The 277,846-nt window shown below is 38.0% G+C and overlaps 6 protein-coding genes across 12 annotated transcripts in view; 2 read left to right on the forward strand and 4 right to left on the reverse strand.

Moving 5' to 3' along the window:
* Nucleotides 1-466: 466 nt before the first annotated feature.
* Tektin-C (Tektin C) lies at nucleotides 467-22,404 on the reverse strand. Of its 4 annotated transcripts, none has more exons than XM_083126067.1 (7): nucleotides 22,243-22,404; nucleotides 19,556-19,932; nucleotides 14,598-14,870; nucleotides 9,800-10,022; nucleotides 7,684-7,820; nucleotides 4,143-4,224; nucleotides 467-901 (listed from the first exon to the last, which is right to left on the reverse strand). In XM_083126067.1, exons 2-7 carry the CDS (start codon nucleotides 19,915-19,917, stop codon nucleotides 764-766), a joined length of 1,215 nt encoding a protein of 404 aa, XP_082982193.1. In that variant the 5' UTR covers nucleotides 19,918-19,932; nucleotides 22,243-22,404; the 3' UTR covers nucleotides 467-763. The 4 variants fall into 4 exon arrangements, with proteins under 4 accessions (XP_082982193.1, XP_082982195.1, XP_082982194.1 ...); XM_083126069.1 differs by lacking the exon at nucleotides 22,243-22,404 and adding an exon at nucleotides 21,651-21,710; XM_083126068.1 differs by lacking the exon at nucleotides 22,243-22,404 and adding an exon at nucleotides 21,615-21,703.
* A 337-nt stretch (nucleotides 22,405-22,741) lies between these two features.
* On the forward strand, nucleotides 22,742-123,711 carry Bre1 (E3 ubiquitin-protein ligase Bre1). Of its 3 annotated transcripts, none has more exons than XM_083125714.1 (14): nucleotides 22,742-22,990; nucleotides 60,941-61,129; nucleotides 67,135-67,321; nucleotides 70,884-71,542; nucleotides 74,676-74,849; nucleotides 77,491-77,748; nucleotides 78,381-78,554; nucleotides 87,157-87,353; nucleotides 88,486-88,639; nucleotides 96,025-96,189; nucleotides 114,701-114,892; nucleotides 116,759-116,951; nucleotides 120,020-120,114; nucleotides 121,229-123,711. In XM_083125714.1, the coding sequence occupies exons 2-14, from the start codon at nucleotides 60,971-60,973 to the stop codon at nucleotides 121,508-121,510; spliced, it is 2,889 nt and encodes a 962-aa protein (XP_082981840.1). In that variant the 5' UTR covers nucleotides 22,742-22,990; nucleotides 60,941-60,970; the 3' UTR covers nucleotides 121,511-123,711. The 3 variants fall into 3 exon arrangements, with proteins under 3 accessions (XP_082981840.1, XP_082981842.1, XP_082981841.1); XM_083125716.1 differs by having other exon boundaries at nucleotides 96,025-96,138; XM_083125715.1 differs by having other exon boundaries at nucleotides 22,742-22,981.
* Nucleotides 123,712-136,640: 12,929 nt separating this feature from the next.
* BCL7-like (chromatin remodeling complex subunit BCL7B-like protein) lies at nucleotides 136,641-171,817 on the reverse strand. Of its 2 annotated transcripts, none has more exons than XM_083125718.1 (4): nucleotides 171,479-171,817; nucleotides 163,877-163,952; nucleotides 157,421-157,523; nucleotides 136,641-142,618 (listed from the first exon to the last, which is right to left on the reverse strand). In XM_083125718.1, exons 1-4 carry the CDS (start codon nucleotides 171,568-171,570, stop codon nucleotides 142,494-142,496), a joined length of 396 nt encoding a protein of 131 aa, XP_082981844.1. In that variant the 5' UTR covers nucleotides 171,571-171,817; the 3' UTR covers nucleotides 136,641-142,493. The 2 variants fall into 2 exon arrangements, with proteins under 2 accessions (XP_082981844.1, XP_082981843.1); XM_083125717.1 differs by having other exon boundaries at nucleotides 136,642-142,618; nucleotides 157,421-157,526; nucleotides 171,479-171,782.
* Nucleotides 171,818-185,503: 13,686 nt separating this feature from the next.
* Rpn5 (regulatory particle non-ATPase 5) lies at nucleotides 185,504-240,312 on the reverse strand. The gene is made up of 9 exons (XM_083125720.1): nucleotides 240,193-240,312; nucleotides 234,092-234,278; nucleotides 228,775-229,011; nucleotides 223,123-223,263; nucleotides 216,276-216,418; nucleotides 213,333-213,557; nucleotides 198,176-198,353; nucleotides 197,393-197,470; nucleotides 185,504-186,344 (listed from the first exon to the last, which is right to left on the reverse strand). Exons 2-9 carry the CDS (start codon nucleotides 234,251-234,253, stop codon nucleotides 186,120-186,122), a joined length of 1,389 nt encoding a protein of 462 aa, XP_082981846.1. The 5' UTR covers nucleotides 234,254-234,278; nucleotides 240,193-240,312; the 3' UTR covers nucleotides 185,504-186,119.
* Nucleotides 240,313-240,507: 195 nt separating this feature from the next.
* Nucleotides 240,508-255,774, forward strand: Atg12 (Autophagy-related 12). Its single transcript, XM_083126071.1, has 3 exons — nucleotides 240,508-240,945; nucleotides 251,595-251,734; nucleotides 255,436-255,774. The coding sequence occupies exons 1-3, from the start codon at nucleotides 240,822-240,824 to the stop codon at nucleotides 255,556-255,558; spliced, it is 387 nt and encodes a 128-aa protein (XP_082982197.1). The 5' UTR covers nucleotides 240,508-240,821; the 3' UTR covers nucleotides 255,559-255,774.
* A 5,062-nt stretch (nucleotides 255,775-260,836) lies between these two features.
* LOC145990065 (cilia- and flagella-associated protein 52) overlaps nucleotides 260,837-277,846 on the reverse strand; it is a 72,197-nt gene continuing 55,187 nt past the window's right edge. The window contains exons 11-12 of the mRNA XM_083125721.1: nucleotides 266,180-266,417; nucleotides 260,837-261,803 (exon numbers count right to left, since the gene is read on the reverse strand). Coding sequence (XP_082981847.1) covers nucleotides 261,291-261,803; nucleotides 266,180-266,417 — 751 coding nt within the window. The 3' untranslated portion in view covers nucleotides 260,837-261,290. The remainder of the gene's footprint in view (nucleotides 261,804-266,179; nucleotides 266,418-277,846) is intronic.

Here is a 277,846-nt window from a genome sequence, read left to right on the forward strand (position 1 = left end):
CTTAATACTTTTTGACACCATTATGGGAAGACTGAACCAGGTTGCAACTGTAAAGTATATTTTCAATATTGGCAGAACAATTCTGAAAAAAATTGTAACATTCATGATAACACTACCTGTAATAGAGTTAGTTGTAATAGGTCAGTCCTATTTTTATTTGTTAAATAAGTAAAATCACACCAACCGTGAATAGGTGATAGGCAAGATCTGTATAGAGATTTCAACTACTAGTTCATTTTATACATATTTTTGATTTAAACAGCACAGAAATTAAAGCACGATGTTTCTGTCATTTCACAAACTTCTTGTTTACATCAAGGACTAAAGAAACTAAAGAAAAAGTTTCAGGAATGTCAATAATGCAGTATTTCAATTTCTGCCCTTGTAAATCAAGATTACATACAAATAGTAGTGTTATTTGTAGCAGTGGTATTATAGTGTATTTTAAATTATATATCAGTTTGATCTCAAAATTTTTATTACAAGAACATATTACATAAAACTTATAAATTACATTCATGTAAAAAGGACTAGCATGAGAACAGCAGAAGATTTTTTTTTACATTTTTAAAAAAAATATAATTGCACACACTTGAAGTTCCATTTATAAATTGCAAAGATCAAATATATTTGTAAACACTACACTATCAATCACACATACACTACATAAATACACAATTGCACCATACTTATTTAGATCAAAAGTTATAACAATAGTTGGTTAGAATTTTGACTCAAATGTGAAAATTTTACACAGAGTATCTTAATATTTGTGGAAGTGCATTTTCTGTCGCTCGGTCATGCACTGAACTTCGTCAATGTCTAGAGACTGCAGTTTGATGTTGATGTCTTCTTCTAACTGCACTTGATTCCTCAGCAAGTACCTCAAGCAGGCTTCAGACTGAAATACAAATTTTCTTCTCTTAAAATTCATTCACTTAAATATCTGCTATACTCTTGCATGCGTAACACAAACGTCATTTCAGATTTGATGGTAGAAGTTATAATGTAGAAATAAGGCAGCAAAATCAATTAATAATGAGAAGATGGAAACCAAAGCTATAGGAGTCATTTGATACTAGGGATGGGACAGATTAATCAGCACTTATCAGTATCGGCCGATATAGGCATATAGGTGCATCAGTAAAATTACCGATTACACTGTTCTACACACATTTTATTACAGAGATGAGAGGGTGGTGGGTGAGAGGGGGCACATTCAAGCGACCCAGCTCATCTTGAGTATATATGGCAACACTGCTGATGGTCTGGCAGGTTGCATTCCAGTATATCACGTCATTCTTTGCTGTTTCAAATCCCCTCAACATTGGTCAGTTTGCAATCAGTTGTGGAGTGTTTCCAGAGTATTGTTAATTTCATGTATGCAGTATATACAGCAACGTGGAAACACTGGTGGCTATTTGGCAATGTAGCATCCCAACAACAGCACTCTATTCAGACATGCTATGTATTCAGGGAAGTATTTTACCATCTTTGGCTGCTAGAGAACCCCACAAGATAACTAGTTAAGTAACTAACTCTCTAGTTTTTTTAAACCAGAAGGTTTATGGTTACATGAACACAAACCTTCCATCTGTCCTCCTCCTGGGCAAGATCAATCCAATCTTTTCCATCCGTACAGATTTTCTTTAGGTTCATTGAATTTTTAAATTTGATTTTAAAATTGTGGGAGCGTCAGCACTTAGGCTATTTTGCTCCCGTCACATTATACGGGTGCCAGCCCCTTATCATTACAAATGACAACTCTAACGTTGCATAATTAAAAATCGTAAAATGTTCTGACTTCTGTTAAAAGCTGAGGCTGTAAATGGGCACTCAGCACACACAAGGACAAAAAACAGGACAACACACACAAAATTATACTGGCCATAGTGCCAGTCGCCAGAGCCTCGTTAGTCTCTAGTCCAGGGTGCACTACGTGGAAGTGAGGTTGACATTTGGGTGTACTACGTGGAAGATCACCCCTTACACCCCGATTTCTTTAGGTTCACCTCAACGTTATCCCTCCATCTTCGTCTTGGTCTTCCTACTGGTCTGTTACCATCATGTTTCCCAACAAGAATTCTGTAAACCACAAGATAACACAGGCCGAATTAAATGGCTTAGTAAAGGACTTAGAAATTCCGAAAAATAAAGCCGAATTCTTGACCTTACGATTGCAACAATGGAATCACCTGGCAGATGATGTGAAGGTACTACTCGCTACAGATAGAGAATTTCTTCCATTTTTCGACACAAAAGGGGACCTGACTGTGTGCCATGACAAAGGCTTCTTTGCATGGATGAATATATCGCATAAGACCGAGGACTGGAGACTTTTTATTGATTACTCCAAGTTCTGTCTTAAAGCAGTTTTGCTGCACAACTTCAATTCCTGTTGTCCATGTAGTTGACATTAAGGAAACTTATGAAAACGTAAAAGAAATTCTTCGGTGATGGTGAGTGAACTGCATGGAATGCATTTCGACAAGCGTGTCATAATTTTCTGGGGAACAGGAGAGCAAAGAACTATGAACAACTCGTGGAGAAGCTTCTGACGTCTTACGAGAAGATTGGGTGGGAATTCAATATTCATAGTATGGTATTCCTTAATTACTTTTTCCTTAGTGCTTTTTACTGAAGGGATCTATTTCAGTAAAGAAAGGGTACTTTCTCCTGCACAATAGAAAAACATTACTGTCGATGATTCAGTAACCCAAGTCCACCTGCAGGTTTTTGAGTGTGTTGGGGGGGGGGGGGGGCAGTGTTTAAAATGAAGGAAACATAGAGTTATGCTTTTAAGAGAATTATCATAAAGCATCATCATCACTAAGTTAATCTGCATAGATGCTTAATATTTCAGTAAGAAACGGCTACTTTCCTTTCTGTAACAGAAAAGAAGTGAAAATTTGTAGAACAGTGTTATTGTACCGATCCCATATATCTATAAATATCTTATAATTAGTGCAAAATTCTGCCATTTTGTTATAATTTTAATGGAAAATCTCCATGCCCTACTTCTTAAAAAAGTAAATGTCTAAAATGCAACTTGTTTTGCACTGCAGTCACCTGGAAACAGACATTTATTAAAGAGGTCAATGAACTATTCAAGTTCTTCAAGGACTAATTGGGATTTTATATCAGATTGCTAGAATATCGGTTATCGTTATTGACATATTATACCGGTACTTTATCGGTATCGGCCAAAATATAATATCGGTCCATCCCTATTTGATACACTTTATCCATTTTTATCTTTACCTTTGAGGTTAACATAGAGGAGGAAATACTGGAAAAATGAGTCCGGGATGTGCTTAACATCTATAAATACCTTTCTGATTCAATCAGATGTAAAGACTGGATGAAATGTATCAAAAAATGCCCCGCAAATTTTGTAACACCACAGTTCAACTAGTTGTATAACTTTGCAGGATAAATGAGGGCATGGGCGTTGCCAGAAATTTTTGCAGGGGCCGTCGGGCTAATGATAAAAGTTGAATAGTAGATAAATAATAAGTATTATTACCATGGTTATAAATGTTATACAATAATAAATATTACAAACTAACAAAAATGAATTCTATTCGAAATAATAATATGTAAATGGGGAGACTCGATCCACCAAATCAGTGAATAACAGCATAATTATTTTCCATTATTTTATTTGCATTTTATGCAGTTCGTATCTGAATGCATTTTGATATTAACCTTTGCACGTCTCATTCAAGAAAAGGCTTTAAACGTTAGGGGATTTTTTTTATAAAGTGTGTTGTGTGGCCTCTCACCTACAACTGTAATTATTAGAATTTTGAAAACTGTGAAACCATTTGTTCTTTGGATGAAATGGTAGAATATAACCTCATTCCTGTATTTTTCACTCAATGTTTTTGATCCAATGCATTTTTACTTTGATTACTCTGTTCGAATAGTAACTAAATGAACTTTATTTCTGTTCTTAACAATAAGGAGTAACAAACTTTCGGCTTTCTTGTATCTTTAAATGAACAATGTATCAATTTCCAGGGGGTCCACCGACTCGTTCGAACCCCCCTCCCGACGACCATGAGTGAGTGCAACAGATAAATTTTTTATTCCTGATCCATTGTTGAGAATGTGTACTATCTATTAACCAATATACTCACTTCAGTTAGACGCTCTTGCAATTTCCTAGTAGATTCTTGTAAATCAGCAACTTCCATTACGAGTTTTCCTTCAGCCTCATCTCTGTAAATATGAGAACATGACATGAAAGTTATATCTTGATTTGTTGTTTTAAGTCCACTTATGCACAGAAAGGCTAATTGGGACTGGACCTACACTTTAAAGTGGAATCCGAACCACTGTGCCATGTGCTTCCACCAGGTATTGAACCCGGGACCCCTTGATTACAAGGCGACTACATTATCAATACACCAGCAGGCCCCGAAAGTTATATCTTTCGTAGTAAGTAACCATGTGAAATAAAAAAATCATGCAAGAAACTAAGTAATTTCATTTCTTTTAAATTGGTGATTTCTTATTTGCATTAACATTAGGATTTTTAAGCTATTGCAGATTTGCACTTTCTTCCATGTGCATCCAATTTAATTTCATGGTGGGTAGAATTATCTGGAATAATTGTAATTTTAATGAACACAGTGGATTTCAGAATAAATTTTATATGTAGCTTTCACAAAAAAAATGTATTTTGATACATTTTACATGCAGATGATGAATCGTTATTTTCATGCATAAAATTCTTCACAACTGAAAGATTCATTACAAATCTATTTACAAAACAAGGGCGTATGAATCATGCATTTTCATTCATAAAAATGTAACAAAAAGGTGAAATTTTACAGTAAATTACAAGCTCTTTACAGATATATTAAATCAATAAAATTGATGAATCAATTAATTGGTCCCATCCCAATTATAAATTATTTTAATGGTTTATTTTATGAGTTGATTATATTTAAGTATGTATTTTGAAATTGTTTTATCAAGATAGTGAACAGGCATTGGTTGATGAGAAATGATACGTGGAGATACAAGTGTGTGTGTGTGTGTGTTTTTTTTAAAGAAAATATAAGTAGAAATGCAACCACACACACACCTTATTGCCATGACATTCGGTACACAGATTCTTAGAAGCTCAAGGGGTAATGTGTCAGCAATCAAATGTAGTAAAATAAGGTGTGCAGATTTACTGAGTTATTTGACCCATTGGCACAGCACAGACATCAGTTGGAGGAAAGATTGTAGGGCAGACGCTTCACAGTGGGTTGTGATAATGTTCAAGAAAATCGACTCACCCGCCACGTGTGAGGAGTGGTCTGTGATCTGATATTTGAATGCACGGAATGTGTCAGCACATCCCACCGTCAGATTGGTGAGGTGTACGAGGAACAGATCATCAGTGCCTCAATGGTACAGAGATGGATGCAAAGGGCAGAACAATGTGCACGATGAGGAACACAGTGGGCAGCCATCTGAAGTGGCGTACGACTTTGTGCTTCATCCACACAATTCCTGGTCGCTGCTTCATAAAATTGTTATCACAGGCAGCATCATTCTATGATAAGGGGATACAAAAGCTGGTGTCTCATCATGATAAGTGTCTGAACAGTGGTGGCAACTATGTTGAAAATTAGACCAAGGTATGTAATTTACTCTAATGAGTTCACGTTTCATTTTTCCACGCACTTTTTGTTGGCAATTGATTTTGGGACAGGTTGCTTCGTCAGGCATGTACTGTCTTGCCGCTGGTGGTGTGGTTCCTTTTTCTCCTGCTTGTATTCGTGGTGGCGTTAGTTGACGTAGGCCTTTCACTTTCCGCTGTAGCAGTGTGGACGTAGCACTTCCTTCTTTTGCCACGCATCGGGATTTTTGGCACTGTTGGTTCGCAGTCTCATTGTCTGCATACTGATTTCACTATGCTCCTAGTTTATGAGGGATCGCAACACACAAAATTTGCCCATTTAAGCACTTTTGTCACTGATGTGGAGCGAGATATCAATTTCCACGCAAGAAAATTGGGGAGCACTCTTTGTAGCACTCCTGAAGGACCATCGAGCTAATGTGCGTGCAATTTGAGCTTTGTACTTTTGTATTTCGACCATTCCCCCCAGGTTAGGGAGATTATTCACATTGTATCTAAAGATATCTGTTTGGAGGGAGAGAAGGAACCATGCCACCTGCGGCAAGACAGTACATACCTGACGAAGCCACCAGACGTGGCAAAATCGTTCGTGAACAAAAAGTGCACTGAAAAATGAAACTTGAACGCTTTAGAATGGATTATATATCTCCACGTAACTGCCAAACAGATATCTTTAGAAACAAGGTATGTACTTCAATGTGCAATAAAGGTTTTTGTTTCACTATATTTCGTGTTTTTCTAAATTGGCAAAGAACTTATTTTTTGGATGACTCCTGTACTATCTTCAATTTACACCTAAAGACATAATATGGTCTTTGAAAACAAAAGGACATCAAAAGAAAGCCTTGTTTTCATATCTAAGGAGGGAACTAACAAACTGAACCAATTATATAACATATTGGAAAGTTATTTGGCTCAACCATGCTCAAGCTCTATTACTGAACTACTAACCCAACTACTGGTCTGTCTAAAATTCCAACTTGGGCATTCCGTGCCAGCTCTCAATGAACAAGTCCTCAGTTCGCCCTCAAGTTGAACCATAATTTTCGGGTAACTTTTCAGTCAGTTACAATAAACAGTACCTTGAGAGACATGGCATGCAAAGTTGTTTTTGATTAGGTGACATATGGTTAGATCGCTGAGAGCTGAGTTCCAACATTATTTTACAGGCATTTACTGCTTATTTTCAAGTGGCTTTCCGATTGCCACCAGAGCATTAACCATCAGGCAACATGGGATTTGCACCCCTGCATGGAATTGAATGCACATAAAGTAATTTACAACATGCTATAATTGTGTCCCTTTAATGTTTTTTTTTTTTAAAAGATCTGTGTATCTCAAGATTATATAGAATATAAAGTCACTTGGGGTACATTAAAAATTATAGATAAATATTCATGATTGGGTTGTGTAATAAATACACGCAAGGAAGTTACTTTTTCCACGATGCTGCACTTTCCGCATGAACTAAACATTGAAAGCGGTCAGGCACATCACACTTGGCTCACACTACTGCAACAACTAAACCCAAGCACATACAGCAAACGTAGCAGATGAACTGGGTACACCAATGCTCCTAGCGGTACGCAAGGAACCGGATGCCAGTCCAGCAGTGAAGCAACAAATTCCTAAGTGGATGGTGGCAGAGACCACCAAAATAAATTAATAGAACCTTTAAAAGTGAGTCTCGCAGAAAAATAACTTTTTACATGTATTTATTACATAAATACATTGATGATTGATACACCTCTCAAATAGCTTATGCAACACAGAGTATTATAGAGAATCACTCCAAAGTTAATGAAAACAGCAGCTCAATCAAAGTTCGAACCCAGGACCCTTCCATTCCATGCTAGACTGACTTCCCATAATCAAATCATATATTCACAAATATGTTATTGCATGTTTAACTTTCTATAGTAACTCTGCAACATGATTAAAAATCACAACCACTGTAAATGCAGAAAGAAGTAAATAATGACCTGGTTGCAGTAACCTGTTTGTCTAATGTAATGCACATTTTTTTAAATGGAATAACTTACTTATTCAACTCAACATTTGGTCTTTGGGCTCTGTGCCCCATCCTTGTATGAGCCAATGCCATGTAACTCTCCTTGTCGGCAATTTCTTTCTCAATTCGAGTTATACTGCGCATCATATCATTCACATTTTTCACAATCTGTAAGTAAACCAATGCATGTGGTAAAAAACGAAAATTCATGATGAATGATGTATAAAACTAAAGAACAGTTGTGCCATGGATACTCGAGCTTGATCTCTAGTTAAAAATTAACCAGTAGACCTACATAAAAACGAATAACATTAAAATTTAGCTTATTCAATTCTGTGTTAATCTATGCTAACCAAATTTTTTGTCGAGTATGCCTTCCATTTTTATTGTCGTGAGTTATTTGAGTTTTGCAAACGGTCACTCTTTTTTAAAATTCTATAAATAAAAAACACATAGTCAAATCGTGATGAAATTTAAATACAGTGCAGGTAGGAAGGTTTTTTTAAGTACAGTTCTTAATTTTCATATTTTTTAAAAAATGATCAAATATGATCTTGGTCCTGTTTTGAAGCTCTTTGCGGCTGTTTTTAAAACCATTATCATTGTCAGTTCACATGGCGAAACCAATTTTATACAGATTTTTTATTGAACAGAGTAAAGATGTGTGTTGAACATAGTGACAGCATGCAGTATAATTTAGAATTTAATATAATATAATTTACTGTGTTGAATAAAAATCTGTATAAAATTAGTTACGTAATGTGAACTGACAATGATAATGCATTTTAAAAACAGCTGCAAAGTCAATGTCAGTGCATTCAAAACATCCTAACTAGCACAACATGGTTGGTTCATTAATACAAAGGAAGACCTTTAAATAGGAGGTTGTGCGAGCAAGAATTGGATTTTGTCGAGCACTCGTCATTAACCAAGAATTGGAAGTTCTACGTCCATTTACTACACACATTCTGATGGTAAGTAGTATGTGATAAAAACTACATGGACTTTCCAAAATGAGCCATGTCACTATTCCACAGTTTGTAAACAGTTAAATGCAGTTTTTCATATAAATGTGTCTAGTCTGACAGAAATATGCTTCATGAAATTGAGAATGAATACCTGACAACCAATGAATTTGATGAAGAAAGATTATATTGAATGTTTTTGAAATTTATTATTATATAAAACTGACCGTAATGTGGTCATTGTAAACAACCTTGATCACTTTTCCCAGTAAAGTCTCTTGTAAAGTTTTCTGTAGAAAAGTGCACTCAAATATAATTTCTAATAGGAAGATTTCACACCAAGCAACAATTGACAAGAGACAAATGTGACATGCAACTGCTTTCACACTAAAGTGACACCTCACGACAAACTTCTCATGTGAGTAGCCACTTTTCCTTCCAGTCTAGAGAAGCAATCTCTGCATGTGTGCAACAAACAAAATTTTGCATTTGTTTCTAAAGATTGTTTCTGAGGCGACATGACTCTTGGATGCTAGGTGACACGTTGTTACTTTCATAGGCGTAGCTAGAACTTTATATTTGGGTGTGCACAAAGGAAAAAAAATGAGGTCTTGTACCTTTTTAATAGCATATTTTGCAACACAATCACTTGGCTCTTTAACTGCACTAATGTTTGTAAAGGAATATAAATTCACTAAATGACAGTGTTGAAAATTTCTGAATATATGTAGTAGAAAAAATCAAATTGCATAGAAATTACACACACACAAAATGTTCATAAATGTTACAAACAAATACATCAAAATACACGTCATCTATAACAAGAGACGTCTGTCAAAAGGTACAATGTTCTTAAACTCATCAGTAACTTCATTTACATCAATAGACTAAGCTTTTTCCTGTTCCACAAAAGCAAGAGCAGGGCTTCCAATCTATCCTGCTTCTGAGTTGCTCTTAATTTAGTTTTAACTTGGGTAAGCTTGGAGAAAGTTCTCTCACACGTGCAGCTTGTGACAGGTATAGAAGAAAGGTGCTGCAGTACAGAGTAGAATGCAGTAAATATCTCAATGACATCAAAAAATCGAAACTCTATAGAGGCACACCTCGTAGCTACGCCTATGGTTACTTTGGTGTGAAATCTTTCTTACCATGAACTGAAAGATTACAAAATAAAATTCTTACCTCCGCATGTTCCTTCTCAAGCTTTTCCTTTTCGCTCTTTGTTTCTAGGATCCTTCTCTCAAAGGCTGCATTTGTGAGATTGTTTTGCCTCATCAGATCCTCGGCTGTTTGATCCAAAATCATTTTGATATATGACTGCAGGGGACGAGAGTTGTTTATTTCCTTAGCTGCTCTCTCAATGTTCTTTAAGGTGAAGTTTTCCCATTCTTCATATGTGATTTTGCTGAAAATAAATAACTGGCAATATTACGTATCCTTATCTGCAAAAAGGATGATAAAACAACACAGGAAGAGCATTTAAAACAAAAGCTTAAAAATTACCAACCAACACACAGTAGGCCAGAATTCATGAAGTGGGACAACCTTAAACTGCAAATAATTCCATTCACGTGTTAATGTACATGAGAATTTAAGTTGGGCAAAACCCATACATTTACCAATTGCCATTTAACAGATACAGATGGGGGACAAAATAATACGAACACCTGTAAAAAAGTATGCCACATTTCACACCGGCAGTACAGCAGCACCACCTGGCACTGAAGTCTGCCACCTAGTGGCCTTGATGGGGAAGGTATTAGTCTGTCAACAGCAGTCATTGGTTTTGCATTTGTCTATCATACGCTCTCAAGAGACGCTGCAATGTCAGACCTGACAGAGTTCCAAAGAGGCATGATTGTTGGAGCACTTTCACCTGGAGCCACGGTGATGGAAACCGCAAACCTTGTGGGGTGTGCAAGGAGCACAGTGTCAGCCGTTATGACAGCGTACACAACACAAGGTAAGATCGCATCTTCAAAGGACAACAGTGGACGAAAGAAAAAGCTTGCTGCTCAGGATAGGAGGATGTTGAAGCGCATAGTGGCCTGAAAGCACTAGCAATTGTTATCCGAGATAACATCTGAAATGAACAGGCATCTTCAGGACCCCATTTCAACCAAAACTGTCAAAAGGGAACTCCATGCTGCAAACATTCATGGCAGAGTGGCAATTCGTAAGCCGTTGGTGACATCACGTAATGCTGTCAATTGACGCCAATGGTGCAGAGCTCACAGACGTTGGTCCCCACAGCAGTGGCAACAAGTCACCTGCTCTGATGAATCAACATTCACATTATTTCAGACCACCGGGCGCGTTTATGTGTGGAGAACGCCCCGAGATGTGTTTCATCCTGACTGCCTCTTGCTGACTGTGAAGCATGGAGGTGGATCCATTATGATATGGAGTGCGATATCTTGGCACGGTGTGGGACCACTTTTTTTTCTGCATGGGAAGATTAATGCCAATCACTATCAGAGTATTCTGGGGGATCATCTCCATCCTTTTGTCCAGACTATTTCCTGGGGAGCGGCCACTTTTTCAAGACGACAACGCTCCTATCCACACTGCTGGGTCTGTCCAAACATGGTTCGAAGAACATGACGATGAAGTAGGACATCTTGAATGGCCCCCACAGTCTCCTAACTTGTACATTATAGAACATTTGTGGGGATATTTGGAGTCTGAACTGGTTGCTCGAAGTCCGCATCCAGCCACACTTTAGGAATTGGAGACTGCTCTGGAGGAAGAATGGCTCCATATTCCCTTAAACATTGTGCATAACCTCTATGCGTCCATCCCACATCACATACAAAGTGTACTTCAGTCACAGGATGGTCCAACCCCATATTAATAAAGATTTTCTCTAATTTCACAGGTGTTCGTATTATTTTGTCCCCCATCTGTATATTGCACAGTTTCACCCATTGAGAGGTATTGAATTATCAGAATACTATCTGTGGTCCCGTTACACATATTCTACACATCATCAAGGTATCTACTTTCTGTTGGTGGAGTATGAATTGATTGACAGAATTTACCTGATGAAGGCATATAGTTTAAAATCCAACTTTAAGCAGTAGGTCCAGCCTGATTCAACCTATGTGTGGATAAAGTGGACTTAAAATAAAAATCCAAACTCGATTGATTTACCAAACTGTGGTCATTGTTGTACACGCAGGTTCATATGCTACCATTTTTTAGCTACATTGTAATTTTGTGTGTTTCTTCCATTTAACTTTCAAAATTTCTGGGATGAGGTGGGTAAAGATGTTTATGCTGAATGATTCAATAGGTCTCATAAATGCATTGAAGAGAAAACTGCCTGCCAACTCTTGTTTGAGCTCAATTACAAAATGAAAAATAAATGTCCGTTGCATACAGCTTCACACTACAAATAACACTGCATGAAATATAATTACATTTTAATGTATCGAAATGTCTAACAAAATAACAGAAGTGACATTGGGAAAGATTTGACAGTTTTTCACAAATGACTATGGCAGATGGAAAAGTTTGCAACACTGTAAGTTGTACATCCTCTGCTCATATGTGCTATATTTCTGGCACTAAAGAGATGAACAAAATTGATGAGGTCACTCAGATCGGGCACATACTCAGCCATCTTTGTTCAGACTGTCAGTCCTACATGCAGTCATTCTTTTGAGTACTTCATGTGTTGTATAGACAAAGCAAAAACAAAAGCTGCAGAACTTCTTTTGGCAGAATATTTCTGGTATTGCATACTTGCTAGTGTACACAAAATCTTGTGCATGGCACAGATCTCTTGGCATCAGCTGTTTTTCCAATTGATGAACTGTCTGAGGAGGCTCAAGAAGTAAGAAACAAGGGCATCAGAATCCTGCAAGAGCTCCTGAACTTCTACCAATGAAGATCGTATGTATCATCTGCTTAAACCTTTGCCTGATAAGAAATCGTGCACAACATTTGCCTGCTCGGCAAAAAGAAGCGTCAGAAACCCAACAACTTGAATGACTATTCATTGCACACCAATATCTCCACTAGCAACAATGACAGTGAATGTTATGGTTAACATCAGTCAGTATGTGAGCGCAGTGTACTTTAAAGTGTGTTTTGTAACACAATTATATAAAAAAAGCACAGGATTTAACTGATATTATGACACATTACAAAGGGCAGTTTCTCTCAGTACATGAGCACAGAGAATTATTTGTAGAAAGGACATTGCTTTGCACAATCATCAAGTGAATAATCACAGAATTTCAATAATTTTATGTTTTTTTTTTTATGTATTATATATAGTCTGTTATTAGATATAACTGAGAGCATAAAGTATTGGTGAAATGAAAAGGAATCGGGAGAAACCAATCCTCTATCACTGGGGTACCTGAAAGCACGGACTTTCAACCATTGCACTGGCTGGAGGGTTCAAGGCAAGGGGGCAGGGGAGTAAACACACAAGTCTCCCCCTTCCCTTTCCAGGACAGCCTCTACCTGAAACTGGTCTGGTGGTTGAAAAGCCTGATATAGTAGCTCCTTCCAGCCTGCCTAGCGATCGTTCCTAGGGTGAGAAGCATCTGAAAAAAGCGTTGCTTATGAACTGTGGCTTCGAGAAGACAATAAATATCGCGATTTAAAAATAATTAGATGCCTGAGATCATTGATCTATCACTGCTAGGCTCGCTACTCCTCAGTGCATGTCACTGTCATAATCTAGAAAATTTAATTAGCAATATTATTATTTGTTTTACTGACCTAACTGTTTTTCATGCAATTTCAAACCTTTGATGAAATCTTCATTTCTTACTTCTCCCTCTCCCAAAGTGGACCTCTTGCAGTCACTTCTGAATTATTACCTCAACGTGCACAAGGAAACAGATTTTGATGGGAAAAAACTCAGTACTTGAGCAGCATAGAGGGTGAAAAAAAACTGTGAGATTAAGTTTCCAATTTTGTAAAATTTGCAGAATTAAACTCAATGACATTTCAGCATATTGTAGCATACCAGACTTCAAAATGAATCATTTATCGCACAATAAATAAATCTAATCCACTCCAGAAGATATGTTTATTGTTACTACTCCCACTATTGTTAATTTACCTCACTTTTCTACCTCTTGGATGATATGCATCAGTGGTGAATGGTGAAATAAATGATGGAGTAAACAGTGTGATACATATGCTGAGCTGCATTGGTGGTCAAGGGCATTGAGTGGCCCTTGTCACTGAAGATACCAGGTTCGAGTCCTGGCCTGGGTATGAGTTTCCGCTAACTTCATCTACTCACCATTTTTTCTCAACATGGTGATGGGTCAGGTGTAGCAGAAAAGCAACATAAAATAAGAAATGTGTTAGGGTGGATCAAATGAAAATGAAACAGGGGCCACAGAATGAAATCAACAAGGTTTATTTCAAACGTAATCTCCCAAGTTACAGAAGCACTTGCTCCATTGTTTCACCAAGCGGTGAATACCCTGCTCGTAGAACTCCTTTGGCTGAGATTGGAACCAGTTGCGAACATTGTCCATGACTTCATTGTCCGAGTGGAAGAGCTGACCCTTCAATGCCTTTTTCAACAGACCAAAGATATGAAAGTTGCATGGCTATAGATCAGGGATGTTCCAACTCTGTCCACCCAAACGTTGCCAACGTGTTCTTTGTAACAGCTGACGTATGTGGCCGCATGTTGTCATGCAGCAAAACTACTCCAGAGGACAATAGGGCGAGGCATTTGGCCTTGATACTGCTGCCAGACAGCCTATGCCTATCACGTGCGACTACCTAGGGCGAGTCCATTATGCAGTAGGGGTTGCCTTCCTTACCTCCCGCTCTACCTCTACACAGGGTTGTGCCACACATACATAAATATAACCCAATACATCCTCTGTTCCATTTTCATTTGATCCACCCTCGTATATCTTATCAAGGATTCAAACTTTAGACTGTCGACTAGTAAAAATTTCCAGCAGGGAATGAACGTAACTCTCATGTGGCTCACCTTGTGTTAAGTGGTGTGTTTCCATGATAAAGACTTAGGCCAAGGCGATTATTTTTCAATGTGACACAGTACTTATCAATGTTCAGACCTACTGTTTTGTCTCCATGGTCCTTATCAAGAAAATAAAGGGCAGAACGCAGCAGGCGTAATTGCTCTTTAAGCTGCTCAAGGGTTCTTCGCAATACATTTCTTACGCCTTGAAGTACTTCTATTTCTTTGTGCAATTCAGTTTCTATGTCATCCTGCACCAAATCAATTCCTAGTCGAGTTTCCCTAAAAAGGAAGAACACTTTTCATAGGCTAGTCAAACAAATCTTATATTTATAAGCTTACTGAAAACTTGCAGATCAACAGTAATTGAACCTTGGTCCTTGGTATTCTGTGCCAGTTGGCTCCAGCCAGCAAAGGCGCAACCACGAATTTTTGTCTGGGGGGGGGGGGGCAAGTACCAGGATAAACATAATAATAATGACTATTATCATTATTATTATTATTATTATAGTAGTAACAGTAGTAGTATCAAAAATGTTATTATCTTCATAAATTACGCAAAGAGGGGGTAGAAGTCGGTGCTATAGCATTTGTTTGGAACAAATGATTTGAAATATTTTTTCAACATCGTCAATTTCACATTAGCTAATAATGGATAACAAGCACACAAAATATATGAATGATAAATGCATTCCGTAGATAATAATTTTTGTACATATAACATGTATAACTTTTATGTCTTATACATATGCAACATGGAGCGACATAAGAAAATATATATGCAACATGCTAACATTAATCATGTACATATTGAAAGTTTATTCAATACATATATTTAAACACATTATTTAAATACATACATTACAGAAAACAACTACATTGCAAGCGAAGCGAACAAGAACATTTTTAGATCCAAATTTTGCAATTTGTAACAATATTGATTTAACAGGGCACAAATAATTTCACTGGATGCCATGGCATTTTCTCTTATACAACTTTTTCCATTTAGATCGCTCGGCATCCGTAGCCGACTTCCAATGCCCCTTAGCTAAGGTTCTGAACTTGACGAAACTGAAAAAAGCAGGATTTGCTAGCGAAGCGAGCTAGAAAATTTTACGCAATGTACTTTTATTTGCATAAAATTTGAAATCGAAGGGGGCAATTCTCCTCTGTGACCCCATCCTTGCAGGTGCCCTTAGCCATCAATGCTTGCTTGATCATATATTTTACAAATTACAAATAAACAGAATCAATTCAATTGCTTGATTAGATGTGATAATCAGTTGTTCGTTTTTTTTTTCATGACTAATAGACATGCACAGATTTTGAATCATGTAGGAAACATGTGTGCATCAGTGGCGGAGCGTGACCTTTCCAACAGTGTAAGCCTAGCCTGATGAAGGCTTGTGTTTATTTTGGGGCTGGGTCAGTGATTTATCCACAATCATCAACCCCTCCCCCTTTTTTTCAGAACACCTTCCTGAATTTTTTCACAAAAAACTAATTTTAGCACTAAATTTAACCTTACACCCTTTAAAAACAAAGTTACACTACATCAGAATAAATATTCTGGATAAATTCCTGAGCCTGGTGTTTTCTTTGCTAGGCTGTATATCTCCTACATTTCAACTGATAATTGCGTCGGTTTTATTCCTATCACAATGAGTAACTTATCCATAAAAAAATGCAAAGTTAGATAAAATGAAGAATAATGATAATAAAGAAACGAAAACAGAAAGAAACAGAAAAGTGCTGAATACTTTTTACAACCGCTGCATAACCAAGTATCAGCTCGTACCATGAATCACTTTATTTTTCGTTTCTGTTACCGTGCCTGCTAGAGAAGTGGTGGGCCTACCTACATCCAAAAACCAACAACAGTTGTTCGTGCAAGAAGCACTTCGAAGCAAATGGTCGCCTGTTTTTTGGGGAAAAATTGACATATGGCTACAGTGCCACTAGAGAATCGTAGAACCGTAAATTCTGAATGGTACACAACCATAAACAGCCATTTCGTACGTTGTTCGAAGAGTGTTTAAACCACGGACTATGTAATTAATAATATTTTGTTCACATTTGACATGAGATTTGTAAAACTGGTTCAATATTCAGTTTTAATTAAACATTTTAATTTTTGAAAAAGTTATTGCACTTGTTAGCTCAATTACTACCAGCTGAGTTAAAAAATAAACGAAAAACAGAAATCTTAATATTTCCAATGTTTATGCTCTCCTACAAGCGAAAAACAGAAACAAGCGTTTGTATATCTAATTTTCCCGTTTCTCGCTCATTATTAGGTGTTTATCCTTTTTTCCCTTCCTGCTAGTTTTTTTGCTTCAGAATTCCCTGTTCCTGGAAAAAACCTCCTTGAAACACCACTGGCTCAAATTTCCTTTGCAGCCAACCATTCATTCATACCCGACAACGCTGGAGAACCCTCCTCTTGCAGGACCTGGGTCTCCCTGGCGCATGTTCACGGTTAGCCAGTGAAGCCAACCCAAGCATAATGGTGCTAAATCTCGCACAAGTTTCAAAAGTCGTTTGGAAGTTGGGGATATAAATGAAACAAGAGGGCCGCTGTTCGTGGTAGTTGAATTTTCTCAAACTTTTCACGTATGACGTCGGACTCATCCCGTTGGTTGAACCATTCGAATTTATATTTATTTCTTGTTACAAATTAATATTAATAATATGTAGATCGCAGAACAATTTAGTAGTATGTAGCATAATTACGGAGTTTGAAGTAGACCATGGATGTCCAGAAGGGGCAAGGGGAGGAAGCCCTTCCTGGAAAACGAATGTCAACCATAAAAGAATATATTTCACACATATAATTTCATTTCAGTCACATCAAATTATGTTAATTATTGTAAGGGCGTTGCAGAAAAATGTTAACTTCAAATTGAATTTGTATCTTTTGAGAAGGCAACTTTATTATGGGGGAAATATACCTAGTTTACCCCCACCCCTGGAAAAATTACTATGCTTAATCAACCCCGGTGGAAAGAAATACTGCTGACATCCATGAACAACACTTTTTGTAAACATAAGGTTTGCAACGCTGTTGTAAGCCTCTGGCCGGAAGGTTTACACACGTGGGTTTTGGCACGCTCTTCTCCACCCAGAGAACGGGTCTTGCACCCAGATAGGGTAGGCACTGCTCGTTCGCGGTCAGAAATTTGTAAGGCAAGATTCAGAAGGCTTACAGCTTTCCACAAGCAGAAGGCGGGAGATCCCATGTGCTGCCTGGCGCTGAAGTGTTGCAATCTAACAAACATGATCTCGAACACTGGTGTCGACCCGATTTGAACTTTGAAGTTGTTTACGAATTTTTGCCAGATAATTACGTACATTTTACTAGAACTAATGAAGTGTAAGCCCGGCTTACACGGCTTACATGGACGCTCCGCGCCTGGTGTGCATTATGATGACATCCTACACAACTGAAACCTGGTCAAATAGATACATGCATTTACTTGTCAAGAGCAGTGGCGACTCGTGGCTTTTTTTTTAAGTGTAGGAAGAAATTATGGTAAACTGAGGAAGGTTCAATTACAGTCACACATATCGCTTGTACTATCCATTGCATTTAGAATGTTAGCTGCAGGCTCATGCACAAGGTAGGGCAAAGGACCCTTACGCCCTTGAACTATGAAATATTTTAATGTGAACCCGTTTAAAAATCTACGAAAATAGCATTGATGATATTTTAGATTTTGCAAGAATTTCAATTTTGTCCCCTCTACCTGTCGTGTGGATTGAGGATAATAGAAAGTACTTTAAAATGATGCTAAATTGTGCTAGGATTTATTATTAATTATTTTTTTTTTTTGGATAACTGCAGTTTTAAGTTCAATTATGCATATACTTTTTGAGTTTCAAACTTGAATTACTTACTATTCACTACAGTTATGTGATATTGTTAGTTTTCTCACAAAATTGTGTAGATTGGCTCAACAAATGAAATGAGTTCAGCATAGAACTTGAAACAGTTTGATAAAACTGTTTGTTCACCCCCAACCTTCTATCGATTTCCTGCCATAAAATCTCCTCACGAACAAAATCGACAGGATAAAGAAAAGATAGAGGATGGATTGTGGCATGGTTGTAAAAAAGCTTGTCGCTATGTATGCATACTCCCTTTTATTTGAAGCAAGTCTGCTGCTGAAGTATAAGGCCTCCCCCATGGCGCAGTGGTAGCGTCATTGCCTTGTAATCAAGGGGTCCCGGGTTAGATACCCGGTGGAGGCACAAGTGGTTCGGATCCCACTTTAAACTGTAGGTCCAGTCCCGATTAGCCTTACTGTGCATAAAGTGGACTTAAAACAACAACTCAAACCAAAGCTGCTGAAGTATAAGATTTGGACGTAATTTTATTCCTATTTCCTGAAAACATATCCCTTTGAACTCAATTTCCATCTCCCAGGGACTCACGTTTGCAGATTATGCTAGATTTTACCATTATGCCAAAATCAGGATGCTAGGTGCCAACGAAGATCAAACTGTTCTACATTTAGTACCATTTTGATGGGGTTGGCATCGCTGATTGAGGAACCCCTCAATGCTTCCTTGCTGGATCTTTAAAAATCGCAACCTTACCCCCCTGCCCCTTTTTCACTCCTCACCCATCTGTTTGTAGTGCTACAGGTAAGGTTTCTCAGGTGGGCAGCAAAGCGTGTGTGTCCATCATCTATTAGCTGCGGCTGGAACGAGCGGCACCAGTCAACTCTTGACAGTAGCTAACCTAGTCAATTGTACATACATTGCACATTATTATTAAACTCCTAAAAAGTAGAGAACTGGAAGCAAGTATAAATGAACTGTAGGAAGTTCCTACATGGAGGAATCTCCCCTGGTCAAGAGCAGATCTTAAGTTAGTAAACATGGACAATGTAAATTAATACTTATCAATATATGCCATATACATACATATTAAGGAATGTATAAATGGATGCAAACCAACTTACCTGAGGGCTAAACATTTTTTGCCTATTTCAATGTTTGTCTCATCCAGTGATTTAAGGGCACCAGTTAATCTTTCCTTGCACTGAGATAAAGCATCAATTTCTTTCATAAGATCCGTTCTTTGTTTTTCAATTTCATTCTTAAAATATTCAATTTCATGAATTCTTGCCTCTAGTTTTGCATCAACTTCTTCCGCATTTGTTTCAGTGGTTTCTCGTGTCTCGTCACAAACCCTATCTGAATCTGCAATTACACTCTCGGCCAACTGCTGTTGATCTTGTGCATTCTTTCTCCGAAGCTTTGTATTCAGATACCATTCTTCATATGTGAAACGTTGAGGTGGAAGGTTCAATAATTGTGCCATGATTTCAAGCAATAACTTGAAAAATAAATGAAAAAGGGTTATACACACACACACACACACACACAGAAGCAGGATTGCCCACAGGGGGATTCATGATGCACCCGCATCATCGTAATTTTTTTTGGGGGGACAACATTTATATAGTTTAGCTACCAATTCTATATATCTTCACACAAAAATGGGGGGATCGTTTCATTTGATTGACTTGTTATTGACTTTTAGTTAGGTTATTATGTACAGCTATTCTACCTGCCTGTGGTGATCGCAGGGAGAAATGAAACACCACCTCTTTATGCCTTTAGGGTAAGACTGCAGAATATGGGCTGCTTAGGAGGAACGTGGTTCATAATTTTTTGGTAATGTTTTGTAGTTAGTAATCGGGAAAAGTAAGTTTGAAGGTGCGGAAAAAATTCTTTAAAAAAACTAGAAATACGTATCCAGGTTAGGGACTCTTGGAAGGAAAAGTGACATGGTGGCGCACATTCCTGCACAAATCTAGTGCAAGCAAGAAATGCCTATGTTGTTAGGTAGCTAGGTTTAGTTCTCTTAGCCTGAATAATAATTTGTCATTGTATTTCTGCTAATGAAATCTAACCTAATCTTGTAGGCATTCCTCGTCGAAATAATGAAAGAAACTGTGCATAAACAATATGAACGCGAATGAATATAGAGAAATGCATTGCTTTTAGTAGCAGCAAAAACATTTTTCAATGCTATTGGAACCCAACCTAACAGGCCTAACCTAACCTTGTAAGCATTCCTCGTCTGAAATAATGAAAGAAACTCGAATTTTGCGAAATGAAGGGTCTCACTTATCGCACAAAGCATTTTTATTGTAGGCTAGCTTGGTTTAGTTCTCTTAGCCCAAAGAATAATTTTTCATTGAATTTATTCTAATGGAACCTAACCTGACAGGCCTAACCTAACCTCGTAGGCATTCCTCGCCTGACGTCGGAACACAAGGTAGGAAAACTCTTGTGCTGAGAGGAAGACCCCGAAACAAATGACAGCATCTGTGCGTAAACAATATGGATGCAAACGAATGGAGAAATGCATTGCTTTTAGTAGCAGGAAAAACATTTTTTACGCGCTATCATATAATAGTAATCGGCATAGTAACACCGGAAAATGGAAGTAGAAGGTACGTACTTTTAGAGGATATAAAATTTGTTCGTCTATTTAAAGGAAAAAAGCAGCCCATGTTCTGCAGTGACCCCGCCTTTAGAATCGGTTTGGAAAGGGGTAGGACATACTGTTCGCATTAATACAAGGTTAATCAAACAGAAAAGCTTTTTAAGAATAAGGTTCAGCACACTAACAGTTTTAAAAGTGGTGCAAAATTAGGAAATTTTCAATAAGTTTGCTGCAACAACTTTGCAATGTCAGAAGTTATTATCATTTATGTAAAATGTTATTTCAATCAATGTCAAAACGCAAAGTAATATACATTGCTTAAATACATCTGAATTATATTCTTCTGCAAATTTTGGTGTGATGCATGGATATCATCTACCTAATGAACATAACTTTTCAACATGAAAAATGCAATATTTTTATTTATATGCTTATTGCAACAACAGCATAGTATCACATGCAACTTTTGTTGCAGCAGAAATGCAAGTTACTAACCAGAGGCATGTTTCTTGTGAGGTAAACGTCTAAATAAACTTTCTACACTTAGCATTAAAATTACTAACCTCATAGAACGACAGTATGTTGCATTTCTTACACACTTCTTTGGTTTAATGGAAGTATATAGACTCCTTATAAAAATTGAAGTAGGCGACCAAAATGTTCTTGGTAGAACATGATGGAAGAGAAAATAAGAATACAAGCTATGTTGTTGCTTTCTGTATGAGGCTGTTGGGATGACATGATTGCTTAAATATAAAGTTCATTACATAAATGTGTATGTTGTGGCATTAGCCATGTTGTAAATTGCCTTGCATTTTCCTACACAAATCCACATCTTAAGTAATCTTTTGACCCAACTGCTAAAATCGAAACAAACACTACAGGATGAAGAACTGTAACCTCTGAACAAAAACTCTTCTATCTAAAACAGGAACACAATGGACACTAGTAATTTACTTCTAGCATTTGGCGAAATACTTTATCTCTTCCTTAATTACAAGAGTTTAGAGATCTTGAGGGGGGATTAAATTTGAAAGACGAAACCTTAACATAAAACTTTTGTCATTTGGGAAGAAGCATTGGATATTCCAACCACCATGTAATCTGTTACTCATCTACATTCATTAGGATGCCAACAAATTTCAACAAATGCTGACTTTTTTACCTAATTTTTGTGTGCAATGTTCTTACCTCAGCGAAGGGATTCAGTGCATCAGATATGATGATACAAAGATGTTTATCCGTAGCTATGGTAACCCAGGCCCAGATAGCCTAATCCAAGGAGCCTAATCTGTGTCCAGATAGTTCTACACATTTTACGGCAGAGGTCACTGGTCTCCAAAGAAGGCACTACCATACCAAAGAATCAGGAGCGCAAACTGCATTATTTTTACCGGTTTAATCCAGACGAAACGCAAATGAAACAGGCATTTCTCCATGCATGCCGTTGCCATGCAGTGAAAAAAAATGAAATAGTCTGTAATAATATTCGCGTAACCGCGTTGAATAACTACTGGGTGGGATGGGAGCAAACATTTTATCAATTTTATTCTATTGTTTTCTGATATACTGTCAAAAGAAAAAAAATTGCACGTCTTGTTGCGTTTACATTTTTGAAACGAAGAAACGAAAGCGAAACATTTTGACGGCAACACAATTATTATTTTTTTATGCATTGGCAACATTGCTATAAAGTTTCGATCGTGGCGAAAAATGGCGGACGATGAAGGAACTTGGTGTCAGGAGTGGTGTTACAAACGTTTTTGCCCAAGACCAAGATTTTAATATCATGCAATAACTGAAAAATCAGACACAAAAGATTGCCTAATTGCTTGTAATGCAATTCGAAATAGTATATTCGTAAAAATATTTGTCACAGTCTAAATATTTTTACCCGCCATTTTATACTCAAGAGGAAGTAATATTTTTGGTGAGAAAGGTAAATAATACGTAAAATGGGATGCAAATGTACAGGGAGAAATCTATGATACAATTCCTTATAGTGTAAGTCTCTGTTGAGACCGTACGTAGTATATTTGAGGAATGCAATTTAGAATTTGCATTACCGGTTTCCGTACACACTAACTGGGAGTACCACTCGTGATATCCGAGGTTTGCGAGAGGGAAGTAAGAAATACTGGTGAGCAAATATGTTTTTCAGGTGTCTGCTTAAGACCCGATTCGTAAGCCGTGTACTTCGACTTCACCCTGCATGTAAAAGTACCAATTTGTCGTACTTTCACGGATATTTACTTTGTGTTTGGTAGGTCAGCTCGAGTAAGATGTAAACACATTCAATACTAGGCAAGAGCCTAATATTGCTGGACTTGTTAAGTCATATTTAATAATATGTAACGTTTCACACAATCTGGCGTGCCAACCTCAAACCAGATTTTTCATGAAAATACAAGGGTAGCTACAATTTATGTTTAGGGTGAAGTTCAAATACAGGGTTACAAATCGGGGAGCGAATGAAGAATATAGAGAATGTCTCCAATTTCGTTAATTTTTGGTATAATAACCAAATTTGGCCTTCTAATCACGAATCAGTTGTTAAAATGCGGGGGTCACGTGTGGAAATAGGGAAAAAAAAAAGATAGTGAAATTTTTTTTTTACGGCTGTATCGCATTGTTTTACCTTCTAGCGGGCACGTTCATAATCGTGACACCAGCGGGCGCGTGACATATTTTTTACGTCAATTAGTATCATTCATTACGAGCAAGGATTTTTATAATATAAACGTAAATTCTTTTGGGTCTACATTTATTTATATCATATCTGAGGTTAATATAAATGAAACATATTGAAATAAAAGTTAGAATGCTGAAATTTTTTTTAAAAAAAATACAGTACGTAACTTATTACATATTTATAGCGCACCACGCTTTTCATCAGCAGGCGCATGTAGTACTTTTTACGACAGATATTTCTGCTGAAAACCTAAATGTTACAAGTATATGTACAAACACTTTACATTCCAAGTTCAAGAAACCTCACTTGGTGTTAAAAATATTTACAGTTTACCTGTTTAAATTTCACTACATGAAATGTTATACTTGTTTGTGCTGTATTTTAGTCTGATGCAGAATCGTTGACACTGCACTGAGTACAGATAACCTTGGTTGTTGAATGCTTTTTGCAAGTATATGACTCACATGAATTACATATGGATGCGGAAGATCTTCTTTTCAGTGGCGGTTTTCCTGCATGACTTTCGTCGTTTACTTGTTTCTTCCTATAGTTGACTCTCAAAAATGCTGAAATGTCACATGGAAGAGATGTAATTGTAGCTCGTTGCTCCAAATGTTCTCTCATCAGAGAGACACCTAAATTTTTTTAGAAACACACTTCGTTGGAGTGTGACATCATTTTTTGCAAAAGAATAGAGTACCTGAGCATTTATTCCTGCAATGTTCATTAGAGTGTAAAAGATGACACAAGGCCAACGCTTTGTAATTCTTGAAACGGAATATGAAGCACACAATTTGTCAACAACATCCACACCACTTTTTGTAGAACTATAATCATGTATCATTTCTGGTTTATTGTTGCACATTACTGCGGTGTCATGTAGAGTGCTTTGTTTTTACGAGTGACGTGTGAAAGTAACATTTTATCTTTTTGATAACCATAAATGAATGAACCAACAACTCGTTCCTTACTGGGCAAAAATTGAAGTGGGATTTCTTTCTTGTTTTTCTTTATAGTTCCAAGCAATGTTATTTTCTTTTCCAATAAGTAGTCTGCGAGTGGAATTCATTTGATCCCTCTTCATCAGAAGAAACTTGAAGGATACCCTGAATTTCGCTGACGTCTACGTTTTGTCGACTCATTTTCAACAATGACCGGAGGAGAAAATTACAGAACAGGAGCAGGCGCGCAGCGCAAAGTTTATGACACGGTGTTATGATCTCAAATAAACAACAATTGAAAGAGTATAACATATGGATTAGTAACAATGACTGCTAATATGCAACACAAAAGACCTCCTTGAGGAATACATAAAAAGCATAGGTCGCCCATTTCAAAGGAAACACAAGAAAATTAAAGAAAATTACTTTTGGCGTAAATTTTGCGCAGGCGCGCCCGCTCGAAGGTTTAGGAACAAAATTTGGAGTGAATGTAAAATATAGAGAATATGTCTAATTTCGTTAATATTTGGTATACTAACTAAATTTGGCCTTCTAATCATGAATCTGTTGTTAAAATGCGACAGACACGTCTGGAAATCGTGAAAAAGCTGATTTAAGTTGATTTTTTTTAAAAAAAAAAAAAATAGCGGTAAAATTTCAGTAACCACCGTCTCTAATTCCCTTATTTTCGTATTTTTCACATTAATACTTACGTATTCTGCATTCCTAAGGATTCTTCAAGGTGGCGTTTGGTTTTTTCCACGCAAATAATGTCAATTTTAGAAATATCGAGTATTTTTATATTGTTTGCTTTCGCTTGCGTTACATGCAATATGGTGGAGCGTTGTCCATGATCAGTGGTTATGCAGTGTTGCAACCTTCTTCATAGAAAAATTCCTACTTTGGTGTTACTGATTTTGTATTTCTTTCCAGATTCGAAAAATGCACGGATAGCTCCACAAACGATTCATAAATAGCCCCACGAACCATGCACGGCAAGGTTACGTTAGGTTGTGTTATGTTAGGCAAACATAGTGAAATTTGTTTTTTTAAAATTAGAAAAATATTTTTTTCGGGTTCGAAAACCCCGTGAACCATGCACGGAAGGCCCCACAAACCATGCACTTCAAGGTTAGGTTAGGTTCTGTTAGGTTAGGCAAACACAGTTAAATTTGTTTTTAAAATTAGAAAAATATTTTTTTTTGGGTTCGAAAACCCCACGAACCATTCACAGATAGCCCCACAAACTATTCATGAATAGCCCCACGAAACTTTTTTCTTCCTCATTTTTTCACGTCCCTGGATTCTCTTCGTACATAAATATATCCACTGGAAACACTGACCGGTTGTGGCATCATGAAACGCTCGCAAATATTTGGTTCAGGTAGTAGATGGACATCAAGGGAACAGCTTTCGTGCATCGGATTGAAATTAATGTCGAAAATTACATGATTTACCGGCAAAAAAATTTCAACGAGGGAAAAACACACTTCCAAGACCTTCCTAAAGTATAAATAAACTCATTTCGGTAAGTACTTTCTCCTGTAAAATTGAAGAAATACGTTTTGCGGTTACTGAAATTTTACCAAAAAAGCTTTTTCGCATTGTTTTACGAACAAAATTTGGCACCAATTTCATAGATCAGAGACACGTTAAAATCTGATATTTTGTGTTTCGCATGGTTCGTACTTACCAATTTTGTATAGCCATTATGCTTTTTACACGAAAACAAACACTTTTTCTAAAATAATGCATTTTTGTAAGTGCTACCGAAGACACGTAACTTCTTTTGTTTTCGAATATCAGTGTTTCCAACCTTCTTCACCGAAAAATACCTACTATTGTGTTCGTCACGTGTGCAAATTGTACATTATGCACGGGTAGCTGACGATAGCCCCACGAACCATTCCAATAAGGTTGGTTTAGTTTTGGTTTGGTTAGGTTAGGTTAGGCAAGCGTAGTAAAAAAAAAAAAAAAAAAAAAAAGGTTGGAAACATTGACAGGTCATCCAACGTATGGAGCATCTGGTTCATGTAGGAAAGCAATGGCAATTGTGCGTTGTTGAGATATATCTATTGAAAAATACATTCAGTTGATTTTAGCTCTTAGAAATGTGTTTTTTTGAAATAATTAAGTCTGTTACCATAGCATGCTACTTTACCATGTAGCAGAACAGCCCAAAGGTTTGTGCAAGTGAATATAGCCCTCAAAACGACTTTCCACAACAGCAGCTATAATTTTACGTAGTTAGGTTTGGTACTGATAGTTATTTTGGACGTGTTCTTTCGCTATTTTATTGCGCATACAGTTTTTACTCTTACTAACAGAAAGGGGCGAAAATACTCTGAAATTGCAGGCATCAAATATCTCCATTATTTGTGCTTTCCTAATGCTGGAACCACTTTTACATTACGTAAAACATTGAAATCTGTCGATTAAAAGAAAATTCGATGTAAAAACATTGAAATCTGTCATTTAAAAGGAAATTCGATGTAATTCTCGAGGGGGGGGGGTACAGTGGGTAAATGGCCCCCAAATCATGTGTAGCATGATTCCTGCCCACCAGAAATTCCTGAATTAAACACCAATGTTATTGGTACTGGGAATTGTATATGAATTATTAGTGTAGCTGTATGTTCGTATGAGGTAGGGAGAAACACCTCACAGTCTTGCTTAAAAAATTAAAGCAGCTTAAATTTCAATCTTTGGCTTTTGCACGTAAGTGTATGTATTTTTCACATAACTGTTGCAATTTAACAGGGGGATATTTCGCCAAGCCTTGGGTCCAGCTGGGGTGAATGCTTCGTGAAATTTTTGCAGCTAAGGAAATTCCATTCCTATCTCCTTCAATTCGAGTACTGCTTCAGTGTTGATATTTGCATTAGGGATAGCCAGAAAATCCAGATAATGTAGGTTGCTATTTACTATTCAAGTTCAGTAAAAATAGATACTTTAACCCTTAGACACCGAGGCTGATTTTCCAGGTATTTGCACTAACGCCAAGCTTGTTTTCAGCAGGATATTTGAAATTCTGCATGCTTCTAAATTGAATTTTATATTTCCGGGACTAAGAATGTTAGAGGTACCTCATTTTGTTCAGTATACTTTGGGCTATAATCCTGATGGAGAAAAAATTCCGTAATCAGTTAGAAGAAGGAAAAAAGTGAACGTAACTACTTTTTACACTAAATTTGAAATTCATCGGATCCCCCACGCAGGCCACACCAGGACGTGACACTCCAAGAGGTACCCACATAATGCCTGGTATGTTTGCCAGTGATGTGAAAAAATTTATGCACTTATTACTAATGCTTTCGGATAAAAAAAAGAATGCACTAATGCCGAGCATGTCTTCAGTGGTAAATTTGAAATTTTGCATGCTTCCAAATGAAATTTTATATCCCCCCACCCCCAAATAGTAACAATGAAATTAAACTTTGAGTCATTCCATGTCAGTTCAACCAGATTTCAATGAAACTTGGCAATACAATTTTATGTTCTAAGAATTGCCTTCAGTGATGTTTTGAAGCTAGATTCTTAGATTTTGAGTTAATTTGAAAAATATAAAATGGGTAGCCATTTTAAAAAAATTTCAGAAATAAGTTGTCATGTTTTCAGAAAAAATAAAAAAGCCTACAATTTTATTTCTGGGCAAGTTATATCATATATCTAAGTTCATTTTAAAAATATTTGTGTTGCCGTTGTACCTTTTCCTTTCAATGATAATTCAAATTTTAGTGAACAATGTTTTCAGTCAAATAAGAATCACAAAAAATTGTATTAGTTTATTAATGTACTAAAATATAAATATGATATGTTGGCATATTTCTTTCTGGAGTCCTTATTGCTTGGTTAACATTGTTGTGAAGTTTCAAAAAAGATTGAATAATTTATAAGGGAAATAGAATTATTTTTCTAAGACAGTACAGCTCACACTTGGAGGCTCTCAGAATGGAAGAAAGGATGAATCACTGAAAGTTTGAGGGGCTATAAAAATGAAACCAGATACGTTAGAGAGGAAAAAAAGAATTATGTGATGTCTCACCATCATGGAAGGATTAAATGTGCCAAGTTTCATCAAAATCTGAGAGCATGGGTCCCCAAACATTTCTCTCTCCTTCTTTCTTACACACACACACACACACACACACACACACACACACACACACACACACACACACACACACACACACACACACACACACACACACACACACACACACACACACACACACACACACACACACACACACACACACACACACACACACACACACACACACACACACACACACACACACACACACACACACACACACACACACACACACACACACACACACACACACACACACACACACACACACACACACACACACACACACACACACACACACACACACACACACACACACACACACACACACACACACACACACACACACACACACACACACACACACACACACACACACACACACACACACACACACACACACACACACACACACACACACACACACACACACACACACACACACACACACACACACACCCCCCCCCCTGTTTTCCCACCCTCCATTAAGAGGAAGCTGGACTTTTCACGCCAAAGCGAGGAAGTTTTAAAAGTGCTCTGATTGGACTGAGATTTTTATACGTAATAGAGCTACTCCCGAGGATAGCGGGAATCTGGGTGTGGCTGCTATACACTCCATGGAAGTTGAGATATTGACAATGAATGGGCGGACAAGCACAGCACCCCCAAGAGAGGAAGGTGCAAACTTAAGAGTATTGCGAGGAATCGTTATTCATTTGTTATTTCTTAGGTCACACACTGCGTTGACGAAACGTTATGTAAGAGGAAGCCACAAGCACCAAACCCCGAAGCGAGGAACCAACTAAACACAATAGTGTCCGTAAAACGTGAATAGAGAGGAACTACGTGTCACGTTATGATGAGTGACGGGTGATTCGAAGCGCGCGCTGGTGTTTGACGTTCCTAACTCGGCCCCCATTGGCTGCGCTACCTGTCGGCAATCTGCCGTCGATCACGCGGCAACCCAAGCACCGCCCTCCATACCAAATCATATGGGAATAAATGTTGCAACAATGTGCGAGAGCGTCTCCGCGCCAAAAGTTGTGGAACAAGCTGGTTTCGGATGGCTTAGTAACGGTGCAAGCGGTACGACAGGCGAGGAACGTACGTACGGTGGCCATTTTCTACCTCGCGCAATTAGTCGACGTAAGGTGAGAGGACATAAATGGGGAGTTGTATCTTAGGGAGATAGACTAAATTGTGGTAGAATGAAAAATTATTCTTATAAAAAGAATATATTTGAATTTACATCACATGGAAATGTTACTTGTTTGGGTTAGTTCTTAACACCGCTTTATGCACAGAAAAGCTAATCGGGACTGGACCTACAGTTTAAAGTGGAAACCGAACCACCGTGCAATGTGCATCTACCACCACCATTGCATGGCATCAGATAATATTATTTCGATGGATATTGTGATGCGTTGGAGGCTGATCGCTGTTAGTATTGTCAGTTGGGATGTCTAGATAAAACTGTTTTTTCTTAACTTCCATTAGAACGCCGTTAAGTCATGTTGATATTTACTTATATTTATTTATTTAACATAAAATATGTGTACCGTCACGTTGACCTAGAAGATGGTCGGCCCCCGTTGCGGAGTGGTTAGCACATCGCGCTGCAACGCCAGGAGTCCCGGGTTCGAATCCTGGCTTGGGCATGAACGTTTGTGATGTCTATTCATCAATTTCATCATATCATCACTCATCCCCATCTTCGTAAATTAGCCAAAAGTGGCACAAGAAGCGAAGTAAAATAAATTTTGCTTTCTAGTGTCCTTTTGGGAGGCACTCGCTTCACTTTCACCGGCAAATGTTCCACACGTAGGACGCTGCTCCTCAATCCTCAATACTCAGTGGTGGCGATTGGGTTCCAAAACTAGGGGTCAAGGTACCAAAACTGGGTGGGGGGGGCAAAGACAGTATATTTCCCTTTGTAGATAAGATTTAGCATAGTGTGAGGGCAAAAGTGGCGAGAAGTGGAAGGCAAATGCCCCCCCTCGCCTCCTTCCTAATCGTAACCAAATAGCCCTTTCACAAAACAACATCGAAAACGAAATCAACTGCAAACGTACGGTCGCGGACACTTGTCGGTTGTAATGATTTAATTGAAAGTCAATGGTATTGTTATAATCCAGAAGTGTCCCTGACGGTACAACGTGCAAAGTGTCAACTTAACAGCTTAGAACAAGCGAGGCAACCCTAGAGGGCCAGGGGTGTGGAGGAGGCAAGGGGAAACTCCGAAAGCGAGTGACCTTGACTGGAGTATACTTGGCGTCAGTATTGCCAATAACTTGAACGTAAAAGTCGAGAAAAGTCCTTAGAAAATCCGTTAGAATGTCGCTAAATGAAATGTAAAGGCTCTAGAAAAAGTCGCAAAATGAAATGTACTTCTAAAAAATAGCAAAAAGGTGGAGAAAATCGAGTACTTGCCTATAAATGCAACATTTCCTCGTTACTTTCCTCTTCCTCTGAACACTGCACTTCACACTGATTACCGATGTCAGATACTAAATCATCGAGAAAATGCACTGCAAGAACGTTGTTTATTATTTCTGTGCACTTGGTTTTATGCAGGCGAATGCATGGTGCACTGCAGCTGTCAGTCACCAAACCTTTTCATACATAATTCGGACAAGTGATTCACGGTTAGCAAAGAACAGTGTTCGGCAATGAATAAAGCTAAAATAGCTTCAGCAGTAGAAGTATTTAAATTTTCCGGTTTGAACTGTTTTTCTTCTGTTTTGCAGAACAGAAGTAACCAGATCTGACTTTACGTTTCTGTGTTTCGAAAGTTTTTTTCAGATCAGTAGTTTGGGCATACAGATAGTTCTACTTTGCAGTACTTACAATACGCTTTCGCCGTGTCACTATCGACAGGGGTTAACCATTTGTAGTTTTCCCACTCCTTCCGATAATGTTTCTTGTATTGCGGTTTTCCCCACACTGGACACTGCCCTGCCCTGGGCTGACCTGCGCACAAACACACACGAACTTTATAATTTACACTAGCACTTCCTTTGTCACCACACACTACCCAAAAAACTCCAATCTGAACCCACGCACGACGCGACCGCGAAGTCAAACGTTCTGTTTTATAATAAGGCAGCCGCAATGGCGCCAGGAGGAGTGTCTGATAACAATGAGCTGTGAACAGTGATGTTTACAAACATCACAAACCATACTGGAAAAGGGGGTACGCTTTGCTTCAGTTTCTCTTTGTGCATCAGAAGTGAACTACGAGGGTATTTCCTTATTTAATAACTATAAAACGGACATTTTTAAGCATTTAGACGTACCTACGCAGATATTTTGTGAATTCTCCAAATTAGTCGCTAAAGAGCACACGAAGTAGCCAGAAAAGTCGCTCGTGACTTTTTCACGTCTTTTGTCGCCAGCTAGCCAGATCCGCCAGATTTAGCGACTTCTCGCTAGAGTTGAAAACACTGCTTGGCGTCAGCTTTAGTAAAGTGTAATATCATTAATTTAGAATTCATGAATACCTTAAAAATTAATTGTTCAAAGAATGATGAAGTAACTTTCTTTGTAAACAAGAATTACACTTACAGGCTGTATTATCGATGTATATAAATGTCTGAATTATTGACAATCCATTTGTATTTTGCATGAAAAGTGTTCACAATTTAGATCCCCTGCTGTCAAAAACTCTTCGCCATAAATCGGCACGACAAAAATGTTAATTAAATGAATTTCACTGTTTTAATGCGACGTAATATCCAGAAAAGAATATTCCCTCTTGTTTCTCTGCACTTGATTTTTATTTCACTAGCTTTGTTGCTGCTTAGGCTATATCAGAGAAGAAGCCTCATGATTTTTTTTTCCAGAATAATACACGAGCTTAATAAATTCCGTGGCGTAACAGTTCTGCACATGGTCTACAAAGATGTCAACGGAAAGTTTAAAGAAAGCGTCAAGAATGATAAATAGAAAAAAAAATCGACTTTGGTAGTTTTTGTTCCTTTTGTGCGGTCCTGGAAGACAATATGTGTAGTCATAGTTAAAGCCCGCTTATTCCTCTTTCGGTGGAGCCCTATTTCAAATCCGTGGGTTTAGCTGCTTGCACGTAACATTCATTCCAGTGATAACTTGCACTTCTCCAGCATTCAGCATTCAAAGTTTACCACCGCCTGGAATTTCAGGATGCGGAAAGGGCTGTTGATATGTTGTTTTGACATCAAATAGAACAGATGTGCAAATTTTCAGATTCACACAATTTTTGCAAGATTAAAACCTAAATTGACGGTCTGTAAGTTTAAATGGAAAGTTAGTCTCTTTGGCTGCCCCAGTCGTTACAAAGCTATCAAGGCGCGAAAGAAGAATCCCTTTTAATTTTATTTTTTTTATTTTGTGCGAGACATGAGAGTGTATAGTTGTGTTTGTCCCATTGTACACTCGGAAATGCATTCTCATCGTCACCGCAAGAGATAAAAAACAACGAAAATAACTGAAGAAAAAGAGAGTGAGTGTCGAGAAGTTTCGACCTATACAATCGTTGAGGACGCGGTGCAACCTAAAAAGACCAATACTGTTAATTGTGTGCATTACCTTGTTTTTGCTGATCGCTGATTAAATTGTTTTTTTACATACTTGTAAAATATGCATTGCACATTGAAAACACTTGTTTTGTAAATATAAAACCAATCGAACGCAGGCTTAGGGTTGTCCGATCTGTCATGATATGCTGGAACTGCTGTTGTCGTCGTGAAGAAATTCCTTCCTAGAGTTTTCTCACTAGCCACTGGATTAACTGTGATCCTATATATTTTATACCCTGAGTCCCTTACCGTTGGAAAGAAGTATGCACACAAAAATTACAAAGCAATTCGAACTTTCAGGATTCGTGATATTGTTTATTTCCCTTCGCTCTTGTACCACTTTTGGCTAATCGCGAAGATGAGGATGAGTGGCGATACAATGAAATTGATGAAGGAACACTCCTCACACAACCATGACGAGGCCGCGGGATTCGAACGCCGAGACCCCTGGCGACATAGCGTGCTGTGCTAACCATCCACCACGAAGGCCAGCCTTTCAGGATTCGTCCATTACAGTGCGGCGAGGGGGTTTAAGCTTTCACTTTTAAACGTACGTTCCTGTCGCCAGGAAAGAGATGAGCAGGCAAGCAATGTTCGTTTTTTTTCACCCATCCTACTGATATAAATCATGGTTGCAGTTTAGTGTTGCTATGCGAAGGTAAACTTCCCTCGGGGCAGGAGAATTGAGACAAAATTTTAGGCGAAAAGCAGTGGCGGCGCCAGGGGTGCGTGAGTGAGTGCTTGCGCGCCCCTTAATTTTCTTCCGCATCCCTTCAGCACACCCTACGTTCAACTGAAAACATTAATATGTAATATTATGTCATGTCATATTGAGGGCCGAATGATAGGTTATTATTGTATGCAACAGGCAAGCACTGAAAGAGGTACCAATACTTTTCTGTACTTGCGCCAGCCTCTGTAAAGATCAGCGGCCGTTTTTCTTCTTTCGTCAGCATTGTCGTTATCAATTTTTTCTTCTTTTGTTTCTTCAAGTGGTCTGTTCGTGGTTTTTGATAATTGGCTATAGATTAATGTGAGTTATGTTTTTTTCTTTCTTGCATTGTTCATAAACGGTTTGTTTTCCGTCTACTTGTTCTTCCTTACACTGGAGCAAAGAATTCAGGTACTTTTAAGGTATCACCTCATCAGGTCGTGCTCTGGAAATTATTTAATGCGAGTTGTAACATGAAGGGTACTGTTCTTCTTAATACGTTCTATATATTTGTTCCACGTGTAATGTCCAGTAAACGTACCATTTCAAACTTTTTCCAAGACTGTTAGGAAGATGCCCAATGTTCACGAAGAAATTTTACAGTTCGTTGTTGGGGATAGTGCGGCAGAAGGGATTTTAAAGATGACACAGTTCCTGTACTCTTCGCGTTTTGTCTTGTGGCAGACGGTGCCTTCATTGGTTACATTGAGAAGGTTCAAAAATTGTCTTTTTAAGGGCAGGATGGTTTTATTTTGTATTTCACTACATAGTTCAATAAGACTGCAACGTGTATCTGAATGTTTACACTGCATGGAATGACCACTTTCTTGTAATACATATCGCACCCCCTAACTTTCTTTCCGCAACCCCTCAGCACCCGTAGATGAATAATTCTGGCGCCGCCGTTGGTGAAAAGGGATCGAAACTGCAGAGATATTTGAAGATACAGTCGTTGCATATTAAAATCAAGCTGAATGGAGGCACGAATTATCCGTTTTTCATAATTACATATTTCAAACTTCTTACTTGGTAAAACCGTATTTTCTTCATAAAGTTTTGTGATCGTGTTTTAGTTTTTCCTTGGATTAATGGAAATTTTTCATAATGCAAAGGAAAATTATACTTTCCACTTTTTGCAACAGTTGTTTGTTTTCTAAGTAACAATTTACGGAGTTCCGTGATTAATAATGGAACAATGAAATCTGAGTGCTCGTGTTCCCATCATCGCGTTTATCAGCTGAAAATGAGTTTGAGATTTTGTTTTGAGTCCACTTTATGCACAGAAAGTCTAATCAGGTCTAGTCTTACAGTTTAAAGTGGTATCCGAAACACCATGTATCGAACTCAGAACCCCTTGATTACAAGGCGACGACATTACCACTGCGCCATCGGGGAGATGTTTTGGTTTAAAAATCGAAAGATTCCTTGGTAAAGGAAACATTCTCTCTTTCAAGTTTTCATGTTCATGCCTATATGCGCAAATTAAATGCAAGTACAGAGAAGTTCCCAATGTTTCCTTTTCTCTCTCCAAGCTACTCGTGAAGAAAACTATAAAAACCATTAACGTAAATAGTCATTTACAATTTTGAGCAAGCCTTTACATGACAAATTGCATGATATGCTTACAAAATTTCGAGGTTGTTTAAATCAGTTTGATTTAAATTGTGTGATTGACAAAAATCAGTGTTCTTTTAAAATAAAATAAATATACAATAATGCACATAAGTAATTTGTGAATATCAGAATCACTTTTGGTGAAGATACATCAATTTCTTGATCATTCAATAGTTTTTACTGGGCTTCGGTGTATAAAGTGGGCTTAAAATCAAACTTAAACAAAGAAACAATATCGAAGGAAAATTAAGTGAACAAATTATATGTACTCATGGAGTGAAACTCGTAAGAGTTATGAATGCAGCAGTAGCCCCCCCCCCTTCCCAACAGATGAATAAAATCAGCTTAAATGTGAACTCCTTAGCGTCGCAAGGCCTTTTTACGTGACACGTCCTCTCGTTAATTAATTAACCGCCATATTAATGCTAAACTTCGTCACACATTTTGCACTACTCAAATACTCTGGATTTTGAGATATTGAATGAAATGAAAGACGCAAACATATGCACCGCACTACAGTGACAATGATTTATGGATTACTGACAAAGTATATCGGCAGGCTTCCTTTGTAACTAAATTTCTCGGAGACATTAGCTGCCACACAACAATCGTAACATAACCTCCCACCTTTAGTGTTATTGGAGAGTTTGGCTGGTTGTTTCCATCGCGGCTTCTCACCTTTCATCAAAGCCTTGCCGCCTGAAAGTCTCCCTCCCTTCTTTTATCTGCTCAAGCTACAGCCAGGGCATTTGAAGCGGTGTTTGTTTTTCGTTACGAGTACTTCGTCTGTGGGCTGCATAGGAGTGCGCAGACACTCTGATTAGGGGGAGGGGGCAAAAGCCTTGATGGAAATCCAGTCGGGAAATTAAAACCTCATTCCATATCAAAGGCCCATACCCAGATTTTTTTTAGGGCGGGGGAGATCCTAAAATGTGGAACAAAGAGAAGGGCCGAAAATGCAGTTGGATTAGTTGAGTTAAATTACTTTACGTCACTTTTCTGCCACTTTTGGCTAATCGTGACGATGCGGATGAGTGATGATATGATGAAATTGATGAAAAACACTTACAAAGAACACCCATGTCCAGACCGAGATTCCAACCTGGCGTCAGAGCGTGATACGCTAGCCACTCTGCCACGGTTGTAGGCGAAATGCTGTTGGAGTATTAGATGTCACCATCAATGCTATGGTGGTATTGCAAGGAGATATATAATTGTAGAGTTGAAATTATGGTCCAAAGTAACGAGAAAAATAAACAATAAACCTGGCAATAAACAGCACAGTCGCTCACATACAAAGTCTGTCACACAGCGTACAACTGAGTGATTATTTTTGCACTCAATTCTCAGAAGTATTCTAATAGTACTTTCCTCCGCAAATTGTGTTTTCAATTTTCCATTAATTTTCTTACACCAGCACCATTGAACAACCATGATAATTCTAGGTTTAGATAATAATATATTTATAAATTAAATGCTGCGCATTAGCAATGATTCTTCTAGTAAAAAAATTTCTATTTCTGAGTTAACCAATAGAACATTTTTGCATTTTCGCAGCACCATTGCAGTTAAAATGAAAGTCGGGACACTGATGGAGACGACTGGCCGAATCTGAACAAAATTCCCGACCCTTCTTTAACTAAACCTTTCACTACGCACACGTTTGCAAATTAAAGGCTCATATTTTTACATATATATTTACAAATATTGGATAACGTAAACACTGATCGTCCAAGATTAGAATGAACTTTTGCCGTCTTAGGAGAATATCTTATACTACAACGTTAGTCTTCTTACAGTTGGTAGAAGTTTCAAACGCCTCCACTATGTCACTGACACAATCCTGTGCGACAAAATGTTGCTCAACATAAGGCAACAACAGATAATTTAAGCTGTTTAACGGGTATCTGATATTGCACCATCTTAGAGAGCACCCATTCACACGAACAACTTTGTCACAGGAAAAACAAAGTATCTTCAGCAGTGGCGGTCATGGACGTCCGCAGGGAGGAGCAAGGTAATTTTTCCAGCGGGGGGGGGGGGCAAAGGAGGCATATATTTCCCAAAATAGTGATACCCCTCAAAAACACTGCTTCAGTCTGAAACATAGGCGCCGACTCCATGGGGCTTGGGGGGGCTCGAGCCCCCCAATGTTAAAGATGTGGGGCAGAGCCCTCCAAATAATTTTGCTTAAGAGGATCTAATGTATTATTTTGCTTCTCTTGTAAAGTTTACTCTGAATTGTGCCACATGAACTGAACTTTAAATACACATTTGAAATGTTATAGACCATCAACTTGGGGAGGGGGGGGGGGGGGCTGAGACCGCAAAATCATCAACTTTGAGGGGGCTATGACCAGAGACAGCAAAACACATGACTTATTACTATATACTAAGTATGTAATTATGAGTATTGTTAAATTTTTTTACTAAAAAGAGTTTCAAAAGACGATATGCATGAACTAGGGTAGTTCGGGCTACAAATGGCTCTCACATGACATTCAGAACGAGATATTGATATATTAGAGAGATCTGTTTTGCGCTCCGTGGTAGCAGATATTAAAAGTCGGGAATATTTTGCTATTATGGTTGACGAAACTTGTGCCATATACATCCGTGGACAATTAATATTCTGCATTCGAACTGTGAATAAAAATTTTGACATTTATTAGGAATTCATGGGCTTTTATGAGATTCCGAACAATGAAGCCAAAACTTAAAAAAGGGAGAGCGAGTCATTCATTAATTTATTTCAGTGATCAGAGCCCCCTCCAATAATTTTGACAAGTCGGCGCCCCTGGTCTGAAATTATCATGTTCCTTCAATGCCCTAATAATAATTAACAAAAATTAGTGTGTCTGAATGAAATTGTGTGAAATGCATATAATTTAAGGTGGACAGAATTTTAGAAAAAATGTACATGTCGCATTTGACGTAGTATCAGAGTCATTCAACCACCTAAGTATGAGGGAGTGCTAAAAACAAGAAATTTTCTGGAATGTTAATGACAATAAATTTGTTAGAGTATAAAGTGGGAAAGTCCAATTACATAGTAAATAATGTATCCCCTACGTAATTGCTTGGAACTCTCATTGACATGAATATATTTCATTTTTCTTTAGTAGTATAATATTGTCGATAATATTCCTCTACACTAAATTTCTAATCGGCAGTATTAAGGGGCAACTGCCCCCCTTGCCCACGCCTATGGTGGGCTGTACTCTTGAGATTTGTTTTACAAATTTATACAACACGTAACTACGGCCAGGGTCTTTATTGTTATAACATATTTTTTCATTTGGCATCGAATCGAATACTTATCTACACTTATCTGATGAAAATCAGCCGAAATAGGCATATTTTAACATATTTTACCAATTTCGCGTCTATACAACGTATTTCTTCAATGTTCTCATAATAAGACATATTTCTGTATAATTTCGTAATTGTCTTGCACACAATCGGTTATTTTATAATAGTGATGGGTCATGGCAGTTCCATTTCGGGAAGCAGTTCACTGGAGCTCGCTCACCGAAAGGAAGCGTTCACCGGAAGTCATTCAAAGGAACTACGAAGCCACGGAGCATGCTCTCGGACGAGGCAGTTCCTTTTAGATAGGCAGTTCACTGGAACTTGCTCGTTGAAGGAGTCGTTCACAGCCATACCAACACAGCTCGAAGTTGATTTCGTTGGCGGAGGAGGGGATGTGGGAGACTGCTTCTGGAGTGGGTGAAAAGAATTAGAGGGGAGGAATCCGTCTTCGTGCACATATTAAACAGCTATAGGAAACAATGTATCGACTGACCGACCGAGGTTCGGGAGCTGCTTTCAGGGTGGGGGTGAATGAAAATACATTTTAATGGATAATTGAACTTTAGTAGACAAAAAGTCCTCATCGGAAAGGAAAAGTTGGACAAGTTCTCTTCCTTTCCAAAAATGAATTCCTACCCCTTGTTGTCGCAGTGCATTACAGCGCCTGGTGATAGATTAGGAAAAATAATTGTAAATATTTTAAACATGGACGTCCGCTGTATTTTCTCCAGGGAAGGGCAAACAATGTATTTTTCCAAGGTGTCAAACGAGGCATATTTTCTTCCAAAATAGTATAATCTCCTAAAAAAAGAGTTCAGTTTGAAGTTAGCATGCACCTGTAACGCCCTTCTAATAATTAACAAATTGAGATTGAAATGAAATTATACGTATGTGTAAAATGTACAAATTGTAGGTTGAAATTTATTTTCTAGGGTGGCCGTCGCCCCTCCCCACCTTTTCAGACTTTCATGCAATTAAATGAATACACGGTCAAACAAACACCCGTAAGAGAATGGAAGAGAGGACGCTAAATCTTTGACTACGAAGAATGCATTCGTATTTTTCAAGCCCTCTCCGCCTCCCGGCCCCACTTTTACTTTGAGAAAATGGAAGAGCACGGAAACGGAACATTTGATATGATGATCTTATATCTATCAAGTTCCTTGCAATGCGACTTGCGAAAACATGCCACAAAAAGGATTAAAGGTGAATTAGTTGCCCATCCCTCCCTCATTGTTGAGCTTCTGCAGCATTACTGTAAACAGAGTTGAACGCATAGCTACGCGGAAAACTGCCACTATCAACAATCAGCAACAAAAGAATGGACCTCGCTCTCTCTCTCTCTCTCAGGTTCGTAGGAGTGAGTCATCCAATAGGAGCGTTGGCAACATACAAGCAAAGCTCACGACTTCTGAGGAACTACCACGGGTCATGGCAGTTCCTTTTCGGGAAGCACTTCACCGGAGCTCGCTCACTCAAGCAGGCATTCAAAGGAACGAAGGACCAACTCCTCCCGATGTTGGTTTCGTGCAGCTGAAGTGAAGGGGGTGGGGGAGGACTTTCTGGAGTTAGCTTGAGTGAAAAGGATTAGGGGAGAGGGAACTGCGCTTACTACTACTCGACTTCCCACAAGAAAACCAGAGAACATACACGCAAAGCTCACGACTCCTGGAACAAGAAACGGTTCGTTCACGAACGACCCATCACTATTTTATAATTTATTCTTCGTACCTTTAACGCAACGGATAGTTTATATTATCGATGGCAGTATAATTAAATTAAGGACAAAGAAATTAAAAGAAGATGCCGTCTTTTCTTAGCAACTAATGCAGAACAATAATATCCCCCCCCGATTTTTTTTTATCCCGCGACAGTTGACAGCCGTGCGAACATTATTGAGGAAAGAATGTACTCTGTCATTGTTGTGCATGCACAAGACACAGTAAACAAGTGTCAACTGTTCTCGTTTGTTTACCTTTTTCGCTTCTCACAATAATCAGTCAAAAGCAAAAATAGCATTCTGTACATTACAGCCCCTACTCTATCGGCAATCGAGTACAGGAGTTTCAAGATATCTTGTCGTTGGAGCCAGTGTGTATACTCTGTCCCTCCTTAGAATAATTGCAGTGAACCTCACGACATTTCCTATATCTTCCCACCACATTCTTCGGTTAAAGGAATGCTGTCTTTATTTAATACCCCACCTTAATCCATCTTCCCCGAATAATGAGAAATTTGAAAGTACTGTTGTGCATATATTTAGTTTTACAGGGAATATTTCTGCATTTTCTGACATTTTACATTTTTTATGACATATTTCTAATTTCGTGTGACATATTTTTCAACTTTTATGACATAATAACACACATATTTTACAGTTTTATAGGACATAAAGTCCTGGGCCCTACACATAATACATGCCCTAAGCTCTTGTTCTCCCTTATTTGCATGATGACGATATGACCACGAACAGTGTTAATAATATAGAACACTGACAAGTATCAAACTGAAAATCTAACGGATGATTATGAGCAGTAATTAAGTTGTGAGAATTCTTTAAGGGTATGCTGTAATTATGAAAATTTTTGTTTTGTTAAATGCTGGGACTTTATTTCTAAAATATAATAACAATAAGAGACAAATTGCTGAATGGTCTTGAGCTCCACAGTTGGCGCCACTGAGATAAATCGTACCTGGGCAATTCCGTTGAAGATTTTTCACCTATTTGATGTTCTTACGTACGAGCAACACTCCAGTACAAAACGAATTTTCATACACGTACGTTCAAAGGAAATAAAATCAGCTACTCAAAATTCATGGTAATGTAGTAAAAAGTCCTGGAAAATATAAAAACTTTTTTTTCATCTATCATTTCATATCATATTTATCGGGTAGTTACTTCAAAGACACTGGGGTCACCTATCCAGAGGTAGTTTCTCTCACAGACCCCTTACAAAAGCACTGCACGGATCAATGCTCTTCATCTTCTCATTTACATATTATTTCCAATCCCATCTACAAGAAAGCATGCTTTTAATCTTCTAGTGTCAGTAGAGTGCCAAAGCAGGTGTTGGTTGGGCCATACCCCTCATCCCTCTGCCACAGCATTCCTTTAAAGTGAAGGCATCAGCCTCCCTTATGAAAATCCTTGACATACCACTGTATGGGGTACAGAAAAATTTGGACAAGCAAACCCGTGAATTGCTTTAAAGAAAATTGGGGGGGGGGGGGTTATCGAGATACATGTACATCCGATTCCAAAGTGAAGTTATTTATATTCAGACAGAAACACGTATATTGCTGGGTGGTTTATGCTTGATTGTTGTAATTTGTATTCTTCTGAGTGGCTGTTTTCCCTTTTTTAGTTTAATAGCGATGATTGGATGGAATTTATGATGAGGCATGCCGGAATTAGTACTAGACTCCTGTGTAATAGGTCGTGAGTTGATTACTGAAAATACTTCTCCACCAGAAGCGGTAAATCTACTATTGGAAAAGTTGACGTGTCTTCATAAAAATAAATTCGCAGTACCATTTATATGCGATTTGCATGTTATGAAACGAGTGAATTATGGAAAAATAATGATTGCGTATTTAAATCATAGCTTAATCTTATGTACCCGTGGTGGATCTATCGGGAGTGTGTTACGCTGCCACGCTGCGAACACGGATTTGATTTGCAAGGTGGGCGATCTCCAAGTCAATATTTGAGTCCGCTATATCCTCAAATAGGTTATTCGAGATGGGGTTACAGTTTAAAGTGCTATCCCAATCACTGTGTGCCTCTATGGAGAATCGAGACGTATTTGTTCTGCTTGCAAGTTGTTTTCTTGCAATTGTTAACCCGGCAGGACGCACGCTGTGTAATTTTAATTGTTTTAAAGCTTGTACTTAGTAATACCTTTATTGATTAATTTAATTTTATTAATTTCGAACATTTGAATGGAATCACACAATTGATAAAAACGAGAAAAAAATAACATGTTGAAATACCAAACTGAAACGTGTGAGCACGCGTTGGGTTAAATTTATCCAGGCAGTTTCTAAGATCCTGCTAACTAACGAACTAAATCAATGGGCCATATTATCGGTTACATCACTGGCAGACTGCTGAACTTCGCACACTTTTTCTCCTTATGATATACGATTTGAGCTAGATCGCAAGGCAGGGCCGGCTTTAGGGCGATGCAAACGGTGCCACCGCATCAAGGCGCTGTAGCTGTGGTGGCGCGTCAGTTAAGATTAATTTGATTGTTGTGTTGCCTCTGCACTAAAACCACCCTTTCTGATATATTTCGCGATATGACGGAATACTTCCTAATTTCGCATGTCATATTTGTAAGAGACAGATGCAAGGGGCTGATGGGATTACAGCATCCCCAAATCCATGAACGAAAAATAAAAATGTGGGAAATGTTTGAGAGATCATATTTTTTTTTTTTGCTCACTACACTCGCAATACAAATGTTTTGAAAAGGGTCATACCAAGTTTATACTTAGGCCTATTACTTTAAAAATATTGGTGCATTATCAAACTAATGTCGTTTTTGGTTTGCAGATAAACATATTTGCCAAAAAAAATCTTGCTCGCACTCTAAAACATTTTAGGCATCATCAAATGTTTCTGCCTTGGGTCTCGTGTTTGATACGCGGTGGAGGCGCAAAATGGCCCGAATCCCACTTTAAGCTGTAGGTCCAGTCCCGATTAGCCATATTGGCATAAAGTGGACTTAAAACACCAACTCAATAAATCAATCAAATGTTTCTTCTCTTAAAACTAATTCCGACAGAACTAAAAGATTTTTCTTCCTAAAATTGATGTGTGGCGCCGAATTCTTTTCTTGATCGGGACCCAGGAGTGCTCACAAGGGGGATGCATGGCGTGCCTGAGTCATGGGAATATTTAGGGGGGACAACAGTTTATAGTTTAGCTACCAATTATACATATCTTCACACAAAAATGTGGGGATCGTTTCGTTTGATTCACTTGTTATTGATTTTTAGTTATGATTGTTATTATGTACAGTTTATCTACCTACCTGTGGTTGATCACGGCGATGGGATAGAAATGAAACACCCCCTCTCATGCCTTTAGAATCGGTTTGGATGGGTGGGGGACATGCTGTTCTCATTAATACACGGTTAGTGAAGCAAACAAACTGATAATAATAAGGTTCAGTACACTAACAATGGCAGTGAGACTCAGCAGTTTTGTACGTTTTATGTTAGCAAAGATGAAAGTGAGCCGTGCCTTTTCTATCTTGTGTCTTTTAATTTCAACTGCAATGAAAGGTTTCGAATGCCATGCGCCTTTCGATTGCTGGCATCTCGACCAGTGGCAAACATTGTCTCTATGCACAACTCCTTAAAAGAGAGTGAAAGTTCAGTTCAGGCACAGGCGACATGAAGGGTTCTGAAGATTATGTACGATCAGCAGAAATGCATTAACCCTTAAGAATCGCTTTTTTAGACCATACGTTGTTGTTGTCCAGTTTTCGACCTTTCCAAATGTGCAGGTATTGTATAAAATTCTGATCACCATACGAGTGACAAGTTGCTCTGCAAAATGCACAAGGAGTGTCATAAGAATCATTAAAAGCAGACTACGTTCGTGAATTGCTGATGAGTGGTTAAAGTCTACCATAATTCCATCCTGTGTGTCCGATATTTCAAAGTGGTACAAAATGAGGAAATTATCGATAGTTTTGCTGCAACAACTTTGTAACGTCAGAAGTTATTATAATTTATCTAATTATTATTTCACTCAACGTCAAATAGATTGATTGATTTGCTTTATCTTACTTCGCATTTTGTTCCACTTTTGGCTAATTTGTGAAGATGGGATCATCATGAAATTGATGAATGAACACTAACAAACATCCATTCCCAGGCCAGGATTCGAACCCGGGGACCCCCAATCAATGTCAAAGTAACATATAATAAACATATAAATGTATATATTGAAAACAATACCTAAAGTAAACATGTAGTGCTTACATTTGTTTATATTGTATTGTTCCGCAAATTTTTTGTGACCAAAATAATTTCAGTAAATAATTCGGCATAAAGGTGGGAGTGGGGGAAATATTATATCTTTATGGGGGAAGGAGTGCGTCAAAGGCCTTGGGGAATGGGCATCCCTGCCGGGATGTAGAGATATTTAGCTAAGACTTTCCTTCAAGTTTAGGTTTCCTCAGAAAGGAATGAATATTCCTACAAAATGAACTTACATGTTTTTGAAATGAGACATGCATTTTTCTTTATATTCTCAAGACACAAAAACAGATTTCGTGACATTGAATCAGAGGAATGAATTTAGCGAAAATGTACTCCCATGTAATTCACAAGATAATCCTTGAAAATGAAGAGGTGGGCGCCAGCTTGTTTCCTCGAACAGGGCGCAGCCAACCCTGAGGCCGGATCTATCGCAAGGAAAGGAACTAACGTTTGGGATGGCTAGATCTGGAACTCGGGTGATACTGGATCCTGATATCCGGTTCTGATTTTCGGTTCCGGATACCCGATTTTTATTTTCATACAAGATCCGAATCTACAGTTCTAGATTCAGATGTAGATAATTAAGCATGTCAAAATTTTTGTTGTATTATCTTTATACTACATTACTACTTACGATACTCGTACGTCATGCTTCTAAATTGAGCATAGAAATGAAAAGGTACTGACTGTATCGTATTTTCGTCGATATCTGGTTACTCCAGATTCCCGGAGACACAAGCAATCATAAAGAGAGTTGTCATGTTTTCTCTTTCGTCCTATTGTTCGCAAAGTTAGCATATAATTACCGGGAAAAGTAACTTTAGAAGTAACTAAAAAAACTGTTACATTTACCTAAAAGTAACAGAGTTGCAGTTATTCCCTTTCGAAGGTAACTGCGTTACAGTTAGGTACTCGATGAATTTAAGTATTAGTTGCAAACGGCAGCATCATAAGTAACGAATTACTTCGAAGCACTGACCCATCTCCACTATTTACTTAAGTACATAGTCTAATCTTCACCTTCCCGTTGCAAATTTCAAACACTTCTGCCTTATAGTGTAAAAATTATAATAAAATGAACAGTTAAATTGTAAGCAAGAAATGCCATCTTTCCAAACGTGAGATCACACATTCCAGTTTGGTACCTTTCTTGAGGTTACTTTTTGGAAATTGGAAATAAGCGAATATTACACAAGAATGAATCCACCACGACAACTAGCGCCCCCCTCCATCTTATGACCCTTTGCCTCACAGAGGGTGGTATTGATTATTTTGGGCATCACTCCTCGAGCAATATGGTTTACCATTGAATCTGATCCCAACAGATACATGATGCTACTATTGACGGGAGTTGAAAAACACAATGGCTATGCAGTTGAACCTGAGTTATACGTATGTCAAGGTGAAGAGAAAATAATACGTATAACTGAGAATTACTTAGAAATCAGATTTACATAACACGCCATTATTAAAATAACTGCATCTATTTTGAGTTACAACATACAGTATAATACAGGTCATTTCTGTAATAAAGTGCTAAATTAACGAATTTACAAGTTAAAAGTTTAATTCTTAAGTGCATTACATTTGTCACTTGAATAGTTTTATGTGGATTAGCGTTGACTTCCCGTATACAATTTACTTTCTGACCAAGCAGGTAACTTTTCCTCTCTCATGAATTTAAACTCATATTCATTGTTGCAATTAGCCAAAAGTGACAATAAGACGGTGTTAAATAACAAAAATCAAATAAAATCAAGAGGAAAATAGATTAAAGAGAATTATGTAATGTTTCAGGAAACATATAAGCAGCATGACTTTTTCTTTGCCAAAGAGGGGGGCGGGGTGTACTGGACCCTGTGCTCTTTTAGTTATAGCTACAACCCCCCCCCCCCTGTTAGCATCCATGAATGTCCTAATTTTCTGTTAAGAAAACGTGGCCAACCTAGTGTACGTACAAAAATTCGTATCTTGTTCTCAACAACTGCGTCAAATCTCCTCTGATTTCATGCCGCGTGCCGCCTCTGTTTGTTGTCTTCTCTGTGACACCGCCGCGCCGCACTACCCTTTCTCGCAATTCCAGACCGACCGCCGCCATATCCACCTATCCTGTTGCGTATTTGTGTTTTTGTGTGACATTGTTGTAGCTTGGTTACGTACAAATCAACTGTATTTTATGTTATAGGTTGATTGATTGATTGATTGATTTGTTGTTTAAAGTCCACTTTATGCACAGTAAGGCTAATCGGGACTGGACCTACAGTTTAAAGTGGTATAATGGTACAGTTTATAGGTATAACACAGAATTACCTATAAATGCATTACGTACAAGTAAAGGTTAATTAACACGTTTTAAAATTATATTTTCCCGAGACCTACAGTAATTTACGTATAAAACCGAATTACGCAGAACTGAGTTACGTAGATCGTGACAGGTACGTTCAGATTGGGTTCGATTGTTGGGCCGAATAAAACAGGCAAACAGACAGGCTGATCTAGAATAGGCATATCATATTGTATCAACTTGATAATTCACAGTTAATTCAAATCACCAAATTTCGTACTTGTAACTAATAGTTGCAAAAATATCGCAACATCAAATATATCATGTGATATCGGTTTGGTGTTCTTTGATTTCTTTTTTTACTTAAACCTATCCAATCATTAATTTTACCTTTACACCATGCACCATTAAAGTGTTTATCGAACCTATTGGCAAGCAACTAATAAACACAAGAAACCAACCAACACAAGCGTCTAAAATAGAGGAGTAGCATAACCAAAATCTCTCTTTTCTGTCCGGTTTAATTCATTGATTTGGTGTGTTAAGTCCACTTTATGCACAGTAAGGCTAATCGGGACTGGACCTACAGTTTAAAGTGGGATCCGAACCACTATGTGCCTCCACCGGGTATCGAACCCGGAACCCCTTGATTACAAGGCGACGACGTTTCTGTCCGGTTTAAGTACTAGGGTATAATAACCGGAGGTTGAAATATACAGCTAATGAAGGGTTTTCTTCTAATCTGGTAATTCGCTTTCTACTTTTCTAGTGATTAACATTTTATGTTTGCAGTTGCAGGTGCATAAAAATACATGTTTGGTTGAAAATATATTTTAACGCCAAAAAGAAAACTTGTGAACTATCAGTCATTCGTAATGCGCCCCCAGGGCCTCCCCGATAGCGTCGTCGCCTTGTAATCAAGGGGTTCGGGGTTCGATACCCGGTGGAGACACATAGTGGTTCGGATTCCACTTTAAACTGTAGGTCCAGTCCCGATTAGCCTTACTGTGCATAAAGTGGACTTAAAAAAAACTCCAAATCAACAAAAATTAATGCACCCCCGAAGCTCGGCCCCCTTCCCCCGCACGATTAGGTTGCGGGGGTGTTATTTACGCCACTGGTTATGGCTTATTCTTCTTAGCACACAGTCTAAAATTTTGCCATCTTCTCATTTATTCGACTTCTATTTTGTTTTAACCTGGGTCAAATACGGGACCGTAACTCCCATCAACTACATGGGTACGGCAGTGCGAGCTTGGCACAATCAATACTTATCAAAGCTCTCAAACCGTTGAACTATCACAAAAGCCATTGTAGAGCCAGTAATTCAGACGTATGGAAACGTGAGGCTATTCTTTCACTAAAAACATTTAAATGACTATTATCAGATTTTACGATAATGATACCTTTAAAAAGACACAAACCACCTCCACAAACCATACCCAGACACTTTCAATTCACTATTCTGTTTATGACAGTATTAAAACACGATTTGTGAAAGTTTTTGATGAATTTACTTACTTTTATAACTCGTAATGCAAGATAGTACAGTTGTTCAAAATTTTCTTGTGAAGTAGTACATTTCAAGCCCGATGAGACGCGGCAAGAAATTTCATAAAATTCCAGATTTTTTCTTGCAGACAACAGGAGCCTACTAGGCCTATGTCCACAATTTTGATGCGAAGAAAATCGTAAATTTCAAGAAGTTTTTACTTGCATTTTGCTATTTATGGTCAAAATTATATGTATCCAGGTTAATTGCGGCATGAGGATGAACTATTAAATATGTGATAAATGAAACACAATCTAAAGGCAGCCACACCCTGCCTGACCAGGATGAATATCATGACTCATTGAATTTGCTGTCAGAATTAGTAGGTCACTCCACTAGACACTAAATAACAAAAGGGGAAGTGAGTTACATTTTCCTTCAAAATTCGATTACTTTAAACAAGAAGAGTAAAGTTATATACACCTGTTTCTTCAATCTATTAATATTTCCAATATCAATTTTCAGCATTTTATGGAGTTGATTGTATCAATATATATTTCAATGCATAATAATTAGGATTATTAAAGTATAATGAAAGCATTCATTATAATTGAATTGAATTGTTGTTTTAAGTCGACTTTATGCACAGAAAGACTAATCGGGACTGGAACTACATTTTAAAGTGGAATCCGAACAACTACGTGTTTCCACAGGGTATCGAACCATGGACCCCCGATTACAAGGTGACGACGCTGCCACTGAGCCATCAGGGAGGCCCACACAGACCTATTATAAGTCTCGAAGTAAAAATCATATGTTGCAACAAAAGGAAAGAAGTTAATGACGAACTAAGCATGCAAAAACAATAGTAATTTCTCATACACACATTCTTCGTTTGGCAACTTCGCTCATTGCTATACCATTTCTTCCCTCTAATCTCTTCAACGCTGTCACTTACATTGTACTTAATTCTTAGCTATACAAGCGATTTCAGGATTATTGTGTTTCTGCACAGCAACAACAAGAGAAGAGGGCCTTGGGGAATACTGCACACACTCAAAAAGCCAAAACATAGATATCAACTGAGCAGACGGTCCCACGAATCACAACTGTTGCCACTTTCAGGTGAATGTGGAGGAGGGGATACAAATTATATACGTATACGTACGTATATAAACACAACTGTTTATTATTATTATTTTATTTATTTGCTTACATAAACGTCCTCGTTGTCCCCAACGGAGAGAAAACCACAACCGTAAATCTTGGTGCGTTGCCAGAATTAATTATATACAGAGCATTCCCTTACATTCGCTACGAGACTCGGCGGCAAGCGGCCCGGTAGCAGCGCTCGTCTTTCCCTGTGAACGGGGTCCGCGACAGTCGCTAGAGTCGGCTATTAAAATTACAGTTTTCATATTGTGTACTAACCTTGACTACAGAAGGTGTTGAAAATGATGTCCCTCTGCTGCAACACATTCCTGGCATCTCCGAATGAAATTGGCATTTATACGTGCAAGTTCGTCTACTGTAATTGTCCCGATTTCTCGTACAATACTCTCTTTTAACTCACGGATGGAGTGCGGATTGTCTTTGTATACTTTATTTTTTAGATTTCCCCATTTTTCTTTCCACTTTTATTCAGAACTGACCCTGTTACTCTAAACTTTTTTACGAGGTTTAATATAGTGGTTCTATGTGGAACGGGAACACCAGGAAATTTCGTTCCAAAACGTCGTCGCACTTCTCCACAATTCCTCTTTCCGAAGTAACACTCGACAACGTAAATTCTTTGTTGCAATGTAAACTTTTGTTGTGCCATATTAAGCCACAATCTTCAACACACGGACACGACACAACACAACTTCCGAGGGAGGATTATCCTGGCGTTAGTCTGCAACGTCAACAGAAAGGGAAAGAGAGCGAAGGCAGGGAGAGCGAAAAAAACAGACTAGCGTGCGACTGTCGCGGACCCGTTCACTGGGAAAGACAAGCGCTGACGCCGGGCCGCTAGCCGCCGAGTCTCGTAGCGAATGTCGGGGAATGAATGCTCTGTAGAAGTGCTGAGAGGGTGTGGAATGAAATTTAAGGGGCGCGGTGTTGAAAATAAAGAAAACATGAAACATGCATGCATGTTTTAGCCACTAATTGAAATTCCAATAATATGCCAATGAAAGTGGATAAAACTAGCGAAAGGTGTCCCGGGTTCGATACCCAATGGAGGCACACAGTGGTTCGGATCCCACTTTAAACTATAGGTCCAGACTTACTGTGCATAAAGTGGATTTTAAAACTCCAACTGCTTCACTCTTGCTCGGTTTTAGTACAAGACATGTTTAGAAATTTGATTGATTGATTGATTGAGTTGGTGTTTAAGTACACTTTGTGCACAGTGAGGCTAATCGGGACTGAATCTACAGTTTAAAGTGGGATTCAAATCACTATATGCCTCCACCGGGAATCGAACCCGGAACCCCTTCATTACAAGGCGACGATGCTACCACTCCGCCATCGGAGAGGCCAAAAATTTGAAAAGAACAGCTTGTTGAAGGGAGGCCAATGACATACATGAAAAATTGGAAGATTTTTTCCAAGGAAATGCAAGCAAGGTATTTTCCCACGGGATGGGAGGGAATATGTTTCAGAAAATTGATAAGACACATTTGACTTTTTACCCAATAAAAAAAAATTGAAAATTAAGAATTCTATTTACAACCTTTCTACCTGCATATTTAAATTCGATCACGATCGGACGATTTTTTAAATTTTTTGGATTTCTTGTTTGGAAAACGCAAAAAACGGCACTTTTTTTTATTCTCAAAACGACTAAAAATCGAATCATACTCGAAAAAGAATTGGTTACTATAGCTTAATACAGAATTGAAACAGTCAAATTTTGATGTAACTCGTTTTTATGTAGGTCTACTGATTAATTTTTAATTGGAGTCCAAAACTCGAGTATACATAATTTTTGATCCGACAGTAGGCAGACAACAAAAACGGTGTATCAACAACGCAAAGGATAACATAAAGCACCTGACACTGAGCTATAGGCACTTATCGACAAACACAGACTACGTGAAACATAAGAAGAAACAATTCTTAACAACAATGCTGACAAAAGAAAGAAAATGGCGGCTTGCCTTTATAAACTGCCGACAGTACAGGAAAGAAATCGGCGATCGGTGTTTACCTGTTGTAAACAATAACAGCGGTCTCACTTTAGAACGTAACATTCGGCGGTGAATATGACATGAGATAGCATGGCACTCTAAGAGTTGTTGTTGTTCAGTTGGTATTTTAAGTCCACTTTATGCACAGTAACGCTAATCGGGACTGGACCTACAGTTTAAAGTGTGCCTCCACCGGAGATGGCACTCTTAAGAGTTGGTGTTATTGGTTGAAAAATGTGTGCGGAAGAAAATTAAAAGGTGCGCAAACACTTCTTCGCACCCCCCCCTCCCCGGCACTGACAAAGAAAGGGTAGTTCAGAGTTGCCAAGCGTCTGGTCTGAACGTCTGACCACTCTCTCCCCTTAAACAGGACAGGGAGGGGGAGGCGGGCGGCGTTTTCGTTTGGTTCGTTTTTTTTTCAAGGGTAGCAAATAACTCATTGCAGTTCATTCCATCAATACTTGCGTCAGTAACATCTCTATAAGCAAAGGACAATTTGATCAGATATCAATGTTTTCGTACTTCATTACGTACTCTATTAATTAAAGTAATTATTGTTAATATTATTAATATTAATATACATATTCAAACTTGCAAGCAAAAATATAATTTCAATCAAGTTCAATGTAAGATTGTTTTTAAGTACACTTTATGCCTAGAAAGGGTAATCGGGATTGAACCTACAGTTTAAAGTGGGATCGGAACCACAATTGCCCATGGGCGTCCGGAAGGGGGCAAGGGGGAGCCGTGCCCCCCCCCCCTGGAAAATGAAAGTAAACTAAAAATATGTATTTCACACATATAATTTCATTTTAGCCGCAATAATATGTGTTAATTATTGTATGAACACCATAAATTCAAATTAGAGCAATGTTTTTTAGGGAACAACACAAATTTTGGGGAAAATTTGCCTTCGTTTGCCCCCCCTGGAAAAAAATACCTTCCTTGCCCCTCTCTGGAAAAACTCCTGCGGACGTCCATGCAATTGCCTCAACCGGGTAACGAACTCTGGACCCCTTGATTACACTACTTCCTGGAGAGAGAGATTCCAAAATGGCAAACCTAGGTTTCTCAATGGGTTAACACTTGTATTGTAACTGTGAATAGTACAGGGTATAGTGAATATGAGAATCGCCTTGTAAACTGGGGATATGCAGTGGAGGTGCACTATACACTGGTTTGGTTTGATTTGGTGTTTTAAGTCCACTTTATGCACAGTAAGGCTAATCGGGACTGGACCTACAGTTTAAAGTGAGATCCGAACCACTATGTGCCTCCACCGGGTATCGAACCCGGGACCCCTTGATTACAAGGCAACGACTGCGCCATCGGGGAGGCCCTATACACTGGTTCGAATATTATATTATATAATATGTAATATATAATATATTACATCTTGTATATTATATTAATAACTTACTTTCTGTCCTCCAAAATCTGGGGGAGAGGTTAGTTCAGTGTAATACGACGCCAGGGTTTCCGGGTTTGAATCCCGGCCTGGGCATGACGTGTCCCTTCCTAAATTTCTTCTAAACACCACACATCCGCACCGTTGCGGTTAAATAAAATGGCAGAAAAGCGCTTCCTAATAAAATTATTGAACACTGTGAAAAAGTAATTCACGGACTGTAACTTCTTTCTTAAAATGTGTCAGTCATATTTCTGTCTAATTTCGTTGATTTTAAAAACAATTTTAAAAATATATATTTTTTAAAATTTATCAAGTGCTTATTTTTATTACAAAGCGAAATGAAATAGAATGTGTATGAATGAATGAGAAAATAATCTGATTCCAATATTTCAACTGATTTCACAGTCGAATAATCATTACTGACTGAGGGAGCGTAGGGCGGCAGTTGCCCCCCCCCCCACTTTTAGCCACTTTTGATCCGATACTATGCTAAAGCTTATCTATAAAGGAAAAGTAAAGTTCCTTTGCCCAACCCAGTTTTGGAACCCAATCGCCGCCACTGTCGACAGCACGCCTTGCAACACACACCACGATCCTGAGCCCAAAGGAAATTTCCCCTCCTGGCGACCTTTAGTTTTCTTTGTCAGGCTGTGAAGTCAAAATGGAGACTTGCTACTCCTTGCCGCAGGCCTGTCTCTCATCCCTCACTCATGTATATGCCAGTGGGCGATGCACTGACCATACGTAAGGGACGATTCGTTGCTGCCACTCGAGAAGAGGGAAAACATGTGCCATATACTAAGTTAAATACAATTGAGTCGCCGTAGTTTTCTGGTTTTCGATATCATAGTCTGCTCCAATTGTTCTCACGGTGCCACTGGCGTAAGCAGGATTTTTGTTCTGGAGGGGCTGAAATTGTAAAGGTGTATAGTATATAGCTTTGTTCTAGAATTGTAGGATACCGAATAACATATATAGGCTATCGTATATTTTGAACTTTTCACTCTATTAAAATTGTACTCGAAGACAGAAATGGTTATCGGGTGTCATTTTAACTTTAAGGGAGGTTTGCGTTTACATCTTTCCTTTCTTTGAGTTCTTAACAAATTTTCATCTAAAAATGTGGATTTTCTTAAAATTTCTGGAGGGCAGTAGCCCCATCAGCTCCCCCCTGCGTACGCCAGTGCAAGGTGCTATGCCCCACAGGAAATCGAAACCTTTATTGCTCGCACAAAATCATGCGTGTAGTGTCGTTTCAGTGTGAAATCCCCATCTAACGTGCTTCTTGAAAACAAAAATTTTGAACTGAAGCGACACAAGATGCATTTGTAGCTTGGACTGGACTATGTTCTCAATACGGTGCATCGTGTCACCTGTTTCTGTTGTTCCCGCATACGCAATGAATCTTTTGCATTAGATTGAAGGGTCTCGTGTCGCTTGTCGCTTGTCACTTGGGTGTGAAATCACCATGTCGCTCGGGCCGTGCATCAAATTGACTTGGTCTGTTCACTTGTGCGCGGTGTATGTGTTGCTTTAGTGAGCTTTTGCATGTCGCTCGAACTGGGCTCTTCTCTCATTGAGAGATTTCACATTGAAGAGACATGTGGTGCTTGAGAATCTCACCAGTCGAACTCAGTCTTCTGGGGCTACCGCTAAGGTGTGAAACGTTGATATTGATTGACTAGTTCCGAAGCGACATGTGTTGTGTGTCGCTTTGGTCTGAAAGCTGCTTGGCATCTCCGTGTTGCTTGTCGCCTGTAACTTTCAGACCGAAACGTCAAGCAACACGTGAATTTCACTCCAAACAGCAAGTGCAAATGACATATGTCGATTGGAAACGCGTCAATCCACAGCAACGTTTCATAACGTAGCGGCAGGCATAATAGGGCTCAGAAACTTGCGTTGGATTGGCGAAATCCTCAAGCAACACGTGTCGCCTGTAAGTTCGGTGTGAATTCTACCTTAGTTTAGAGACATGTATTACGAAAAATATTGAAATGTTAGTGAAGAACCTATTCTTATTAATGTTTAACTACGTATTTTGCCATTTTTGAACATATGCATCTGCATTCTAGTGACGAAAGAAACATTTTAAGGGTGGAAGGTATTTCGGGAAGGAGATTAAAGTCGTACTCTTAAATACGTCACTGTCACCACAGGGGAGGAGCAAATTTTTAACGAGTGGAGTAGACGGAGAAAACGAATAGTTCAACCATAATTAAGAACGTAAAAATGTATGTTGTTTTTGTACTATATTGTCCTGTATCTGGCTTTTGTGTTTTAGTCAGATTGATCATTTCCAGTATTCTAGCATAGGAACTCTGGTTGAATATTTTGTTAATTAATACAAGAAGAAATCCTACTAGTTTGCTTTCTTGATGAGGAAATACACAAGCATTTCCTACAATATTCTTTGCTCGCTCACACGCGCCCTCCGGCAGATTGCTACAATTCTTCGTTGATATATATATTTTCCGAGAAATACGAGACATAATTGCCGTAGCTCAAACCGATATATTAAATACGGCTACTATCACACAACGAACCCTCCCAGAACGCAATCGTGAAGTGCCGTTAACATTTCCCATGTAGGCAATGATGTAGCAACGCTGCATTCTCCAGCGTTGCAACTTATGCAGCACTGCGAACAATGCAACGTTCACAGCCGTCAGTGAAAAATGCTGAGTCATGTAAGTTGAGGGGGAGATCCGACAACGCTGTTCTCTGCAACCGCAGGCCCCACCCCCTACGATCTTCCTCGCTCCGCCTTGACGTCACCGCTGATGTAGTTCCGCAATTTTTCACACACTGCAGATGTCTCTGGCGTCGCACAAACGACACACACGTTGTGTGTAGGTGATAAGCACAGAGCCCCGTTGAGAGGAGCCGATAAACACCTGATACACACGTACAGGCACAATGCCCCGAAAAGAGGAACCAGAAAAATGCACTGTTTTGTAGCATAACTCCGAGTACAATTGTCGGACATTGTTCTATCTTTTATCAAAATATAGATCTTGGTCCCCTTCGTCGATTAATTCCACGACATTAAATTTTCCTTTGCCCGTTCGGCCATAATATTAAATAATGTGCTCTCTCGTTCCGAGGAACCACCAAAATTACCTCGCAATGAAAAAGTCCCTCTTAATGCTGGTAATTTTTCTGATCTTGTTCCTCCTAATGACGGGTATACCAACGCACACACACACACACACACACACACACACACACACACACAGATATATATACATACATATATTGTATAAGGAATTCTTCAAAGTAAATCCCAAGGCGAGGAAAAATTTCCTGGAGGAGAAAATAGAGAAGAACCGACGTTGTCCGGATATGCGTGATTGAACGTACTGAGGACATTTTTCGATGATGAAGCACATATTTAGGGGTGAAATGAGTGCTAATGGAACCTAACCTAACAGGCCTAACCTAACCTCGTAGGCATACCTCGTTCCCGTGAATGCTTAGTGGGGCTATTGTGAACAGAAAGTGTAAAAAGAAAAACTTACTTACCCAAAGAGATGCCGGAGCGCCGACTGTCTGCTAGCACGGTTTTGAACGATGCACTGAATTATCACTGGGGATAAACGTATTTTACACTATCTAGAAGTTTTTGGATCCTGTTCTTCTTTAACACGCATTCACAACGCTGACACAAAGACGAGCATGCAGTGTTGTTAACTCCCATCGGTTACCACCAAAAGGCAAGAAGGACCTAAACTAGACTCTAGCCAGTGTTGCACTGTGTGTTTCAATTTGAATTCATTTGGCATTCTCATTGTATTATTTATATTTTACAAGACTTATTAGATTAATGAAGAGGGTGTAATATAAATGTAGAGGTGACCCGAAACGAAAGCTAGAAGTAAAGATGATGGGACAAATAAGATAAATATGATAGAAAACAACTTGCCTACACATTCAGTTTTTTCTTCTTTAAGATGGAAACACTTCAGGTGGAAGGAGCCGAAAAGTCAGAAATAGCACGAGGGCGAGGGGTCGCTTATCGGACAAGACTTAAACAACCTTTTGGTCTTCTTATGTCAGACTAAATGCCTTCATTGACATGTTAGGCTTTTTAGGTTTATTTGTCTTAGAATATATACACTGCAATTTTCGGGGCTTTACCGTGCTTGACCTAAAATGTAGTATTTACACTTTATTCAAGCCTAACCTAACAATGAAGGCATTTCGCACTTACGTCAGAAGACTACCAAAAAGTTGTTTGGGTTTTGTGCGATCAGTTATACTCTAGCGTGAGATGGTGTTTGAGCTGACGTGCACGATTGACTTTGTTACGTGTCATTGTCTCCATACTTGTTAGTTTGTTTTGAAGTGCGTGGCTGGTGATTGAAATATTTTTGGCGTGGTGATACGTTGAGTGGAGTGAGGTGGATTGTGTATTGGAAGGAGTGTAGTTGTTGCTGTGTGAGAAGTTACCATATTAGTTTAGTTTAGTTTATTTGCGTCCAAGGACTACCGGTGTGTACAAATTACAGTACATGGTAATATAGGACATGTCAATACTTACATTACAATACAATACTACATTAATAGATTTTACAAATACATACTTTATTGCATAGAATAGAATTGAATCGGTTTGATTTAGCGATATACTTTCGAATAGTTATATAAGAATTATCTTGTAATCAAGGGGTCTTGGGTTCGATTAGTGATACATACTCATTTTAGCAGGCAGAGATTTGTATTTTTAACTGTAGGTTCAGGATCCAGTTCCAATAATATAGGTGGGACCAGAAAAGAGTTGGCAAGAGTGGAAGAGGCAAAATTGAGGCGAGAATATTTTCTGAATTCTGACATACCCCTAAATACAATACCATACGAAAATCTTAAATTAAAATGATCGCCCCCTACACACACACTCCTTGGTGCTGTCACTGTTATCTGAACATAAAGCAAATTAACTTTGTCAGTAATCTACCAGTATTATTTCTACGAACCAAAGCGTGTAGTGTTTCAAAAGGTTTAGAGAAGTCCACTTTGCATAATTTTGGTGAACCCCCAAGAAAATTATGCACGAGCCGTGCCTGTGTGACACCCATGTCACGGCCCATCCTTTAAGGGTTAAGGATATACTTGCCAAAGAAAGATTCAAGCATATCCTTGCACATTGAAGAATAAGACAAATGTGATAAACCCAGAAAAATTTTGTGCACTTTGATGTAAAATCCTATGCTTGCTCCCTCATACACACACAACCTAGTCAATCTGACCTGTCCCTCAGATACACTGTGACAGGAAATAGTGTGGGAGACAAGAGGGTAGTCAGGTCAGCATTCTTTCCCCCATGTCACAGGTCACAAAACAGAATGTCATATTTTAAACTGTATTTCCTTTTATATATATTTTTACAAGGGATAACCTTGTACATTTATACTGAACTTAGTAATGTAGAGATCTGTTTTTGGCTAAAGAACATGTTAAAAATCTCTAAAATGGATAAACATTTCCATGCAGTAGGAATTCTGATCATGATGAATAATAGGTGTGGTGAGCTCGTAAAACAGATAAACTACAAAACTATCGGTATGTCTTTTGTCCAGATTTGGCCATCCTTCATTTGTATACCAAATAGAGTCAAAATAGGAATTTATCATCTTTGTACGTCATTCCATTTTTAACCTTTGGAATTTTAGAAACCTCACTGAAAATATGATTATTTTTTCTTTTACATTTCTTGTTTGAGATTAGCTACCGTGGAGATGCCAAACAACGCTTCTGCGTACAATGCAGACATGAGCATATTGAATATTGTTATCCAGTGTTCATAATTAGGTTTTGACAATTAGGCACTATTTGGCTCCCAACTAATGCATTAAGCATGCACGAATGTTGAAAAAACAGTCTGCAAAACTATACCTTGGTTACAAGGGTACGTTGAAGTATGTGATGTAAAATATTAATTTCACTCTGATAGTGATAAAAATTTATAAAAAAATATATAATTTGTAGTTTATTACACACCCCTAGCAGGTAGTAACTACTTTTCCAAAAAAAGTTCCCACAAAATCCCCCCTTTTTTTCTGTTAGAGAAGTGCAGCAATTCAATCTTATTTTTTTGCCGAAAATTGTAGTTATTTTAAAAATATATTTTGTGTTCTTTCCCTGTTTGGCAAATGTCTAGTTGCATTATGCAACTTGGTATCTTCTAATTTCTCCATATTTTTTTATCAGTAGCAAGGTATTTGAAGTATAAGGTTACAACTGGCACAATAATTCATAATTCCATGTGTACAACAAATTGGAAACAACACAGTGGAACCTCAATTGTAAATTCTTCATTCTAAAGCAGTTAAAATGCAGGAAAATATCTAATGTGGGTATCTTTTGCAACAGATTGAAATATGGCAGAGTGTCTACCATCAAGAAATTATGTTTGTGGTCAAGAATTTTTGCATTTTTTTTATAATATAGTGAATTTACATTGTTATATACCTGTACTGGGATTTGATAAAATTGAATATTTGGAAATCTAAAATTGTATTGAGTTGTGGTTAAGATTTGTTTACTTTGTTTCTTAAGAATTACATTCTTATATGTGCAAAGTTTTGTAAAAATATGAAAGTAATGTGGCCATTCCTCATCGAGGATGTCTGAAGCATTAATTTTTACATGCATTAATAATTAAAGCAAGTCTAGATCTCTTCTTAAAGTACAGCTTCAATTTTCATCTTAACCAGCCATGTGGTAGAAGTTTTTGATTGAAGATAAATATTTATTTTCTTATTTCCAACTCTTCCTAAAAATACATGTTAAGAAAAAGGGGAAAAAGGCCACAAATATGGAAAGAAAGGTCAAGAAAAATTCAAGAATTTTGGATGGGGACTGAGAAGATGACATAAGATTTCCACTGTATTCATAAATTTATTTAGCAATTACTCTATGCACGTGATGTTACAACCTTCCAGCAAGGTCTTCGTCAGACTCCGAACAAACTTTGAAAGTATAGTGTGTTATTAAGCATGGGAACAAGGCTTAACAGGGTTAAGCCAGCTTTAGACTAAAGCATTTCCATTAACATTTTTGCTAGCATAAATGCTATGTAAATGCTTACAACAGGTAGTACTTTACACCAAAGCCTTTCATGGAACATTTCGGTTAGCTGTTTCAATTACAATGTATAACACATACAGCACAAAGGGCACGTCAAGTTAGACAGTCTATGGTGAGTGCAAGTGTTTACAATTGAAATTGAAAGAGCTAAAATATTCTTCCATGTGTGTACAGTAAACGTGGTAAATTATGTATTTAATCAGCACCCTTCTCTCCCTAAAACCATTTAATACGAAGCAATATTCCTCTCGGTTGAATAGTTATCATATTTTAAAAGTGTGAAGTGATACGTTGTTTACATCTCTCGCTGTTGCCATTACAACTGCACTCGTGACCTAGAGGTCGCTTCTGATTGGTTATGCTACAGAAATAGAGCCAGTTCTATCCTTGAGAAATGCCACAACATTTCTCACTTTACATGGTAGCATGCTAAAGAAAATGGTTCCGTCTAAAGTGGACCTTACTACTGTATTCATGTTCAAATTGCCACAAGATGTTTGAAATTTAAAATTTTATTTTCTAGGTCGTCATCTAACTTGTGACACTACAAAGCATGAACATGGCGAAGCGACCAGCTGAAGGTGACAGCAGCTCCAGTGGCCAGCCCCCATTCAAGAAGGTTCAGTTTGAACCTATGAGGATAGGGCCTATCTCCACACTGGAGGAAATGGACATGACAGTCTTGCAGTTTCAGAACAAAAAGCTAGCTCAGGTAAGTCTTTATTCCATGCAAACATTGTATTTTAGTAAAAATGAGAAATTATTTTTAAATTAATATAAATTTCCTTAAAAAATGTTTCCCATTATTTCTTTTAGCATGGGTGGTGAATATTCTAAAACCTTGGTTAAGCGGGATTCTAAGCATGATGTTCAGTTAAAATATCGTAACCTTCCTACACACATGAAGAGTCGTGGTGGTCTACTGTCGGATTAAGAATTATAGATACTAGAGTTTGGACTCCAATTACAGGGTTGCTACTCACCACGAATTCTATGTGAATTATTGGCTCCGGGAATTATATGTGAATTCTCCAGGAATTTTTCTCCATAGACGTGAAAAATTGCAACTTTTATTAATCCAAGTCCCCTTGAATTTATACATATTTATAAATGACCTGAGGCAATTTTTTCACAGTTTGTTTTATTTTTTATCAAGGAAGGAGAAGAGAGCTCACTGGAAAATAGAACAGAATTCTCTAAATCTGTTTACTTTTTTAGTGTCCTTTGCAAGATAAGATGTCTTGAATTTGATTAGTTAAATTTCAGTTTGAAATTCATGTACAATTAAAATGTTTTCGTAGATTAGTGTATTCCGTATCATATGTGACTTGTGGTTGTAGATGTATTTGGAATCTTAAGTATGTAATGGCCAATATAAACTCCGCACGTTAAATTAAATGTTTTAAATAGCCTATATTATATATATCTACCGTTTAATATAATTGGATTATAATTTTTGGATGCATTGGAATCTCACACACCATTTATATTGATAACATACTTTTGTGTGCATGCGTGTGGTGGTGAGAGTCAGTAATGCGTAATAGAGGAAACATCTGTTTGTACCCTTCAGTATATACAACGTTCACCTTGAAAACCGGGAATTATACTTGAATTTTATCAAAGTCTTAGAGTGGCGACCCTGAATTAATCTATGCCAACCAATTTTTTTTTCAAGTATGCGGCCCCGGCGCCCACCCAGCGTCGAATAACATGGGTACCTGGGGGAAACCCTGGGGGGTAAAGGCGGTCAGGGGCGTGATGCTGATCACATCACCCCCACTCACGACCGGATCAAGAAAGTGTGGGGCGTTACCCCCACACCCCCTATACGCCTTCATGGCGTGGTGCTAAGCACAGGGGAACACTTTACCTTTTTATTCTATTTTTTATTGGCATGAGAACAAAAAGTGCCCTTTTTTTTAGTTTTGCAACGATTACTCTTTTTTGAAATTCTATAAATAATAACGAATAATCCAATCGTGATTAAATTTTAGTACTGTTAATTTGTCAAAAATCGTTCTTATCAATTTTGTGCGAAACAACTTTTTTGTGGTATTGGGTAGTCCTACAAATACAATATTACTCTTCGTAGAATTTTCAGTGAAGATTTCTAAATCCTGGTCGAGCCTGCATTTTTTGCTGAAAATTCTGTGTAGTACGTCTCCTGTGTTTGCCTAATTTAATGAATATTGGTCTTGTTTTCAAGCTCTTTGCATCTGTTTTTATAATCCATTATTATTGTCAATTCACATTGTGTAACCAATTTTATACAGATTTTTATTCAACGGGGTAAAGATGTACGTGGAACATGGCAACATCACACGCAGTGGAACCTCAATCTTAATTTTTTTCAGGGGACGAAGATTAAGAAACTTAAAATGCAGGGAAATGTATAATCGAGGAAAATTTAATAACATTTTGCTATTTAGGAACCATGAAGCTCAAATGTATAATGCAAAAAATGTAAAATCTGGCTCAGAGCACTTGCGATCTCGCCACCCAATGTTTACAGGCTCCAATCCTAGCCTGGGCATTATTTCCTTAATTTCATATAATCATCACTAGGGCCCGGATTTATAAGCACAATTAAACAGTAAAATAAGCAAGTTAATAAGCACAATAAATGAAAAAAATAGGCATAAACAAATACAGGAAAATCTGAAAAAACATTTGTTTATTAGATCTCTTATCTTATTCAAAGCTGTTACAGTATGTAAGGAAGGTCATCCTGAGATTTTGTTGTGTGAAGCTCCTGTGTCTGTCAGTGAAGAATGATTTGTACAGTGAAAATGTTCTTTCCAGCATGACATCACAGACGCATGTGAAAATCACCACAGTTCTTCTTCGGTAAATTCCTCTTCAATGCCTGTTTCTTCACCAGAAATATTTTTATAAATTTGACACTGTTTTGTAACTGGGATTTTTCAGTAATACCTGACTGAGCTTGTTGGACACAATTTTAGCAATACCGTGAGTGTCTGAAGACAACGTTACTCTGAAATTTCATCAATGAGAGAAAGTGAATGTTGCAATGGATTATTTCGAGCTTTCAACTGTGTTATAATATCAGGTTATTTGGAAAAAATGATTTTGGATGTACTGTATCTTTTCTTGGATGATACAGTACATTTCTCTCGTGCGGCTATTTAGAATCATTGATCTCGTCATCCCAATGCCGTCGTGTGTTTGAAATAGGATTGAAATATGACAGATTTGGGTAAAATATGCTATTTTAAACCAAAATCATAAAATAAGCAAGCATAACAGTTTCCTGCAGAAATAAGCATTTATAATCACTTTCAACCTTAGTTAAATAGCTCATCAAGGTATGTAATACGAAGTAAAACCTTTCTCCTTACCATTAGAAGTCTGGAAAAGAATATCCAAATATAGTTTAAATGAAAGCACAATATATACCATTCATATATAAAAAAGGATGAATCAAATTTTATAAGAAGTAAAGTAAAAAATGCAAGAAATTTGATGTATCCTTTTTTATACAACCTTGGTGACAATGAAGTTCGACCAGAAAGGAATACGTGATTAAATGCACAGAGGCATAGGCGGTGGAATGGGTGACCCGCAGAAGTGACGCATGTGTGTAAGAGGAGGCATGTGAGCAGGCAAGAATCGTGATCCCAGCATGTTGCACCCAAGGTCACGTAAAGACCGAAAACGGGGAACTATACGCGTGACATTGAACATCGACCAGGCACCAGACCCATACGGAAAATTCCAGATAGTGGCACATTCGACGGAAGCATGATGTCACGGACACGATAAGGGAGTCCGCCGTATATAAGCGCAGTGCATCATCACCATGGCCAGGGGCAAACCTATTGACAACACCGTGAGGAGAAGAGTGGTGGAGTTGCAACGGGATGGACTCAGTGAACGGGAAATAGGGCGCCAACTGAACTTACCCAAGTCAATCATCCACTGCATCATCAAACACCACCAAAATACGGGTACTACAGAGCCAGGTAAGGCCCCCGGTCGAAAATGCCTGCTGAGCGTGCGTGACCTACGGATATTTAGACGCTATATCCAGACCAACAATCATGTTTCTGTGGCCGAATTATGACTGTGGACTCGAGTACGCTTTCACATTGAAGTGTCAACCAGAACCATTCGCCGTTACCTACAGCGATGCGGTTACCGAGTGTACAAGGTGAAACGTAAACCCTTCCTTTCCATGTTGAACAAAGGCAATCGACTACGGTGGGCACGAATGTACCGGGGATGGACATTTCGGCAGTGGAACAGGGTTTTGTGGACGGACGAATCCATTTTCAATGTTGTGTACGGTAAAATATGGAAAACAGTCATTTGTCGGAAGGAGGAACAGAATGAAGCAAAATGTTATGCACGTCGGGTACAGAAACCTGCGTCAGTGATGGTATGGGGATGCATGACAGCATCTGCGGTTGGCCCACTGCACGTCTGTGAGGGCATTGTGAATGCACACGCCTATACACGCATACTGGAGCGGCATCTTCCCACAGTGTGAAGGCACCTGTTCCACAGGCGGTGTCTCATCTTTCAACACGACAATGCCAGGCCTCATACAGCGCGGCTGACAAGAGAATGGTTGACTCGCCATCACGTGCGAACTCTGCCATGGCCACCATCGAGTCCCGACCTCTCGCCCATTGAGAATGTGTGGCGTGTTCTTAAGCGACGTGTGCAACAGAGGGGACCCACGACAGTGGCTGCTCTTATCGCCTGCCTGCAGGAGGAATGGCACCGCATCAATGTGGAATACCTTGAATGACTCGTCCGCAGCATGCCCCGACGCATTGCCACAGTTATTCGCCGACGGGGCGGCGTCACACCATGGTAAACAGGATCCCCTCTAACAGTGGTCGAACTTCAATGTCACGCGTAGATGGACGAAAATGTTTTATTTTGTGTGGACAGCATACATTGCTGCGTTGCAGCAGAAATTTATGTTTTCCTTTGTTCCATGTAGCCTGCTGAATAAAATATGTTCAGCATATGCATGTGTTCTCCTTCTTTCACAACGCACTCCTATATTTGTGACTGGTCGAACTTCATTGTCACTAAGGTTGTATATGAATGGTATATATTGTTCTTTCATTTAAACTATATTTTTTGTGGAGTGCAAAAATAAACTAGTCCTTTTTCATTTCCATTTTTTGAAGGTAAAGTGCAGTGAATAATCTTACCACCCATTTCAATGAAATCTTCCTTGCAACAGCTTACCACATTCCATAGCTTCCTGCCACATTTACCTGACTTTGCTATTTCACCGACACTAGATACTGTCGTCATTGTCAAGTTATAAAGTTAAAACTATTCTAAGAAACTTCTCAATAAAGTCTAAATCTAGCAGATAAGTACACTTTGAACTCAACATGCATGCCACTTCAAATGCATTTGTTACTGCATAAGCCTAAATCGCATTCTTGCAACAATCGCTGCAACGATGGTAAGGTAGAAGGTGCTTGTTCTTTCTTCCTCTAAGCTGCACCAAATACGTGGGTGAATCAAAAATTAAGTTACACCCAACCCATGTTCCTGTACTAAGAAAGATAAAATAATCAGGCTTGGTGGCAAGCAACACTGTCTGAAATGTTTCCTTCACACACCAGAAGCAGCCATGCTTCATCTGGTTTAGTATGCGAGTAGTCACAGTGTGAGTATGGCGCGTCGTATTGAGGTGCGCTCCGTCGTCTGATTTTTGTGGGCACAAAGCCATAATCGGAGTGAAATCCATCGCCAAATTGTCGAGGTGTATGGTGAGAATGCAATGTCATGCCCCATGATTGAAAAATGGTGCCAGATGTTCGAAGAGGGAAGATCAAATGTGAACGACGAACCACGTGTCGGGCAGCCTGCAACTGTGTACACTATCGACAACGCGAAGCGTGTGAATGCAATCATCCTTACCAACTGCCACTGCCAAAAGGGGGGGGGGGGAGGGAGGGAAATGAAAGGCATGTAATCTTGTTGGTGGAAGATAATTATCAACACTGTTGTTATCCGTGTCGAAAAATAAGAAAAGGAATTTCCTTTAAAATCCGGCCTTTAAGTCATCATAATTGTCCAAAAGTGACAGGAAGTAATACAAGAGAGGATATATGTGTGTTGTTGTCTTGGGTGTATTATGTGTGGCTCTGTCCGAAAGGTACAAAGTACAGACTTGAAGTATGGTCTTGATGGAAGTGACATCACCTAGTACAGTTCGAAAGTGCCAAGAACAAAAGAACGCAAGTGCACTGCTCGCAGTACAGATGGTTGGTGACTAGGTTACGTGGTTTCTGCACTCGTTGTTTATTTGTTTAAAATCACGGAGGTAGAAAACCAGCAACACAGTTAGATATATGTTATGGGCCAGCAAGTTGTTGGCTGTAGGTCTTGTAATGTGTGGAAATGTATGTGTACGAACATTTGAAAATGCTATCTGATTTCTACGGTGAAAAACAAGTGTTTAAAACGCAAGGAAAACAACGAGTACTCAGTTTTATCTCCTGATCTTATTTGGTGCAGCAGTCGAAGTGCAATTCAAAAGACAACACTTCCGGTCCACGACTTGACTGCACTCCATGACCATACTCGGAGGATGCTTGCTTGAAGTACGGTCTTGCACCTTTCGGACATGGCCTGTGAGTGCTTTGATGTGTGCTGATGATCCAATGTAATTTCAGCCCCACAACTGTTCTTTTTAAAACTTTTTCTTTCCTTTTCAAGCGTCTGGAGCAACGTCATAGGCTTGAAGCTGAACTGAGGCAAAGGATAGAACAGTTGGAGAAACGCCAGACCCAGGATGACGCTGTGCTCAATGTAGTGAATCGGTATTGGAATCAGCTGAATGAAGACATTCGGGTTTTGCTTCAGCGTTTCGATGCAGAGACAGCAGATGAATCTGAAAATAGAAGTAGGTTAAATATTGTATTTTCACTAAGGTTAATTACTGTATTTGCCAGCCTATGAGACACACTTTTTTCTTCTAAAAATAGGTCTGAAAAATGGGGTGCGTCTTGTACACCGATACCCAGTTTTTGATTACATTCACTTCTGGAAATATTCTCTCTTCTGAGTTGGACGATTTCCTTGCAGTGTGTGACAAAGAAGATTAATGTATTCTTTGCTAGTTAGGTTAGGTAAGTTATAAGTTATTTGTTGAAAGTAGATCTAGATATTACTTTATATTTGAAATAAATTCAGTTGTAAAGATTTTTCTTAAAAAATGTGTCTCATATCCCTGCAAATACAGTATGTCTTTTGGCTACTTTACGAAAACTTTATGGCAGATCTCTTCAGCAGAACACTCCCATTTCCACAGCCACAAACAAAAGTTATAATGTGCAAGATAAATTAAGTAGATAAGCACAACCTCTCAGAATGGTAGACAAAGACACTTTAGAGAGTTTATGTACGAGGGTGGTTCAGCATGCTCCGCCCCTGACATAGAAGGAACCCTTGTAGGAAAACCAAATCACTGTCACTTTTCAACATAGTCCCCTGCAACATTAACACACTTTTCCAATCGGCCTTCCAGTGCTTCAATCCCAGCAGAAAAAAAATATTTTGGTTGGTCCTGCAACCAAGCATTCACCACATCCATAACCTCGGAATCACTGTCAAAATGTTTTCCACGAAGGTGTTTGTTCATGTTCGGGAACAGGTGGAATTCACTGGGGACCAGATCTGGAAAATATGGGGCATGAGGGACAATTTCGAACCCTGCTACATGAATTGCAGCCACTGCAACTTGGGAGGTCTGGGCGGGAGCATTGTCACAATGGAACAACACACCACGGGCCAACATTCCGCGGCGTTTCTCCTTGATGACACAGTACGTAATTCTTCAATTAGGGTTGCAAAATAAACACCTGTGATTGTCTTTCCCTGTTGGAGATAATCTATCAAAATAATTCTTCCACATCCCAGAGCACAGATGCCATCACTTTGCCCTTTGATGGTTGAACCTTGAATTTCTTTTGGGGGTGGAGAATGGGGATGTTTCCATTACATGCTTTGGTGTTCACTTTCGGGATCGAAGTGGTGAACCCACGTTTCATCCATTGTAACAAATCTTTTCAGAAACTTTGACTTGTCAACCTTTATTGTCCGTAACAGGTCTTGACTTGTTACACAACGTGTCCTCTTTTGGTCGACCGTCAGCATTCTCGGGACCCAACGTTCAGAGATCTTTTTCATTAACAAATGATTATGAATAATTGAATGCACACTGCCAGTTGAGATGCCACATGTGTCTGCTATATGGCGGACAGTCACTCGCCGGTCTGCCAAAATCATGTCATGCACTTTTGTAATCATTTCTGGTGTGGTCACTGTTGCAGATGGGCCACCACCATGCTCATCTTCACAGGTCTGCCTACCACATTTAAATTCATGGCACCATCTCTTCACTAGGTCATATGAGGGGCTAGAGTCTCCAAGAGTTCCCACTATATCTGCATGGATGTCTTTCGGTGTTAGATTTTTCTTGAGTAAATATTTTATCACTGCTCGGACCTCAGATTTTTCCATGTTTTTACATGTGGCTACACTTCTTACTGATCATGAACTTGTAACAAAAAGAAAAATTGTTGTAAATTCTTGAAACTTTGTGGATATTAGTCTAAAGAATGAAGAATGTTACATATAAAATTACAGGTCTCTACTATCACTGGAAATGGGTCAGGGGCGGAGCATGCTGAACCACCCTCGTATTGATTGAGTCCAAGCATGACATTGTGTCATGTTATTGATGTCTCTACTGTGGATAACTCTGTAACTGCTTAAACAAAATTCTTCCCTTGGGGTAAAATATAGGTGTAAAATACATTAATTATTTTTTACTCCAAAACAAAGCCCCCCCCAATTACATGGTAGCAGTGCTATTACCTTGTAAACAGGGGTCTTGGGTTCAAGTGAACACATGCACAGTTGTTTAGATAACTTTCAAATTGTAGGTCCAGTCTTCATTAGTCTAACTGAGCAAAAGTGAGGACCTGTACTTATTGATTTGAGGTTGGATGAGCCCCAGAGCCACTTTATGCGGGGATAAGGCCAGAAATTCCAAATTGACAAAAATCAGCATTTTTTTTTCTTAAGTGTGTTTTATGTATTCATGTTAATAATTCATTTTAAAGGTAGGAGAATTGTTAATAATAATAATAATAATGTGACATTGTGTTGAACATGAAACTAAACTCCATTGATAGCAGAAGTATCTTTGAAAGTAATATTTTACTGCATTTGGTTGTTGAGACTTACAGGTTGTTCTCAAAAAGGAAAGAAAAATCTACAATCTCTCTGGATCAAGTGTCATAATCAGATACTGTTCGAGAGAGACTTCCATGCTTCAGCTGGTGGTTAATTTTTCAAGATGTTGTTAAACAATGTTGCCCTCTTGAATAAAGGAGTACTTTTAAGTTAAATGTTTCTAAATTGCACTCACTTATCACACAATTCATGCTAGGAACAGAAAAGAAGAGGCTTTTGTCTATACAAAATACAATGGAAACCTACACCTCTATCTCTCCACTTATTTATGTTGTCTATAGATGTTGCAGAATGAGTCAACTTACTTTTCCGACACAAACAAAGGAATCAATTCATAATCTTTCTTTTGTCAGCCAATGACTCATGCAAGAAACACAAAGAAGAAAAGAATATTCAGTTCTGAGAATTACAATCTATCGTCTAATTTTATTTTTGCAATTTTGCATGCTATCAGAAAGTGCCTTGTGTTTGATATAACTGCATGTGCCATGTTTGATTTCCATGTAGGTATATTTTCTTGTTTTCTTTGAATTCCATTTTTTTGATTTAATTTAGTTTCTGACTTTCTACCAGCTTTTTCCAGAAGTTGAAAGTGTGCCACTGCAAGAAATAAGTTATGTGCAGAAATACTAATGTAATGTTTTTTAACACATGATTGAGAGTGTGGATACATTATCATTTTTTTAACATAGCATTTGTGATTTCAAGGGAAACTCAAAAATGGAACAGAAGCACATAAGCAGTGGTTGATAGTGGGAGTTATGATGCAGTGTAACACATGGGCAATTTTGTATTAGCACGATCTGCATATTCTTTAACGTTAGAATAAATAGTGCTTTCTTGGGATTTTGTTACTGGTGTGCGATAAGGCCCTGCTTCCACCCATGGGTGGTGTTTCAATGTTACGTCCAGTTCCTATTAACCTATCTGAGCATAAAATGGACGGTTGATGGAAAGGTTAAAAGTACAAAAATCCCTTCACCTTGCCTTTTTGAAACACCTGGAAACATTGAGTGGCCTTGCTTCTTGGGAGCCATTCTTAAATGGTGGGAAAATGTATATTTCATTGGAATTTACTGTGTGCATGCACTTGCATGCGTGTATGGTGGGAGCAAAGAAAACCTAATGTGTCTGTGCATGATCCTTATAAGATTTCTTTAGCTGCTTAGATAATGTTTTTCACTGATAATTCTTTGCGTTTGCAGATGAAAACGAAGCCACAACGTCATTTTTAGTTCAGCTGTCTACGTGGGATAAGGAAGAATTGGATGAAAAGCTGGCAAACAGAGTCCAGGTTTCCAAGAGAGCTGTTGCGAAAGTTATCCAGGCTTTCGATCGTCTGATGCAGCGAAACGAGAAGATTACTCTTGCACTGAAAGGCGAGCTTGATGGCGACGAAGCACCTCCCCTCGACGAAACAATAAGGCAAGCGAACATAGAAGTGCAAGCGGAAAACAGGAACTTGCAGGCGTTGAACACGTCGCTTCACGAAAAGTACCACACGATATCCTTGAAGATGGCCGAACTTCAGGAGACCGTCACGGGGAAGGAAACCGAGATAGCCGAACTTCGCAATCAAGTGGACGACCTGCAGTACGAACTGCAGAAGATCCGGCAGCGAAACGATAAGCTGGAGCACCATTTGGCGGAAGCAATGGAGAAATTGAAAAATTACCAGCAGATTCACGGGGAGGAAAAAGGTACCCCGAAACCAGTGTCCAGTGTTTCTCAGAAGAAGTTGGATGACGTCCAGAAGGAACTGGAGGAGCAGAGGGAGTTGGCTAACAATCGGTTGCAGGAGCTGGATCGATTGCACCAACAGCACAGGGATGCTCTGAAAGAAGTGGAGAAGCTCAAAATGGATGTAAGTTTCTCAGATGGATTTTCTTATTTAAATTAGTTACATCATTAAAACATGTACCTCTACAAAACTAGATTTCTCCGTTAGAACAGTCTACAGAATTAGATAACCGATTGTTACTCAGTAGTTCTCCTTGCATACACTTCTCAATACCAAACTAATAATACCTTGGAACCTTGATTTTAGGTTTTTCAGAGGACTCTGGTTGAAGAACTTAAAATGTGAGAAAATTTTATAACAATTTGCTCTATTGGGACCATGAAGAGTAAATGTATATTGGTCGGGGGGGAGGGGGGTAAAATTTGCTGTACTGGAAAGGATGTAATTGAACTGGTTATACTGGATTAACATAATGTGCAAATTCATATTTTTAGAAATGACGCACACAGTATTAAATAGATATAAAGAGCTGTTGTACTCACTTATCTGCACAACTGGATTTTGTTATAATGTTCTATTAATTTTTGTGGCCTCTGCTACCAGGGTGTCAACCAGCCATGAAAGTAAAGAAATCAACTAGTAGGTCAAGAAAAAGTCAAGAAATTATACTTGTGGTCAAGAATTTTTATCACAGTGACTGATTGATTGATTTAGTTTATTTATTAAAATTTCAATCTCCGGAAAACGTCTCTAACTCGTTTATTCCGTGATTTTTAAAATTTGTACTTACTGATTCTGCATTGCGAAAGATTGTTTAAGATGGGATTTTGCTTTTTAAACGAAAATAATTTATATTTTCGACATATTGAGTAATTATTCTTTGTTGTTTTTTGCTTCCGTAACACACAATATGGCAGCCACAGGTTGACTATACTGCTTTTCCGGATCCTCTGGAGTAGCGATGTGCAGAGGGGAAAGCTTGTGGGTGGGGCCAGACTAGGTGGGAAAGAGTGCGGGATGAAAGCAACGAAGTGCTGCGCGGTGTAACGGCCGTAAAGCAAAACGCTTTCTGCTGCCAATTTCTTCTTTTATTCTTAACAATGGCCAGTGTATTGTTTTACACAAATAACAAATAATATTGCACGTTTATTTGTCTTTTGATGCTACGAAGAACAGAAAATAGTTAAAACAAATTTAAACATACATTTTCAAAAAACATGCAAATAAACACAAACTATGAAACATCATGTATCAAAATGTGTTTTAAACAAGTCTGAAAAACATGTTTTTTAAACATTTGTAAAAAAACAAAGCCATGGGTTTTAAATTTTTCAAACAAGTTGTTCTCGAACACATTCAACACTATGAGGCGCTCTCCTAAATGCAGAGTTCCCCTAGACTTGCGAGCTGACATGTTTACTACAGAACTACTGGACCGCGAATGAGCAGTCGAGTCTTCCCCTCCCGTGGATGCCCCTCCCCTCCGCAGGTTCAATATGCGCACAGAACGCGTTCGCGTTCTCTTACTCCAGAGAATCCGGGAAAGGAATATAGCGTTGTCGATCATAAGTGGGTATGCAGTGTTTCCAACCTTCTTCACCGAAAAATACCTACTTTCGTGTTACTGATTTTGTATTTTTTCCCAGGTTTGAAAATCCCACAAACCATTGTAATAGCCCCACGAACCATGCACGGATAGCCTCACAAACCATTCATAAATAGCCACATGAACCATTCATAAATAGCCCCATGAACCATGCACGGCAAGGTTAGGTTAGGTAAGGCAAACATAGTTAAAATTGTCATCATCTTGCAAAACAACGGCATGGTTGGAAACACTGACCAGGGGTTACGTCATCAAACGCACGGAACATCTGATTCACGAAGTGGAAGGTGATGGAGGCAAGAGCTTTTGTGCATCGGAGAGACATTAATGTCGAAAAATACATGATTTACCGGCGGAATAAATTGAACGAAGGGAGAAAACACTTCCACGACCTTTCAAAAGTCTACAGAAACTCAGTTCCGTAAGTACTTTCTCCTGTAAAATTGAAGAAATACGTTTCCCGGAGATCAAAATTTTACCGTTTATTTTACTTCATTTTTCTGCCACTTGGCTAATCATGAATATGAGGATGAATGGTGGTAAGATAAGATGGATGAAGGGACAATCACAATTATATGTATAGGGATGACAACATGAGTCCCACGCACCCAGATGCCAGAGCCGCAATTGTCTGCCAACTGCAGTCCAGGATGCATTTGTAGATAAAACAAGTCTATTTCTCTTGTTAAATACAGCTTCAGTTTTCATCAGGGCAGGGCTGCCAACTGACTTGATTAATACAACATGCACCACCTATAGAACATATTCCTTTGTAAAGTAGTCTTCTTTTATCTCAAATTTTGCCGCAGAAGTAATCAATTTTATGTTATTTTGAATAACTGGTAATGAAATGAGACTAGGAAAATTTTGTAGCAGCAAATAAACTCCAAGCAGATAATTTTACATCATATTTCGCCGTTTCCTGCCTCTGGCTGGGTCAGCATAGAAGTCAAGCCTCTCCATTTTCTTCTGGTCTTGCACCACTCCTATCTTTCCATGGTGTTCCAATCTTGTCCTCTTCTCCTAACACTCTCTGCTATCTGCTAATTTCCACTGACATCTTGGTCTCCCCCTATGAAAAGAGATGAAATTTTTAAGGAGTATATTGTGGAAGACTAATTTTTAAGGAGTATATTGGGAAAGACTAGAAGGGATAGAATAAGGAATGAGGAGATCCGACAGACAGTGGGGGTGGTGAAGCTTCAGGACAGGATAGATCAGGCACAGATGAGATGGTTTGGACACATGAAGATGGATGCAGAAAGACTACCAGTAAGAGCTTACAATGCACAAGGAGTGGGAATAAGGCCAATGGGGGTGACCAAGGTGTGCGTGGAAAGAGCAGATAGTGGGGAGTGTTAGGAGAAGAGGACAAGATTGGAACACGGTGGGAAGAGAGGAGTGGTGGAAGACCAGGAAAAAGTGGAGAGGCTTGACTTCTATGCCCAGCTAGAAGCAGGAAAGTGCGAAGGATGATGGTGATGATGAAATTAAAAATTTTGTGTGGATTTATTACAAGAATAACTTTATAAATGTGACTACAACACCTTTTTTACCAAAATAATATGGTGAGAATTCAGTCACAAAAGTAGAGAATTCCTAAATGTATTCAGAGTGAGAAGTGTAACCTTTCTTTCTCTTTGTTTTCAGATCCGGCAACTTCCAGAGTCTGTGATTGTGGAGACAACTGAATACAAATGCCTGCAGTCTCAGTTCTCTGTCTTGTACAATGAGTCAATGCAATTGAAGACGCAGCTGGAGGAAGCGAGGCAACAGCTTCAGACCAGCAAGAATGCCCATTTAAGGCACATTGAACAAATGGAGGTAACGTGTACATTCAGAATTATATCCAAAAGTGAAAAAGAAAATAATTTCTTTGTTTAGTTCTGAGATAGTCCAGACACTGAAAAGTCTGATAACATATGTATTATGGAATTGCCTACTGATTTGACTTCCACTGTTCTATGGACAGTTTTCATGAACTTTACATGAACATTGCATTTGAGAAATGGATTTTGTGATCAAATGACATCTGTTTTAATATTCTGATTATTCTAAACATTTTAATGCATAATCATGTTATTAGTTAAATTATAGTTTCCCCCTTGTTCATTCTTTTGAATATATAGTGTAAGTGATTTTGTATTGGTATTTTCAGTACTGATTATATTTTTACATTACTAGATTGAATATTCTAAGGAAGTTTAAATTCTTCTAGTGTTTGATAGTGGTACCCAGCTGGAATTTTTTTCAATTGATTTCGATAGCCAATATGAGTTTTTAGACACACTATCGGAACTGATCGGTCAATTGTAATGAATTTATTTCTGTTGGAAAGTATTTTATTGTTTTCAATATATTGCTTGTGAAAAATTCTTATCTACACAACTGTAAATGCAATGGAGAAATCATATAAAGCAACTAAAATAAATTTCTGGTAAAGCATGTGAAATTTGTAACTTAGAACAACTTGCACATACAAAATTTTTCAAATATTTGAACACGTTTTTAACTCTGTAGCTTCATTGTGTTTAACACACTTAGAGAAAATGAAAAACATGCTCCTTTAGTCATAAATTGACATGTTGTTCTTTTATATATGCAAAAACAGCAACAAATTAGCTTGAACAAAGAATCTGACCCTCAACACTTTAAAAAGTGATAAACAAACAAAACACTGTTGAGATTGACTTAGTTCATCAAGAGATTGCTCATTTTTCCACTTGCATTAGTACATACACATAAGAAATTCCATATTGCAAAAACATGGGAACTAATGTGAACATTTATTCCAACTACTAGCTTCTTTAAGGTTGAGTTGGTTCTTAAGAAATTGTTTTTCTTAGGTATTTATTAAGATAAATCTGACTTCAGTAGTATGCATTAGAATTCAGAAGATATTCAGTTCAAGTCTGTTATTTTTCCAAAGAACTTCTAAATCACAGGAATTGTGGTGTCAAGAATTAAACTATCTATGCTTTGATGCAATAAATGAATTTATAACATTTTGATTCTACAATCTATGCAAACTTACAATTGGATACAATTCACCAGAAATTGGTTTCAGTTGAGATTCTGATTGAAACCAATACATTCCGATACCTATATTAGGCATTTGATAGAATCAGACCTATATTAGGCATTTGATACAATCAGATTCATTTTAATTGAAATTTCAATTGGAACCAATAGAAAATTCCAGCTGGGTGTGAATGGCAATTGGTGAGAGAATCGATATTGTTTCAAAACAGTATCTACTACGGAAGTTGAGTGGATTATGTTAAAATGTGAAATTGTTTTTTCTCGTATTTGTTGTTAATGTACAGTGGAACCTCGATTTTACGTTCCCGGATTTTACATTTTCCTGCATTATACACTCAATCTTGATGGTCCTAATACAATAAAATGTTACAAAGTTTTCCTCTATTTTACATTTTCCCAAGTTTTTTCAGTTTGGTCGTCTGAAAAACATAGAATCAAGGTTCCACTGTGTTTTTGTTGTTTGATCATCGGAATCACAATAAGTGAAAATTTATTTTCTTTTTTCCTTTTGTTGTTGTTGTTGTTGTTGTTGTTGTAATTGGCATAGTTGTTGGTAGTTAGTCTTACATAAGTTAAAATTACTGCTGATTCACTTTCATCCAATACCCAAGCCCATGCTGATATTCTTACAGATTCTGGTACTGATGCTTGAAAATCATAACAATGGTGTAAAATGAAATAACATTATCCATTTTACTTGGTATTGTTGGTTAAATTTTTACTGTAACTTTCTAATATTGATACTACTACTATTGGCCAGTAGCAATATATGGGCATCAGAATTTGTTCATCCCAAGGTAAAAATGAGGATGAAATCATTAACAGCACCATGGCTTGAATAAAACCCTCAGAAAGGCCATTGTTATTTTGAGGATGTCACTTTGGCATTATCAAGAAGAGAAAGAAAACAAACTCACATGTTGATGGGTTTTGATCCTTATTTATATTCTCTCCTTCTGGTTGTCCATTTAACCTGATTTTTAACTAAATTTGGCATTGGGTGCTTTCCTTGCATGTACAGAGCTGAGCTATCCATTTAAGTGTAGACCACTGCATCGGTGTTTGCACTATCAACAATCAGACACTTGCGCCCATACGTATGTCGGCACTGTAGATGCTACGTGAATCAAGCATGCAAGTTTCCTTAACTAGTTTAAAGAGTGATTTATTTACTTACCAGTTTACGAAAGAAGGTGCTGAAACTGGCTGTCTTCGTTGTTCACACATTTTTGACATCTCTTGATGAAGTTACCCATAACTCACTACAGTTCTTCTTGATTAATGTTCGTAATTTCTTCATGGATGTTATGTTTCAGTTCTACCAGCATGTGTCGATTTAGCTTGTATACAACATTTTTTAATCTACCCCAGAGATAAAAATTGCATGGAATATGCATACACAACTAACCTTGTTCTGTTTCAGAGTGATGAACTGATGAATCAGAAGAAACTGAGGACCGAGGTAATTCAGCTGGAGGACATGTTGGCTCAAGTGAGGAAAGAGTATGAAATGCTTCGGATAGAATTTGAGCAGAATCTAGCAGCAAATGAACAGACTGGACCAATCAATAGGGAAATGAGGCATTTGATCACGTCTTTACAGAACCACAACACACAGCTAAAGGGAGAGGTTCACCGCTACAAAAGGAAGTACAAAGAAGCAAATGCAGAAATTCCCAAGGTATTAACTTTTTATAAGCTAATAGTGGTAGATACATTTATGCTGCTAAACCCATTGTAAGTTTTTAAAATCAATTGGAAGATGCCTGATATTTGAAATGCAACCAGTAGTTTTTGACATATTTACGTAAAGAAATCACAGCTGACGTATAACATAAAATGTCAAAGTTAGGGATGGGTCGAAAGGAAATTGTGGCCGAAACCAATAAAGTACCGATATGAAATTTACCGATATTCTACCGATCTGATATAAAATTCCAAATGGTCCTTGAAGAGCCTGAATGGTTCACTGAACTATTTAATAAATGTCTGTTTCAAGGTGACTGCAGTGGAAGAGAAGTTGCATATTTAGACATTTACTTTTTCAAACTTAGGGCATGGAGATTATCCATAAGAATTATAACAAAATGGCATAAATATGCACTAAGTTATAATATATTTATAGATATATTGGATCGGTACATCGATATGCCTACTTCGGTCCATACCAATAAAATACCAATTAATCTGTCCCATTCCTACCATATATAATGCTGACAACACTTGACGTGATGTTAAAGCCTTTTTTTATCATTATTATTACAATGTATGATTATTTGCATTGAGCATTCAGCTATACATTCTTTATTCCAGCTGAAAAAGGACTATGAAGACTTGTTGGCCCGTCAGCATGTTCCTGCAGAGAATAAGGAAGGCTCTTCATCGGAATCATCCTGCAAAGAGGAAGATTCCATGAACCAGGCACTGGTGCAGGTGAAGGAAGAGCCAGGCGTGAACGTGAAGAAAGAGGGGGATGACGACTTGGAGGTGAGACCAGACTCACATCGGGGACAGAGAGAGGGAAAAGGGTTCTCCTTGTCTCCTACTTAACTCTCTGGCCTGCTCACACGTTCTTCTGTCCTTCAGTATATGCCATCCTCTCCTCTTCCACTTCATCTCACGGGATGTTAGCTTGTAATGCTGTGGTTGTAAGGATAATGTTCGTGAACTAGAACACTTGCAAAGAAGCTGTAATGTAAATTCGGTAGGATTCGTATCCCTGTTTCTGTTTCTCTGTAGATATTTTGTCAGTCTTGTGATGCATGTTGGGACAGAAGTTCTCTAGCTATTTTGTATTGGAATAGTTGAAACATCTTCTAAATACTGTCATTTAGGTCTGAGTCGATATACTTTGATACATACACGGACAGCTGCTGTACAACTGCGACAAAGTTTTACATCAATTAGAGGACATGAATGTGACAACTGTTACCTCTCATCAAACCGTCGATAAATTTTGTTTCCTGTAGGTATGCACAGCCAAAATTGCCATTGGCATTTATGGTTTCCACACTGGTGTAGTGGTGATGCTATCCCCTTGGTATCAAGGGGTCCTGGGTTCAATTCCTGGTACAGCCCAGTGTGTTTGTTTTTGTAGTGGTATTGTCATACACATCACTTGCCTAAACGTTTATTGACACACCATGCTGTTCAAACGGCTGCTTGGTTTCATTAAGTTCTGAAAACATGGTTGGGAGAGAAATGACATCACAACTTGGATTTTCTCTACTTTGATCACAGATGTTTTGAAAATTTCTTGTGAAGCCATGTTATGTGGTTTAACCTCTTAACTGGGTAATTTCCTCGTCGAAAGCCCAATCTGCCCTGGGAATTTTTGTTGATAAATTGATGAATTTCGTAAACCAATATTTTAGTTAATATCTCTGTGCTCCATGGCATACCATTTAGGTATTGTTTATTCTTTTATTGGTCCTTGTTGTACATTTTTCAATATGCGAGATTTACAACTACAATGATTACAATTACAATGTTTACAATTGCAATGGTTACAAAAGGAATGTTTATATATTTAGTTCGGTTTAAAATCATCTATGTTTTTACAATGTCGAGATTTCAAATGAAATGTTCACAAATATATTGTTTACAATTATAAAGTTACAATGTTTACAACTACAATGTTTACAATTACAATGCTTTCAAATACAATAGTTACACCTAAAATAGTTCATAGTTTTAAACTTTTGTCAGTGTGATATGCATGAAAACATGGCACAACGCACAGAGCTTTTTCACAGTCAGAGCACCAATACGATGTTTCCTTTCTTTTTCCATTGCTCCAACATACAACACATCTTCTTGTAGGGTACCTTTTTGAAGTTGCAGGCAGCATGTCTGGAAAACATCGTCGCATGAGTCGACTTGGTGCTGGACTTCTAGACGGACGGCCCCTGCTGGCAGACTTCTGTACCCCACCAGATGAGGATAAGTTTTCAGCTAATACCCTGAGAAAATCAAGCCTACACAATTGTCCACCATTTTTCTTGTATAATATAAAGGCATTCAGGCACACAAGATCAAGTAAATAGCGGAACATCTTCTGATAATATTTCTTCAAACGCTCTCTAGCCATTGTGTAGATGCCAATTTGACCATCATTTTTATCTACAATCAAGTACAACAGATTGTTTCTGTACAATTCCTTTTCTTGATGTTACATTTTCCATGCTGCCATCATGAAATGTGGTGACCAGTGTAACATCCCGCTTGTCTTTCCATTTCATGATCATCTGTTTACCTCGAAATGCTGCCTCTGTTTCTCCTTTTTTTCAATCTGGCACTCCTCACTGACAGAGGGAACTCCTTTCTGTTGGTTCTCATTGTCCCAACAACATCAGTGTTTCGAGCACATAATGTGTCAATTAGTTTGGGACTGGTGTACCAGTTGTCCAGGTACAGGCAATATCCCTTTTCAAGCAAGTTATTGGCAAGTTCCAACACAATTCGTGAAGAAGTTTTTCACCAGGATGTCTTTGTCCATAATCAGTGTCCTTTCCAGTGTACACTACGAAATTCCACACATATCCTGAGTTGCTTTCACAGAGCTTGTACACTTTGATTCCAAAGTGACTTCTTTTTGAAGGGATGTATTGCTTCCATCCCAGTCGCCCTTTCCAGAGAAGAAGCGATTCATCGACACATATGTTTTGTTCAGGAGTGTATACAGATGAAAATTTTGTCTTTACATGGTCAAGAATAGGATGAATCTTGTGCAGCTTTTTGTTGTGCATAAGGGGATCAAATTTAAAATTATCAGCAAAATGGAGGAACTTCAGAAGCAAATGAAATCTCTTTTCACTTATAATTTCTAGAAAATATGGTGTAATAATAGAAACACGTTTAGAAAAATACATGCCATTCTCTGGTTTGTGAACAATTCCTTGCAATAGCAACAAACCAATCAGAGTTCTTATTTCGTCTTTATTTGTATCAACCCAGTCTCTTGCTCGAGACCGAGCCTTCAAGTTGGGATGTGCCAACAAAAACTGACTTGCATACGTATTTGTTGGCTCGGCAATCAACTGACACATATCACTGCCTATAAATGTGTCAAAGTACTCTACAACGTCTTTTTCATCATCAAATTGAGCATGCAAACCACTTACTGCAACAAATGGAAACTTTGGTCTAATTCCTCCGTTACTTACGAAACTCTTTGATGCAGGTTCCAATTCTTCCTCTTCTTCATTGTCTGTCCCACTTACAGGATGCGCCTCACTGCTGGAATAATCGTTATCTGTACTGCACCAGCCATCATTACTAGATTCACCCGAAAACTCTTCCGATTCGGCATCACAATCCAATATATCTCGGATTTCCTCAGCAGGAAAAACACGCCGTCGCTTCCGATTTGCCTGAGCCATTATTGCATACGCGATAGAACTGAACGTCGGGCTGTGTTCGTTGCTTCCCGCTAACTCTAACGGTTACAACAGTCTGGAAGTCAGAGCCATCTGGTGAAACAAAGAAGAAAGTAATTTTACGAAGTATCTCGTCATACACAACAGATATCAGCAGTAAGAACATGAGAACGTAGTATCCCGTCATGCCCATTATAAATCAGTAGAGCCAGAACGGAGTATTACGTCATACCCAGTTAAAAGGTTAACCATAAAACTGATATAATATTTAATTTTACTGATTATTGATTATTTTATAGATATATTCTACCAATCTACTATAAAATTGAAATAACCTCCTTAATTAATGTTTGTAACTAGGTTACTGCCATGGGTATCCTAGTTTGAAAAATAAACTGTGTATGTCAACATTTACTTTACAAAACTATGACTATGAATTATATAAACATAAAAATAATTAAAAAATTGTAGAATTTGCACTAAATTACAGGCTATTTACAGATAGATAGGTCAAATTGCCCTAGTATGCTTTCTGAAACTTTTTTTCTACTTGATCAAGGGTTCCCTTATGGTTGCGAATTAAAATGTTCCGTATTCAAATCTAGTATCCTTTTGCCTCAACCAAATCTTGAGAACTCAGTAATTTGTAAAAGAATTCGGTACCTGCAATTATGATTCCAACACCTAATGCAAGCATAAACAAATGCAAACTCCTGTGTAATATAATGGTTCATGCTCTTGCTTTTGGTGCAAGTGGTCCTGGGTTCAATTCCCTGTGCTGACTATCCATCACCCAACGGAAAGACCTTAGTCCTCAGTCTGTTTGGTTTACAAACATATACATGTGGAAACGGTTAGTATATTTATACAGATGTTGCATTAAGAAGATAAAGAATCTGGATTTCTTTCCTTCGATAACCAGGTGCGTAACTTATTCAAGGGCACAGCATACTCAAGCCAATGTATTAATAAGTTTCTGGTGGGAATTCTGGACTTGATGATTGTACTGGTGCAAAATTTGACTTTACTGTCTGACATTACTGCTAATGTGTTACTAGATTATTCTCGTTATCAAAGTCAAAACTCAGTGGAACTGGTGAAATGTACTAAGAATAATCGGTATCAGAATTGAAAAGGGAGTTCAATGTTCTGAGTTATAGTTCCAATACAAATTAAATATTGTCTGTGTACTTCAAATACATGAATGGAGAAAGCATTTGCTAGGTGCACTTTTGGGGTTTCTTGGTCATGTAGAAGTGTAAATATCTGGTGATATTAGTAAAAAGGTTCTTTGATAACATTCTGTGGATTTGTGCATGATATGAGACTTAAGAATATATGAGTAGAGGCACATATTTTTGGTAAATAGAAAAGCAAAATTTCGGTACAAAAACAGAGTCGATTTCGGGTTCAAAAGCGGTAAATAAAATAAAATTTCGGTGTTATAGCGGTGAATAATCACATCAAAAGTGCTATATAAAATGACATTTTGGTTTTAAAATTGTGAATATAATCCTAAATTTGATTTAAAAACTACACTTATTACACAAAATAAACTTACCCCTTCTAATAGCACATTTATGTAGTTACCAGAGTATTAAGTTTATTCCTGTGTAAAGCAGTCCATTTTTGCTTTTCAAATATTTACAGCAGAATTAATCAATTTTCCGTAAATTGCATAACTCACAGGATACTTCAGACTTCAGAAAGTGTCGCGTCGGTATATAAACGGCAAATTTCATCTTAAGAGTATATTTCGCATTTTGCAGTTCATTTCGCATTATTTCGTGAAAAAACAGGGTAGAAAAATGCACCTCACACCTTTCAGAAACATGAAAAATGAACATTACAGCATGTTATTTCATATTTCGTTTTTTCATCAAAAACTAAATTTGCATGCCTCTATATATGAGGTATTTGGCATGTGTGGTAATAAAGTGGGTTATCAAGCATTAACATCAATTCCAGAACTCTCAAATTGTAAAGTGTCATTTTACTTTCTTTAATCTTAGATTTTTAATTAATCTCAACAATAAAATAGCAACATGTAGATAGCGCAGTTTGAGACACATTTCAGTGACCAATTGATAAGAGGCTGAGTGAGCCATAAAGCCACTTGCGCAAGGACAAGGCTTGAAAATTTCCTACCTAAGTCACCTGCTTTGGAGAATTGAGCCCGATCATTCATGTAGCATTAAGACACACCTCACTGGGTCATTTCTGAATTAATAGTATGACTATCTAATGTAACCTTTATCATCTTATCACTAGATGAGCAAATACCAACTACATACTACCATAGTTCATAGTGGCAGGAATAAGTAGGGAAATTTATCCTCTTTGTATAAGTACACACAGTTATAGATTCAGAATTGGCACTTGCGAGGGGTACATTTCATTTGGGGAACTCGGTGAGCCAAGAATCAGTTTTTCGATAAGGATGAGTGATGATATGATGAAATTAATGAAGGGACACTCAAAAGAGAACACCCATGCCCAGGCTGGGATTCAAACCTGTTACCCCTGACCTCATAGTACACTGTGCTAACCACTCCACCATGAATCAGTTCTAACTGAATGTATCAATATCTGTGAATTCAGAGAAGTATACATATTTTAATCATTGCCAAACTTAATCCCATTGTCATTATAAAAGTAATGGTGTGGATAGTCTACGTAACAAGAATTTACTTTTGAAAATGTTGTGTGTCATGTTCTGGCCGGGGCAGAACATCTGTCCTATTTAATCATCATTCATTCATATTTCCACGAGAGGCCAAAGTGGCGGAAAATCTATGGAAAGTAGAAGGAAATGCAAGTTTGGATTCAAGAATGTCATTGTTCTTGTGAGGGTGGAAGTTGTGTGCTTGAAGGATTCCACCTACCTATAACTGTTACGTATACAGGAAAACCTCGTTAATACGAAGTTCAAGGGACCAAAAAATATCAACTTCGTATTAAACGACTTCGAGTTATCCAAACTTTTCAAGATGGCGCCTGTTTTCAGGTGTAAATAAAGTAGAGTATAAATTACCCCCACAAAGGATGTTTTATACTTGGTGGTAGCTCAGAAAATAAGCTTTATATGTACTATATAATAATATTGTACGTTTTAAAGAAAGTGTAAAAAATGTTACACAAAATGAGAACATGGAGCTTAACGCGGACACAAATATTCCAAGGAGACTGTTAATACCATTTATCCTGCCTAGTTATACAACCGGTTATGCACGGGATGCATGTCGTGGCAAAAAGTCTTATAAAAACGATATTTTCTTTTAATTGTGCGAAGTCGTTGCTCTTCCACGAAATTCTTATAATTTTAGTTCATAAGAAACCCGTTTGCAAGGAGACCTAGGGAAAGGAAAACAATCTCGTTTATTCCAAGAAGTGAAACTCTGAAGAATCTTGACAGTAGTCACACTGGCGCGAGCAAGAGACGGGAGATAATCGGACAGAATGAATATTGGATTTTATGGGCGTTCACTAGAACATTGTCCGTTACTGGATTAACTGGTAAGAGAAGATTCTTTAGGTACAGAAAACAACCTTTCCCTGGCACAAAACAAAACAAAAAAATCGGGGCTGTAAATTTCGTTCTGGTTCGGCTGTCTAAAACACATCGTAAAAAAAGTCACGTATTCTTTGCTTCAGTTAACTTCATATTCGCCCTCCCCCTTTGCAGGGATCAGTTCAAACTCTTCCTCAACTTGCATTGTAATCCACTCTGAAAAAGTAAACACACAACTTGCGATCTGTTTGCACACAATGTGTATCCTAGGACACATTAAACAGTGCCGCACTCGATAATGACTCTGGTTTGGATCCCTCTTTAAACTGTATATTTAGTCCCGCTTAGCTCATCAGCATAAAATGAACTAAAAACAGGCTTTACGAAACTTGCGTATTTTCAGAATAATCGACAATTTATTGTTATTGTAGGTTTCAGGAGTATTCTGGAGGTCAAACTCTCGCTCCGCCAAAATTTTTCCTCTCGTATTCCTACATTGGGCATTGCGTGTTTTTTTTGTTTTTTAACAGCAGCACGCTAATGGTTCTGAAGCAAATGGGGATTATATGGGTTTGCGAGGTTCAAAACAATGAAGCTTATTCCTTCGCACTGGATGAGTCATTGCAGTTATCGGCAAGCGAGAGCTTTCCAGACGGTAGACTAAACACTGGCGCCAGCTGCAGCGTAAACACAATGAGACCAGCTGGAAGTTAGAGCAGCAGGTGGCAGAAGGGAAATCATCGCGTATTTTGGAACATTCGTGCGATCTTATCTCGCATTTCTCATCTAGCACTGGTGAATATTTCCAAGGTGGCGGAAAGAGCTTGACCTCCCATGCACAATGACAAAGAATGTCAATGTCCAGCGGGCATTTCGGGCTGCTTCCCTAGAGTTGTCAGCAGCTCTTAGAACAAGGAAACATGTCAAGGTCAAGTTAAAATAACGTCCAAGCTCTCTCCACATTCGATCTTCTCTTGTCAACTTACGCAGGTGTCTACTTTGAATTAAGCGAAACCAGTTTTGCGGAAGGGTCTTGTAAACAACTTCGTATTAAAAATTATCCGTATTTCGATTTATCCGTACTGAAATACATTATAAACCCTATCTTATCGGCTGGGGAATGGGAAGAACTTCGGATTAAAGGGTACTTCGTATTAACCAATATCGTATTAACGAGGTTTTCCTGTACATGCCACAAGAGCTTTTTTTTTTTTTGGACAGTTTGGAGGGACAATGACTCCTATCCTCTCCCCATGAATTGTTTACATCCTACGTGCTTACAAGTAGTTTCTCCACATGAACGGATGCTATCCTGGCTTTGGGAAGTTAGGAGCAAAAGTGAATTAGGGCTTATCCCAAGATGCTATTTCCGACTTTACAAAACCCTCTCTCAGGAGCTATAGTTGCTGAGGTACAAGTTCACATCTAATAGTTGATGCTAGTGCAGCGTGTGTCATAATAGAGCAAACTGCTTATCAGGTTTATCTGTAAACACAGTCATTGTGGTGCTGGTGTAGTGTTAAAGAGTGGCGACTTTCACAGGTGCAGAAGAAGTAGGCTGCGTCTTAAACTTCCCACACCTTGCACCCCTTAGACTTCTGCATTTGGGACTTTGCGAAAGACGAACTCTATGTGCCGCACCTATGCTGTAGAATGTGCAACAGCTAAGGGAGAGAATAAGAAACACACTTGCTTTGGTGGACGAGGAGTTCTTGGGAAAAGTGTGGCAAGAAATGGAATTTCGACGGGCCACCCCCCGTGGTGGAGTGGTTAGCACATCCCGACCTGGATGTTTGTGAGCGTCCATTCATCAATTTCATCACGTCATCACTCATTCCCATCTTCGCAAATTAGCCAAAAGTGGCACAAGAAGCTAAGTAGAATAAAGGAAATTAATCAAATAATTTCGACAGGACGTGTGTCGCATAACTGGTGGAAGCCACACCGAACATTTGTAGTCATTTGTAGACATTCATAGAAACTTACGGTGTTACGGATTCATACACAACATCGAAATAAATTCTTAAAGTTGTTTATTATGATACACACTGTATTTACTGTGATCAGGTGAAATGTCTTTTTTTTTTTTTTTTTTTGTGTCTGGGAAGCTTCACTACATTGTTCCAAGGCCAGTGGTTCACAGAAATGTTTACAGTGATCAGTAAGTCTGCTACATGTATGTATTCTATCTTTCCTGCAGGTTGATGACTGTGAAAGGAACGGGGACAAGGATAGATCGTTGACATCTCCTTCGAAGAAGGAAAAGGATAACAAGAGGGATAAGGACATCAAGAAAGAACCGAAGACCGAGAAGGACTATAGGGAACAGCATGGACGGGCCAAAGATTCCAAAAGCATTGAATGTGAATTAGTTCGTGATCTCAAAGCACAACTGAAGTAAGTATAACGCAGGTGGGAAATAGTCAGTAAAAGTCACTTTTTCATTGTGGTCTGTACTTGTCAGTTTTTCTAAAAAGTAGTAAAGTCAGTATTTAGTGTATTTGTTAGTGCAATTATTTTTTTTGGAGGAGGAGGATAAATGACAACTTTCAAGTAAGATGGCAGACAGATTGCTTTCAGTTCAATTAAATATGAAATGGTCTTTATTTAATTTTTCCCAACCTGGTAATACCTATATCTAGAGGCATGTATTTTGTTTTTGACGGAAACAGGAAATGTGATATAACACTGTAATGTTCTTTGGGGGGGGGGGGTGTTGGAAGGTGTGAGGTGCATTTTCCTACCATGCTTTGTCACAAAATGAGACGAAAACAACTACAAAATGTGAAATAAACTTTGAGAACCCAAAATTTAGAGTTTATTTATCTGAAGTCTGAAATATCCTGTGAGTTATGCAAATCATTGAAAATTGATTAATTCTGCTGTAAATATTTTGAGAAGCAAAAACATAATACTCTGATAACTACATAAATGTGCTATTAGAAGGGGGAATGTTTATTTTGTGTAATAAGTTTCACTGTAATCAACCAGAAAGAATTTAATTAATCTCCTTCAGTGCCACCTATGTGCAACTTTCAGACCCTGAATGGTTGCTGGCATGCAGTTCTCCCAGTGCGTATGGTACACTGATCCTAGTTTGTATGCTGACTGGCCAAAGCAGAGTTGGAGATGTATCTGTGATCACTGTTAATCTAGAGATACTGGTAGTGTTAAAAGCAGAAGCCTTTGGACAGCTAGGCCCGTGCATCAGCTTTGAAGTCGTTTGGTTGTTTGTGGAATTCCAAGAGACAGATACTCTTATTCAGACAGCGTGTTCCATTCAAACCTCCCACATTTGAATTCATCCTTGCTAAAAGGTTATGAAACATAATGGAATGCAAGTGCTACAGGCACACAAACACACACATATATAACAAGAATAAAACAATAACAACTAGGGCACAAGAAATACTAATTACTCTTCAGCTGCTTGATGCATGCCGTTCTGATTGCCTGCTTGGATATAACGGAAAGCAGACATTTTTTCAGTTTGTCAGAATAATGCAAATTAATAATTTTGTATCTGCAGGAAAGCTTTAAATGACCAAAAGGAAATGAAACTTCTCCTGGACATGTACAAAGGAGTTAGTAAAGAGCAAAGGGACAAGGTACAATTAATGGCGGCTGAGAAGAAAACAAGGGCAGAGTTAGAAGATTTGCGCATGCAATTGAAGAAAATGCAGGTGAGTGCAGAGAAACTATTGTTCATATTTGCATGAAGTTCAATATAGTTAGTAAACAGGGATACATTTTTTGCTTTAATAATTTTTAATGATTATTGAAATACTCGTGTATAGAGAAAATTACCAATAGAAAAGATGCTATTCATTTACACATGTATGGATGAAGCCTTTACATTAGAAAATAAACTAATTAATTCTTTAGGGAGAACTGGGCACCAATGAAACTAGAGGATACCTGCTGATTTTTGGTGCTGAAGAATTACATTGTTCTACAAAAAAAAAAACTTTTATTTTTTCTGGAGGAAAAAGTTCTGATTCCTATTGCAAATTTTACGCTGATTTCAAATCTGTATTTAGATTTTCTCTGTCAGGGATACTTTACGAGTAATCGTGATTTTTATTTTATCTAAAATTCTTGCAATTTTAAGGTGAATACTGAGTGAACTTGTGGAATAATTTAATCATCCTTTCTCGAAACCTAGTATATTATGTTCAAAAGTTATAAGTGTGATATGTGACACAATATTCGCACACAGAATTGTTATATAATACTTATTTTCAAAAAAATGTAATAAATTTTTTGCAATTTATATTGCATATAACAATATATCCATGCTATTTTTTCCTTTGTCTGTTAGACATGCTTCAAACTCTGGATTTGCTGAAGTTCTCTAATTTGAAGTCCCACAAAGTACCTTTCTTTCGTTTGGCTGGTGAAAGATGAGGCAATTTGAAATACACTTAAATCTTCTTCCAGTTGTGTCCAGAGTCTTTGCAAATTGTTTCGTAAGGCCTAGCTTGGTGTGAAGAGGAACACCACATGCTGTATAATTTTTCTCCCACTTGTCAATTTTGTTGAGACCAATTCTCTTTTGTGCAATGGTTCTTCTGTCACGGGTATACCACTTGCAGAGAAAGCAGGTATACTTTGTGTAGCCATGTTGCATTCCCAATATCATTGCAACTATCTTGAAGTTTCCAGTTATCTTCCACTTATACTCATTATGTTCCGTGGATTTCTTCTAATATCTCGACCTGAAGGAAATCGGTAAGGATGGAAAATATTGGATAGATCTTGCCTAGGATAGGGACAGATGGAAGGCTTGTGTTGCTGCAGCCATACGCCTTTGGGCTTAAGAAGCTAGAGAGTTAGTTAGCTTCTAATATCTCCCAGGTTTCTTTGTGACATCAGAAGAACGTATGAACGTTCGTTAAACCACTAACGTCATTGTGATCAGTCAGTAGGTGGTCAGTTTCAAAATAGGCACGTTTGCCTAAATTTAGTAATGTTTGTGCTGCGGTGGAGATTTTATTGGTCGATTCCAAGGTAATGTTTGTGGCACTTCTTCATGATGGATCGAATCCTCTTCTGCCTTGCAAAGGCCAATTCTCCACTCCACAGTTGTAGCGGAAGCTACCTGGTTGATTTTGACAGGCAAAGTATATCAACTTAAACAAAAGCTGCAAACACAATGCTTAGTATTTTGACAATAACTTGCAGGTACATCATGTAGCTTAGTAAAAGAACTGCCAACATTTGAAACAGAAGCTCAGAAGCAGATGTTGACAACTGCTCATCTGACAATTCCCTGCATTTATCACTAAGGGTGATTCTGAGCAAAATGAGACACTTTATTTCCTTATAACTAAAAAACTGTCCCTGATAGCGAAATTATAATTACGGATTTGAATTTCCCATACCAAATTCCTTCAGAAAAACTTATGTTCACGTAAGTAATAAAACCTTTGTAGAACAGTGTTATTTGTGATTGTTTTTGATCCGAACCATAAAGATGGAAATGGGAATGTTTTTTTTTAAATTGGCATTTCAATTTTTTTATAATTTTATGTTTCAAGACCATATTAAATTTCTCCCATTTCCTTGTGGTTTTTGAGACAGCGATGCCCATTTTATCCTCTTCAAATAACATGAAAAGATGATGGAAATGCAATATTTTTTCTTTTTCTTCTGAATGTCTTTATACTCTTTTTATCTTTGTTATATTATAGGGCTAAGCTGATACCATTACCGATGTTTTGATTTTGGTTTGAATACACTGTTTCCAGAGTTTGATTATCTCATGGGGTCCTGTAAATGCAACACATTATGTTTTTACAGTCTAGATATCCTGGGTATTGCAAATTCATTTTACAGGGTGCCTACTTGCTGGGAATTCCTTGAATTCCAGAAATTATATGAACTTTTGGCTCCGGGAATTATGCATAAATTTTTCTCCGTAGATGTAAAAAATTGCAACTTTTATTAATCCAAATCCAATTCAGTTTATAGATAATTATAAATGCTCTGATGCAAGTGTTTCACAGTATATCTTTTATTTTTATCAAGGAAGGAAAAGAAAGCTGCGTGGAAAATAAAACAGAATTCTCTCAATTTGTTTACTTTCTTAGGGTCCTTTGCAGAACAATTTATCTGACAGGTGGAAGATAAGATATATATCTTGAATTTGATTAGGTAAATTTGAGTTTGAAATTCTTATATAATAAACAATTTTTCGTAGATTAGTATATCCCGTAACATTTGTGACTTGTGTTTGTAGATGTATTTCGAGTCGGAGCATGTGTAATGGCAAATGTAAACTCCGCACCTTAAATTTAATACTATTTTAAATATATATATTGTTTAATTGAATTGAATCAGAATTTTTAAATACATTGGAATCACAAAGACACTATATATTGTTAATATACTGTGTTTGAGAGGCGGTAATTTGCAATGTTGGAGGAGAGAAAACATCTTCTTGTAGTCTTGAATTTTTGGAAAGCTTGTCTTGAAAACTGGGAATTATACTTGAATTTTTTCATGGTCCTAGATTAGTCACCCTGTTTTAACAATATTTTGACCAGAAATTTATTTCATAATTAATTGATTATCTCATGTCAAATTATTAGTATTTGAAAGCAAGACTGGTAGATTGATAGAGTGTCGTTTCAATGAAAAACTGAAGTACTTAAAATTTGTTACAATTTTGAAGTATTAGTAACAGTGTTTTTAGGGTTGGGTTCAAAGCGGTATCGGCTCAGCTCTTAAATTAAAGTCTTTGCTCTCTTGTTTAGTGACTGAAATTGTTCTTCTGTTAATCCCTTTCAAATACTTACTTTATTCATTGGATGTTTCATTGAAAGTTTTTTAAGGACTGGATATTTTCTCTAATAATTAAATCCAAAATGAAATATTACTTCCTCACTTCATATTTTTACAACTACAGGGACTGGCAGAAAAAGCTGACTGTTTTGAAATGTGTTTATAAAGAAAACAATTAATGTAATGCAAGGTTTAATAATCAAAATTTGCTTCAAAAATTGCCATTTTCAGTGCTTACATTAATTTTTCTTTGTTTTGAAAATTGTGTCCGATAAATGATGACCTCCATTCCTTACACATTCATGTAGCCTTGCCTTTAAGTTGGAAGTCGCCTTCACGAGCATTTAATTCGGAATTGTCGCTATTTCGTTGCGAATAGCTAACTTGAGATCACCAATTGTGTGAGGTCTTTCAACATGCACTTTTGATTTGAGGTAGCCCCAGAGGAAATAATCACACATCGTCAGATCGGGCCAGGGAACTGCTCCATCTCAACTGAAATGGCGTTGAGTGACGAAGCCAATGAGCACTCCACCCACTCCACCGTTCAAAGACCTCACACAACAATCCAATTGTGTCAAAGGTAAACACCATTTTTGAACATTTGAACAACAATTGGTGATCTCAAGTTAGCTATTCACAACGAAATAGCGACAATTCCGAATTAAATGCTCGTGAAGGCGACGTCCAACTTAAAGGCAAGGCTACATGAATGTTCAAGGAATGGAGGTCATCATTTATTGGACACAATTTTCAAAACAAAGAAAAATTAATGTAAGCACTGAAAATGGCAATTGTTTTTGTAGCAATTTTGGTTATTAAACCTTGCATTACATTAATTGTGTTCTTTATAAACACATTTCAAAACAGTCAGCTTTTTCTCCCAGTCCCTGTATTATGTCGCAATGTGCACATATCAGTGATATTCCATTTTGAACAAATCCTTATCTTTTAAAAAGTTGTAAAGGCTATAATAGAGTCAACTTGTTATATCTTGCAAGAAGGGAAACTTTTATGTGTAAGTTTGAAGTACATGATTGTGTGTGTGAAAGGTGATTGGCATCAATTTGCATTTTGTCATGCAATTCCAATGAATAAACAAGCATAAGAAGTGCTACTGAAAGATTTTCATACTTCCATGCACTGTATTAATTTTGAAGTGTCATTGTCTGGTGGTCCGGAATGGCATTCTGATTCATGAATATCTGGAACCTTCTTGTTCCGTCTCGTCTGTCATAATCGGAGACAAAAAGCAAACAACAGCATGTTAACGAAAGTAAAGCGTTCCGTTTCATGAAAATTCCCATTTCGAGCTCTGGTCATAATACAGTGCGTTCATTTTGGCTCTGGGCCGAGATATCGTGAGACATGGTGCAGATGCCGACATTTTCATCCCGTGAGGTCTCGTTTATTTATGTGCAAATCTTTTGCATGTAGACAATTATATTTATATTGCATAACGAGTACTAACCTGGGTTATAAGAGTTGTTCAAAGTTGTTCACATGCTATCTTGGCCCAGAGCCAAAACGAAAGCACTGTATAAGTGTCAGTCAGTGGAAAACAGGCCACCTCTCATATTTCGACATGTAGATGCCACGGCTCCAAGAGGGTTCCGTCGTCGCCCAGTAGACTACAGTTGCAGGCTTGTATGAAGCAGTGCAAGTGTGAGCCGTACGAATTGCAGGAACTTGCCGTCTGGCATATCCTGGAGGCCAGTAAGGAAGAGCAGCGAGCAGTCGTGTTTTACCTTGTGGCGGAAGGTGCTAGTATGAGAGACATTCACCGTCGAATGTTGGCAGTGTATGGAGAACATTGTTTATCTCTGTTATGGGAAAGGGAGTGGTCGGAGGTTTTACGAAGAAAGAATGTCACTGCAGGATGATCCATGACCTGGACCATCTGTCACTGTCGCAAATGATGGCCTCATCGAACATGTGAATGACATCATTCAACAGGATTGACGGTGTACAGTGGAATGAAATTTTAAAAAAAATGATTTATTCACTATTTTAATATTGTAAGTAGAATATGCATTCTTATTACAAGTGGTGGTGTTTCAAATTTTCAAAAATAAACACTCAGCCAGCTTCAATTTGATACATCAAAATATGTAATTTATAGTATTGGTTTGTTGAAACACCACTGCTTCTGAAATGAGCATGAAATTTACAAAATATTGCCACTTGTAATGAAGTTAGTATGTTGTCACACTAAAATTATATTGTATTGATTGAGTAAAGAAATTATACTAAAGTGTAAATCACCAACCCTGAGACCTTCTGTGAACAAACCGTCTCACCGATTCGATGTCACTGAACACTGAGACCTTCCCGCACGCATAGAACTCGCCATGTTGAAAGTGGCACTACTTCCTTGCTGTTCACATGATTATTTTTAGAAAATATGCAATGTTATAAAATATCATTATGTACACAAATCTCTAAGCTCATTGAAAGTTACAATGCATATTCCTACAAAATATTCACACTTATATTGCCTTGCCATGTCACCAAGTAATTTTATGAAGTGCACTATATTTGGCGGAACAAAAATAGTTATTAAGATGCTTGTCAAAGTTTCCAACTGCAATAAATTTACGAACTTTCTTTGTCTTGTTTTGATCATCATCATCAATATATTTATTGGACTTACAGCATTGCATATGGCTGTTTATGCCCATTATATATTTTATTTACATAAGATACAATTTACATAAAATCTACAAACAAATTTCAAATACACACCTATCTATATCAAACCTTAGAAATACACATTACCATGTTATATCATTTTGTCTAAAAAAAATGCAAGTAAAACATATTCAAATCGCATGCAAGAAAGAAGCCAAATTTATGGAAAATGATTACTGGTGCAAAGAGTTAACCATAAAGGTGAAGCAATAAGTACAGAAGATAGAGCATTGGGTTTAAAGTGAGACGTCATTTGCGGCAGCGTACTACAAATTGGCCGTTGTGTTACATTGCGTAATAAATTCTGTAACAATGCTGGATTTTCGTGTGGATTATTTTACTTCTATGAGTTTGCGATGCTTTCTGCATGCACGTGGTTTTGTTCACAGAAGGTCTCAGGGTTGGTGATTTGAACTTTACGTATGCATTTTATGATAACACTTAAAATTACCCCTGTAAAAATAGATTCAATTTTGTATCAAAAATTGGTAAATTGATGAATATTTCTGAACTTTACACAATAAGGCTTGGTTGGACCTTTGGTGGACATGAGGGCAGTTTTTTCTTTCTTTCTTTTTTTTCTGAATTTTCATCTCCCTCAAAAAACTTCTGTGATATTCCAAAATCCGAAAAATCACATCAGCGTAGAATTTCTTCTAGAGCATTCTCATACATCTTCATGTGGTTTGCTTTCGCTATTGTCTAGATATTATCAATAGATTAATCAGGATGTCTACCAGTTAATAAAGTCACTAAAGTAATGAAAAAGTAAAGAAATCGAGTAGGTCAAGAAGTCTATAAAAAGTTAAGAAATTATAATTGTGGTCAACAATTGCTATCACCGTGACTGACTAATTCATTTATTTTACTTTACTTTTCTGCCCCTTTTGCTAATTGCTAAGATAAGATGGATGAAGGGACAATCACAAATATATGGGGTTGACAACATGAGTCTCACCCACATAATATTATACTGCGTGTAAGTCCAGACGCCAGAGCCTCGCTAGTCTGTCAAATGCAGTCCAGGATGCATAATAGATAAACCAAGTCTAATTCTCTTGTTAAATACAGCTTCAGTTTTCATCTTAACTGGCCTTTTGGTAGGGGTTTTTCATTAAATAAATATTTATTTTCTTAATTGCTAATTTCCAACTTTACCTAAGTGGCGTAGAATAAATAAAGGTTAAGAAATCAATAAAATGTCATGAATTTTGGTTTTCTAATTTGGTAGACATCATGTTAATAGAGCTATGCAATTCCGAAACTATTGAAAATATCTAGGCAACAGTGAAATCAAACCACATGAAGATTCACATTAATGCTCTAAAAGGAATTCTAAACGGATGTAATTTTTGAGATTTTGTAATATATCTGCAGTTTTTGGAAAGGAGGGGATAATTGGAAGAAAACTGTGTCGGCCAAAGGATCATCCGAGCCTTGAATAATAGTTTTACGATTCAGTGCTATAAATTTGCACCAGAAACTAGAATATTCTGTGTATACAGGAATTATTGCTCGTATGTTGAATGTAATGTTGTTATTTCTGCTTATTCAAAGGGGAATCAAGAAACTGTGTTATATAATTTTACAGGATAACAAGCGTGAGGAGAGGAAGAAGCTTGCTGATGAAGATGCAATGAGGAAGATAAAGCAGCTGGAAGATCAGGCGTACCAGCTCCAGAAGCAGGTTGCGGCCCAGAAACAGGTAGATGGCAGTTGGACTTCACAAGGAACCTTTAACCTCATGAGACCTTTTGTAAGTTTTTATCACAAAAGCAGGTGCCTTGTAGATTATTCTGTTCTTTTACTGTCTCGAATTACTCATTTCCAAAATCAAATTCTGATTTTTGTTGTGAAAATATTTGGCTACCTTTTCCTCTGTGCCTTTATAATTGCAGTGATTGTAACGTGTATGTATTGTTGGCAAAACAGAGAACTTTGAAAAAAATGTTATCAACAGTTAGCATTTGTTGCGTATTTATGATGAAAAAAAATAATTCTGAGCTCCCTTCATATCTGAAAACATAATGATTTGTTTTTTCATGGTTGCATGCACCCGTGCTCATCAATGTTGTGAGGTGCTAGTGGAATGATATTCAGTGTTGACATTTCTGGCGACCAACGGAAAGTTTCACTTTATTCATTTCCATTCCAGCAGCAAGTTTCATCTTTGCATTGCTGATCTGCTGGGTAAAACAGTTGTTTTTTTTACTGTATGTTCAGTGACATTTAACAGAATCTAAAAAGTTGCATTCATGGAACAGCAGTGTATCTAAAGATGTCTGTTTTTGTGGGTTTGCGGAGAGAGGTAATCTACTCTCTATTTTTCCATGTAGTTTTGAATGGGATCGATTTTCCCACCTGTCCGGTAGCTTCGTCAGGCACATGGTGCTGTTGAGTCAAGTAGAATTGAACAGCAGCAGAACATAAAAGATGTAGGAAAGTGAGTGTTATTTTACTCACTACAGCATGTTCCATGTCTTTTGCCTTTCCGTTTTTGAGTTCGTACGTGTGTGGGAAAAAAATGTTCATTGACAGTTGCCCGTTTGCACCAACATTGCGCTAACTCACAAGTAATAAGATCCGTGGGTCAGGGTAATTCTCGAGTAGCAATCATCTTCTGTTGCACCAACATGGAAAGTGAGAGTCCCAAAACTCTCGGTTAACCCTAGGAGAGTAGCTAGCCTCAAAGCAAGTGCCTAAACGTCATACAAATGGAAGTACATGATTGATTATGTCTTTCGAGAAGGCGTGGTGTGATAGGAAACAAGGAAAAGATAAAAGTAACGGGACCTGGACATTGGTATCCTAAGCAGTGACAAGCAACGGGCACGGAAAAATTTCAAGTACGGAATAATGAAGGGGAAGAACATATACGTAAATACATTTTGATATATTAGTGCAGCTTGCAATTGTAGTAAGAAGTGTTAGTGATGTTTATAGTAGATTTCGAGATATACACATCTACCTCCTCGTATCATTCACGATCGGTTTATAGCTAATGTTTTCATTGCTAATTATTTTAAATGTTTTATATTTAGATTTCTACTCAAGAATCGATTTCATATAAACTATTCTACATCTAATTTTTTTTCAATTTTATGTAGAAGATGTAGCAACTGCTATTGTAACAAATGGAAACAAAACTAAAAAGTTGCATTTTTCTTCAAAATTACCTCAAAGCGTAATGTATTTTCGATGTTTTAAATGCAATTGCTGTAGTTCTTGTTTAAGAAGAGCACATTTTTCATTGTTATTTATTAAGCTCCAGTGAAGATAGATGTATCACCAACCACATCAAAGAAATCACACTTGTTCATAATACTTTAATGTTCCATGTTGCGTTTCTGGGTGTATGCTTAGTTTGACATCACCTGTTCAATGAGGACCAAGAGAACATCTTGTTTATATGAGGACAACTCTCAACGTGTGTGACAAAGAACTTCTGGAGAGTTGAGAGTTCTTCAGCAGGGGTTTTCATTGTGAGCTTGAACAGCTCAACATCGTACAGTACTGACGTTACACATTCACTGCCACAAAAAGCCTTCATTCTCTGATGAATGTCAATTGGGGGAACATTTTCTGCAGTTAGAAACTCGGTCACCACACGCAGTTTCAGGTGCACCAACATAGTATGGTTACATGCTGCCATTTTTCTCGCTCTAGTTCAGCAATCCCTGGTGATAGAAGTTTGAAACTTGGAATGGAGAATGGGGAAAGTTTGAAGAGTACAATGCATGGTTGCTCAAAATCCAAAATGTCTTTACACCGTGACAAAAGAATAGCAGGCATTACTTTTCAGCCTGCCCTCCTACAATGAGTCACCTTATCCCTTCTCCCTTCACTGTGCTTAGCATCTTAAAGCTTTCGCTTCTGTAGTCACCTTGTTTATTCTTTACAGAAGAAAGTGAGATCAAAATTATGTTATGGATTTGCAGCCCTTAGGTTATTTTCTATTATTTCTCGACCAACTCGTATGACAGGAGGTGCATGCTCGAATTCTGCCTGAACGGTGCTGAAAGTTCCTTTACAAAGTGAAAAATCATGGGAAGTGGTCATTTATTTTTCACTTTCATAGTGTTTTTTTTTTTAAATTATTGTTAGTAAATTAATCCAACCTGGTAATTTGTATTTGTGCCTATTGGTATATACATGTTATACGCAGTGACATAGTAATAACCTGCGTGGTTTTAATGTTGGCTGTCCAAATTATATCATGCATAATACGCACCACATTTTTTTGAGGCGAAAATTTTGGAAAAAAGTGCACATTATATATGAGTAAATACAGTTTATATTTTTAGCCACAGGCTTCTAAAATAAACAATAATGAAGCTTTAACTGTACAGAATGTTGATTTAGCACCTGCATACTTGAAGTGCTGTGATCTTCACAGTAATTCATTGAAACAGATAATTGTCTCCACCCACTTTTTATTCTATCCTAAATTAGAGAGTTTTGTGTTAAAGGCAAGGAAGAGCCAAGCAAAGTTTGTGAATAAAGGTGGTAAAAATAAGTGACAAAAAGGTGAGGTGAATGTTACTTGTTACATAGTAGAAAAAACTAAACCAACTTTTGTTTCTGAATTTCTGGAACTTCACTCTTTTCCCTCTTTTAGCATATAGTTCACGTTAGCTTAATTTGTAGTGTATTCAGTTTGAATTGATTTGTGAATATTAATTGAATCAATGTCACTATCTTCACAAGCAAGAGCGTTTAATTCACACTTTTTTGTGGATGAATTATGCATGAAAAGTGTGTGTTTGGGTTTTTTTCGTGTCATATGTAATGTCTTATTATTTTATTTTCAACCTTTCAATATCGCTAGAATCCTCATTAGGAAATTGGAATTAAATTAAATGCTTGTTTGTCTGGTTCATGTAATGTCACTAAATGCATTGTTGTGTCTGTGTGCTCCGGTGTGCCTTTGGGTGTAGATGAGGTATCCAAATTGGGTAGGCCTGTTGCATATTGGTGCTTAGTTCATGGAGGTAGTGCATGGTGGCATGTGAAGATCGTAGGCACGCAGGCGCAGACAAACCAAGCTGGCAACAGCTTACTCAATAAGAAAGTGGATGAACCAGACACAATCATATTAAATGGAGAACAGCATTCAAATTTCCTGATGTTCATAATGGCTAAGGTCGCCGAATATTGGTAAGAGGCACAAACTCAGACCTTTTTTTTATCCAATAGTGTACTGCGTTGCCAGAAAAAAAGTGCACAAAAAACAGTTATTGAAATGAGTAGTGTTAATTGTTAATATGTTATTTGTGGAGGTGAGGCAGATGAAGGATTTTGCAGACTTCCTTATCTAGATCAGTGGTTTCCATTTAATTTTCCATCTTTGGAAGCCTTCCTGACAGTGAAGTCGCTATTGCACTCACTTGGTGTTCAAGGAACCCAACGTTCAGTTCCCACCACAGTGCAGTGGTTTGGCCCCCACTTTAAACTGTAGATCCAGTCTGAGAGCCTATATGAGCATAATAGTTTGACTTGTAAAAACAATTTTATCTGACAGTCCGGTTGATAAGATCCTTTGGTCCTATCTCATCAAAAAATTTAAAAATTGGGTGTGTGTACATGTGTGTTGATATTTTTTAAACTGTCAAGAATTAGATTGTTTTAGAATTCCTGCTAGAATATTTAGGTACATTTTTGATGGATTGTGTTTATCAGTGCGTAGGTATAGTTGTAATTAGTTTATTAACTCCACAAACCCATTTTTGTCTGTTGCAAATATACAGGCAAGTTTCTCCTAATGCTCTATGAACATTTCTAAACAGATACTTTTTTCAGATTTATGAATATAAACATTGGTCTTTGAAACAACATTTTCCCCCAAAAAATCATTACATAAAGTCCCGAGAACATAATTTTTCTATTCAGGCTTCCCTAGATTGGATTCCAATGGCACAAAATCAATGGTTCAGACCCCGTGCAGAACTATCTTGCTCATGAAATGGTCTTGAAAGTGTGCGTGTTCACTGCCTGAAACTACAATTCCCTTACTTTAAGCTTCTTCTCCAGTAGGATGTAACTTAGTAACCCAGAACTGTTTGATTCCAGGTGTGGACCATAATTGGTTCCTTGTCACATCATCCCTGAATTTTCATGTTTACATAATGCTATAGTATGCAAATCACAAGTTCAACATCTACAAACAGGAAATGTACTTAAAAGAGGCAAAATAACCACTACTCTAGATCACATTTGGTACTCTGTGTAATGTAGGGGATTACATTTGAGTTAATAGAATGAAAACTGAAAAATTTAATTATTGTAGAATTGCTAGTGAACCAGGGTAATGTTAGTGTTTTATTTGTTTATTTGAAAGAAACCTTATGCTCATTAAGTTAAATAGTATTCTGTTTGTTTCACAGGTATTATGCAATGTCAATACATTCTTCATTAAAAGAAATTCTTAAGTATAAGAGCACATGACAAGAGCATCTGTTATTGTGGTCTCATGAGGTTAATGTATAGAAGTTCAACTTTTATCATATTTTAATGATATGTGGATTTTTTTTAGAGTAATGTGTGCCAGATGCATGCTAATTTCTTTGGGTATATCAGAATATTCCTTTTTCAGTATTCATTCACTAATTCAAATATGAACTAAATGCTTGATAGTAATTCTTATGAAGTGTTTATGTATTTGCTAGTGTATTAATGATGAGTAGGATGCTATGTATGTACTTGGACATCGGTTACAGAAGTAAGGTAGTTAGTTGTTTCTTCTAGGTGTACATGTAGTATGGCTATCCTATTTGCTTATTTTTACTAGGGGTGAATTTATTCAGTTAGCAAGGTGATAGGAGGCATGCCTGTGGTGATCAGCAAGCAGATAAAATTTGGTCTTTCAATTCAATGATTCTAATTTGTAAGATTGAAATGACAGGTTTTATTTGCTTGTTGATTGCCACAGGTACATCTTTTTATTCTGTTTCCTTAGCACAAGGGAATATCAACAAGTAGTTGAGTAAATTTTTTACAGCCAAACGGAAATATACATTTTGAAGATTGAACATTACTCTACTTTTCCACATAACATCCATTCACATTTATACATTTGTCCCACCGTGACACCAACTTTTCGATGCCCATGCGGTAGAAATCGTTCAGCTGGACGCGTAACCACCGACGCATGGCTCTCGCAACTTCCGTGTCGCAGCTGAAGTGTTTGTCAGCAAAGTGTTCCTTCGGTGGGCCGAACAGGCAAAACTCTGATGGGGCCAGATCTGGACTGTATGCTGGATGCTTGAAAATTTCCCAATGTCAGGAATTGATTTTTTGCGTCACTGATGCAGCCACATGGGGACGAGCATTGTCATGGAGATTGATGACCTCCTCCAGAGATTTTGTTGGACATTTACGGCACAGAGCAGCTTGTAGATGATTCGGTGTGGCACAATATGCAGCAACATTTACATTTGCTCCTTTTACCCCAAAATCAGCAAGAATGACACTCTGGCTGTCCCAGAAAAGGGTAAGCAAAACCTTTCCTGCAGATGGGGTTGTCCTGAATTTTTTGGGTGGGGTGAGTTTGTGTGTTCCCATACCATACTCTGTCACTTTCGTTTAGGGGTGTAATGAAAAACCAACCATTCTCGGCAACAATCTGGTCGGGAAATGCATTTCCAGCTGTATGGCACCGGAGCAAATGCTCAAGATGTATCCCATCTCGCTGACACTTTGCGATATCCAAGTTCTTCATGGATGATGGTGTATGAACTGCCATATGAAATGCCCACTGCATCCGCTGTTGTTTGGATTGTTTACTGCCTGTCCTCCTGAATCAATGCCTCCACAGCGTCACCATTGCTCTTTGTGGGGGATGTGCAAGGCCGTCCAGAACGGGGTTCATCGAAGATATTTACATGCCCTGCGTTGAACTTTTCACACCAGTTACAGACATTTGTGAATGTTATGCACGTGTCACCATACACTGCACACAACTCACGATAGATTTCAGGTGGTTTCTGTCCCTTCGACCACAAAAACCAAATCACACTCTGCAGCTCAACTGTGTCGAATGTCTCAAGCGTAACTGCCATTTTGAAACAACTGCCCCTCGGTGTGCACACACCTGCAATCTCGTGGAAAGGTGGCGAAATACATGTACTTGCAAATGTATATTTCAGTTTTCATGAATACATTCCCGTTTAGCTGTAAAAAATTTACTAAATTACTTTTTGATATCCCCTCGTATGATTTTGATTATACAGACACTAGCTAAGAAATGTATCCAGTTATAACTATTGAAAATAGCAATATTAGTGTCAAAATTAATTAGTTCACGTTAGGTGTTAACCAGTTGCTTTTTAATACAGATCGCTGTTTTAATAATCTTGTAGCTTTCAGAACATTTGTAACAGTACTGAATCTAAGTTTAACCCATTCCCGTATTGAACCAATAATGATAATGAAAAAAGTTTATTGCAAGAGAATATTGGCCGACATATTTTTACTGCTCTCAGTAAATCAGACCCTTAACATAAAACAATTGTATTGATACACCCTGTAGGTGGTAATATTCATAACATTTACAATAGATATCAACACTGGAACATTACCAGTACTGTACAGGGTTTTCCAAAATTCCTTTCCACATTTAAATTCACTATAACTTTGTAATGAACACAGATATTACAGTGAAATAAAGTTTGTACCTCACAGCAGTCTTTAAAGGTTTACCTGGCAACACTGCATGTCTGTCATCCTCATCGCCACACCTCCAACGGGCACCATTCACGTCAATGCATCCAGATCTCTTGGCTTTTCCCACGTAGACTTCCATCTAGATATATCCCCACAGCCAAAAGTCACACGGAGCAAGGTCTGGTGACCTTCCAGGCCATGATGTGGGTCCTCTCCTGCCAATACACCTCCTGAATCGATGCCATCTTGGAATCACATGATCACCCAGTCAGGTGATTCTCTGAATTTGAAGCGTTGCCAAGTAAAACTTTAAAGATTGCTGTGCAATACAAACTTTATTTTACTGAAATATCTGTTTGTTATAAAGTTATAGTGAATTTAAATGTAGGAAGGACTTTTTGGAAAACCCTGTATACGGATTGTTAGCAGATATTAGTATAAAATTTGCTGCTACCCCCAGTGACCAATGTACCAACCTGATATACACTGGCTACCATTGTGTGACAAAATTAACTGATGCCAATAACCATTATTCTACTGATCTTATATAAAATCTCAAATGTTCAGCAACAAACCTGAATTGTTAAATCACATTCTTGATTAGAGCATAATCAGATGACTGCAGTGCGTTTTGCAGTAGAAAATGAAACACTGTTAGGCAAGTACTTTACATTTTTTGAATGTTTTGCACTAAATTGCAGTCTATATATATATATTGGATTGGTAAAATGACAATTTTTTCAGTACCCTGATATGTCTGTATCTGCTGATACTAATAGAGTACCGATTAATCTGTCCCAGTGGCCAATAGGGCATCTGACTGCCATATGAGAGATCCAGGTTCATTTCCCAGGGTGGCTGATCTCGGGTGGAAATTTTTACGTTGTCCCTGCATAAAGTGGCTCTGGGGCTCACCCAGTCTGTAATAAATTAGTAACTTAGGGGAAGCAGCTAGAGGAGAATGGTGCTGATCACTTCACCCCTGTAGGCTGCCAAAATTGATATCATCTTGGACCCTACATCAGGGGGGGAGCTTTGGTTTTGGGGAGTGTGTCACCATACAATACATTAAGATGGACAACTTTTCTCTAACATTTTGCTCCTTACAAGCTACAAGCCCTCGAGAAACAACATTCTTATCCTGTTCGTATGCAGCCATGCAGCACAGATCCATGGTTGCCAACAGACCCACAGGGAAAGTGAAATCTTTGGGTTTTACCCTCCCCCGAAATCATGGATATTTAATTTTCTATTTAATGCTATTTAATTAAATAAGTATTTTTTACATTTTATCTAAAAGTCCTCCACTCCATAGGTCATCTAATGCCTTGATTGTTGCAGTTTGTCAGTAACATACCATATTTTTTTTAGTTTCCCAACGGAAAAATAAATGCGCTCATATCATCAAACTGAGAACCTAAACACAACATTAAAAAACTTTTCCTGTCCCCTACACACTGCTAAATGTGTGTTGTTTTTATGTATATAGAGCTCTTCTATAAAGTAAATTTTTGCTCTGCAGTAGCTTCAACATACCTTTCATAATTTTTAATTTCATACTGACACACTGCCTGGTTTTCACCAGCACATGTTTGTTTTACAAAGTACTTTCTGTACAGTGACCTAAAGTAGCAAATGGAATAACACGTTGTCTCTGGAATAAAGTTTTCTTTATTTCCAGAATACACATTCATTCCTACCAGTTTTATTTGAATTTGTAGCTTAGAAGATGCAACATTTTCATGAGCCACTTTGTGGCTGGCTACCTGCAGCAAACTACCCACTACGGAAGATGTTGTGTGGGGATATTACTTGCTCAGTAGGTTAAGAAAGTGAATAAAGTATTCACAGTCTTCACAGAATGTTTGCTATTTAATATTAGTTTGGTAGATATGTCATATTTCTACATCAGCAATATACAGGGTGGGCCAAAAAGTTGACCAAAGTGCTACATAGGGTTTTGGGAGTGCACCCTGTATAGTGCAACACCAATTTTATGTTTCTGGCTTTTACACTTTCCACACAATTTACTTTTCTGGTCACAAATTCTTAATAAATTTGCTGCTTTAAGTTCTTCATTCAGCTACAGTCCTCTCAGGGCCTCCCCGATGGTGCAGTGGTACCGTTGTCACCTTGCAATCAAGGGATCCCAGGTTCAATACCCTGTGGAGGCACATAGTGGTTTGGATCACACTTTCAACTGTAGGTCCAGTCCAATTAGCCAATATGTGCATAAAGTGGACTTAAAACAACAATTCAATTCAATACAGTCCTCTGAAAAATGTATAATCAGTATTCCACTAAATATCTGCTTTGTCAGCGACTGTGTGTAATCAAATGTTTGATAGTTACATTAAAAATTTGACATACATAATTAGAAATGATGTTTAAAATGTACTGTATCTGTATTGATCATATTTTCCCAATTTAAAAAATAGAGTATTTTTAATCTATATGAAGGTGTAATTTGTGTACCACCTAATGTCCCGTCACTCCTTATCTTCATTCTGTGTCGTGTGCAAACTCCAGGTTGTTCATCGTGAAGATTTTTCCTAAGAAAGCTAAACTTTTTTCTCCTCAGTGCATGCCAACCCCCTGGAAAATGAAAATGAACCAAAAAATATATATTTCACACACATCATTTCATTTCAGCCACAATAATATACAGTCAACTTCAAATTGAAGCAGTGTTTATTGAGGTGATACCATCATTATGGGGGAAATTTGCTTTGTTTGTCCCCTCACCCCCAGATAAAATATCTTCCTTGCCCCTTCCTGGGAAAGATTCCTGCGGACGTCGATGTCTCAGTGTTTTTTTGTTTTTATTTAACCATTATTATAGTAATTTAGTGCAAATTTGAGGCTCGACTAGGTATTGAATATGGGGCCTTGACCTGAGCCAGTAAGCTACCAATGACCTGGGAAGCGAACCTTTAGCTTCACACCAAATTTCACTGTTTATATCTGTTCATGTTATGTCCATTCCGAGGCATTCTAACATAAGTTGCATGTGGCTACATCCATGACAAGCAATTAAGGAAACTTTAAAATGTACAAGGCTTGGGCAAATATGAATTGATCATCATCCTGCTTTGCAGTTTTCTGCCCCTAGAAGTCAAGCCTCTCCATTTTTTCCTGTTCTTCCACCACTCCTCTCTTTCCATGGTGTTTCAATCTGTCCTATTCTCCTAACACACTGCTATCTGCTCTTTCCACAAACACCTTGGTCTCCCTCTTGGCCTTATTCCCAGTCCTTGTGCATTGTAAGCTCCTACTGGTAGTCTTTCTGCATCCATCCTCTTCGTGTGTCCAATCTATCCTGTCGTGAAGCTTCTTGGGCAAATATGGATCGTAGTGTGTAAATAGATCCATACCTGTGATTTCTTCATTGAAACCAAAGTAGCTAATTTTCAAAATACACTTTCTGGTTGGCAATACACTTCCGCCAGCACCTCAACACCTTGTGGATGTTGCTAAGAAAAAAGTTATTTGGTTGGATGTATGTATGAGATCCTCATCACTGCCAATCTTTCGCCTGCTCAGATGCTCCTTGAGGGGACCGAAGAGGGGATAGTCAAAGATTCATACTACATGGAGGATGCGGGACAAGGTTCCATGTAAGTTCTTGCATTGTTTGAGCAGCCACATGTGGACATGCATTATCCTACAGAAATGACAGTCATTTGTGACTTTTTCTCTTTTTCCTGATGGCAGTCTGCACTGGGTCTTAGGAACCTAGCACAATATTCTTCATTGATTGTACGATGCTCGGTGAGGAAATGTAGGTGTAGTATTGCTTGTAAGTCCAAGAAGAAACTGGACATTATTGCGTGTTAACAACATCGTGGGCTGGCATGCATGCAGTTCATTTTCCATCATTTTCCAACCCTTATTAAAGGCAATGCACAATTTATACTCAACATCATCTGACAGCCTATTCTCACCGTATTGTTGTTTAAATCTGACACAAATTTCAGACCGTTAGCAGCCTTCTTTGATGGAGGAATTTGATTACAATGTGCTGCTCCATGCTCACGTGCACCTTTCCTTAACTCATTCTTCTAACGACTAACTCGCTGTACAGCGATAACCGAGAGATGATGAAACGGACTTTGGACAGTCACCAACCTCCCAATACCACATTCGTTCCTACACCAGATGGCAGTGTTGTACTAGGTACAAATTATGATTCATATTTTGGCCAAGCCTTGTATAAACAGAGGACTTCAACACCCTACATGTCATTCCTTGAAAACTTTTACCTTACATTCTCCACTACCTGATCTTTGCACCAATATCTTGTCCAGAGCTGTAGGTCTAGTCCCAATGACTATTTCAGTGAACTGTTTTTACCCCTTATATTTTCTTTTATGTATGAAGGTATGACGTACTCAAATCACAAAACATTGTATCCATTGTTACCATTATTAACAAACTTAATGAAAACAAAATAACATGTTCACAGCATGTGACAATGAGGGGTCCAGTGGGGAAATTCACAATTTCATAATTACCTGAAAATAACAGTTTTCTAAAATTTAGCATATTTTCTGTTCTTTACCCGAAAATGTGATCTTATGTCCTGACAAATTTGGCCCATCCATTATCCATTGAGCTGACGCTAGAAGTTATTTTCCAAGAAAAACTTCTGTAAGCTGGCAACACTGCTTTGCCTATTATTTTTTTGCCCAATAAGTGTCAGCCTATTGCATGGTTGTACTACATTTATCATCCACTTTGGTTTATTGGGGTGGCCACGTTCTTCTTTCATTATTGGGAGGTACAATATATTCCACTAAAAGCCCTATCATCCCAGGGGGGAAAAATAATCCATCTCTCTAGGAAAATTAATTCTCAAGCTTTGAAGCATTTTTTTCCATCCTAAGATGCTATACATACAGCAGAGGTGCCATCTGCTAAAGGTTAATACAAATTAAGAGGACCAGATTGAATTTGTTACTTGACGGAAATATTTGGAATCATCACACAATGTTAATTGGACATTACCCATAGTCTAGTTCTTTTCAACTATACCTATTCTTACACCATGTATCGAGAGAGCATCTCTTCTCTTGTGTTCAGGTGAACAAATATTTCTCCCCCCCACCCCTCTCCCTACCTCCTGAAGACTAGAAAAGAAGTGCTCTCGAAATGACGTAGTGTTAGAATAAGTATAGTTAGAAAGCATTAGACGATGGTTAATGTCCGATTAACATTGCCTGCAGATGTAGTTCCATTGTTTCTAACGTTCAGCAACTTAATGGTTCAGTATCCTTGAATGTTTCCAACCTCTGGTTCAAGTCCAGCTATCCTCTTCTCTTGTTCCATTCCTCTTTTTCCTGTTTCTTCAAATTCTACTCTCTTCTTCTCCTCACATTATTCAATACCTGATCTTTCCACCCATATTAATATCAAACATGGATAGAAAGTACAGGGAGTTCCTAATGTCCTGTTACCATTATATGTGCACTGCTCTACGTCATGTGGTTTCAGAGTTACCTTTGATTGTAATGGGACCTTAGGGACACCGTGTATAACTGTACCAAGCATGAATAAATGTGGAAGAACCTCGCTTGTGTTTGTTTCATTGGTAAAGTACAGTTGTTCACATGCTTGTGTTCTTTCATAGTTTCTTTTCAGGCTGTGAAAAGGGTGAGTTGGGGTTCTCAGATGGTGTTACCGTATTCTTCGTCAGTTCATGACGTCTACCTCTTAACGGTCTTCCAGATTGCTCTCTTGGGGAAAAGTTAGACCTTGTGTTTCTCTGAATACCTTGATCAATCGTCTGCCTCTATGCTGATTAACAGAGTATACCTCTTCTTTTGTCCCTTCTGGGCTAGTGCTTAAAACATTGTATTGCTTCATTGTGCTTTTTTTCTTATAAAAAGCTAGTAATAGAGGTTTTGGGAAAACTAGTAACCAAGTCACCTGCACCACTTCCTTACTAATGTACAGAGCAGATATTTATGGAGATTAATTTTACTCCTTCCGTTTTTTTCATACTACTGTCGGTCGAAATTATTTTATACTCCTGATGGAGATTGAAATAGAATTCTCCTACAATTGGTGCATTTACTCACATTTTCTCTTAAATTATACCCACGAAGTGCATTATTGAACATGTTTTTCAATATTTTCCTGACATTCTAAGTCACATATCAGTTACAATCAAATTATACCTTGAAAAGGTATTTCAGAATCTGCATTACACACTGGTAATTAAACATTTACTCTGAGTTTTCTTAAGTTCCAAGTCTAATTTAAGCATACAAGGCAACATTGTTAGCACTATGCCATTGGGAAGGCACCATTTGCATACACAAGCTAGAAAATTTAGGAAATATTTTGTTTTACTGTTTTATAAGCATTAAAGCTTCTACATCATTGACATTCCCATTTTTTCGGTTGATTTTCCAATATATCTATAATTACATAACAAAATAGAGTATCTTCACAATTATTTTAAAAACTGGAGTTGGTGTGTCGGAGCCAGCATATCAGTGCAGAAGGGTCCTTGCGTCTCCTGGAATGCTAGTGGATATGACATAGTAATCGAAAAAAAATTGTGCATGTTCTGCGTGAAGTAAAAGAAGGCAAGTATTGCACATAGAATCATATCTGTGAACTTGCTGTCAATTTGATTTTCAATTTTGTTCCATGAACGAACTTGTTTTGTCTTCTGGACAAGTGGTCTAGCATGACTTGTAATTTGGGCATCCCTGCTGGCACAGTGGTAGCGTCGTTGCCTTGTAATCAAGGGGTACCCGGTGGAGGCACATAGTGGTTTGGATCCCAGGTCCAGTCCCGATTAGCCCTACTGTGCATAAACTGGACTTGAAACACCAACTTAATGACTTGTAACTCATTTAAAATAAGTCTAGTGGAATAGAAATTCCTTTTTCTATCTTCGGCATGGAGGTTGAAGATGACATTTTTCCCCCTGGTCTTTCATATATGTCGTTCACCAACATGTATATGTTAGGAATGAAGAAATATGACATTTTTGCCGATGTCAATAATGTACCAGTGTACATTTTACTGATACCAATACCCAAATGGCAAATATTCGTTGGAGAGGATGAATTTCTCTTAATTAATATTTGTAACAATGTAACTGGAATGAATTGTCTTTAAGGAACTGCACATTTAGACATTTACTTTTGAGAACAAGAACAAATGAATTATGTGTTTTCATTCATAAAAGTAACAAAAGAATGGCTATTTTTTTTCACTATAATAAAGTGGAACAAATACCTGTATACCATTTTTCACCTCAGAAAATGATAATCGTATTATGTAATAGTAAGATGCATTACAATCGAACCTCATTTACTATGACAATAATCATAGTAAGACATAGCATGTCCACCTAGGCAGGTTCAGCCCACAACCCTCTATTTCATTTTCATATATATTGGTAAAATAGACTAAACTACATTTTAACATGGAGATAATAACTACGTTCACTTAAATTTAAATTTCACTGCATCTTTCACTTCACGATCCATATGTAAGGGTCCCCTGCCCAGACTAATGACTGTCATATGTGTACTACCTGGCTTCAATTGTATGTTACTATTTTTGCCTGGCCGACCCTTATTCACTCATGATATCATTTTGAGCGAAATTTTGTTGCTGCAGCACTTGAACGTGCAATGTAATTGAATGACTGGTCAGAGCCAATCCATTCATAGTGCTGCAAAATTCAATCAGTACTTTTCCATTGGAACTATACCATATCTATCTATATCTCAATATGCACACACACTAAAATAAAAATACCCTCAGAATTAACAATAATCACTCACTCACTCAAAACTCAGATTTTCCACAAACAGCCACAGCATTAACTTCAACAACTGTTTCCAAGTGGCCATTATCCGCTAACACAACCTTTCAGACATCCTGAGAAAGATCCTACATATCAGTTATGCATCCAACCACGGCCCCTGGACTCAACCTAACCACTCGGTAACCATTCCACACACCCACCATCCAGCAAAACAGTTGAACACCGTTGAAAGCACCTTTTTATCTAACTTACGTTACTATCTTTTTCCATCATCTGGCTAAACTTCATTGAAAATGCAGCCAGCCCACAAAGTTATACAGTGGAACCTTGATAACTCAAACTTTGGGGGGGAATCGAGGTATCAAGGATTTCGACTTACCAAGGTTCGAGTTATTGAGGGCCAAAATCGCCGACTTCGAGTTATGGAGGTCTAAACACATTAACAATGATGGTTACGTACACGGCAGGGTGGGGGAGTTCGAGTCCCGACACGATTGTTGATCACCTGACATTGTACGTACGCACCCTACACTTCGACTTATTGAGGTCCGTGCGACTAAAACTTCAAGTTATAGAGGTGATTAGAATTTAACTTGGACTCATAGAGGTTTTCCATAGTCTACCTTCGAGTTATTGAGCTTGAACGGCATCCCATACACTGTACAGAAATTCGTCTTATCAAGGTTTTATTCGAGTTGTTGAGGTAAAATTAGTATTGAGTGTTATTTACAATTCAAGGGGATTACAAAAAAATTGACTTATCAAGGAATTCGAGATGTTGAGGTTCGAGTTATCAAGGTTCCACTGTAGAAAGTTTCATTTTGTGCTTACCGTTTTCTTCCAGATTTATTTATCCATTCCTATGGCTCCTTCCCTTTCCTTTATATATGCATAACTTATTAACTAATTAGTTTTCTTTGATAGTGCTACACACAAGTATTTGGTGTATCAAAGAAATATATTTCTTAATCATCGTTACCAATTCTCTTCAAGTCTATCTTGGTTATATCATTCCTGCTTCGTCTACAGGTCTCTTACCATTATGTTTCCCGACAAGAACCCCGAAATCTTTTGCATCCTCTCCCGTGCATGTTACATGGATGTCCACCAAAGTCTTCTTGATTTATGTATTCTAATAATATCAGGGGAAGAACATAGATTATGTAACCTTCTCCATACTCTTGTTGTTCCATACCTTTTAGGTCCAAATGTATTCTAATAATATCAGGGGAAGAACATAGATTATGTAACCTTCTCCATACTCTTGTTGTTCCATACCTTTTAGGTCCAAATATCTAAGATTTCAAAAACTTAATTTATGTTCCTCATTTAGTGTCTAGGACCGGACGGACATAATTACTGCCTTTAGATTCTTTGGTATTACACATTTGATTGGTTGGGTTTATCTTGCATCACTTTTCTCCTATTCTTGGTTCGCAAAGACATGGATGGGTGATGATATAATGAAATTGACTCTCGCAAGGAACATCCATGCCCAGAGCAGGATTCGAGCCTGGGACCTTGGTTTTCTAGCCCACTGTGCTAACTAGTCCACCATGGAGGTCAGCTGATGTGAGACGAGAGGATAAAATTTTATGAATGGAAAGAGAATAAAAGTTTATGAATAGAAAAACATTCATTACTTGAATTAAGTGTCCTTTTAATTTTCTCTTTAACATCATTTTCATGTGTTAATATTATTTATTGTAAGTATTTTGATTTGGTTTATTTTACTTCACTTTTCTGCCACTTTTGGCTAATTGTGAAGATGGGGATGGAAGATGATTTGATGAAATATATGAATGGACACACACACACACCACTGCCCAGGATGGGATACGAACCTGAGACCCCGGGCATCGTAGTATGATGTGTTAACCACTCCACCATTGAGGCCGACTCTATGTAATTTAATGCAGAAACTAACTCAAATTAATTGTTATCTGTAATTGGGTTTTGCTTATTACCAAATGCTTAGTTTCATCCTGTAAGCATAAATTTAGTTTTTTCTGTGCTAACTTTCAAACTTATCTCCTTTCCTGCTCTTAAAGCTTTCTTTCCCTAGTTGGTCAATGCCATCTGCATATGCTAGAGTAAAGGAGATAAGGTACCTTCTTGTTTTAACTTTTGCCGTCTTGTTTACCTGTGCATCTACCAGCACCACATGGCAGCAATTAATTCATCGTATCTCCAAAACTGCAGATGGCATTTCAGTTCAGTCTATTTCGTTCATTTATATACATGTGAAGTTTTGATTTACTCAAATGACAATGGGTATTTGTCAGGAGCTGAGGTTGTTTTAAGTGGATCAAATTTCAAATCAGCTTTTAGAAATGGTAGAGTTGTAGCTATTCATCGTAGACATTTTTTTTTAATGAAATTGCTAGAGCTTCAATAGGAAGAATGTTGAGTTTCCATCTCCATACAGAATAAATCTAATTTTGAGGATCCTCTGTGGCGAAACATTCCAAAATGTACTTACAATTGTACTAAGTATAGTTAAAGATTGTCCCATTAATTATCATCAAAAATATTTAAAATGTATAATGTACTCTTAGTAGCGAAAAAGTAGTGTTTCCAACTATTCCTGGAGTAACATGAGACTATTTAATCTAGTTACTTGAATTTACAATGGAACCCCGATTTTACATTTTCCCACATTTTAATTTTTTTTCAGCTAGGTCCCCTGAAAAACGTAAAATTGAGGTTTCACTGTATACACCACAATATACCACTCTGAGAATATATATATTTTTTTGTTTTTCTTCAGAAAAATTCAACAAATATAACAAAAGTAAAATTTCCCCAAAAATGTATTTTTTAAACCTTTGTCTGCCCTTGTTTGACCCCTAGTTAGTGCACAGTGTAAAAATCAGTTTGCAACAGTAGGGCATAAAATAATATTTACCTCACATACTGCTAGACTATCGTTCCGATAATAATATTTCTAGTCCTGAGTATTCCAACAATTAGTATTATTTTTATTTTATTATCAACTATTGAACAATTAACAACACACCTTTGTACAGTTGTAGGACCGCAAGAGTACTACATTTGAGATTATTTTTATTTACATCAGTTTATTGTGGGAGAATTTGTGTAAAAATGTAAAATATCTTCTTCCTTCATTTTTTGGGGAGGGGGTTACCAAAATTTCCGTTCCCACAAGAAAGTGATTCTGTGAGAAGAAAATAAAACCAACTGAATATTTGGAAAGGATCTGCTTGAAAGCCTTCCATCCCAACAGGCTTGCATGTGGATGAGGCCCACTAAAGTTTAACCCATAGGCCATAATGATTTAAATTTTCTCGGCTTTGCTGTTACCTACATGGATTTGTTTCGTTATGGCATACTCTTTACTCTTACAGTAACACTTTTTTTTTAAGTCATTGTAAACTAATACATAGTTTCTCTCTTTTAACAGAATTATGTGCATTTTAGAAGTCTGTAATAGTTGAATTGAAATTTTTCAAGTGTTAGACTAATAAAATATATGATTGGTCCTTGATCTGTTCTATTTAAAGTCACATGGGTAATCACTAATAATTTCACTAGCATGATAGTAGTCTTGTTAATAGATTTGTGTCCACTAAAGTTAATAATTTTTTATTACTGATCTAACTGCTAAATGCAATCTTAGCTACTTTAATTCTTAACCATTTAACATAACTCTTCTTTCCCTACAACGTGAAGAGGCCACCCGAGATGAAACTTTGCAGGTAGATTGAAAAGATAATTACAAGTAAGTAAACATCCTTATTCATAATATGTAGTAGTTTCTGAAAGTGTAAGTTAACTGTGGAAATGCTTGCAGGAAGAGGAAGCCCTCCTGAACGAGATGGAGGTGACCGGCCAAGCGTTCGAAGACATGCAGGAGCAGAACTCTCGATTGATTCAGCAGCTGAGGGAGAAGGACGATGCCAACTTCAAACTCATGTCCGAGAGGATCAAGTCAAACCAACTTCACAAATTAGCCAGAGAAGAGAAAGAAGCTCTTAATGAGCAGGTATGTTATTACATTGTTTGAGTTAAATTTTCTTATTTATTACAAAGGGTTCCTACTGGCCTGGAAGTGTCAGGCTATTAATTCTCGCTTGGCAGGATTGGAACCCAAACATACTTTTCACTTTTTACTCGTAACTGGTTTCATATGAAAATACTTGCTTGAATGAAGTAAGTTGTAAAGGTTTCCTGGCGACAAATGATGAAATGATTCTCTGAGTTGTGGAAAGGATTCCAAGCTTTCGAGAGCTAACGTTACTCGTCTTCAGGGTAGAAGTCGTCTATAAGGTTTACTTCAGATACCTCTAAAGGAAGGAAATGCTACATGACATCCGTAGATTTGAGAACTCATGGATCAAGAAAGCAAAACTACTATCAAGCTTAGCTTTCTTACTTCGATGCATAGACAAGAATATCATCCCAAACTTCGCCACACTTGAGCATGCGGAAAGAAATCTACTACACATTCACTTGGAAATCGCTTCACTTCTACCCTGAAGATGAGAATGGAAGCTTGAAATTCTTTCTACAACTTGCCTGGTCGATAGCCCAAAAGAATCTTTTCATCATTCGTCACAAGGAAAAGTTCGAGACTTGCTTCAATTCTACTGCTTGCTATCTTACAGAATACGAAGAAAAATTAAAAGCGCCACACAAACAAGACACAATATGTAAAGTTATACATGTTTACTGCTTACAATAATTCATGTGCAATACTCAAATAATACTTGTTCAAGATTTAACAACAGTCAACCTCCTATGTCCGTAGATTGTGCAATATCTTTGACACTACCCCCTCCGAATTTTCTGTCTGCATATTCATTCTTATGGAACCATTTACCACATTGACCCGAGGTGGTCTAGTCGCTAGGGTGTCTCACTGCCATGTGGGAGACCCAGTTCAATTCACAAGGTGGGTGATCTAAGGTTGGAATTTTTCCAGCCTTGTTCTTGCGTAAAGCAGCTCTCGGGGTCACCCAGCCTCAAGTCAATAGGTGCCTGGGAGGGGTTAAAGGGAACCCGAGCATGGTGGTGATCACATCACCTCAAAATGTCCGATATCGAGAATAAGGGGGGGGGAGCTACCTGCAAATCCCCAAGAATGTGCCTTCATGGCACGGTGCTATGTGCACGGGGAACTTTACCTTCACCTAAGACATTTGTTTCCGCCATTCGCTCTGTAGTGAGGGGAGGGGGGTGACCTTGATTTCATCCATATGGTTATTTGAAGAGATGTATCTTTGAACAGTGAGACTAATTGAAAAACTTATATTTGGCTGAAAGAAATAACCCGTGGTGCATCAGTCCATCGTGAGGGCCAGGCCGACCTGCCGGCAAGGTGGGATATCATCCAACCTGTTACAGGGTGACGTGTGGTCAGCACGACGAACCCCCAGGATCTGCTACTCATTTGTAGCTTCCCAATTTCCTCACGATGGTGGATGGCCACCGGTCCCATACAAGACCGAAATCGCCTCGCCTCCCCCAGGAGACGTGAACCTGGACATGTCCCGAAGCCCAAAGCCTGACCCCTCGGACCTCATGGCTGTGACATGGAACAAAAGAAGTAACAATCACAGTATCAAAAAAATGCACTTACATGCAAAATAAAACAATATACTATGTGCATTTATAGCAAAAATTGCTGAAATATTGAACATAAATGTGACTTCTTGTACTTGATTGTTTCCTTGTGTTTTTAAAAGAAAATGCTTTTTTTTTAAAAATATGTCTTTTCAATAAAAACATACATTAGCATAAAATTCCACAGACTGATTATTAGTAGAGATGAGTGTTGTTTAAAATAGGTAAGGAATTACATACACATTTGATTTAATAACATGTCTCTTCATTCTCAATAAATTTGAAGGTGGGCACCCTTGCGGCTCAGGTTGAAGCTCAGAACCAGGTTGTGAGGAAACTTGAAGAAAAGGAACGCATTTTGCAAAATTCCCTATCGACAGTTGAAAAGGAGCTTGCCCTACGGCAACAGGCCATGGAGATGCATAAACGGAAAGCAATAGAAAGTGCCCAGTCAGCAGCTGATCTCAAACTCCATTTGGGTAAGTTTTTCTAGCATGTGTGTTAATTTATCAACATTTCAACTTCAATTTTCCGTTATTGAAGGGCCAGGTTCAGCCTGCGACTGTTCAGCCACCTAACCCTAGTCAAGTGATGTTAGCCCAAAATTTTAAAATTCGTGTAAAATGCTCTTTATAAGCGAGGAACTATATGTATACATATACTGTATGTAATATTTAGCCACCCGACTAATATATTAGCCCCCAGGTTCGATACACGGTGGAGGTACGTGGCACAGTGGTTCGGATCCCTCTTAAAACTGTAGGTCCAGTCCCGATTAGCCTTTCTGTTCATAAAGTGGACTTTAAACAACAATAATTCAATTAAAGTCCCCCCAAAATATAGTTTTGTTATGGCTGCCATCGTAAAATGACAGCCAAAACCCCATTTTTCGTATTTCAGAAACTACCCATGCTATAAAATACATAAAATAAAATATGTTTGCCATTAATTCGTCTACCTTTGTTCTTGGTATCATTTTTTCATGTTGCAATTAAATGCCAAAATTGAGATATTTAGGGGAACAAATATTATTAGATGTGATCGACAAGTTTCAATCAGAAATTCTGAGCTAAATGTGTGAAGTTTAAACATTGTACCGACTCACTACTTATCTGCAGAATTGTAAGGTAGTACTTCTTGATGGACCATAACAATGGAGAAATGCTCTTCTTTTGCTGCAGCTGGGCTTCCTTTCATTGAAGGAGCTCAATAGTTTCTCTTAGAGTTTGGTGTCATGGTATATCAAACATGATTAATAAATAATTGTTCTTTTTTTGGAAAACTAAAGTCTAACGCTTACTAACTATATATTAGGGATGGGTAGATATGGCATCATACGGATAATGCACCAATATAAAATTCCAAATGGTTTATGAAAAGCCTGAATGGTCCACTGACCTCCTTGAGAAATGTTTTTTTCCAGATGACTGCAGTGCAAAAGAAGTTGCATATTTAAACATTTACTTTTTTTTCTTGGTTTATGGTATCCTTTACTTTCTTTAGCTGCTGATTCTATTGCATTACGTATGTGCTCCCAATTCTTATTTACGTCTGTCTCATTTATATTTTCATCATCATTTAAATCCTGCAAAACATCAAATCTATTTGACTATTAAATTTTATAACTTTTAGATTTTGTTGCTTATGATTTATCACTGCGAGTCTTTCTTTAATTTAGCAATTACTAAATAATGGTCACTGGCACAGTCAGCACCTCTATGTGAACGAACATCAATTATACTAGTATGCCTTCTCTTATCAATGAGAATATGATCTATCTGATTATGAGTTTTACCATCTGGAGAAGACCAGGTATATTTATGGATATCTTTATGTTTAAAAGTGGTACTTTTCACAATTAAATTCTTTGAGGTTGCAAAAGTAATCAATCTTATACCATTATCATTACTTAATTCATGAAGACTTTCTTTACCAATCGTGGGTTTAAATGTCTCTTCTTTGCCAATCTGTGCATTACAGTCACCTAACAGAATTTTCATATCATACTGAGAAAATTTATCAAAGACCTGTTCTAACTCTGCATAAAAATCATCTTTAGTATTATCATCTTTATCTTCCGTTGGTGCATCTATGTTTATTAAAAAAATTTTACACCACCTACCCTGTAAAACTGCATATGATATCCTATCATTAATAAATTCTACTGTTTTAAGAGCCGAGATAATTCTATTATTTATGAAAAAGCCTGTTCCAAAATTATGATTTTCAGTACCACCATAGAAAAAAGTATAATTTTTAGTTTTACAATTCCCTTCTCCTGGCCACCTAACTTCCTGGACAGCTACTACATCTAATTTATACTTCACTATCTCATTAACTGTACACTGAAATGCCCCAGGCCGGTAAAGGCTCAGAACATTCCAGGTGCCTAATTTAATATCCTTATTCCTAACGTAGATCTTATCCTTAGTCCAGGGACCTCCCAAAGTAGTCCCCACCCGGAGATCCGAACGGGGGACTATTTTATCTCCGGAATATTTTACCTTGGGAACATCAATGGCTTTATATTTCTGTTTCTTGACATGTCTTTTTACAGTGCAGAGTTGTCAGCTCTACGCCTAACCCCCAATATGAATGGAGGAACTACTACACAAGACAAACACAAACATATTAGACAGCACAATTACTACACAAGACGAACAAAAACACATGAGACAGAATAACTACTACACAAGACACACACAAACACATCACAACTATAACACAATATAAACACAAACACACCAAACTACTACACAATATAAACACCACACACACACACACACACACACACACACACACATAAATCATTATTAACACATAACATAATTAACACAAATTATTGGTTGTTAATATAGGTACCTATTAAGATTTCATACGGTTCTCTTTAACGATTATACCTAATCAGAATTTTTCATTAATATTGTTGCACAAAATGAGGAGCGCTACATTGCCATCTCTAAATGGGTGCAAGGCATAGAACTTCGGTTTCTCGATTCCCTAAGGTTTCTCCAGGCAGGCCTCGATGCTCTTGCTGGGATGCTCAACAACAATCAACTAATTATTACTTCAGCCAATTTCCCGAACTTGGATGCTAGTCTCTTCAGGTGTAAGGGGGTCTACCCCTACGAGTATGTCAGCGACCCTTCCAAGTTCGAGGAGGAGTCGTTGCCTCCCCAGGCTAAGTTTCACAGCCGGCTCCGAGGTTCGGGCATCAGCGATGAAGAATATCAGACAATATCTGGATGCTCTCAGACAATAACAATACTTTATTCATTGCTTGATCACAGTAGGATGAAAAGTCAAAAAAGGTTACAAGATACACAGGGGAAAAGAAAAAATCAGAAAATATACCCTAGTTAAGTGACTTTTACTTTTACACCCTACACTATGCTACACTATGAAGCAGTGATACACTAATTTCATTAGTATCATGATGGTATTATTGCTAAAAACAATACTACACAATTGTCTTACAAACTTTATAGTGTTATTTTATGATTATTTAAAATTTATTTTGAAAGATGTTTCATTGTTATTTCAATAGAGAAATACCATGCACAGATGAAAGAAGCTCAGCAGGTGGTTGCAGAGAAGACGAGTGCTTTGGAAGCAGAAGCTTATAAAACTAAAAGACTGCAGGTACGGAAGATCTTGTTTGCTTCTGATCACTTTACATGTTTTAGGTTGAATTGCATTACAAGATGTTGTACTCCCACAATGGGATACTCATTCTTACACCTTTTCCTCCTTGGGCAAACTTGAAGATGGGGGCATATTCAGGGTGTCTAGAAGTCAAGAAATCAACAGGTAGGTCAAGAAATTATGCATGTGGTCAAGAATTTTTGCTATTTTTTACAGTATAGGGAATTTATGTTGTTATATGCCTGTACTGGGATTTGATAAAATTGAATAATTGGAAATCTAGAATTGTATTGGGTTGTGGTTAAGATTTTTTCACTTTGTTTCTCAAATATTACATTTCTATATGCATGAAGTGTACAAATATTAAAGTAATGTGACCATTTCCCATCTAAGAGGAAGTCTGAAGGATTAATTTCCAAATGCATTAATACATAATTAAAGCAAGTATAAATCTCTTCTTAAGAAACACCTTCACTTTTCATCTTAACTGGCCTTGTGGTAGGGTTTTTTCATTGAATAAAAATATCTATTTTCTTGGTTTCCAACTCTACCTAAGTAGGGGGCGATTAAATACATGTTAAGAAAAGGAGGGGGAAAAGGCCACAAAAAAGGAAAGAAAGGTCAAGAATTTTCGATTTGTTATTTCGGTAGACATGGTGATATTCTTCTGCATGGTGCAGAGAACACTTTTTATGTGCAGTTATGCAACTTGTGTGTTATACAATGACGGTGATAGGTATAAAGAGTGGGGAGACGAGCATCAATAGTACGTACCTAAATACAATTAAAAATGTATATTTGGGCCTAAGGAACATATATTTATCAATTTTTCTCGTTTGCCAGTGGGAGTCCTTCATCACTTACGAACATTCCCCAAAACATGTTTTTTCTGATAAAAGTACAGTGCACGTTATTATTAATGGACTGAGCCTTGTTTACAAAGTATGCTCTGTTACAGATATCAACATCTTAGAAACTTTAACTGCCGAGTCTGTGTGGAAATATTCAGTAAATTTACTGATATTTCCATTAACATCCTTTTATGTTAATGCAAAATGCTGTACTATCAATTTATTGTCATACTCATTTCTTGGTGTTCTTTTCTTTTCAGGAAGAAATAGCTCAGCTACGAAGGAAAGTAGAAAGAATGAAGAAGATAGAAATGGCAGGAACTGCTGATGAAGTAATGATGGAAGAAATCCGTGAATATAAAGAAATCCTAACGTGTCCATCGTGCAAAGTTAAGCGGAAAGATGCCGTATTGAGCAAGTGCTTCCATGTATTTTGTTACGATTGTCTCCGAACTCGCTACGAAACAAGGCAGAGGAAATGTCCGAAATGCAATGCTGCGTTCGGTGCAAACGACTATCATCGGTTATATCTTTCAACTTAGAGAACTGAAGTTGCGATAATCATTATAAATATATATGTGTTATTAAGCATATTGTGTAAATCAGTGGTGAGATATTATTGAGTCTCTGTTCTCCCCCTCCCTTTGACAAAAACTGTCCAATGACTAAAAATCTAATAGATTTTGAAGGTCTTACTTGTCATTTTGAAGTTGCAAGTAGTAATGAAAATTATTAATCAAACTGATCTCATAACAGCTTCCCTTTGTCATTAGTGATGCCTTTATTATTTTAAAATTGTTTTTCAGTAACTTGGAAAAGCTACTGTACCAGAAAATTTTGCATTTTGTGTAACTTTGTTACATTACAATACTTAAGAGCATTTTTTTCAAACCATTTTTATTCATGGTTGTTTGATATTTTGAGCATATGTTGTGCACAGTTCCTCATGCAGTTTCTCTTTCATTCCTTTGTGTGGGATAATCCCTAAACAAAATAAAGTAGGGATGGGACCGATTAATCGGTACTCTATCAGTATCGGCCGATATAGGAATATCGGTGTATCGGTAAAATTATCGATTATTTTACCGATCCGATATATCGATAAATATCTGATAATTTAGTGCAAAATTCTGCCATTTTGTTTTAATTTTTATGCATAATCTCCATGCCCTAATTTCTAAAAAAGTAAATGTCTAAATATGCAATATCTTTTTCACTGCAGCCAGCTTGAAACACACATTTATTAAGGAGGTCAATGAACTTTTCAGGTTCTTCAAAGACCATTTCTAATTTCATATCGGATAGGTAGAATATCATTTATCGGTATCGGTACTTTATCGGTATCAGCCAAAATTTCATATCGGCCCATCCCTAAAATAAAGCAAAAAAGTCTGTGTTATTGTTTTCAGACAAAATTATACTTGTGATTATGGTGAAGTGTGAGTGAGATAAATTGTCAGAGAAAATAAGTTTTTTTGATGTTATGTTCTGTGAAATGATGTGTATGAGTGGTCATTTGTATTAGAGTGATTTTTTAGAGAAGCTACAATATGAAATCTCGTGATATGCAACTCCACAAAAGACAAAGTGAAACTTTGTTTACACACACTGACTCGACTTTCCGTCCCCAGTAAACCTTACAATTTGTTAAAAAGGGTTAAGTATGAAACAATTATTTTTTAATATGGGTTTTTAAACCATTAAGATATCAAGTATATTACTATCGACTGTTAAATAGACTCTTGCTTTATTTCAGATGCTAATAAACTAGTCAAATTGGTATCTTGCATAGTGATGCCAAGTTACAAGTTTAGTACGCAGATTTTCCAGTTTTGAATCTAAATTCAGTCTTTTGTGGAGTTAATTGTGAGTAAAATTTAGTCACACAAAATAAAGTCTGATCAAAACCACAAAATTCACCTCATTGAACTGTCCTGAGGTTGTGAAAGTGACTGGTTTCTATTTTATATGTGTTCTACTGTTTTGTTTCTTAAATAGTAAATCATCAAGTTCATGTTTATTCTGAAGAGAAATGTTATTTTTCTCCATTAATATAAAAACAGTATTACAATATTTTTGAAGACTTTCAATGTGCCATGGATGATGAATTTGTGAAATTGAGTCAGTTTGCACAACAGGCATACAGCTGTCTGGATCTTTGTTATCTTTTTAACATTCATACATATATGTAATATGTGATGGTGACTACTGAACCCTTTAATTTATTATAACAGCGTTAAGTATCATATAACTTTGTTCGTTATCTAACTATTGTTTTGAAAATAGGCAACCGGTGTGTTGGAGTTATATAATAATCAAATTTCGTTTCCAGTAGTTGTTCTACAACTGTATATAGTTAAAACAATTCCTATTTATTGAATCATTGTGTAAAAAATAAAAAATGGTGGTTTACTATTTACTCTAGCTGTGATTAAGTTGCAGTTCTAAGAAAAGCAAAAGTGTCCGTGCGTTGATGAAAGTGGTGCTCGAAATATTATGGTTTATTTTTCGTATTGTTTGTAAGTCACATTAAAATTGTGTACAGAACCTGTTACCATAAAACATTTTATGCTTAAGTTTAGGAGCATCAGGAATTCAGATATGTTGTCTTGCCTTTTTTTAATGTTAACACCTTTCTTTTATGATGATGCGTGATTTAAAAAGTTGTATATCCTTATTTGGAATTAAGATATCCTGTACACAATAAAAATTATGGAAGAATCAAAATAAATTCTGCTCCTGACCAGTCTAGGAAAATTATTATGAACAGAAAATGTACAACATATAGTATTGTATAGTGCATTTGGAACAAAAATAGATTTTTCAGTGGCGTTCCATGGTCTCATCTTCACAGCTCATCCTGAAGAAAAATGTTGATTGCAACTAGAGCTGGAATGTGGAGCATTTATACAGAGAGTGAGAAAGAGTGTGTGTGTGTGGTGGGTAAAATAAAGGAGGGTCATGAGGATTTTAAAAAAGGAAAGAGGAAAAACTAACCAAACACTGGAAAAATTCCAATTTTCACAGCCACGGCCTGCATCATCAGGCAGAATATAAAATATGGTGGAAAAGTAAGTTTTCAATCTGCATTTCCGTCAGGCTCATCGAAAAGTGTGTGTGCTGGGGTGGGTGGAGGAGCAGTGGTTGTTGGTCCTTAGGTTGATGTTTTCCCCAGCTAAAAGCCACCATGGCTGTTGCAGGTCCCTTTGGGGTGGAGTGTAAATTTGCCAGTGGCGGTGTGATGAAAATAGGGCAAGTTTTGCACCTTCCGTGTTGTACAGTGTGCACGATTCTAAGAACCTATAACTTTTAAAGTAATAGATTTATTACAATGAAATATTGTTTGTTACACAGCGGAAACTTTAAAATTAATGTTTGGTGTGGTTTAGTTCATCGCCAGATCTCCAGCTGGACACCATTCACGTCCAAACATTTTTGCAGTCCAAGAATTGCGTTCTGTCGGTGCTTGTCCATAATCAGGGTTGCTACGCGACTGGAAAACAGGGAAAAGTCAGGGAATTTGGTTGGTCAGGGAATAGTCAGGGAATTTTACATATTTTCTGGAATTTACGCACATTTTGGAGTTGCAGGAGAACCAGTTACAAAATGAACGAACTGTTCATTTCTACTTCCGAATTCGGTTCTTGTGATTTCAGTTCCCCCAAAAGATTCAGTTCAGAAACTTGTTCCTCTCGTCATTATGACTTCTAGTCTGTTACCTACAAAATTATGGTTCCTTTGCATTTCAATTCTATATTTATTCACTCTCGGATCTAGGTTCTTGGATCCGTTCATTTTGCGACTCGTTCTTGTGAACCTGTTCAAGACCGGAATTTGGAGAGGCGTGAGATTTTTCCTTAGAGAACAAGCTACTCAAAACGAAACCTACGCACCAGTCATCCTCAGAATTTCTTGCGGAGAAAATGTTGCTTTAGCTTTGTGTGTGGTGATTACATTTCCTTTCTGCAAGAACACACCCGTTCGGAACCCGTGAAGCGGAGCAGGTTGGTTTTCGGACAGTTCATTGCTTTTGGATCTGCAATAACTGTATACTCCTCGAACCAAAGACAACGTAATACTTTCTGCCTTGAAGAGCAGAATTTCACGTAAACTGGCTGTGGTTGACATCACACTGGATGGGTGCAGATGCGTAGTAAAAACAAAGGGACTCACTACTTCATTCCCCCCGTGAACCCGTTCTGTGAATTTGAGTTCTTCGTTTGGGACTCGTTCAGAAGCAACCTGATCAACTAGTTCATTTGCTCGTTGTCGTAGTTTTTACATTGCAGAGATGTGTTACACCCGAGAAATTAGTGATTTTATGCAGTATCAGTGACGTCATTATTCGAATATGCACGTGTTTTGTGCATGTAGAACGAATTTATTTTTTAAAAACTGGTGCGAAATAGAGGAATTAAACGTACGCTGGTCACACATCGTTGTTAGGTTAGGAATGTTGGTTTTATGCCGATAGTAATTTTACGTATTGTTTGCGTGTAGAATGAAATTATGCTGAAAAGTGGTGAAAATGAGCCCAAGTTCCTTTTGTTTTATTACGATTTCATCATGCTACAAATGCAACTTTTACATGGTTCGATTTCGATTTAGTATGTCCGTTAACACATACTGCAGAGTTTTAGCGATTACTTAAGATTTTGTGAATATATGCTTTTGTGGTTAGGTTAGGAAGGTCAGGTTTGGTTGTTTTAGAATTAAAATAAAGACCCTGAATGCACTGTACTAAGGTTCCGATTTATTTCTACATTCATTCCCACTAGTTTACGATACTTACTGTCGCTTGTCAACCGGAGAATACCTTGTCTGTGGGAAGTGTGTATGATTGCGTAAGGTCATTTTGAAGTTTTCTTTTCAACATAAATAACTTTTTTTCGAATCCAAACAGTGCTCATTATTTTAAGGAAGGTTCAAATTTTGTGTCACAATGATTGCCAAAATTCTATGATAATTAGTCTTCCTGTTAGGAAAATTTGAAAAAATCATAAAACATTCGGAACTGTTACCTTTTAATAGACAGATTTCTGTTTTCCGTAATATAAAATTGGTTCCAGCATGTGGAAAACTCAAATAATGGAGATATTTGATTCCAAAGTATGGCCCACGTATATATTTTTTTAGGTGTATGGTGGGTCACCAGCCCCATTCACGTTCTGAATTTCCGAAATATGTACTATTTTCAATAAATTTAAAAATATAATCATTAAACTTATTGCATATTTTCTAAAGGTACATGACCTAATTTTCTGTTGTTTCTCATTAGTATTGATGTAATTGAGGTTGTATACAGGTTATATTGTACAGCTTTGATATATGCCACATAATTTTTATTTATTTTTACACCACTTTAATTGTAATGACTTAGTGAAAATGCGGAAGTACAATAGTTTTTATTTTTTTCATTGAATAGCATTGTATTAATCACATTAAATTTTCAGCTAATAACTGTGTATATTAATATTCATAATAATTAACGTGCCTGCATATTTTATTGAAAAACATGAGGTTCAAAAGCAAAAATCATGACGACAAACATGTCTGGAAAAATTTCATTTTTGGTCTGGAAAACCTGGAAAAGTCAGGGAATTTCATAATAAAAAAATCGTAGCTACCCTGATAATGTTGCGAATCGCATCACGTATCTTGAACTTCAGGTTGTCAAGATCTGTTGGTTTCTGTGCATACACCCGGGTCTTGACATGTTCCCACAGTCAGTAATCGCAAGGTGCAAGGTCTGCAGGATGATGCAGCTTTCTCCTGCATCAATTCCATCTTGGAAGCACGTAATCGCCTGCACACACGTCATTCAGCAATGTGGGCAGAACAACATTTTAAATTTTCCTCTAAAGAAAACAATATTTTGTTGTATTTAACCTTTTACTTTAAAGTTATAGCTTTTTGCAATCCTGCAGAACTTTTAAAACACACTGTATTTGTGAAGAGGGGTTATTGGTGGTTTGGTGAAGGTGTGTGTGGAGGACCAAGATACTTTGGAGGTTGGTGCAGGCTCCTGTTTCTCCAGAGAGATGTGTCTGGTTTCAAGATCACTGTGGAGAATGGGAAGGAAGGAGTGTAAGGTGTGCCTCATTTTGCAAAATAATCTAGCGCAGTTATTTTTAGTGTCGCAGATAAAATCAATAAAAAACACTAAATATAACTGTGTTAGATTATTTTGCATGTACAAAAAGTGGTTATGCAAACCTTCAAGAAGAACATTGATGTGCCTGATTTTTTTGGGATGGGGGTGATATTTGGTGCCGAGTACAGGGTGGTTGGTGGAGGTGTATGAAGCAGCTCAGGACATTTGTTTTCTGACCAGAGTGGAAGGATATCCACGGATAACCAATGATTTGTGTGCGGAGGTGGGTGAAGTGTGGAGGCATTGTCCCCTGAGGGCCAGGAAAAATGGCATGCTTTTGGTGTGTGGGAACAGGACAAGTGTAGGTATTGTTTGATGTGGGTGGATGTTTTCAAATGACCTTCCTGCATGTGCAAATCACATGCAGGACTCCATGTGGCCAGATGTCATCAATAAAACTGAACTAGAGGAGAGGTTTTGGGGGTTGGGTCTCTAGGAACTGTTGTTCGATTTTGTCCATGAAGAGAGGCGGATGATTGCTACCTGCAAGCAGTCGTTGAAAGGGATATTGGGATGGTTGGTATGGACTGCAATAACAGAAGTCCAGAATTTGGATGGAGGAGCAGTGGTTACGCACGCACACACACACTGGTATAGTGTAATACAATGTAGCAATGTTATCCGAACGAAAGCGAGAATTCTACATCTTTCTAATATCTTAGTGTTACAAAGCTCATGGTGACCTGCCTTTCCGCTGATTTTGTTTCAGGCCCACCCATGATTTTCAATAAAGACTTTTATTTATTACCAGCACCAAAAGAACTACAGTACTATGTTTCAACATAGTTCCCCCCTAGATCAATGTGCCTACACCAGCACTTGATAAGGGCACCATTGATTCCACAGGAAGAAAATTCTTTTGGACGCATGCGTAACCACTCGTGCACCGCTGACGACTTCGTTGTCATTCTGGAACCTCGATCCACTTAGTGCATCTTTCAGTGTGCCAAATGTGTGGAAATCTGAAGGGGCAAGTCAGCTGAATATGGAGGGTGGGGTAAGCACTCAAACTTTAGGTCCTCGATGTTAGACAATGTGACACTGTGTGGTCTCGCATTGTCATGGAGCAAAAGCATACCAGTGGACACCAGACCACGTTGTGTCTGCAGAATGGCTGGTTTCAGTTTTTCGTGCAAAAGGTTGGAGTAGGTGGTACTGTTTACATTATGACCTCTGGGCATGTAATGTTAAAGAATGGGCCGCTTGTGGTCTCCCGTATCAAGTCTCCGTGACTGCAGTGACAGCAATCTGGACGCGGAGAATCTTCAACACTGATTATGCCCTGTTTGAACTTCTCAGCCTACTCATACACTTTAAATAGGAATTGTAGCTTTCTTGATTTACCAGCCAGGTTAAATTGGAGTTAGCTTCCAACGTTTCGAGCGCATACATTGCTCTCATCTTCAGGAAGAAGAATTGTTATTACAAAAATATATTTCATATTCTGTTTCATGTCTCACAATCTCTACCGCTTTCTTATTTAAAGGAATTATAATTTTAAAATTGTTGTAACCAAAGAAAAATAAGAAGGAAAAATGTCTACTTAATACAAAGAAAACGTGCGTTAATATTAAGTTATTGGAACTTAATACATTTTCTTTACAATTTTGGCGAGTTTATGATTCCTTCTCCTGTGGGTGAATTACACATGCTCGCTATGCTTATTGCGATTTCATCATGCTACAAATGCAATTTTTACATGGTTCGATTTCGATTTATGTCTGTTAACACAAACTGCCGAGTTTTACCGATATATGCTATCTTGGTTAGGTTAGGTTCCCTTAGCATTAAAATAAAGTCCCTAAATGCATTCTACTAAGGTTCCAATTTACTTCTACATTCTTTCCCACGCTTCTACGATATTTACTGTAGCTTGTCGGACAATATCTTGTCCACGAGAAGTGCATAAGGTAATGTTCAAGTAGTTTTTTTCAACATAAATAACTTTTTTCAGAGTCCAAACAGCACTCATTACTTTAAGGAATGTTCAAGTTTCGTGTGACAATGATTTCCAAAATTCTACAATAATTAGTCTTTGTGCTAGGAGAAATCATAAAACAATCGGAACCGTTACCTGTGTCTTTTAGGAAGTCATCCCCACATATTATAATTTCTGATTCTAGTGTTTTTAGTTCAGTATTTGTATAAAAGTTGTATAGTCTCCATCTGTTGTTCTATAGCAACAGATAACCAAGATTTTGAGGTCAAGGAGATATATGAAGCTGAATTCAAAGTGTTTGTTGATTGCTTGTACTCTTTTTGGGATAATTTCTTTCACTCTTACACCTTGTTTAACAAATATGCTTGTACCTCCGTGCCTAATCATTGATCTACTGGAGAAGCTTATTAATTGATAATTGTAAATTTTTGTAAATTTGATTTCATCTTTTGAGAGCCAGTGCTCCGTAATGCATAGAACATGTACCATTTCAGTTTCTTCTTTTATGAGAAGATCCAAATTTAGCGTTTTACCTGATATACCCTGAAAATTTAAATGATACACATTTACACAGTTTCTATAATTATTGTCCTTTACATAGTAACTATCTTTTATTGGTGGATTTTTGTTCTCATTTACATCACTTATATTATTTAACATAAAAATCATCACTACTTTTTGGGCCTACATTTCTTCCTGATTGCTACTTGGAGAGTTTTTAGATTGGATTTTCACTGCACACTGCACATCACAAATTTCATTACGGTCAGTTTTATTTCTCGTAATTTCACCATGTAAGGTATTATCACTCGGTTTCCACGGTAGTAGGATATTGCTACTGTTTGGCCTTGATTTGTGAGATCCATGATCTTCTGACTGATGTAGTTTTTTTTTTTCCATTTTGTTGAAATGTTGTCCATGTTGTGTGTAGAATTTTCTATCTAGAGTGTAGATCCAAAATGTTGACATTTTTGTAAGATTTACATACTTTTCTTACCTTTCTGTTTACATTTTTAATTTCCAAATTTACACAAGAGTTTTCGATCAAGTTCACTTGGAAGCAAACCCTCAGAAATCAATACAACTTTTCGTTCCGAAGCGACATGTCACTCAGACTGGTCCGTAATTTTACATCAAAGTGACACGCGGCATTTGTAGCTTAGGGATTTCACCAATCGAATGCAGGTTAGTGTGTAAAACGTTGTTCCCAAGTGGTGTGTGTCGCGTGAGCCCCTGAGAATTCACACCGGAGTGGCAAGCGACAAGCAACATGGGCCCCTTCTGTCTAAAGGATATTTCACACCAAAGCAACAGGCGACACATGTCGCTAGAGAATTTCACCGACCTAACGTAGACTTGTGCAGACTGTCATGTCGCTTTGGTGTGGTATGAATTCTTCCCAAAGCATAATATTCACTGCAGACATGCGAACAACTCACCGAAGTGACACTATGTACGGTATTGGAAAAACGACCCAGTCCGAGTGACACGCGAAGTTTGTCGTGTCGCTTTGGTTTGAAAATGAACAGAAATGAATGCAATTGTTATTGCATTCATTTATGAGAGTCGGTTGCCATGAGACACATGTCGCTTGTCGCTTCAGGTGAATGCTTCCATTGAAGGAACAGGCATGGCCTTATGTCCGGGAGGAATTTAAAAAATATCATAAATGTTATACATTTTGAGCATCGCGTATTAATTAGGAAAGTAGGTAACAGAAAAAAAAATTATGCAAGTTACAAGTCTATGGACTGCGCATCCAAACTCAATGGTGAAATTTATTTTGATTCTGTCATTGCCCAAAAAGAAAAAAAAGTTTGTCCTGTTATTAAACATACAGAAAAACGGAAGCACTTAATGAACAGATTTTGGGACCACTTTCTGATAACGTCACTGTTCAATGCCTGAGCAGAATTTCTTGTCTTAGGGATTATACTGATGGAACAAGGTGTTGCCATTCTTATTCAATATAATTTGATTGTACAGCAGGGGAATAGAGAACAAAGTTATTCAGGATGTCTACCAGTCAAGAAAGTCATGGTAGTCAAGAAAAAGTAAAGAAATCAACAAATAGGTTAAGAAGTCAATACAAAGGCAATAAATTATTCTTGTGGTCCAGAATTTTTGTTATCACAATGACTGATTGGTTGATTTAGTTTATTTTACTTAACTTTTTTCTGTCCCTTTGGTTAATCGCAAAAATGATGAGTGGTGGTAAGGTAAGATGGATGAAGGGACAGTCACAAACATATAGGGACAACCGACACAAGCCCCACATAAGATTATACTGGCTTGAGTTCAGACGCCAAAGCTTTGCTCGTCTGCCAAACACGGTTCAGGATGCATTAATACGAGAAAGCAGATCTCATTCTTTTCTTAAATTCAGCTTCAGTTTTCATCTTAACTGGCCCGTTGGTAGGGGTTTTCAATAAATAATTATTTATTTTTTTAATTACTAATTTCCAACTTTACCTAAGTAGGGGTCGGATAAATAAACGTTAAGAAAGATGGGAAAAAGGTATAGAGAAGTCCAGAAAAAGTCAAGAATTCTGGATGTATTATTTTGGTAGACACCCTGTTATTGAACTAAAGACTACCCAAGATGAAATTTCTCGAACTTTAAATTACGGTAATTGCTGAATATTCGTTTAATAATACAGGTCTTAATTCAAATGTTCAGAGAGTACTTTTATTACCATCAGCACAATAGACTAACGAGAGAAATAATTTTTTCATAAAGTGTAAAACGTCTGTTACTGGTCCCTATAATTTCAGAGTTTGACTGTCCACTCTTAACATAAATATAGTTTGATTAAACCTGAAATTTTGATAAAAATTGTCTCCTCAGAGAAGTACCACTTAAATCATGTAGTAAGAGGAGCATTGATTAGTATGATTGCAAGTCTTGAAATTTTGCATTTAAAAATTCATTAACAATTCATTTTTTTTAAAACTGAAAAGAGTAATTTTTCAATTACTTTCTAACGTGCTCTATAGAAATATGTATTATTTATGGAGAATGTTTTGTGTTCTACATTTTGGGACAGCATGTCCTACATTTCCCTTACAGCTATCTGGTAACCTTAGAGATGATTCATTCGTAGACTACAAAGCAGAATATTTGTTTTCTTTGTGCCCCACAACTTTCTGCTTATTCTTGCCATGAAATGTTCCTCGCGAGGTAAACGGGAGAATAAAGAAAAGATGAAGAAGAGAGGGTGTGGTTGGAACGGCATGTACCTAGACCGGAAATATCAGTTCTTTGAAGCTAATTTCTCCCTCCCGGAGGAGCTTGTTTTATTTATTTATTTAAGTTTGGGGACCAACAGACATTTAGCTGCCCAATTATAGGTCTCCGCTAATTACATTTACAAGTTACAGCTACAAATATACATGTCACACACACAGGCTTCAAGTAAATTTGTGGTTGACTACATTATCAGAATTTGACATGCTAATCTAGAATATCCTGTCGAAAAAAATCACATTATATAAAAGTAGAGCAGAGAATTATTGGTATGTACAAAGAAAAGGAAAGAATAGAAGTTTGCAAATTATGTTAGATTTTCCCATTATGCAATCAGACTGCTAGGTTTAGCATCATTATGCTAGGGTTGGCATCGCTGCACTTCTTCAAAACAACTTCCAGCTAAATTTATGGCTTGGATTGGTCCTTTTTTTCCCCCCAAGGCGAAGGGGGCTGGGTCCGACTCTTCTTGTGTCGAGGGGAGCTCCAGATGCATACCCACCATCGGAAGGTCCTTCCAGGAAATTTGTTGTATTGAGCTACGTGTGCACCTGTCCCATTTTGCTCTGTGGTTTCTTGGTGCACAAGATACGGAGGTAGGGGTTGCAGCCGATGTTATTGGTGCGTGTGCTACATCAGCAGAAAAAATGTCCTCTGCAATGTCTACTCGACGGCAACGCTATTGGTTAACGTATTTAGCAATGTTGTTATTTTATTGAAACAACTTTTTAATTCTTCACATTTTGCCGGTTACATGGAATGATGTTATTTTTCGCTTTGGATTTATTCAAATTTGCTTTAATTAGGCCTTAATATTTTCAACCAGTTTCATTTTCCATGTGATCGAATCCTTTTTTCATAGGCTTGAAATAGTGAGTTAGGTCATTTAAATTTGTAGCATCCAGGGCTTCGAGTAGGTTAGAGTAAAGTAAACTAACATATTTGTGTATACAAAATTTTTAATAAGAAAAATGCTTTTAAAAAAACCCAACCTATGACCATGGTAACTTGTGGAGCCAAATATTTACCATATTTCTCGAAAATTAAAAATTTCTGCACATTACAGATGAGAATTGTGTTTTCAAAGTTTACAAGCTTCTTTAATACGAAATTCCTAATCCTCCTGTACGTTAAATTTTCTAGGGGTATGCAGGATTCCAAAAAGCCGGGGTGGTAAGAAAACCAAGCATTTTTATACAAAAGTTGGACATTCCAGTTTAGGGGTGTGCGGGATCCTGAAAAGTTGGGACCGGGATCGGGAAAAAAATTTCCCGGAATTCCCGACTTTTAGTTATTCCGAGCAGTCGTGAAATGACGAATGGCTATTTTAAAAAGTCGTTAATTCTTGAGGTTTTCTGCATTGTAAATGTCTGGAACTTATCGGAACTGTTAGTTTTTGTACCAGAAATGCAAAAACAATCACTTAAAGTGAAAATGACGTGAAGAATTAGAGATTTCCAGAGGTTTGGGAAATTATGGACACTTCCCGACATAGTTGGGAAAGTGCATATTTTTCCCATCCTGAATGTCTGGATTTATAAAAATTCCCATCCTGACCAAAAAAAATATGTCCTGCACACCCCTATTCCAGTTCCGAGCACAGCCGAAGTCCGCCCGAATGCTGTCACGATTCTTAAGTTACCCACCGGCCCCAGTGGCAGAGTGGTTAGCACATCGTGCTATGATGCCAGGGGTCCCAGGTTCGAATCCTAGCCTGGGCATGGATGTTTGCGAGTGTCTGTCCATTCATGAATTGCATCATATCATCACACATCCCCATCTTCGCAAAATAGGCACAAAAAGCAAAGTAAAATAAAGCTAATCAATCAGTCAATATTATAGTTACCCTTTGCAATGGGAAACTCATTGGATTTGGATAGGGGAAAACCACGTTTTTTTTGTTGAGGCTCAAATCCACGTTGTCATCTGCTGTGACGTCACACTAATATGGTCCATTAGTACCAACTCTTTCTTCTTCTATCTAACCCAACCCAGCATCACGTAAAAAACAATTGGATTGCTTAAAATTGTAGTGGCAGCAATCACTACCAAAAATTCTGTCCTGCACACCCCTAAAATATTCAAAATTTATTTTAAATTCGGAACTCTAACACGTAAGTTCTTATTACATAGCAATTTAATATATATATGTATGCTGAGAATTTTTCAGGGATTTAGAGTAAGATTCAAATGTTTGCTACAGTTTTAACTAATTTGAAAAATAAAGGTAGATTATGCAGAACTGTAAAGATTGGATTTAACGTTTATCAATGTTATTTACGTATTTTATTTTCAAATGTTCTTGGAAGTGAAGTCAACATTCTGAATTAATAAGAAAAAGGATGATTAGCACTTTTACTATGCTCTAAATGTTGATTATACTGGACCACTCCTGTGACATCACAGTAGCTGTTGAGGCACCCATAATATTTCGGAAACCCATTTACAGTTTTTGGCTTCAGATAAATTGAATACACTGACGGGTACTTATTATATATAACATGAAATAAAAACTTTTTCCCTGATGTTAAAAACGAGTAATAACATATTCTTGTTTCAACACTAAATGTAATATTCTAAGTTTAATTTTGTGAAACTTTATAAGTTCTATGTCTGCCATGGACTAACCATAAAAGTCTGTTACTTGTCTACTCTTGTAACTTACAGTTGCCATCCAACTGGCTGATGACACTAGTGACTTACATATTAGCTTTTCCACAGCCTACAGGAAACATCCTAATCTAGACAGTTCTTGTTCTGGTGTTTAATGTCGGCATATTGCAACACTGTCATTCCGTCCCTTCAAGTGTCTTCACATGGAAGTGATACATTCATTTTGCCGCTCACACGTCATCACACACAAAAAACTTGAAGTGTTACCATGGATACAGACGCAGGCTGATATTGTCCTGTAAGAGATTTCAGTCCGAAGCAACATGACAGGCGACAAATGGCATGTGTTGCTTGGAAGCGAACACTCGGTAATCAATGCAACCTCCCGAACAGAAGAAACACGACAAGCTTCACACGTCGCTCAGACTGGGATGTTTTATCAATACCGTACATTGTGGTTGATGCATGTGTAGTGAATGTTTTGCTTTATACTCAAAGAGCTCTTGTTGCTTGCCATTTCAGTGTAAATTCCATGTATTGTGTGTTGCCTGTCACTTTTAGCTTTGGTGTGAAATCTGCCCAAGTAAAATTACATGCAAAAAATGTGCAATTGTCACCTGGGATTTACTTTCCAAGCCCTCGCTTATCATCCTTCCAGATACCCAGTATGAATTCATTGAAAACAAAAATGTTCCCTGATTGTGAGCATGCAAAATAAATTTGTTAGTCGGACAGAAAGATCTGATTCCCAACTTTCCCCAGTAAATTCATAGGTTACAGTCACAATAAACCCACATTTAAATTATATATGTTGAAGAAAATTTTTAAAATGATCCATAAAGAGGGGACACATTGGTAGTCTTCCGGCAGTGGCAGATTAATAAAGACATTCTCTCGGAGAAGGGGGACAACCATTATGCCCCCCCCCCCCCCAGCACACTTCCCTCACAAACTACGGTCCTACCACATGTCATAAAATGTGGGAGGCCCAGCCGTGTGTCATGTTTTTGCCTCCCTCCACCCCCAATTCAGCCATAGTATTTCTTGCACTATGAGGGTGATTACAATTATGAACTGCATGCTTAAAATTTTGCAAAAAAGCTAAAACTTCCACTTGAATACTTTGCTTTGGCATAAGCAGCAAAGTGTTTCACAGCATGTTCAACATTTAGCAGTTCCGTTTGCCTGTGCTCATTGTTCAAAACAGATATATTTGTTGAGGAGCACTATTCCGCAGATAATATTTTATTGCCTGAAGATTCGAAAGTGCACGTTCTGCAGAGACCACAGTTACGGGTAATGGGTGAAAAATGAAATAAGCATCCGGAAATTAAGTGTAATAGTAGTGTTCCAGGATGAAAGTAATGACGTCTTGAATTTTCTCAATTTTTTGTGATCAGAGGTGTACCAAAGTGAGGTTGATGGGAGTCATAACCCCCCTTCCCCACTTTGTGCCAGTATTTCTAAAAAAGAACGTACACTCCCTTTCAAAAAATCCTGGGCATGCCACTGTTTGTGATATCTTCCATTGCATAGTGTCTGAATATATTGGTGTACGAGTTTAGAACTAACATCGTTGGTACATGTTTGAAGTTCGTTTTTTGATAAATCACGGAGCACCGAAGGACAAAGAAACTATTTTGTTAAAGGCCCGCAAATACTATCAGAAACAGAAAAAGCATATTTACGTATAATTTTTTATCTGCAGCAAATAAACTGTTGAAATGTTTTACAGGACAGTTTACCAGAAAAAAATCTGGCCCTTCTCAACTAATATTTATTCACTTAAATCACATTTATTATTACAATATATTGAAGAAAAATTTATAATGCTTTGTTTCCAGCAAACAAAAAAAGCAGTGAATTGTTCAACTGCTGCTACAAAGATTGGCAGCTTCCACTTATTTTTCATTGTATAACTGCATAAATAAAGATGTACCTTTCAAGTTAAACACAACTTTTACAATAATATGCTTCACTTTCGAACATTTCTTTCCTTTCAATTTAAATACACTTCTGGCTTCAATCTAATGCTTCCTTTTGTTTATTACAGTGGATTCAGTTCCACACCTCATATTTATTTTAATTTGTAACATTGTAAATACAACTATTTGACGTTTACACAATAACTTACTGACAAGAAAATTACAAATGTATTTTTTAACACTATATAAAAAAAAGTTCTAATAAAACTGTTATGTAAACATTTACAATGCTGAGAATTAAGATCACACAGCCGCTCACAAACTTGAACATACATCAACCTCTTTACATTTCAGTCAAGAAGTTGCAGTGGTAACTCAAACGGTTAATTCAGGAAATTGAAACTGAAACAAATGTTGCATAAAATGTTAATTATGATATGAATGAGCTTTATTTCTCATTTCTATTTTCTTTATGTTGCTTTTTTACGCCTCTTTAGGCTAACTGTGACAATGAGGATGAATGACCAGACAAAATTGATAAAGTGCAGGCCAGGACTTTGGATCTAGAATTTTCAATGACATAATTGCACGGACGATCACCAAGACAGCGAATTGTAACACAATTATGCAGTTATATTCTATTTCCTAATGTGTCTAAATAGAAGTTATGTTTTCCAAAGGAAAGAAATATACAAAATATACACATTTAAATTCACTATAATTTTGTAACGAACAGATATATTTCAGTAAAATAAAGTTTGTACTGCACGGCAGTCCTTGATTTTGCCTGGTAATGCTGCATGTTGAGAGGATCATGTGACTGCAAGCAATTCCAAGATGGCGTAAATTCAGAAGGCAGGTGGATTGGCAGCAGAGGACCAACATCATGGCACACAAGATCGCCAGACCTGGCTGTGTGTGACATTTGGCTTGGGGATATGTCAAGACGGAAGTGTACGCTGAAAGATCTGGATGACCACAAAGCAAAGATATCTGTAGTCATCGCGGGCATTTCGGATTCCGGATGAGATTGCAGGAATGCATCGAATTGAATGGTGCCCACTTGTAGGTGTGGCGATGAGGACAACAGACATGCAGTGTTACCAGGTAAAACTTTAAAGACTGCCATGCAGTACAAACATTATTTCACTGAAATATCTCTGTTCGTTACAAAGTTATAGTGAATTTAAATGTGGGAAGGACTTTAGGAATACCCTGCGCAATGCACACATTTTTGGGTTTTTATGGAAGACATGGATGAACACTCAATTTTGTGAGCGACTGAATGAACAAACTCTAAAATGCTATAGGTTGGCCACATTTATAAGTTAGGGTGTTCAGATTACAAGTAACTATAAAAAACTTTTCTACTAACGTCACACTCTTGAAGATAATATATTTACATATGTATACACACACTGCATTGTATACTCTTGTTTCCTTGCTAAAACACAAGGATGTGCATATATATGCAGAGAAAATATACTGCATCACATCTCAGCTTCACAAACACACTAGTTTCACAGTACATTTTGCTCAATCCTGTATCTTATACATACACGTGAAGGTAGAACAACCAGTAAAGTGACTCCTATTTTATTAGTCATTTCATTTATGCCAAATACTATTAAAGTAAATATGAAAGACTATTAAATTGATTTAAATGTTGTATTGCATACTTCCAATACAAAACGTATAAATTTGTTGCTCATGTTTAAAAACTATGTTTAAACATAAACTAGAATTTAGTTCATTTGTGCTTTAAAATTAACATTTCTAAACATTTGTGATGCTGTTTGTACAACCAAAACCTTAGCATTGTGGACAAGCGGTAACAAGAGCAATCGTTTGCGGCCTTGTTGAGGGAAGAAAAGCAAAACTTGATTAATGAACTTACAAAAGAACTGAGCTCCTGCCACCCACAAGTAACTTAAACGGCAACAACATTCAACCTGCATCTAAGACATAATGTAGTGGATTTTCAAAAGTAATTGGTTACAGAAAAGAAACATGGAAAAAGGAGGTATGGTCACATTGTACCAAGCTGATATGCTGTGCCTTTCCTTCTTTAATCTTTATGTCACTTCAGGATAGGATTATCAAGTGGAACGAATCACTTTGTAGAAAAAATGCACTTTCCATTCTATGATCATGTTTGTTTAGGGCAATACAGCATGTTTCAAAATTATCTTTAACGATCAGAACTTCAATAAAACCTAAACAAAATAATAATAAAAAAAAAAACGGAAGTTATTTTTCTTTGCAAATCATCAAGTTTTATTTGTACTCAAGAGTACTGTGTGTTTCTTGATGAAACCTTTCCTGGCAGATGGATTGGACGGCATAATTCCTAGGCCACCTCATTCACCTGACCTTATGCCCCTTGAATTTTTCTGTGATATTTTGATATTCTTTTTTCAGGATATTTTGTACTACAGAAAGGTTAGGGAATTGGATGAACTGAAGCCAACAACATGGCAGGAAGTCAAATACTATCTTGAGCATTGTTTATACAACCATTACGATCACAACAAACTTTAGAATGTGCTGTTCATCGTACAGAAAAAAAATCTTTGTTATCTCATTCTATTTGTATTTTATTGAAGGTAAAAGTTGTAATTTTGGAACATGCCATTACATAAAGCGTAGAAAAATAATAACTTGAGGATGGAAGACTTTTTAAGAATACGAAGACACAGAGGTCTGAAGGAAGCAGGTTATCCTTTAGCATCTGAAAAGAACTAACGGAAAAGTTTGTTTTTGTGCCAAATTCTACTTTTCTTGCATCATGACAATATGCAACATTAATTTTCTCATATTAATTCATTCAAAATATACACTTCTTTTTTTTCCCCAAGTTACATCAGCAAAAACAGCCAATGTTAAACAGATTTTGAACGTCAGTTGAAAATGCTCAATGGCCCAATCAATGTAGAGATGAGTGACATTTGTGAAAGAAGTAGCAAACTATGAGCATGCACATCTAACAAGGCAAGATATACTGTTAATGTGGAGAAACTTTAATTTATCAAGGAACATCACAAAGTTAAGTGAATTTCATTCATTTGAGCAATGGACCACATTTTGACACAATGAAACATGTGGAATTCACTGTAATCTGTACCCTAGGAGTACAACAGGGTGAAGGAGATATATAGGCATATCTTTACAAACAACATGGAACTTTCATTTTCACAATACAAGTAAAAAAATTAAATTATTTAGCATTTACTTCAGTATCTATAATTTTGCTACATTGTGACTTTTGTATTCTATGTCATATTTCTCTTGTTATCACTTCTAGACTTTTGCAAACTTTTTCAATACGACACAAAGCAACACCAAAGACCAAGAATATTAAACAGCACTGAACAAGTTATTCCTCTAGATGACTAAAATTCCAAGAGATATGGAAGCTACACTCCACACATAGACTGTACAGTAACCTGACACACATCGTCAGCTACGAAAAAAAAATGAAAATAGAAAAAAATATACAAAGAAGCCGTACCAATTTATGAAACCACACCAATGCTATACTCTGAACAAATTATAAATTTAACTGTATCATCATTATAGTCATAGGATCATAACAAATATTGACTTTCAAAACAACATTTTTCAAGACACAAACACACAAAAATTCCACACTTTTTTTTAGTAAATATACTCACGCTAGAATTTTTTTTATACTATGGTGGATATGTTTCAACATTTATGATAACTATGTCAGCATAAGATACGCTCATTTTCAATGTGTATAATTAAAAAGGCTGTAGAAGTAAAAAAAAAAAAAAAAAAAGAGAGAGAGATACAGAGAGAGAACCAGTAACTACGTAACTGGTTTATATAATTTCATATTTACAAAATTGAATAATTCAAAGCAAGTCTGTTTTGAGAAATATAAACCATCTATGTTTTACAGTTTTGTATGAAAAAAAATATACAATGAAACTTGGCACTCATACCATACCGAATATTCACACACAATCATCACACCGCATCATCATATGATAGTATTACACACACAGACGTTTATGCACTATTTACACAAGTTTACAATTTCAATGCAACAGAACGATTGCATGTGGAGCAAAGTGCAACAATACCACAACAATCAACTTCTGTAGAATCTTGTTTGCGGAGCACAATGCCATTGCTGTTCGGACAAACAATGGTTTAAAACGAAATACTGGGTACCACTAATCTCTTCGTTGCTCATGTAGTCTTAGTGTACTGTAAAATTTGTCAGTATTATTTTCTCATTTGCTGCACTTCACTCTCAAGATGGTGAACTTTAAAGGAAGAGGAAGGTTGCAAGGGAGAAATTTTCCAATTACAGAGTGCAGAAAACAGAGGGAAATGGTGCAGGTTCAAAATAAGATTCAAGATGCCAGGGACTGAGGTGGAGGTAAAATGACGAGGTACGGGGAACTAAGCACTAACGACTAAGAGGACACTGTACAAGGATGTGAACAAGGGTGACAAAGAAAGCCAAGCAGATGCAATGGAAGTTTCACTGTTCGTCCATCCTACCCTTCTCACATGTACCTAATCACTCATACTCATACTAGGGAGAATGGCCCTTAAAAGTGGGTTAAGCAGTCAGTATGTGAACCTAATCAGATGGGGCATTGAGGAGACCATTCACTACAAATACTAGTTCGAACCCACCTCACACAAAAAGACCATTGTTGCTGTCTGGAAGAGAAGAATGGAATTTGGCAGCAGAATGAACAAGATCTCCAACAGCGTATGATGACGATGTGCCATGAGAACAGTTAGAAATCTAAGTCACGATTAGACATTTCAGATGGCTTCAAAGTTTCTGCAAAGCAGGCGCACAGTCAGGAACTGTTTGGAAACACTGGTCCATTGCTACGTTCATCCCTCACCCATCCAGGCAAGGTAGAAGTTATCCTCCAATATCGTGCCAATGCAGAGCGTTCGATATATGTGGATGGCCAACCTCTGAGGTGCTTCCTCATTCCAGGACCTTATGGTGACTTGAGTGTGGCAACAAATGTCAGTGAACTTCGATTCCCGACAGGTGACAGATCAACTGTACTACCAGACATCCCGACCATCCATTATCTTAAAAAGTCTTGATGGGATTAGAGAGAGTGGCTACTTACATTATGGAATATTTTCTCATACATTAAATGCTGCCGTAAACAGCTGACTGAATATTGCAACAAAAATGTATAGATAAGACTGATTTTCTGTATTCTAGAGAACATGATTTTGTTGCATAAGTACCTGTGGCAGTCATAACTAAAGGAAGGGTGTAATTGGAAGAAAATATGCCACCAAGTGCCATATTATTTTTTTTGTTTTTGAAAATGTTTTGTACTCTGTAAGGTAAAAAGTTTTCTCAATGTAGCAATTGCACAACAAATATATTTTCTTCTGAGAGTTTATGGATGTTCTGTGCTTTAAAAGAAAAAAAATGTCTAACATTTCCAAAATCAATTTCCTTTTGAAAAAAAAATTAATTTTGATTGTAATTTCTGTAGAACTCTATTATTTCTAAAATTTGTGGAGTACCTTTGTCATATGTTAGGCATGAAGACTGACATTTCTAGAACTCTCTTGGATCTTGTTTTCTGCCAGCAACTGCATGTGCTTAAAGCACTGTGTACGGAGATCATTCGGTCTTGATCCTCTTTGCAGACGGCTCGCTCCCGCTGCCTTGAGAATTGGAATCCTCAGAGAAAGCTAACTGCGCAGAAAAGTCTGTAGGACCTTGCGAGTCGCTCACTAGAGAAAAGCCTGTAAAGAAGACATCACAATTTAATACATCTCAAAGCATTCCAATGTCAAAAACACGAATGTGCTAAATCTTAATCTTACTTTTGAGATAAAAGCATGTTAATATTCAATATCCTGGAAAAACTGGTTTTGCATATGAATAAATGTGTTCATGCACAAAATATGTACATACTAGTGGCTGATTATTAGGTCATGTAAGTTATAAACACAAAAAAAGTCAGAAACTGCACTGGATGAAAATGTCAAAAATGTCATTCATAGTTTTTGCATTGGCAACCCCTTGTTCCCTGAAGTTCCCAGGATTCCTGTACTTAGGCTACACCAGTACTACCTATTCCTTCTGCACTGAAACTTCACTCCCTACCCCTGCCCAATCTAGGCTCTGTCCCGTAGTCCCTTTCCGGAACAATCGCCTACATAAACATAAACAAAACAAAACAAAAAAAAATTCAAATTACTTAATTTACACAAATAATTTTCACGTCTCATGTAAACCAAGCCTGTACTGTTTACCAGAACAGACTTGGTAATTAATTACAAAAAAAGGTATTGTAACAAACATATTGTAACCATATTAAGTAAAAACTTGATAAAAATAAATGGGAGAAGCATACAACTTTCGCGGAACAGACATCCTGGTCTAAACTCAAGGAACCAGGATGAGTGCACACCCCCGAATGTGCATGGGTCGAGGATAGGCACAACTAGGGGGTTCCCCCCTTTTTTTCATTTGTAACAAAATGACGATATTTGCTCAAGCAGAATTCCGGAAAGGTTAATAAACCTTTGTGGTACAGATACAACCTATTTGTCAATATGATACGCGGTAAGACCTGTACATTGTTAACACATGGGCACGGTTATTTTTTGAAATATTCAATACAATGCACAGCCAAATTAATGAATTATCTAGTACGTGAAGGTGTATTCAATGGGAGAAATGCTCAAATTTTGCTGCTCGATTTGAAAGCCTCTTGTTAAGAAGTGCAAAATGCAGTTTTCATGTTATTAATGATGCAGTGTTGAGTAACTCTTGAGAGAAAAATAAAACTTACGATTTCAAACTGAAGAGAGGGCAGGAAATTCCCATCTGTAGATTTTCCTTCTGATGCTCTACCTTTCTAAATTTCTTACCAACTATGGAAAGAAAACTTTCTCCCCTCTGAGAAGGGATGTACTATCTCAGTTATTTTCTATTGAGTTGGTCTACGCTCTCTTACCTGGTCGAAAGTCCGAGAGAATCGTTTGAACAATAAAAAAGTTCAATTTTGCTGGGATAACCAATAAAAATCCACTTTTCATGAATCAAATTCTAGCATAAATACAGTGGAACCTCAATTTTACGTTTTTAGGGAAACCAAGCTGAAAAAACTTAAAATGCGGAAAAATGTAAAATCGATGAAAATTTTATAACATTTTGCTATGTTGGGACCATGAAGATGGAATGTATCGTATGGGAAAATGTAAAATCCGGGAACGTAAAATCGGGGTTCCACTGTATAGTCCTGAACTTCTTATAATGTCCTTTGGTTCTCCCATATGTGGTAAACCACAGACATAAATCTTGGGGTGTAGTACACACCAACAATGGAAGCTAATTCAGAGTTGCCAAGACTCATCCCCCTGTCACTCCATTCAACAGGAGGGAGGGCAGGTGGATGTTGGCTGCGGGACCTTTTTCACCCTTGGTGTCTTCATCCCTCCTCCGTGGACACGATGCCTGACTACGGTGACCAGGACAGTCCCGTTTCAGAGGTGTATTACTAAAAAGCCCATTTTATAAAAATCTAGGAGTTATCTTGAAAACGAAGTCTAAATTTGAGACACAACTCATGCTAAAAAGATGCATTGTTTTGAGCATGTTCCGTTACTTGTAGAGCATAATCAGAATGCAGCTTCTTTTCGGAATTGCAAAAAGAATTTAATATTCCTGCATCTTGACACAAACTCAAAAGAAAAATCTAGTGTTGTGTGTCTGATATGTGGAGTAAGGTTTCCAGCGAGATTTATAAACGGTTGATGAAGAATACAGCGGTTCTCAAGATTGGTTCTTCTGCTGAATATTTGTGTGGGAATTGGTATTTTAAGTCCACTTTATGCACAGTAAGGCTAATCGGGAATTCACCTACAGTTTAAAGTGGGATCCGAACCACTTTGTGCCTCCACCGGTATTAAACCCGGGACCCCTTTGATAACAAGGTGATGATGATAACACTACACCATCAGGGATGTCCTGCTAAATACTTCTAGCATTACTCAACTTAAGCATGGGACTAACATCACAGGTTGATCAGAAAGGACGATTCAATGATTTATTGATTTGCTTTATTTTACTTCGCTTTTGTGCCATTTTTGGCTAATGTGCGAAGATGTGAATGAGTGACGAAATGATGAATGGAAACATCCATGGTCAGGCTTGGATTCGAACCCGGGGCCCTTGGCATCATAGCACAATGTGCTAACCACACGGGGGCCCACCAGAAAAGACGAGAAATGATCTGCAAGTCACACTGAGATTATAATAATTAATACTATTTGACAACGGAAGATCATATTTTAACTTATGGTTTATGATGTATCATTTATGCGATCCATCCTGTAATAAATAATAACAATACACACTCCTCACAAAAAGTTTGTAATATTGTGAGGCACAAAAAGTTTTGAATATTATTGTTAGGTAACAATATTCCAAACTTCTTGTGAGGAGTGTGTATTAATAATACACAATAATTTTATAATTAGGCCTAACTGATCTCCTTGGGATGTCTCATTTTTGGATCAAAATATTCTGGTTACTGTATGCTTGGCATTCCAGTGACACTACCCAAATAGGGCAGGCTGAGAAAAGAGAGAAGATGTGGCAATGATTTCAGAAGGACAAGGATGAACTAAGGTCATAGAAGATAGCAAGAACAGTCCTTATCACAGGCAACTTGCACCAAAGTCACTGTAACTATACTTTCTAGTCATTAAGAATAATATGTAAAGTTGAAAAAAAAAACATAACAACTTGCAATACAAACTGAACATCACTTGTGTGAGCGACAATGCCTCACACTCATATTTGCATGAATCTGAATGTGTTTCTCAGGCAGAGTTCTTAAAGGTCCAGGAAATTTAAATAAATTCAATTCCGGTCCAGGAGAGAAAATCAGGAAGCGTAAATGGGTTCTGGACCGTAAAGAACCTTTTTATCTGTAAGGTATTTCAATTCGGTCCAGGAACCATTTTTCCCGATCAATTTAAATACAGTCCAGGATCATTTTTTTTCTGAATCAGTTTAAATAGGGTCCAAGTTCCGTATTGAAATGAAACACTACACAACTTGGATCAAATACGGACCTGACGATAAACAATTATCCACTTGTGAGCATGAGCTGGCCATCTCGAGAATCTAAGGTACAAGGTATAAATGGGCAAAAGCCAACGCTGCAGTCTCTATGTAGCCACATTCTCTAGCGTGCGTTTCTTTACTTGGTTGTAGCAGCACTGGCCCTCCCTGTTGCGATATCAGAAGCCTCAAGTTACCTCATTGACGGCTCCTTTTGGCTGCAGTTCCTGGATCGGATGCCAGAGCAACACGTGGAGGGTTTGTTTGAACTCAATGTCACGCAACACTAATATAGTCCATTGCGTTATGTGCAGTAACTCTACGACAAGGGAGTTTTGAACCTGGCCCACGGGAGAACAACAGCATCTTGATTTATTCCCTGCGCTACATTTTCTACAACCGCAGTGTGACATTCCAATGTAAAATGTACTCACGGACATTTTTAGAAGGCAACTTTTGATCGGTCAACCCTGGTCCAGGAATTGTAAATAAATTCAATCCCGGAATGGGAGAGAAAATCAGCAAACGTAAATGAGTTTTAGACAGTGATTAACCTTTTCATATTTAAAGCATTTCAATTCGGTCCAGGAACCTTTTTTCCGGATCAATTTAAATTTGGTCCAGGAACCATTTTTCCAGAATGAAATTCAATTCGGTTTAGGAACCTTTTTTCTGGAAGAATTTGAAACGATACTTCACACTGAATATATATTGTATGCGAAGGATGAGCAGACTAACACAATTTTAAAATTAAATTGCAAGTCCTCAGTGCTCAACTGGTTTTCATAATGTTATTATACGAGGCGCATCCAGAAAGTAAGTTTCTCTATTTTTTAAAAAAAAAAACAACACAGTTTCCGGAAACCATTTATTGGCAACAGGTACAGCAAAGGTTCAGCTATTTTTCAACATAGCAACCACCAGAATTCAGACACTTGTCGTATCGTGGTATCAACTTTTGGATCCCACTGTCGTAGAACTCTGCCGCCTGTGAATGAAACCAGCGTGTGACAGACGTCTTCAGCTCTTCGTCATTGCCAAAACGCTCACCGGAGGACAGGAATTTCTTGAGGTGCAAGAAAACGTGAAAATCGCTGGGAGCCAGATCAGGACTGTAAGGTGGATGATCAAACAACTCCCAGCCAAATTCTGTCAAAACAGCTGCTGTGCACCGAGCCGTATGTGGACGAGCATTGTCATGGAGGAGCACAACACCTGCAGTAAGCATGCCACGCCTCTTGTTTTGAATGGCACGTCGCAATTTCCTTAGTGTTTCACAGTAATGGTCAGCGTTCACCGTTTCACCTCTGGGGAGGAAGTCAATGAGCAAAATGCCCTTCCTGTCCCAAAACACGGTGCACATCACTTTCTGTACCGACAGCGTCTGTTTGAATTTCTTCTTGACAGGAGATCCACTATGCCGCCAATGCATTGACTGCTGCTTGGTTTCCGGGGTGAAGTGCGAAATCCACATCTCATCGCCCGTGATGATCCTGTCGAGGAAATCATCGCCGTCATCATGGTACCGTTGAAGGAATGTCAGTGCTGCTCCTGAACGTTTCATTTTGTGTTCGGGTGTCAGGTTTTTCGGCACCCATCTGGCACACAATTTTTTGAACAGCAGGCGCTGCGTGACAATCTCATGCAACACGGATCGCGATATCTGCGGAAAAAGGCTACTCAACTCCGTAATCGTGAAGCGACGGTTCTCTACGATGCGCTGCCGCACCAGCTCAACCAGATCATCAGTGATGAGGGACTGACGCCCACTGCGCTCTTCATCATGGACACTTTGACGACCTTCCGAAAACTGCCGACACCAGCGACGCACCATCTGCTTACTAATAATGTTCGGCCCATAGACCTCACAGAGCTGACGATGAATGTCAATTGGCGCAATGCTTTGTGCATTCAGGAACTTTATCACCGACCGAACCTCGCATGCGGCGGGAGAAGGAATACGAGCTTCCATTTCGGACCACTGCTGCCTCTCTACTGGTGCCGAGCGGGATCTGTCCGCCTGGCATATGGTTGATACGTCTTAGCTCTGCTGCGCATGCGCAATTTACACGGCTCATTATGTTTACTTTCATGGGGAAAAAATAGGGAAACTTACTTTCTGGATGCGCCTCGTACTTACATTGCAAGAATTAAACAACACAACTCAACTTCCAAAATATTATTTCACTTTATAACATTTGATATAAACTAATTTTCGATTTCTGACATTTTTTAGTCAATCTTCTTACATAATAAAAACAAATCGAAATCAACAACTTAAAACAAATATCGACATTGATACAGCGTTCTTAATCTCAATAGTTCCCTGTTAATTTTATAAACTTGTAATAGAAATCAAGTAAATATTAGTTATTTGTGAATGTAGAAGACAGTCACATAGTCCCCCAACTCTCTATAGAAAACTACTCGAGGATCAAACATTTTACAATCACCCTGTATGTTATCTAAAATGTGCAGATCACAAGGAGTTTTCTCAAGACAAAAATTATGGGTCAAATTATGAGGCATATATAATTCACACATAGGTGAAACAATACTTAGTAGTAGCCTTGCGGAACCAAATCTCCTTTTTGGCTAAACTACTTAATATAAATAATATACAAAAAGCTGAGTCATTACAAAACTCTTCAGTACATTGATTATTGAAATATTACACATTCAATAAACAACTTGCCTCAAATTATCATTATTTGATCCCTATATATGTTTTCATTAACCTTGATTTGGTTAAAACATGCCTGATCCATTCCTAATATTTAAACATACAATATGCGACAAGTTTACTAATAAACATTCTCCTTAAAGTAGCACATTTCACAACTATAATGACTGACTTCAACACATCATTCTACAATCACAATGAGATAAATTTATGCTTAAATAGAACAGTGCAATTATTAAATTCAATTAACTTCGTCACAATTGCTTCCAATAACTGGTTTTTCTTCTTCTCGGAACAATTGAACATTTTCAAATTAGAGAAATTTATCTTTCCATAATTTTCACCATGTAAAGTGTACAAAGATGCGAAATTTCCTTTAACTTCTTTTACCATTAATGGTCCAATATATAATTGAAATAACTTATGAATTTGTTTATCCAGTTTAGAACTCATTTGTCGATTTCTTGCCAACCTGGTTTCAGTTTAACTGCATTGGGAGCATTCCTTATTTTTGATTTATTCTTCTTCCTGTTTGAATTTATCTCTGCCAAATATAATTTTTCCTTCCATGGCAACTTTCGCATTTCCTCAGGCCAATTGAGTTCAGATGTTATGGAGTCTCAGATTTCCTCGTGCAAAAACAATTCATTAGGTGTAAAACCGGTTATGCTCGAACAGGAGTTATTTACTACTTTTATAACCTTATCGATTTTACGTGGTGTGATCACAATGACAAAATAATCTTAGTAATCTTAAAATAATCCTATAGCGCAACAGCCCAATATTGGGCCAAGGCTTACCTACCGACTGCTGGCCTCCCTCCCACGTGAGCCACCAAGGGGGCGTGGAGATCTGCAGCCAGACTACAATTTCCTTATTATACCTCTCTATGGGATTAGCTTTTGGATTGTAAGACGTTGCTGCTAAATGATTTATTCCTTTTGAAATCAGATACAACTTCCATTCTTTGGAAGTAAACTGGCTACCACAATCGGACAGAAGGATTTTGCAGACAGGATAATGCTTGAAATAACCATCCTTAAAACGATTAACAATCTCTCTGGTAGTGAGTGGCCTTTCTCAGAGGATAAATCATAATGTATTTTGACATAATATCCACAATAGTCAACAAATATTCGTAACATTTAGATTTGGGAAGTTTTCCAATAAGATAGATAATATATGGTATTCGTCCCGAAATATTGGTAGGCTTATTGATATAGATTTTGCACATTCCATGCATCTCTTAGATAACGTCGAATACTCCTTTTCATGCGTGGCCAATAGTAAACTTTCTGACACTGTGCTAAAACTTTATCATAACCAAAGTGACCTTTTAAATCATGGACTTTATGCAGCACTAAGGGAATAAGTTCCTCAGGAACAAAAATTTTACATTTTTCCTCAGGCTTTGCTTTGTAGAACAGAATATCTTCATGTAGAAAATATTTACTTGACATTCTATGCAAGGAGTCATTCTTAAGTTAATTTATACTATGATTACAGGTCCCATCTGACCTTTGTGCATAGCACCACATATTTGAGACTTCCTCCTGTTTAAAATCTAGTATCACTTGATTTATATACAGATATTCTCCAGATACTTTATTATATTCACTCACTGGGAACCTGCTCAAAGTGTCAGCTATAAAATTAGAGGAACCTGACACGTGATGAAAGGTAAAATCATAGGACTGTAATTTCAGTGCCCATCTCGTTAAACGAGGGTTCAATGACTTTGCAGTTTCCGACCAGGAAAGTGACTTATGATCAGAGTATATGTGGAAATGCCTTCCCTTAAGGTATATCGAAAAATTTTCTACTGCAAAAAGAATAGCTAAACACTCTAGTTCATGAGTACTGTAAGTCGCCTCTGTACCACGAAGTGTACGACTGGCATATTGAATGACACATGTTCCATCACTTGCTTCTTGCCACAGTACACTTCCTAATCCTTTCTGACTAGCATCGACGGATATAGAAAATTCCAAACTGAAATCCGACTGTCGTAGGGCTGGGGCAGCTACTAATGCATTCTTTAACTTAACGAAAGCTTCTTGATGTATCGGAGTCCATTCATAAATAGCATCCTTACGTAACAGGCTGTATAATGGTGTGACTATATGCGAGTAGTTAGGAATAAATCGGTTTCTCCAGTTCACCAATCCAATGAATTTTCTCAGTGATTTCTTATTGTTTGGGACTGGAAATTGTAACAATGCTGCATCCTTAGAATGATCCACTTTAATTTTTGTACCAGATATTACATGCCCAAGAAACAGAATTTCTTCCTGAAAAAACTTGCACTTTGCAAACTTAATGGACATATTTGCCTTTCGAAGAACCTGCAATGTATACTCCAAATGTTTGAAATGTTCACTAGCTGTCGAAATAAAAATTAGAATATCGTCAATATATACCAACACAAAAGAACTGGTTTCCGGTCCAAAAAGGTTGTTCATGCGATCCATAATCACAGACACCACTGATTTAATACCAAAAGGTAAATAACAGAACACGTGCTGGCACCCTCTGTATGAAAAAGCCGTATATGGATAGGAATCTAGAGTTAGCAGTATCTGGAAATATCCACATGATAAATCAATCGAACTAACGAATGTAGCACCATGAAAGCGTTGCACAAGTTCAGATATGGGTTCGACTTGAGTGAGAGGGGAAATCACATGCTGATTCAAACGACGAAAGTCTACCACTGGATGCCATTCTCCATTTGCATTTGGAACTATGAGCAATGGAATGAGGTAAGGGGACGACATTTCCTTTATAATGCCCCAGTTCTTCCACTTATTCAATTCATTTTCCAAAGCTGCCCTTTTAGCAAAAGGAACCGGATAAATTGGAGCACGAATTGGTAAATCAGTATCCAACATTATCTTGTATAGTTCAACATGAGCGGGTCTAGGCTTATTCGAAAACTGCATTCTATATTTTAGTAGCAACTCACAAAAGAGCGCTTGCTGACGTGAGGAGAGTTTACTACAATTTTGTACTGTTGATACAATTTTCTCTTCAGTTACTATGTAGATTTCTTCGGAATTTGCGTTCATTGGCAAATTTTCTGCCATAATGCACTGAACCCTTTTGTCAACATGCTGATCGTTAGGCTTCAGTCGATACAAAGACTGTGTCACCTCTTGTTTTGCAGGAGATACCAATGTAACTTCTTCCTGTCTAAAATTCAGTATAGCTTTATATTGCCTAAGGAATGGTATACCTAAAATTATATCTGCATACCATAATTCGTAACTCATTAGATTACATTGACTTCCACTGTCAATAATACATCGAATTGTTAAATTACAAATGGACCCAAAAATAACAGGTTGATCGGTAATAGGAAATGGTACACCACTATCATCCATGGTCCAAGTGGGTTCTTCTTCGTACCAATCAAGTTGGAAAAACACTGCTAGCTGGTCATTGTCTTTAAAATTATCATATACAGGAAAAATATTTATAATTTGTAACTGAACATTTTGTGAATCATATTCTGTGTTAAAACTTGCAACACAGCCCTCTGTAATCTCACTGCGAGTAAATCTGGCTCCATTTACTCACGGCGTTCGTTTGACTGTGACTCCATCGCTGGTTGTATTAATTCTTTAACTTGAGTTTCTCTGGGATCAAATGAAACGGCGTTTTCATTCAATCGGCTACCTAAAATAGCATTACTGTTACGAGAAGCGAATGATTGTTCAAATGGCTGACGACAATTACAACATAAATTTACTTCATTGATTAAACCTTGACTATTGTTCGGGGAATAAGGCAAGCAAGCCACATTACGATCTGAATTGGACCTCGTTTGTAGATAACCTTGCCTTGTATTAAAACGTCTATCATTCTGTGGTGTCGCACTGTCTCGTTGAAATTGGGTATTGTTATAACTTCTGCTATTTGCATTTACGTTTCTTCTAAAGAACTGTTGATTGCCATAATTATTTTGATTCCTTCTTCTGAATGTAAAGTTCTGACGCCGATCAGAATTTTGCCCTCTATTATACGAGCTACCACCGGATGTAGAACCAGAATTAAAATCTCTATTGTTGCGAGAAAACTGTCCATTATTCCTTTGATTAGGATTTTGCCCCCTGTTTCTTGGATGCGCGTTAACTGTCTGAACTTTGTACTTTCATTTATCTCTGAAATCTGACGCATTTGAATCGTTAGTAAACCTGGATGTTCTCACTTCAAAATCACTAGGCAAATCACACTTCTTACCAGATCTGGTCTTTATCAAATCCAGTCTCTTCAATAAATTAATAACGTCGTCAACCTTCGTTAGGCCAGCACCTAATATCATCTGTGCCGTAATCGATGGAAACTGATTAATCAAAATGCCTATGACTTCTGCATCTTTAGGACACTCTACCAAATTATAATATGTTGAATAAGTACGAGTGGCAAACGCCTCCATGCTCATACCACTATTTTGATCATATTTTCTGTTCCTCAATTCTGACAATTGAGCCTGCGTCAATGATTATGAAACTCATGGAACAAAATGTTTGTATGTCATAAAGGAATCCACGTGCGTATTGTACCATCCCTCGGCTGGCCCTTGAAAACAATTCCGAATACATTCCAATCTCTGAACGTTTGGAATCTGAAGCAAATCCAAATGTGAAGTTAAGGTTTCAATAAACTTCCTTGGGCTAGATTTCTCTGGATTTCCAGAAAATTTAGGCAACATATTCAACTCATTCAACCGTAGATACTTCCGTGGTTGCTCCTTAGAAGTAGATGGTTTATTTGTATCAGAATCAATGATAGAAGCGTGCCTATGGTGCTTCGTGTTGTAATTAGGTTTAAATCGTTTTACAGAAGTTGCTTGCGAATTATATTTAGTTTTGTTTACTTCAGATATATCAGAGTCTATATTGCTAGATTGTGAAGCTTTATTTGGTGGATCAACATAACTAACATGTGAAGTTTTATGAGGCTTCTTTAATCGAGAATTTCGCACATTAACTGGTGAAGTAGGAGCTGACAAATTAGATTTAGGATTTCCTGTAGATTTGCGTTTTCCTGACATATGCAATGGAAAAGATTCATCTTCTGAAGCACTGGAAGATGACAAGGATTAAGATACAGGATCTCTGGATTACGTGAAATTTCAGTAATGTTGCCATTGTTCCCTGCAGCTTTATGGATTGTTGAAGTATTAGTCATCAGCAGTTTAGCTGTTACATCACTTAATCGTGCTTCACAGATCTCAACACGTTGAATTAAACCTTCATTATTATTTTCCCTAATCTGGCTGATAACATTCCACTGCTCGTTTACCTGCAAACCCAATCCAGCAACACTATCTTCTAACTTACGAATGCTGTTCACCAGATATATTCAACTGTTGGAAATTTTCATCTAACATTTTAATTTGTCCCTTTATTTGATCATTTGCTGTTTTCCAAGCTTCAGCAACCTGTCCAATCTCCATCCAGAGTGAGTTGCCCAACTCCTTAACAGTGTTGTTCATATTTTCCATACACTTCACCCTTCTGTCTTCAAGTTCTGCAAACTGCTCTTTCTGAGATTTCTCATGCTCTAACAATTGCTCTCTCTGAGATTTCTCATGCCCTGACAATTGCTCTCTCTCTGAGATTCCTCATGCTCTGACAATTGCTCTCTCTGAGATTTTTCATGCTCTGAGAATTGCTCTCTCTGAGATTTCTCATGCTCTGAGAACTGCTCTCTCTGAGATTTCTCATGCTCTGACAATTGCTCTCCGAGATTTCTCATGCTCTGACAATTGCTCTCTCTGAGATTTCTCATGCTCTGACAATTGCTCTCTGAGATTTCTCATGCTCTGACAATTGCTCTCTCTGAGATTTCTCATGCTCTGACAATTGCTCTCTCTCAGATTTCTCATGCTCTGACAATTGCTCTCTGAGATTTCTCATGCTCTGACAATTGCTCTCTGAGATTTTTCAAGGTCTGACAACTTTTGACTTACGCTGTCATTCGATTCCTTCAATACCCGAAACATGACCAATAATTGTGCATTAAAATCTGAAGTACCCGTAGGTAATGGCACGATAGGAACATTCTTCGTTGTCATTGCACTAATTTGTATTCACGACAACAGAACGAAAATATTAAGTACACAAAGCAAGGAACACTAATAAGTCTACAAATTATAATTCTTCAGTGTAACCAAATTCCCGCACACACTTGCCACCAATTTCTTGCAACGATACTTCACACTGAATATATATTGTATGCGAAGGTTGAGCAGACTAACATAATTTTAAAATTAAATTGCAAGTCCTCAGCACTCAACTGGTTTTCATAATGTTATTATACTTACATTGCAAGAATTAAACAACACAACTCAACTTCCAAAATATTATTTCACTTTATAACATTTGATATAAACTCATTTTCGATTTCTGACACGACATTTTTAGCCAATCTTCTTACATAACAAAAACGAATCGAAATCAACAACTTAAAACAAATATCGACATTGATACAACGTTCTTAATCTCAATAGTTCCCTGTTAATTTTATAAACTTGTAATAGAAATCAAGTAAATATTAGTTATTTGTGAATGTAGAAGATCAATTTAAATTTGGTCCAGGAACCTTTTTTCCAGAATGAATTTCAATTCAGTTTAGGAACCTTTTTTCTGGAAGAATTTCAATTTGGTCCAGGAACCTTTCTACCAGCATCGATTTAAATACGGTCCAGGAACCTTTTTTCAGGAAGAATTAAAATATGGTCCAGGAACCTTTCTTCAATGTAACAATACGCAACTTGGACTGAATTTAAATTGTGTGATAAAAAAGGTTCCGGTCCTGCAGCAGAACCCAATAGAACCCATTAACATTTATGGGTTCCTCGACTTTTAACAACCCTGTTCTCAGGTGACAAGGCAAGAAATATGTGCTTCCATTGATCGGCTGCATTGCCCTTGGTGAAATAGCTTGAGGGATGACTGCGGGGAGGGAAAGTAAAAATGGAAAGCAAAAAAAAAAAAAAAAAAAAAAAATTCAAGAAATACAAAATGTTTGAAAGTATGAGACAGTATTGCTAAATAAAATCCAACCTGTACTGATACATCAGCCCAGTCCTTATATTTACACACTTATAACAAAAACTCAGATTTCGGGAGGAATATCGCATCATAATATACAAGCATGAATTTACCTTCAAAATCTTTAAAGCTAGAACCAAATGTTATTTTCGTATTTGTACTTATCACCCTCTAATTATTAAAATGCATGTAGTTTGGTTTGAGTTTGTGTTTCTTAAGTCCACTTTATTCACCATGCCATGAAGGTGTATAGGGTGTGGTGCAAAAGCACAGGGGGGCACTTTAAGTCCACGTGATGCACGGCAAGGCTAATCGTGACTTGGGATCTTAATCACTATGTGCCTCCACCGGGTATTGAACTTGTAGTTTCGTTTTGGACCCTTTTGGCTGTCGACCAGTATTAATTTTTCTTTGACTTTAACTTAAATGTTCTCTGCTAGGTACTTTACACAATACTTTAGTTAATACTACATTAGAAATTAGGCCTCAGTGATCATTATCAAACGTATTTATCAAGAAAAATGTATATTCTTACAGGGCATGGTATTTGAAAATTAAATTTATGTGGTATATCTCAAAACTTTCAGGGGAATGGAAACTAACTCTACTCCCTTCGCCTCTTTTTCCTTTCTTGTGACTCGCAAGTTAGTGTGTGCAGGATGGAAATTTCTGCCATTTCCTGACAAATTTGTAAAATTTTGGGATGTGAAATGTCCAGAAGATTTCCCTGATGCTAGAATTCTATGCACTGATTTTTTCCTGATGCATTTCTGAAATGAAAACTGCCAATCCCAAGAAATGTTCAATGTTTACAGAGCAGAAATGTTATTCACAGACTGTTGGCAATCCTAAAAGTCAGGAAATCATTCCCCAAAGTCCATAAACTTTTCCCAAATCCCACTACCAACATTTTGGGAATGTCACACCCTGTATTTTTCTTCTCAGAAGCTGAGACTGCCCCTCAATGTGACAAAATATAAAACACCACAGGAAATACAAACATGTGTAACGTAAGATGGTATAATTTGCACTTCGTTTAATACTGTCGAATCAGTTTGACTTTCCAGAAATATACATTCCAGTGTGACTTGCAGTAGTACAGTCGATGGCAAACATAATGGTAGGCAAATTGTCCATCACTATTTTCATTGTTTTTTATTCTGCATCCTGAGTTGCTATAAGGAATTCAATTCTGTTGATGCAAAGCATATGTTGTCCTCTGCCTATTGACGTATTTATTTCAATTCATGATCATCACATTGTGGAAAACAGATTGAATGAAAATGGTGGTGGACAATTTGCCTATTTCTTTTGCCGTTGGGTGTACAAGCAGGGATGTGACGAATTCACATATTGGAATCAGTATCAGCAACGGTAAAAATACAATATTTCCCAATACTGATACTAGGGCTTTGGGCTCCAGCTATGGGATGGTTTGAGTCTCCTGGGAGGAGGGGGGGGGGGCATAAAAACTTTTGATCTGAAGATTTTGGCCAGCGTACGGGACCAGTGGCCACCCACCATCGTGAGGAAACTGGAATCTTATGAATGAGTAGCATAACCTGGTCATGAAAACCTACAACAACGACTGGGGGTTTGTCGTGCTGACCACACGTCACCTCGGCAGGTGGTAGTAAAGCCAGGAGTCTGTAGATAGACCCTGGCCCTCGCAGGCTGTTGAACCACAGGTTATGTTTTAGCAAAAGTATAATATTCATACTTACATGTATTTGAGTCCTCTGCCAATCCAAAATTTGAGTTGGATGAATCCAGATTAGCTTTCCTCGAGGGGTTGTTCTCCTTATTTGAGTGGTCCTTCCCCTTCTTCTTCTGAAATACAGCCCTTGTTTACAATACGTAACATCCATGTAGCTACTCTACTACTTCATGCATTTGCTGAGTCATCGTAACATCAATTGATGTAATTAATAAAGCCAAACAATTGAAGCTTTCAATTCCATTGATTTTGACTTTATGGACATTCCTATAATATACTTAACTAATATGAGGGGCATTCATAAAGTAATAATTTTTGATTCTTATTTGAAAGCATGTTTTAAGAATTTGCACTGTGGGGAAGCCTTTGGTCCTTAAGCTATCTGATTGGTACGCATTCTGCACGCAGTAGTTCTGTGGAACGCCGCTGAAGGGCAGGAAAACCAAGATGGGGCACCCCATGGAGCAAGCCGACAGAGGTTCGGGATGTGATTGGCTTTAAGTTCTTGAAAGGAAAAATTGCAACATCAATCCACAATGGACTTGTGGTGGTGTACGGAGGGAATGCTCCATCTATGACACAGTGGTAAGGTGCTTAGAATGTTTCAGTGTGGTGAAACGAGTTTGCAAGATGAAGAATGCAGCGGACGGCCTTCTCTCCTGAAACAACCCAGAAATGTGAACAAAGTGGAGTCCCTCGTGCTCGCAGACTGTCGTATTATCATTGCAGCCATTCTAAGGGAGGTGAACATTAGTCAGAGGTCAGTATTTAACATAATACATAACGTAATGCTGACGAATGACGAAAGGAGCACAGCCATCTCCATGACAATGCCCCCTTCCATTTTGCTTAGGAGACTGTGACTCAAGCAACCACATTGGGTTTCGAATTTCTTCCTCACCCTCCGTATCTCCTTGACCTCGCACCCATCGACTTCTTACTCTTTACAGAAATGATGAAGCCCCTGCATGGGAGGCCTTTCGATGACAATGATGCTATTTCTGAGGCGAATGACTTCTTGGACAGCCACACGCAGGACTTCCACAACAATGGCATCCACAAGTTGGTACATCGATGGGAGAAGTGTCACTCTGGGAGTAGTTTATTTGAAGAAAGACTAATTCATTCAAAAAAATGTGTGTGCATTACTGTATTCTTTCTAAGCAATAATTATTACTTTATGAACATCAATCGTACTTCAACTCTACGTGAACATGCTACAACTTCGGAATTTGGCACCTCACCTGGTGTTCAAGGTAAACAACTTCCACCGGTGACAATGAACATGCGAGTCATTGCTAGTTGAGCTGCAGAAGTGACAGAATGCTTGTGCTTAGCTTTCGTGATGGACTGGAGCGATTATGAAAACAGTATGGCTTTTCAGCACTCCATAAACAAGAACATTTATTTGGGGGTGGGCCAAGACTTACCAAGTACTAAAATTAAATAATGAAAATATACTTCTTTAGCATTAGTTGTATAATCAATTGTTAACTTATTGGAAGGTCAGGATTATATTGGGATCATACAGCTTTGACGGACAGTACCAAAGATGTATGCTTGCACACTACTATTCATGATACTATGCATAAAATATTAATCAGGAACTTTACTTTTCACCAACTGGATCTAACATTCTTCTTTTATTCAATATACAGGGTGTTAATTTTAACTTGACATATCAAAATAGCGGGAGTGATATGCATGTGAGGAAAATTTGCTCCAAACAAACCATGATCCTTGTCGGGGGGGGGGGGGGAGTTAATGGCGTACAAATGAGCCCCCGTACAGGGCCCCCCTGGGGGGCAGGGGGGCACGTTGTGTTTTTCAAATAGGAACCCCCGAATTTTGTTTCATTTTGGGATTCGCGGAGTAAAAATAAATAATAATTATGCTTGACATGGGTGCAAAAACATGCGAAATAAAAAAGATATGGCCATGTGTATGTTTGGAAAGACGTAAATGTCGTGCATGGAAAAATGGTAACAGGCCCCCCCTCCCCCCCCCCCCCGAAAATACGAAGAATGGCGTGTGCAGAGGAAAATTTCATTGCTGTCGATGGTGTCATTGAAGAGTGGAAGAAGTACCAAAAGAAGAGTGCGGAGGGGATAAGGGGAGGGGGCAGCATGCAACGAACAAAGTGGAAATACATCTGCTGGATTAATGCAGATGCCAAGGATATGAGGGAAACAAATTAACGAACTGTGCCTGTGCCAGAAAAGTGAAGGGGTAGGGGATGTAAATCGTGTTTCCAGAACTCACGCGAAGAGTATGTTATCGCCACCGACGTTGTCGGATCAGCTGTGTTATCAGACGCCAGCTACACGTAAGGTACAAACTAGGCCATTTGACCTTGCGCTGAAGTCAGCTATCTGTGCCCGTGTTTGCTTGGGGAAATAGGTGGTTATTGGGTGTGAGTACTTCAGAAGGTTAGTTGACGTGCCCGTATTCGAAGTGAGTGCAGGGTAAAAGTGCAGGTATACGTAGGACGATGGAGCGTGTATCTGTGGAAGACAGAATTGAAATGATATTCATGTATGGCGAATGTCGACGGAATGTGGACAATGCTGTCACCGAATATGCCAGACGCTATCCGAACAGAGTGCGTTGGCGGTCGACTTTTGCCAGGGTTGTCAAGCAATTTGCAACAGTAGGAAGCGTGTGTCCGCAACAAAGACGGCGTCGAAGAACTGTCACTGGGGAAAATAATGAAATCACTGTATTAGCTGCAGTGGCGTATGATCTCCATTCCAGCACGCGTAACGTAGCTCGCCAGAGTGGAATGTCCCATGTCAGTGTTTCGAACATACTCAAGAGGCACAAGTTTCACCCGTACCATGTGTCATGGTGATGATTTCCGTGCACGGATGGTGTTTTGTGAATAGGCACGTGGACAACTACATCGAAATCCGGCATTCTTTCGGGACGTTCTGTTCTCCGACGAAGCAACATTCACAAACCATGGCCAGGTTAACCGGCACAACATGCACTACTGGAGTGCCGACAACCCACACTGGTTGCGTGAAGTTGAACATCAACGCCCGCGGTCAGTGAACGTATGGTGTGGCATCATGGGTGACAAACTCATTGGTCCGTTTTTCATTGACGGTACATTGAATGGGCGAAAGTATCGCAATTTCTTGCAGGACGAACTACCGATATTGCTGGAGGATCTAAGCCTTACACAGCGACAGGTCATGTGGTATCAGCATGATGGTTGTCCTGCGCATTATGCTGCCATAGCTCGGGAAGTATTAACGCGCAAGTTCCATCATCGCTGGATCGGACGACGTGGTCCTGTCAATTGGCCGGCTAGATCACCAGACCTTACTGCGCCAGATTTCTTTTTGTGGGGTTTTCTTAAAGGAATGGTGTATCAAACTGTACCCACAACGCGCAACGACATGATGCAACGAATACGAAATGCTTGCACACAAATTGATGCTGCCACACTTTTGCGTTGTGAACAGTCATTTCATGCAAGAATAAATAAATGCATCGACGTTCATGGTCACCATTTCTAGCATTTGCTTGGGTAAGGCATGTATGCCCATGCACCACCCCACCCCCACAGGTGAGAGGCAAGGGGACTCACGTGACACAAGCACCCCACACGTGAGAGGCAAGGAGACACGTGAAACAAGCACCCCACAGGTGAGAGGCAAGGGGACTCACTTGAAACAAGCACCCCACACGTGAGAGGCAAGGAGACTAATGTGAAACAAGCACCCCACAGGTGAGAGGCAAGGGAACTCACTTGAAACAAGCACCCCACACGTGAGAGGCAAGGAGACTCCCTTGAAACAAGCACCCCACAGGTTCGAGGGTAATAGTATTTGCATTCCATCCTTCCCATCTCCTACACTTTTCTGGCATCCCTGAATACGTTTTTGTGTTTCCCTCATCTCCATGCCATCTGCATTAATCCAGCAGATGTATTTCCACTTTGTTCGTTGCATGCTGCCCCTCCCCCTATCCCCTCCACACTCTTCTTTTGGTACTTCTTCCACTCTTCAATGACACCATCGACAGCAATGAAATTTTCCTCTGCACACGCCATTCTTCGTATTTTCGGGGGGGGGGGGGGGCTGTTACCGTTTTTCCATGCACGACATTTACGTCTTTCCAAACATACACATGGCCATATCTTTTTTATTTCGCATGTTGTTGCACCCATGTCAAGCATAATTATTATTTATTTTGACTCCGCGAATCCCAAAATAAAACAAAGTTCGGGGGTTCCTATTTGAAAAACACAACGTGCCCCCATGACCACCAGGGAGGCCCCTGTGCGGGGGCTCATTTGTACGCCATTAACTTTCCCCCCCGACAAGGATCATGGTTTGTTTGGAGCAAATTTTCCTCACATGCATATCACTCCCGCTATTTTGATATGTCAAGTTAAAATTAACACCCTGTATATATATTCAATTCTTCATCTACTTGACATTAATTTCTTTGCTAGGGCACTTGTTTTGATACAAATTATGCTGATTTTAACTATATATAAGCTAGATAATGAATATGTGCTGTTACATCTCTATTCTTATTCGGTCTTTTTACTTATTCACGTAATAATAATAATATAATATTAATTATTTATACATGGTTTATTTGTTGTTTTAAGTCCACTTTATGCACAGTATAGCTAATTGGGACTGGACCTACAGTTTAAAGTGGGATCCGAACCACTTGTGCCTCCACCGGGTATCGAACCCGAATTATTTATACATTTTCAAGACCTTTGAGCTTTGAATCTCCTAGCGGTTCCTGCAGCATTTCATTGACAATGGATAGAGGCATGCAAATTTCGTTTTTGCCGAAAACACGAAATATGAAATAACATCCTGTAACATTCATTTTTCATGTTTCTGAAAGGTGTGAGGTGAATTTTCCTACCCTGTCTTGTCACGAAATAATGCAAAATGAACTGCAAAATGCGAAATATACTCTTAAACAGGAAATATACCATTTATATACCGACGTGACGCTTTCTGAAGTCTGAAGTATCCTGTGAGTTATGCAATTCACAGAACATTGATTAATTCTGAGGTAAATATTTGAGAAACAAAAATGGACACCTCTACACAGGAATAAACTTAATACTCTGGTAACTACATAAATGTGCTATTAGAAGGGATAAGTTTATTTTGTGTAATAAGTGTAGTTTTTAAATCAAATTTAGGATTATATTCACAATTTTAAAACCAAAATGTCATTTTATATAGCACTTTTGATGTGATTATTCACCGCTATAACACCGAAATTTTATTTTATTTGCCAGTTTTGAACCCGAAATTAACTCTGTTTTTGTACCAAAATTTTGCTTTTTTATTTACCAAAAATATGTGCCTCTAACAATGGAACAGTGAATGACATGCCCATGCTTGAGACAAATGTCCCGAATTAGAGCCAAAGGTAGTAATTTTGAACAAATATTAGTGCTTTGTAGGGACAATATATCTCTGTAACACATATTCACAGGATATTACAGTATCTTAAAGCTCTTTGGTTACTTTATTCAAAACCTTGCAGCTGGTAATACATAATCTTCTTTCAAAAAATAAAGTGAGTAGACTCCTGCATTCTTCAAACTATACTTGCTGCATTTCAGTGCCATTATGAAGTCTTCTGTCAATCACTTCTGTTTTTCCTGATTTATTTACAAATTTCATTTTATTTATTCTACAATTAATGGCTGTTGAAACTGAACAATTGCCAATTGGCAATTGTTCATTTCTCTATGGACTAAACTACGTAACATTTCCAATGATATATTAGTACATAGTAGTATTATATAATTCTGAAATAAATCCATGAAAAACCAATGTACATGCACACAAAGTAAATAACAATTTCCTGATTGCATGATATCTACAGCCACTTTGTGTCAAACTCAGTTGATTAGCCTTGTATTACAGCAATTTAAAGGTTTAAGCATAATGATAATAAAGAACATATTATAGATCCACCAAGCTATCTGAAACCTCAGAAAATATGCGAACTACAGGCTCCCCATAACTTTAACCAGCAACAGTAGCGCCACTGTTCCTGCGCCAGGGTTTCAGAGGGGTTGGTGGATCTATAGGGATGGGCAGATATGAAATACTACCAATCCAACTTACATATGTCACATGAAGAACAGGAATGGTTTACTAACCTTCAACCTTCTTAATGTGGGTTTTCAGTTTAAAAAAGCTGCATATTTGAACATTTACTTAAGAAATCATGTTTTATAAGTTATATTTTTATGCTCACAAACACAATAACATGATTTTTGCACTACCTTACAGGATATTTATGGAAATATCACAACAGTAAAATTATTGCCAATTTTACCAACCAACATGCCTATATCAGCAGTTGCCAATTACTCTACAATAAATAAGCTCATGCAAAAGTTACTTATAAGACTAGAGTCTTATGTTCCCTTCATGAACATCATGGGTAGTAAATATCCTACCTGTTCACTATTAGACACTGGAACCCACTTGTAGATTTTCATTGTTGTGTCTCCTATGGTTACCCATTTCTTCTCCCTTTAAAAAAAAAACATCTTTCAGGCTCTTATAATCGAACCAACACACAAAAATGTTGTATAAATTGCACATTCTATCTATTTATAGTACAAATGTGGCTATCACAAATTTTACTGACAGTTATAATAGAGTATCTAAGTAAAAATTCACTAAACTCAGCCAGGGGAACCGTGCCCGGTAACAGTTCCCATGGACAATGTATTTTTTGTTGACAAGCAACTGTAAGTATCGTAGACTAGTGGGAATGAAAAAAGGTAAAGTGCTCCCCTGTGCATAGCACCATGCCATGAAGGCGTATAGGGGGTGTGGGGGTAACACCCCACACTTTCTTGATCCGGTCATGAGTGGGGGGTGATGTGATCAGCATCACGCCCCTGACCGCCTTTACCCTGCAGGGTTTCCCCCAGGTACCCATGTTATTCGACGCTGGGTGGGCGCCGGGGCCGCTTCCATCGTTAGAAAAGTTCCCGGATTTGAACCTGCCGGGGATCGAACCCGGGACCTTTAGCATAGTAGTCAGACGCGTTACCGACTGAGCCACCGCGGCCATACATGGGAATGAATGTAGAAGTAAATCAGAACCTTAGTATAATGCATTTAAGGAATTTATTTTAGCTAAGAGAACCAAACCTGGCCTTCCTAACCTAACTACGAAAGCATATACAGAGTGAGTCACCTAAAATTACCACCAGAAATGTTTCGTGAACAACAATAAATATTGAAAAACTGCTTTCGCAGATATAAAGGTGCAAGCGGGGCTCGTGAAATTAGTGGACACAATACGTATATGGGAATATGGTTTTCAACACAAACTTAGTTTCTTTTAAATGGAAACCCCATTTTATTTTTAGCTCATTTGAAAGTACGGAAAAATTCATTAAGAATGGCGTTTGTTACATTGTAATACGTCAAATAGTTCTCAAGTAATTGTAACTTGAAGTTGAGCACAGAAGGCGCATCCCCACTACGCCTGTCGGCAGAACTGAGCGGAAATGCTGTTGTGCTGCAATTTTCCTACACTCGCCATACGTAAGTATCATCTCGGCTTTTTCAGAGTTTGAAAATGCTATTTTCTTAGCAACAGTTCTGGCATACCTACAAACGTCTGGTTAATCAGTGTACTTTGTTAGGCCTTTGTTTATTTGATATATTTGTTAAATCAATTTCAAAGAAAGAAAAATGTTTAAGATGCAAAGTATAAAAGTCGAAAACTTAAAGATTTCTCATGATCAAACGCGAAGAGTTGATTGTTCCGATGTACTAAAAATTATGACGTAAATGAATGAATGTCAATAAAAAATTAGAAAGATATTAATGTACTAACCTTTATGTATGTAACTCATGGCGGAATGTTTAAAATTTATACCTATTAATGTACAAATATTTGTTAACTTTTTAATGTACAAATATTTGTTAACTTGGAAAGATGTATTAGAACCTTTTAGATAACTTGTCGAAGCCTACTTACGTACAAACTACACATTTTACTGTAGCCTGCAGTTGTTGTAACAACTTTCCTAGGCATGCAGAAGAGTAACATGTTTGTTATGATACACGAATGACGTCAAAAGGGGGATATGTATGTTACAACATACGAATCAACTTGTGAGAATGTTTGTTTCAAGCGTCAACTTCACGTTACATTTACTTGAGAACTACTTGACATATTAAAATGTAACGAAGGCAGTTCTTATTGATTTTTTCCATACTTTCAAATGAGCTGAAAATAAAATTGAGTTTCCATTTAAAATAAACTAAGTTTGTGTCCACTAATTTCATGAGCCCCTCCCACACCTTTATATCTGCTAAAGCAGTTTCTCAATATTTATTGTTGTTTACAAAATATTTCCGGTGGTAATTTTAGGTGACTCGCCCTGCATTGAACAAAATCTTAATTAATCGCTAAAACTCCACAGTATGTGTTAACAGAAGTAAATCAAAATCGAGTGTTAAAATAGCATTTGTAGCATGATGAAATTGCAATAAATCAAAAGGGGTAATGGTTCAGTTTGTTCTATGATTTTTTTCAAATTCTCCTAGCAAAAAGGCTAATTATCATAGAATTTTGCAAATCCTTGTCACACAAAATTGGAACCTTCCTGGAAGTAATGAGCACTATTTGGATTCGAAAAAAAGGTTATTTACCTTGAAAAAAAAGAAAAAAAAACTAAGTTACCTTACGCAAGCATGTGCACTTCTGACAAGGTATTCTCAGTTGACAAGCGACAGTAATTATCGTAGACTAGTTCCCACTAGTAGAATGTAGAAGTAAATAGGAACCTTAGTAGAATGCATTTAGGGACTTTATTTTCATGCTAAGAGAACCAAACCTGGCCTGCCTAACCGAATCACGAAAGCATATATTGAACAAAATCTGGTATGATTTTACAATACCGGACACTTTCCCAATTTCTTTGATATTTCGCCTACTCAATAATTTAGGGCTTCTAATCACGAATCTGCAGTTAAAATTTGGCACTCACGTGTGGAACTTGCAAAATAACATGTAGAAGGTTGCGATTTTACAATACAAAAAAAGGCATAATTTCGTTAATAACTCGAATACTCACTAATTATGGAGTCCTGACGTATCTGCAGTTAAGATTTGGTGGTCACGCGTAGAAATTGTAAATTAACGTGTAGAAGTTGTAAAATAACGTTGTGAATAACCACGCTGATTCTAGATACATAAACAACAATGGGAACAATTTTTCTCATATGAAAAAGTGACGTTCGCAATTTGTTACGTTTCATTCAGTACACAAGGTTGCTAAAGTGTTGTGTGATAAGTTAGACCCTCAGTTGTTCATGTGAGGAAGATGGTGTCTTTTGAAGGAAGGAAGTAATGTCCATTTCTCCGTAAGTTTTGCTTTGGAAAAGCCATTTTTTAGTTAAGTTTCGGTTGTGTAAATATTAATAATATGGGGGCATTCATTCATATTTCGCATACTCACTAATTTAGTACACTTGATCACGATTCTGTGGTTGAAATTTGTCGCTCAAGTGCTATGAAACTGACATTTTTTGAAGGTGCCTGGTCGCAATTAGCATTAAACCCCTCTAACGGCGCACGGGTAGCCCCACGAACCATGCACGCATAGCCCCACAAACCATTCATGGATAGCCCCACAAACCATTCACAGATAGCTCACGAACCATGCATGGCAAGGTTAGGTTAAATTAGGCAAACAGTTAAAATTTGGGGTCGTAGTAATATCAGGAATATATATTTCATTCTTTAAGTATTCAAAACGCAAAATCTTGCGATAAATAATGAGCAATTGTGCATTGTCGGTTGCAATCACGGACCCCCTTATTTTAGAAGTTCCACACGTGAGCGCCAAATTTCAACTGTAGATTCGTGATTAGGAGCCCTAAATTATCGAGTGTTCGAAATATGAACGAAATTGGGAACAATACGTTCCCAAAATCTTAAGTAATCGCTAAAACTCCACAGTATGTGTTAACAGATGTAAATCGAAATCTAATCATGTAAAAATTGTATTTGTAGCATGCTGAAATCGCAATAAAACAAAAGGAACTTGGGCACTTTTTTTCTGCACACCATGGAATTGGAAAACACCACAATTTCTTCTGAAAAGGCCAGCTACTGCTGTCACGTGACATAGGTATGAAGGGTTATTAGTCCTAAATGATTTGATTGTTAGGTTAGGTAGGTCAGGTTGAAGGCTGTTAACATTAATATTAATTCCATAAATACTTTCTGCTATTCTCGCCATCTGGTGAAAATACTTAATGTACTGTCAGGTGAAAATATATTTAACTACTAATACTTTGTGACTACTGTCACCAGGTGGTGGAACCAGTAGATGAGGTATTTTTACCAGTACTTTTTATTTTAAATACTTATGCTATTATAATTAGCATATTGTTTATGTTCTGTACATTAAATCACTCACACTAACCATAAAGCTTAACATGGAAAAATAAAAATGAGCATTATTAACCTTTTGGATCCCAAGCATCTCGATCGAGATACCCAAATGTAAGCTTCACTGTCCCAAGCAACTCGATCGAGACGCTGTGTCAAGGTCGTAGTTTTTACGTTATAACTTTTCTATTTTTGGCTAGAATTTCGATTTTTTTTATATATATTGTTCCTAACACATGTATTTAACAAATTTTTTATTTTGCATTTTTTTGTCTTCATGAAAATGGAGGGAGAAAGGTGGGGAAAGGCGGGAAAAGGTGGGAAAAGGGACTTCTCCTTTGCTTCTCTTTTCAAGGTCAAATGAAGACCGGCTTTGTTGTTCTAAAGCAATGCTTTTCACTCCCGCCTGGAACTGCTTTCGAAGGAAGCTTGTTTAACAGTATCCGGTGTCAAAATGAAAGTTTTCTGTGAGGGGGTGGGGGTAGGGGGAAGACTGGTTGCTGAATCTGCGTTGTGAGAATGGAATTTCGAAGCACGCTGAAGGAAACCTTTGTTTTTTTAGCACAAGTGTCCACAAGTTGCGATAGGGGTTACCCTGCATTGTCTAAAAATAGAATTTCAAGCAGCTGCAACAATTGGCGCTCATTTTTCACTGCGTTCTAGCTTTTCGTCCGTGAATGTTGTGCGTAGGTGTCGTTTTGTGCCCAAGTGCGAGGACATTTTTTTGGGTGGTGACAATTTTTTAAAATAATTTTCTCCCTTCCCCCTCCATATATACGCCAAATTTGCATAAATTTTGCATTTTGACATTTTTTCGGGGGGCGGGGGAAACACAATTTTTTTTAAGAAAAGTATTTTTGAGGGGATTTCCCCCTATTCCCCCTCCATATGTACGCCGAATGTGCATAAATTATATATCGTCTGAATCTGTGATTCATTCTGCGTACAACGGTATATCTTTCATATCTCTAAGGCATTTAGTTTCTGAGCTATAGTCATTTCAAGGTACCGCTGCATTTTGAAGCTTGAATCAGTGGCCATTCCTTTTGGGGGTACAACTCAAGTCACGTTGGTCATACGACAATGATGCAAATATTTTTCTGTTTCTTACATGCCAGCGATAATTTCTATGTGCATTTTGAACTTTTCATATCATTTTTTTCGGGGGGGGGGGGGGGGTGTCGAAACCCCATTTTTAAAAAAAGTATTTTCAGGGGATTTCCCCCTTTCCCCCTCCATATATACGCCGAATGTGCATAAATTATATATCGTCTGAGTCTGTGATTCATTCTGCGTACAACGGTATATCTTTCATATCTCTAGGGCATTTAGTTTCTGGGCTATTGTCATTTCAAGGTACCGCTGCATTTTGAAGCTTGAATCAGTGGCATACCGACCATTCCTTTTGTGGGTACAACTCAAGTTACATTGGTCATATGATGATAATGCAAATATTTTTGTGTTCCTTACATGTCAGCGATCATTTCCATGTGCATGTCGACACTGTCATGTACTTTTTTCTTGGGGGGAGGGTGGGGGAACCAATTTTTTTCCGAAATTTTGGAATTTTGAGAGTTAGCCCCCTCCCCCGCCACATATATGCCGAATTTGCATAAATTTCGTATAGTCTGAATCTCTGGTTCATTCCGCGTACAACGGTATATCACTCATCTCTCGAGGGCAATTAGTCTCCGATCTACACTCATTTAATTGAAACTCTGCATTTTGCTCAAAATCGGCTCGGGACAGAGGGGCTTACATGTGAAAAAGGCATTGGGTCTCAAAAGGTTAATATTATAGAGGGTAGTCAACCTAACTACCTCACCTACATACCATGGAAATCTGATTATCTTTTAAGAGAAGGACATGGAATCTAACTGCATAACCTAACAAGCAGCACAAAAAGAAAAATGTCTCAAGTGAAAGTGAATGTTCTATAAAGGAAATCCTCATACACTGACGAATCATGAGACCCGGTCAAAACAGCATAAAAACTAGGTTGGTATCAGTATGGTATAGTGAAAACACATTTCTTCAAATTTACAGGAGAAACTACTTACGGAACTGAGTTTCTGTAGACTTTAGGAAGCTCGTGGAAGTGTTTTCTCCCTTCCTTCAACTTATTCGGCCGGCAAATCATGTATTTTTCGACATTTATGTATCTCCGATGCACGATAGCTCTTGCCGTCGACTACGTGAATCAAATGTTCCATGCGTTCGATTAATAACTCCCTGTTAGTGTAGCAACCACGTGGTAGTTTTACAAGATGATGTGTGAGCGGGTATTTTTTTTCCAATTTAATTTTCTGTTTGCCTAACCTAACTGAGCCTAACCTAACTGAACCTAACCTAACCTTCCCTGAATGGTTTGTGGATCAATTTTCGCTTAAAGAACTGTGAATAGTTGTGTGGCATTTTTCGGTTGGTAACAGTATGGTATAGTGAAAACACATTTCACTAGTTTATTTCCTAATTATTTACATTTGTACTTACCTGTTATGCATAGCGGAACATTTTTGAACGTGGGATTTTGCTTTTTTCACTGAAAAAAGCGTAATTTTTTACATTACAAGTATTTATTGTTCGTTGCTAATTCGCTTTCATTACGCACAATATTGCGGGCAAATCTTGACTCACGTTGTCTATCGTCAGCTAATATTCAGTGTTTCCAAACTTATTAACCGAAAGGTACCTGTTTCATAGATCGGAGACACATTAAAATTGGATATTTTGTGTTTCGCATGGTTTCGTACTTACCAAATGTGTATTGCGGAACATAGTTCAAGGTGCCATTATGCTTTTTACACGAAAACAAACACTTTTTCTACTAAAATAACACATTTTTCTAAGTGCTACCGAACGCACGTAACGGTGCGATATAGCTTTTTTTGTTTTCGAATATCAGTGTTTCCAACCTTCTTCACCGAAAAATACCTACTATCGTGTTCGTCACATGTGCAAATTGTACATTATGCACGGGTAGCTGATGGATAGCCCCACGAACCATTCCGATAAGGTTACGTTAGGTTTGGTTAGGCAAGCATAGTTAAAAAGAATGGGTTGGAAACACTGACGATTTCCCGATCAAATAGATAACCACGATGAAAGAAAATACCTCGACTAAACCTTAGAGAAACTCATTTCCGTAAGTAGTTTCTTCTGTAAAAATGAAGAAACGTGTCTCCGATGTATGAAACTGTTACCATTTACCTTCTCGAGCAGGCCTCATCTCCAAGAAGGTATAAACTAGAGGCAAGCCCCGACACCTACCGACCTGTTGGGTGAGAATGAGTCAAGGCAAGGGCTTAATATACCTTTTCCTGCTCCCCCAATTTGAATATGATAAATTACAATAGCAGTTCTGACTGATATAAACGAAATGTAGTAATGACGGTATTGAAACACCGCCATTGTTTATTTGAAAATAAAATAAAAATATTTTGCAGCAACCACTGTATTAACGTTATACATAAATTGAGCAAAAACATTTAGTATTAGTAATATCTCATAAATCCCGATCAGAGACTGGTGGTGCAACAGAAATTGCTTTCCGGCATTACTTGCATAGCGTAGCTCCGAATGTCATGAGAAGGAACCACTCTGATTTTAGTTTCACACACACACATTTACTTACCAGTGCCGTACTTTATCAACAACCTGCATCACTCGTTTAATATCATCTTTGGCCCGGCTTCTAGTTTCTGCTCGAACAGATCTTGACATCATTTTGCTAATATTTGGCTACACAAATTTTTCTCACTTCCGGCACCAATCACACTCACAGAAATGCTAAAAAAATGGTTGCATCCAATTCAACGTAACTGTTGAATCAAACGTATCAAAGATGTGAACGATGTATACAGTACCGCTCTAAATAGACGAGAACTTTAGCTTTTACGAATGTACGAAATAATAATAATAATAATAAAAGCTGACGCAACACAATAATCAGATCCTGAGTACTGATAAATACGCGTCCGCTGTTAAATTGTGGTGGTCTGGATGCAACCTACGTTTAAACCTAAAGATGAGTGCACAAAGCAAAGGTTCAATTTTCAGTCTTCCATCGTCGGTGACTTCCAGCGAGGACCTATTTTCATAAATTGAAAAATAATTTACACAGTTGGAATTAAATATAACACACATAGTGTCAATTAAGAAGCATTCAAGAGAGGAATAAAGGGGTCCGGACCCCTTCAAAGACTTAATCAAGGGTCAACGGAAGAAAATAAAATTCAATTCATTACAAAAATTAAATAATAAAATAACTAAAATTAAATAATGAAAATTACTTGTTCTTTGGAGCGATTGTACAATACCGGACACTTCCATATTTCTTTCATATTTCGCATCAAGGAATATAGAGATTAGGTAAAGCCATCCGAAGATTGCCGATCTTGCACGAACGCGTGACGTCACCGGAGAAGCAGTGAGCTCGGCTGAAGCAGACGGCCCCTAGCATTTATATGGGAGATTCAGAGAGCGAAAGTATATTATTACTTTTAGGAAGGGGAAAATAATAATTGTCATCCTCCAAGATGGTATTGAGGCATCCTTTTAATGATTAGTAACATAAATGAAAACGCGCTACTTTTAAAAGGGGGCAAAGTACATGTGAAAAAATATATTTTGAAAATCCATATTCCTGAAACTTTCTGGCCGATGCGCTACAAAGAAAGTTGCGTGTTCTCCTTTAGAATTTCGTCATTTTACAAATCGTAATATAATTTTAACAAAAACGTGGCATGCTAAAGAAGAATTAAAGAGTTTAAAAAAATAATTGATTAATAGACTTAGTTTATTTTACTTCGCTTATCTGTCACATATGGCTAATCGCAAAGATGAGGATGCGTGATGATATGATTAAATTGAAGAAATGAAAGTAGACCCATGCCCGGGCGGGGATTCGAACCTGGGGGCACTTGGCATCGTAAAGCGTTGTGCTAACCACTTCGCCACGGAGGTCAGCATTACAAGGAAATAAACAGAAATTGGCATCTATGTTTTAAAATGCGAGAAACATTTGCGAGGAGGTTATTGAAGTAACAAATAATTATTACAAGACGTTGTGATGAAAATTATTAATATATCTGAAATATCGAGAGTTGACCTTGCAGTCTCGAAAATATTCGTTTGTCTTATGACACATGGTCAATCTCGTCTCGTCTCGAATTTTTAAAAGCCTGTCCCGTCTCGTCCCGTGGGCAACACTAGCAAAGGGGCTTCCAGTGAGAAAACATTCCTATGAAATAGTCCAGAAGAATGATTTTTTTTAAATGGCTCAAGAATACAAAGATATAAGTGGATATTTGACAAGTTTAGTCTAAAACTTACAACTGAAGTCGTACGTGTGTGTGTGTGTGGGGGGGGGGTGGCTACGTGAGGTAACACAGTGGAATATGATTCACAATACTAAAATTAAAATAAATATGTGGGAACAATAAAAATCAAAATATGTTGTAGCTAGTGACAGCGCAATAGTAAAGATGGAGGGGTAAATCATATTTTCCCGGGGCAATCATTTTTATTATTCCGTTACATACGACACAAAAATGCATATTTTGGCTAAAAGAGCATTCATTCATTTATTTATTTTGTCGTTTTACTGGGGACAGATAAGAGAGAGAGAGAAATTGTCGAACAAGAATTGGGGGGCGTTCCTGCCCCCCCCCCCCCGTAGTGTGGTCACTGCCTATGGCTATGCTGGATGCTGGAGAAGAATGCACCAATTAATACGCTATTAAATAAAACAGATACTTTTAAAACTTTTAATCAAATTATTTGTGAACTATGATTTAAATTTAGAGAGAGCACATACCTGTTTAATTTAATTTGGATGAGTTAACTTCTGAAGCCTGCCATTTCCGAGCCTTCTTCCGGTGTAACTACACTGCCCATTGAGCCGTAGCTGCAGCGTTAAGGTGGCGGAACGAGCAGAATACTAATTAAAACAAATATATATAAAAAAAACAACGTGTTGAATCTATTGACGGCGCCAAAGAAAAGACAGAAGAAGAAGAACATGGACAGTACAGTGATATTTTACGGGAAGCAGCAGGCACGTATCCAGGAATTCCTTTCGGGGCGGCGGCTGAACACCATTTTTTTTAAAGGGGTATCACAATTGTATGTTTAAGGTCAGTGGTGGCAATTGGGTTCCAAAATGTGTGTCGGGGGGGGGGACAAGGAGACAAGCATTAAGAGGCCATAGTGTGATAGTGTGGAGGCAAAAGAATGGAGAGCAACTATCTCCTAAATCGTCGCCACTGTTTAACGCTGTCATTTTAATCAGAACATAGCCTCCCCGATGGCGTAGTAATCAAGGGGTCCCGGGTTCGATACCCGGTGGAGGCACAAGTGGTTCGGATCCCACTTTAAACTGTAGGTCCAGTCCCGATTAGCCTTACTGTGCATAAAGTGGACTTAAAACAACAAATAAATCAAAATCAAATTTAATCAGAACGTGAAATCGGGACATTTTCTACCACTCAACTCCTCTGTTTCCATGCATTAATATTGTGTGCCGGAACCATCTCAGTATGTATGTTTTTCCATTTCTTCTCATCAGGCATCAAAACATCTATGTATTTTACCAGAAGTGTTTTTACGAAGGTGTTACACATGCACGGAATGCACAATCCACTCGACAACACAAGATTCAAACTGTGTGCTGGAACTGGAATCAGACAGTTCACGAATATTTCTCTCTCATTCGAGCCTGAACACCACTAATGTGTCTTGTCCTCCCATGTTTGCAGCTCTTATAAAAGCCGAAACCCACCAAATTGTTCATATTAAGGCCTAAGCACTCGCAAGTATCCAAAACTGTCTGTTGAGTGTGTGTCGAACCCAGTAGCCTTAAACAAAAGTATTTTTTATGCCATGAAATTCTCGGACTACTTATAAACAAAATTTGGTCCTGGCACAACCAAATCATCACTCAAAACTTTGATTTTCAGTTGATCTGTGCAGCTTATTTCTTTTTTAATAAATCGCTCCAATGGCCAGCCCGATACTGCCGAAATATTCACTTTCGGGACAGAGACCTTCGATCTCTTCGTCTTTCGACCCGAACTACTCGTAGCACTACTCGAAATTCCGCTGTCGTCAATGTCTTTAGCTTTGGGACCGAACTGGAACTAGTGGTAGACTTCGTTACTTTACGGTATTTAGTCCATTTCATTTTCGAATCACTAGATCTTATAAAGCAACCAAGACACTGACTGATCACTAATCGACTGTATGAATTGTCACACATACCTCTGAAGTCTCCACCTATTCTGTTGTAAAGATCAACCGGGAAATTGAAGCCGCGTATTAATATCCTCATTATATTCTTCGCGTAGAACGTTTTGCAGATAAAACGATTCGTAAATATTGCCAGTAGTTCGACTCCTTCTCTTTTTAAAGAACGTTCCCTCTCGCGCTTTCCTGAGATTAAAAAATTACAATGAATCCGAATCGCCCTACCTGCGGCGCTCCCTTTGTTGTGCACCTTCCAAATGCTGACAAGTCTCTTCTACATAGTGTTGAAGTTCGCTACGACAACACCGAAAGCGTAAGAAAAGTTTACGTGCAATATTATCAACAACAGGGTTATAGAACATTCTCCGTCTTGCCTTGATAAGTATTTCTCTCCTAAAATTATCGTCACATTATTCAAGAAGACAAAAACCTAATTTTATCTAGTGTAAAATGAAAACTTTCCTGGTGGGGGGGGAGTCCTCGAGATACGATCCCCACCTTGGATACGCGCTATAAACAATAACAGGCTCCGTAGAACATTCTCCGTCTTGCCTCGATAATTATTTATCTCCTTAAATTATCGTCACATTATTGAAGAAGACAAAAACCTAATTTTATCTCGTGTAAACTGAAAAATTTCCTGGGGGAGGGGGCTCGAGACACCTGATGCCCACCTTGGATACGCACTATTAACAATAACAGGGTTATAGAACATTCTCCGTCTTGTCTCGATAATTATTCCTCTCCTTAAATTATCTTCACATTATTCAAGAAGTCAAAAACCTAATTTTATCAGTGTAAACTGAAAATTTTCCTTGGGGAGCGGAAGGGGGGCCTCGAACCACCTGATCCCTACCTTGGATACGCGCTATTAACAATAACAGGCTTATAGAACATTCTCCGTCTTGCCTAGATAATTATCTCTCTCAAATTATCACCATATTATTCAAGAAGCCAAAAACCTAATTTTATCTAGCGTAAACTGAAAATTTTCTGAAGGGGGGCTTGAGCCCCCTGATTGCCACCTTGGATACGAGCTGTTACCAATAACAAGGTTATAGAATATTCTCCGTCTTTCCTCGATAATTATTTTTCTCCTTAAATTAACGTCACATTATTTTATTTGACACGACGAGAAACAAAAAATCTTATTTTATCAAGTGTAATCCGAAAACTTTCGGGGGGGGCTTGAGCCCCCTAAGCCCCCCCTTGGATACGTGCCTGGGAAGCAGTCACGTTTATTACACCCTTACATTTACATACAATATTATAAAGTTCTGCTTTTAGATCTCGCAATCCCCGGCCGGTTCAAATCCGGGAACTTTTCTAAGGTTTGGAAGCGGCCCCGGCGCCCACCCAGCGTCGAATAACATGGGTACCTGGGGGAAACCCTGGGGGGTAAAGGCGGTCAGGGGCGTGATGCTGATCACATCACCCCCACTCACGACCGGATCAAGAAAGTGTGGGGCGTTACCACCACACCCCCTATACGCCTTCATGGCGTGGTGCTATGCACAGGGGAGCACTTTACCTTTTTTTACAATGCCTTTTTCACAAAAATGGGCAATCTCGCATTTTTTTATATCAATCAAGCTGTGATACTTTAGATTTCTTCCGTTAGTTTTCTGATAAAAGTTTTCACAGCTTTCCATAGCATTTAGGCATGATTTCAGTTGACAAGAACAAAAGAATCTTATTTCAAAACATAGAGCAAAAAGAAATCCAACGCGCTTAAGTTAAAACTCCCTTACATTGGAAGCCTGGAGAGAACAAAACAGGGGTTCCTTCGTAACACGATTTCTTGAAAACCATTTTACACATTTGAATCAACTTTGTGATAAATTGATTAGAAAAGATGAATCTTAACAGTAAAATTTGTAACTTTTCCCTTGCTACTATATTTTAGAAGATTTTCGTTGTCAAATTTCTCAATATTTGCATAAGGAACCAGCCTTTTCCGTGCCGAGTGTTTCGATGATGACGTCATGCATCCACGGACAACTGCGCATGCGATCTGCGCCGCCGAACGAGCACCCCCTGATTTCGCATACTCAATAATTTAGGCCTCGTAATCACGAATGTGCAGTTAAAATTTGGCGCTCACGTGTAGAACTTGCAAATTAAGCTGGTCCGTGATCGCAACCGATACCCTCAATTTCTAAAATAAAAAAAAAACGAATGTTTATCGCATGATTTTGTGTTTCGAATAATTAAAGAACGAAACATATATTCCTGATATTACTAATTACGAACCCGAAATTTTAACTGTTAGCCTAACCTAACCTAACCATGCATGGTTCGTGTAACTACCCGTGCATCGTTCGAGGGGTGTAAGGCTAATTGCGACCATGGAGCATCAAAAAATGTCAGTTTCGTAGCACTTGAGCGACAAACTTTGTGATAAACATTGGTTTTCTTGAGAAATAGAAATAGAGGGTGTCGGTTGCGATCACGGACCCACTTATTTTGCAAGTTCTACATGTGAGTATGATGTGAGCGCCAAATTTTAACTGCAGATTCGTGATTGCGAGGCCTAAATTATTGCGAAATTGAGTTGGGGAAGTGTCCGGTATTGTAAAATCATACCTGTTCTTTGGCAAGGATTATATTGTAATAATACTACTTTGAATGATAGTGGCAAAGTAAATTTATGCAAGTTTTATTACTACTTATAACGTAACATTCATAAAATATCACCAGGAACTTTACTTTTCGTCAACAGATCTGAAAACTTTTTTTTATATTTAATAAATATATGCAATTCTTTATATATTTGGCATTAATTTCCTTGCCAGAGCAGGGTTTTGTACAAATTTTGCCGACTGTTTGTTACATCACTATTCTCTATACCGTCCTTTTACCTATTCATGTAATAAAAATATGATTTTAATAAATTTGAATATTTTAATTAATTTAATATAATTATTTTTGTTTAAAAATTATTATTATTATTTTGAGATAAAAGGTTCAGACCCCCCCCCTTCCCGCAACATATTTCTAGATACGTGCCTGCCTCAAGGACCTTATTTTATTTCTTCAATAATATGCACAGTTGAAATGCAATAAAGCAAATATTGTGGTATTTTTTACCAAGAACTAATGTTATGGGGGAGCAGGAAGCTTAACGACAAGTGGAGAGAGTGACGAAAATAGGGGCGATGAAAGGTGGGAGGCGAGGAATGATAAGGGGGTGACGAAAGCTAGAAGGCGAGGAATGATAAGGGGGCAACAAAACATAGCGGGCGACCAATAATAAGGGGGAGATGAGAGACAGGGGGCGAACGAAGATAATAAGGAAAGATAGGGGCGATGAATGACAAGGGGGCAAATAAAAGTAAGAATGAAGAAGGATGGGGCACGGCGAGAGACAGGGGGTGCAAAAAGGTAAGAATGAAGAAGGATGGGGGGGGGGGGGTGAAAGAATCACAAAATGAACATAAGGTGAAGGACTAATAGTGAAATGTTACTATAGAATGGATCAAAGGAGTCGTGAGGTGACCGCCCCTTCATAGAAATCTCATTCTTTTCATGCTCAGTCACTGAGGAAAGGCCGTAGCTGACATGTACCCCAGTGCCACTAGGATGATGATGAAAAAAAAATAGGTGAACTATAGTTCAAATCACAAACCCTGACACCTTCTGTAAACAAAACCACCTGCATGCAGAAAGCATTGCAAACTCATAGAACTAAAATAATCCACACGAAAATCCAGCGTTGTTACAGGATTCATTAAGTAAGGTAAAACAATGGCAAATTTGTAGTATGGGATACGCTGCCGCAAATGACATCTCACTTTAAACCCAATGCTCTTTCTTTTGTACTTATTGCTTCACCTTTATGATTAACTCTTTGCACCAGTAATCATTTTCCATAAATTTGGCTTCTTTCTTTGCATGCGAATTGAATATATTTTACTTGCATTTCTTTAGACAAAATGATATAACATGGTAATGTATATTTCTAAGGATGATATAGATAGGAGTGTATTTGAAATTTGTTTGTAGATTTTATGTAAATTGTATCTTATGTAAATAAAATATATAATGGGCATAAACAGCCATATGCATTGCTGTAAGTCCAATAAATATATTGATGATGATGACAAAGCAAGTTCGTAAATTTATTGCGGTTGGAAACTTTGACAAGCATCCTAATAACGATTTTTGTTCCGCCAAATATAGTGCACTTCGTAAAATAACTTGGTGACATGGCAAGGCAAGATAAGTGTGAACATTTTGTGGTAATATGCATTGTAACTTTCAATGAGCTTAGAGATTTGTGTACATAATGATATTTTATACCATTGGTTATTTTCTAAAAATAATCATGTGAACAGCAAGGAAGTAGTGCAACTTAGTAATATTGCCTGACTTATCCTTAGAAAAATAACATGCCGAGTTCTATGCGTGCGGGAAGGTCTCAGTGTTCTCCGAGCTTGTTTTCAAAACACCAGCAAGGACAGCCTTTGAAAAGGGGTGTGAAACAGATTCTACTCAATATTTATGTAACGTTCTGTCAGTGGTATCCTGAGAAACCAGTAAATGAAGTGGTTAAGTTCGTATCCCAGTGCAGTGGTGTGTCAGTGTCTGCAGTTTTAAGGGTTATGAAAGAGAGAATGACCGGGAGAGTAACAATGTATGCGGCTGCATATTCGTCTGATGTTTTGAGAGCGGGTTCTCACATTCAGAGGCTCTTATATAAAATAAATAGGTCCGGCGAACTATGAGTGTAACAGCAGATGATTGCGGTCATGGATCAGCTGACGCGGAGTGATACATCGAATCGGTGAGACCGTTTGTTTACAGAAGGTGTCAGGGTTTGTGATTTAGACCTTACAACTATCAATCTTAGTGGCTTGCTGCAAGGGCGAATTAAAGGCTTGAGGAGGCGATCACACACAAGGACATTTTCTTAGTTATTGATAAATTTGCAAAGTTGGAATGAAATACATGACACACTGGCATTTTATGACATACCCAAGAGCTAAAAATTAGCAATCATGGGAGGTGACACAACAAAGCAGTGCTTTTCTTGCTTGTTGGGACAAGACATAGGTTAAGCTGCTCCACTGTTCCTGACAATCACATCTATTGTAATCAAAAATCAATTTATTGTGATTTTTTAGAAATCTATTAGTCTTTATTTTATTGAAGTTAAACAACTTAGAATGATTGGTATACTCTGGAAACGTAGTATTTTATACAGAGGAAATTGGGGAAATGAAAACAATAATATATCACTCATAGGCGTGACTCTGATTAGGGGGGTCAAATGTCTTCATGATAGTTCAATCGGAGAAACAAAAACCTCATTTTATCTCATTGTTTTATTGTATTAATGGGTATGAAACAGGGGCGATGTATACCTGTAGTGTGTGAGTTTCGGACCCACTGAAAATCGCACTGTATTAGAATAATTCAAAATTTTGTGGTACCAATGTTCTTTGCTGGGGGGTTGGGGTGGAGTTGGTGGGGATTATAACACCCCCTCTTGGCCCAGTATTTCTAAAAAAATGAGAACGTCAAAGGCAGGACAAGTTGGCAAAATAAGGGCTGACTAATAAAAAAAAGTATACATAACACCTTACTTTCGAAAATCCTGGGCACACTATTCCCCCCTTTACTACTTCTTCCTATATTTCAGAAACTATTTTAGTTGTCCCCCCCCCCCATTTTGGTCTCTTAATGCTAAGCCTTGTCTACAAAGAAAAAGTAAACTGTGCTTGCCCCCTTCCACACTTTTGCCACCCAATCACCACTAGTGAATTCCAATCTGTGGGCAGTTTATCTTGTAAACACGTGGAGGTAACAAAACTAACGAATAAACTGTGTGCAAATGTTATCAAGAAATTTGCTGGAGAACGAAGCTGGATAGTTCCATTTCATAGGAAATAAGGCACTTTCCTCTCCCCTCCATACCTCCTTGTAACTTTCGTTGGCTTTTGAACACTTAACTTTGTAAAGAACATAATATTGTATAATAGCAGTGATAAGATTCCTCTACAATAAATTTCTAAGTGAGAGTATTAGGGAGGTAACTGACATCTCTTGCAAGATAGAATATGAACCTAGTATGGATTGTTTTAATGAAACTATAATAATTTCAGTAACTTTTCTTCTTCTATAGATCGACCACACGGAAAAAAACCTTGGGACGAGAAGTCCCCATGCAGCTTTCCCTTCTTCCCTCCACCTCGGGCCATAAGGAAGCATGGTCAACTCTCCTCCTCTCCTAATCGCGGGGGTACAGTGCACAGGAGTCGCGGGTCTGCGCAGGTTGTTTTGCTCGTGGTTCCACTATACAATGAATTTTTGTTCTTAATATTGTACATTTAATGCAGGCATATTCAACTTCAGAAACAATAGTTTTTGAAGCACTTCTAGAACTAACCTACTTCTTTTATCCCAAATCTGTTCAGCAACTCTCAACACTTGTTCACTGAATACTGATGTAGCAGGTATCCAAAGTATTTTCTCACCACTTTTTTCAGGTTTGGATACTATTTTTTGAATTTCTAATACAACAGTGGATCCAGGTCACGTGGAATAGTTAGTTTAGCAATGTACTGTACTGTTTCCGATTTTAAGGTAGGTTGATTTTCTGAATGAGTTTTTATAATAATTATATAACAAAAACTCCAGTGATGAATATCCATAACCTAATTGTGAATAAATCTTACCAAATTAAAATTTAAAACTAGTATAATCGGTACCGATTTAAATATCGGATTTCTGCCGATATTCGGCTTTGGCACACCCCTACTTTGAACTTGAATTTACCTGTCCAGCCTAGACTCATCTCTTCGCTAATGTGGCTCAACACTGTCAGTTATTCTCAAAATGCAACACATGATTATTTTGCTTCTTTAATTACTTACTTTCTTGGAAATGCACCGTAAAAGTCCCAGTAAATACAGTGGAACACCAATTTTGTTATTGGATATTTAACCCTAGAACACTACCGTACGTAAAATTTACGTATGCTTCGCACTCAATTTCCTCCCCTACCTCCGACATGGGATGCACCTACCCCTCCGCCTATGGTATTCCTCGGGCATTCTGTCAGGTGCGTGGCAGCACTGTGGTAAGGAGGGCGGAAGCAGTGAACGTCTTTAGTTTGTGCGTTATGTGGGACTCTGTACGTCAATAATACGTAGCGATAGTAACAGAAGAAAAATCTTGCACGTAATTTTGACGTGCATGTAGGAATAACGCCATTTGTATTCACGTAAGATTTGCGTGAATTTTTCTATAATATGATCAACATCGCAGCGATCAATGGATACATTATTCACACTCACACCTTCTACAACGATCAGGGCAACTCAGAAAAGACACCATTCTCAAGAATTCAGTTCATGCTTCACCTCCATGAGAACTTGACCAACATCTTGAAGGAGCAAAGGCTAATAAATCCGGTACTGTCACAGGAGTTAAGAAAGTCAATTTTGAACGTACTGGGGAAGGAAGAGACAAGTACAGTAGCAGCCACGTCACAAGGGAACTGAAAGTACTGCAGTTTCTGCAACTACAAGAAAAGGAGGATGACAACTACGTACTGCTCCTGTGGGAAGCCAATTTGTGGAACACTACCGTACGTAAAATTTATGTATGCTTTGCGCTCAAATCCCTCCCCTACCTCCCACCTCGCACCCACTCACCCCTCTGCCTAGCAGTGCCTCAAGTTGTCTGTCCGACATAAGGCAGCACTTGGGTAAGGAGGGTCCAAGTGCTGATCGTCTTGATTTGGTTTGTTATGTTGTGCACTGTACGTCCATTTTACGTAGCTGTGTAAAATGCTCATCCTGCGGTATGCAATCGCTTTGCCGATTGAACGACGGGCTATGCTCGTACTTCGTTTCATGCATGTGTTCATTCAAGCCCCTCTGTTGAAATTCCGACCGCTAGGTGACTCATGTGCTATTTTTATCTTGCACCTGCGACGGTTTGTTGTCGCGTTGATGTACTGTGCATTGTTTAGAATGGCGTCGTTAGATCCAGACTGCATATCGGAAATTCTGCATGAGGATTCTGCCTTAGAGTTTGAAGTTAGCTATGATTTTGATGATGCAGATGAATTTGAAGATTTGGAAGGTAGGTTATATTCGTAATAATTAATTGTTGATAATATAAACAGTGTTGCAAACTCCAGTATTTTATGAATGAAGTGAGAAGAGGTAATTATTCATCTTGCCTCTTGCTTGATTCTCCTACATGCACTAATGTATTTTTAGTTTTCCATTTAATATTTTGTATAGTGTATGTCAAATGAAAATTTATTTTATTTATTTATTTGTTTCATTTTTACAGATGACGCAGAACCAACTGATACATTGTCTGGTCCTGTCCTGCAGCCACTTTTTCATACATAAGATAATTACTTGTAATTTGTAATTATTTTTTGTTATGTGCACATAAGAAGTATTCTTATGCAAGATTCAAAAGATGTATTGATAGAATATGTAGTTAATTATTGAAATTTCCAGATTACGAACTTAAAATATCTCTATATTAACATTTGTTACAATGTTGTACTTTTTTCTTCTTCACAAAACATTGCTGAAAAAAATAATAAAAAATGTCTGAAAATGAAAAGAAAATTTAACAAATTTTTGTTCATTGAAAAGAGGAAGTTTTGTAGTTTTAAGAAATATGTGGTAAATAAAAACAAATTAAAAATATTTTTTTTTATGATTTTTTTTAAAAACAACCTAAAACCGCAGACCAGAGGTAACAATGCAGTATTATGAGGCCAGACCCGAATGTGTTAACCAATCCCATATCCTATACCTAATAAGAGGTCGATGTGGTTATGAATTGTGTATAACCGAAAAGTCAACAGCCTGAAGAAGGGAGCAGTTGCGTCCCGAAACATCGTAGAAGCAACATAGATACTTGCAAAATGTAAGTTATTAATATATTTTTATTATAATGGGTCATTGACAACCACAAGCTGTAGAAATAAATACACTAGTTAAGAGTGCAGGCTAATATCATACAACCAGTGGTGCACCCTGGGGCACCTTAGATGACCTTCAGGGGTGCTGCAAAATGTACCAATATTATCACCAAAATGACACTTACTTCTTAATCTACACATGGTTCTAGAATCCCACCATCACTTATTTAGTACTTTTTACACATAAAATCTTTATGAATTTGAACTCAGGCAAGCAACCTAACCACACTAACTGAGTGTTGCAAGTGTTAGGTAATGAAAAAATTTATAATGGAATGCTGTTTCTACTTGGTGCATGTTGCAAGAGGAGCCGCCATCTTCACACTACAAGACCTGCTTGTACACTAATGTTGAATTTCTGAGAATATATATGTATATATATTTAATATGCATGTAGAAATATTTATAGCAAATCTATTTTTGTCATGTTGAAAATAACATTCCATTTCTGTTGAATAATCTTATGTATCGGAATCGGTTCCAAAAATTATTGGTTAGTACATCAGCATCGATAAATTTTCAGGTTCGTCACATCACTAGTTCAAAGATACATGCACTTAAATTGTCCATTGCCATACTGCGTGGCTTTGTTGTGTGAGGTTCAGGCATTTAAAGAAAATCATCCACAAAGCAGTTGATGCCATTTGTAACAGCATCAGACAAAACCGCTCCGTGTAAGAGCATAAAAGAAATGTGAAATAGCTATGCCCAGTTTGTATCTTTGAACTTGACTACCACTTTCACAGTTTGATGGAGATTATCTAAGGCCAAAACATGAGAGGTTATCTGCAAGATTACTCGGCCTCCCTAATGGCATAGTGCAGTGGTTCCGAAAGTGTGAGCCGCGGTGTCCTGGGGTGCTGCAAAATGTTCCAATATTTTCACTGAAATCCAATCAATGACACAATTGTTCCAAATACGTGCTTATTTAGTACCTTTTACATGCAAAATGTGTTTATTTTTTAACTTAAGGCAAGCAATCTAACCAGACTGAGCGTTGCAAGTGTTAGATAGGCCTACATTCTGACTTAGGCACCTCAGAAAAATCTTCAAACACTAATGGTGCAGTGAAACGAAAAAGTTTGGGAACCCCTGGTATAGTGGTTACGTTGTAGCCTTGTAATCAATGGGTCCTGGGTTCAGTACCTGGTTGAGGCACGTGGCACAATGGTTTGGATCTTATTTAAATTGTAGGTCCAGTCCCGATTAGCCTATATGTGCATAAAGTGGACTTAAAAGAACAATTCAAGCAAACAAATTCAAGGATGATTACTAGAAAAGTTATTGTAAAGAAATTTTTTAAAAAATCTCGTTCAGGAAGGTATTTTGTGTGTTACTAGGTGCTTGTTGCTTTACTAGCCAAGGGTGTTCCATTGTGTCCACTAACGTATGAAAATTCTAAGGAGAAATGGTAGCACACACTAGTCAACTACTGAGTTGTCAGACAGGGTATGCTTTTAGTTTTTAAAAATATTTTTATTATTCCAAAAAGATGAAAATAAGATTTTTAGTATTCTCAACAGTAACTATTATGCATTATTATGTATTTTTGTAAAAAAAATCATCACTCAACAAATGTAAACTCTTGTAACACAACAGAACCATACTGATCCTACCATACAAAAACTACACAATAAATATGAATTACAACAAAACTATAGTTTATTACATAGTCACGGAATTGAATTGAATAAAATAAGAAGGCTTTCAATTTTTTCTCAAATCACTATACAAACTGACTGTATGAATAAACAAAAAAAACTATTTTCTATGCTACTGCGTTAGTGCAATAAATAACAATGTTGGATATAGAGAACTTCATACGAAAACAAATTTTCATAAAACTAGGTAATTCTTGGCATTTATTTTGTAGAATCTATTATTACCATCAGTGTAACGAGTACTTATATCAGCTGAAAGACAACAGTTTTCCCTGCATATAGTACCATTTCTGAGATGTTAAATGCTTTGGAATCCTCAATACCACCTCCTTTGAAGTATAAGAAGTGAAAAGTTCAGAAAAATATTATGCTTCATGGTAAGTCTCTCTCCAGCGAAGAAAAAACTATTATTATTCCTTGGTTACAAGCAGATGCTTGTGGATCATCTCCTCCTTGTTGATCAGGTGTGTTGTTTTGTTCACAATCTGCATGAGAGAACTCAAGTGATTAGACCACTCGTTGAGCACATCGTTAGGGTCCTTATTCTGTGTGAAACACACCACACCAGCCAAACGGTCCGTTTTGGCCTGCACAGTTTTATTCACAACCAAGTTAGACAGGAACTCCTCAGTCTCCTGCAATGAGAATAAAAAAAAAATTAAAATATTTGCTAGGAAAGACCTCTTCCCTAGGTTTGGGGTAGTCGGGCTCAATTTTTCTTTATTTCAAAACTTTACTCTTTCCATTATTCCTTTGTTTTTGTTTCCCATGCCTCCTACGGAATGTGAACTGTGGAATTGATTTACATTAATTAATAATTCTATCTTTTGGTAAAAACTCTTCTTTGCCCATGCTACCTACTTGTGACCTTTTTCCTGTAACCTACATCATTTACTATTATAATTCCAGGATAGAAAAATTCTTCCTCTTGACAGTCTATTTTGTCAAATCATCATGTTTGGAGCGGTTGTGCCAATTGGAGAATGCAAATTTTATTTCACTTTTATTTCATTCCTCAATATATAAAGTGAAAATCAGCCCAGAAACGCATCATTAAAAAGTTATACGTCAAAAGTATTTGAGGCTGCCTGTGACCTTCATCGTCAAATTGCGGCAGTTTATGGGAACATTATGAGTCATCAAAATGTGATGATGTGATGTCGTGCTTTCGTTGACAATCGAATAAGACAACTGAAAGATGCAGCATGTAGATTTAATATGAAAATTACGGCAGTGTGGCAGTGTATTGTAGCATTCTACAATGAAAACGTTACAGTAGCTGTTCAAAATGGCAACCCCCAGAGTTGACGCAGGCATGACAGCATTGCAAGAAGCTGTCACATCCACTCGAACATCCTGGAATCATTCTGATATTACAAGCAGCACGGTTTCCTTTCAGCAGGTCCTCCTCGCTCTTTACCTCTCTCTCGTAAAGAACACTTTTATTACGACCTCACAAGAAAAAAATGAGTGGGGTCAAATCAGACGAACAACTCCAGGGATGTTGAAGCGGATGCAAAGAAGGCACGACACGACTTCCTCACATTTTGAAGATTCATAATGTTCCCATAAAATGTAGCAATTTGACGATGAATGTCCAGCATATCACAGCCCGCACTGTGCATTTACCGAGATTCTTTATTGCCGCAGCCATTTCCAGCACGAGTGACTCATAAAAGGCTTGGTGCAGCACTGCGAATGAATGCTAATGGAAAGAGTAAGGATCAAGGTTACTGTCAGTATTGTCAACTTATGCCCTACATATTTTCCAAAAGATATATATACATGTTGTATCTTTACTTTCCTGACAGGCCTCGTATGATAATCCTTACATTTTTGTGCTCCTGATTTTTTTTATATGATCACTAGGGAGCAGAAGTTAATGACCTAAAAAATATAAGTATATGACCTATAGAATGTCCTAAAAAAAAGGGAAAAAATGACACAAAAATGCAAAAAATGACCATTAAATTTGTTAGTTTCAGGTTAAAAATTGAAATGAAAAGGAAATTAAACAAAATGCAATCTTGCCTTCAAAAAAACAAAAAGACACCAAATGATACCACTTGCACATTCAATTAAAATATGCAACGCGGATTTCCAATGGAAACAACTGAATAATTTTAAAACAATTTAATAAGAAAGTCGTATGCATGTACACTGAATGAATCGGTGTAAAATGCATTAATTTCCTGCATCTTTGACTGGTGATGTAGTGTGGTGTGGCCAGAAACATTTCCCTGCAGGTTTCACCGTCTGGCCAGGGTAATTCCAGCCTATCCTTCTCTGATCTTAAATTTGAGTTTGCCCCAGACGGGCACCTGGTGGTTTCCCCCGACACAACAAAGACTGTCACCAGTTCAGTATTTCATTTGCTCGTCAATTGCAATCCTGCGAGATATATATAGGCCTATGTTCACCTTGGTGAAAAGACTCAAGAATATTACCAAAATGAAAGAAGTGACAAAATATGACGAAACAACACCAAATATTGCAAAAAAATGCCAAAAATTGGGGAAAATGACCTAAAACCTGGAAATTGGCAAAAAAATGCAAAAAAAAAAAAAAATGCACTTTCAAATTACCTTTTTTGGGTTCTAGACGAAGTGTAATATTGTGTATATTTAATGGGCATCGTGTCAGAGATGTCAGAGAAAGATGACATTTCATCAACTTCTGCTCCCTAATGATCACCATTATGTTATTAGTGAAGCAATTTTGCACAACTTCTTTTCGTCCATTTCACAAGTTATTTTATACAGTTCTATGGTTCTCCTGAGTTTTTAGAAGTTCGGCTGGATTCTTATTCATTCCTGAAGCCTTTCCTTTATGCAACAATGCCAAAGCGTTGTCACATTCTGTCCTGAATCTCCCATTGTTTATATCTCAACTTGCATCCTTTATTGTTGCATCCAATCTAATATATAAACATGGATGTATGTGTGTGTGTATGTTTGTTCCGGCATAACTCTCGAACGCCTGGAGCGATTTCAACCAAACTTGGTACGCATATCACTTGCAATATGGAAAGAAATACTATGGGGGTAAGACACCCCTGGGGGTGGGGCTGGGGAGAGGGTGACATGTAAAAATAATGGAAAATGGCCGATATTAGTGTGGAATAAATAGTTTTTGGGGTCGCCAAGATGAATAGTGACACTCCAAATGCCGTTCAACTCCAAGTTCATCACCTATTGGGATGGTGGGTGAGACGGGGTGAAAAATAAAATGTCAAAAATAACCTAAATTAGTGTCGAATCCATAGTTTTCGGTGTCTCTAAGCTAATTGGTGACATTCACGATGATCAAACTTGGTACACATATGACTTACAATCTGGAAAGAAATACTGTGCAAGTAAGACACCCTTGGCACCCCTAGGGGTGGGGGTAGGAAGAGGGTGACATGTAAAAATAATCTAAAACGACCGATATTAGTGTGGAATCCATAGTTGTCGGGGTGTCGCTAAGATGAATGGTGACATTCCCAATGCTGTTCAGCTCCAAGACACCGCTGGCACCCCTAGGGGTGGAGGTGGGAAGGGGTGACATGTAAATATAATTGAAAACAACCTATATTAGTGTGGAAGGGGGTGACATGTAATACGACTGATATTAGTGTGGAATCCATAGTTTATGGGGCCGCTGAAATGAATAGTCTCTCTCCCAATGCCGATGAACTCCAAGTTCATTTTACACTATAGTTAGAATTCATTAAATTCATGTCTAATAGAACATTAAGATAAATAAATACCCGGGCAATCAGTTAGTTTAATATATTCTTCAGTGCACATGTATTTTTTATTCCGCTTCTCTCTAAGTGTTGGTCTTCCCCTGGAATTTTATTCACTGGCAGTTTCTTTCTCTTCTCACATGCGTGCTCATTCATTTTTCGCTCCACTCTTTTTATGCTTCTCAAAATCCAACTCTCTCCACCTGAACCTCACCAAGCTTTCATAATAACATGCTTTCAACATCTACACCTGGATACGTTTTGCAACTCTTGATTTCACTGAATCTTCTAATCAACTCTGAGGTTGGTTTCCTCAGACTGTTTTTTAATTCTTCTCCTTACTAAACCTTCTCTTCTTTCTTCCTTGTGCCTTCATATTTATGGAAGGTGGGTTGTGGAACCGGTATATATCAGATCCTTCTTACTTTGCTGCACTTCTCCATTTGTTCAGTCTTTACTGCTATTTTAGATATTCAGTCAATTGTTTAGTACACTCCATCCAGTGTTCCTTAAATCTTTTCATTTCTCCTTCATCTCAGGATATAACCTACAACATTTGTCCACTCTGGAGGAGTTCTTCCATTTATCATCGCCTTAAGATGTAATTTTATTAAATACAAAATTAATATTTTTATGAAGATAAAAACAAAATCCCATTACTGTACAAAAAATTTAATGTAAAAAGAAATACTTTAAACAAATATTACGTGAACAAGAAGCAAAGCTTGTATTCTACAAAATGTTTACTTTGTTGTCAGATGAGGAGAAAACAAGGCAATCCTGGACTCATTAATTTCTCAATAGTTTTCTGACCTGTTTCTGCATGCATATTTCTTATTCTCTTCTTTCACTGCCTTCTCCCATCATGTTCTTTTCCCCACCAGCCTTCCTCATGTGATTGGTTCACACCGAGAGATTGTCATCTATCCCCAATGTGCATTAGCAAAAACTTGAGAATAAAATTACTGACAAAAACCTAAGAATTCACAGACTCAAGGATGGTTTTTCAATGTATGATTAAGATTCAAGTTAGCATGTAATGGAAGTCTGTGAAAATTTGTTTTATAATTCACACTTAGCTTGGTAACTAAAAAAGTGGTGGCAGTTAGCAGTTTGACACATATAATATGTAAATGGAAAATCTAACCTGCCATGTTACACCTGAATCACCCACATTTTTAGTGAATAACTCTCACTAAACTAACTCTCTAGCCTTCATAAACCTGAAGGTTCATGGCTGCAGCAACACCAGTCCTTCCATCTGCCCCTATCCTGAGCAAGATCTATATACTCTTTTCCATCCCTACCGATTTCCTTTAGGTCCATCTCAACGTTATCCCTCCATCTTCGTCTTGGCCTTCCTACAGGTCTCTTACCATCAGGATTCCCAACAAGAATCCAGTAAACTCTGCCTTCCTCTCCCATTCGTTCCACATGGCCTGCCCACCTAAGTCTTCTTGATTTAATCATTACATTTTAATGATTACATTTCTAGTGAATACAGATAAAAATTTGGTCCACATCAGAGCACATACCCTTACAGCACACAAATGTCCCGGGGACATCTGTTGGATATCCAGAAAGATATTCTGTGGATCACTTTTGTGTGTTTCAGACATTCTGTGATCATTTTTGGGTGTTTTGTTTCATGTGAAACATTATCTGGATGTTTTCATTAAATTGTGTACCAGAATTCATCCTAATCTGGGCATTTATTTGACATTACCCTGATATTTCTTCCTGCACAGTTTGGATATGAAAAGAACATTCCTGGACAAGATCTAGGCAGATCAATCATTTCATGTAACTAGAAGCATGTATATTTCATTTTTGACGTAAATGTGAAATCACACACTGCAATGTTAATTTTTCAAATTTTTGAAAGGTATGACATACATTTTCCTACCATGTTTTGCCAAAAAATGATGTAGTAGGTGTTAACATTTCATTTTTTAAATTTATTGCTTGCTTCATTACTTAATTATCATGTACTAATTACTGCTACACCACACTTTCATGCAATAAAGATTAGTATCAGCATGTCCCTTCTCGTATTTACTTACACAATTACCATTACATTGCCATGTTTTACTGGTTACTGTTTATGTTTACGTTTTCCTACATCATTTTTATTTCGGTTCATATCTCCGTTATCGTTCAAAATCGGATCCATGTTCATATGAACTTTTTTGCTTAGAATCACCCATACTACCAGTTCCCAAAGTATTGCCGCTTCCTCCTGGAACACCCTGTATGTCTGAATGAATCTTCCCAAGGATATCGAAATTCCAATTCTTGGATAACATGCAGACATATACTGGATATCCCTAGACATCCAATGGATACCCCTTGGAGGTTTGTGCTTTATGAATTCAAAAGAAGTAGAAGACCTTCCTGATGGCGCAGTGGTAGCGTCGTCACCTTGTAATCAAGAGGTCCCAGGTTCGATACCGGGTTGAGGCACATAGTGGTTCGGATCCTACTTTAAACTGTATATGAAATCCCAATTAGCCTTAGTGTGCATAAAGTGGACTCAAAACACCAACTCAAACAATCAATCAAAAGAAAGTAGCAGTAGTTTACTTTGGTGAATTAGATTTTCCATTCCAGTAGCACATTCCTTATCTTAACCTATGTAAAACTCAAACCTTAAAAATCTCTGCCTTCATAGTGACAGACATTATTGAACTGTATGAAGAAATTCAAAGCCCAAAATGAGAATTTTGATTCTCTGCAAGTTTAGTGACACAAGAAGAAATTCTCTCTTTTGAATCAAGATATACTTATTTCTCAAACTAAACTGATGCCAATGAGGAAAGCCAGATATTTATGGTGAATAAAAGATTAAGATTTATGTACAAAAACTGTGCATATTGCAGGATAACACGCTGTACATGAAATGGTGGCATTTTGGTGTTAAAATAGTGAATAAAAACCTACATCTGATTTAAAAACTATACTTATTACACGAAACTGACATTTCACTTCTAATAGCACATTTATATAATTAGCAGAGAGTTAAATTTATTCCTGTATAAGGGAGTCCATTTTTGCTTCTCAAATATTTACAGCAGAAATAACTAATTTTCCATGATTTGCATAACTCACAGGATAATTCAAACCTCAGAAGGTGTCGCATTGGTAAGTAAACCCTCAATTTTATTTTTAAGAGTTTATATCAGACTTTGCAGTTTATTTTGCATCATTTCGTGACAAAACATGGTAGCAAAATGCACCTCACACCTTTCAAAAACATTAAAAATTAACATTACAATGTGTAATTTCACATTTCGTGGTTTTGTCAAAAACGAAATATGCATGCTCCTACCAATGAGCAAAGCTAAATATGATAGAACATGGCACTTACTATAGCAATACTAAGTTCTACAATCATTGATATAATTACTAGAATATAATTAAGTTTGTATCTGTGTAAACAAATTAGGGATGGGGACAGATTAATCCGTACTCAATCAGTGTATCAGTAAAATTAGAGATTATTTTACCGATCTGATATATCTATGTGTATTTTATAATTCAGTGCAAAATTCTGCCATCGAGTTATAATTTTTATCAATAATCTCGATACCCTACTTCAGGGCATGAAATTTCAAGTTTGAAGTCAGTCGCCGGACTAAAATCTTTGGTCGCCACTATTTTATGTTGATAAATAATAAAAATATGAGCAATTATTAAGAAGAACATACCTTAGGAATTAATGTTTATGTAGCGCTGTCGTTCTGCACTGAAGTACCACTTATCAATCGCAACTGCTGGGTCAAACACTGACTGGAAGGTGGAGAGGGGGGGGGGGGGTCATTTACGGAAACTCTGAGCAAATCATCCAGTGTCTCAGTCTTTAGAGAGTTCCTGTAAATAGTCTTGAGTCTGTTGTGACAGCTGAAACCTCTCGCACATGAAGCTGTGCTCACTGGTAAACAGCACAAAATGTCAAAATCTGGAGCAAATTGGGGAATCTTGCTGAACACTCCTCACTGTGAATCTTCTCCAGCATCTGATTCAAAGTCAGAGAAGGAAACAAAAGTTTGTATTCTGCCCACTCTGCTATACCTGCCGCAAAATTAGTTTGGTATTGAGAGCTGAAGGAACAAGCGTCACGGTGTTGCCATATCATGCGGTACGGTACGCAGTGCAGCCTTCTGATGCTGTATCGAGGAAAACGTGTTATGAGAAAGAACAACAATGATGAAATGTGTTATTGTTTTTCGAGGAAAATGGAATAACAATGATGACAACAATGATGAATGTGTTATTGTTTTCTCTCTTCATTTCCATCTCCCTTACAACATGAACGAATTAACGAAACGAGCATTGTTTACATGTTACCTTTTCAATCCATTCTGAAAATATTGAATATATATACTTTCAATAATAATTTTTTTCCGAAGTCGCCGTTAAAGTCTGCCCATCTTTCAATTATACCGCAACTGAATTGCACAAAGTCCAGTTGGTGAGGCGTCTGACTTTTACGCGGGAGACCCGCGGTGGTTTGGGGAACTCTTTCAAATATCCTTAGCAGGCCTCCCCGATGGGGTAGTGGTAACGTCGTCGCCTTGTAATCAAGGGGTTCGATACCCGGTGGAGGCACATGGCACAGTGGTTCGGATCCCACTTTAAACTGTAGGTCCAGTCCCGATTAGCCTTCCTGTGCATAAAGTGGACTTAAACAACAAACGAATGAATCAATCAAATATCCCTAGCGGCTCCGGAGTCGACTCAGCCCAAATGAGTACCTGGGGCAAACCTGGGGTAATGGCGGTTGGTGAACCACATCACCGCATCACCTCCATAATATGGTCGAGGTCGAGAATGTGTGGAGCCCTACCTCCACATCCCCCATATGCCTTTATACTTTACTTTATTTTGCGTCCATTATTTGTTTTTGTATGAGAATCCCAGAGATTTTATGACTGTCCTTAGAGATGTTTTCCCACCTTGAAAAAGTCCCGAATCTTTCAACGAAACGCGCAGTTTCCCTACAGTGGGATGAACTTTCCTCCTATAATAAGAGTAAATATGGCGACGAATAGCGTCTTGCTGAAAGGCATCCAAATTTGTTACGCGTTTACTGATATTCCTCTTCTTTCCTGGGGTTTCCAGTTTTGAAGCCTCGCATTGATTTATTTCTACCACATCATATTCTTCTTTCCCCATGGTAACAATAGTGTTCTTAGACACGCCGACAGCAGCAGCAGTCTTGTCCAGAACTTTATTTACAGATGTGATTGGACCCCCATTGTTTCTCTCTTGCTCAAATTATTTGCGCACAGAACAAACGATCTTCCGTGTTTGGCCTTTGAGAGGAATTCCTCGAGTATTGCCTCCTGTGCTTGACATTCTTCACACAAGCACACGACATACTCAAGCAGAAAATTATGTACAAAAAAATAACACACTAAAACAACACGCTATATACAACAAAGAATACTCTAAATTCAGTAAACACTAAACAAACAGACCGGTTAAAATATCACAGCAACGCAACAAACAACACGTCCTCTCCCAACAACATGAAAACTGATCGCAAGAACAATCGCCCGATAAGCGGCAACACCGTGATAAACATTTTCTGTTGCTAGGTAACCAGAGCTTGGGTGAAGCACTGGGACGATTTTGATTGGCTCGCATGCCAGCAACCCACCCTGCCGCAGTAAAGTAGACCCGCTTTCTCCACGTGCTTCCCAAGCGTCAATACCAAACTAATTTTGCGGCAGGTATAACAGAACATCCATTTTCGCATTATAAAGGCTCGGGTTCAAGTACATGTAGAGCTTCTTTATTTCTTCTATCCCAAACTGAAGAATATTTTCTTTGGGAGGCCAACCCAAGGTGTCGAAAACATGCAGAGATACAATCACATCTGTTGATATAGATTGCAATCTTTCTGTGATGTGCACCTTCGCATTGTTAATTAAGTTTCCTCTAACAGTCTGAAACTCTTGCTCTCTATTTTGAATGTATGTGAGCTGCACATCCCTGATCTTCCCTGAAATTGATACATGGTCCAATAAATCTTGTTTGCTTGGTCCACCATTAGATTCCAGGTCAGCCAAAACTGAAATACAGTGTTCAATTCTTATTTTCAGGGATGAAATCAAAAGACTCTTATTTTGCAGTGCCACGCTTAAAGGGTTCAGTTTCCTGTAGAAATCCAAAAGGAAGTACAGAAGCTTAACAAATTTAAATTGCTTCAAACTTTTCAGCAAACCCTTAGCTTTAGCGCCATCATTGTCTTTTCCATGGGTCACCTGTTCAAGATGGTTCACAACAGCTTTCCATGATTGCAAGAGATCTCTTACAGCACTTTCTTTGCTGGCTAACCACCTAATAGTGTAGATATCACTCAGTTTTAGAATTTCTTCTCCTATAACTTCTGCTGTTTCTCTCAAGAGGTGAAGTCTTTAGCAGAGCCATGATAAAACTGAAAAATATTCCTAATCACGGAATCAAATGCTCTAAGATATTTAACTCCAACACAGCTAACTGCAAACGGTGTGCAAGGAAGTGAATATTTATAATTTTATTACAAATATCTTTCATTTGCACACCCAATCCTGATTTGTGCCCGACCATATTTGCTGCACCATCAGTACCCAAGCCTACAATGTAATACTTGTTTCTGTATTTATTTGAACCTATTGCCCAATCTAAATAATTAGTTATGGCTGTGAAGTGACCAGCAGAAGTAGCGTTTGGGAGCTCTATTACTCCTAAAATGTCCTCTTTGATGTGACCATCAATTGCATCCATCAATCAGAAGGCTAATATATGTACTTTTCTTTATTTTCTCCACTAGATCTAACTTCAAAGTTTCGGCTATGAAATGAATAAATTCTCTGCATTGCTTTTTATTGCCATACTTAGGTAGAACACTCACACTTAATTTTCCTGCCAAACACAGCAGATCTGCAAAGTATTTGAATGGCTTCTCATGTTTAGCTACATAGTATGCTACATTAAATAAATTAGGGGTCGGCATTGAGTGGACACGGTGTTTTCAATTGACTCGCTTTCCAAAACCATGTATGAATGTTGGATTGAGATGTTCGGGCATGTTTGACAGACATTTGAAACAACAAAATTTTAGTCGCCAGCCCCAAACTTTTCGTCGCCATTGGCGACCTGGCGACCGGAAATTTCATGCCCTGCCCTACTTTTCAAAAAAGTAAATGTCTACATATGCAATTTCTCTTGCATTTCAGTCACCTTGAAATATACCCCTATTAAAGAGGTCAATGATCCATTCAGGTTCTTCAAAGACCATTTCGAATTTTATATCGGATCAGTAGAATGTCGGTTAACGGTATTGGCCCATCCCTAAAATAAATGCATTTCCTGGCATAAAATTTAGAGTAAAATTAACGAATGTTCTGGAATTTTCCATAACTTGCAGGATGATAAAGATTCCAGAATATTTGGTGTTTCAAAGTTTATTTTGTAAAATTTCATGCATATGGTGGAAAATGTATCCACGAATGTTACAAAAAAAAAGTGACAGTGCATCTAAAGGTATCTGGTGGGTATGCAGCATGGTCGTCTTTCCCCTGCTTATGAGCCTGCTGGTGCAACAAGACCGTATGTGCCTGATCAAGCTACCAGACAGGTGGCAAAATCAATTGTAAAAAGAAACTAAGAAAAAAATCTGTACAGGAAATGAATATTGAACTGATCTGTACAGATTACATTACAGTGTATACTCTTAAATTTCATGTTTCAGTCAAAAACTAAATGTCCTTAGTTACTGCACCCTAAAAACACAATGAAGAATAGTTTTCAGTGTTTCTTTCTTTTTAAACAAGTGTTTTATTCCATGCATGTGCAACTACAAAACATCACTATTTTACTTAATTAAGACATGATGAGACTTGCAACAAGCTTCCAAACACGATTAGCACTTACCCCAAGAGCATAATGGAAAAAATTAGCCCTTACCTCAGGTGTCAAGCCCAACAGTTCGGCCATCCTCTTTAGTGTTATCTTGGTGTAATATTTAGCCATGATTCGGATATTCTGGAAAGAAAAGAAAAGGTTCTCATATTTTTTGTTGGGGAAAATCTTGTATCTGAAGCTGATATACTGACATTCATTGGCAAAAAAATTGGTTCTAATATTATAGACATTTTGATACCAACATTATGAAAATATCTAAAAAAAAAAATAAAAAAAAAATTGTGGTTGATATTGTAAAAGGTAACACTTTTGACATGATTATTTACGAATACTATCAGAATAACATACAAAATCTTGACTTTTGCGTGACTTTTTTGCTTTTTCTAACCTTTATTTATTTGGCCCTTACTTAGGTAAAGTTAGAAATTAGTGAATGAGAAAACAAATATTTAATGAAAAACCTATAACAAAAAGCCGGTTAACATGAAAACTGAAGCTGTATTTAACAAGAGTTTGGTTTGAGTTGCTGTTTGAAGTAGACTTTATGTACAGTAAGGCTAATCGGGACTGGACCTACAGTTTAAAGTGGTATCCAAACCACTTGTGCCTCCACCGGGTATCGAACCCGGGACCCCTTGATTACAAGGCAAGGACGCTACCACTGCACCATGCGGGAGGCCCTGTATTTAACAAGAGAATTAGACTTGCTTTATCTATTAATACATCCTGGACTGCATTTGACAGACTTAGGAGTTGCATATTATTTTGCATGCACATACAAGAAAAACTTAACAATATGATTCAAAAGAAAAACGAAAAACTTACATGTTCCACAACTCTGCTTCTGAGATCTTTCCACCGCTTCTGGCCTGCCTCTGTGGTGGGGGTGAAGACATCCGTGACCAAGCACTCAGGAGTACCTACTTTCACCAAGGCTTCAAAAGAGGCACACAGGCCTTCCCAGTGGATCAATTCAGGATTTGTGAAAAGACGAAGCAGCTGTCTAGAAAGTAACAAACAATAATTAAACTCTGGTACAACAAATACAATATTACATTGTTAGTTTTAGAAGACATTTTTATCACTGAATATTATAACCAACAGTATTTCAAATATAAAGTAACATACAGATCTACTTTCAACAAATAGTTTATCAAATCTAACTAGAAAAAGGGATGTGACAACCCATCGCCCAGTGACTTGTTCACTGCAGTTAGTCAACCAACATAGTGAAATGGTCAACATTTTGCTGTGTTGGGATTTACAGAGCTGTCATGTCATGGCTCTATGAGCGTCCCACAATCGGCAGAAGTGAGGTATGGTTGGTGGACTACAATGTGATCCTCCCAGCTAGATCCGAGGGATCCGCTGACCAATGACAGGTGCGGTCCTCAATTCATATTGGGGGTTAGGCGTAGAGCTGACAACTCTGCACTGTATAAAAGACATGTTAAGAATCAGCAATATGAGGCCATGGATGTTCCCAAGGTAAAATATTCCGAAGGTAAAATAGTCTCCCATTCGGATCTCCGGGCAGGGACTACTTTGGGAGGTCCCTGGACTAAGGATAAGATCTACATTAGCAATAAGGATATTAAATTAGGCACCTGGAATGTTCTGAGCCTTTACCGGCCTGGGGCATTTCAGTGTGCAGATGAGATAGTTAAGTATAAATTAGATGTAGTAGCTGTCCAGGAAGTTAGGTGGCCAGGAGAAGGGAATTGTAAAACTAAAAATTATACTTTTTTCTATGGTGGTACTGAAAATCATAATTCTGGAACATGCTTCTTGGAACATGCTTCTTCAAAAAGATAAAGATGATAATACCAAAGATGATTTCTATGCAGAGTTAGAACAGGTCTTTGATCAATTTTCTCAGTATGATATGAAAATTCTGTTAGGTGACTGTAATGCACAGATATAAACTTTAGGCTAAAAGATTAAAAATCGGCAACTTACGTGTGTGAGTATGAGATTTTTCGTACTACGTTTCGGAGGTTACACTACCTCCTTCTTCAGGTTGAAACGATGTTATTCAGACACCTGACATGGTGCCTCGTCGTGAAAGTGAAGGTTAAGGATTTAGGTTAAAAAGTTGCTTGAAGGACACTTTCAAAAAAAGAATAAAATACACATCTAAAACCGCGCAATACTATAAAAACAAAAGAGCTTCCAAGGCTGAAGTCGGCGAACTGCCGACCAATGCTCAGGGTAGGCGAATGCACGGTGTCAGCCCGTACCTGGGGAAGGAGAACTTCCCCTCCTCAATCCTTCCAAACTGGGGCTCGGGAGTCACCAATCCAAGGAGAAGTCGACCTCCACCTCGGCGGCTTTCCTAACCTCGGGAGTAACATGGAAGCCCATCTCATCCCTAATCACTGCGGCTTTATCCCATTTTTTAAAGAAATTAACCCAGCCGTCTTCTAAATTCCCATCGTCCCTATTAAGTTTGTTCCAATTTTTCGCGCATATATAGGCAGCTTCATATACGTTTCTGTCCAATTTGTTGTTAACCTCCCTAATAACTTCCCTTTTAGCAATCTTATGTCGGTTAACCAATATGTGTTCAGATAATCCAGTTTTGGGTATGCCTTCCTTTACGTCCTTATCATGCTCTCCCCACCTAACTTGCATACTCCTCCCGGTTTGTCCCACATATTCTTTCCCGCATTCACACACTATCCTGTAAACTCCCTTCCGCTCTTCAGGGTTATTGCGCCTATCCCCCCTCCCTTTCTTATAGGACGTAAAGTGCTTTTCAATACTCCGGGGCGCTCTTACCCCACATTTTATCCCGTAACCCCTCACGGACTTTTCAATTTTCTCTGAGACCCCCTTAAAATACGGGATCCCGACAAAATATGCGTTCTTTTCACCGTTTCCTACCTCAGTTTTTTCTTCATCCTCTTTGTCTTTTTGCGATGTTTCTTGCCTAACAATCCTTTTGGCTTTCCTAGCCACTTTTTCCAGGTCGCGGATAGTGTACCCATTCTTTACCCCCACCTTCCTTATCCATTCCCCTTCTTTCTCTTTCTCTTTTTCGTCATTACACAATCTTTCGGCGCGAATGAAAAAGTTAAGAAAAACATTAAATTTAGTCCTATTGGAATGTTGGGATCTCTTATGGAGGTACAGCTCGCCAGCTAACGGTTTATGGAAGACCCCGGTTACGATCCGTTGTCCGGTTTTTGTAAGGCACAAGTCAAGAAAGTGGATCTTTCCGTTGGCCATATCTTCCCTAGTGAACCCAATCCTGGGGTCCTGCTTCCCCAATTGTTCGAAAATGCTGTCAAGTTTGATTTCATTCCCTATGATGAGGATATCATCTACGTATCTCCCATAATATTTTACCTCCCCCCTCCCCCCTACATGCTCCATAGCGGCTTTTTCGACGTAGTGCATGAAGATGTTGGCCACAAGGCCAGAGATGGGGTTGCCCATGGCCAACCCTTCTTTTTGTCGGAAGATTTTATCGTTAACGTAGAAGTAATTGTACCCCGTAATGAGAAAAAACCACCGGACATACTCCCAGGCGACCAAGATTTCAACGTTTTGGTCAATCAACCATCTATACAAACAATCCCCAGCTTTGTCCCGGGGGACACTGGGGTACAGATTAATAACGTCGAAACTACAGATTATGTCCCGTTCTCCTATGTTGAGTTTCTCAATAGTTTCTTTGACCATAAGGGAGTTTTTGACGCTATACGGAGTGTCCATATTCATTTTTCCCATCCTCTTAATCATTTCTTTAGCTAAACCATATCCTGGATGTGCATACATGGGGATGATGGGTCTGAGGGGTATCCCCTCCTTATGGGTCTTAGGTATCCCAAAGGCCGTAGGAATATTCCCTTCCTTAACCCCCTTAAGTAATTTCTTTTTTTCCGCGCTTCCCAAGGTAAAACTGGTTTCAATGCCTTTCCTGATTTCTCGTTTGATTTTATTAATGGGATTAACTTTGATTTCTTCGTAGTCATTACTCCTAAAACTATCTTCCAACTTACTATGGTATTCCTCTTTCCCGATAATAACCATTTTGTTTTCCTTATCCGATCTAACTAAGTACACGTCACTTTGTTTAACCCATTTTTTCACATTATGAAGACTCCCCCTAAGCTTACTTTCCGTTTTTCCCTTTGATGTCCTATGATTGGTAACGGTTGGGTCGAGTTCCCTTATACTTAGGTGCATTTGTTCATCTATAATGTCACGAATTTTTACCCTGACATTGGATTTATCTTCTTTTTCGTCTAATTTTCCCACTATTTTCTCCGCCGCTATGACGAATTCCTCTTTCTCGAAGTTTTCATCCCTAATGGCAAACTTGTGCCCCATTTTCATAATCTCCGCTAAGGCTTTAGGGGGTTGAAGTTTTGTTAGATTTAAGATATTGGCTTTATTTTCATCCCCTTTTCTGTCCCTATTCTCTCCCTCCTTAACTCCCTCGTTAATTCCCAATTTAATTAATTTCCTCCTAATTGTTTCGATATCTCTTACTTTCGCCTGTTCGACTGTTCTAGAATGACGTTCCTCAATGCGCCCCCATGTCACCTGGTCTAATCGTCCTCCAATTTCCAAATGTAACCTGTAACATTCAGAGTTGAGCCTATCCACCTGTGCATAGGCCTCCCTTATGCATTAGAAGGTTAGAATGCTGGGGAAATGCATAAGGGAGGCCTATGCACAGGTGGATAGGCTCAACTCTGAATGTTACAGGTTACATTTGGAAATTGGAGGACGATTAGACCAGGTGACATGGGGGCGCATTGAGGAACGTCATTCTAGAACAGTCGAACAGGCGAAAGTAAGAGATATCGAAACAATTAGGAGGAAATTAATTAAATTGGGAATTAACGAGGGAGTTAAGGAGGGAGAGAATAGGGACAGAAAAGGGGATGAAAATAAAGCCAATATCTTAAATCTAACAAAACTTCAACCCCCTAAAGCCTTAGCGGAGATTATGAAAATGGGGCACAAGTTTGCCATTAGGGATGAAAACTTCGAGAAAGAGGAATTCGTCATAGCGGCGGAGAAAATAGTGGGAAAATTAGACGAAAAAGAAGATAAATCCAATGTCAGGGTAAAAATTCGTGACATTATAGATGAACAAATGCACCTAAGTATAAGGGAACTCGACCCAACCGTTACCAATCATAGGACATCAAAGGGAAAAACGGAAAGTAAGCTTAGGGGGAGTCTTCATAATGTGAAAAAATGGGTTAAACAAAGTGACGTGTACTTAGTTAGATCGGATAAGGAAAACAAAATGGTTATTATCGGGAAAGAGGAATACCATAGTAAGTTGGAAGATAGTTTTAGGAGTAATGACTACGAAGAAATCAAAGTTAATCCCATTAATAAAATCAAACGAGAAATCAGGAAAGGCATTGAAACCAGTTTTACCTTGGGAAGCGCGGAAAAAAAGAAATTACTTAAGGGGGTTAAGGAAGGGAATATTCCTACGGCCTTTGGGATACCTAAGACCCATAAGGAGGGGATACCCCTCAGACCCATCATCCCCATGTATGCACATCCAGGATATGGTTTAGCTAAAGAAATGATTAAGAGGATGGGAAAAATGAATATGGACACTCCGTATAGCGTCAAAAACTCCCTTATGGTCAAAGAAACTATTGAGAAACTCAACATAGGAGAACGGGACATAATCTGTAGTTTCGACGTTATTAATCTGTACCCCAGTGTCCCCCGGGACAAAGCTGGGGATTGTTTGTATAGATGGTTGATTGACCAAAACGTTGAAATCTTGGTCGCCTGGGAGTATGTCCGGTGGTTTTTTCTCATTACGGGGTACAATTACTTCTACGTTAACGATAAAATCTTCCGACAAAAAGAAGGGTTGGCCATGGGCAACCCCATCTCTGGCCTTGTGGCCAACATCTTCATGCACTACGTCGAAAAAGCCGCTATGGAGCATGTAGGGGGGAGGGGGGAGGTAAAATATTATGGGAGATACGTAGATGATATCCTCATCATAGGGAATGAAATCAAACTTGACAGCATTTTCGAACAATTGGGGAAGCAGGACCCCAGGATTGGGTTCACTAGGGAAGATATGGCCAACGGAAAGATCCACTTTCTTGACTTGTGCCTTACAAAAACCGGACAACGGATCGTAACCGGGGTCTTCCATAAACCGTTAGCTGGCGAGCTGTACCTCCATAAGAGATCCCAACATTCCAATAGGACTAAATTTAATGTTTTTCTTAACTTTTTCATTCGCGCCGAAAGATTGTGTAATGACGAAAAAGAGAAAGAGAAAGAAGGGGAATGGATAAGGAAGGTGGGGGTAAAGAATGGGTACACTATCCGCGACCTGGAAAAAGTGGCTAGGAAAGCCAAAAGGATTGTTAGGCAAGAAACATCGCAAAAAGACAAAGAGGATGAAGAAAAAACTGAGGTAGGAAACGGTGAAAAGAACGCATATTTTGTCGGGATCCCGTATTTTAAGGGGGTCTCAGAGAAAATTGAAAAGTCCGTGAGGGGTTACGGGATAAAATGTGGGGTAAGAGCGCCCCGGAGTATTGAAAAGCACTTTACGTCCTATAAGAAAGGGAGGGGGGATAGGCGCAATAACCCTGAAGAGCGGAAGGGAGTTTACAGGATAGTGTGTGAATGCGGGAAAGAATATGTGGGACAAACCGGGAGGAGTATGCAAGTTAGGTGGGGAGAGCATGATAAGGACGTAAAGGAAGGCATACCCAAAACTGGATTATCTGAACACATATTGGTTAACCGACATAAGATTGCTAAAAGGGAAGTTATTAGGGAGGTTAACAACAAATTGGACAGAAACGTATATGAAGCTGCCTATATATGCGCGAAAAATTGGAACAAACTTAATAGGGACGATGGGAATTTAGAAGACGGCTGGGTTAATTTCTTTAAAAAATGGGATAAAGCCGCAGTGATTAGGGATGAGATGGGCTTCCATGTTACTCCCGAGGTTAGGAAAGCCGCCGAGGTGGAGGTCGACTTCTCCTTGGATTGGTGGCTCCCGAGCCCCAGTTTGGAAGGATTGAGGAGGGGAAGTTCTCCTTCCCCAGGTACGGGCTGACACCGTGCATTCGCCTACCCTGAGCATTGGTCGGCAGTTCGCCGACTTCAGCCTTGGAAGCTCTTTTGTTTTTATAGTATTGCGCGGTTTTAGATGTGTATTTTATTCTTTTTTTGAAAGTGTCCTTCAAGCAACTTTTTAACCTAAATCCTTAACCTTCACTTTCACGACGAGGCACCATGTCAGGTGTCTGAATAACATCGTTTCAACCTGAAGAAGGAGGTAGTGTAACCTCCGAAACGTAGTACGAAAAATCTCATACTCACACACGTAAGTTGCCGATTTTTAATCTTTTAGCCTAAAGTTTATATTTAATTGTGAGTAATTCGCACATTACCAGTATGTAATGCACAGATTGGCAAAGAAGAGACATTTAAACCCACGATTGGTAAAGAAAGTCTTCATGAATTAAGTAATGATAATGGTATAAGATTGATTACTTTTGCAACATCAAAGAATTTAATTGTGAAAAGTACCACTTTTAAACATAAAGATATCCAGAAATATACCTGGTCTTCTCCAGATGGTAAAACTCATAATCAGATAGATCATATTCTCATTGATAAGAGAAGGCATACTAGTATAATTGATGTTCATTCACATAGAGGTGCTGACTGTGCCAGTGACCATTATTTAGTAATTGCTAAATTAAAGAAAGACTCCCAGTGATAAATCATAAGCAACAAAATCTAAAAGTTCTAAAATTTAATACAGGAAAATTTGCTGATGAAAGAATTAAGAAAGATTACCAAATTAAAAATTGTCAAATAGATTTGATGTTTTGCAGGATTTAAATGATGATGAAAATATAAATGAAACAGACGTAAATAAGAATTGGGAGAACATACGTAATGCAATAGAATCAGCAGCTAAAGAAAGTAAAGGATACCATAAACCAAGAAAAGTAAGCCATGGTTTGATAATGAATGTCATAATCTAATAGAAATAAGAAATCAGGCTAGACTTAGGTGGTTAAATAACTATGATGATACAAATCTAAACAATTATAATAGAATAAAGCGAGAAGTTAACCGCACGTTTAGAAGTAAAAAAAGAGATTACTTGAAAAGCAAAATTAATGAAATTGAAACAAACAGCAAAAACAAAAATATCAGAGATTTATTTAAAGGTGTAAATGAATTTAGAAAAAGGTGAAAACCTAAAGTAAACTTGATAAAAGATAAAGACTGTGATTTTTTGGCTGACCCAAGTGATATTCTAAATATATGGAAGAACTACTTTAATGACCTTTTAAATGTCCATGTAGGAGATAAATCAGAAGTAAATGAAGTGCACACAGCAGAATCTTTAGTTCCAGAACCTAACTTAAATGAAATTAAAGATGCTATTAAAAGGCTAAAGAATAACAAATCACCTGGCATTGATTTAATACCAGCTGAGTTAATTAAATATGGTGGAAATTCGTTAATATGTCAAATTCATAAATTAAATTTGTTTAATATGGAATAAAGAAGAAATCCCTCAACAGCGGAAAGAATCCATAATTGTTCCTGTGTTTAAAAAAGGTGATAAAATGAAGTGCAATAATTACCGTGGAATTTCTCTACTCTCAACAACATATAAAATATTATCTAACATTCTCTTAACAAGACTAACCCCATATGCTAATGTGATTACCAATGTGGATTTAAATGTAACAGATCAAATTTTTCACATGAGACAGACACTTGAGAAAAAGTGGGAATATAATCAAAATGTCCATCAGCTATTCATTGATTTCAAAAAAGCATATGATTTGGTCAAAAGAGATAAATTATATAATATATTAGTAGAGTTTGGAATACCTAAGAAGCTTGTTAATATGATAAAAGTATGCACCAGTGAAACAGAAAGTAACACTCGTGTGGGTATTAATGTGTCTGACAAATTTACAATTCATGATGGGTTAAAACAAGGAGATGAATTATCTCTATTCCTCTTTAATTTTGCCTTAGAATATGCTGTTAGGAAGGTAAAAGAAACTAAAGAAGGACTAAAATTAAACTGTGTGTCTCAGTTGTTAGCATATGCAGATGATGTAGACTTATTAGGGGATGATATAAATACAATTAAGAATAATGCTAAAATATTTTTCAAAACTGCTAAAGAGATAGGTTTGGAAGTTAATAAAGAGAAAACTAAATATATGCTTACAGGCCGAAACCAAGTGTTAGGTAATAATCAAAATCTAATTATTGATAACAACTTATTTGAACCAGTTTCCAAATTCAAATAACTAGGAGTAATATTAACAAATGAAAATTATATTAAAGAGGAAATAAAAAGTAGGCTTAATTCAGGAAATGCATGTTACTTTTCCATTCACAAACTTTTGTCTTCTCGTTTAATATCTAAGAAACTAAAAGTTAAAATATACAAAACAGTAATTTTGCCTGTAGTATTAAATGGGTGTGAAACTTGGTCCCTTACATTGAAAGAAGAACATAAATTGAGAGTATTTGAAAATAAGATCCTTAGGAAAATATTTGGACCTAAAAGGGATGAGGAGACAGGTGAGTGGAGAAGGTTACATAATTTAGAACTGCACAATTTGTATTCATGTCCATATATTATTAGAATGATTAAATCAAGAAGACTTAAGTGGGCAGGCCATGTGGCATGAATGGGAAAGGAAAGAGGAGTTCACAGGATTCTTGTTGGGAAACCTGATGGTAAGAGACCTGTAGGAAGGCCAAGACGAAGATGGAGGGACAACGTTGAGATGGACTTAAAGGAAATCAGTAGGGATGGAAAAGAGTATATAGATCTTGCTCAGGATAGGGACAGATGGGTGGCCTGTGTTGCTGCAGCGATGAACCTTCGAGTTTAAGAAAGCTAGAGAGTTAGTTAGTTAATTTAACTATAAAACAATACATTTTAATATTCTTCGTCACTTGAAATTTATTTTGAATCAGAATCTGAGTTCTCATACAAGAAACTGTCCTCTGTACCATCCAGTGCATTACTAATGCGACACTTCTTCAATGATTTAATCACTGTCTTAATTTTCACAACATTCTACGAAGCTTTGACCCATTCACAAACTTCCCTCTTCCTGAGAGTGTATCCTGATTATTGCACCCAGTTTTTCAGACCTTTTTTTTTAAAAGGGAAAAAAAGTATTTATGCGCCAGCAAATAATGAAATTGTTGAAAATTTGCTTTTTCTAGTAAATGAAGTGATTAGATAATTTTTTTACTAACATATAAACATAACTTTCAGTGTATCAAACCTGATGTTAAAAGTAAAAAAATTGTGCAGGACTTAAGTAATAGATCCCTACATCACTTTACATTAAGAAAAGGACAATTAAGGCCTTAAAAGTCCGACAAAAATTGTGATGGACAAGTTTATACAAGGCATCAACTATAATTTAAACAACCACCTCAAGGTTGCAACACTGATCAAGTGAACTTCAGAATGCCATTTTTTCACACTTGCACCAGCGAAGAGCAGAAATTCTACGACAAATGAAAATTGAATATCTCTATGCATGCTTACCACACAATCAAGTTTAGGGACAGTGGGAAGATATTTGACAATGGCTTAAGTTCAAAAGGCAGATGGGTGGAAATACCTTCTTCTTTATGAGGCATACAGACACAACTCAGACTTGAAATTATATGTAGATAAGCAATTGATCTGTTCAAATGCAGCAAACTTGAGCAACCATAAATGAAGAAATACAGTGTTATTAAAAAAGAATGGTACAAAAGTAAAGTTAATTGATTTTTAAGTGAAAAGAGATACAAATGCAATTCTGGTGGGAAAGAAGAAAGGAAGGTTGTAAATTTATAGCCTGTGATTGTAGTTGACGTAAAATCTGATAGAGGCGCTACTTGTTGATAGTTAATACCGGGAATCAAGATTTGGCAATGATGACCTGGCCTCCACGATCCCCATACGACTACTTTTTATGGGGGTTTGTGAAAGACACTGTGTACGTTCCTCCATTACCACAGGACCTGGATAATTTAAAGCAGCGGATCTCTCATGCAGTGGAGCTGATGACCGAGGATATGTTGGAACGCGTCTGGCAAGAAATGGATTATCGTTTTGACATCTACCGTGTTACCCAAAGTGCTCATATCCAACATTTGTAATTACCCAGGTAAATTTACAACCTTCCTTTCTTCTTTTCCACCAGAATGCTTTTGCATCTCTTTTCATTAAAAAATAAATTAACTTTACTTTTGTAACATTCTTTTTGAATAACCCTGTATACTAGAATAAAAATAAAGACAATTTAAGGTGTTCATTTGACTCTCCACAAAAACAAAATACTTTATGGACCGACTAAGCCATAGCATCACTAATGCCTCATTTGACTCTCCACAAAGACAAAATACTTAATGGACCGACTAAGCCATAGCATCACTAACACCAATATCCTGGAATCTAAGTTTCAAACAAACTTTTACCCTGCTGGCTCCTATCCTTGGGCACAGAAAATGGATAAAAAAGGAGCAACTTTTGTTTCAGAAACAGACGCCAGCAAGTGCTTAACCTACAGCATAATTTCTTGACTTTTTCTCGACTGGTACACACATCTGTGATGCAAAATATAAACACATATCTAACGTCTAAATCTTCAAAATAGTTCATATAAAGCAAGTTTTAGAAGTAGGAATTATTAGTACAAGAACAAGCATATTTTAGTCTTTCAGATGTGCCTCATTGGGTCTCGATGATAATTAAATGATTTTCCCTGAGTTTTTAATTTTCTTTAGGAATGGGCCGATATGAAATTTTGGCTGATACCAATAAAGTAATGATATAAAATTTAACGATACCGATAACCGATATTCTACCGATCCGATATAAAATTAGAAATGGTCCTTTAAGAACCTGAAAGGTTCATTGATTGACCTGACCTCCTTAATAAATGTGTGTTTCAAGGTGAATGCAGTGAAAAAGAAATTGTATTTTAGACATTTCCTTTTTTTTAGAAATTAGGGCATGGAGATTACCCATAAAAATTACAACAAAATGGCAGAATTTTGCACTAAATTATCAGATATTTATCAATATATCGGATCGGTAAAATAATTATTTTACATTATAATCGGAAATTTTACCGATAAACCGATATGCCTATATTGGCCAGTCCCATTCCTACTTTTCTTCAAATTCCCTGAGAATTCCAGTTTCTTCCAGGTATGTGGGAACCCTGATTGTAATTTATGAAAAATTGTTAATTCCATAAGAATTTCAAATTTACCTAGTCAACATCAAGGTATCTTATCTTACAATAATATCCCGGCTGTCTGCAAAGGACACTAACAAAGCAAATGAATTGATAGAATTCTGTTTGCTTTTCTACGCAGCTCCCTTCTACTTCCTCGATAAAAATAAAAGCCAAACTGTGAAAAACTTGCCTCGGAGCATTTGTAAATACGTATAAATTCAATGGGATTTGGATTAATAAAAGTTGCAATTTTTCACATCTACGGAGATAAATTCAAGCAGAATTCCCAGAATTCAAGGAATTCCCGGTGAGTAGCCATCCTGGACCAGTAGCATAAGTGTGCTAAATTATATATTTCATTACTTGGGCAAAAAATGTATTCCAGTCCATTTCCCTGGTTCGTATGGACCACTTTGTTTATAACAGTGGTTTCCAACTTCAAAAGGTCCGAGGGCCAAAATTATATCCAGCAGTTGATTGGCGGGCCACATTTTTTTTGGAGGGGGGGATTAAAAATTACAAAAATTGTAAGTACTGAACTGAAAATGTAGTACTTTCGCATGATCTAAATTTCTAAAATGAGGCAATAAAAACAATGGAATCACAAATCAAAATTGTATAATTACAATTTATTTCACAAAAACCCAATACTTATAGATGAATTGAAAGAAATTAAAAACACATCATACAAATAAGAATCCTTCATAGTAAGTGTTCAATGTGAAAATTGAGGCTGATCTGCTTCTTTTATTAAAGTTGGAATGTCCACTTCAATTTCTGTATTTGAAAGTCTCAGAAGGTGAAGCAGTGAAGAATCTGCCAGTCGACTTCTGTAGCGGTTCTTGATGAACTTCATTGAAGAAAAAACTCTTTCACACGTGTATGTGCTGCCGAACATCAATGTCATTTTTTGTCCAAAACTATGAAGGTTTGCAAAGCGTTCCTTTGAAAGGTATTTGAACATCTCTGGCCCCTTTTCTTGCCTAGTTTGAAGGAACACATTGCCTTGCAAATCACACAATTCAAGTTGGAGAGAAGCTATTTTCATTTTCAATCTTACGGTTTTTGGAGATATTGCTCATTTCGATATCTGCACAAACTTGAATGATCAGTTGCAGTACAATCCGAGTTGGAACACTGGAAATCTCTTCGTACTTCGTGCGTAATAAAACAGATCTCTATAGCACTGCTCTGCAGTTTGTTTCTAAACACAAAGAGTGAATGAAGCATTCGCGGAAGCTGTGGAGTTCATTCCGCATAGCAAAGGGGTGGAATGCATGGTTTGAAGAGAAATAGAACGTATTTTAATAAAAATAATTAAGGTTTTTTGCAAACTGGCTTCGCGGGCCGCAAAAAAGACAACGGGGGCCGCATGCGGCCCGCGGGCTGCCAGTTGGAAACCCCTGGTTTATAATATTCTTGAGGGTCAATTATGCAGCTAGTTTTCACAAACTGACTAACTTGCAAGTTTTGAGTAAACTTGTTCATAATTTTACTAATCTAATACGTAATTCTATAAATATCATGACATCTCTGAAAATTATCTCTCTTTACAGAGGAGGAACCAAAACTAATTTTAAAAGATAGGAATATCCAGCACCAAACGACTAGCAATATTGAATTTCCCATAGCGATATTCTTCTGATACTTGAGAAACATGAAGAGTTAGTTATTAGCATCCTTAATGTTATGCAATGGTTTTTTTTTAGAAAATGCACATGTACATCCCCCCTAATTCACAAAACATGGGTATGAATTACACCTGTATATATTTGGTACCATCAATAAATAACCCGATTAATGCCGTGAAAAAGTGAAATAACGTGACAGAACATTGAAACTTACGGGATATGTAGGTTAGGCTGGGGTACGTCACATATCAGCGAGACGAGTTCCAGACCACATCGCTAGATGGCAGCACTGGCAGGGAAGCCAGGTTGTGTATGTGCACTTTGCCTCCAAGGTGCCAGTCAGTCATTCGGTGAGGTGAGGCATGGCGTTCAAAGTGTCAGGTTCCACAAAGGAGGCTCAGCAATCCACGATACAGTTTTTGACGGCAGAAGCCAACACACCAGGTAACATTTACGAGTGTATGACTGCTGTGTAAGGTGTGCATGTCCCGAACACAAGTGTATGAGTGGGCGGGTCAGTTTCAAGCAGGGGACAAAACAGTGTCTGATGCGTCGCGTAGTGGGCACCCTAAATGTGCCATTACGGATGAGTCCATTTCTGCCATTGATGACTCATATGGGAGTGTTGGGAGATTAGTCTGAATCAGATTGCAACCGAACTTGTCATTAGTCATGGTACAGCATACACCATTGTTCATGAACACCTTCAATACCGGAAGGTGTGTGCAGCCTGGGTGCCAAAGATGCTCACAGGGGAGCAAAAGGCTACACGGATGGGGAAGAGTCTCACAAATCTCCTGCGGTACTCGACAGAGAGCCAGGGTTTCCTGGAGCGCATTGTGGCAATGGACAAGATCTTGCTCAGCTGGTATACGCCAAAGAGTAAACGTGATAGCAAAGAGTGGAAACACCCTTCGTCCCCGCAACCTAAGAAAAGCAGACAAAGTTGACTTTGTTCGCAAGGTGATGTTCGTGTATCTTGCAAAACGAGGTGAGACCTGCAATCAGGTGCAAGCGGCGCAGATTCTTGTCACGAGGTGTCATCCTACTGCAAGACAATGCACGTCCCCATGTTGCTGGACACACTATGGACATCATCGCATAAATGGGTTGGGAATGCTTAGATCATCCCCCCTACAGCCCTGACCTATCCCCGTGTGACTTTCATGTGTTTAGCCTACTGAAAGGCACCCTATGTGGAATCCCCTTTGCCTCGGACGCACAACTGCAGGAGGTCTTCCATTGGTGCTCACAGCAGCCACAGGACTTCTGGGACGGGCATCAAAAATTGTGTGAAGTGGTGGGATGCCTGCCTCAACAACGCAGGGAACTATGCCAACCAGTATTAACAGGTAAGTCCGTACAACATTCATCCTGGTTATTTATTGACTGTACCAAATACAGTACATAGAATTAATAAAATAGCAGAATTTTGCATTAAATTGCTGATATGTTTACATTGGCCAATACCCATAGTACTGACTATTCTGTCCTGCGACAGGGTAAGTCATAAATATGGCTACATGCTTGAAGTAGATGTAGTGTGATACTGTACAATGTAGAGGAAAATGGCGAATAGTGTATTAAACTTCACACTTCATTTTATCATTTCAGATAAGTCACGTGCCCAAGCTTGTCATTAGCCAAGATGGCACTGAACATGCGCTGAACAGTTGCAACATGAGCAATTTCATTCCAAAATGATCGCGAGAGCAGTGTACATAGCAATGTAATTAAACAGCAATTTGATGTAAGCAGTCGTTTTCTCCACTTTCCTACAGTCTACTGCAACAACGTTACATTAAAATCACATCTCACCAGCCTCACAGTTTCACGATCATTCTGGTATGGAATTGCCCACACTGCAACTGCTCAGTGTATGTTCAGTGCCATCTTGGCTAATGATGTAAGATCGGGCATGTGACTCTTATCCGAAATGAAAAAATGAAGTTTCAAGTTTAATATACCATTCACCATATCCCTCTACATTGTACAGTAGCACACTACATTTACTTCAAGCGTGTAGCCATATTCCTGGCTCAAACTGTATAACATGAATGAATAGGTTTTATCAACAACACTCACTTGTACTGTGGAATTTCATCCAGCAGCTTGTCCTCCAGCACCCTGTGGGTGAGGTCAGCTTGCTCGTTGTCGTAAGGGCTCAGCACCAGATACAGCACCACATTCTGCAGGACCATGTTCCTCTGGCCCTTATCATCCTGTATGGAAGGAGTGTTGAGGACGGCTCTGTAGTGCTTGCAAGTGGCTAAATAGGACCCTTCGTGCTGGTCTAATTCTATCATCAACCTGAAAGCATATGACATTGATTTGCACTTTGTCAATACACGAATAACACACACATTATTACTCACACCTAGCATGGATATCTCCATACAAGCACTGGCAGATTTAGCATCCCGAAAGGAATGAGTGACTATTATAGAAAGTATTGATTACAATGAAGAGGAAACGTTCGAGCAATCCTTTCGCAAATAGTAAAATACTTAGGGCTGAGACTATACCTATGGCAATGTCTTGGTATCTGGAAGTATTGATTGAAAATTATTTACCGATCTTTCACGGGGTCTGCAAAATACAACGTGGCACTTTTGCGGAGTCTCATATCTTCAAAATTTTGCAAAATTCGAAGTTTCTTTTTCATTTTGCATTAGTTTCATGATGCAAAATAATCGAACACAGTTATCTTTAGTGGATTGTATTTTATTTTATCTTTTCGTCCCGGTTTCCCAGAACTTTTTCAGGCTACACCAAAATATACATACAGCAACACAACCTCACATACAAGGGTCACTATTTATATTTTTAGCCTTGGCAACACTGATTGAAGTTAGGTGCGATTTGACATTTGCACGGAATCATCTGGCATTATTGACCATAACGTACTTCAAATGTTTTGTCAATAGCTTCATTTGTGTTGTTTATGTTGCCTTGGAGATTGCGCGACAACAATAAAATGGAATTAACTCGTGCGATGTTTTTTTTACGATTTTCGACGTGGATTATCAAGACAAGAGTGCATCGATCAACTTACTTCCACATTTGGCAATGAAGCCCCATCCTTTGCCACTGTGAAACGCTGGTATAACGAATTTAATCGTGGCCGCCATTCGCTCACCGAAGAGATTCGTGAAGGTCGTCCAAAATCAGTTGTTGTTCAAGAAAACATTGATGCTGTGCAAAACCTAATACTGCAAGATCGTCATGTGACATACTGTGAGATTGAGGCAACCATAGGCATTAGTTCCACCAGCATATATAAAATATTACATGATCATTTAGCTGTGAGAAAGGTATGTTCTCGTTGGATCCCATACAATTTGACAAAAACTCAAAAAGACGCTCGCGTCAATTGGTGCAAACAAATGCTCAATAAATACAATCGTGGTGCTTCAAAAGACGTATATAAGATTGTAATAGGTGACGAATCATGGATATATGCATATGAGCCGGAACGTAAACAGCAGTCAACTGTATGGGTGTTTCAAGATGAACCCAATCCAACAAAAGTTGTTCGCGCTCGAAGCACATCGAAACAAATGGTCGCCTGTTTTTTCGGGAAAACTGGTCATGTGGCAACTGTGCCTTTAGAGGAACGTAGAACGGTCAACTCTGAATGCTACACAACAATTTGTTTGCCAGAGGTCTTCGGTCAAATACGGAAAACAAACAAACGCCGTCGGATCATTCTTCATCAGGACAATGCCAGCTGTCACACATCTCGTCTAACAACCGACTTTATGAACAGTCAAAAAATCGACTTGATGGGTCATCCACCATACAGTCCTGATTTGGCACCCAATGACTTCTTCTTGTTCCCGAATGTCAAGAATAAATTGCGTGGACAACGATTTTCGTCGGCGGAAGAAGCCGTTGATGCGTTCAAAAACCATATTATGGAGGTGTCTCAAGAAGATTGGAAAAACTGCTTTGACAAATGGTTCGAAAGAATGCAAAAGTGTATTGACCATAAAGGAGAATACTTCGAAAAACAATAAAGCAGTTTTCAATGCCAAATTCCTGTTTTTTCATTGTTAGGCTCAAAATATAAATAGTGACCCTCGTAACTAGTCATTATAGAGTCCTTATTTCCTCCAAGGTAAACTGGTTCTTACACCTTGCAGGTGTCATAGCTGGCTGTTTCTCCCTCTCCCCTTCATCCTGTCACCTACTCTTCTTGTTTTCCCTTTCCTCCTCCTTCTGGTGGAAAATCAAATCCACCTTGGTTAGAGGTTACATAAATATCGATATCTTACAGAATCTTCTTTCCCATTCAGTCATGGAGTCATGAAATAGGGCACTGTGTACGTTTCTGAAACATCAATAACAAGTCATGATCCTGAACTTTCTGTCCATGTCATCAAAATATGGATTAAAAACTTTGAGGAAATTGGTTCTAAAGATCAGATTGGAGAAGAGGGACTGAAATTCCTATGGCACGTTTTGCAATGTAATGTGTAACCTGCCCCAAAGACTGAGTGGACATGCAACTATTGTTTTTGTAATACACTTTTACAGTGGATGCGAGCTGTGCCTCATTCCACAATGCAGGTCTCCCCGATGGCATAGTGGTAACGTTGTCACCCTGTAATCAAGGGTTTTCGAGTTTGATACCTGGTCAAGGTACATTGCACAGTGGTTTGAATCTTAATTTAAACTGTAAGTCCAGTCCCAAATTAGCCTATCTGTGCATAAAGTTCATCAATTCCAAAAAAACATTCCACAATCTAATCATAGTAAAGCAGGAGCTTCAAGATAGCAGTAGTTACGTATTACCTCTGACGTCATAACTAGCAATATTTATTCAGTGTTGCAAAATCGCTTTGCTGCATCCTGTATTTCAGAGCATTCATGTATATGGAAAATAGAAAATATTAAATAAAAATAAACTTTGTGATATAAAATAAAAAAAATCACCTAAAAGTAAAATGTTTCCATACACTCAATTGTTAACCCTTCTCATTCACGTGCATTGCAAATGTGAAAAACATAAAAAGCAGCTCCTACCTATAATACTTGAGTTTGAGTTCTTGAATCTCCTTCGAGTTATCGTCAAAGAACTTTGTGTTGATCTTCTTAGAGATGATCTGGGTTCTGATGTAGTCCTTCTTTGCGATGCACAGCCTCATTTGCTCCAGGATTAACTCAACCTGTAATGATGTAACATTTTACTACGTACAGTATTAGCCAAATTATTAGACTCATTGTAAAAAAGAAACACATTTCCTTGTTTCGAAAAGCGTTCTAACTAAATATATTTGATGATTGCTATAACTTATTATAGGATTAAACTGTTTGTCTGCTTTGATATAATCTTTCTTTTGCTGTGTCTCAAGAATACGAGGTGGTATCAAAGTTTCGAGACTAGTTCTGTAACATGCCAACAGATGGCAGCGCAACAACGAGCGAACGTGAAATTCTGTGTGAAACTGGGCAAATCCGCCACAGAGACGCTTGACATGATTTGGCAAGTGTACGGCGATGCTGCAATGAGTCGTGCGAGGTGTTTTGAGTGGCATGCATGCTTCAAGAGTGGAAGAACATCACTGGAAGACGACAAGAGATCAGGATAACCTTCATCGAGCACAACACCTGAAAATGTCGAAACCATTCGGCAACTTGTGCATGAGGATTGTCGGAGAACAATCCACAACATTGCTGACATTGTCGGTGTGTCATACGGAACAGTGCAGGCAATCCTCACGTGTGATTTGAACATGCGCCGTGTTGCTGCCAAGTTCGTCCCCAGGCTGCAGACCCAGGAGCAGAAGGAACACTGCATCCCAGCCTGCCAAGAACTCCGTCAACGTGCCATGGATGACCCATCCTTCATGTCGAGGATCAATACTGGTAACGAAACTTGGGTGTATGGGTACGACCCTGAGACAAAGTAACAGTCTTCACAGTGGAAGAACCCATCATCTCCACGACCAAAAAAGGCAAGGCAGGTCCGCAGCTTGACCAAGTGCATGCTCATAGTCTTTTTCGACATTCGCGGCATTGTGCATCACGAATTCATCCCCATACGCCAGACTGTCAATAGCGAGTTCTACTGCCAGGTTTTAAGGCATCTGAGGGAGGACATTTGGCGAAAGCGATCGGATCTGTGGCACGCGAAAAACTGGCTGATCCACGACGACAATGCACCCTGTCACCGTGCTCTCCTCACACGTGAGTTTCTCACCAGAAACAAGATGATTGCACTTCTGAACCCACCCTACTCACCAGATTTGGCTCCTGCGGACTTCGCCATCTTCCCGAAGCTGAAGATCCAGCTCAAAGGTCACAGTTTTGACACCATTGCGGAGATCCAGCGCGAATCGCAGAAGATGCTTGACACGCTTCGAAAAGAAGTCTTTCAGGATGCATTCCAGCAGTGGCAGAAACGCTGGGAGCACTGTATTGCTGTACAAGGTGACTCTTTTGAAGGTGATCGAGTGTAAACGTAGATAAATAAAGTACTTTCTTGCAAACAGAGCTAGTCTCGAAACTTTTTGAACATGCAAAAATGCCTGGAACAATATGTACATTGTTTACTGTGTTATTTATGCTATTTTTTTATTATAACAAAGGAAATAATATTGATTTTGGTTGTTGTAAGGGTGTTCTTTATTTGTATCTTTGGAACAACACGTAATTTTGTAAACCATGTGGTTTGAAGTTTAGAAAAAAAGGTGTGAAAAGGAATTGTACACAAACAATAATTAAAATGGGCTCAAAAAGAGCCAAAGGTGGTCATACGAAGTACTGACAGTTCTTGCAGTGTGTATAACAATGCAATGTGTATCACAAAACATTAAATCTGTCAAATTTCTCTACATAAAGTGAATTAATTTGCGTTTCATTTTTTCAACTAATGAGTCCTGTTTTGACCAGGACAGTCCCGTTTCAGATGATTGATATTATTAAAAAAAGCATTTGTCCAGTTTTATAAAAATCTAGAAGTAAGCTTGAGAACCAAATCTAGTCATCAACGTTCTTCATAGCATTATGGCAGTCGAGGATGTTCGAGCAGACACTTGTATTATTTTGTGGGTGTTCTGTAATTGGTAGAGCAGTGAATAAGAATGGCCGTAAGCATATATTAGAAGTTTCAATGCTGACCTGTTAAAATAATTTAAATTCCTTCATCTTGACACAAACTCAAAACCAAATCTTGCGTTGTGTGTCAGATATGTGGGGAGTTTTATGAAGAATAAAGTTCTTCTCAAGATTATTGTTTCTTTCAATAAATACTTCTGGCACTCCTCAACTTCAGTTTAGGAGTAACATCATATACTGGTCAGAAGGGATTCAGAAACACTGTGGAACTCACACAGAGATTACAATTAATACCTCTTGACAACAGATTATATTTCATTTATTGTTTATGATGTATCATTTATGCCATCCATACTTTAAAATAATAACAATAATATAATCCTTGGGTTGTCGCAGTTTTGGGTTAAAATATTATGGCCACCCTACGTATATATTATGGTATCAACATCACATTCTGTAAGCACCATGTTCACATAGCAACATATTAGGAACACAAAAATTTACATGTTTCACTCCAACCTTACATGTTAAACGGGCCTATTAAGTGATAATTGACCCTCAGCATCCAATGCGTGACTAGAGAAATGATGCTGGATCTTAAAGTTTCTTTAATGATGCTCAATCAAAAATGTCATCTAAATTTCTTTGTCACCAACCATACCTTGAGATAAGCTACAGAAGGCAATAACTATGAGTGAACATTAACTGATGTTAAGTAATCACTGTCAGAATTATCCATCCCACATTTCATAAAATATATTAACTTGTAAATGCAAAATTTTATTTCTGTATTGTTCATCTTTTGAAAGAGAATTCATGTCCATAGTGGATTCCATACACACATGCAGATAACTGTTGCTTGTTGTGATGCAAATATCAGTGATGGGACAGATGAATCGGCACTTCATGGTGTATTGTAGATGGCTAGGGATGTGGGTGCAGAACGTTTGCTTCCTGGTGTACTTCACATCCGTTATCCTCAGTCTCCTGGAATGCTCAGACTTGCAGAGGATTTAACAGGAAACGGAGGTTATAAAGTACAGCAGAACTTGCTACTATGTAAGCAAAAGCAGGCCTACTTTTTAGTTCCGAATTAGTTGGTGCAAACTTTATTTGCTAAAACTGAAACTAACTACAACCTAGATACATGGGACAGACAACCAAGAAAGATGAACATGAGAATTAACACTAGTAAAACAAAAACAATGATAATAAGTAGAGAACGTAGAACCCATGCCATAAAGATAGACGACGACATTTCAAATATCTTGGCTCAATAATTAGTAATAATGGAGAAATAGATGAAGAAGAGAACAACAGAATTGCAGGAAAACTATATCATGCATTAAATAGAAACTTCGTAAGTAAAAAGGACATTACAAAGAAAACAAAGTTAACAGTATACAAAACAATCCATCCACCTACACTAACTTATGGATGTGAATCGTGGTCACTAACAACTAAATATTCCCATAGGCTTCAAGCAACTGAAATGAGGTACTAAAGGAAAGTAGAAGGAAAAACAAAACGAGATAGAGTAAGGAATCAAACAATAAGAATGAGCCTTAAAACTCAATCTCTTCAACAACAAAGGGAGTCCACACAGCTGTGGTGGTTCGGTCATGTTCATCGAATGAGTGAAGAAAGAATACCCAAAAAGGCATGGCAAGGTAAAGTAGATGGAAGGAGGCCGAAGAGAAGACCAAGGCAGACCTGGAACAGCTGGATGGAAGAAGTTTCAGGGTTGCTACGATCTTTTGATTATGAAATTCCCTGACATTTTCAGGTTTTCCAGTCAAGAAATGTTTATCATCATGATTTTACCTTGTGTTTTTCAATTAAACAAATAATCTGTTAATTATTATGAATATTCATTTTCACGTTTCTTTTTAGCAAATTTCATTCTTCGCACACAAAAACACGTGAAAATTCAAAGAGTAAAATTACAATCAGAACAAATGTATTGGGTGCTACAATCACATGCATCTAGCCTTCAGGCTAAGGTAACAGAGGTACATTATTTCACCATAACAGATCTCCACAATATAAAAACAACAGAAAAAGTTCACAAAAGACACACAATTTTTCATTTTCTGGTGGATTTATACTCGTAGAAAATGCTCCTTTTTTGCTTACATTTGTAAGTACACAGCATCTGGAGACATTTTGTTGCATATAGGAATATAGGAAATGCCAACAAGACTAAGATCTATAAAATAATGACGATAATCTCATCTTCACCAACCTCTCTGATAATTATGATCATATTGTGAGGGAAGACATAATTACAGGATACTGAATAACCAGCAAGAAGAGAAACTGACAGGGCAAAAGAACAATGGATGAAACAAAAATGTGAAGAAATTGAAGAACTGGAAAAAAGATGAAGGTATGACTTGATGTATCGTGAAGTAAACTGCTTGGGCTTCCAAAAGAAGAAATGGAAAACAATGTGGATGATAGAAGACGAGGAAGGATGTGAAATCACAGACAGAAAAGGAATATCGAATGTGTGGGGAAAGTACGTTGAAGAGCTCTACCAGAAAGAGAATCGCCCAGACAGTCTGAATGTAGAAAATGAAGACGACGTGCCTGATGATGAGAAAGGATACGATATCCTGAATGAAGAATTTGAGCAAGCACTCAAAGAAATGAGGAATGGGAAAGCAACGGGCACTGACGAAATTCCTGTTGAACTTATCAAATGTCTGGGAGATGGAAAAAGAGAAATAATACACTTATGCAATGAAATCTATGAGAAAGGGGATTGGCCACAAGATTTCACGGAGACTGTTTTGGTACCTCTGCAGAAGAAAAGCAATGCCAGAAAATGTTCCGAGTACAGGACAATCAGCTTGATATCTCACTCGGCAAAAATTCTTCTAAGAATTCTGAACAGACGCCTATACTCGAAGGTCAGTGGCGAGTTAGAGGAAGAACAGTTTGGTTTCAGGAAAGGGAGAGGTACAAGGTATGCAATTGGTTTACTGAAGACCGTTGGGGAAAGATATTTAGAGAAAGGAAAGGAGGTGTTTGTAGTATTTGTAGACCTGGAGAAAGCCTTTGATAGAGTGAATTGGGTTAAACTCTCAGAAATTCTGAAGAAAATTCGGGTAGATTGGAAAGAGAGGAGACTTCTAAGCAACTTATATATGAATCAACGAGTTAAAGTGAGAACAGGAGACGAAATGACAGAAGGCTGTGAAATTGGAAGAGGCGTACGACAAGGATGCTGCCAATCGCCTACTTTGTTTAATATCTATTTAGAAGATATAGTGAAAAATTGTTTCCAGGGAACAGGAGGTGTCAAATTGGGAGGAAGAAGAATAAACTGCATAAGATTTGCTGATGACATTGCATTATTCGCTGAGGATGAAATAACCATAAATAGTATGTTAGAAGAGTTAAACAGCAGCTGTGAGCAGTATGGGATGAAGATAAATGTAAAGAAGACAAAGGCAATGGTTATAGGACGGAAACCAAGGAATATTAATGTCAGAGCAAACAGTGAAAGAATCCAGCAAGTGGATAGCTTCAAGTACTTTGGATGCACTATAAGCAGTGACATGAGCTGCAAACAAGAAGTGAAAATGAGAATCGCAATAGCAAAAGAAGCTTTCAATAGAAGAAAAAATGTTTTTTGTGGACCCATGGACATAGGTCTAAGGAAGAGATTAGTGAAATGTTTTGTGTGGAGTGTAGCACTATATGGTGCAGAAACCTGGACGTTGAGAAGAAATGAAGAGAAACGACTCGAAGCTTTTGAAATGTGGACATGGCGAAAAATGGAGCGTGTAAAATGGACAGACAAGGTAAGAAACGAAGCCGTACTGAAAAGAGTTGGTGAAAAAAGATCTATGCTGGAGACCATCAAGAAGAGGAAAAGAAACTGGTTAGGACACTGTCTAAGAAGGAACTGCCTGCTAAGGGATGCCTTGGAGGGAATGGTTGAAGGAAGAAAAGTCCGTGGAAGAAAGAGATATCAGCTTATGCATGATATTAAATTAACTGGGTCGTATGCTATCACGAAGCGTAAGGCGGAGAATAGGGAAAGCTGGAGATTGCAGTGAAAAACCTGCCAATTAGGCAGAAAACAATGAATGAATGAATGAATTGTCAATGTAGTTTAGTTATCAATCAGATATCTGGACTGCAAGTTTTACTTTGATATTCTTTCTAATATCTAGTATTATAAAAGTGAAAATTTATTACAGAAATTCGAAGGAACCATAATTTTGCACAAGACTGAGAATCATAAGAATGATTCTAAACTGTATCCTTTTTGGGAGTGGAATCACAGTTCTACCACTGCGCCATCGGGGAGGCCGAAAACGTGAAATAACATATTGTAGTGTTTATTTTTCATGTCTTGAAAGGTGTGAGGTGCATTCTGCTACCATGCTTTGTCACGAAATGGTGCGAAATGAACTGCAAAATAAACTGTCAAAATTTATATTTAGGGTTTATTTAACGACGCTGCACCTTCTGAGGTCTGAATTATCCCGGGAGTTAATTAGTTTTTAAATCAACTTCAGGTTTCTATTCACCTTTTTAACACAGAAATGCCATTTTATATACCGCTTCTGATCCTGAAATATGGTAAGTTTTTGTACCGAAATCCTGATCTTTTATTCACCATAAATATGTGGCTCTACCCATACTATCAACAACATACACTACCCCCCACCTCCCCAATGTCAAGTACATCCTCTTCTTGCCAATTGCAGTAACAGATCAACATATTTACCAAATACTGAATCCACATCTAGTTTATCGACAGAATACAACTGGAAGAAAAGACTGTAATGCCTACCTTCTCTTTCTTTTGCATGGACCCGTATGTTTCCACCTGTAACTCCTGAATAATATTGCCAGCCTCCGACACATTCCCCTCGTCTTCCTTCAGCTTTGCCAGCTTGTACGTCAATCTCGCTCTTTCCACTTCTACATATATCTGTCAATACATACAAAATATGATTTAACTTCACATGCATTAATATTAATTTGTTCTAGGTTATTTTACATGCATAGACAATATACTGAATGTTCTTAAAATTTAATCTATACAAAATAATCTTACTTACGTGAGTGAGTGTAGAATTTCAAAACTACGTTTCGGGGTTCGACTGCCCCCTTCCTCAGGTTCCTTTTCATCTAGGCACAAATCATTTTATGCTGCATCAAGAGTGTAAAAAGGATTAGGTTAAAAGGTTTGGTTAGAAAAACACTTGTTAAAAACAGGTCACCATTCCTTTAAAATCCCTAGTTAAAAATCCTGCTTTAAGGTGTTCCCCATTCTCCGTAAGACCTCTTTCCCCGGGATCCTATTAAGTTGGCTTAAACACATTCTGATGTTCTGCTAGCTCTTTTCTTAAAATGTTAACACTTATGGAAAACTAGAAATTCTCTCTCTATATAGTGTGTAACAAAAGTCTGGGAACACTTTAAAAAAAAATAATGTAGCCAAACGAGTCGCATTACAAAGAGACAAAGTACATCAATTTAAAGAGTAAGGTTGTAAGTTTTTCCTCATTACAGGTGTTACGTGTAATTCCATATATCGTCGCTAGTGGTGTCATAATCAAGATGGCGCTTTCTTGAAATGAGAAAGCTTTCTGCGTGCTAGAATTAGACAAAACAAAGAGTGCAACGTATGTCCAACGAAAATTTAGGATGAAGTATGGGAAAGCAGCACCTACCAGGAAGGCAATCTACAATTGGCATGTAAAGTTTGTTGAAACTGGGTGTTTGTGTGTCAAGAAGAGAAGTGGTCGGCCAGGTGCGAGTGAAAATGACATTGAGCGAGTGAGAGAAGCTTTCACAAGGAGTCCGAGAAAATCTATACATAGAGCTTCACGTGAGTTGGAAATGTCAACAATGACTGTGTGGCGTGTTCTGTGTTAATTAAACATGAAACCGTACAGACTACAGTTAGTGCAAAAGTTATATCCTAAAGACAAAGACCAGCTCCAGAAAGTGCCATGTTGATTATGACACCACCTAGCGACGATATATGGAACTACACGTAACACCTGCAATGAGAAAAAAAACTTACAACTTTACTCTTTGAAATGATGTACTTTGTTACTTTGTAATGCTACTCGTTTGGGTACAATAAATTTTTTAAAGTGTTCCCGGACTTTCGTTACACGCTGCGTATAGTTTAAAATTTTGATTTAGAACTCATAATCTTAAGCCTTTCCAGGCATTAATACAAATAAACTTCAATTTCTTGGAAATATTTACAACTTTTTTCGTAGCATGAAGGCAGAAGAATGGTACTTTATACATGTCTAACTGTGTGCAAAAAAGAAAAAAAATATTTTAAATTTTGAACATTAACACGTCTTACATGTAATTCGCGTATCTAACATCAAAGAAGCACTATCAAAACAGTTATAAAAAAAAAAAAAATTATCTTATTTTTAATAAAATCTAAATCAGTAACTTTTAAGTTACAAAATTGTAGTTCATGTCTTGGAACTGATAAAAAAAAAAACACACATTCTAACAGACTTTTCATTACATATTTTACTTTAGTTACCAACACGTTCTTGAATCACCACATAACCACTCTTTCACAACAAGAAAAATTTAGAAAGTCTGACACCATGTAAAAGGGGGTTTACCAAAACAGATCCAAAGTTCTTGAGTTTTTCTTGTCCTTTTTTTTATTTTCTTAACCTTTATATATACGACCCCTACGTAGGTAAAGTTGGAAATTAGCAATTAAGAAAATTGGCAGACGAGCGAGGCTCTGACATCTGGACTTTCAGCCAGGATAATCTTATGTGGAGCTTGTGTTGTGTTGTCCATATATGTTTGTGATTATCCGTTTATTCATCTTATCTTTCCACAATTCAATTTCATGTTTGCAATTAGTCACAAGGGATGAAAAGTGAGGTAAAATAAACTAAATCAATCAGTCATTGTGATAGCAAAAATTCTTGACCACAAGTACAATTTCTTGACTGGTAGACAATCTGCATAAGTACTTTTTCATTACGTTTCTTACATTATCTAATATTATGAAACCCCAAATTGTGTACACTCATGGAAAAAAGTACTTTCCCCTATAGTCTTAATACCAATAGTCTTAAGGGGGAAGTATTCCTTTCCACGAATGTACATAACATGATTTTCATACCTTGGGTGGGAGAAAGAGAAAAGTATTTGTACAATTGGAATGGGTGGATACACTAGTCTTGAAAAGATAATTCTAGTATGTTTGAATCTTAATCCATCAAGCGGGACATGTTGAGAAAGTTTCTGTTTGCATGTTAAGTATTTTTATATGTACTAGGGCGAATCAAAAAGTTAGTTACACCCGATCCATGTTCCTGTACTAAGAGAGATAAAATAAGCATGCTTGGTGGCAACACTGTCTGGTATGTTTTCTTCACACACCAGAAGCAGCCGTGCTTCAGCTGGTTTAGTATGCGAGTAGTCAGTGTGAGTATGGCATGCCGTATTGAGGTGCGCTCAGTCGTCTGATTTTTGTGGGAACAAAGGCATAATCGGAGTGAAATCCATCGCCAAATTGTCGAGGTGTATGGTGAGAATGCGATGTCACACCCTATGATCGCAAAATGGTGCCAGATGTTCGAAGAGGAAAGAACGAATGTGAAAGACGAACAGTGTGTTGGGCAGCCTGCAACTGTGAACACTATCGACAAAACTGAGCGTGTGAATGCAATCATCCTTGCAACCGCCACGTGAAAATTAAAAGAGATTGCAAGTGAACTGAACATATCCTACAATAGTGTGTCTATGCTGATTCATCACCAGTTGGATGTGTCGTAAACTGTGCTCTCACTGGGTGCCGCGATTGTTAACCGATGAGCACAAAAGTCAACTCAATTGAAATTGGACGGAATTTTTACACACAAGAAATAATTTAAAAAAATGGTCACACGATTCAAAAAGTGCTTGGAATACTTTGGTGACTATGTTGAAAAAAAGTTAAATGTTCATGCATTTTTGTACAATAATTATTTTCCTTCTAATTTTTTTTGTTTGTTTTTTACAGGGGGGTGCAACTTACTTTTTGATTCACGCACATATAATAAAGGGTGGCACGAAAGTCATCATCCTATTTGAACTGACCTTTATTTTGACATCTTGTTGTTTATCATGCTATTAAGCCCACTATCGGTGCACGGCGTTCCTCGTCCCGTACCTCTTGCTGAGAAGAAGTACTTATTACTAGACGGGATATTGGACACAGCCATCTAACAGATAGTCAGTCACTTGCTGCAAGGGGTGGACCGTCCGATGTGTCGTGTTGTAATGTTGTTTTAAGTATTCGGCATATTCTTATTGAATGTGCTTTGCTTTCCTCAGACAGACTTTTAATATTCCCAGCTATTTGTCATCCTGTGGGGAAATGACAACAAAACAGGAATAACAGTGTTTTATCAATTTTTTTAGATTTTTGAGAAGAGCTGGTCTCTTCCATCGTCTGTGAGGAAGCTTTTAATACATTCTGACTTTATAATGTGTTGGGTTTGTCTTGCGCAGGTCTTTTTACAACCGTGCACTTTTAATTTTTCCAAAGGGGCTTCTTACACCCCTTGCTTTAACTTTTTTAGTCAGAACTTTACATAAGGGGATATGTCTCTGTATATACAGGGTGACTGGTAATTAGATGTATTCCCTGAAAGGGGTTAAAGTAGAGACAATTTGCAATAAATTTGACCATATGATACCCCGTCCGAAAATTAGTAGTTTGAGATAATCGAGTTTCTATTGTTTTTTCTAAAAATGACAATTTTCCACATAAAAAGATGAATTGAGAAAAAACTGATAATTGTAGGGAACTTATTTAAGCGTTTTCTGATAGCTAACAAACAAGTGGTTCATTTAAAAAAAAGTTTTTCCAAATAACAATCACATGTAAGTACCGGGTGGGTCTAAACTTACAAGTGATGATAAAAAAATGCACTCTTAGTTTACTTGGCAACGTATTAATAAAAAAAAATGGTATGACATGAAGCGTACAAATTACTTAAATTACTTCCTTGAGTCATCAGCTATCCAACAAGGTACAAATGTTGCTAACATTTACATTTGTGTACAAGAAATAATACTTCATTCATCTTCATGTGTATGGAATCAATGAACAATACAATTAAAGAACATTACAGGTCTTGCTCAAAGTGGGCACCTCCATTACGAATGCAGGCACGCAGGTTTTTACGGGTCATTTGGTCTCTTAACTCGTGATGTGATGGTGGCCTTGTGTTGACCAGCTGTTAAGATCCTTTCCCTGAGCTCTTCTTGCGAGTTTACCGGTACCTTGTCATGTGGCTCCAAATGTAAAAGTCGCAAGGCGTCAAATCGATCGGGGGATCGAGCTTGACAGTCATCATGCTGATAAATCATGTCACGTCTTGTAGCTAGAGGCACATCCTCCAACAACATTGCCATCCCGTTCCGCAAAAAATGTTCATAAGTGATGCCATTTAAGATTTGGGGCAGGAAAAATGGCTCGATGAAATGATTGTTGATTACGCCCATCCATACTTCTGCCTGGGAGTGCGACAGTGGCTGGATGAAAAGTACCCAAAGAAATGGATTGGCCGAGGCGGACCGATTCCCTGGCTGGCTCGATCCCCCGATTTGAAGCCTTGCGACTTTTACATTTGGAGCCACATGACAAGGCACCGGTAAACTCGCAAGAAGAGTTCAGGGAGAGGATCTTAACAGCTGGTCAACACGTCAAGGCTACCATCACATCACGAGTTAAGAGACCAAATGACCCGTAAAAACCTGCGTGCCTGCATTCGTAACGGAGGTGCCCACTTTGAGCAAGACGTGTAATGTTCTTTAATTGTATTGTTCATTGATTCCATACACATGAAGATGAATGAAGTATTATTTCTTGTACACAAATGTAAATGTTAGCAACATTTGTACCTTGTTGGATAGCTGATGACTCAAGGAAGTAATTTAAGTAATTTGTACGCTTCGTGTCATACCATTTTTTTTTATTAATACGTTGCCAAGTAAATTAAGAGTGCATTTTTTTATCATCACTTGTAAGTTTAGACCCACCCGGTACTTACATGTGATTGTTATTTGGAAAAAACTTTTTTTTTAAACGAACCACTTGTTTGTTAGCTATCAGAAAATGCTTAAATAAGTTCCCTACAATTATCAGTTTTTTTCTCAATTCATCTTTTTATGTGGAAAATTGTCATTTTTAGAAAAAACAATAGAAACTAGATTATCTCGAAAACTACTAATTTTCGGACGGGGTATCATATGGTCAAATTTATTGCAAATTGTCTCTACTTTAACCCCTTTCAGGGAATACATCTAATTACCAGTCACCCTGTATATAGAAGGGTGCAAAATAGAAGAATCTGCAGAGGGGAAAATCGACATACAACGTGTGGAAGATGGTCCATTTCCAAATGAAACTACTGTACAATAGGCTAAGCAAACAATTATTAGAACATACCTTTCCCTCGGTAACTTGTCTCAACGTATCAATGAGCTTGAGCTTCGTCTCCTTGTCTGGTGCATTGTCCACGTAGGTGCAGCACTCCTGCACCATCTTCGTCACGGCCTGCTTCAGCTGGCTCCTCCTCTTCGTCAGGAGAACAATGTGCTCGTTCAGGGCATTCCAGTTCCTCGCTTCGTAGCAGATCTGCACGATTGCTACCAGAACTCTGCCTGTGGACACCACATCTGGTTGCTACACAAAGGAACGAACACCGAATATGAAATCTCAAGATTTCACAAAAGAGAATTTGTGATTTCATTATTTGTTTAATTATATTATATTTAATTACTTTCAAGGTAGGAAAGTACTAAAAAAAAATTAAAAACAATATCATCCAAAAATCAAAGTACCTAAACCAAATCATTTTGGGAAAAAGCACATTTAACAATTTCACATGCTATAGAGGACAAAACAATTAACCAATTTCATTTTATAATGATTTATCTTATATTTTGATAGTAATATGGTTGATAAAATACAGATTCCCATCAATACGTACATGGTAACAATCCTAAACAAGGGTAACTGTAACCAATTGAAAGAAGAATTGATAAATTACTTAATTGGTACATAAATAATTAAGTTTGAGAATTGGCAGTCAATTCAGAAAGAGGGAAAATTTCTTGCTGTCGTACTATGCGTTTGTTAGATCGAAACTTGAATATGCTTCGGTTGTTTGAGACCCCCTAGTCAATAAAAAAATTGACAAAATAGAGAAAGTTCAAAATAAATTTCTGAGGTATCTGTCATTTAAACTTGATGGTGATTATCCGAATTTCACCTTGGGTAACATGTTGCATGAAACGTTGAGTGTTCCGTTGCTCAAGAAAAGAAGACAAATTCATAAATTAACTTTCCTATCCAAACTTGTTAACGGAAAAATAGATACGTGGTAGTATATAAATATCGAGAAACTAGTACTCACTTTTATCCGTATTTATAAACTTTTATATTACAAATTCTGTGTTACACCTAGAAATAACATCTTTAAAATCTCGCAAGGAAGAACTAACATGGCAGAAATGGAACACCTGAGGAGAATGTGTAAATTCTTCAACTCAGTCTCTAGTAATAATCCTAGTATTGATCTATTCAGATTTAAAAGTCATTGGAGTCTCTGAACACTGCATATATCGAGGACTCAATTAAGATGTTGATAGTCCCACCGTAAATTAGACATTGTCTATACTTTATACCTTATTTGTTATAAAATACTGTTTCAATTTATCTGTCCTATGTTTAGCTCTACGTCATATATGTGCAATTTATTACTCAATATCTCTTTTACATTAATACTATTTACATATAAGCTGATTACCTCTGAAATGTAGATTCAAATATAACTTTAAACTGTATTAATTCAAGCAATGTATGAAATCAATCATGTTATAAGTACATTCTAGATTGAAATGTCATATTTCTCACTTGATTGTGTGTTTTAATTTTATATTGTTTATACATTAATATCTTGTTTACATAATACTTTGTGATCACTGTAATTGGGCATGTGTGTTCGAAATAAAAAAAGTTTGTTTTCAGTCCACTTTATGCAGCCGGCCTGCATGGTGGAGTGGTTCGCACATGCTAGGGGTCCCAGGTTCAAATCACAGCCTGGGCATGGAAGTTTGTGATTGTCCATTCATCAATTTCATCACATCATCACTCATCCCCACAAATTGGCCAAAAGTGGCACAAAAGGGAAGTAAAATAAAGCAAATCAATCCACTTTATGCACAGATAGGGTAGTTAGGATTGAACCTACAGAATAAAGTAGTTTCCAAACCACTGTGTACCTCTACCACATAGCTATCATTTTAAGTAGTCCCGAATATTTGCACAATATTAACCTTTAGTGTGGGTGGCTGATTCTGATGCACGCTAGCATATCGAGACAGAAGGTTTTCAAAAGTGCACTGCTGCGCAAAAATATTCTTATTTTGTTAACTTTCATTATTGAAGGAAATTTGTGGTACGGTCACCACAATGAATGAAAAAATTCAAATGCAGTACTGCTTGTTCCTCAATCGTGTAAAAGCATCAAACTTTCAGGGGACGCAAACCACTTGACATTTGCAGGAAATCACTTTGAAAGAGCCACCTTCGATATGAGGAACAATGTTTCGCAGACTGAGACTATACACTTTTTCTAATTACCAAATTCATATATATTTTCTTCACCTTATTATGCAATGGTAAGTAGCAAATCTTTGGTGAATTGTAGGTACATTTTTGGACCATGGCAACCACCTGTTTGCAAAATTTCATGAAAGGAATAATTTTATTTTTTAAAAATTGAATCTTTCAGGCTTCTTGTAAAAAAAATGGGTTGGCGCCACATGACTTCATGGCGATTCCCTGCACATTTCAATAATTAGTGACAATTTTTTAGGAAATACAGTACAGTACAGTGTATGATTTTCAATGAAAAAACAACTTTTTATAAAACTGTCCAAAAGAATTCTGGCACTAAGTGCATGGTTCCTACATAATCTCTAAATGCATTTTCCCTGAAATTTTCATTAGTTTCCCAATTTGTTCCAGAGTACTATTTTAAATCAATTTTTACAATGACCTCCCCACTTGACCTCATAGCCATACCACTTTACATTCTTGTTATCATTAGCGATGAGACAGATTGGTATGGCCAACATGTCAGTAATATTACCGATCTCATATATTTATCAATAGCCTGTAATTTAGCGCAATTTTCCAACATTTTGTTATTATTTTATTAATATAAACATATAATAATTTGTCATGAATTTGTAAACGTCTAAATATGCAGTTGTTCTTCAAAGGTAGCTGGAGGCACTCTACTTTATAAACTGTAGGTCTAGTGCCGATTAATCTTACTATGCATAAATTGGACTTAAAACTTCACAAAACCCATTTCCATTAATGAGGTGAATGAAAGGGGTGACATGTAAAAATAATCAAAAACGACCGATATTAATGAGGAATCCATAGTTTTCGGGGTCACTAAGAGGAATAGTGAAACTCCCAATGCCGTTCAACTCCAAAACACCCCTGGCACCCCTAGGAGGTGGGGGTGGGAAGGGAGTGACATGTAAAACGACCGATATTAGTGTGGAATCAATAGTTTTTGGGGTCGCTAAGAAGAATAGTGAAACCCACAATGCCATTCAACTCCAAGACACCTCTTGCACCCCTAGGGGTGGGGGTGGGAAGGGAGTGACATGTAAAACGACCGATATTAGTGTGGAATCAATAGTTTTCGGGGTCGCTAAGATGAATAGTGAAACTCCAATGCCATTCAACTCCAAGACACGTCTGGCACCCCTAGGGGTGGGGGTGGGAAGGAGGTGACATGTAAAACAACCGATATTAGTGTGTAATCCATAGTTTTCTGGGTGAATAGTGACACTCCCAATGCTGTTCAACTCAAAGACACCCCTAGGGGTGGGGGTTGGAATGGGGGACATGTAAAAATAATCGAAAATGAGCGAAATTAGTGTGGAATCTATAGTTTTCGGGGTTGCTTATATTAATAGTGACATTCCCAATGCCGTTAAATTGATTTCTTTTTGCTCTTGGAGGTGGAACTAAAACTGTTGTTCATAAATTGTTGTTAAATTTATATTATAGTGCATTTGTAAAAGATATTACTTTATAATCTGTATAGTGTACTTATATTTTTAAATACGTGTAAATAAAATTAGTTACATTTTACGCTATAGTTACAATTCATTAAACACCCGGCCAACACCGGGTAATCAGCTAGTAATAAATAAATTCCAAATGGTTCTTGATCACTGGATTGCAGAGAAACTGCATATTTAGACATTTACTTTTAAAAAACTAGAGCATGCAGATTATATGCAGAAAAATTATAGCAAAATGGAAGAATATTGCACTAAATTATAATCTCTTCAAAGCAGCTCTTGTAAAGCAAGTTACTTAAGTTGTCAGTATTAGTACATATTGGTTGTAATTATCATTATCTGCAGGCAACACAATATTTTAGTTCTTCAGATGTGCTTGCTTGGGACTCCTTGAACAATCGCATGATTTTTCCCAAGAATTTTATTTTTTCAAATTCCTAAGATTTGCAGTTGTGTTGGAACCCTGATATGTAATGTGAAAAAGGCTGAAAAATCTATATTAGTTTTGGACAAATAAAAAGTTAAATGACATTGCACAGTACTGGGACAACTGCTATCTCATTTAGCTACTTGAGGTTAGAGTAAATTATTTCTTTTGGTCCCGTCTCCAAAATATTTAGTCTCTAAAAGTGTCATGCTGTACTGCACACCCTACAAAATAACCCCATTCCAGAAAAGTATCAGCAAGTATTGATCAATTGGATCCATACATTCGAATATCAATGCAATTGTGAAAATTTCTACATAACTCGGGACAAATGCAGTTACTGATTCAAAATCACACAATCTCAGAAAGTAATAAAAATAAATAACCCGTAGCGTAACAGACCATGAGGAGCAGGGCCTGAATACCGACCTCACTTCCATCTGCTGAGATGGGAGATAATTTAACCAGTTACGGGTTGACGTGTGGTCAGCAGAACCCACAGTAGTTGTTGTAGGTTTCCATGACAGGATTACCCTACTCATTTACAGTTCCCCAATTTCCTCACGATGGTGGGTGGCCATTGGTCCTGCATACAGGCCGAAATCCCAGGAGAAAAGTTGTTACGCTTTCCCCAGGAGACTCAAACCTGCATGCATACTGTAGCTGAAGCCAAAGCATGATGCCTTTTACTGTACGGCCACGGTGCGGGACAATCTCAGTAAGTACTTTTATGGAAATATGAATAAAAATGGGATAGTGAATCAAAGGAGCCACAGCGGGTGAAGAACTGTACACCCTTCAATTTTTTTCCCTTCAATGGGCAGATTTCAATGTTTTACATAACATAATAACACCATTAGGCCTTGTTTTCATGATTATGAAAAAATATAAATATGCTGACCAAGGCAGTAATTTATTTTATTAAAAACATAAACTAAACGTAACGTTTCAACCTTCTAGCAAGGTCTTCATCAGACTCTGTATCAAGTACAAAAGACTTACGTTACGTTTAGTTTATGTTTTTAATAAAATAAATTACTGCCTTGGTCAGCCTATTTATATTTTTTCATAACATAATATTTATTTAGAAATGCGGAAACCATGAAGAATCAAGATACTTATTTCCAAAACGTGACCACAGGCTGCCAGAACCATTGGCTTTGTTAACGAAGCCTGGTTGCATGCACACACATGAAGTTAAGCAAACTCTTATAAATCTTACAGTTCTTGTCTGTTTCTCCAGAGCCAACAGAGCATCTAATGCCTCGTGAATCTTCCCTTCAGTCGCCATCTTCTTACAGTTTGGAATCTTCTCATCACAGGTGCTGCTGTAATCCACCTCCATATCCACAATTCGGCCAGAGTCTGTTGTAGGTCCATCCATCTTTGTTTTCAATTATGATTTCACTCTATATTTACGGGAATAAGACTTGAAGTTAATAATTTGAAAATGCATATCATCCATAAATGATTTTAAAAACAATTACTGATACAACATTTACCAACTCTTTCAAATTGCAACTGAGGCATAAGCATTGAATGGTTACAGTAACAGATCCGAATGTCTAATGTTTTCTTAAAGTCTCATAAGAATATAAGCATAAAATCAAAATTTGTAATTTACTTACGTACAGTGAGTATATACTTTTTTAAGTATATACTCACTGTACGTAAGTAAATTACAAATTGTATATGATAGTGAGTAAGTCGCACGCATCCAAAATATGAAGTCTCAGAAGAAAACGACAAATTATCACAAAATTATGGAAATGATTGTTACAGTAAAGTTCAACCTTGGTGAAAGTAATTAGCATTGTTTGGAGATCGGAAAAGTGCATTTCATTGTTACGGGGAGGAGATACAGTTATACACCAATTATGCATTTACTTCAATATCGCCCAAATGGGCACTGCTACTAAAAGAAAACCTGGGTGTATCGAAGAGTATGAATTTTTCTCCATGTTGCAAGTGGAAGCATTTTTAAATGTTGATTTTTAAGCTGAAAACGATGGTTGAAAAATATGACAAATAAGTATATTCAGAATCCCTGTATTGCTTACGGGGAATGAACTTCAACATCAAGTTACGGCTAATCAAATGGAAGTTTCGACTTTTCCGCTGGTGAAATTCATCTTCAAACTGTTCTCTTCCCGTTGACATCTTTTTCTATTCCTTCGGAAGTGTTATATTCCCAAGAGAACGAATCAAACCATACTCCCATATGATCAATGCTTTTCTCCTTGCCTCCTGAGTGTTGCCAAACCTGATGCATATAAAAGAACTAAATTTCACATCAAATAAAGTTAAAACTGACTTTCATGGAGCTAGATTTACGAAGGCTGGATAAAGTGCCTTCTAGGGTAATGTTAGTTGTCAAAGGGGTGACACAGTGCTATTATCGTTAACTCTAAATTGATGACAATTTATTCTTAGTTTTCAACATCTAGATCAAGGCGGCATCACCCATCTCAATAATCCATCGATGGTGGTATGAAATCTAAAATCAAGAATTCCCTGATAACAATATTATGTCAATTTCACGTCAAAAACGGCAGTATAAAGAAGTAGCTGGGGAGATAAGAGGGAGTGGGATGACGCAACCAATATAAAGATATCACGTCACGTGCAAAATGTATATTTTATGACAAAAGTTGGTCTATGTGGGCCGGAACCAGTGATGGCAAGTAAATGACAGTAATTAGACCTTTTTGTACTTCTGAAAAGTCATATTTAACAGTGAAAAGATGATGTAAAAAGTACGTTACTCACACATCCTGGTTCCCACTGACAACATATTCAACAGACTACTTCCGTATTTACTCACTGCTGGCTCAATATGAGGTTCAAAGAGGTGTCGTGCTTGAGATCCTCCTAACCTAACTACGACAGCATTTATGGACGTTATTTTAATGCTGAAAGCCCTTAACCTGCCCCACCTAATCTAATTATGAAAGAATTTAGGGACTTTTTGGCAATTTGGAACTACACAATATCCCACCACATGGTAAATGGACCGATTCAGAAAACCCCTTCGCACCGCACATGTGACCTAGACGGCAGCAGCAGTTCATAATTAATAACCAAAAACAAATGCGTGTGGCAAGAAAAGTATCATATAGTAGAAAAGCACAAAAGTAGGAGTATAAGGAAAAGAAAAAAAACTTTCTGAGGCAAACACATAGGAAGTAATTGCTAAAGTGCCAAAGTATGTGTTAACGAACAGAAATTGGACCATGCCAAGAATGCAAGAGTAGAATGATGGGTAACGGTTCCGTATATCGGAGACACATTTCTTCATTTTTACTAAGAAAAGTATTTAAGAAAACTCATTTCAGCAGAGTACGAAATGCTGTGGAAACTGAAAACTTCACCGTAGAATGCGGCAGAACAAGAAATAATCACTTTTCATTTAATGAACTTGCCTTTTGTAAAAAATATAAATATGCTGACCAAGGCAGTAATTTATTTTATTAAAAACATAAACTAAACGTAACGTTTCAACCTTCTAGCAAGGTCTTCATCAGACTCTGTATCAAGTACAAAAGTAACAAGATACACAAAAAGGGCATTATATATACACAAACATTACTCCCTCCAGACTATTAGAAAGTTGTTAGGAACTTTCTAGCAGGTGGCTTTCACTTTCCAACTGTACTTTCACCTAAAAGGCTAAACATAATTACTTTCATATAGAATGTGAAGAGATATTCATATAGAATATCTCATGCTCTTTTTCCTTCATTTTTCTCCCTTCTCCTCTCCTCTTTCTCTCTTGTCCTTTCCACTCTTGCTAACACTTTCTCCCATTCTTTGTTTAACTTCAGTCCCCCATTCCAGTTCATTGTGTCTTCTTCACCTTTCTTCTCTATTTCCTTGGCTTCCTTCCATTTTCTCGCTAGCATTCTCTTCTCCCTTCCTATCTGCTTAGCCTCATCCCACTCTATGTCATGTCCTGTTTCTCTCGTGTGTTTAAATATCGCATTTCTCTCTCTCTTAAGTCGTACATCATCCCTATGTTGTTTCAACCTATCTTTCAGTCTCTTTTTTGTTTCTCCTATGTACACACTCTGACATTCTTTACATTTTACTTCGTAGATAATCCCTTCCTCTTCTCTGTTTTCCTTTTTCTTGTTTGCATTCTTCGCTATTCCTAAGATGCTTCTTCCTCCCTTCCTGTAAGTTTTAATGCCCGCTTTCCTAAGCACTTTGCATATCTTTTCCGTGGTCTTCCCCATACTCCTTATTCCAAACCTTCTCTCTTTTTCTTTCTCTTCATCTTTTTCTTTCTCTTCCACTTCTCCCCTTCCTCTTTTCTTCCTTCTTCTGTTTATGTCTAGTCTATCCTGCTTCTCATAGCCATTCTTTTCCAGCTGTTTCCATAGGCTATTTTGCCTTCTTTTTCACATTCCTTCGTGCATATTTTCGTTATTCTGTCCTCCATATTCTTATAATTCTTAATAAAATAAATTACTGCCTTGGTCAGCATATTTATATTTTTTCATAATCATGGAAACAAGGCTTAATGGTGTTATAATTGCCTTTTGTGTAAAGCGACAACATTATGCCGTTGTTTCCATTATGTACCTGCAGATGGCACGAGCGTCGATAGTCACGCGATGTCACCGGTTGAAGAAGGGTTTCCAAACGTGCCCTTTTTTTTTTTTTTACAAGAAAATGGCATGTCCTGGATGTGACTTGAAGTTTTTACCGGTTGTAGAAGATTCCTTGGATTTTACAATCCAACACGGCATAGTGAAGGAAGAAGTAGATTGTGCAAAATGTGGCAGTGCATGTAAGCTGCACGTTGGACATGATGGCAATTGGATGTATATTTGTTCTAAGAGAATCGAAGATAGTTCCGTGTGGATTCAAACGTTCTGCAAGAAATGGCACGTTTATAGGTTCCAGTAAGCTATAGGTGGATAAGATCGAATTTTTCATTAACAGTTTCATGCATCGGAGACACGTTTAAATCGGATATTTTGTCTTTCTCGTGGTTTGTACTTACCAATTATGTATTGCGGAACATAGTGGAAGGTGTCAATATGCTTTTTGCACAAAAACAAACACTTTTTCTGGTAAAATAAACCATTTTCCTTAATGCTACGGAAAGCACGTCACGGTGCGATATCACAGGCGATATCGCTTGCTTTGCGAATTGTAACGCTTCTTTTGTTTTCGAATATCAATGTTTCCAACTCTATTGTGCATGAAAGTTGTAAAAAACCGGGGATCACGTCTGGAAATTGTACATTTCGATGAAACATTGTTCGTTAGCCCCAAAAACCATCCACGGGTAGCCCCACAAACCATTGACGTTAGCCCCAAAAACCATCCATGGGTAGCCCCACAAACCATTGACGTTAGCCCCAAAAACCATCCACGGGTAGCCCCACAAACAATTGACGTTAGCCCCAAAAACCATCCACGGGTAGCCCCAAAAACCATCCACGGGTAGCCCCACAAACCATTGACGTTAGCCCCAAAAACCATCCACGGGTAGCCCCACAAACCATTGACGTTAGCCCCAAAAACCATCCACGGGTAGCCCCACAAACCATTGACGTTAGCCCCAAAAACCATCCACGGGTAGCCCCACGAACCATTCACACGAGGTTAGGTTAGGCCTGTTAGGTTAGGTTCCATTAGCATCCACTTCACCCATAAATTAATCGAAAAACCATTTTCCTTTCTCGACAAAAAACCGCCCGTTTCTCGAAGAAAAAAAACTCGCGTTTCTCGAAAAAAATCGCGCGTTTGGAAACCCTGATTCCACTAGCGAGATCGCGTGACTTCTGACGCTAGAGCCATCTGCAGGTACATCTTGGAAACAACGGCATGATGTTGTCGATTTTCACAAAATGCGCAATATTATTACATGAAAAGTGATTATTTATTGTTCTGCTGCATTGTAGGATGAAGTTTTAGGAAGAATATATATCGACGGAGGTTATAAACCTTGGAGAAACTCATTTCCGTAAGTAGTTTCTTGTGTAAAATTGAAGAAATGTGTCTCCGATGCATGAAACTGTTACCGAATTTTTCAAACAAGCCAGTTCAATGCAGTACATGTAAATTCAAAACATGTAACGATATTTAAGGAATTAAGATCCAAAAGATGCTATGATGGTAAGTTAATCTCTTAATTTTTTATTATGTTAACCTAACGTAATGTGAAGTTAATCTCTTGATTTTTACTATGTTAACCTAACGTAACGTAACCTGCCGAACTGTGCATGTTTCGTGACTTGAAAGTATAATTTCAAAAACACAATAATTCGTGGAACATAGCAATTTTCTTGCATAATGTAGTTGGAAACAATGATATTCTAAAACAAAATCCGCAATATCATTTGCAAAGCAAGCAATATCGCACCGTTACGTGTGTTCGGTAGCACTTAGAAAAATGCATTATTTTAGTAGAAAAAGTGTTTGTTTTCGTGTAAAAAGCATAGTGGCACCTTGAACTATGTTCCACAATACACAATTGCTAAGTACGAACCAAGCGAAACACAAAATATCAGATTTTAATGTCTCTCCGATATACGGAACTGGTACTGAATTATGTAATTGTAATTAAACAGTAGGAACTAGGGGCCCTTCTACATCTCCAATTGTGTTAAGGACTGCACAAGTCACACAGGAGGAAAAAGTGTGACATTAAGATTAGGTTGCTTACATAACTGACTGTGCTCACAAATCATGACTATGGAAAATGCTGTACACACACACAGGAATCTATATTCTTTCTCACATTTCTGTGAAAAACCTTAAAAGCAAGAAAATTCAGGATTGAAATGTTTGTAATTGGTCCCCTCATTTTTAAGATATTATTATTTTTATGCAAGTTTTTAAAGTACAAAAAAATTACATATTTGTAGCTATAATGTAACGATTTCCTTAACAGGTGATATGAAATTTCTAATTATACTGACCTCCACGACGAAGTGGTCATCATAACGCACTACGAAGCCAGAACAATTGATGTATCATTGAGTTTTTGTTCCATTCGATAAAAAAAAAAAAAAATCGCAAAATTACAGCCTTCCGTGACTTAGAGCAGAGCACGCTCATTTCCAGGATCTCAAGCATTTTACCCCATTCTCTTCTAACTTGCGAAAATATAACGTAGATTATAAATGAATGAATACTAACTACAAATGACATTGGCAGGTAGCATGCATAACTTCATCTCAACCGGTTTCAATGCATTGCATTTACTTACTCTATATGTTGAATGTTTTTTCCTTACTTGAAAATGACAGAAAACCTCACACTTTACATTGAAAGATAGTACTGACTTTCAGAGAAAAATATACTTACAGACACTCTTAGAAAAGTTCACAAATGTAAATAAATTCGAGTACGGTGAAACAACCGAACAGCCAAAACCTCTAGTCAGTTACCGGATACGGATTCGTATACCAAAATAGTCAAATCAAAAATTATTTCCGAAAATACATATTATGATTAATATTTCCAAATAAAATGATTTTTTAACAGAAAAAATCCATTATTTATACCAAGTTACAAATAAAAATAAAACGTAATAAAAGCAAGATGAAACATAAAACGTTATGTATACAGAAGTTGACTTGGAGTCTATCTGACCAAAGAGACTGACTGACTGGAATAATCCTAAATAATGCTCATTGTATACTGGCGTTGAGATTTACAACAACATTTTGTTTATTAATATGTTATTTTATACAATTTAATCGCAACGTTGAATGCCGTATGCGATGATGATAAGTATCTCCTTTACGAGAAGAATTTCAAAAACTATCACTGTCACTGTCCGTGAACGATGTTGTGTTGTTTGTTTGTGCAGTAGTTCTTAAGTCAAATAAGAAGTATTAAAATATTTCGTCAGATATTTCGCAGGAGAATGCGTAATTATTTTGTTTGGTGATCTATAAGTGTGACATCGGTAGAAAAATCATGCTCTGACAATGTCCGACGAAAAGTCACCAAAACATGAAATACAAGAGGCACCAGAATCCCCATCCTTACCCGAGGCTGGAGATACTGCTTCGTGTGAACAAACAGGACAGTTGAAAAGTGGAAAACAGAAAAGTAAGCTGACAATTTATACAAGGCATTTATTTCATGTGTATGGTTTTTGCCTTTTGCGTGATGAAAATGTGAATGGAGGAGGTACTACCATTAAAAATAATTCCAAAATTCAGCTACGAAGAGAAAAAAATATTTTAAGTTACAATTGTATAATACATCCAGAATGTCTTATTTTCACTGCCAGAAAAGTTACTGAAATTATTAATAGTTTCATTAACACAATCAACAAACATTTCCATAGTGGGTTCATGTATAGAGTATTAGAAATAGACAAAAATATATTTACATTTTTCTTATTTTCTTTAATCAAGGTGTTCAAATATTTTACAGGGTCGTTTACCAGAAAAAGCCTGGTACTACTTTACTATACCCGAGACACCTGGGAATCATTTCTTTCGCACTTTTTTACATTGCTAACGTACTATTCTGCATTCCGGAACACTTATTTAGGTGAAATAATTGAATTTGTTAGGAAAGAAATGTATATTTCTTACATTTACGAGTACTTACTGTTCTTGTTTATTTCCAACATGGCGATAGCTTACCGTTGATCGTTCCTTGAGCCAGAAAAACCATTGACGTTAGCCCAAAAATTCACGATAGCCCCACAAACCATCACGGGGACGAGGTATGCCTTCTAGGTTAGGTTAGGCCTGTTAGGTTTGGTTCCATTAGCACTCCTTTCGTTCAATTTAGCATATACGGACAATACGAGAGCGTATTGTGCTCTCATGCAGGAAGCAAATGGCGGCAGCAGCAATAGCGCGTCGGAAATAGATTTTCGTACAAAACCACATGCATTCGCATTAAAATGAATCAAAATTACATTCCCGAACATCAACAACGCTACAGAAAATGATTTGCGTAAGTACTTTCTCCTGTAAATTTGAAGGAAATCTGTCTCAGGTATAGTAAAGTGTTACCAAAAGCCTTTCTATAGAAAAATTATAGGTAACAGTTCGTTATATCGGAGACACATTAAAATCGGATATTTTGTGTTTCACATGGTTCGTACTTACCAATTGTGTATTGCGGAACATAGTTCAAGGTGCCATTATGCTTTTTACATGAAAACAAACACAATTTTTCACATACAGACTGATTTTTATGATTCCTGTCTTCTCTTCTGTAACACACAATATGGCAGGCATATTTTGACTCATGTTGTAGGTATGCAGTGTTTCCAACCTTTTTCACCGAAAAATACCTACTATCGTGTTCGTCACATGTCACATATAAAAATTTTACATTATGCACGGGTAGCAGATGGATAGCCCCATGAACCATTCACGGATAGCCCCATGAACCATTATGCACGTTAGCTGACTGATAGCCCCATGAACCATTTCCGATAAGGTTAGGTTTGGTTGGGTTAGGCAAGCATAGTGAGAAAAAAAAAGGTTGGAAACACTGACAGGGGTTTACATCATCAAAGGTACGCAGCATGCAGTCCACGTAGCAAAAGCAATGGCAATTGTGCGTCTGTGAGATATTTATCTTGAAAAATACATGATTTCCCAGTCAAATATATTCCAAGATGAAAGAAAATACCTCGACGAACATTGGAAAGCTTGGAGAAACTCATTTCCGTAAGTAGTTTCTTCTGTAAAAATGAAGAAATGTGTCTCCGATATAACAAACTGTTACCAAAATATATATAAACACAGGCAATTTTCAGCATTTAGAAAAAAAGATTCAAATAAAAAAATGTAATTTAAATTTATTCATGATTTTTGTCCACCCTGGTAGCCTACCCATGGATGAAAGCACAGACACCATTGGAAAAATCCACAACTAAGATCATCCAGCCTGGGGTCTCCCACATGGCAACCAGGCACCCTGCCTACTGGCCTACCCCTGCTGGAAATTCCTACTGTTTTCAGTAGACAAATTCTACTGTGTATTGTGAAATGTACTGAAATCCTATTGTTGATCTACTGTACTGAAAAAAACAATGTGAATAACAATGCATAATACTTGCTACAATATAGAAAATCATTTATTGACTCCAAGATTAGACAAATTAATTCTTGTTACCATATTTTCAGTGATTTTGAAGTGCATTGGAAAAACAGTACATGAATTGAATTTCTACTGTTTTTCTAATGAATATTACCGAAGTCAGATATATCGTAATGAATAAGTTACTACAACTTTCTCTGAAGAAATAACTCAACCTTATAGCAGGTAGTAGTTTGAATACTTTATTATATCAGGTAGAAATTTTTAGCAAAAAATGCAGCCTCGACCAGGACTCGAACCCGGGTCTCTGGCATACCGTGCCATTGCTCTAACCACTGACCTACTGAACTGGCCTGGACTCGCCTGATCTTTCGCTGTTGCTGTTTTATCTCCGTGGAATCTAGCCTGCATTTTTCGCTGAAAATTTCTACGTAGTACATCTCCTGTGTGTGCCTAATCTTCAATTATCATATCAGTTGAATTTTTTCATCATGGAATTTACATGGTTATAATTACCTAGTCTTACCATAAATACTGTCACAAAGTTTTAAGTAAATTGACACAAAATGCTGAGAGATATTGTAATATCCTAATAACATTACTGAAATGGATGCATGACAAATCAAAATCACAAATCAATATTCATAATAGCCGCCCTTAGCACGCACACATTCCGTAAGTCTTTGTAGCCACGCATCAATTGAATTACGCAACACATCGACTGGAAAATGAGAACTGCCTTCAGAAGAGACCGACCGCTTTAAACTTTCAATATTGGGATGTCTCTTCTTACAAGCCATCTCCTGAAGCTTGGACCACAATTTGTAGTCCAAAGGGTATAGGTCCGGACTTGGAGAAGGCCAATCTGAAGTGGAAATGAAGTCCTTCAACATTTGCTATGAGGGCATGCTCCATTTCTGTGAAAAAGGGGTAAAAACATCATCCAAAGTGTACACTTCACAACATCTTATTTGACCGGTCTGAAAAATTTCAAAGTCCGGAATTCGTAAATTTGGCAGCATAGCGCTTCAGAGCCAACTAAGAGTAGCCAACTTTGCAACATTTCTTCTTCCTGAATGAAAACGCTCGTGATTTTTTTTTCATTCTTTCACATTCCATAAAGTAAAGATACCCTAAATCTCCTGGAGTAGTTGGTTAGATGACAGCACTTTCGCTTTTTTACTGTTTTCGTCAAGATCGAAACATCATAGGTTCAAATCCCACCCTTTCCTGATTATTTTTTCCTTTTTATTTACCAAGTAACGTAATATAATATTATATGATATTACTGTAAATATTTATGGGATGCATGCTCAGTAGCGGCGATTGGGTTTCAAAACTGAGGGGGAAAGTTGGGGGGAGGGCAAGGACAGTTTCTTTCTCTTGGTAGATAATGTTTAGCATAGTGCTGGGTCATCTGCCCCTCCACACTCCCTAATCGTCGCCACTGTGCATGCCTCAAGTAATGCTTCTGCTAATGTTCTTAATCTTTCAGTGATTGGCAGGATTTTAGGAAATTCTTTTCCTTTCATTCAGCTGTTATAAGTTAACACATATTAAGAACTTACATGTCAACTTTCTCCATCCGGAAATGCTGGACATAAATCGCATAAATATCAACGGATATCCAAGAAACGTAGATAAGCATTCTCGTCCAAAGCCGTTTACTTCCCGAACAAGATTTTGCAAATAAGTAGGTTTGAACCCATGACCTTCCATTCCATAAGCAAACGATCCCCCTACACCACACGGTTCACGTTATTTTATGCATTCGGTTTGGATCCCACTTTAAACTGTAGGTCCAGTCCCGATTAGCCTTACTATGCATAAAGTTGACTTAAAACACCAAATCAACCAATTCATCTCCTTTCAGAGTGGGCATTCATTCTATGATACTGTAGTCGGCCAGCATCCGAAAATACAGTTCTGCTTCGCGTATACCAGAGTGTAATTGCATTTAATATTGTGACTAATTTTACTTTAAAACTACAGATTAAAGCGATAATAGTGTCCAGAAAAAGAACCTCAAAGTAGATCTTCACACAAAGTATTGTAATCCATTGCCAAACATTTCAGTTAAGAATAATATTATGCTTTTCCATTGAACGTATTTTCGATTCATGGTGAATTTGCTAAAAGGACCATGTCAAGAAATCTAAATATGTAAGTTTTACTAGTAAATGCATTTAAAATGCACGTAACAACATGTGAGGAGAAAAATAAACCTCAAAAATAGGTAAAAATGCAACAAAGACGGTTAAAAATACTGACAAATGAACTAAAAGTCAAAAAAGGCCGAAAAATGCAAAAAAAAAAAAATATGTAAAATAGAAAGTGTTTTCCGGCTCTAACTGAAGGGAAACGGACATGATATCAGGTTTAGCATTGTTGTTAACATAACCCCACAGCTCTACAGCACCTTGGCGGGCCTTGGCTTACCTACCGACTGCTGGTCTCCCTCCCACACTGTTCCGCCGTCACCTGTTATAGCGTGGAGGTCTCAGACCAGTGTTGGGGTGACGGGTGATCAGCCCGACGAACCCCCAGCCGTTGTTGTAGGTCTTCTCGACCGGGTTACGCTCACTCACTCGGAGCTTCCCAATTTCCTCACGATGGTGGGTTGCCACCGGCCCTATACGTAGGCCGAATAAATTCCGACCAGAGCCGGATTCGAACGTACGCCGTCCCGCAGCGAAAGCATTGTTGTTAAGGGTCAGAAAAAAAAGTTGATTTTTCATCAACTTCCGGACCCTAATTAGTAATTATGACCATTGAAAAAGTTGGAGGTAGCTTACTTAAAATTTTCTGGCTGAGGGATCGTATCGTCCAGAGGCGAAGATATAGTACAAGCAATGCAAGCACTGCTTGCATTATTCGAATATCATTTAATGTACTTAATGTTTCAGCCTTATTTCGTTTCCATCGCATTCGATTTCGCGAAAAATTACGGCCGCAAACTCCCTCAGCAGCTCTGTAGCAAGCACCAGCCTCAATGCTTGCGGCTGCTCTGCGGAAAAATAACGCACCCGAAGGAGTCACATGGCGAAGCGTGAAATTCGAGTGGAACCCGTCCACAACGCTTATACCAAAAGCTCTGCTTGCTGAGCTTGCGTTATTCCCGAAAATAGCCGAGCTCAACCGAAAGCAGAAGGATATATTGCCACAAAAAACTATGAGTAAAGAATATTTGTCTTCATGAACACGTAAACAAGATCGCGAATATAAAAATAATTCTTAGTCATAAAATAACTAAAATAAGTTTTTATCATTGTTCAAAATTCCATATACCTAGGTATATATCATTTTATATTACAATTTATTTTAGATTTCGCGAATTGTAAAACACGTAAAAAAATGGATATTGGGAGTTCGGGCGAGATGGTAAAGGCCGGGGGTTTGTGTTTCCAGGAAGTGAAATGTCTGCACCCCCGTGAAGAGTTTCCCCAGGGAGAGAGGGAAGATTCGACGGACCTTGGTCTGCACCCTGTGTCCAGCTCGGTCCAGCTCAAATTACGTCAAAAGTGTTGACCGCACCAGTGTTTGCAACTGCCAAATTATTTACACAGTAATTCAAGTGAGCTGTTTCACAAATTTTACAACCACATTCAATAAGTTGACTGCTTTTGAATAAAACTTGGGGTGAAAATAAAGCTATCTAAAAAGAACTCTCTACTGATATTTACACAGCACAATTAAATCGTATACATTGTACACATTATGAACACAAGAACATGTTTTAAGTTTTATTATTATGACACAGTTGGTGCTCCCAGGATTTTTTGTAGTAGTCTCCTCATTTTGTCATCTTTTCCTGCCTTTGACTTTCCTTTTCTTAGGAATACTGGGCCAAAGGGGGGCCAACCCTCCCCCGGCCCCGGCCCCGCCTCTGTATGACACTTTATTACTTAAATATTATGTATATACTCTTTCTGCTGTAATGATTCTGATTCCACCGCTTAATTTCTATCTCCGTACTGATATATCTTTCCTTCCGATGAGGGATAGAATTAAGGAAATAGGTTGGTATCACTTTCGGTCGTTTCAGAGATTTCCAAAGTGATCTTGCGTGGATGCTTTCCAGTTGTGGAAAGAGCATGGGAGTGTCTTCACGTTTTGAGAACCTTGAGGCCCTAAGATTTGTTGAATTCTTGGATAGCGGCAAATTTCCTATATATGCAAAGGAGTTTGGAATTTATTGTGGTGAGTACATCGTCTATTCATGTGTTTCTTTGGTTTGAAATGAAATTTTTAAAGTTTGTGTTTAACTTTTTATTTTAATGTTTGACTCCGAATGCCATTTTTAGGGTGCCCACAAATCCTAAATTACAATCACGCAGTGTAAATTAAATGAATGAGTTATTTTACCTAAATCCGTTTGGTCACCATTTGTCCACATTAAAAAAATTATGAACAAATAAAAGTACTAATAAATAAATAAGAAAATACGTACCCCTTTAGTCGTATGCGGAAAGTTCGCATATGTAAGACGTTTACTACCATACGAATAATGTTACCTGGAATTTCGAAAGTAAATGTGACGTTTGAGGATCATATGGTTTATTTTTAGAACCGTCACTTTATTATGATATTTTGACAAATCCAGCGACCGGGCCAATGAGGCTATAAACCTTTAATCCTCCTCTTGGCGTGCCATTGTACTACATGTTTTGTTGTACTGAAACATTGCTTGCCTCCTTCGTAAGACTACGCTTCGCTACTGGTATCGTCCCATATCTCCATAATAAAGAAAAACATCAAGTTCATATTTCGAAAATGACTTGGAGTTTTCCACCACGAAAATATGTTTTTCATAGTTCGAAGTTCGTTAGTATTATCTTTCAAGGTTTCCATTGTTATAATTTCAAACACATTTTATATTTCATACGTTGAATATCCATTTCCTCTCTCTTTTCATACAGTCTTTGGAAAAAAGCTGAAGTTTCTTGTCAAACGGGGTCTGGTTCAAATGTTCCTACTTTAAACAAACAACAAAATACTTCGTAACTAAACGATTGCTTGTTCAAAACACGGAATTTTTACACAATTTACAAAATATGACAAAACGCCAATAGACATGTTCATCATTTTTCCCTTTCAGTGTTTCTAGATTTTATCTGAATTCGTTTCCTCATGAAAATTGCCATGAGGAAATTATAGATATGACATTATGAGTGAATTGCTTTCTTCAGACTGGTAGCAAATTTTAACATGAGCTACCTGGAGAAGAGGTAGCGTGCTTGATTCTTACGAGGAAGGTCGTAGGTTCGATTCTCCACCTACGCAGGATTTTTTTCAGGAGTATATCGTTGGGTGTAAAGTTTATCCACCGTGCTAAGAAGTTAACATTGGTCTGTGTATTTCAAGAGAAGAAAGGAAATAGTAAGAGAAAGTTGTTTCGATGATAGGAGGAAGTCACATGCCATGTGGAATGCGCAGAATCAAGTTATACATAGGGCTAAGTCTGTAATGGTGGTTTCGAATATTGCAAGGTTAGTGCCGAAAGTTTGTTATATCTGATACTCGTACTTTCTGTTCAAAGAAGACAAACATTTTAGATACAAAGCAGTGAGGTATAACGATCATTATGAGGTTTTGAATTTTTTGTTTGTCACTCACTATATAAATACTTATTAGTAGTTTCTTATCGAATCGGCTTTCTTCGCAATAACAATTTATTTATGTTAATTAGCGATTTACTATTAGTTTTAGATGCATGATAAGATGGTGGTGAGGGGATTGACAACAGTCATTACGAAGGAACGGACATAAAATTACGAATCTTAGCAATTTGAACTCATTAAACGCTCTCCTTCGTTACAGTACTGCACTACATCACTACTTAATATAACTGCATATGTTGTTTTTAGTATATCGAAATCAAATAATCAATATTTTAGATGTCAGTGAAGAACATAACTTAAATAATATTACATTTTGCTCCTGAATACATGTATGTGATTTGTGAATTAATCATGATGTGTGTGTTAACACAACATATGACCAATAACTAAAAAGAAAAGTTTTAACTTTAAATCCTGGAAATCTTCAACTTCTAAGGGGAAATATGCGCAGAATGGACGTCCCTCAAGTGTGCATCGGATTCATTTTTTAAATATTCTAATATCAATGGTATCTGTTCAGCAAACAAAAAAATGAAAGAGGAGAGGGTGGGATTTGAACCCGCGAGCTTTCACGCTTGATGAAAAATAAGGATAGCAGCGCCTAACCAACTGCTCTACGTTAACTTAATGACGTTATACCCTTAAAAACATGTTGACGTTTATGAAGACTCCCACCTTCCTGTGTTTCAAGCACATTTTAAACTCCTCACAAATTTGCTTCTTTCTGCACAAACTTGATGGCAATTTCCTCCAGGTGGAGAAAGAGTCTATTCAGTGTTTCAAACCCCCGCAAATTTCAAATCGAGCAAGCAGAATCGTAAATATCCTTCAAGGTTATTTTTCCAATTTATTATTTCTGTTTGATTGTGTATTATAATAGCGGTTTATAGTTTCTAAGTTCATGGAAAGTGTTAAATTGAAAACCTATCACCGCAGCGTTTTTCGTCTAGTGGAAGGACCTGCTCAAAGTTGGCTACTCTCACCTGGAGCTGAAGTGCAATGTTGCTAAGTTTACGATTTCGGGACTTAGAATTCTTTCAGGGCGGTCAAATAAGATGTTGCGAAGTGTACCAGCAGACAGTGCTTGAGAGACTAGTCAAGAATCTCAACAACACTCTCGTCCATGGTCAGAACTGGAGCTTCTAGCAGGATTCAGCCCCAACAACACAGCAGTGCCTGGAGGCAAATGTACCAGACTTAATTTCCACTTCGGATTGGCCTTCTGCAAGTCTGGACCTTTACCCTTTGGACTACAAATTGTGGTCCAAGCTTCAGGAGATGGCTTGTAAGAAGAGACATCCCAATATTGAAAGTTTAAAGCGGTCTCTTCTGAAGGCAGTTCTGATTTTCCAGTCGATGTGTTGCGTAATTCAATTGATGCGTGGCCACAAAGACTTACGGAATGTATGCGTGCTAAGGGCGGCCATTATGAATATTGATTTGTGATTTTGATTTGTCATGCATCCATTTCAGTAATGTTATTAGGATATTACAATATCTCTCAGCATTTTGTGTCAATTTACTTAAAACTTTGTGACAGTATTTATGGTAAGACTAGGTATATCTGTGTAGTGCAATTGCAGAAAAGAGCCATCTTTTGATCAACATAACCTTCAATTAGACTAGGCGATTTTACTTGCTACTCGCTGCTATAAAACTCACTCAATGTAACAATTTTGGCTAGTTAACTCGTCGCTCACTTTGCTCCAGCGAGTGAAGTTGAAGACTGGGCTACTTTTCTCGCTACTCGTTTGATAGTTTACCGTCTGGCTAGTAAACTCGCTGTGTGTAATATATCGCGCTAGTAAAATCGCTCTGTGTGTAGTTGTGGCCGAAATGTCTGAAGAAGTAATATGTGCGGGAATTGTTGTTGTTGCTCTCTTGTTACGCCTGGAGGTTTAAAAAAAAGGAAAACTAGAAAAGTGTGGGTCAAGCAGTGGATAGCAAGATGGGAAAAACATGGTGCATCTAATACTTTGTTGAAGGAGTTGAGGGACGAAGATCCTTTGGCCTATAGAAATATTTTGAGAATGGATGGGGCTTTTTCTGTTCTTTTCCATTTTACGTAGACATCTTTTAAATTTTTAATTTTGGCCTACAGCTGCTTTTCGTTCATGCCTTGGAGTAAGTTCTCGCTTTCAAGCTGTTCGTACATTTTTTTTGAAAACTTCGTCTTTTAATTTTGCATTACAATAGCCTCTGTGTTTGTGTTTGATGTTCCATAACATAGGATATTGGTCATAAATTTTTAAAAATTCAACAATATTGTTGCCGTTCACTTCATTTTACTAAACTATTAAAAACACCTGTAACACTAGGTAAAATCTCTCTCGAAACCTCTAGAGCGGGTAGCGAGTTTTTACTAGCTTTGTGTAATTGACACTTGCTGCGTTAGTTGACACACATTCACTCGCGGACAAGTTTACTCGCCGGCGAGTAGCTAGTAAACTCGCCAAATGTAATTGAGCCTATAGTTAACAGTGTTTGCTTGTTTTGGTTTTTCAAGCATTGAGGGTCAGGTCTTCGATTAAACTAATTTTATGCTGTTTTTGTGTGAATATATGAAGAACAATATGACAATTTATGTATAAAACAGTATGTTTTCAATTTTCTACAAGTGCATTAACCACAATGAAGCTACACACTTAAAAACGTGTTCAGTACACTTGATTTTTTTTTGTTGTGTGAACACATTCTTAAGTAGCAAGTTGCACATGCTTTATCATACATTTATTTGAGTTGTTTATAGGATTTTTCCATTGCATTTTCAGTTGTATTGATAAGAAATTTTTCATTACTGATAATAGTACCGTTTTCATACATCAATGTGCTGAATACAATAAAAGATGTTGGTTGTACAATTATGTTACTGAAAACATAAAAGAGTACAGTTCAGCTACTTAAGATAGGAGAAACAGTTGGACTACCAAAAACATTAGAAAACATTAGCAGTACAGTTCACCTGCTGAAAACAGTAGATGTTTCAAAACACCCGTTGATCTACTGAAAACAGTAGATAGAAATGAATTTCCTCATATTAAAAAAAAAATCTCCTTTCTTTTGTAGTTGAAATCCTCCTGAAACCTACTGGAGATGCACCCATTATCAAGAAGAAAAGATGGTTTGTAGAGCCAGAGAAAGAAGTTGGTTGGATCATTCAATTTATGAAGAAGAATCTTCTGAAGATGGATCCAAGTGAAAATTTGGTATATAAACTTATCATAAGTTGCTTCTTATAATATCTTCTAAGGTTTGATTGATTATTATGGGCACTTCAGCCTTTCATGTTATATATATGGGGATAAACCCCTTAACTACCATATTTACGCTTGTATAATACACACCCTGGTTTTTGTTGGAGAAAAGTGACAAACAATTATATCTCATGTAGGTATAATGGCCAGTACAATTCAGGCTCAAGAAATGACTTTCTTAGTTGTAGGTCGTAAAGCTGTTTCTATGCTGATCAAGAACAAATGACATCATACCTATTCAATAAGTCACCTGGGTAAGAATTTACAATACTGGACCCCTCCCCGATTTTTGTAATATTTTGCATACTCACTAATTGAGGCCTAATCATGAATTTGAAATTAAAATTTGGGGGTCACTTATAGAAATTGCAAAATAAGGTAAATTGAGTGATGAAATTTTGCCGTTACAGTGCTACAAAACTAACATTTTTGATCGGTCTATGATCGCAATTGGCCCACAAACCATTCTCAGTAAGGTTAGGTTAGGCAAACATAGTTAAAATTTGGCATCGTAGAACCATGCACGGGTAGCCCCACAAACCATTCACGGATAGCCCCAAACCATTCACGGTAAGGTTAGGTTAGGGGAAGCATAGTTCAAATTTGGGGTCATAGTAATATCAGGAATATATAAATTTTGTTTTAAAACATAAAATATTGCAATAATCATTGTTTTCGTGGAGAAATCCAGGGTTTCTGTTCCAATCGCGGACCACTCAATTTCGCTTATTTTGCAATTTCTATACGTGACTCCCAAATTCTAACTTCAAATTCATGATTAGGAGGCCTCAATTAGTGAGTATGCGAAATATTACAAAATTCGGGGAGGGGTCCGGTATTGTAAATTTGCTCCGTCACCTGTTTCTATGTGGACCAAGAGGAGAACAACATGTTGTGTATGCAATGGGTCACAAATCCACGCCACCTCCCCTCTCTCCCTTCACTGTGTTTAGCATCCCAAAGCTTTCACTTCTGTAACCATCTTGTTTATTCAGTAGTAGAAGAATTACGCTATGGATTTGAAGCATTCAGGAAGTTATTTTCTATTATTTCTCGCCCAACAAATACTGCTGATGTGTGACGGGAGGTGCATGCTCGAATTCCAACAAAACAGTGCTGCTTTTCTTGGTTTTGCAAAACACACTGTTACAAAGTGAAAAATCATATGAAATGGTCCTTAAAACTTTCATGTGTGTTTATTTTTAAATTATAGTTAATTAATTAATTATTTGCTTAAGAAACCCAACCTGGAAATTGTATTTGCGCCTCTTGATATACACATGTTATACACAGTGACATAGTGAAAACATGTGTGGTTTCATGTGGGCTGTCGAAATTATTCCGTGCATAATATGCACCACAGTTTTTGGGGGCAAAAATTTTGGTAAAAAAGTGTGCATTATGCATAAGTAAATACGGTAAAACAAAATTGAGCGCCGGCTCCTAAAAAATAAAATGTGTCTTAAAACTTCCTTACTCAATTTTTTAAAATAAATTCAGCCATTCACTACTAAACAAGAGAAAAAAACTTGACTGTCTGCGAGGACCAAAATATCCTTACCTAGGTTAAAAGCTGAGACTGTAAAGGGGCGTTCAGCCCTACAGACTATTACACTGGCCGTATGTCCAGATAGCAGAGCCTCATTGACTGGCAACACAATTACTGGGGTGTACTATGTGGAAGTGAAGTCGACTTTTTTGTTCCTTTCCAGGTCACCCCTTACACTCCAATAATATCTAAGGGTATGACCAAGCCACAAAACCTTGTTAAGTATGTAGACTATAGTTGAGTCCAAAGTGTGTGTAAATGAAACTGCACATGCACTTTTCAGCTCCTGAACTATATCAGGAAAAGTGCAGAAGTGTATTTTGAAAGCTTTTACCTGTCTGTTTCAAAGATCTTAATTTCTTTTAGTGTCTGATTTTTTTTTATTATTCTTGTGTAATGTCATATAATACTAGCACTCTACATGAATGGCTTATTGCAGAAAGGGACCAGAGTCACATTTTTGAGGTATCGGAGTTAATGGTATTTTTGATTTTCCTAGTTATAGACACATCTTTTAGTGAAGAAAGGACGTCAGTTACACGAGGCTATAGCCAAAAAAATGCACAGTGAAAAGTGTACTTTAATGCAGAAAGGTATCTGAGTTACTGACTCGGGTCCTTTTCTGCAATAAACTTAGCCGTATTTATATGTTGTACGAACTGTGTACGCTAATCTGTAATGCAGCTCGGGGCGGTAAAAATACTGTCAAACTTATTGACACCAGTAACATTATTGGTTTCGCAACGTGGTGATCTCATGTCTACAAAAAAAAAAATGTGTTATCTGTGAAAACTACCATGTGTTCCTACAAGAATAGGCAGTATTTTCAGATTTCCAAGTATCATTACTTTGAATACTGTGTTGAACATAAGGGTACTGTCAAGGTTTCCGAATTCATCTAAGCTTTGACGTCTTACACCTTCTATCTGTCCAAAGGTGCAAGAATTGTAATTCCTATGCCACGTACGTTCCCAGTTACACGTATGACGATCAAGCTTACTAAATTGAAGGACATACGAACTGCCTTGTCGTATGTGCCAGACGACGTCAAAGGATTTTATGGAGATATTCTTCAGTGGCCCACTACACACGGCAATGAAACAGACTCAGATGTAGAATAGCACATGCATGTATGAGCTTGTACATTTCCTCTTTTATTGCAGAAAGGTACCGAAGTCACAACCTTTGCATCTCCACTGTCTCTAGCAGCATACTGCGGGGGGCCGCATTGAGGGTTGGAAAATTAACTATTCTTTATGCTGAATATTTGAGCCATTTCTTTCTTACACTATAAATATTATACAATTTTTCTTGTTTTCCTCAGAATTGTGCAAAAGTGACTCAGGTCCCTTTCTGCAATAAGCCATTCACATGTAATCACACACAAAATTTCATGTGGTTAAAAAATAAAATTATTACATTGATTATTTTGATAAAGGTATATTTGATTTTGAATTGGTGTTTCAAGTCCATTTTGGGGCCTCCCAAGTGGCAGCGTTGTCTCCTTGTAATCAAGGGGTCCCGGGTTCGATACCCGGTGGAGGGACATAGTGGTTCAGATCTCACTTTAAACTGTAGGTCCAGTCCCAATTAGCCTTACTGTGCATAAAGTGGACTTAAAACACTAATTCAATCAATCAGTCAAGTCTATTTTATGCACAGATAGCCTAATCGGGACTGTGCCTACAGTTTAAAGTGGGATCCGAACCACTGTGCAATGTGCGTTCACCAGGTACCGAACCTGGGATCCCTTGATTACAAGGTGATGACATTACCACTGTGTCATCAGGGAGGCCCAATATTTGTAGTATATTGATTGGTTTTCTGTTGGGAGGGAAAAAGAAATGCTAATTTTTTATTTTCATTTCATGAGCAAGTGCATATGAAATTACTGATTATTTTTTTTATATATTCTTCACATTCTTAAAATGTGAAATATGCCATTTCATTTTGAGGAAGGGTAAGAAATTTAGACAAACTTATATTCTCAGGGTGGATATGTAATTACATCTCATTTTATGCCAAAATAGGTTCCTTGTCCATTGTGATGTGTTTCTGTAAAAATACTCTGCATCAGGTCACAATTTTGTTAATTTACTTTCAGTTCCTTTACGTGAATCAAGCATTTGCACCCACACCAGATCAGCTTGTAAAGAATCTCCAGGAGTGTTACGGCACAGATGGAAAGCTTGTTCTTCATTACTGCAAAGGTCAGGCGTGGGGCTGAAAGTGCTTTGGATTCTGTACAAGACTGCGGCTTGTGATGGTGGGCGTGGTTCCCCTTGTGATGTCTGTGAAAGTTGTTGGCAGAGGCTCAATTGCTTTCTCTCCTCCAAAGACTTACAGAAATTGTTGTTTATAACCATGTGTGTGTAATTAATGTTCATTTAAACTTTGTTGTAAGAAATGCTGTTCAAAGAATAAAAATATTTGTTTCGTATAACTGTGTTTTAATCAAAAACACTAAAAAGAAATTAACTGCCTATTTTAAATTGGTATTATTTCAGTGATAGGATCAATCAACCAATATTGATTTAAAACAGAAATTACACCTTATGCCAACATTATTGAGGATATGGTCACCAACATCGTATGTGTTTATTTATTGAGAAAATTTCAGATAGAGCACAAATGACTCCTCTGGACTGGCTTGCATTACTTCTTTTTTATTAGCTTTTAATTATTAATATCTTTCCATATGACTAAAATACAGGGTGCAGTACGAGCAGTATACAATATGTACTGTACATTTGAAATAATAATGAAACATGTACTTACTGTTTACAATAGATATTGAAACTGGTCACCATTAACCTGAAGGCACATTTGCATACGGGATAACAAGTTTCGCATGACATTGCAGTTCCGTATGTAGATTTTATATACTAATCGGAACGGGGCTAGTTTTTTGTGCCACACACTGTATATATACACACACCACAAAAGTCAAAGTTCTTAATTTTTTAAATGCTTTATAACACATCAATATTAGAATGAATGAGTTTTAAACAGTATGCATAAAATGAAGTTACTATACTGGGATTGTCAGATATTTCTATACACAGACTAGGAGTTACTTCCCCAATTGAGTCATTATTGTCCTTGTGAATCTAAAATCAAAATGCAGGTGCACTGTTCTTTAAATACATTAAATTCGAACACAATAAACTGCCATTTTTGCATTGCGTCATATGATTGGTCAAAATAACCGACGTAATAATTTAATTTTTTTAGCCACATGAAATTTTGTGTGATTACATGCAGAGTGCTAGTATTATGTGACATTACACAAGAAGAAGAATAAAATTATATGCAGAAGTTTGTTTAAAAATCAGACCCTGAAAGAAGTTAAGATCATGAAGACAGACCTTTAACAGAATGGATTGATTTGATAAAGGTAATATTTGTGTACTTGAATTGGTGTTTCAAGCCCATTTTACGCACAGGTAGTTTAATCAGGGCTGTACGTACAGTTTAAAGTGGGATCCGAACCACTGCAATGTGCCTCCACCAGGTACTGACCCAGGACCCCTTGATTACAAGGTGATGATGTTACCACTATCACACTTCTGCACTTTCTCCTGATATAGTTCAGTGCAAACTCAGCCACAGTCATCTGCATGTTCATGAGATCCTGTTTTTATAACTTCTAACATTGTTTTAACCTTAACATCCCAGCCTGAAGAAGGATTGAGGCAGTGGCGTATTCTCCATTGTTGCTGGTAAGCCAACTTTTTTTTTTGTATATAGCACACTTTTTAATTCAAGGGGAATGTGACTTATCAGAAAATTCAATAAACAAAAACATTGCATCATTAAAGATTGTTTTAAGGGGAGTAAACTTTTGTTCTAATTAAAGAGTCTCCACTGTACATAAAAATTGCCAGAAAATTTGAAGTTGTCGGACATCTGTTTTTCTTTTACTTGCATGCCTGCAGTGTTTTTTATTTATTTTATCAAGTTAGAGTGTCTACCATTTCATGAAAACAAAATTCCCTGACTTTTCCTGACCAAGTCATTAGGACAATTCTTTATTATTATTATTATTGATTTGCTTTATTTTACTTTGCTTTTTGTGCCACTTTTGGATAATTTGCGAAGATGGGGATGTGTGATGATATGGTGATATTGATGAATGGACACTCACAAACATCCATGCCCAGGCAGGGGTTCGAATCTGGGACCCCTGGCAGGCACGTATCCAGAGGGGGGCTTAGGGGGCTCGAGCCCCCCCCCAAAGTTTTAGGTTTACACCAGATAAAATGAGTTTTTTTTGTTTCTTGTGGTGTGAAATAAAATAATGTGACAATAATTTAAGGAAAGAAATAATTATGGAGACAAGACGGAGAATGTTCCGTAACCCTGTAATTGAAAATAGCACGTATTCAAGATGGGGCACAGGGGCTCGACCCTCTCCCCAGGAAATTTTTCACTTTACGTTAGATAAAATTAGGTTTTTGGCTTCTTAAATAATGTGAAAATAATGTAAGGAGAGAGATAATTATCGAGGCAAGACGGAGCATGTTTTATACCCCTGTTATTATTAATAGCACGTAGCTAAGGTGGGGATGAGGTGGCTCGAGTCCCGCCCTCAGGAAATTTTTAAATTTGCACTAGATAAAATTAATTTTTGGCGTCTTGAATAATGTGAAGATAATAAATTTATAAATCTGAGAGAAATAATTATCGAGACAAGACGGAGAGTGTTCTATAACCCTATTATTATCAATAGCACGTATCCAAGGTGGGAATCAGGAGGCTTGAGCCCCCCTTGAGGATTTGTTTTCTGTTTGCACTAGATAAAATTAGGATTTTGGCTTCTTGAATAATGTCATGATAATTTGGGAGAAATAATTATCGAGACAAGATGAAGAATGTTCTATAACACTGTTATTGTTAATAGCACGTATCCAAGGTGGGGTTGATGTGGCTCGAGCCCCCCCCCCCCCCCACAGGATTTTTTTTTATTTTACACTAGATAAAATTAGGTTTTTGGCTTTTTGAATAATGTGACGATGATTTAAGGAGATAGACAAGTATCGAGGCAAGACTGAGAATGTTCTATAACCCTGTTGTTGGTAATATTGCACGTACACTTTTCTTGCGCTTTCGGTGTTGACTCAGCGCACTTGAGGACTATGTAGAGACTTGTCAGCATTTGGAAGCTGCACAACAACAGAGCCACACGTAGGGCGATTCGTTGTAATTTCTAATCTCTGGAAGGCGGGAGAGGGTACGTTCTTGAATGAGAAAAGGAGCCAATTACTGGCGATATTAACGAATCGTTTTATCTGCGGAACGTTCTACAATATAATGAGGATATAAATACGCCGATTCAATTTTTCGATTGATCTGTACAAAGAATCGGTTAATGAGATTTCAGAGGTAAGTGTGACAATTCATACAGTCGATTGGTGATCAGATCAGTCAGCGTCCTCTGGTTGCTTTATAAGATATAGTGATTCGAAAATGAAAACATTGACGACAGCAGAACATCCGGGGCCTCAGAGTAGTGCTAGCTCGGTTCGAGGGCCGAAGAGATCAAGGCATCTCTCTCTTTCTTCTTCTTCTTCTCTCTCTCTCTCTCTCTCTCTCTCTCTCTAAAGTTAATATTTCATCAGTACCGGATATTAAAACAGAAATAAACTGCATAGATCAACTGAAAATCAAAGTTTTGAGTGATGATTTAGCTTTGCCAGAACTAAATTTCGTATATGCAGTCTGAGAATTTCATGATATAAAAAAATACTTTTGTTTAAGCCTACTGGGTTCGAAACACATTCAAACACTTAACTACCATAAAGAGACAGCCGAAAATTTTATGAATGTTGAGAAGAGAAAGCAAGAATATGTTGCATATGTAGACATTTTAGGCGGAAATTGCAGGCTCTACCAGGACCCACATCAGGGCTCTACCAACTGAGCCACCTAGTCATCCTTGACTTCAACCGATTTTTCATTAAAATGTCTACATAGTACATGTCCTGTGTATATCAAATCGTAAGGTGTTGCCTGTATAGTGAACAAGCACAGAAAATATAGGAGAGAGATGAAAACTGAGGAGCATTATCACCGGTTGAGGAGACATTTTTTTCTGTGGTCAACAAGAGCCACTACTTCAAGGTGACAATGACAGTGGCCTAATAAGGGAGATTTCACACCGTGTCGCCTGAAGATTAGGTTTGTGCGGCCTTTTGTGTCGCTACGGTGTGAAACGTTGCTGTTGATTGGCCCATTCCAATCGACATGTATCGCGTGTCCCTTCGGTCTGAAACCTTCCTACGTCTTGAAAATCCAAGTCACAAGGATGGAAAATTAGGGCCTTGTTAAGGTTAGGTGTGAAGGCAGGCAGACGACAGCACCCTAAAGGATCATATTCAAACCTGCAGGAAGAACGCATCTTACTTCAATCTCCAATACGATGATAAAAACTTCTGGTGAGCTCATTTTAAAAAATGTGTCCGAGATAAAGAGAGGCGTGCCCAGGATTTTCGGAAGGGAGAGGGGTTACGCATACTATTTTTGGTAGTCAGTCCTGATTTTGCAATTTTTTCCCTGTCTTTGACGTTCCTCTTTTCTTTTTTTTTTTAAAAAAAAAGGAATACTGGGTCAAATGGGGTTATTACCTCACCAACCCTCCCTTGGGCACGTCACTGGAGATAAATGAGTAAGCATTTGATGATACTGGGAGACGAAACATTAGATGTGTTGGGAACGGAAGGGTTTTCATTATGCATTAATTGTTTCGTGATCCACCTGTATTCGAGAAGACTTCCTTTGTTTCGTGCCGATATATAACACGACAGCGAAAGCTGTGACAGGCATTTTTGAACACTTGTGAGTGCTAAGGCCTGAATCGGAACAATTTGGTAGGTTTCGGCTTTTATAAGAGCTGAAAATATGGGAGGACAAGACACGTTAGTGGTGTTCAGGCTCGAATCAGAGAGAAATATTCGAGAGCTATCTGCGTCCAGTTCGCAACCCACAATTTGAATCTCGCGTTGTCGAGTGGATTGTCCATCCCGTGCATGTGTAACAGCTTCGTAAAAACACTCAAAGATACCATAGATGTTTTTATACCTGATGAGAAGAAATGGACAAACACACATACTGAGATGGTTCCGGCACACATTATTAATGCATGGAAACAGAGGAGTCGAGTGGTAAAAAATGTTCCGATTTCACGTTCTGATTAAAATGATAGCCTTACAGTGGCAACGATTTAAGGGATAGTTGCGCCCCATTTTTTATTTTTCTAATTCAAAATTATGGCCTCTTAATATTAAGCCTTGGCTACCAAGAGAAAGTAAACTTTCCTTGCAACGCCCTCCGCACCCCCCCCCCCCCCCCCCCCGTTTTGGGAACCCAATTGCTACCACTGGTCTTAAACATACAATTCTGAGGTTCTTACTATACCCCTTTAAAAAAATGGTTTGCATTGTATATTTAAATAAATAAAATATATATACATGATTACTAATTTATATTTTCAAAAAAATATTAGTAAAACTGTAATATTGCAGTCATTTGCATGACAGTAAAATATTTTTCTACTTGTTTTGATTCAAATAAAACTAACATTACACTTCTAAAGCTGGGTTTTCTTTAAAAAAGTGACTCTTTGACTAGATAATAAGAAAAGTTTCTAAAAATATATGCATATTAGTAACATTATTGAAAATACTTTTGTTTGTTTGTATAAGTTATAAAGAAATTTGTCAAAAAATATAGAATCTTGTACTGTTCATCCCATAGCTTCCATCTCAAAAATATGTTTAAAGAGTATTTTGGAATATATTGTCTTCTTATACATTGTGGAAATTTCTTCAAATGCAAACACGTCTGTTGCCTCTCAAAGGTAATTTTGTACGATAATAATTAAGCATTCCGCAAGTTCTGGGGTCATACCATTTGTTATGAAAACCAGAAAGAAAGCTTTCCATTGTTCAGTTTCAGTGTTCATTTGTGCAGCTGTGATGTTGATTTAGTTTGCCTCAGAGATATTTTACTGTCAGTTTTCATTTTGTTCATAGCATTGGCTTTCTTCGCCTGTGCAGAGCTTCTTATTAATCCCTGAATGCATTCACATTTGTTGCGGTTGTCTTTCACTGTAGGATTCTTAACAATGGAGTTTCCTTTTATGCTAGCTGGTGCAGGCTTTGTTGTTCCTTGATTTTTCTTTGTTGCTTCATCACCTTTGTTGGACACGACGTGCACTTTTTCTGGTACGACCTTTTCCCTGGGTTTTGCTACATCCCCCTTTCCATTTGTTTTGCTCTCACCAGATGGCTCCACTGTGCCTTCTGCTTCCTCCTCCTTGAGTGGAGGGAAGGGGAACTTCCACCGGAATATTGCTCCATCGGCACTCACACTTATAATACTCTCCTCGAACGGACAGATTGTGATGTTTGTGATTATGCTCGCATGGCCAACACCAACATGAGTCACAATTGCATCATCATAATCCCACACCTGTTCAAAATAAAATAAATATTCAACACTAATGCCAGATTAAAAATTATAGATACTCGAGTTTCGACTCTAATTCAAAATTAACCAGTAGACCTTCATAAAAACGGCTTACATCAAAATTAAGTTTATTCAATTCTGCGTTAATGTATGCTAACTATTTTTTTAAGTATGCCTTTTTTTTATCGTGAGAACAAAAAAAGTGTTGCTTTCTTTGAAATTGTATAAATAAAAAACATGTGGTCCGATCATGATGAAATTTTAATGTGGTGGAGGCAGAAAGGTTTTATTCACAATTCTTAATTTTCAGATTTTGAAAATTGGTAAAAAAAAACCTGTTCTTCTCAATTTGTGAAACACCTTTTTCTTAGGATTGGGTAGTCCTACAAATATGACTTTGATCTTCTTTTTAAACCCTTTGCATCTGTTTTTAAAATCTGTTATCATTGTCAACTCATATTTCAAAACAGATTTTTATTCTACAGAGTAAAAAATATATGTTGAATGTGGCAACACTGAATGCACTGATTTTCAGTGACAGCCTGCAGTTTCTATGGTACAACGAACGTCACTGTGTTCAACTAATTGGAGTTCAAACTCAAGTATCTATAATTTTTAATCCGACTGTAGTTTACACATAGTCGTTATTACTAAGGAAAAGAAAATCACTACACTGTATACATGGGCGTCGGCAAGGGAGGAGAGGAGGGTAAAGCGGATCCGTCAACTCTCCCTAGAAATTGGCGTCCTTCATTTCAAGTTTAAAAAAAGCTGATTTGCTATTTTTATTGTTAATGACAGAAATATAGTTCCTGTAGTTAGTATGTGAACAGAATAACGAAAGTAAAAGATGCATTAGATCAAAAATATTGAGTGAATAATATGGGAACCAGATTATATTTTTATATTCTACCATTTAATCCACAGAACAGATGGTTCCACAGTTTTCAAATTTCGTCTGGTGAATCGAGTAGCGAAATTACATAATAACAAAAATTTTCAAATAAAATTTGCTTATTTATATTACTATATAATATTTATTATTGTATAATAACATTTCTAACCTGTAATAATTATTATTGTTGTTATTGTTTCTACTATTCAACTTTTATCGATGGCCTGACCCCCTGCAAAAATTTCTGCCGATGCCCATGACTTGTGTAGCATGACTGGGCATTGCCAGACCAATAAAAAATGATTAAATGAAAAGAGGAAAATGCAACTAGTACGAGAACTCTTCCTTCCTTTAGCCAATTTCCGTTCCTTTGACAATATCCACCATAAGTGGAACGAATGCTGACTATGCTATCACTGTACCGTGTTTTCAATTTCTTCTTTATGAAGTTAAAAGATTACACTAAGCATGTGGCTAAACCATGGATGACTTTCTCACTGTTGAAAAGTAACATTCATTCAATTTTGGCTCATGCATAAGATGTACTACCGAGGGGTCCTGTGTTCGAGTGCCAACCTGGGCATGGATGTTCTTTGTGATTGTCCCTTCATGAATTTCATCATGCCATCACTCATCCTCATTTTCACGATTAGCTAAAAGTGGCAGTAAGGCAAAGCAAAATAATTAATCAATAAGATGTAAGAGGTATCTCAGAAATATTTTCATTTTTAAAACTATTAAAATAAATACTTAAATTTTTTGTATAAAGAAAAATTTATTACCAAAAGAAAGCTTAAACATTAAATTTTAATTTGTGGAAGAGAGTGTTTTCACATTCAATTATTCTTGAACTAAAGTTTTTGATCACTCGCCGAAGCATTGCACGAGGAATAGCATTGATTTGATCTGTAATTCTTTGCTTCAATTGTCTCAAATTTTGTTGCATTGGGGTGTATACCTTACTCTTAAGGTAACTCCATAAGAAAAAAATCTGCTGGTGTCGAATCGGGACTTCTCGGTGGCCAGTTAATGTCCCCTCTGCGACTGATGACCCTTTCTGGGAATAACTGATAAAGAGCATTCAGTGATTCATTGGTGACGTGAGAACGTCAATAACGTGTAATAACAATTTTTGTATGGGTGGAAATCCATATCCTTGTGAATAATCTGATGAACTGTCGACTTATGCATATTTAAAGAAGCTGCACACAGTCTTAACGATTGCCGACGATCCTCACTAACAGACTGGTGCGCACAGTCAACGTTTCTGTTCGATCTTCATGACCTTGGACGTCCTGGCGTTTATTCGTCATAGTGCTTTCCAGTGTTTCCAAACTTTCTCACCCAATATTTAATTAAATTTGCACCTGGAACGTCTCTCATTCCTGCCAGGTTATAATGAAGCCGGTACAAACGACGCACAACATAAGAATCATTATTTTTATAAAACGCAAGAACACAAAAAGCACGTTGCTGCCCCGTAAAGCACTCCATGGCAACTAAATATTAACAATGTTGCCAAGCGTTTGCGATCTGTTTCATTTCTCCATAATGTGCGAATTGCCCCAGAGAGCGGATTCAAAAGCGAAAATATTTCTGAGACACCCTTTACTACCAAAGAAACATGGCAAAACACGGGGGCTCAACCAAGATTTGAGATAGAGCTATAACATACTGTGCCACCAATGAACCAGTGGCCATACATCATGCATTTTGCTACGTTCTTATAATATAATATTAATGTATTTCAATATATGAAGTTCCTTAACAGTATATGTGTGTGTGTATGTGGACCCTACTCATAAGAATCTTATGATTTGCTAATACAATAATTAATATTAAAAGATTCAATAGATCTGGAAAAGGTGTATTGTGTTCAGGCATAGAATGATTGCCTGTACTTTTAAAATGGATTATATTGTGGTGATGGTATGCGAACCACCACTACATATTTCCCCTATATTGTTTGTGTTTATATTCATACTGGAACTGAAGTTCATATGCAACCTTTTTTCTTACCTTGTCTAAACTTGAAAGAACTATGGAAAATACAAATACTTATATCATTCAATATACAGTCATCTATTCAATATGGCTGGGAATTGAAGCCAGGACCTTTTGTGTCATACAGTGTTCTTCATAATTGAATGATTGAATTTGAAATTGTGGGTATGTCAGCACTTTGGTTATCTTGCACCTGTCACATTACACGGGGTCCAAGCCCTTATCATAACTGAAATATAACTAATATAACTGTCATGTCAGAGAACTAAAATATTCTTACTTGGGTTAAATGCTGAGGCTGTAAAGAGGCACTCAGCACACATAACACAGGAAAACACACACAAACAGCCGTAGAGGATTATACTGGACCTAGGTCCAGATGCCAGAGCCTCGTTAGTCTGTTTGCAAAATGCAGTGGAAGTGAGGTTGACAATAGGTGTACTACATGTGCGTGAGGTTAACAATGGGTGTACTATGTGGAAGTGAGGTTGACAATAGGTGTACTACATGTGCGTGAGGTTGACAATAGGTGTACTATGTGGAAGTGAGGTTGACAATGGGTGTACTACGTGAAAGTGAGGTTGACAATGGGTGTACTATGTGGAAGTGAGGTTGACAATGGGTGTACTACATGTGAGTGAGGTTGACAATGGGTGTACTTTCCCCAATGGAAGTGAGGTTGACTATGGGTGTACTATATGGAAGTGAGGTTGACAATGGGTGTACTACGTTAAAGTGAGGTTGACAATAGGTGTACTACATCTGAGTGAGGTTGACAATGGGTGTACTATGTGGAAGTGAGGTTGAAAATGGGTGTACTATGTGGAAGTGAGGTTGACAATGGGTGTACTATGTGGAAGTGAGGTTGAAAATGGGTGTACTATGTGGAAGTGAGGTTGACAATGGGTGTACTACATGTGAGTGAGGTTGACAATGGGTGTACTTTCCCCAATGGAAGTGAGGTTGACTATGGGTGTACTACATGGAAGTGAGGTTGACAATGGGTGTACTACGTTAAAGTGAGGTTGACAATAGGTGTACTACATCTGAGTGAGGTTGACAATGGGTGTACTACGTGGGAGTGAGGTTGAAAATGCATGTACTACATGGAAATGAGGTTGACAATGGGTGTACTACGTGGAAGTGAGGTTGACAATGGGTGTACTACATGGAAGTGAGGTTGACAATGTGTATACTACATGGAAGTGAGGTTGACAATGTGTATACTAGATGGAAGTGAGGTTGACAATGGGTGTACTATGTGGAAGTGAGGTTGACAATGGGTGTACTATGTGGAAGTAAGGTTGACAATTCGGTGTACTAAGTGGAAGTGAGGTTGACAATTGGGTGTACTACGTTGAAGGGTCACCTTTACACCCCAGCATTCCTCATAAATACCTGCCTCTGGTAACTAGTTACACATCCACTGTTGAAATAACATACTAACTTAATTGAAAGGGCAGCCATTGAAAATGCTTACTTTTACAAGCTGATCATTTGCGCCAGTTACAAAGTAGTTTCCGTCATGGGAAATCGCCAAACAGCTAAGGGCAGCTGCTGTTGAGCCCTCCACTTCTCGGACCAGCCCACCATCAAACACTTCCCAGTAACCGATCTTCTTATCAGAGCCCACTGTGAGGATCTGGAATTCAGAGGGGTGATATATGGCACTCATGAACTGAGAGTCAGCAAACATGATTACTTCCCTCTTCATTCTCCTGAAAAATAATGTTTACTTTGCTTCAGATTTATGTTTTAAAATAATCACAGCATACATGATAATTCAAGGTGGCTACTCTGGGACCATGATATAATTCAAGTATAATTCCTGGTTTTCAATGCAAACTTGCCAAAAATTCAAGGCTATTTCAACCTTACGTATTACCGCCTCTCACCCCCCCCCCCCCACCACCAAAAGGTTACCACACCAGCAAGTTTACTAATGGAGAAGAAAATTCGACAATGGCCTCAGTTCGCAGGCAGATGAGTGGAAAAACCTTCGCAGTGGCTTATAAGTGACTGCATGTAGACCCCAAAGACTTATTCTTCTTGAGGTATGCAGGCACTAACTAAAAGTTGAAAATACCAGGTTATCCATTTGGGTATGGATAAAATTAAACATTAATAGAAACGTAAATGTGATAATAGGACAATTTTCATGTTGGTGTTTTCGTGCGTGAAACATGGGAGTTTTGCTGTAGTGCGTTGGCAACGATGAAGTTTGAAATGGTTCGTGATTTTCTTGACCGACATTTCAATCGTCGTTGGTGTGGCCGTGGGGGGCCAATTGCTTGGCCTCACAATTCCTCAGATTTAACCCCTCCAGACTTCTTCGTTTCGTTAAAGACACTGTCTATTCACAGAAACAGACACATTGATGATTTGAAACTCAAAATCACACAGGCTTTCAACAGAATCACCCCAGAGATGTTACACCAGACGTGGAATGAATTGAATCACCGTTATGAGTTGTGCAGAGTTTGCAATGGAGGCCATGTAGAAAACTGAAAACTATACCAAACTGTTAGTAGAATATACAAATAAAAACTCCCACCTTTCAGTCTTTTATATACAATATTTCAGGTAATTACATTTGACCAAAAAAAAATTCACATCCATTTTATTTTATCCATACCCAAATGGATAACCCTGTATATGTAGATGAGCAATACGTCTGTGCTAAAATGCAGCAAACTTGTGCAACTATACATCCAGAATCTACTAGCTAAGAAAAAAAAAACAAATTAAGGGTTTCATTCGACTCTCCCTTGTATGTTCTAGGACAGTGATTCTCAAACTGTGGTACGTGCACCCCCAGGGGTACATGAATGACTTGAAGGGGGTACACTATCAGCTCGGAAGAGAAATGTCGAAAATACTCACGACAACATTTTTGCTGCAGGTGTATAGAGCAGACTTCATTCTTTCAGACTACATAGCTTTAACACTCAACAGGAAATTAAGGTTGATTTTGTCACTGACACTCTTGTTTTTGTTTCATATGTTTTGAAATAAAATACTAATTTTCCAAATCTATAAGATGCTAAATTTGGAGTCGAATCTCCGCTTGAAAGTTTCAACTGCACAACCAGACATCAAGAAAATGTGTCAGGTTATGCAGGCACATCCTTCTCACTAGAAATTCTGAGGATTTACAATAAAAACTCTTAAATTATGCTTGACAATTTGTTTACAAACTTATTTTTGATCTTTACTTTTCTTTCAACAACTCTGGAAAAAATATATGAATATTAAAGTTTTTTATATACTTAGCATGTATGTGTTTCAGTCATAAAGATTGCAAATGTAGAAACACCGAATAAAAAAATAAACGTAGGATTCTAATGGTTATTTGTTTACCATCTTCCCACATATAGCCGGAATGCCATTTTGCTCTATTGCAGACAACATATTGTAACGGTATATTTTGTGCTTTTAAGCCGATTCTCAGCAACATACACAATATACACAACCATACATTTTTGAATCCTTGTCCCGAGGTTCAAAACTTGCAGTACCTGAAGTTCTGTGGATGCTAGTTTAGGCAATAGACACGTATTTCTTCAAATTATAGTATAACGCCCATTTCATTTTAGATATATATAGGTTTATTCATAATATATTTACAGAAGTTAATTCTTGGCCGTTATTCGCAAATTACGTTTCGGTGTATCCTGTCCCCCCTTCCCGAAGAGAGTGTGTAGACTCGCGTAGCCACTGGCTCCACGAGTAAAAAAAAATATAACCCTCAGTACCAAAAAAGGTGGCTGAAGGTATGTGTGTTGTGTACCCGGTTTCCCACATGAAATAAACTATTGGAATAATATGAAAAGAGCAAGTGTGTGTATTAAAAGAAAGAAAGTTAACATCCCCGCCGTCGGTTCACATAGTAAGGAAAGAAAGCTCGCCCAGCCGCTCCCCACAGAGAAAAAGATACCTCTTACATTGCTGTACTCCGCCAAACATCTGAGGCCGACTGCTCCCCTGCCCTTCCTATTTATAGGCCCCGCTAATGACCTAAACCGTTACTGGAAACTTACCGCTCCCCAACGGCCAAGAACCCAAACGTACAGGAATACATAGCCATACACAATTTATAACATAAAAAAGGATCCAGTAATGATCGCATCATTACATAGTCCCCCTTCCTGAAGAGAGAAAAACCAAAGTTCTGTAACCTAGAAAAATAATAATAATATACACAAAGCACTTGTCCGCAGTTTCTGTTCACTACAAACACACTTTCATTAGATCACACGACACTGGCAGTCAATGTTCACTAATTTTGTCCACAAGTGTACTTCGAGATCCGCGATCTTCCCTCAGCACTGTAGCTGGTTAACCCATGTCGATTCTTACCCACTCAGCATCTCTTCCATCCTTCCTCCTGGACCAATGAGAGACAGTCTCCTGGAAATCCATCCAAGTCATCAAGGCTGCTGGTTCGACTCCCGGCAACGCCACTGCTCTGCGCTCCTGCCGAGATCGGAAGTCACCGCTTCGACCGGTTTCCACATGAATGGATCGAACTGGCTCTACATCCGAAGATGTCACTGCTATGCACGGCGCTAGAACTGCGTTCACTCGCCACCGAACTTCGACTTCTCGACGAAATTACGCGGTAAAAAAAATACGCACTAACTCTGCGTTACTTTTGTTGACTGCGGAACGACACTTTTGTATGAGTACTGTATGAGGTATGAGGTAGAGAAAATAAGTGAAAGATAGAATAAAGAAAAGATAGATAAGTCCCTATGTACAATATTTACAAAAAAATCCCCTTTTGAAATTAGACTAGAATCTGTTTCTCAGCTTGTAACGCATCCGGGATATATCTTCGTCTTGCTCCTCCTGCCGAAGTTACGTGCGCTCTCTTTGCTGAATTGCGTTCGGCTACTTTCCTTGCAAAGTCAGGTGGCGAAGAATAAGGCTTTAACTGGTCACTGTTGCCTCTCGATATTCTTCCGTCCCCGCTGTGTATCATTTTGAAAGTGTTTGCCGAAGTTTGCTCCACAATTGCGTGTGATCCAGAGGACTTCCCCGAGAATTTACTGGTTACTCTGCGGGCCTTACCAGAGATAGGATGTTCCTTAAGCCAAGCTTTATCCCCCACCTCAAACGTGCATTTGCGGCGTTTCCTATCACAAGCTTTCTTCTTGGCGTCTTCTATCCTGAATTTCGTTTCCTCCTTGCTTGACATGAAATCTTGCTTATTCCTGTCATATTTTAATACGCAGCATGGCTGGCACGACTTACAATACTGGATAACGTCTTTAGTTAGGCCTATCCAAGTGTATTGTTCCCTAACCTTCGCTAACGTTTTCAATCTCCCAGGATGACAAGCGAATGCATTATCATGCAACGACACGAGAATTTGCGAACGTAGAGAAGTAGGTGCCCATATTTTCCCTTTTCCCTTCTCTTTGTACTTTTCCGTAGGCAAATTTCTCCTAAGAATTCCCTCGTTGTCGAAGTACGAAGATTCGGCCTGGGTCTTCACCTTTTCCTTGTACTTCTTCGTTCCTTCCACCTCCTCATTCCTTGTAGCCCTCGCTACGTCAGCAAGAAACTTGTCTTTCATTTGCTCGGAAATGAGGGAGGCTGTGTCCAGAAACCTACGTGGCTCCTCAGAATTGTATTCTTCATTTCCCTCAGTGGCAGAGAATGGCAACAATGAAGAATTTTCCATATCTTTAGTTACAGAGAGACGAACCATGGGCAGTTTTGTGCTCCGAAGCAAATTTTCCCTCTGTTGCTTCCTCATTTGCTTCGCACTTTCCTTAGTACACAAAGCGCTGAAATCTGCAACTGATTTCTGCACAGTGTCAGTCGAACATTCCACACGGTCAATCATGTCCTCAGTTTCGGAGTGTGGTTTGCAATTTCCCATCGTCGCGGTTGCTTCAGCTACAGTTTCATTTCTTTCCATCGTCGCAGTCATCGTCGCGGTTAGCCCAGCTCCAGCTTCCACAGTCGACGTCCTCCCCTGCTGCGAGAACGGAAGCCTCTTTCCCACTTCCCTCTTCTCTGCAGAAAACAAGTGAATGACGTTACTGTCCTCGAAACTGTAGCCTCCCTGCTTCAAATGTAGCGATATGCCGGTCTTCCTTATGAACCCACGACCTGCGATAAATCCCGTGAAACAATTGCGCAGAACGACGAATTTATGCTTAAATTTCAACCCATTCAAATGTACAGTAAGATTCATTTCCCCACATGATTGTACAGAGCCTACTGCCAAAGAAATATTAATACGTTTATTGTGAATCTTATTTCCTTGTTTTTCCAATTCTCTTGCGATCTCAACAGACACGGTGCTCACAGACGCACCAGAATCCAAATATAGCGAGAAGTCCTTTCCCTGAACCTTACAGGTGACTAACGGTTTTTTGTCGCCAGAAGTGAAATTTCTGCAGTTACGTATTTCCCTATTCCTCCCCCTGTTTTGCTTTCCTTCTACGTGTGCAAGAACCGGAGTTATCTGTTCTGGTCTAACGGTATCTTTAGAGACGGTACAGGTGGCGCCCTTCTGCTGACCATCATACCCTCTTCTCCTCGCCGGTTCTTCTGCTCTCGACGGGGTTCCAATATTCCCGGAAAGGCTTAACCGGTTGAAAAGACCCGGATTTATGGCACTCATTGATACTTCTGTTCCCACGCGGCCGAAAGTGTTCATTGTCCCCGCGGCTGCTAATTGCCTTGCGACACTCCCTGAAGTTGACGCTAGTGGTAAACTGCTATCTCTTAGCTCTGGACAATAGTACAGAGCTTCTGAATACAATCTCTTTTGAATGTCCATAGCGCGAATCTCCAGATCTTTCAAGGTTGCAAAGGTTCTATCGTACAGGTGCGTTCTGAATTTAGGGTGGGAAAATTTCAAAACATGCTGTATGACCTCGTCTTCTGTCCCCCGTTTCTCCCTCATTGCGAAAAGCTTCCTGGTGTGTCGAATAAATGCAAGAAGAGACTGGTCTGGTGACTGGTAATTGTTCTGAATGATCCTTGCTATTTCCGAGTCGTAATCGACACTAAAGAATTCTTCCAAGAACGCCTTCTCAAATTCCCTAAAAGTGCCGAATGGTCTCGAAAATCTGAACCAATCTGCAGCGATTTCCTTCAACGAAAGCGGCAAGATTCTATCTAAGAGAAAAGTATCCCCAATTTCCATGATTTCCTGATAACTGCGTAATTCATACAAATAATCGTGTGGACTTACATCGCCGACGTTTCCCTTAAAGATCGGAATGTTAATGTTGCTTTTTTTCAAGATTTTGTTCATTTTCTCCTCGCCCGTCCATGTCGAAGTTCCTTGCGTAAGGTTTAGAGAAAGTCTCTCAAGTTCCCCAACAATATCTTCCTCAGGCCTTCCCTCCAAGTTCACATTGCCTAGCAACTTGCCAATGAGCTCCCTGTCTATTTGAATTGCCATTTTGTCTTCTGTTACTTTCTTTCCACTTCGCAATAACATATGCCTTCAGTACTTCTCACAAAAAATATCCCGACTATGAGCCCCCAGTATGTAACGGTATATTTTGTGCTTTTAAGCCGATTCTCAGCAACATACACAATATACACAACCATACATTTTTGAATCCTTGTCCCGAGGTTCAAAACTTGCAGTACCTGAAGTTCTGTGGATGCTAGTTTAGGCAATAGACACGTATTTCTTCAAATTATAGTATAACGCCCATTTCATTTTAGATATATATAGGTTTATTCATAATATATTTACAGAAGTTAATTCTTGGCCGTTATTCGCAAATTACGTTTCGGTGTATCCTGTCCCCCCTTCCCGAAGAGAGTGTGTAGACTCGCGTAGCCACTGGCTCCACGAGTAAAAAAAAATATAACCCTCAGTACCAAAAAAGGTGGCTGAAGGTATGTGTGTTGTGTACCCGGTTTCCCACATGAAATAAACTATTGGAATAATATGAAAAGAGCAAGTGTGTGTATTAAAAGAAAGAAAGTTAACATCCCCGCCGTCGGTTCACATAGTAAGGAAAGAAAGCTCGCCCAGCCGCTCCCCACAGAGAAAAAGATACCTCTTACATTGCTGTACTCCGCCAAACATCTGAGGCCGACTGCTCCCCTGCCCTTCCTATTTATAGGCCCCGCTAATGACCTAAACCGTTACTGGAAACTTACCGCTCCCCAACGGCCAAGAACCCAAACGTACAGGAATACATAGCCATACACAATTTATAACATAAAAAAGGATCCAGTAATGATCGCATCATTACATAGTCCCCCTTCCTGAAGAGAGAAAAACCAAAGTTCTGTAACCTAGAAAAATAATAATAATATACACAAAGCACTTGTCCGCAGTTTCTGTTCACTACAAACACACTTTCATTAGATCACACGACACTGGCAGTCAATGTTCACTAATTTTGTCCACAAGTGTACTTCGAGATCCGCGATCTTCCCTCAGCACTGTAGCTGGTTAACCCATGTCGATTCTTACCCACTCAGCATCTCTTCCATCCTTCCTCCTGGACCAATGAGAGACAGTCTCCTGGAAATCCATCCAAGTCATCAAGGCTGCTGGTTCGACTCCCGGCAACGCCACTGCTCTGCGCTCCTGCCGAGATCGGAAGTCACCGCTTCGACCGGTTTCCACATGAATGGATCGAACTGGCTCTACATCCGAAGATGTCACTGCTATGCACGGCGCTAGAACTGCGTTCACTCGCCACCGAACTTCGACTTCTCGACGAAATTACGCGGTAAAAAAAATACGCACTAACTCTGCGTTACTTTTGTTGACTGCGGAACGACACTTTTGTATGAGTACTGTATGAGGTATGAGGTAGAGAAAATAAGTGAAAGATAGAATAAAGAAAAGATAGATAAGTCCCTATGTACAATATTTACAAAAAAATCCCCTTTTGAAATTAGACTAGAATCTGTTTCTCAGCTTGTAACGCATCCGGGATATATCTTCGTCTTGCTCCTCCTGCCGAAGTTACGTGCGCTCTCTTTGCTGAATTGCGTTCGGCTACTTTCCTTGCAAAGTCAGGTGGCGAAGAATAAGGCTTTAACTGGTCACTGTTGCCTCTCGATATTCTTCCGTCCCCGCTGTGTATCATTTTGAAAGTGTTTGCCGAAGTTTGCTCCACAATTGCGTGTGATCCAGAGGACTTCCCCGAGAATTTACTGGTTACTCTGCGGGCCTTACCAGAGATAGGATGTTCCTTAAGCCAAGCTTTATCCCCCACCTCAAACGTGCATTTGCGGCGTTTCCTATCACAAGCTTTCTTCTTGGCGTCTTCTATCCTGAATTTCGTTTCCTCCTTGCTTGACATGAAATCTTGCTTATTCCTGTCATATTTTAATACGCAGCATGGCTGGCACGACTTACAATACTGGATAACGTCTTTAGTTAGGCCTATCCAAGTGTATTGTTCCCTAACCTTCGCTAACGTTTTCAATCTCCCAGGATGACAAGCGAATGCATTATCATGCAACGACACGAGAATTTGCGAACGTAGAGAAGTAGGTGCCCATATTTTCCCTTTTCCCTTCTCTTTGTACTTTTCCGTAGGCAAATTTCTCCTAAGAATTCCCTCGTTGTCGAAGTACGAAGATTCGGCCTGGGTCTTCACCTTTTCCTTGTACTTCTTCGTTCCTTCCACCTCCTCATTCCTTGTAGCCCTCGCTACGTCAGCAAGAAACTTGTCTTTCATTTGCTCGGAAATGAGGGAGGCTGTGTCCAGAAACCTACGTGGCTCCTCAGAATTGTATTCTTCATTTCCCTCAGTGGCAGAGAATGGCAACAATGAAGAATTTTCCATATCTTTAGTTACAGAGAGACGAACCATGGGCAGTTTTGTGCTCCGAAGCAAATTTTCCCTCTGTTGCTTCCTCATTTGCTTCGCACTTTCCTTAGTACACAAAGCGCTGAAATCTGCAACTGATTTCTGCACAGTGTCAGTCGAACATTCCACACGGTCAATCATGTCCTCAGTTTCGGAGTGTGGTTTGCAATTTCCCATCGTCGCGGTTGCTTCAGCTACAGTTTCATTTCTTTCCATCGTCGCAGTCATCGTCGCGGTTAGCCCAGCTCCAGCTTCCACAGTCGACGTCCTCCCCTGCTGCGAGAACGGAAGCCTCTTTCCCACTTCCCTCTTCTCTGCAGAAAACAAGTGAATGACGTTACTGTCCTCGAAACTGTAGCCTCCCTGCTTCAAATGTAGCGATATGCCGGTCTTCCTTATGAACCCACGACCTGCGATAAATCCCGTGAAACAATTGCGCAGAACGACGAATTTATGCTTAAATTTCAACCCATTCAAATGTACAGTAAGATTCATTTCCCCACATGATTGTACAGAGCCTACTGCCAAAGAAATATTAATACGTTTATTGTGAATCTTATTTCCTTGTTTTTCCAATTCTCTTGCGATCTCAACAGACACGGTGCTCACAGACGCACCAGAATCCAAATATAGCGAGAAGTCCTTTCCCTGAACCTTACAGGTGACTAACGGTTTTTTGTCGCCAGAAGTGAAATTTCTGCAGTTACGTATTTCCCTATTCCTCCCCCTGTTTTGCTTTCCTTCTACGTGTGCAAGAACCGGAGTTATCTGTTCTGGTCTAACGGTATCTTTAGAGACGGTACAGGTGGCGCCCTTCTGCTGACCATCATACCCTCTTCTCCTCGCCGGTTCTTCTGCTCTCGACGGGGTTCCAATATTCCCGGAAAGGCTTAACCGGTTGAAAAGACCCGGATTTATGGCACTCATTGATACTTCTGTTCCCACGCGGCCGAAAGTGTTCATTGTCCCCGCGGCTGCTAATTGCCTTGCGACACTCCCTGAAGTTGACGCTAGTGGTAAACTGCTATCTCTTAGCTCTGGACAATAGTACAGAGCTTCTGAATACAATCTCTTTTGAATGTCCATAGCGCGAATCTCCAGATCTTTCAAGGTTGCAAAGGTTCTATCGTACAGGTGCGTTCTGAATTTAGGGTGGGAAAATTTCAAAACATGCTGTATGACCTCGTCTTCTGTCCCCCGTTTCTCCCTCATTGCGAAAAGCTTCCTGGTGTGTCGAATAAATGCAAGAAGAGACTGGTCTGGTGACTGGTAATTGTTCTGAATGATCCTTGCTATTTCCGAGTCGTAATCGACACTAAAGAATTCTTCCAAGAACGCCTTCTCAAATTCCCTAAAAGTGCCGAATGGTCTCGAAAATCTGAACCAATCTGCAGCGATTTCCTTCAACGAAAGCGGCAAGATTCTATCTAAGAGAAAAGTATCCCCAATTTCCATGATTTCCTGATAACTGCGTAATTCATACAAATAATCGTGTGGACTTACATCGCCGACGTTTCCCTTAAAGATCGGAATGTTAATGTTGCTTTTTTTCAAGATTTTGTTCATTTTCTCCTCGCCCGTCCATGTCGAAGTTCCTTGCGTAAGGTTTAGAGAAAGTCTCTCAAGTTCCCCAACAATATCTTCCTCAGGCCTTCCCTCCAAGTTCACATTGCCTAGCAACTTGCCAATGAGCTCCCTGTCTATTTGAATTGCCATTTTGTCTTCTGTTACTTTCTTTCCACTTCGCAATAACATATGCCTTCAGTACTTCTCACAAAAAATATCCCGACTATGAGCCCCCAGTATGTAACGGTATATTTTGTGCTTTTAAGCCGATTCTCAGCAACATACACAATATACACAACCATACATTTTTGAATCCTTGTCCCGAGGTTCAAAACTTGCAGTACCTGAAGTTCTGTGGATGCTAGTTTAGGCAATAGACACGTATTTCTTCAAATTATAGTATAACGCCCATTTCATTTTAGATATATATAGGTTTATTCATAATATATTTACAGAAGTTAATTCTTGGCCGTTATTCGCAAATTACGTTTCGGTGTATCCTGTCCCCCCTTCCCGAAGAGAGTGTGTAGACTCGCGTAGCCACTGGCTCCACGAGTAAAAAAAAATATAACCCTCAGTACCAAAAAAGGTGGCTGAAGGTATGTGTGTTGTGTACCCGGTTTCCCACATGAAATAAACTATTGGAATAATATGAAAAGAGCAAGTGTGTGTATTAAAAGAAAGAAAGTTAACATCCCCGCCGTCGGTTCACATAGTAAGGAAAGAAAGCTCGCCCAGCCGCTCCCCACAGAGAAAAAGATACCTCTTACATTGCTGTACTCCGCCAAACATCTGAGGCCGACTGCTCCCCTGCCCTTCCTATTTATAGGCCCCGCTAATGACCTAAACCGTTACTGGAAACTTACCGCTCCCCAACGGCCAAGAACCCAAACGTACAGGAATACATAGCCATACACAATTTATAACATAAAAAAGGATCCAGTAATGATCGCATCATTACATAGTCCCCCTTCCTGAAGAGAGAAAAACCAAAGTTCTGTAACCTAGAAAAATAATAATAATATACACAAAGCACTTGTCCGCAGTTTCTGTTCACTACAAACACACTTTCATTAGATCACACGACACTGGCAGTCAATGTTCACTAATTTTGTCCACAAGTGTACTTCGAGATCCGCGATCTTCCCTCAGCACTGTAGCTGGTTAACCCATGTCGATTCTTACCCACTCAGCATCTCTTCCATCCTTCCTCCTGGACCAATGAGAGACAGTCTCCTGGAAATCCATCCAAGTCATCAAGGCTGCTGGTTCGACTCCCGGCAACGCCACTGCTCTGCGCTCCTGCCGAGATCGGAAGTCACCGCTTCGACCGGTTTCCACATGAATGGATCGAACTGGCTCTACATCCGAAGATGTCACTGCTATGCACGGCGCTAGAACTGCGTTCACTCGCCACCGAACTTCGACTTCTCGACGAAATTACGCGGTAAAAAAAATACGCACTAACTCTGCGTTACTTTTGTTGACTGCGGAACGACACTTTTGTATGAGTACTGTATGAGGTATGAGGTAGAGAAAATAAGTGAAAGATAGAATAAAGAAAAGATAGATAAGTCCCTATGTACAATATTTACAAAAAAATCCCCTTTTGAAATTAGACTAGAATCTGTTTCTCAGCTTGTAACGCATCCGGGATATATCTTCGTCTTGCTCCTCCTGCCGAAGTTACGTGCGCTCTCTTTGCTGAATTGCGTTCGGCTACTTTCCTTGCAAAGTCAGGTGGCGAAGAATAAGGCTTTAAC

This window comes from Lepisma saccharinum, chromosome 7 (assembly GCF_977018435.1).
Source record: "Lepisma saccharinum chromosome 7, izLepSacc3.1, whole genome shotgun sequence".
Classification (NCBI taxonomy): domain Eukaryota; kingdom Metazoa; phylum Arthropoda; class Insecta; order Zygentoma; family Lepismatidae; genus Lepisma; species Lepisma saccharinum.

Coding starts and splice junctions, on each gene's coding strand:
- Tektin-C (XM_083126067.1), bottom strand. CDS start 19,917: ATGGCACAATTATTGAACCTTCCACCTCAACGTTTCACATATGAAGAA. Junction 4,225..7,683: donor CCAAATGTTGAGTTGAATAA/GTAAGTTATTCC, acceptor TCATATTTACAG/AGATGAGGCTGAAGGAAAAC. Junction 902..4,142: donor TGCAAGAGCGTCTAACTGAA/GTGAGTATATTG, acceptor TTTGTATTTCAG/TCTGAAGCCTGCTTGAGGTA.
- Bre1 (XM_083125714.1), top strand. CDS start 60,971: ATGAACATGGCGAAGCGACCAGCTGAAGGTGACAGCAGCTCCAGTGGC. Junction 74,850..77,490: donor GGCACATTGAACAAATGGAG/GTAACGTGTACA, acceptor GTTCTGTTTCAG/AGTGATGAACTGATGAATCA. Junction 87,354..88,485: donor GATCTCAAAGCACAACTGAA/GTAAGTATAACG, acceptor TTGTATCTGCAG/GAAAGCTTTAAATGACCAAA.
- BCL7-like (XM_083125717.1), bottom strand. CDS start 171,570: ATGATGTCAAGATCTGTTCGAGCAGAAACTAGAAGCCGGGCCAAAGAT. Junction 163,953..171,478: donor GTTGATAAAGTACGGCACTG/GTAAGTAAATGT, acceptor TTTTTTTTAAAG/GGAGAAGAAATGGGTAACCA. Junction 142,619..157,420: donor GGCAGAGGACTCAAATACAT/GTAAGTATGAAT, acceptor TCTTCTTTACAG/GCTTTTCTCTAGTGAGCGAC.
- Rpn5 (XM_083125720.1), bottom strand. CDS start 234,253: ATGGATGGACCTACAACAGACTCTGGCCGAATTGTGGATATGGAGGTG. Junction 229,012..234,091: donor TGGAGAAACAGACAAGAACT/GTAAGATTTATA, acceptor TCCTTTGTGTAG/CAACCAGATGTGGTGTCCAC. Junction 223,264..228,774: donor GACAAGTTACCGAGGGAAAG/GTATGTTCTAAT, acceptor ATGTATTGACAG/ATATATGTAGAAGTGGAAAG.
- Atg12 (XM_083126071.1), top strand. CDS start 240,822: ATGTCCGACGAAAAGTCACCAAAACATGAAATACAAGAGGCACCAGAA. Junction 240,946..251,594: donor GAAAAGTGGAAAACAGAAAA/GTAAGCTGACAA, acceptor TTTCTTTTGTAG/TTGAAATCCTCCTGAAACCT. Junction 251,735..255,435: donor TGGATCCAAGTGAAAATTTG/GTATATAAACTT, acceptor ATTTACTTTCAG/TTCCTTTACGTGAATCAAGC.